Source organism: Pezoporus wallicus, unplaced genomic scaffold (genome assembly GCF_028554395.1).
Source record: "Pezoporus wallicus isolate ANWC-B61680 ecotype Strahan unplaced genomic scaffold, APGP_CSIRO_Pwel_v1 contig_12293, whole genome shotgun sequence".
Taxonomy (NCBI): Eukaryota; Metazoa; Chordata; class Aves; order Psittaciformes; family Psittacidae; genus Pezoporus; species Pezoporus wallicus.
In genome coordinates this window covers 1-203099 of record NW_026635930.1, presented here as the reverse complement: position 1 = coordinate 203099, position 203099 = coordinate 1, and the positions used below count along the sequence as shown (strand labels likewise).

The following is a 203099-nucleotide window of genomic DNA, read 5'->3' as shown; positions in this document are numbered from 1 at the left end:
TGCCTGTGGGAAGTGGGTTATGTTTTTCCAGGGAGAAGCCTGGAACACAGGTAGAGGGGGCCTGTACATGAAAGCATCGGTCTTGATGGGCCACAGGAAAGGATGCTGAGAGTTTCTCCTTCGTTTGGTGCAGTCTGTAGGCCTGTATCGTAAGGACACAGTCTGCACCTTTGGCTTTCCACAGGCAGGGCCAGCCTTGAGAGCTTTCGTCCCACCCGGTGCTGCTGCAGAAACCTTGAATCCCACTTTCCTTCCCAGTTCTTTGGAAGGACCAGATGGGAACTTGCCTTCCACAGAGTCTGTCTTGTGTTTTACAGAGTGGGGTAGCTTCTGTCGTGGGAGAATCCCAGTTACTTGGAGATGCTTCCCCATTCTTGCCGAGTTAATACTGGTTCAGCGAAGTGGTGCATAAAGGACACTAACCTCTCAAATGGTTTTAAACACAATTCTAGGTTTACTGTGGCTAAATCCAAACTAGTTTCAAGAGGACCAGGTCTGCTTTGATTGCTCTGTGCTGCCTCACCCCAGATGCTCTCCTGTACTCTGGTTCCCTAGCTGTTCTGGCCACATTTCTGACTCCTGTGATGACTAGAAGCAGCTTTCAGCTTTAGGAAGTGGTCTAAGGATGGATTTTTTTTCTTCCCTCTTATGTCTTACCCACTAACTCCAGAAATACTGACGTTTACTGGGGAGGATATGTATCTGTCTTAAAATTCCAGACACTGATGCTTAAACTGCCCATTGCAGCTGCCCTGTTGAGCTCCTCCTCAACCCCTAGGAAGCAGGGAAAAAGAGCATCACCATCCTGGTTGCTCTGGGCTAGTTATGAAGCAGTTGCCCAGCAGATGGCTGTCTGGGGCTGTCAGCAGAGTGCAACAAACCCTCAAGGTCAGAGTCGCGGAAGTCAGCATTGCTGCTGCAGGACCCTGCATCCGCTTGTGGCAGCTGCACCTGCGCCGGTTGAACTGCACAAATCCGCATCTGGGTCAGGACGGGCAGGCAGCTGGAAAGGAAGAGCCCCCCACCCATCCTGCTGAGGAAGGCTGTGACCTCCAGGCTTGGTGATGAGCTGTGTGCTGTAGTTTGTATTCCCTCCCATCCCAGTCCTGCTAGGCTGAACAGCTGCAGACTATGAAAATCATTCTTGGATGCAGAATGTGGAACTAGTAGCACCCTGGACTCACTGGGATGAAGAGCACAGCTCCTCCATTCAGGCACTGAGGAGCCTTCTCAGTCTGTGTGCTTGGCTCTTGCTTGGTGCTCCAGGTCTTACCTTGGTGCTATCACCAGCCCAGGCTTGCCCATCTCTGTGCCCTTCAGCAGGACACGCTCTGAAAGACTGAAATACTCCCTACACGCTAACAGATCAGTTGTTACTAGTAACCATAAACTGTCTCCCTTCTGCCAAACTATCCCCTTTAATACTTCTTTTATAAAGCATGTCAGATCCTTTTCCCAATTTCAATTATCCAAATTATATTCTCCCCACTGTGAAGTTTTTGCAGACATTCACATTTTGTGTGACAAACCTCTGTCTGTTTAAACATGCTCAATTTCATTTGGTGCTTTAGGTAAGTAAAACATGGGAGAAAACAACTGGGAATGAGGGGCTGCTTTCCAACAGCAGTGGTGGGAGGAGAGGAGCTTTGGGAAGGCTGATCAGACACATCTGCTGGTTCAAAACCTGAAACCAAGGCACCCTGGAGTTGTTTAAAAAACTGCCTGTGTCTGTTAACACTCTCTCATGGATAATATGCCAAATCCTTGCCCCAGGGTGCGTGTGGCCTCGGGATGAGAGATAGGTTTGAACACAGGTACAGTTTCCTGCACACTGAGGACTCTCTGGCTTTCAGAAGCTCAGATTTAAATTCAAATGTTATTTTCTAATTGCCTGGCTTCTTGTGGGAATTCAGATAATGTATATTCAGGTTAATGCTGCTCAGTAGAGGCTGGTAAGCTGGGTTTCCATACCAGCAAAGAATACCAATGACATTTCTCTTTATGCTCCTTGCATATGTTTTTGCTGTATCAGAATCCACAAGCTTCTTGTGCTGCACATCCTGCCTTGATGCAAATGAATTTTTTCCAGTGGTGATTCAAGGTGCCTGGGAGTATTCCAGAAGTAATCCATGACATGTAAGTCTTCCATCCTTGCATTGCTCAACCTCTTTCAGTCCTCTTCATCAGTTAGTCCAGGGGGATGTCATGGGAGGCAGCACTGAAAGCCAAGTTGAATAATCTCCACTGCTCTGTCCTTATTCAGTCAGCCACTCATCTCACCATTGATGACCTTCCCTCTGGTCTCAGGGGCCACTGTAGAAGAAATGCCCCAGTAAAGCAGTAGCTTGCATATCAGAGCTGCCCTTGACCAAGTGATCCTTCACCTTGGCCAGAACAGTCCATCCAGTGATTTGCAGACCCTAGGCAGGAATGCACCTCACGTGTGCAGTGAGGGATGCTCTCCTCATAGAATCATAGAATGGTTTGGGTTGGAAAGGACCCTAAGATCATCCAGTTCCAACCTCCTGCCATGGGCAGGGGTGCCTCACACTAGACCATGTCACCCAAGGCTCCATCCAACCTGGCCTTGAACAGCACCAGGAATGGAGCATTTTGCATCGTGACATCTTGCTTCCAACCACAAGGTGTGACTGTGCTGCTTGTTTGTACAAGCCATGGACAAAGCTGCCTGTGGGGTCAGTGGCTTGAAGCCATGCTCACTGCAGCACAGCACTGGTGCCATCAGTGTGCTCCGCACCGAACGGCTTCAATAGCACTGCCCAACTGTTCCCATTGGAAAACCATCGCAGCTGCCTCTGCAGCTCCTTGCTGGGGACTTTTGCTGGGGACCCAGAAGAGGGCAGGGAGATGCCTGCCTTGCACAAGGGCTTCCCAGGGAAGAGGGCTGTAGGGATTGCTGGGATTCCTGCCCCTTCCCTGCTCTCTGGGATGCATTTTGGGTGACCCAAATGCTCATTTATAATGCGGGTTCAGCGCCTGCTCAGATGTGGCTCTTTGTCTTTCTGCCCAGCAGGCCCTGCCCCAGAAAGCTGCTCAGTGAAGGGAATGGGCTGCCTGGTGCTGGATGCTTGAAATGGAAAACTATTTCTAATTTAGGGAGATTTGTGTATAAAACTGAGGACATTTTCCATTGCCTCACCGTATTGGAATAGTTCTGTGAGCCAATCTCAAACCTAGTAAAAATGTAAACCTAAAGCAGAGATTGGACAGGGTTTTTGCTAACACATCTCTGAATTCAGATGCTTTAAGCTCAGATGGTTCAGTCTGAGCAGTTTACAATGCATAGGCTCTCCACAGGCTTATTAGAAGCCTGGCTATAAAGATCAGTATCACAGTTACAACGACAGCTGTAGATAGGCTTCACTTCTCTTTGCAGGTGACAGTATGAGTGTGGATTTGCTGAAGTACACGACACTGTTGCTACCCCTCGGCATTCTGAGTGGAAGCCTGGGATATTTATCCATGCAAAGAGCTGGCTTCCCTTCTCTGTGAGAAACCTGAGCTCGGGATTCTCGCCCTGACAGAGAGGAGATTTAGGTTAGATTAAAAAGTTCTTCACTGCCCAGAGAAGCTGTGGCTGCCCCATCCCTGGCAGTGCTCAAGGCCAGGTTGGACGGGGCTTGGAGCAACCTGCTCTAGTGGAAGGTGTCCCTGCCGTGGCAGGGGGGTGGAACTGGATGAGCTTTAAGGTCCCTTTGAACACAAACCATTCTGTGATTCTCTGCTGCTGCTGCTCTGGGTCTGAAAGAGCACATGAGCTCTGGATACCAAAGTAAATTCTGAGCTGCTTGGGTTTGGATTCCCCAGGGCTGAAAGCATATCCCAGCAGCAGCATTTCTTCTTGGTACTGTTTCCTGTTTCCTAATAGTTATTTATTGCTGGCAGCTGGTTGCTCCTTCTTCTCTCTCCGCTCATACCATCAAAAAATTCTGAACTGTGATTTACCCTTGAATATTTGTCCTGGTGGACCAAAAGCAAGGGAATAAACTCCCTGTCCTTTCCCGTCTTTAATCCCTATGCAGACTGAAGCAGAACCTTTTCAAAGGGGTAAAATCACAGCGATTCCTGCTCGAGCTCAGCCAATGTGATTCAGAAAAGCTCCCGACTGCCCACATGGTCAAACCCTAAAAAACCACTTCCCTCTGAAACACAATCCCTGAGCTCATCCCCCTCCCAGCTCTCCGCTCACCCCTGACTCCCCATCAATCACTGCCAGGCAATTATCTGCTTCGTTCTGTGCCTCCTGACCGGAGCCAAAGCTGAGGAGCGGGCAGAGGATGCCAGGATCACTCGGCGGAGGAACTCGCTGTTCTCTCCGCCCCGGCCGTCCGTTTCCAAGCAGAGGCAGCCGTGCTCAGCCGCAAAGCACGGGGAGAGCTGCTGCAGCGCGACCGAGGGCCGCCTCCAGCGGCACGGGCTGAGCCTGGAAAAGGGCTTGAAGCTGCGCTGGGAGGGAGGTTGGGGCAGGGGCTCCTCTCTGGTAGTACCCTGGGAAACCGGGATCTGCTGCTGCCGGGATGGGGAAGGAGTGTGGATGGAGCGCCCTGGTAGTGCTCCCAATCCCCACCCTTGTCCATCACCCCAGCGGCTCCACATAGGGGAAGCGGGGCTGTCCCTGGTCCCCTCTGCCTCCATTCTGGATGAAGACGGCAAAGTTCAGCTTCTCTTGGGCAGGGAGGTGCCTGGAGGTGGTTCTGCTTCTGCCAGGGGTGACACGGATGAGTTACGGTGACGTGGTGCCGGTGTGAAATGCCTGTCTCCGAGATGAGCAATTCCTTGTGATACGGACGAGTTCTCTCATGTGCTGATGATAAATTGTTGGGGTTTCCCCATTCTCTTCCCCATGGATGCAGCGTAGGGGATGAAGCACCCTGCTGTCCCGCATACCGCCTGCCCCAAAGGCATAAGCTGCCTCCTGGCATTTCCCTCATTAACGCTCTCAAATGGGGCGAGCAGCTGTCCCGGTCACCAGCACAGGCACGTTTAGAGATGCCAGAGCTGTTTGCTGATACAGGACAGCAGCCTTTCCCGGGATGGATCTGTGCCACCCTCTCCTCTTGCTTTATCCCGTGCCCCAGCTCCAGGCACAGGGAAGGTGGAGGAGGTCTGCAGAGAAGTGTCCCAATGGGAGCTGGATTGTAAGCATGGCTCCTCCACCTTGCTGCCTCAAACAGGGACTATATTCATGTAATTCTTGACATGACAGCCACGATTGCTCTTTCTGGAGAAGGTAAAAAACACACTGTATCACCAAGGACTGTCTTACTTGCACCAGGGATCTCTCAGCACAAATCTCTGCCCCCAGTGAGAGGGACAGGAGGCATGAAACACCCAGCACCCCAGGGTCCTGCCTCCAGCTCTGCCACCCACAGCCACACACTGGGATTTATTGGGATGGAACTATCTGCATCTAGAGCTCGGGACTCAGTTTTCAGTATAATTACCCTTTGGACACCTTCCTGGATTTGGCCTCTACAATATCCAATGGCAAAGAGTGGCACTGTTTAATGATGCGCTGCTTTGTTTCAGATGGGCTGAATGGTGATTTCACTAGTGTCACTGAAATCTTGTCTTGTGAGAGTTCAATACAGATTATTTCCCCTTCATCTTCTCTGAAATAATCTGTGACTTTCTGGGCCCTTCTCCTTTGGCTCCTTTTCCAAGCTGACATCTTGTTTAACCTTTCATCGTGCAAAGCTGCAATCCTGCTTCCCCCCTTTTTTTGTATTTCTAGTTCTACATACCATTTTTTTATGTAAAGATAATAGTTCTATTGATATTTTCTATTTTATTCTCAATTCTTTTCTTCCGTGCACTGGCAGAGTTGCTTAATTAAAACCAGTATTGATTTCTAAATATGCTGAAAAGTTTCTTTATCAAGTAGCTGGCTAATATTCTGTCTTCTGGATGTTCTTCTATAATCAAACCCCTCTGGTCCATCACTTTTGAATTATCTGGAAAAACTTCCACTAAATTCACAGCACATCCTTGCGGAAGGTGATGTACACATTGGGAAATTATGAGCTTTCTAATTTAATCTATGTAGCCTAGCAACCTTTACACCATCAATAAACGAGAACTGTTTTTTCTGAGCAAAAGACTACCCAGCTATTTCTTCATCCTGGTTCCATTCCAGTAATGGCAATATTGACAACGCTCAGCCCATAGGATTTACACTGTCTTCTTCTTACTTTATGTCTCTTCTATTAGTACTCCAGCTCACCTAACGCTTTGCTGAGAATAATAGTAAGATCTTCAAATGAAATATCTAGAGAAGATGCTCAGCTTGATTTTTATGCTTAGTTTTACTGCTAAAGGAGCTGCTTATCATATTAGTCATATGGCTGTTCTGGAGTCACTAAAGTGCGATTGCTAGGAAACTTGAAAACTGCTAAATGTTTGCTCACAAGTGTTTTCTGAAGATCTTTGGCAGCCATGTGTCACTTCTGAGTGTTGCCACAATTCAACTTTGAAGGGGAGGATCTTGCCAAAATCACTGGTTTCCTGGGATGTTTGTGTCCAGCAGGGCTAACTGCAGAGCCAACCTCGCCTCGGTGACCGTGGTGATGGGAAGTCCAACTTCATTATGTACAGTTGGTTTCAACTGGACATCAAGAATAACTGGACATCAATAACTTTTTTCCAAGACCTTCTTTGCCCTCAATGTTGCTTAAGCGACTTCTTTTCCTAAATAAATAAATAAATATATGAGGAGTTTTCTATTTATCCATATGGATAACATGGAGCAGTATCTTTAATTTCTCTAACTTGTTTCAGTGACCAGAGTATTCATTTCCAAAACAGTGTTCCCTAAGACATCATCCAGAGATCAAATACTGCTTCTAAGGTTTGGTCATGATGTTCCTTCTGTTCCAGTAGCTCTTTCCTAATCGGTTTCAATATGAAGTGAGACATGAATGAGAAACTTGTTATTCCATCTATGTCATAAGTAAAATGTAATCTCATTTCACTGAGGGCAGTTCTCCTCAGCAGTCTGGGAGCCTGAACTGCTGATACAGTGAGTACTTGCTGCCTTCTATATTTTGCCTTCTTTAGTGGGTGTTTTCCTGTAAAAATAAATACTTGTCAAAAATCCAACAAGAATTTGACCTTTGCCAAAGTACTGGCCTATTTTAAAGAGCATTTTAAACTCTGACTGTGAGCAGAAGTTGAACCCTGTCCTGGATGACAGCAGCATCATTTTTCTCCTTCTTAGTAGCTGGTGCAGTGCTGTGGTTTTGACTTTCAGCCTGGGAACAGCACTGGTAACACCGATGGTTTTAGTTGCTGCTCAGTAATGTTTACTCTGACCAAGAACTTTCTGAGCCTCATGCTCTGCCAGGGAGGAGGGGAAGCCAGGAGGAAGCAGAGACAGGACACCTGACCCAAACTAACCAAAGAGGTATTCCATACCACAGCACGTCATGCCCAGGATGTAAACTGGAGGCAGTTACCCGGAAGGGCTAGATCACTTCTTGGTCAGGCTGGGTATCTGTTGGTGGGTGGTGAGCGCTTGTATTCTCTTCCCTGTTATTTCCCTTATCATTATTATTGGTGGCAGCAGCAGTGGTTTGTGTTATACCTTAGTTACTGGACTGTTCTTATCTCAACCCGTGGGAGTTACATTCCTTCTATTCTCCTCCCTATCCTTCCCAGCGCATGGCGGGGGGAGAGACCAAGCTGCATGTTTTTTTCTGCGTTGCCAACTGGGCTTAAACCATGACAACCCTGTGACAGGAATAACTGGGCAAGCAACTGTGTCCTTTAAAATGAGATACCATTAATCCTTATTCTTATATACAGCTTCAGTCTGGAAAGACATTAGTAAAGAGTGCACAGCTTCCCTTTGCTTGAGCTGCAGGAAACAGCTGCTGGAGCAGATCTTTCATAGAATCACAGAATCCCAAACTGGTTTGGGTGGAAGGGACCTTAAAGCTCATCCAGTTCCAGCCCCCTGCCACGGGCAGGGACACCTTCCACTAGACCAGGTTGCTCCAGGCCCCGTCCAACCAGGCCTTGAACACTGCCAGGAATGGGGCAGCTGCTGTGGATACCTGGCATCAGCTCCTATTTCCTCATTACTGAAAGTCTTCAGGAGGATCCTTTACATGTTATTTAACTTCCTTTTTCCTGAGCTCATTGTCTCTGTATTTTTCCACAGTGGGAATAGGCTCTTCCCAGTTAAGCCAATCTCCCTACAGCTTTTCTTCTAAGCACAAGTGCTGTCATGGTGCAACCTTCATACTTGCTAACTTCCAAGAAATACTCCCATATAACCTTTTGGTTATTCCTCACATATTCACACCCTCTGGTTTAGCTGCACTTTTGCTGCTGCAATAGCATTTTCCATCCTTTTGTCCTTTTTTCCCCTTCACTTTCCACCCTACTGAGTTTCTCATTTGCCACAGACTTTTTTTCAGCAGCTAATTATTGGCTTTTCTCTCTGGACTCATCTTCTGTGTGCCTGAGACTTGAGTTTGATCCCAAGCAACTGGAATACATTTTCCAGTTTCTTCTTTAAAGCCTCTCAGTAGGTAAAAACAATTTTGCAAACTGAAAGAAGATTTAAATCAGCATTCTTTCTGTAACAGATTTCTCTGATCTCTGCTTTCATTTCCACAGCATTTGCTTGGCATCAAGGCCTTGAGAAAATAGCAGCTCATTGCTTTGGAGATAAACTCTTATCTGCTTTATAATTTAATATCCCTGCCACTAAGTGGAAAATTCCTCTGTCAGTCTCTGTGCCTGTTACGTAGCCTCAGAAGCAGCAATAACACTTAAACCATGTCAGCTCCTAGAACAGCTCAGATTAAACAACTTTGCAATTAAAGTGTTTATAGATTACAGCCTTTTCCTTCCTTCCTCATTTCAGACCATTTCATCAATCAACTGTTTTCTCATTGACTGGTTTTTCTGTAACTCTCTGGCATTGTCACACTACTCAGGCTCAGGAGGTTTCTCCTTGGCTTGCTCAAACACCATCCCTCACCATCAGCATTCTGAACTGCCTGCCTACTACTGCACCCAGGTAGGTCAATACATCCTTCTGTATCCCTTCCAATCCCTTCTTGTCTTTGCTGTTATGGTTTCATTTTAGCCCAAAGCCAACCAACATTTCAAGCTTGAAATACCCTTCTCAATGGGATAGCAAATCTTTCATAACCCTGTGCCCAGCTTTAAAGGGGTTGATGGATTTAGAGTGTAAGTGAAGAGAGTTTACCTTCTAATGCGAAGCTAAACAGAAAATAAACAACAGATAAAATAGACAAATAGGAAAGCTGCGTTATAAAATAGACAAATAGGAAAGCTGCGTTTTAGCCAAGCCCCATTTTGATTCTGCATCCTCAAATCTAGTAACTGCATAAGGGTGTTTTCAGATCAGGAGAAATTAGACAGCTATTGAGGGGAAAAGTGAAGCAGTTTGACTGGGCTGTCAAATGCACAAAGGAAACCAAGAGGAAACACCATGCTTCTAGCTTTGATCAGGCTGTGGTACTTGCAGTGCTGTTTGTAATGGTCATGTTCCTTCACATGGGAAATAACTCAGCAGGAAACTCCTGTCAAATGGAAACCGCTGAGTGATGGGGCCAGAATCACTTCCAATCTGCTCTGGGATGCACTCTGCTGTCAGAAAAAGCTACATTCCCACTTGCCTTTATCATAAAGAGTTCAAATACTCAGAGACAGGAAGGAGATTGAGGGAGACAGGCCATAATTACATTCTTCTTTCTCATATGATTAAATAGGATCAAAGGAACAACAGCAATGCATATCCCCTTCACAGAGATCCTCCTGCAAATCCTCCTTTCCCAGGGCAGCCTGAATGTAAGCATAAAGTGAAACATGGCAGATGAATCCAACAGGATGGAGCACATTGGTACCACACTGGTCTCTGTGTCCCAAGCTCCCTTTGCAGATGTTTATGGAGAGTACCTGCTGACAGACTCGACTGAAGATGGGTTGTAAAGGGTGTTGATGGAGAAGATAAGAAATTGTTTGCATCAGGGGAGAAGGAAGAATGAGGAGTCCACAGAAAAGTGAAGTGGTGGAAATGATGAGCCAGGAAAGCAGCAGCTTTTATTCCGGACAAGAGAGAAACAAGATTGCATCCACAGGAGCCAAGAAAACAGCTGGTTGTGGTTAAACCACAGAATAATGTAGGGACTGGATGTGATTCAGCTCAGAGGGAATAAAGAAAGGTTGGATCTTTCCTAGTTGTGAAAGGAAAATGTGGCTCCCAAGGCTACTGCTGCAATTAGCACAGTCATTCAGAAAACCCAGCAAGAGGTCAGGGAAAGCAGCATCCTTTCAAGGCTAAATGATGCAAAACCGCATACTCTGAGAAACATGTCTCACAGTTCAGGCATCTGTTGCAAGCCCAGTTAACCATACCTTTGCTGTGCGAAGAAAGAACAGATAATGTCCTGCAGAAAATGTGCCAAGAATGTCTCAGAGAGAGTAAGGCAAATCAGAAATACAAGGATAAATACAAGTTCAGCAAGGCCAAGTGCGAGGTCCTGCACATTGGTTGGTGCAATCCCAAGCAGAAACGCAGGCTGGGAGAGACTGGATGAAGCAGCCCTAAGGGGGAGGACTTGGGAGTGGTGGGTGATAGAAGGTCCCCATGATCTGGCTTCAGTGTGTGCTTGAGCTCAGCCATATGCTGGGCTGCACCCCCCAGAGCGTGAGCAGCAGCTCAGGGAGAGGATCCTGCCCCTCTGCTGCGCTCTGGGGCCACCCCCCCTGCAGTCCTGATCCAGCTCTGGGGCAGCAGCACAAGAGGGATGTGGAGCTGTTGGAGTGAGCCCAGAGGAGGCAACGGAGATGCTGTGAGGGTTGGAGCAGCTCTGCTCTGGAGCCAGGCTGAGAGAGCTGTGCTGGGTCAGCCTGGAGAAGAGAAGGCTCCTGAAGGGGAGACCTTAGAGCAGCTCCAGTGCCTAAAGGGGCTACAGGAAACCTGGAGAGGGGCTTTGGACAAGGGTCTGTAGGGACAGGACAAGGGGAATGGCTTTAACCTGCCAGAGGGGAGACTGAGATGAGCTCTTAGGTAGAAGCTCTTCCCTGTGAGGGTGTTGAGGAGCTGGCACAGGGTGCCCAGAGAAGCTGTGGCTGCCCCATCCCTGCCAGTGTTCAAGGCCAAGTTGGACAGGGCTTGGAGCAACCTGCTCTAGTGTCCCTGCCTGTGGGAGGGGGCTGGAAGTGGATGAGGTCCCTTCCAACCCAAACCATTCTGTAATTCGATGAAATCAAGTAGTAGTGCTGTAGCTGTAAGTACAGGCAAAGTTTATTTAAAACCAGATATGTTAACATCATTGAGACACAGCGCTGCAGCATATGGTAATGTCTCCAGAGGCAAAAAGTAACACTAGACTCCTGAAGCAGGCTGTGCTCTTCTGCAAGATTCAGTGTAAGCTTAAAAGAAAAGCAAAGCACTGCTAGCACACAGAAACAGAGGGTTGTGTTCAAGAGATGCTATGTATTCAAGGGCTCCTTAATTCAACAGTGTAAAGGGAGAGAAGATTCCTACAACAACAACAAATGACAAGGATATTACCTATCGTCTTGCATAAATTCTTCTGTCGTTTACCATCTGCCTGCTTCTCACAGCTGTTCAAGTGCTGTGGATAGCTGACATCCATGCATCAAAACTTGAACCCCCTCATTTTGCTAGAAGTTACACAGATGGCTCTAGGGAAGTCCACAGAACGTGTTTGGTGCAGATCTCCATGAACTCGGTTATGATTAAGGGTCTATGGGCTCTTGAGAACTTGTCTGTGTTTTTCCACAGGCAGGGTCTGGTTGTTGGACTGCCTGAAGGCACATCAAGTGGGAGGCTCTGTATGAACACAGGCATGTTGTAAATTGATCTTTAATCCACTGTGTACATGATGCTGTGTACTGGACTACTCTAAATCAACATACAAGATTACCTCCATTCTGATGTTGCAGTATGTTTGCAGGTTCTGATTATACAAAGCAAGAACAATGGCCTCAACACTTGCTCCCTTCAGCTAATCCCCTCCTGCTGATACAGTTTTTCCTGCCACCTTATTTTAACTCACCAAATGGTAAAGCTCCTTTTGGCAGGAACCTCACCTCACTGCCTGTGAAGAACCACTCTCTGGTGACTCTCTCGTAGTCCAGACCAGGCTGTGAGTGTATGGTTCTACAGGCATCAGGTCATCTACCTCTGCACACTCATGTCACCAGGGCCAGGGCCAGGGCTGTCCTGCTTCTTAGGGGGCAGCTGCTTTGACAGAGTTTGATCTACTACCGATGTCGCCGAGGCAACGAGGTCCCTGGGGAAGTGGAATGTGTTGCCATAGCAACACGATGCTCTTGGATGCAGCCTTCCATTGACACCTCAGAGGGAGAATTTGGGGTTGCTGGAAGCACTGAATACTATTGGGGATGAAAAATCTGTCTGTCTGAAGGTTCGTGGCAAGAACAGATACAAACATACAGTCGTAACCCTCATTATAAAGCCATTGCATATTAAACTGCTGCAGCAGTTTTATCAGTGTCCACACTAATGCACTGCTCTGAATGAAATTATTTATGTCACATACCTTTATTGCTCATGATCATGTTTTGCTTTATAGTTAAATTATGAATAATCCAAGCAGGATACATTTTAGTGATGCTTTCACTCCCATTCTGGATGCATTGATTCAGCAGGTTCTTTCTGTACAGACTCTATGACAGTTGGGCTAATGTAACACATGTTTTTTAAATAACAGAACACTGAAAGGAGAAGGAAGGAAAATATTTCTCTGTCCACAGAAACTGATGACAGCTCCTTTTCCAGAAACTGGGGAAATATTATATCACCCTCCTCTGACCTTCACAGAATAAGTTTAAGGCTGTTCTAGCTCTTTTTCAGCAGAGGCAAAGATCTATTACTTGCACATTAGTAGCTTCCACCAGCCAGCAAGGACATGACCTGACTATGTCATGTATCACCAAAACAAGAGAGAGCTCCTCTAGAGCTTATGAGATATTGAGGAAAGGCTGGAAAGGGCTGGATCATAAAACACTGCCAAGAAACATCCATGCACCCCTTAGAGTCACAGTCAGTCATGGATAGGAACCATGCCCAGCATTCAGTGGACCTGTGCTCTTCTTAAGCTGCAATACTTACAGAAATATTAAGACAGCAGATTTTGTTAAGATTTCATAACATAATTTATTTGGAATAACAGCCTTTCAAAACCAGGTAGCAATGAAAACAATCAAAATATGAACCTACAGGGAGTTTCCAGAGTAGGGAAGGACTTTCCCACATCAGCCTAGGACCAAGCATGGTGGGCTGTGACTCTAACATAGCTTCTGTGTGCACTACCCAGCTTCAGGCTGACTGAGGAGCAGGAGGAAGTACTGGGAAGGTGGAGTTGCTTATGGAGCAAACTGTACAGTAACAACATGGTTAATTGCTAACTGCCATGGTTTGAGATTTTGCAAAAGCAGAACAGCAAATCCTTGGGAAAACTTGGAATTTCTACAGTATAAATAAATATGAAAATAACTCATGTTGTCATTGTAAAAATAAAACCACTTGTTTATAAAATAGCTTTCAATGATATAATGGAGTGCAATAAAGAGGTTTCTATCATTGAAAAGACTCTTGTTTAATTAAAGAAAATTGGAATAATGCCTAACTACAAAGTACAACCTTCATAAAATCTGTACTGAATATGTATTCATTCACAACTGCTTGTATGCCCTGAGGAAAGGAATAGAGATTGAAAGCATTTTGCAGCTGTTTACAGGATAACTTAAAAAATAATAGTATTTCTGAACTGCAAAGCATTGGAAGGGCTTCTGGAGTCATTCGGAACTCAGACATCTACAGATGTCACTGACACCACAAAATGTCGGGTTATGTACAGGGAGATTCCTGTGTTTTCACCATCGGTCTCACCCACTGGCTGACCTGGTATTATCAATAAGAGCTCTTAATAACTACACAAGTTTAAACATTTAGAGATAAATATTGCCAGCACAGCTGTGAGGAACCTAAAGATCTTTCTGCACGGACACTAGATGTCAATGGAGAGACACCTGAAACCAGCTGCAACAGAAGGTTGTGCTACTGCATTCTCTAAAACCAGAAATTCCTCTTTTCCTGTTTTTCTAATACAACTCTTTTGGGCTGATAGGATTGGGAACTGAAGTTACAAAAACAAACATCAGGAGAGGCACTGTACATGAACACCCATCCAACTAGTTTCTGCTACAGACATGATCTAAGTGATAGTTGAAGGCAGCATTTTTCAGCCCTACAAATGAATCAGTTTTTTGCTGGGACTGACAAGGGATCTAAACATGGTGAGATGGCTTTATAACCCTCTTCTTGGATGAAGACATACACGCTGCAGTCAAACATCAAATACTTTTATAAAGCTTAAGAACCTAAACTGAGTTGGAAAGAATAGTATTGAAGTAAGAAGTTTCACGTCCCCATTATCCTCCTCTGAGATACAGAATCCTCTGTCATTTTTATAATGTGTGCTAAAGCACAGCATGTGAAGAATGACAGAAAATTGCAATTGGAACTGCTTACTGATTGTCTCTGAAAACTGAAAACAGGTTAACTGAGCTGCATACTGTGCTATATGTTTAATTAAAACGTGCTAACTGCTGTAATAGAGCTCATAAAAGAATTTTCAGAGTGAAATGTAAAATGCTGGAGATTTGGTGGATAAAGCTCATTTCTTACTGTTGTAATATACATGTAATACTGCAATTTTAGTACTTGGAATCGGTTGACACACTGTGCTGAGCTGGTAAATTGAAACCTTCACGTACCATTCATTGTAGTACTGCCCTATGTTCGTGTGCAGCACTTTTGGTTGTGGAGAGGATCTGTGGGCACCAAAAGGCAGGGACATAAACACTGGGAACAGTGAAATGTGTAATGGCTTGCTTCTTGCTTCTTATGGTTTCCATAAAACAAGGCCAAAGAGTAACAACACCGTGACTCCAGGCTTGGCAAGAGATCAAGTGCTGCAAGAGAAGGGAGAGAGACAGGCTCAGTCTGGAAAGAGGCTCAAGGTGCTCCAGCAGGAGATGAGCAAGATGGGGTGTGTGAAAGATTATGGATTTGGGGTACATCTTAGAAGTGAAGTTTTGGAAATGGCAATGGTTATTGGACAAGAAGCTAGTGAAGATATACTGCAAATGGGAAAACACATGAGAAATGGTTAGTATCAGTCAACGGACAAAGGTGGTAAGAGAAGATGTGAAAACAGGAGCTGTAGCAATAGTGATAGAGCAATAACGTGTCTGAAGTGCTCCGTGGGATGGGTAGTGGCATTATGGAAATGCTGGTAATAGAACTGTGTCAGATGGAAATGTGAGAAGGTAGGGAGGGAAGGGACAAGTACACACAGTAAAAGACAATCTCAGATTTGCAAGCAAAGGCTCAAGGAAGAAATGAATTTCAGAGCTCTGAGAGACACACCCCTTATCTTCAACAAACTTTGATTTGAACAGGTTCTGCTAGAAAACACCAACAGAAATTGATCCTTTGGATTCAGATTAGTCCTTGAACAATACACAGGCTGATTAGTTTTCTGTCTTCTCTTAAAACAAAACAATCTAAAATCTATTCCCTCTGCCTAGAATTCAAAGCAGCCTCACCAGAGTTCTTCATGTAATGTTTTCAGTGCTGGGTACAGAAACTAAAGTAGAACTGAGTAGGGTTTTCACTTTGTATGCAAGAGGAACAAATGATTAGCCAAGTTCTGATTTGAATATCCCCTGCTTTGGAGTGCCATTGCTTAGGTCTTCTCTGACGTCGAAACCATAAGCTTTATATCTGCTACGTAGTGTTGCTCAGGGTAGTTTAAACAACATGGTCAACCCACATATCTTATGTTGCAGAGACTAGTTTTATCTAGATTCATACATGTGCCATTTTATGTTATGGCACAACTGATACTCAGAGATACTTCTTTTTATATTTAGGTAAAGGCCAGGACCAATGTTTTACAAAATCAGGTATTTTAAAATTGAAGTTTTCTACTGCCTGAAAAATTGTAATTGTTACCAACAGAATCGGTGTTTTGTACATTCATAAACTCAATTATGCCATTGAAAATATGGACATTTATACAGATGTTTCTCCTAACTCAGTACTTTGGGATTTATCAACAAATGCAGAAAACTATCTTCCCAAGAATTATCCAAAATATTTTTGATGGACTAAAGGCATTGGCAAAGTAACATACTTCAGCTGATACCAGTATTTATATATATTTATTCAAAAGGCTGATTTATTTCTCCTGGCTTGTTAGAGTACCAAAGCTTTGGTTTCTGGAGCTTAGAGCTTTCTTAAGAAGAAAACCAAACAGAGGCAGGAGAAGCAGTTTTATCTTGTGCACTGTGTTGAAGGATCTCTGCATCCTGGTAGGTAAGCCCAGATGACTCTATCTTTTCTTAGTGTTACTTTCCCTGCTAAAATGAAAACTGAGAAGTTTACATTATGCATGCGGATACATGATGTATATGCACATTTACAGAGACAGGAGTATGCAGCAGTTAGAAAAACAAAGTTTGATGTTAAACAGAGAATTTCAAATACAAAATTCGAGATTTTTTTTACAATGAGGGTGGTCACTGGGACACAGACCAACGGAAGGGGGAATTTTCTCATTTTATGAAGACTGGATATCTTCAGTTCATTATAATATGGCAGCCAAAAAAACCGCCTAACAGAATGTGTTAGAGAACATATTTTCTGCTGTTTTTCTGCTATTAAAGCCATGTAAAGCACACGTTTTGAGATGTGGAGACCAGAACTGTGCACAGTGCTCATGACAGGCATAGTAAAGTTCAGCTGGTACAGAAAAGAGCATTTAACATAATCCTGGGAATGAAGCAGCTGCCTTTGGAGGAGAGACCTTAATTTCAAGAAGGCTGAAGCAAGAGAAGATGAAGTTTTACAAAATCACCAAATAAAACACATGCAGAACCATCATTCACCAAATCCTGCAACACCAGAAGTAGGGGGCAATTGGTAAATCTGGGAAGAGCATTTAAAAACTGAGGAAAGAGAAGTGTAGCTTTATTTAACAGGTATTTTAACTTCTGGAACTTTGCTGCCCTGAGGCACCATGGAAGCACACTGCACTTGAAGATTCAAAACAAGATGAGAGAATCATGAACAGGAGTCCTCAAACTGGAAATGGATGGAAGTAGTCATGTATGTATCCTCTGACATCCATAATAGAAGAACCGGAGATGCTAGAGGACCGGTGACAGGGACAAACCTTGTCATTAGCTTCAGCACACAATGGGATGCAGAAAATGTGACATCCTGTGATTTACAATGTTTTGCCCAAGATTATCAAACAGTTGTTTGTCCTCAACTGTACAGCTCCATGATGTTGGATGGAGGGCTTCAGAAATCTGCACTGAACTAAAGTAGCTGCCAGGCAGGAAACAGGAAAATGTCTAGAACTGACAAAAATTCCAAGCTAAATCAACCACTGAATTTCAAAGCTGCTGCTGAGTTTACTCCTCATCAGTTCATGTTTTTTTGTGCCAAAAGCATCCCACACCACTGAACTCCACAGCTTAGCAGGGTGAAGGCAGGATTTCATTTTGCTTGCAGAAGGCTCTGAAGGCTTGTAGGGAGGGCTGCTTTGTGAAATACTTGAGAAGTCTTCCTAGTGTGCCACTTGCAACAACACATGAAAGCTATAGATGTGGTAATTAATCTAAATGCCCTTAAACAACAGATACCAACCAGCAGAATATTTAGTGTTTTCTTGCATTATCCTTGTACTGAATTACTTGCAGAGAATCTGAAGGCAAGTGTAATTAATCCAAGATGTACGTATGTTTACATAGTGTCTGAGCTCTGGCTGGTGCTGACAGGTTTATGAAAAGTAAATTATTACTTGTTAGGAAGGGATTTATTTTACTTTTTAAGGAGCCAGCCCCGAGGTTTAATCTGATTATTTTTCTCCAGTGCAAGACTACACAGACTATTTTCCTTTTTTGCTTGATCCATTGCTGCTCCTGCTAGTGGGAAAAGCACTGAAGCTCCATCATAGTTTTATTAAAGGTGCATCAAAGTCACACAGCACTGGGTAAGACAGGCAGAGTGAAGGAACCTCAACATTTGGGAGCACAGACACATGATAAATATGGGAACAGCCCTTCAGATACTAAGAAATTATTAGGAGACAGTATGATACTGAAAAATACATGTATTTTCATGGGAATACTGTGAGAATAGCTTCCTCAGCTACATAGTTCTTATCTAATTCCATACTGGGTGATGAACACAGCATGAAGCCAGTGGAAAGAAATTACATTGGTCATGCTGCATAAATTACAATTGTTATTATAAAGGGGATCAAATTAAGGCTGCAGAGTGCATTTCCTAATTTATTTTCTGCTATTCTTTTAATGTGGATGCTTATTACAGTAATAATTAAAAAGGTTATGCAAATTCAGGATGAAAGAAAGCAAATGATGAGCTGTATGTATGCACAGCAGGCAGTATTACAATTAACTTCATTGCAGGCAAGTCTCTTGCATGTATGCGCCATCAATTCTGATGCTCACAAAATAAAAAGGTATATAAAGAAATGGGATAAACTCTGGTGTACATCAGCTTGAATATGTGCTTCATGTGATCTTGGATGCTTTGTATTTCATCCGTCGACCCTCAGAAAGAGGCTAAACAGACCTCTGCTGTTTGCTTTTCCCAGAAGCTGATTAGTTATGTGTGGACATATAAATATCAGAAGGTTAACACAATGTAGCTCTTCAGAGATTTAATAATACTTACTAGCACATATTTTTTCATATAAATAACCAGATCTATATCCACAGGCACAAATGAAAATGATGAACAAATGTTAACCCTATTTGCCAAAGCTTTTTATCAATACCTTGTTTTTTGTTGTTTTTTTTTTTTTTCCAGTTTTAAAATTTCATTCTTACCATTTCACCCCAGTAATGTCTTCAGCACTGAACTGGCAATGGAAAGATCTCATCATGCATCTTACTTTAATCAGAATGATTTCTCTGTACCACTTCTATCAGTATTTAAGACAAACGAGTAATGTGCTCTTGAGACTACCAAAAGATATGGTAGGGCTGGTAAATAACAAATCAGTATAAATCAGCTTTTGAGAAAAGGGATATGGCAATTGTTGTGCCTGCTGTAGAATAAAAATGAAATGGCTTCATATGAACCCTCCAGATGAACTGATGAGATGTGGCCAGTCTACCTCCTGTGCTTGTTTTTAATTCCTGTATGGATTCAAGATGTAATCTTAATTCACATAAAAACACGGGAGCTGTATTACAAAGAACACCTTTTACAGAAGAGGCTGTGAGATTTCCAACTTCTCTCCTGGGGAATAAAGTCAGTAAAAGCAGTGAACTGGGTGCTTTGGGATACACTGCCATGGATGTCCTCCATGCAACAGCGATGAACAGACTAACTGTGTATGGGAGTGTGGCGGGAACCATCTGGATTAGCAAGGTGACCCTTTGGCACATGAGCAAGTAAAACCAAAACACACAGTAAGTTGCCTCAGCCAATTCTGAGCTAGTAAGTGAAATTGTGTATTTTGAGTACAAGCTGATTTCTACCCTTTTATTGCTGAAACAAAAGAATTAAATAAAAAGATTTACACTGACAACATGCAGCAGCCACTTATGTTTGCATAAGCCTCTTTTCTCCCAAGACTAGCTTTCCAGCAACGTCAAACCTTAAGGGATGATGGCTCCAAGCCATTCAGCCTGTCACCAACCCCTGGGCATTGGCCAAACCTCCCTTGGACACACAGATGACAGGTTTCGTTCAGAGAATATAAGCAAAAATCTGAATAAAGCATGTTTAATGACATGTGAATAGGTATCTCCAAAGCTTTCATCTATAAGCAATTAATGAGATGTTTCACTTTTTGGCAATTCTTAATCTTGAATGCTCTCAGCATTAAGCAGATCAATATGACTGCTGATGTTTTACAAATGATGGTATTATGGATTTACTCAGCTTTTACCAAAAGGTGTGAAGACCTGCAAGATGCTTCTCTTGTGCTCACTAGTTTTAAGAGTAGTTCTTTAATGACTTAATTCTGACAAGAAACAAGAGCAGTTGGAGGTCCTAAATCTAATTCCAACCAAGAATGTGATCTAGATTTAGATAATAGATGCAATCAAAGAAAACTGCCCTCTCCTGCTCCTCTGGAGCCCTAAAACACCCTCGCAAGCACTGTGAAGAAAGTGAAGAAGAAATCAGTGTATACGGTCATGACAAAGATGCTGTGAGAGCTGAAATAGCTCTGCCCTGGAGCCAGGCTGAGACAGCTGTGCTGGGGCAGCCTGAAGAAGGCTCCTTAACTTCAGCGCAGCTCCAGTGCCTAAAGGGGCTACAGGAAACCGGGAGAGCAGCTTTGGACAAGGGGATAGGCCAAGGGGAATGGCTTTAACCTGCCAGCGGGGAGACTGAGATGAGCTCTCAGACAGAAGCTCTTCCCTGTGAGCGTGCTGAGGCGCTGGCACAGGGTGCCCAGAGAAGCTGTGGCTGCCCCATCCCTGGCAGAGTTCAAGGCCAGGCTGGACAGGGCTTAGAGCAAGCTGCCCTAGTGGAAGGTGTCCTTGCCCGTAGCAGGAGCTCTCCGAGCTTTAAGCTCCCTTCCAACACAAACCAGTGTGGGATTCTGCGTGAAGCAGGCACACCAGAACACGCCGCAGCCCCAGCGCTGCCCGCACCGGGCCCTCCCAACCCGCCGCGGCACGGCTGGGCTGTGCCCGCCCCTGGGGCCATGCACGCCCCGGGCCCCTTCCCGCCTTACTACCGGTCACCCCATGCCCGCCCCCCGCCACCGCCCTCGCGCCGCGCCTCGCAGTGACGCACGCACTGCTTCCATTGGCCCCGTGCCCGCTGCCGCGCATGCGGACACAGAGACACTCCTTCCCCCCCCTCCCCGCTCCGGCGCGGCTCAGTGTGACCGGAGCGGAGGGTGTCAGTTATCGCCCGCGGAGGGAGGCCCGGAGCCCGGCGCTGCCACCGGCTGCGGTACAGGGGGTGGGGGGAACGTGGCGGCCACCGCCTCCTCTGTCCCCGCTACCATGAACATCGAGATCCCGCCGGGCCTCACTGAGCTGCTGCAGGGTTACACGGTGGAGGTGCTGCGGCACCGGCCGTCCGACCTGCTGGGCTTCGCCGCCGATTACTTCGCCCGCCTGCGAGATGCACGCGACCAGGAGGGCGGTGGCACCCGCAAGGTGGTTAGCTTCGATGGGGAGCCCATGCAGACCGAGTCCAACGGCGAAGAGGAGCCTGACCGCGGCGACGAGGACGACGACTACGATTTCGAACGTGAGTGCCGGCTCTGAGGGGCGGCGGCAAGGGGAGGCTATGGGCGGCAGCGGGCCGGGTTTGGCGTGGTCCTGCCCCCCGGGGATAGGAGGGAAGCAGCTCGGCAGGCCGGCTGGTCTCCTTCGCTCCCCCCCAACCCCGGTGCGGCTGCCCCGGGTGCTCGGGGCTGCGGGACAGATTGAATGGGGAGTGGGGGGGGGGAGGCTGTGGCAGCGTCTCCTCGCAGTACGGCGGCCCCTTGCTGGCTGCACTCAGCGGGGTCCTACCCATCGCCGCTGCTGGCCGTGCACGGAGAGCTGCACCCTTGCAGAGCGGTGCCTCCGGGGGAACTCTGGCTCGCCCTGGCTCTAGGCCCTCCGAGTCCAGCGAGAGGCTCTTTCCCTGTGTGGGGTGTCAGAAAGCAGCTGTAGAGCTGCCGTGTAACCGCTCGAAGTGCGCCTGGGGTCTGAGCGGAGTTATCACTGTGAATCGAGCATACTGCCAAGCATGTGATACGGAAGATCATGTGTTATTGTGCAGTATCTTCTTAACATTTCTGCCATTAAATCGTTGTGAAGAAGTGTGTGTTTTTTCTCGCTGAAGCTGGGGATGTTTATCGCTGCTGTTGCGTGTTTAAAAGGGTTATTATAAAGTATCAAAATAACTTTTTAATCTGTTGCTAAATTGCAAAAATTCAAACCCACCTGTATACTCCTGTTAATACTGTAGCCTCTAAGAAAACATACCCAAGCAGGACAGTGAAACACTACTGTCGGAACACACTGTGTTGTGCAAAGCTCAGTGTTTGTAATTGGGGCTGTAACTGAGCTTTAGTGCAAGATGTTATTTGTTTATGGTGGTACTTGGCATACCCAGAATTTTGGACCTCAGCTTACTGAATGCTCCCGCATTATCAGAAGGTAACTTAAGAGGAGAGGGAAAAGTGGGAAAAGGCATGCTTTCTTTCCCTACACTTCCAGTGCTCTCATTTGGAGATCTTGTGTCCTTGACCTATAATGTGAGTAAAGGTTTCTGACTTTTATTGATAGAGGATCCTCTTTTAGACCCTTTACTCTATGTCACCTTGTGGATGTGGTGTGTTCTTATGTCTGTTCTCTGATTAAGTTTTAAAGAAACAAGGAGAAAGTAAACTGTGGAACAAATCAGTGTTTTTATTAAGGAAGCATTGAGAGACCAGCTATTGCTGCAGCCCTTTCAGGGTGGACACTTTACAAAGTAAAACACAGCTTCTGCTCTTGAAAATACACAACTTAAATATGAGATGGGATATGCGAGAGGACAAGAAAAAAATGTACAGTCAGAAGGCATTAAAAAGCAGTTTGCAGTTACTCTCTAGATGTGAATGTTTATTTTGTCTAAGGAGAGAGAGGTTCTGTTTAGGGTATGCAGAAGAAAACATGAGAGATGAAGAGGAGGACCCTGGTAGTGACTGGGTTGAAGTTCAGGGGATGTGCAAGTGTGAGCACAGATTTATTAAAACAATTACAGTGATTTTGTGTGTCCTGCAACCCAAGCCAGCAATAATATAAAGCACTTCTAAATATAAAAGAAGCTGTAGTTTGTTGTAAAATATTTTAAAATAAAGTTATAGACTGGAAAAATGCAGCATATAGTTGGAGGTAATTGGTTTAGATGTGTCATATCTCTGTATATAGCATTTTCCTTTTCAAAACAACCAAAAAACCATGAACAAAAAACCTCACTCCACCAGAGCTTTGAATGTCATTGAAGGCAACTATTCTATTTCATAATCAGTTTATCTTGTTCTGAGGTTTGCAAGACCTTTTCCAGGGAAGTAAGTGTAAAGTTTTTCTCTTGAATGTTGGCAAGTGAAGTTGAAAGGATCCTCTGAAGTTAAATGTTTACAGATAAATCTGTAAAACATTAGTTGTGGCAAACAGCTTTTCAAATACAGCTTTATGCGATGAGGCTGTGCAAAGCAGCAGTGGTTCCTTTGCTTCAAGTTTCTGCTTATCATCTTTTGATCATCTTAGAGAGAGAATGAAATTAACAAGGCTGGTCCAGTGTCACTTCCTGTAGTCAGAGCCCTTCAGGCAAGTGGCACTGTCCCTAATGCTTCATCTGAAAATCCAGTGCTCTTCCCTCCTTACAGCTTCAAAGACCTGAGGGAGGAAGAGTTCTGTGTTCTGTTGAGCAGCAGGTGAGGGTCTCTCTATAGGGTCAGGAAAACAACTCTTTCATATGTTGTTTAACAGTGTGGGTGGCAGTCAGCTGTGGCTTTGTGTTTTCTAGGTTTTCTGTTGTTAACTGTTGTCATAGAAGGCTTTGATAATGAGTAAATGTTCAGTCAGAGATTCTGTTATCTCTGTCTTCTATGAATGTGACAGGACAGTACTTCTACCTCATTGTGAAAGACCAGATCCTGTGTGCTCATGGACTGCTTAGCATTTAAAGGACACTTAAAGACAGAGGAAACACAAAAAATCTGAGAGTCTCAGATAATCTCGTTCGACAGACCCCAGGTCTGTTTATTAATATTGCATTTTTTTTCATTTTGGACAATTTAGAAAATGCATAATTTCACTGTGTTTTCCTAGGTTAACACTTTGTTAGCTTCCAGTTGCAAAGGCAGGTCAAATGGATGTTTAAGAATGTTTCCATGGCTGTGTTTAAAAAACAAATATGAAATTGTGAGATTATTTTTGTAAAGTATTATGTTAAGAATGTTTGAAGCTTGTTTAAATAACCTGATTGTGTATGTTGTGAGTATGAAAGATGTCTGCACAAATAATGTACTTATCTTCATGTGTCTACTTTTGGCTCAGTATTAAATTTGTCTAGCTCACTTGGCTGCATCTGCATGCTATGAGTTAGAGAACACTTTAGATAAGTTATCTGGGATTTTGGTATGCTTTGAGTACATATAGTACCGAAGTGAGAAGTAGCTTAAAATCAGCATGAGCTCTTGGCCTTTGGTTAAACCATGTGGCAAATGTCTTCATGTAGTCATAGTAACACCAATGGTTCCCTTTCTGCCATAATGGCACTCTGTCAATGTGGTAAAAGTCACTGAAACTAGCTAGGCTACAAAAGAGACTTCTGTTCTCTTGCGTCACTTGGGAAATTGCTTCCAGTTTTATGTTTATTCTCTGACCCTCCCTGGAGTTTCATCCCTCATTTTAATTGGTTTTGTATACGTGATCAAAGGACATCAGGATTTGGCTGTTTAGCAGAGTGTGGAGTGTAATGACTGTGCGGGAAGAAGATGATGATATTGGGGGAAGAACCTCAAGAGACATGTATCCAGTGGGCTGTGGCAGAAAATGTATGCATATGGAGCTTTCCTGAGAGCCTTTATTGGATTGGTGTAAGTGCAGAATTGACAAGTTGCTAGAGTTGCGAAGAGATGCAAGGTGACAGCTTCAGAAGTCAGGCTGAGGACATGACCAAGGACGGATATATATTCTTAAAATATGTCCTTGACCATGACACTTGTGATTTTAACAGGGAACCTCTGGGTGGATGTGTTAAGACAGTGACATTAAAGCCACAGAAATGGTCTGTCCAGTGTTCGAGACAGAGTCTTGGCTTTGGGAAATTTTCTGTTTTGAGTAGCACATATGAAGGCAGGCGGGCAGGTTTCCTTCCCTGTCAGCTGAGGCAGTTGCACAAAGGTGCAAGATGCTGCACTGTTAACTTCCAGTTTTATATCTCCTGATTTGTAATAGTAATCAGTTCATTGAAAAAAAAAAACCCTGTGTGTTTATTCTTGGAGATATCTAACAGCAGAAGTTAAATATTTTGGGGATTATATACTAACTTGAGCAACTTGGATACTGTAACTAATGACAAGTATTTTAATGCAAATTGAGTTTTTCCTTTCCAGGGTTTCACTTTGATATTGAAGGAGAGGTTATGTGCTTTTCAGCTGCTTCCTGAGCAAAAGAGAGCACTCGTAATGTATTGTTTTTAAAATAATAGAGCATACTGAGGAAGATTGTTATGAAGCAAAATGGTGCCTGTGAATCTCTCTGAAGAAGTGTATATAATACTGTTTAGTTCTCCACTGAGCTCCTCAATTAAAATTCAAGGATTAGCTAAATGTCATCTTTAAAACATCAATAGGGTATTTGAGCAGAAGGGAGTATGGAAATGCACTTGTACATCATTAGGTCATGGATGTGATATGGAATAAGAATTCAGTCCATCTTTGAAATATTTCTCTTTTAGCAGGTAATGAAAGTATTTGTACTTGGCTGATATGTCCTGTGGAATTCCTTAGGAATTACTGTGCTACATTAATCACAAAGTGTTTACACTTTTTCTGCATTAGCTTGCAGGTCAGGCCTCATTCCTTGCTGACTTCCCGAAATAATTCTAAGGAAATTTGCATGGTGGAAGTCAGATGATGTGAAAATTTCTGAAGGATAGCATAAGGAGAATAGTGGTCCTTCAGAAGAATACTGTTCAAGTGTTCAGATGTAACTCATATTCATGGGTTATTGCACATGTTCCTATGAGTTACTGTCAGCTTTAAAATGAAAGTGCTTTAAACTTTTTAGTAGTACTTTCACCTGCCTACTTCCTCCGTAATTGCGAATTTACTGGGAATAAAGCACAGGAGCTCTCCTGGTCTTTTTTGGTTTGTTGTTTTTTGTGTTGTTAACATTAAAAGAGCCTCTCCTTGCAGAACATCTTTTTTTTTTCTTTTTTTTTTTTTTTTTTACAATATCTTTGCATTGTGTAAAGCAAATTGAGTCCAAAGAATAGCTGCTCTATTTAAAATCTCCATAGCAGAGTGGGCACATTCATAATCCGATAATTACTAGTGCTCCATCTTTTTTACTTTTCTCTTTTTTTCCTTTGAAATTTGTTTGACTGACTCATGTGGCTTAATAGCTTAATAGTAATTATAATAAAGGTGGTTTGTGCTCTACTGAAATAGTGTCTAGATTTCTAGGGGAGTGGAGGAAGTAGCTCGGGGCTATGATCTAACTGTATCGGGTCTTTGAGTTTAGTATACTAAGAAAGAAATACACATGCTTTCTTTATCATATGTTTTAGAAGGGTGTATGTGTGTGCAGGTTGAGCAACCTGGAGGTGTAGGAGCTTTAGAGTTTTATTTATTACTTGATCTCCATCAGTAACATGAAATCAGTTACAAAGCGAAGTATTAATGATGCATCCATATTTTAAGAATATATTTCTGCATTTAATTTTCTAATTTTAGTAGGCCTTGGCAGCATAGTGCATGTTGAACGTGTTTAACATAAAAAATACCAAGTGAAAGATTGCTGTTGTGCTGTACCTGCGTGTACCTTTGCTTTTGCAGCAGCAGTTCTCACTGACTAAAATTTGAAGGATAAACTACAGCTAGTACTAATGTAACTTCATTCCTTGTATTTCTCTTGTTCACACAGGGGAACTTTGAAGGTAAAGTAAGTATTAAGGGAGACTGATTTCAGTTCTCTTTAGTTACTTGGACAATATCTAACGCTTTTTTCTGGGCATCTTTTTGCTTCTGTATTTGCTTATCACAAAGGAATTGCTTTCCAGCATTTGTGTTCAAGTTTGTACTTGATTACAAAGTTAGACTAGGAATTGTTTTTGTTGGTTAAGTGACATAGTTCTAAGGAAGTCACTGTATCTCAACAGAGCCTGAAGAAAGGGTTCATCAGGAATCTTCAGTACAAATGACACTTTAATTAAAATACAGGTGTAATATATCCTTCTTCACTGAGATGGTAAAATAACTGCAGCTATAAAGTGAAGGGACAGAAGCTGCTGACTGAGAAACAGAATAGTAGATGAGTTGCCTGAAATTCAGAGGGTGCTGAGGCACTGGCATAGGGTGCCCAGAAGAGCTGTGGCTGCCTCATCCCTGGCAGTGTTCAAGGCCAGGTTGGACACAGGGACTTGGAGCAACCTGGTCTAGTGGAAGGTGTCCCTGCCTGTGGCAGGGAGTTGGAGCTGGATGAGCTTCAAGCTGCCTTCCAACACAAACCAGTCTGGGGTTCTGTGTTGCTAAATGTATATAGTTTTACATCGGGAAGGAGGAACTTCTGTGTTAAAAGATTAATTTCTTGCGATTTTGCCATAGTTATTTACAGGGTTATTTGTATCATCCTCTTATCAGCACTGTTATTACTCCTATACCATCTGTTAAACAGTCCTTATAATCTCTCGAGAAAGGTATCCTCTTATTCCAGTTTGTTCTTAGTGTGTTGACATAATTGTTGTGCTGAGTGATCTGCATATTCTAAAATGAGAGGAAGCAAGTAATAGTTTCTTTTTTAATTTCTTTTAAATTAATATTTGCAGTCTTAAATGAATTAATTTTAAATTAATAATTGTGGTTGTGTGCTAGTAACTTCACTTAACTGTTAAGCTTGATATTTCCTGAAAGAGCTTTTGGTACTAGCTATAACTACATAGCTAAATTAAATTCTGGATGTGGTTTCCACTCTTCTTAGTAACCTGCTGTTACTTTGGGCACATAGAAACTGCATTACTCTGTGTACTAGCCTCTATAAAGAGCGTAACTGACTATAAGGGAAGAGGATAAGTAACCCTTGTAAACAGTGGGTGAGTTCTGAAAAGCTTGTGTTTCCATGCTGAAAACATTTACTGTAAGAAAAATTGTATGAAGCATATAAAATGGGATTCTTCTAGCCAGTTCTAAAATGAAGCTAAAGGAAATGATTGTATTGCAATACTAGATATTGTACTGAATACTAGCTTAGTTAACTGCTATTTTTTGTTACATTTAATAAACTAGTATTAGATTGCTGAGACAATTCTGTCAGTATTGCAGAGTGCCATCTTCCCCTTCTGCTAATACTGACGTTCAGTTGTACCCTCTTACCTAAAATAGAACAATGGAGATCTCGGGAAAGAGGAGGAGACAATGGGAGAACAAGCTCACTTCCAATTATTCGCCAGTCAGTCATTAAACAGCATTAATGTTTAACAAAGAGCAGTTGCTCATTATTCAGATTAAGACTGGAATTGTAGCCAAGATGAGCTATGAATATTTCTCACTGGCTTTAGGAATGTTTTCAACTTCATGAATGATCATTCATATTTTTTTCTGAAAGAAGAGGGGCATAATGACAAATGTAACTCTTAACAAATGTAGTGGTTCCTCTTCTAGAAGGTTGTTATTCCTGCTTCTGTCATGGTCTTTACATACTGTTCCATGCCTGGCTTTGCATCAGTGCTTCTTTGGTATGTAACAATTGTTTGGTGGGTTTTGATACATGAAGATTCTTTATTTCACATAGGTTTATTCCCCCCCCCCCCCCCCCCCCCCAGGTACCATCAGTTCCACAGCAAGTGCTGTGCACTCTTCTGCACTCTGCATTTTTAGTATCTTTAGGCATCACTGTGATGTAAAACAGACAAGGTAAATCATAAATCAGAACAACATTGGTTGGGAAAATAGCTAGTGAGGAATTTGAGAAATCTGAGTTTAGACAAAACATTCATGTGTAAAAGACTCTTGCACCAAGATACTAATTCTGTGAAAGGGTATTGGCTTATGAGATCATTTAGTGCAGAAGTATCCTTTTCTTTTAAAAGTATGGATCTGAAAGAGGGAGTATCAGGTGTAAACCCCAGAAATGTGTTACACAGAACAGTCAGCTGCTTTGTGGTCATTTCTGTTTTTTCTGTGAGGTTGTGAAAATTGTGGTGATCATGGAAGTGTTCTTTGTGTGCTATAGTGGGTAGGATACTTAGGAGATTTAGAAGAAAGCAAGCCTGACTTACAGTTATACTGCTAGGGTTTGGACTCTGTTTAATAAATATGCAATGTCATGTATAATAAAGCCCAGCATTGTGTTAGCAGATTTGCTACTAGCCTTTTTCATACTGGAGCATTGCTTTTCTATGTAGAAATTGCAAATGATGAGTAGTAGCAATTCTGCTCTGAGTATAGACTTGGAAATACTCTTTAGGGAAGTAGACTTATCTAGGAGCAGTCTGCCTTCAAGGTATGTGAAAAGGACTGCAGGTATTCCTCCTGCAGCATGACTTTTATGGTAATTTAACAACAACCAAGCTTGAGTTTTATACTACACTTTGTTCTCTCCTTCTATTTCCTGTTAACTTTCTGAGGGTGGCTTGAAGAACAGCTTTGCTTCTTGTCGGAAGATACAGAGCCTGCAGGAACTCAGTTTCCAATTGGCATGATGTCAGGTTTCGTTCTGAGGTCATCTTACAACACCCTGAAACCTTATACTGCTTTTTGGGTGTCCAAACCAAGATGGCCTCTGATCAGGCACCTTACCAGCAAAATTGAGTCGTTTGTGGCAAAATCTCTCTCTAAACTGTTGCGTGAAGAAGAATTAGTATTACAGGTTGGAGATGAAGCACTGGTTTTGGTGAAGAGATGTTCTCCCATCGGTAACTGTGTCTGTCCTTTGAATCTGAGTAGTCAGTGAAGGATTGCAAAGCTTAAAGTTCTGCTCCTATTGTTGCAGAACATCCTAAAAACATGTATGGAGTTTGTGTGTGGGGGAAACTGTGTGGGTTTTAGATGGGGGTTGAGAAACTACTCAGTATTTTTCCTATGTATTTTTCAGTAGTCTGTAGTGTGAAGTTCCTTGTTCTTGGTGATTGTATATTGACAGACTGCTACAAAGCAGGATGTCACAATGGCCCTTCATTTCCATTTTGGTTCTTCCTCCCTTGGGATAGCATATTGTTTTCTGCTTCCTATTGAGAAAACTGTATTCCATAGATGAGATTTTAGGAAAATTAAAATATAAATATTTGTCTGTTTTTTTCCTGTTGGGGCTCCAGTAAACACTGCCACTTGTGTGGCAGCACTGAGCATTCAGGAAGAGTTGCTTCCTCAAGAATGTGCTCTAGTGTTAGGAACTAGTGGGTCTCAGGTTGTCATAGATATGGGGAGCATCTCTCTATGAAAGATGTCTTGTGAGCAGCCCTGGAACGAAAATGCAAAGATAATGGAGTTTCCTGTTTCACTTTCCCTTTTTTCCCTTTTTTTTTTTTTCCTTTTGACAATAATTGTTGAGAAACAGTTGTTTAACATTTTATGTTATCAAAGTTTTTGATTAAAATTCATAAGTATTTGTAATACTCAAAGCATTCTCAGGGAGAAGTTACGAAAGAGTAAAAAAAAAAAAAGGCAGATTAACATTCAGTCTTGTGACACCTTTGGGGAAGGGTGAGGGAAAGATTCTCCAGATTGTGTTCCAAAATGCTAAAACTTAGGAGTGTTTGGGGTGGTGGTGTTATTTGACTGCAGTTTCTGAAGCATACAGAAATTAAACATCACTGGATGTAGTTTGTATAATGATTTAAAATCTAATCTTGAGGTTGTGTAACTTCATGATAAACAGCCGTAAACTGGGCTTCAGTTTCTCTTCTATTCTGTACGAGCATCTCATATCCTTGTGAAGTAATTAAAATGTTTTCAGCAGCAAGAAATTAAAGAGTTGTGCCTTGTGTAATTTTTTCACAGCACCATGAAATAGTATTTTTATGATGTGTACTGTTTTTGCTAGTGGGTGTTTTAGCTTTTACATGCAGACACTCTTAACTTCCCATACTTAAAAGATTCACAACGCGTATCATTTGTTTTGAACTCCTAACAGTAACTATGGGGAGCTTTATACTAGAAGTTCTGCTACTGAAAATCAGTTTATGTGGAAGCTGAACCATGTAGCCTTTGCCACCTGCTACAGCTCATTTTGGTCAGGGAATTTCTTTTTATTGTTATTGGCAAATGAATGTTAACTTGTGCCCTCTTGCACGGGCTTCAAACGTTCATGAGCATTGTAGGTGCAGTGCTTGGGGACATGGTTTAGTGGTGCACTTGGCAATGCTGAGTTAATGGTTGGACTTGATGATCTTAAAGGTCTTTTCCAACCTAGATGATTCTGTAAAAGAGGATTTTCCCTGGTTTGGGGAGAGCACACTGATTTTTACTGTTTTCCCTTTTTAGGCAACAGGACAAATCCATCTGTCTTCACCTTTCCTCTTTCCCCAAAATCCTCTTCCTGTGAAAGTACACAGGATGCAGTTATTGAAAATGGGGGGGGGGGGGGGCAGGGCTTGTCTGTCAAAATACTTTTTAACATGGAGTTTACTTTTTTTTACAGCTATATGTTTTAAGTAAACTTTACTGATGCTGATTTAATCTTGCTAGAAGTGTAAATACAAAGGAAGAGAAGCTATAAAATACATTTTTTTGAGATGTGGTGCAGAAGTTATTTTTGCTCATCATTTGGTTGTACATCACAACTTGAAGAGGGCCTAGATTAGAAGTTTTAACTTTTTTAAATTTCAAAATGTATATGTTTTAAAATCTACTCAGATTTATTTATACTTTTATTTATTGAAAGAAGCTCAGTGAATTATATCTGAATGGTATATAATAATTCACAACATCCACTTGTAAATTATTGATGAATATAATTGTACTGGTAATGAAGTAGTACTTCATCTTGTATAAATGCAGAGTCACAGAACTGCTAGAGATGTTAGGGATACTTCTGTAGAATCCATGACACTCTTCTGTACCTTCCATCTCATTGCTTTTGGACACTCCTCAATGTGCTATCCGTCATTCTCCAACAGAGCTGAGGCTGTGCTGCTCGCTGCAGCAATGTGGGAGGGCTGGGTCCCTCGTAAAGCAGTGGATATTGCACCCAAGAGATGAAGGGAAGCGAGGCAGAAAACCTTGTACCCAGCGCTCTGATTCCAGAGCTACCACTACAGGATAAAATCCTGCAAATCTTGTGTACCTCTTCTGCCATTAATGTAGATAAATCTGTATAGAGGGCACAAGCTGTTAGTTTGTGTGAGGTTTTTTTTGTGGTTTTGTTTGTTTTGCCCCTTTTTTTTAAACTTCAAAGCCGATAACTTCACTTGCAAGGATATCTGGGACTTCTCACAAAAAACTGACCAAGGTTTTCTGGTTTTGGTTATTAAAAAAGTGTGATACGATGCACGGTACAATTTCTTCTCCAAATACTTTTTTTTTTCCAACATATCACACATGGGGACACTCGTTCTTTGAATACACTTGTTTTATTTCAGAAATCAACACATCTTTGGTCTATTTTTAAGCACGCAATTAAAAAAACCCATGTTAATCAGCCTTCAAGAAGCATTAAGGTTGAAACGATCTTTTGAGAGAGGCTGGTTTGAGAAAGGTCATTCATGAACACTACAGGCAAGAGCGAGTCCTCAGTGGTGGTTATGTGTACAAGATGGAGTGCTAAATGTCAGAAAACAGTGAAGTGGGTAAGGCTGCAGAGGCTATGCAGATAATCAGCTGATAATAGATGCCTCTTGTGACACTGGCTAAGAAGGCTGATACATATGTTGAGGTTTGTTTAGGATGTGGGTGCTTGTTGGCTTTTACATGGCATTAAGAGAATAAGAACTTTAGTATGTTGTGGTAGGGATGAGAGACTCCAGAAACTCTCTGAGCAAATTGTGCTAGTGCTTGATCACCCTCAGAGTAAAGTATTTCATTATGGTAGATGGACCCTCCTGTGTTTCAGTTGTGCCTGTTGGCTCTTGTCCTGTCACTGGGTACAGTTAAAAAGAGCTTGGCTCCATTGTCTTTGCACTTTCCCTTCAGGTGCTAATAAGAGCTCCTGTGAGCCTCATCTTCTCTAGGCTAACAGTCCCAGGTTTTTCGACCTGTCCTCACACAAGAGGAGTTCCAGTCCCTTCTCCATCTTTGTAGCCCTTTGTTGGATTTGCTCTGGTATGTCCATGTATCTCTTCTACTGGGGAGCTTGGGACTGGATGAAGGGCTGAGCAGAAAGAAAGGATCACCTACATCAACTTGGGAACACTGCTCCTAATGCAACGCAGGATAGCAGGAAACCAGCATGTCTTGCCTACTCTATACAAGTGTACTTATGCCCTAATTTAAATGTGGATGTGTGAGATTAGGCTCTGAATCAGTTTGAAGTAACACTTGATGCTGGTGTTTCTAATTGAAATTCGTTTTGCTCTTTTATACAGATCAGATGATAGCACAACCCATTCCAGCTTTGTCTTCTGTAAAAACATTCTTATGTTTCATCATCCAGATCAGTAATGACAGTAGGAATTGGTAATGAAATTAGAAGTAACCCAACCAAAGAATTCTGGGCTCTTATGTGCCTCCTGTTTTAGCTGTAAGATGCTATTCTTAATGCTGCCTAGGTACCTGTAATTATACTATCCTGAGCTCAGGTTGACCTGGCAAGTATAGCTGTGTAACATCCATGCTGGTTATATAAAACATCATCCCCTGTCAGTGTTGCTTCTTGTTTCTGCCGAGCTTCAAATCTCCTTTGTAATTTTTTCTTCTAAATTGCTCTTTTTTGTGGTTCAGTTATAGCTGTTTCTTGCTGTCACATGAGATACAGTACCTGACTTTGAGAGTGGTTCTAATCTGTTTTGTCTGAGACTGTAATAGCTAAGAGGCAAAAGGAAAAGCTTGTTATAATGCATCTCATCTGTAACTGCCCACATTAATTCTTCCTTTCTGTTCAGTGGCAACTTGAGCAGACCAGCTGTGTATCAGTGATGAAGAAGCAAAGCCCAACCCTTTTTTTCCTTTTCATTGAACAGATTGGAAGTGCTGCTGCAGTCAGTGGTCATCAGTCAGCTTGTTGTGTGCTCAGGTTTGGGACTCAAACCTTGCCCTGTCCTCTGATTATTTTTTTTTCTTTGTTACCCTTCCACTGTTAAGTGTTTTAAAACGGTGGTGGATGTGCAGGTACAGGTTGGATGTGTCTCTATGCCGTGAACACAAGCAATCGCATCTTTCCCTTATGTGTATTTCAGTTATTTATGTTGGAAGCTAAGCAGTATCTGTTAAACCAGTTACTCTATCACAGAAGGGCACTGGAGTTAGGGGAGTTGGATCGTAATGACTTCCTGTTCGGATGTTGCCTCTACTTCTGTAATTGTTGTGGCAACACAGTCATGTCTTAATGACTTGAAGTTTCCTTAGGTTTGTGACAAAGTGTTTGTTATACCATGGTAAAGATGTAGAAGACAAATTCCCCAAGAAAATGTGTATTTCATGACAAGCAAGTCTTGCTGTTCTTAAAGTTCCCGTGTCCCTTTTACCTACTGATAAGATTTAAATAACTTGCAATGTCTAACATCAGTTTGGCCATGTTAACAACTAGTTGTTTATGCTGGACAGATAGCTTGAGTGTAACTACTCACACACATACACTTTTCTCTATATAGATTGCTGATCACTGCCTCATTTGTCAGAAACGTACAGAAGAGACAAGCTGAAAATATGTATATGATTGTAATAAAGTAATTTTTTGTTACCATGGGAAGGATTTGAAGCAAATGATGATGCTATTAGCTCAAGGGATTGGGGGTTTTGTGCTAATAAAAGGTAACTATATTGTTCATTCTAGAATAATTAGTCTTATGTTGTAGGAGAGTGTCTTGAATCACTGAGCACACCTGTAAATGGAATTCTTTTATTCAGGTGCTCTTACATACATAGCAGTTCTTCAGTTTTAGATACTTATGAATACTTCAAGCTTCACTACACAATTTCAGTTGCACTGAAGTCCAGTTTTCTTTGTCCTCTTTTGTGTACAAGTTAGATTTGCTTAAATATCCATCATAATGTTAGCGTTCAGTTGTATCATTTTTTTGGCTTTCTGAAAACTATGGCTGAATATGAACCGTATTTTGCTAATAAGTAGTTTAAAGTGATAGTATACTAGCTAGTAAACCTTAGGTATGGATGGCATTGTAAAACTGTTTCATGATAGTAAATATTTGATTTTTCAAGATACCTTTTAAGGCCTGATACCACATTATTTAAAGACACTGTCAGTAGGACTTTATACTAAGCCTGCCAAGCAGCTGCCAAGTGCTGATAGCCAACATTTACATTCAGTGTTGTGTGATGGTAGCTGTGACATGATTCCAATTAAAACTTGGTCTGCACACTGCAGATGTCTTTTGAATATTAATGTGTACTACAGACGGAGCAGATGGAATGTCTTTAAAATACAATGCAGTGATTGTAAAATTAAGGTTGGGTTCTGGTGGAAACTGAGAGGCAGTCAAAATTAATCTTTTTCTCCTTGTTTTTCATTGCTAAACCTCAAGAATATCTGTGTATAGTCATCATCTGATGTATAGCTATCATCTTTCTTCACATATAGGAGGATCTTGACTCTTCATTGTGCATCCAAATAAAAATACAGGATTATGCCTCAGAGAAGTTGTCATAAATGCCATATGTACCTAGAAAACTATTAGGAACACAAGCAGTATTTTCTGTGCCTTAAAATATGTCTCCGCCTAAAGGACAAAAATGAGGCAGTAGATAACTGTTGAAATGCAAGATGTCCATGAGTTACCTGAGGTTTTCATTGAGAAAAGCTGTGTAAAATTATCTATAGGGGTGTGTGTTCATGAGGGTTGTATTAGGAAAAGTTCATTCTGAGCAGGAGGGGTAGTATAAAACTGAAGAGCATGACAAGACCATCAGTGGTGCACTGCAGTGTTGCAAACCCAAAGCCAGCTGTTACAAAACAGCAGCAATCCAGCTGTGAAAGTGTGTGGATTAATTACCTAAGCATTTACCATGCTTATGTGGCAGGCCTTGAGCTATGAAGTAAAGCCTTGCTAGTAGAAATATATTGAAAGTCTTGGATCACAGGGTCAGTGTGGTATTGAAACAGAAAGGAGAAGGGTTTTGGTGTTGAGTGGGAATTTAACTTTCCTTTTTGCTGCTGCAGTATTTTCAAATCTAGACCACAGTGAGACTGAGCACAGAGAGTTTGGGGGAGCACAGCAGTGAGGGGTGAGGAGGAGCTGTGTCTGGACCTCACTCATACTGGTTTAGATGATGATGTCCCACACCAATGTGTGGATGCCATTTCCCTGAGGGAGAAGTGTAGAAATTGCCTGGTGAATCAGGCTTGTCTGGCATGAGAGGACTTCAGTGGGTTGTTGCTCTCATTAAAGTTTTCATAATGTTTAATGCATTCAGTTGTTCAGGATAATGGTGGGACTTTTAATTAGGCTTCTGAAAATGGGAAAACCAAGTCATTTGGCTGATTTCATTGGCAGGTTGGGAGTGACTTAGACTGTGCTCTTTGGGGCAGTGACTTGCCTACCTTAGGCTTACGCTTAGCTCTGTGCTGGGATAGAATGCAAATTTAATAATAGTGAAATATATAAGAGTTTGTCTCAAGTTCTTGTGCTTTTTTGTTCTGGCTTTATTCACATTACGTGGACCTGTGTACAGTTCATTAGTCTGTGGAAAGAGATTTATGCAAGAGGCACAGTTGGAAATCATAAAAACAGAGTAGCTTACTAGTCATAGTTAAATGACATTTCTTGTGACTCACTTAGAAATTGTCTCCAGGTATGTGTGGTGAACCTCAGCCTCGCAAGGCAGTCAAAAGAGGTTGAAATTATGTCAATTTGCAAGATAGAGTAGTGGTTTTGCACCTTATAACCAATCAAAGGATAGAAATGTGGTCAGAAGTCTTTAGGTTTGATGCTTTAGGAGGTACAAAGATGTGAAGTTCAACCTTCTAAGTGTCTTAGAAATCAAAGCTGTAGTAAAAAATGAATTGAAATACAGAAGTGTTGCTTTAAAAGAACTGTACTTGTCAAATGTTGCTTCAGACAGCACTTCTGAAGCTTTCACTTTCTGAAGCTTTTACCCAAAAGATTTCAATCAAAATATGTCTTCATTACATTTCAAAGGTCTTAAATACCCTGAAGTATCAATCCTCCCACCTCATACGTCTGTGATTTCTGGTGGGATGGGAGCGTGGTAAATAAAGAGGTGATGTTTGAAAGCAGGATTGGAGGGATGGAAGGGAAGAATCAAGAGGCTTGGCAAGAGGCTTGCATGTAGACATGAGGGTCACTTGCCTGGGTTTCTTACTGATTGGGAAATGCTTCATGGTTCCCTAGATAAGATGCAACTGTCTTTTCCTGTATATGAAGCATTTATTCTAAGGAAACTTGCAGCTGTTTCTCCTCGATGTGGTGTTTCTGCTACTGTGTAGTCTCATACTCATCTTTGACCCTTTCTGGCTTTTTTCATTGTCAGAGAATGCCTGTGAAAGTCACTTCCAACTATGTGCAGGATCTTTACTTTTTATTATCTACTTAATGTTAGGTTTGAAAGCCTAACGTCATTGTAGCTCTTGAAGCTTTTGTGATACTACCAATGTGGTTCCTTTGTTTCCCTATCTCTGACATGCCTTCCTCTTCAAGCTTGCTCCTAAACCCCAAGCAGATTTCCCTTCTTTACTTACTGTATCTTGCTTTCCTGTACCCTCCAGTGTTTTGCCTCTTCTGATAATATTTTGAAGATTTGTCAGTTGCTTCTTAACTCTCCCAGTTCTTTGCAGCATCCTTCCTTTTCTGTGCAGTATATAATTTAGCCTTTCTAATCCTTGAAAAAAATTCCCCAGTCCTTCATTTCAGTCCCTGGTAATCTCTGTTGTACTGTCAGCATACCTTATATCTTTAATCACTGTGAAATGTGTCCTTTCAGCTGAGACAGTACCTCAGCACTGGGACTTTTGTCTAATTTCATGTCTGTAAAGCAAGTACATAGCTTTTTTGTATCTCTTTGATCTTCATGATACAGATCACTCAGAAAATCAGTACAACAGAAAAAAGTGCTGCATTTGGCCCTGAGACATGTCAGCAAGAAATAGGAGAGGGCTGTGTGGGTCATGCCATTGCAGTGCCAGATAATACGGGTGCTGCTGATAGGTATTCGTTGTCCTGTGCATAGGCTTCAGTCAGGCTGCATTAGCTCCTGAAATCTGAGAGCAGGGTTCATCACATAACAGGGTTATGGTCCTTATTTTGTGTTGAATTAATACCTGTTGAGAACCATTATCAAAATAATACCATGTACGACTGTTCAAACTCGGTCTTGGGACGAGAATATTGAGATACTGATGCATTTTTGTGAAGTGCCATTAATTTAAAACCAAACAGAGCTCTGAACGTCTTAGTCAAGAAGTGCTTTTACAACCAGATGTTCATCCAAATTTCTTTCAAAGAGTCCAGAAAAGGTTTATTTTTCTTGACTTTATCAGCTGTTTAAACTCTGTCTATTCCAGAGTGCATATTAATTTTCCTTGTCTTTCAAAAACAAATAAAAGCAAATCCAAAATAGCCCAACAGCTTTAATAACTGCTTGTTGACTCAACTTTTTCCTTCAGAGGCAGTTACTACATTCTTTCTGTCAGAGGAGCTCTGAAAACCTCTGGCAGCAAGGATGAGGCTACTTTGGGTTTATATTTTATTATCTCTTGCTACTGATGAGAGCTATTTTTCAATGCTGGGAATGAAAGGTATCTGTGCCTCTATTCTGCAGCAGAGAGGAAAACAGCATTTAATATTAATATAAATTTTGTTTCTGTTTTCCAACCTAATAGATGTAAAAGTCTCCTATGGGATACTGTGTGTGTACCCAAACAATCCTGGATCACAGTTTCTGTTTTTCTGCCCCCATCTTTATGTTCCATGTTCCCTCTGTTCATCCTCTGAAACCTCGCTTCCTCCCTACTGTTCCCTGACCTTTTGTCTTCCACCAAATATCTGGCATGCTTCAGCTGACACCATCAGGATTTCTCCTGCCTGTCTCTAACCAGGTTCTGAGTTTCCATCCTCTTCTGGGGGAAGGAATAGAAAGAGAAGAAAAAATGTGGGTACCTATAAAACACTCATCCCTTTCTGTCTGTTTTGCTTGTCTGAAGGAAATATTGACATGGAAACTGTTCGACTTCAGAACTGCCTCTGGAAATATTGCAGTAGTTCATAGTCCCACTCATGCTCCCCACCGTATCAAGCAGAGATACGGAAGGGGGGGTATGTGGAATTTGTCACTGTCCAAAATGACATCCTGAAGGAAATCACGGATACATAACTTACATTAGTAAGAGTTACAGGATACCCCTTTATTTTACTTATTTATTGAAAAACAAGTTCAGATTGACATTTAGTAAAGTATGATGGCATAGCTGATGATGAAAGCATTGTTTCTGCTATAGCATTACTTTCTAATCACTAAAAATCTTAACAAGCTGGTACTCAAATCTGAGTTTTCTCACAGTTGTGATTGTTCATATTCACGTACGTCCATTAACATGTTGGTGTGTCGAAAAACAGTTTGACAGCTGTAGTCTAGCACTTCCTTATTGTAACTTGATACAACATTCCATAAAGACAGTCGTGCCTCAGATTTATACTCCTCTCTGCTTCTGGTATTTCAGCTTTAATGGTTTATAGTGTCAACTCACATCTTGTTTGGATAATCTTAACTGACTGGTTAAATCAGAACAGTTTACATTCTGTTTCTCTTTCTGTCTCTGGTCACATTTTGTGTTGTGATTTGATGGGAGAGTACTTTGGAAATGCTGATTTGTTTTAATAAAGCTGGTATTTTATGCTTATGCTCTTGGAACTCTGAGTACTGTACTACTGAATTTGTGACCCGTTATAAACTTTTCTCCGTCTTTCATCAGGAAACCTTCAAAAACTGTTGAGTTGATTAGAGTCTGTCATGAAAGATCTGCATTACATTTTTGTGTACACAATAGCTCAAAACTGTGTCCAGTATCAGAAACAATCAGTACATGGGGACTTTTTTACCCCAGTTGTAATTAAAAGGTGCTCACAGGTCCTGGTAAAAAGCACACTGTGTGTGGAAGAAGAGAATTAAAGTTTTCAAGGTATCCAGTACAGAGGGGTAACGTCCTGTGCTCTAACGTCATGTCTGGAATGCCAGTTCTTCATTTGTCCCTGAATTTTTTTTCCTGTGACCCTGAACTGATCTTTTTGAGTTTTATTTATCCTTTCTGTAAGAATCTGGTGTTCTTAGTACGTGCATAAGCAATAGCTGGGCGATTGGTATTTGTAGCTTCCCATTCATTTCAAGCTTTAGCATCTTCTGTAACTGTACAATATGTATTTCATCTCATTTTTTACTATGGCTCTGACTTCTAACACACTTAGAAGACTTAACCTCAGGAGTAGTAGAGAAATACCTTACACAGAAGGTAGTAGTGTAACTTTTAAAAAGCTTGTTTTTTATTTTACCAGTCGCTTTTCAGTGCACCAACAAAGAAGGGATCCATGCACTGTAGGAAAAGCATTTTTTTTTTAGATCTGATTTGTCAAGTTGGACAACAATTTTACCATCAAATATTTAAACAGTAATCATCATAATATATATCTGTGGTCAGTGGTTCCAAGCATTATCACATACCAGTCTCTGCTTCTGAAATTTATATCCTTAAGTTTTCAAGTGAGAAAACCAAACGGAATAGAGCTACTGGCAAGGGGTAGTACAGCTGCATGACAGCAGTGCTGTTTCCTGTTGGATATATAAAATTGTAAATTTAGCCAGTACAGTGTCCAGTAGTGATTTATTTATGCAGAATAATTTCTGTTAAACAGAATGCCATGCCTTTACTTTGAGGAAGAAAGGGGTGTGTGTGTGTGTGTGTGTGTGTGTGTATGTATATTTGAATGAATGCCCACTCTTTTTGTTTGGTGGTTTGTTTTTGTTTTTTTTTTTTCCCCTGGTGCAGGAAAAGGAGAATGATGAGTGAGGTTAAGTGATATTGACATAAAGTTGATAATTACTTATTTAAATAAGTATCTGATTTAAACTAGAGAACTGCCTGGTTCCAGAAAATTGCAATTGTAAATAAGCAAGAATCCTACAACCAGAAACCTCTATTTTTTTTTTTTTTTTTTTTAAATCTGAAGCATTCCCTGTTAAGTGTTGCTATCTAATGCTTCATTCAGTCTGTGCCTCAGGACAGGATGGAAAATATATGTGTTCAGCAGATATTCCTGATTCTTTGTGAGTGGTGAAGGATCACTGTTCGGAGTCGGTTCTGGCAGAGCCTTGGAACACACAGCTTGAGCTGCCTTTCCACTGCAGAGTCACTTGCCTTTGGCTGCCAGGGAGGAAATTGGGTCCTTTTGGTCTTTTCTGGTACAATGATTTAATTTACCTCCGGTTTTGTTGTGTTTATCCACTTACTGGGTCTTGGCTCCCATGAACCAAGTAGAAGCAGGGACTGTACCAAAGGTATGAGGCATTTCAAACTTGGGTATTGCCGCACCTGAGGTTTTGACATAATGGAGAGTTTGCAATGCAGTCACATCACAGCAAAATCTCTTAATCTCATTGTAGTATCTTCAGTTAACATATAACTAACCTGAGACATGGCCCATTGGTGTGCAGGAAGGAAATACCAAGTGTAGGTGCAAAACCCCCAAATTGTTTCCTGTTTCAAAGCACTGATTTCTTTTTGTTGTTAAAGATACCCCATCTTCTGAGTGGAACCAGGTTGATGGGCTGGATTCACTGTATTCTTGTTACAGCATAGGCAGAGGTGTGCTTTAATGGCTGGGCTGGTCCAAGAGGTTAATATTAGTGTATCCATCACTATTGCTTTAAATTAGACTCACTTTTAGTGTTCGCTGTAGGAAATGGGCTGGGTTAACTGAACATGTTATTCCCTTCTGCCCCATCTAATTTCTTGGAATCTGTCCACAGACTAATCTAGGTGTATGTGGGTCCTTCAGGAGTTGTTCTTTTGGCAGTCCTTCTAATGACAAAACACAAGAATGCCAAAGAAGTGGCTATAATGTCTGTGCAACACTGAAAATGGTCATAAACAAAGAGAGCTTTTCACTGGTAAGCCAGAAGGAAAGAAAATGCTAATCTTGTGTAGTAGAAAATGTCAGATTTTATCTCTTTATCATAAAAATAGTTATCTTCTGACAACATATAAAAGTGCACCTGAAATTTTGTACATATTAAAACTGTCAGTGGTGTAAGAAAAGCAAATTATCATTTTAATCTTAAAAGCTTTGTGGAGGCAGAATAATAGTGCTCTCTCAACTGTCCTTAAAAGGTTATGTTGTTTTCTTTTCCTCATTTTTACCAGTGTGGAAAACTTGATGCTGTTTTGATGACGCTGAACTCTGCTATGGGAGAAAATAATCAAGATGCTAAAAGAAGCCGTAGTCTTTGGGAAGTGGATTTTTAATATGATACTCAAAGTATGGCAGAGTTTTCTGTAGTATATTCATTCTGTTCAAAGGCATTAAAACATTATTAAACATGAGTAAGAAATGAGTGTGGTAGTCAAAAGATAGAAAAGAAAGTCTGCATGTGCAAGACTGTGTGAAATCATGTATAACGGTGTTAAAGTATCCAAATCTATATATGAAACTAGTTACATATTTGAAAATATTATGACCTAGAGGAGGCGCTTTTGCTGTGAACTTATTTAATTAGTTCGAATTTAGTATTGTTCTTGTAATAAATCACTGTAGCGGGAAATGAACTAACTGGTTTTGGTCCTGTTGTTCTTCAGCACCTTAAAACTGGTGGGCATCTGCCTGTGTTTCTAGATTAGTAGTTGTGAGTTTTCCTGTTTCTTAAGGTCTTGCTTGCCGACTTTGAGTAGTTACTCAGAACTAGCTCAGTAAACTAGAGATAAGCATGAATGTACTGTGGCCAGGCAAATTAAAGGTTGGAGCAGTGTTCTGTTGCTGCTGGTGGCCACAGGCAGTCCCACTTGGAAAAGTTAAGAACAGGGCAAAATGTATGAACATCTTCAGTTTGCATGAGCTTGTTGTTTGTTTAATAAACCAGAATGGAGCTCTGTTGCAAGTGCCTGTCTCCCCTTAAGGTGATAGAAACTTCTTGCATTCGTGGTGTCCTTTAACAAGTGAATATATGCTACCCTTATTTGCAGGAAGGGCTGCTGCTGTCAGAAATTGCTTAAAGGTTTAAAACTTAAATTTCTTGAGTTCCCAGGTGTATCATTCCGTGGTTTTGAGCCTCTTCAAGCTTCATGCATAGAACACAGCAGTGTTACTTTTATAAGGATTATGCTGTGCTATAGAAGTTTAGGTCTTGATCAAGTCATAAAATACAAAATACCTTTCTTTTAACTCTTCTTGTTAAGCTGAGCATTGTCTCCTGGTTGATTGATTTGAATGAAAAGTTTATGGAGTTACCCTGATTATCCCCCCCCCTTTCTGATTTCCTTTATTATTACAAAAGCTACGAGAGGATACTTTTGACCTTATTTTCCGTTATTCTGATATTATTCTCAGTTACTCAAAATTTTCTAAGAAATTATGGTATCATTAAGATTTTGGTAGCATGTGTTTCATAAATCTGGATCTGTGATGCTTGTGCTTTGATGTGGTATAAAGGGCCACCTGATTCTTCTTCATTTAAAGAATGGAATCGGAAGATCACTGGTTGTGTCAAGAAAAACACAATTGAGGGAAGTTGAGGGAAGAGGAATGGGAAAGCATGGAGCATTCAGAAAAAAAATTCTTTGGTTGTTAGTGGTAAATGGATGCATAGTGTTTTGGCTTTTTTTCTGGGTGAAGTTTAATAGGTTGATTGGTTTTTGAGACTGGAACTTGGATACAGTGAGAGGGGGGAAAGAATACCATTTACTAAATGTTGGCTTAAGGTCGAAATAGTGAAAGTCAGGAAGTTCATTCCAAATCAGAGATAAAGTTTAAATACCTTGTATTGCTAACAGCATGAACAATGAAGCAATGGATCCTCCATCTCAGAACTTTTCAGTTTAAATGTGTGCCCTCATGGAAAATAGCCTTGGTCAAGGATAGATGACTGGAGTTAGTATGGGGGTGCTGCCTGAGCAGTTACATGGCTTGTATATAGGTGTATGGAATGGTTTAGCTAGGAAGTTCCATCACTCTGCTCTGTGTTATGTTGGTACAGCTGACTTGGAGTGCTTGAATGTTTTGTAATAAAGCTAAGTAAAGTGGGCTGGGAATTGCCGATAGGTTAAGATGGGCAACCCCTGGAGGGGTATGTGTTTTTCAGAAGTGGCTAAAAAATCCCGAAGCTGCTTACCCTGCATGTTGGCAAGTAATGGAATATCCTTCTGGAATCTCAGGTTTTAACTCTGAGTAAGTACTTACTGGTTGGCACATAAGTAGATGAAAGCTTTATATTGAAGGGTTTTGTTTTTTTCTTAGAGATTTGCATGGGATTTGTGTGATAAAAATATGATTATTCGAGGTGATAAATTTTAATTTGTGATAATAAACAGTATTTCTAATTTAGAATTTTTTTGTCTATTTTTCAGCTGCACTTATTAACCGGTACAACAGAAGAGTATCAGGTATGGTGTTTCTCTTTGTGTTTTAGTGTCGTGCTTGTGCAACTGATACTTGAGGTTGTTGGATCTGTGGCTCTTTCTTTGGTCTGTAGGCACAGATTTGTTTGTTTTCTACCTTAACCAATGTTAAACATGTTAATGAGGAACTGTTATGACCAGCAAATGCTTTTTGAAGTTTTTGGACAGCATTACATGAACAGCATGTTATGTATAGGTGAAAAGGGAGTTGTATTACTTTCACTTGAAGTGCAGTATGGATTGGTTTGCATAAATTACTTATTTAAATGTAACATTTAGCTGGTCTAGAAAGTTGTTACGGTTCTGATTTGAGCCGTGTCTTTATAGAAATTGCCAGTTCAGTGATTTCTCTCTTGCTTTCAGTTGAAGTCTACCCATATTGTAACTTGCGTGTATGATCTGACATGTTCTTTGGTCAGATTATATGCACTATGAGAGTTATGGTGGGCACTGTTGTTAATATATCTCAAATATATAAATATATATGCAATAAATGCATATTTAATTTTATGTGCCTATGGAGTTCAGTTCCTTTATTACTAATTGCTTGGGTATGATTAAGGGTATGACTCTGCATTTATGCCACTGCATATAAGTAATTGTACATATAATGAGAACTTTATAACTCTGAAAAATTGATAGTGCTGGTAGTTTTGATATGTTATTATATGGGGGATTCAGGTGAGACAAAATTGGATCTTGAATGATGGAGTTTGATTCTCTGACAGTAAATAGTGGAAGTCATAGATTGTAGAGTATCTTAATATGGAGAGTCCCAAAACATTTTAATTTCTATGCTAATTAAACTAATCCATCCTTGAACCTGCTGATGGAATAAAATCTTACAAATAAGAAGTGGATACATCTCAAACTGAAATAAAGGCCAAATTATTTTCTTTACATAGTTAAAAAGTTGAGCCTTAATTAGAGGGTGCTTGTAATCTTTTTGTGTCTTCAGTACTGAAATAGAACATGGGTGCTTTCAGAGTACTTAGCTACTCTTAGTTAAAAAAACAGGTTCCTTCATTGAAAGGGTCTAAAGGTTAATGTGAACAACTGAACAGCAAATGTAAAATTGAATTGCTAACATGCAATTAGATTAAGGATGTTCAGATGCTTAATAACATTGCTGCTCTAGGGAGAGCTAGAATAATTCAGTACAGTACATGTTAGAATTCTCATGGAGACAAACACTAACAGAATATGTATGTTCTACTACTTACTGTGTTAAATACATTAAACATATCTTGCCTATATTCTTCTTGTCCAAAACAAGAAAGGATTTTCAGTTCCACATTTATCACATCATTGACCAAAAGTGGTGATACTTCTTTCATATTCCATAAATCATAGTAGCACATTCTTACATACTACTGCTTCTTTCTCACCCTGTAGTACTGAGAACAGGGGAATTCATCCTGCTCATTTATTCTCCCCATTTCTGCACCATTTGCTACTTGTTCATCTCCTAGGTTGATGTATTCTCTGAAGGGGGGGGCGGGTAATAGTGTTGGCTGGCTTGGCATTAAGCTTTTCCAGTCTGTTCGACAGCTAAAAGGCTCTGCAGGGAATGCCATTTGCTTCTTGACCAGAAAACAGCTTTGTGTGCTGGCCCGAGACTGAGCCAGCAAAGCAGAGCTCTGTGGGTGAGAAACTCTATAAACTGTGCAGGAGGGTCATCATGGAAAAGGGGAACTTATCGAATCGTGTCCATGGAATTATTTATAGACGTGCAGAGTGGTAAAGTAGTGTTCTCATGAAGAGAAACAGTCTTTTCCATGAAATGCTAGGAGAGAAAGAGAAATTAGTGCTTGGTGTTCCCCAGAAATTCATCTGATGAATTCCACATCTACTTGTGTATAGCATGTTTGGCCATGTAACATGTTGAGGTTCCATGATGTGCAAACAAACCCCAGTGTTGGTCAGTTCTAATTTGTATAAAAAGGTGGCGGCTGACTTGATTAAAATAGTGCTCTGCAGAATCAGAAGCTCTCCCTATATAGAAACTAAAAAGAAAAACAACCAACTCAACACAATAATTTTAAAATCTAGATGCAGGATGCCATACACTGGTGCCATAGGCAATTTGAGTGCTAATTACCCAGTAGAACAGTTCTCTTGCTGCTGTTTTAAGTTAATTAGCAGCTTCTGAGCCTTCTGCTACTGTGAGTAATTCATGCTACATGTTTGCTGACTGACTCAGTCTGCCCAGGCTTGTGTTTGAATGGCCTGAAAACCATACAGATGCCTTCTTCCCAAGAGTTGGACTGTGTCGAACTTCATACGTCCTTGATTACATCTCTTGATCTTCCTCCCAAGCATAAGGGGCTCCTGACAAACTTTGTTAGACACTTCATTTCCTGCAGTGAAAGAGACTGCAGGGAATACTAGTGAGCATCTCAGCCCTTGGTTAGTGTCTACAGGGTGCAGGGAGGTGGGAGAAATCAGCGATAATTCCTTTTTTAAGTAATAATACCACAGTTATTTCAAAACTAGAGGGAACAGAGCATTGTTATTTGTCCGACTATAACAGCTGATATGTAACATTGAGGAGAATTTTGCTCCTGGCAGTATATGAGTGCAAGTTAATATTGGGTTTTGGAATGAAGAGTGCAACACCTACTATAGTTTCACTTGGGCATAGTTTCTCCTCTTTTAGTTCTAGTGTGTTGCAGAAAAGTAAAGTGTTTTTTTCTAGATTTTTGTATTGCCATTTCTAGGCACTTTGGATTGATTCCATGGAACACCCAGTCTCCAGCAGACTTCCTGACTTCTTCATGGGGTAGAAAAAAATCTGCCAAAATACTACACCTATACCATACTCGTGGGACAGAAGGTTTTAATCTGTTTCATCCAGTTATTTCATAGAATCATCTAATCATTTAGGTTGAAACAGACCTTTAAGATCGAGTCCAACCATAACCTAAACAGCTTTGTAGTTCAAGAGAACGCTTAGTCACCTGGTATAATTAGGAGGAACATCATGTCATGATGGTGGCAATTTTAATTCTCCCTGGGACAAACTGACACGAATGAAGCACATCAAAAGTTATGTCCCACAACCTTCAGGATACCAAGCCCTGTCCCAAACACAGCAGAAAAAGCCCTGGTTAGTGCTCCTTTTCCTAAAGAGCACCACAGTGCCCCAAATTGCTCACTTTACCAAGAGGACAGAATCAAAAATGAAATCAGGCATGCACATCTACCTTTTGTATGGATTATACAATTGAATTGTATAATCTAGGGAAGCAATATGTGATAGTTATTTCTCTAATATTTTATACTAGCAAAGTAACATGACTGTCAGGATCCATGGCTTTTGATTTTTCATGTTAATATAAAAAGTAATGAGGTGAACAAGACTCATTTAAGTTAGTCCCTTTGGTAGGGCAGCTTTCAGCAGAGACTCAGTGAAGTGAGAAGGATTGAAGCTGCTGTCCCTGGAATCAGGTGCTACGCCCTCTCCTAAGGTATTACTGGTCAATAAATATTTACATTTGTAGAGGATGATTTTGTTTGAATGTTACTGAATTCTTATGTATAGTGAAAGTGAACATTGATGGGGATGGTGACGTTTAACAGTGTCAGTGTCCCTAACAGATGTTGGGTTTGGAATCAGTATTTGACGTTTCTCTTCTCTGTAGCAATCTGATATGACAGTATGCTTTGGGTTTGGCTTTGTTTTGATGTTTTGGGTTATTTTTTTTGATTGTTGTGGGTTCCCCCCCCCCCCATTTCATGTAATATTTTAACACGCTGTTTTTAGAGGATGTTGGTAAGGACTTTTGTATTTGAATAACGTGTAAAAATCAGTATTCCCTGACAGTTTCTGGCTTTTTCTTTCCTCATAAGATAAACTTCCCTAAGAGATTTGTATGACTGCTAGTACTTCAAAGTCACTGGTGGGTCTTTATTTTGACAATGGGGGACTCTTTACCTTGAGCTCTTCATTCTTCTGGCTCCTACTAAAGATGAGCAGTCATCTCATAAAATAGATATGTTGTCAAAGTCCGATATCCCTCTGGGCAGATACAGCATTTTCTTCACACCCTGACAAGCTGAGATGTCAGGATATGGATAATACTACACATAGTATTTTAGTAGCGTTTTAGTAGCTTTCAGCCTTTCAAAATGGCAGCTTTAAAATAAGTAATTTTCTAATCAAGTTTTTATATTAATTATTGCCATACAGTATGTTAGTATTTCGTAAAGAATAATGTTTTGGGATCCTGATAAATTAGGACATCTAAATAGTAGCAATGAAGCAAGAGGCAACACTTGTTTTGAGAGGTTGTTTTGAGTACTCTTTTGCAGGATACTGTCTACTACTTCAGTGATAAATTACATCACTTCAAACCATCACGGGAGGAAGACTGACTGTATTTCTCTGTGCCACACTCTTTGCTTTCTAACTACCAGACTATCTGATTACCAGAGGATGACTTGAAAATCATGATCTGACTTCTTCTCTTGCAGCTGCTTAATGAATTTCTATATTGATTATTCACCATTGTACCAAATTGATGGCTTCATAACTTCTGCTGAAAGGTTTTCAGGCAGATGATAAATTGGAAAAGACTTTCGAGTGCAAAACCCCACATTTATACAAATGGCACAAACAGCTTTCTTACTGCAACAACCTGATGCTTCTCTCTTTTTTTTTTTGTTAGTCCTAATGATTGCAAAACTGGTATCATAACTAGAGTGAAAATAATTCATTTTGAAAAATGTTGATATGAGCAAAAGCCACGTGTGTGGGATGATGAGTGAAAGTGCTGATAAATTGTGTGGGTGCTCTTCTGTAGGAAAGTGCCTGAATCATTATTCATTAAAAAAAACCCTAACCTTGTTTTCTGTTTGCAATATTGGGACTTATTTAAAAATTCTTGGCATCTAATTGGCATCCAGTGAGTAATTAAAAGCTTATTTTTGGAAATTAACAGTTGTGACTTCACAATTACTTGGATTTCACAATTGTTGTGATTAATCCTGCTACATTTTTTTTAGTGACAGGAAGAGAAATACAGCACTCAAAGAGCATCCTTATTTAAAACTTAAGTCAGTGCAATACCTGGTCAGACAAAATCTGATCTAATCTACTCAATGCAAATACAAGTGAATATAAGTGCTGAAGTGGAGTAGAATTTATTAACTTTTCCTCTTCTTTAAAACTTATTCTTGCTAGATAATTGTGCTTATGGTGTTAAATAACAAAAGTTGTTCACCTGAAGTCAAATGTTTTAACTCAAATCATAGAATCCCACACTAGTTTATGTTGGAAGGGACCTTAAAGCTCATCCAGTTCCAACCCCTGCCATGGGCAGGGACGCCTTCCACTAGAGCAGGTTGCTCCAAGCCCTGTCCAACCTGGCCTTGAACACTGCCAGTGATGGGGCAGCCACAGCTTCTCTGGGCACCCTGTGCCAGCGCCTCAGCACCCTCACAGGGAAGAACTTCTGCCTAAGAGCTCATCTCAGTCTCCCCTCTGTCAGGTTAAAGCCATTCCCCTTGTCCTGTCCCTACAGGCCCTTGTCCAAGACTGATCTCCAGGTTTCCTGTAGCCCCTTTAGGCACTGGAGCTGCTCTAAGGACTCCCTTTAAGGAGCCTTTTCATCTCCAGGCTGAACCAGCCCAGCTCTCTCAGCCTGGCTCCAGAGCAGAGCTGCTCCAGCCCTCGGAGGACTAAATTAGTCCTTCCTATTAGCTGGGAGAATAAGGTATAGTTAGGCACTTTTATTAAGTGATTAATGCAGTAAGAACCAGTTGTCAAAAGTATTCAGGTGGCAAAATGTGCAGGTGATTAACTGAGTAATTCATATTAAATATCTTTAAAAAGCCTACGTAAATGCTAGTCTGTATCTTTAGATACATAAACACTTTTGAAAATGTCAGCCCTCAGGTTTTTTTTTTTTCTGGTTTGAAATTTTATTAAAAAAAAATTCTCACTTCTTGATGGGTTGGGATTGAATTTTCATTGAGGGAGGATGGAAAAGAGAATTGCCTTTTTTTTTTTTACTTCTTTTACTTTAAACTCACACTTTTTTTTAACATGTGAATTACAGCCCACATCAAAATATTCCCACATGGTTCACTGTACATAAGAAATTGAAAGCAAACACTGGAGGATGTATGGATGTATGTATGCATGCATGTCACAATACAGGCTAAAAAGGCAATTTTACGCTTGGTGAAGACATAGTGCTGTGATATTTGTATGTGGCGTGACCTCAGGAGTTGATGTGCTTTGTGTTGCGAATAAGGCAGCACTTTATCTCTTCTTTCATATAACGTTTCAGACAGAGTCATAGATGTTATGCTTTTATACTCATTAACACACTCATGGCAAGTTCTGGTTGCTGTAACCTCAGATTAAATGTGCCTTGTAGATGTCCATGTAGAACAGAAAATTTTAACTATACCCGATTGATATAAAGGGATATCTCTTGTATTTTCAGTAATTTCACTCGCTTATTGTAGCACCAGAACAGCTTGATGAGGCTGTGGGTACTCCAAGTAGTGCAGAGCTTTTAGTCAGCATGCTAAAAAACTAACTACAGGGAATATAATGAGTGTACAGCAGTCTCAATTAGGAATTGCTGTGAGCACTTTTATAGTGCTCCCATATAAAGGGAGGCTTAAATCAAGGCTTGGCTTTAGAAGATGGCTTGTGCATGGGTGTATGGCTGCCTTGAAGCACTTACCTGATTCGGATTAGCATGTCTGAATGTATGTTTTTCCTATGTCCCCAAATTTTGGGATGGAAAGGAGAGAGAATCTTATCAAACTTGCTAATCCTCTATAACAGAAGAACAGAGAACTAAGTGGTTATAATAAAGCACGTATGTTCTAACTGATGAAGTTCTGCCTAATATTAGTCTCTTGCTGTAGGATACTTCAATGGTGTGTTCCTGTAAATGAATTCCATTTGTTCAGTGAGCCACTGAAGTCGAGAGCTGGCTCATCCTGAAGATGAGTTGCACCAAGGCAAATAGTTTTCCCTTCCCCATTGCTAGCAATTGCCAGGGTATCCAAGTTGCTCAGTAGCTGCATGGAAATGGGGTGGCTGCTTTACCTGCAGACCAGGGACCTGGGAGCTTACACATCACTGCTCTGGGAGCAGTCCTTGGTGTCAAAGTCAGCCTTGTTTTATCTCATTCCCTGTCACTACAGGTAAATAGGCATTACTGGTTCCGTTAGGGGTAATGTGATTTTTAATCTATTTGGACACTCTCAGGCACTCTTTCATAATGATACCTGATTTGCTGAACCATTAATTTTGTAAATGTCTTCTAACACTTCGACATCCTTCAGTTCTCTGTCACGACTGATGCCGGAGAGATGTGGGTAATTTTCATTGCTAGATGTCTCTTCTAACACACAAGTGCTTCGGTGCACTTCTCGCAAGATGCTGGTGGTTCTTCATAATATTGTATGTGCCTAATTTACAGGTTTAACAATTCATATAACAGGATTGCAAGTACAAAAAGCAAAATATGCCTTGGTCTGGAAAATGAAAGAATTTTGTATTTCGAGACTGGAAAAGCACTTCTGTTTTAATCCTCAGCTAGATTCTTTTCTGTTTACTGTTTGCAACTGAAAGCCTGTAGGATACATGTCTGTCTTTCTTAGAAGTTGTATATTTGAGCCATTTCTTGGAACTTGCAATGGTTTGATGTAAGCTGAATGCAAAATGAACTGTCTCCATGCTGCTTTTAACTGGGAGAAACTATCACTGTGTTTATAAGGCACATAAATATTTTGCTGTTTAATTTCCAGCTTTATCTGCTTTGCTTTGGTAGCCATTTAGAAATATGGTAAGATTTATGTGATGGGTTAAACCAGAAGTTCATTACATTAGAAAGCTTCTACAATGCTGAATCCGGGTGCTCTGAAATAGTAGTAGCATCATGTTTTCCAAGAGACCTTTTTTATGGCTGACTATCTCATCGGTAAGGCTCTCTTAGAAGGCTTGAACAAGGTCAGCAGCATGTTTATCCATTTCAGTCTTCTGATTTCTTAACCTGCAAGGATAAAGCTTGCTTCACTTGAATTTCTCAATGAAATATGATTTCTAACTCTAAAATATCCTGCTGCCATTTAAAGATTCTTGTTTACATGTAGTAAAGGGAGCTGGAAAAAGAAGTAGCAAATTATAAATTACAGTTTAAGATTGAAGGGGCAATATTTTGGGTTAGGTTGTTACTATGTCCAAGCTGTGAACTCTTGCTCTGCTACCTGGAAGGCTTTCTTAGTTTTAATTAGGCCTCTACCATGATGGAAAGCTTTTTGTTGTTTTTCATGCAGATTCACCTCTTACTGCAAGGTCCAGAGCACACTGGTGTGTCTGAAGGGATACTGGGCTCTGGTGTTACAGAGACTAGAAGCCTGCATAGAGACAAATAAGCCAAAGTGCAGGAGCCCTCATTGTGGCTCCCGTTAGCAGCTGGTTTCTGTGAAATTACGTTAACTTGTCCCTTGGCTTCTTCAGACTACTTGCAGAATGCTGGGTTTTATCTACAGAGTGCTTTCACAGTAAGTCCTCTGTAAGCTGTAAGATTGCAAATGATCAGAAATTCCATAAGTCTAGGAATTATGGAAAATTACTGGAGTGTCTTCACAAACGTGTATTTAGATGATCTAGAAGCATTTTATTCAGTTACTTTTGCCACAGGTGTATTCTGTGGATAAAGTTAGCCTCATAGGACCATAGAATAGTTAGGGTTGGAAAGGACCTTAAAATGACTTCAGAATATTATTCTCCAGCCTTGGCTCCTGTGAGGTTGAAGGGTATGACCCTTTAACCGCTCCTGAGCATGTAAAGGGGAAGGATAAGCTAAAGCACTTTGCGTAATTCATATGTAAATGCATTAAGTAAAAGCTGTGGCTCTATGTAATTAAACAGGTGACTGCGTAAAGCAAACAATGACAAACAGCTGTTGTTTTAATTAAAGAAAGAAAAAGATAAATGTCATGTTCATCTGATTATACCAAAGAGGCAGGAGAAGGGCCTAAGACTGGCACAAGTGGTTTGTGTTTTGTTTTCATTACTACTGAGTTAGGAGGAGGATTTAAATAAACGTACTCAGACTGAGGATTGTCTTTTGAATGTTCAGTAGGATACACCCCTCCCTCCCCCCCCCGCCGCAGTTTGCATCTTGCTTTGAGAGGAAATGTCTTTCCATGGTGAATCCCAGGAGCAGGTTCACAAATGTGCCAAGGAGCCTTTGGTCTATTACTTGCCCAGTGCTGCCTGCCTCTGCCTCTGTGTTGGGGCAGCTGTGGCAAAGTGAGGCCCATCAGTTAACTTGGGGTGGTTTCCACGCTAGATACTGTATGTTGCAGGAGTTAAGCAAAGCAAAACACAAAACCAAAACCTGAACAAAGCCTAGAAAGCAGGAATGCATTGTCTCATAAGTCAAAGGTGCTTTGTGTTTCACTATCTAGTTGAAGCAATATTGTCTGCATGTAATGTTTCATTATATGTACATAAAGATATAAATCTAAAAGAGAGACTGTGGTTATTTACTTCCCATTTACTGTTGTAGGTCTTTCATTATGAAAGTTCTTGTTTGCCCCAGGGAACTGTAATTTTAAATTCTTTGCCAAATCTTCCCATGGTGTGGGGGAATTAATTTGTAGCTTTATCATTTTAATGGCTGTTGTGCTCTAATGCATCATCAAAATGGCTTTACTCCGTATCTGACGATGAAGCCTTTTAAATAAATACTTAAAAGCGGATTTTAATTGATACAAATTTAGTAAAAATATCTGAAAATGTATTCAGAATATACAAACCTAATGTACATGCAGAAATAGCTGTCAGCCAGTTGTCATCATTTTAAAGGGCTTATTATATTGTCTATACATATCCATCTTGGGAGAAGAGACATCTGTGCATGTGGAGTTTGATTTCCTGCAAAGAATGAAAAGCACATTATCACAAAAGGTGACATTTATAATGGATTATGCAGCCTGTTATGAACTCAAGACTGAAATGTAGCACGAAGCAGGAGTGTGTGACGCTGGCATTACAGTTTTGTCACAGGCCATTATCACTGGCACTGTTGCATTTCTGTCTGTGTGGAAAGAAAACAAGCTGGAGAGGTTTGATTTAAATAACAGTACTGAGAAGTACATAGTCATACTGAGGGAGTGGTTATCAGAGGTTTCTAAAGGTAAGGACAAGCAAGTGCTTTAATACACTCTCCAGTTCTCTTAATGTCTCTCCAGAATTATGCCTTGGGGTAGCTGTGAACTGGAGTGGGTCCTTTCCAGCTCTGTCTGTGGCCCGTTTTATTGCTCTTTTCAAGTAGTGGGCCTTGAGAAATACCAGTAGCATCCCCATCAGAGATGGCTATTTACAAGTCAAATTAGGGGTATAAGCAAAGCTTTGGATGAGGCTAGTGGACATTTTCACTTTTTGCTGTGTCTGTTCAGTAGCACAGAGAGGCAGTGCTGGCCTTTCACAGAGCTGGGTGAGACAGTGCAGGATTTAAGGGCCTTACAGGCTTATCAGTGTCTCATAGGCTTCTCTGCCTGACAAAACAGTCTGTGCAGCTTTCCAACCTGAGCAGGATTTGGGACCACGCATGGAGCTGAGCCTGAACCTGTAATCCTGGCTGGACTGAGCTGGTTTGGCACAGCCTTGCTGAGTGACTTTATCTTTGGAGTTAATCTGTAACGCAGAATAGCTCTGGCTGTGAATAAAACAAAGTTGATTTTATTTCAATTTCCATTGAACTGATGAAATTTGAAGCTGTTTCCAGAACTTAACATCCATTCTTTTCCTTTGCCACCTAAAATAATTCTTTCTAAATATTTCTCAACTGCAATATTGTACCCTTGATTTGATGTACATGGCCATGCAAATGGTTGTATGTTTGAATGTTCTGCGTTGGTATTTGACAAAGACTTGAGGGGGTGTTGTTTGCTCAAGTCACAGTCATTGTACATCATGTTTCAGTTATGCCTCTTAGTTCTCTAAGAATGAAGTTGGGAGGTGGCACTGCTGCGGGTACTCCTGCATTCCTGCATCAGGGGATTTTCATGTGGTATCTCAAGTAAAAGAGGAAGACCAGTCTTTTAAGACCTGAGATCCAAGTTTTGGGCTGGTGCAATGACATTTTAAACTAAATATTTACACTTGATTTCAGTCAGTTCCCATTAGGGAATTGAAAGATGAAACACCCTGACTTTATTGCAGATGGCTTAGCTGGCTTTCAGGTTTCAGTGTTGCTTTTCATTCAGTTATCTCTGTTCAGGTAGTGCAAATGGTTGCAGGTTCTGTTTCCCACTTGCTGGATCGAGGTATAAATCTGTCAACTGCTCTGACTTGGTGAGATCTTTAACTCAGGAAACGAAGTGAAATTTCTAAACAAAAAAGTTCTGAGCTATCCAGCAACAGAAGTGAGACAACTTGAAGTTGTTTCCCAAGTGCAGAAAATCATGTTGAGCTGTGCCAGCAAAGACCTATGTATACATGCTGTTTAAGCTTCTAAAGTTTCTCTTGACTGCATCATTTTGGAAGGGTCTGCTTTAGCAACTCAGCTGTCAAAGAGGGAATGACAAGCCACTGGAAGTGGTCACCTTTCCAGCTGGCATAGTGCTTCCAGAAGAGGCTTTGCGTCTGTCCTTTGGGAGGCAGACTTAAAAATGTTTGAAGCTTTGTCAAACTCTAATGTGAAGAACATCAACTGAAACATGGTGCGAGATTACTGATCCAGGTCAACAACTGCAAAAATTGCTCTGCATGTATAAGGACATCAGAACAAGGGGGAACAACTTTAACCTGCCGGAGGGGAGATTGAGATGAGCTCTCTTAGTCAGACGCTCTTCCCTGTGAGGGTGCTGAGGCGCTGGCACAGGGTGCCCAGAGAAGCTGTGGCTGCCCCATCCCTGGCAGTGTTCAAGGCCAGGTTGGACACAGGGGCTTGGAGCAACCTGCTCTAGTGGAAGGTGTCCCTGCCTGTGGCAGGAGGTTGGAACAGGATGAGCTTTAAGGTCCCTTCTGACACAAACCAGTCTGGGATTCTATGATGCTCTGGGTGGATTTTCATTAATGGGTCTCATGAAATCAGGTGGGGAGTTGGAAGTGAAGCATCCTCATAAGTAAGGACAAGTGACCAGGATTTCACTCAGGAGCACAAAAAGTGCTATCCAGAATTGCAAAGAGGTAATGACAGAGCATGTCATTGTTACTTCCATTAACAACAGAAATATTAACAATGCATTCACCTTACCTAAAACATAATTTTTTCATTTCCTCCTCTTGTTTGTGTCTGAAGGTTTTCAGGCCGTAGCCTTTTGGCTGCTATTTTGAAGAAGAGTAGCAGTGGTGTTTAGACTCTCTGTTTCTCACAAAGGCTGTATTTGCTTATGGGAGCTAAATGCTGATTCACATGGAGTGCAAGGACTTTGATTTTGACAAAACCTGTATTTTGCAGAACAGTATTATTTTTGGGAGCAGTTAAAACTTGCATAAACAAAGGTGGTCTTTGTACTGGCAAAGTTTTCTTGCTACTTCTCCTCTCTCCCCACCCTTCCCCCCCCCATCCCATTCACTGCTTAAGTTATTGCTGCAGCTAGAAAGATCTTTGTTGCTTTCAGATTCTGTCACCTGCATAACAAAACAGCGATTGAGTTGTATCATTTCTGAGCCTTCAGAAATGTTAACAGATGTGCCTGTTCTTGAAAGCCAAAGAAGATGCCGTATGAAGAGAAAAACTAAACTAGCTGTTTAGTTTTAGAAGCTAAGAAAGACTAAATGTAGATGGTAGGATAAAAGCAGGAATGTCTTTTTATCTTAAAGTTTCTTAAAACTGAAAACTGGTTTTTGTGTTCCAAAGCTACTTGAACTATGTGGGTTGATTTGGCAGGAAGCTTGGTCTGCATGATATATGCTGATATAGCTGTAGTTAATGGGAGTACGTAATCGGGGTGTGTGTCACGCTTGTACATAACTTTCACTGATGCATTTGTGCTTGGCCTTTGCTCAAGGGCAGAGATGTGCTGAAAATCTCACATAATAAAGGTGTGATTTCAGAAGTCACTTCAAATGATACCAAGATATTTGTGAGCTTTAGGTTGCACATTAAGAAAAACTACTTGCACAGGAGGATGGTGGAGCAGTGGAGCAGGTTAGTCAGAGATATACAATCTTCTCCCAGGGAGGTTTCCCGGTCAGCATCCATCTAGCATTGCAAGTAGCTCTCCTTGAAAGGGTAGGTTGGACTGTATGACCTTCAGAGAGAGATCCCTTCTGCTTCAATGAGTCTAAAAAGATGCTGCCGAACATACTTCTGCGGGATAATATTGTGAGAATAAGCTTGCCTTGGAGTTCCTGTTCTACTGGGACACTGAAATAGTTAGTAAATGTGAATTCAGTCATGTATAAAATAAGTATGTTTTCACTGTGTCAAGGTGAAAGAGCAAATGGTTTTCCCTTGGGACTGGCTGTACTATAACCCACAAATGACTAACCTTCAGGAGTCCTGAGATTAACTTCCGTGGATTTCTGACAGGGCTTGGCAGAGTGCAGGGTAGTTATGGAGGTTCTTTTCAGTCAGAGAAGCAGCACAGCTTGAGCACAGATAATGTGAAACGTTTTGAAGGAGAGACTTTAGATTAGATTTTAGGCAGAAGCTGTTCCCTCTGAAAGGTGCAGAGTCACTGGCACAGGGTGCCCAGAGAAGCTGTGGCTGCCCCATCCCTGGCAGTGTTCAAGGCCAGGTTGGACACAGGGGCTTGGAGCAAGCTGCTCTAGTGGAAGGTGTCCCTGCCTGTGGCAGGGGTTGGAACAGGATGAGCTTTAAGGTCCCTTCCAACCCAAACCATTCTGTGATTCTATGAAAATCAAGATTACTAGGAAGGACATGTACCTTTTGAGGAGGGAGGCAAGTCTTTCCTAGGAAATTATGCTGGACTTGTGCATTTCCATAGTGCTTTTGAAAGTATGATGACAAGGTCAATAGTCCTGTGTGCCTTTTCAAATAATTTGCAAATTGCTGAATGCTTGACCCTTGAGATTTAGTTCTTTTTTTTTAATCTGCCTCTTTTTCTCTCTCTATATGTATATACTTTTGAAGTCCATGCAGCAGTTAGATGTCATTGTAGTGAACTCCTGGGCCTTCTGCCAAGCATTCAGTATTGTCAGGATGGTGGATAAAGTACAAAGAAAAATGCTTCTTTGTTTGCTTGTAAAACCTTACAAGTAACATGTAGCCTTAGAAGTAAGATGCCACTTACTAAAGTAACATGAAAACCAGGCTGACCCTCACCTTATGCAGGTAGTTAGAATGTAGAGTTTACTTTGACATGGAAGATCTGCAAATGTCCCTGAATTAATAAGAAAGTCTGAGCTAGACTTTTTGCTAGACTTTGGCACAGAGGTGTCTGTTTAGCATTGTAGAACAGTATAACAGTGTAACTGTTAAGTGAAGATCAGCCTTTTCTGAAGCACTAAATTGAACAAAAATGGCCTGAAATTTCAGCAGCTCACCATTATCATTGCATTGATCCTGTAGTTATATTGGCATGTTTGGCAGAGCCTTGTTCCTGTGCACTCCAGAATATGGTTTCCACAAACGTTCCTGTCCTTTTAAAAAAGAACAATAAGAATTGTGTGTTTTTAAAAGTTTTTTCTACCCTAACTTGACATTCATTTGATGCAAATGTGGTAAGATACAGGAGGTAGTTGGAAGGGAACTAAACATTATGTTTTGGCATAGGATATTCTATGGGCAAACTGATTGACCATTTCCCAGGTTAAATTGTGTGCAAATGTGATTTCACTGTATTGAAAAATACCCCAAAATACGGACAGTCATTTGCAAATCTGACTTGAGGTGGAGGAATGCCACATGCCTTCTTGTACTATTTCCTTTTTGTGTTTTTTGCTATATACATTGCACTGCAAGAGCAGAGCAGTGAAGCTGTGGTGTTCTTCCCCTGCGTTTTACAGATGTTTGTAAATAACTTTGAATGGAGACTGTTGTGCTTTAATAAAAATTGAAAATCACCAGAAGTGAGTTTGTTCTCCCTGTAGAAAAATAAAATGTAGAAGAAAGGAATTCAGATTGTTTGTTCTCATGTAATTGCTTCTTTTTATTAATTCACTTTCTCTTTTTCTTCCAAGTTTGTGCTGAAGCTTTCAATCCAGATGAAGAGGAAGAAGACACAGAACAAAAGGTAAGAATGAATTGCATCGTGCATGCTTCTCCCTGCAGTTTGACAGCAGATGTCTGTACATCACCCTTTCACTACGACTTGTGCGTGGCATGCTGACACTGACAATGTGACATTGCTCTGAAATTTAGGGCCACTTTGGCTCATGCACATATTTACTCACTGTAGCTTTAATATAGTTTCACTTCAGAGGACTCAAGAGCTGTGCTTAAGCCTACCTTTAAAATGTTGGATATTTTCCTTTCTTAATTGTCTTAAAGGCTCATTGAGGCAATTCCTAGAGCATCGATCGATGCTGTTGTAAAGAATTAATTAAGCTTGACCACAGCTGTTTCTTCATGGGTGCTTAAAATTCCTCCTATGCTTATTATTGCCCTGTCAGAGCAGTTCTGCCTGGGAAGGAGAAATGCTTCACTGAAATATTTTGAAGTTGTCTCCAGCTGTTCTTTTGTTGGTTTTAAAAGCTGGGAATTTCTAGGAATTGCAAGTCCACATATTGGAATTGTATTTCTTTATGTGAGTAAATTCTGTAGCCTAGCTGGTGAGAGTTCGCGTTTTCCTCTCTGGACTTCTGGTGTTCCTTTTCCAGATTCCATTTCAAGGATGCTTACGCTTCTGCAATGAAAATCTAAGTCTAATTTAATTTCTCTTAAAAAGAAGGTATTTAATACATAAGATGCTATAAAAATAAAAAGAGAAGATTATGAGTGTGTCTGATCATCCAAATGTTTTTAAACTTGGGTGCATTTATTCCATCAAAAGTCTTCATTTTCCAGACTGCTGATTTTCTTTTAAAACAAGGATCTGAGCTCTACTTAACTTTCAATTAATTTTTAGATAACCCTACTGATGTAACTTGTTCTGGAATCCTTGTTATTCCAGAAATATAGTTGATGCAATGAATGTGAGGTAATAAATATTTTTATCTATATGATTTCATAATTAGCTGCCAATAAAACACATCTAAACATTCTTGCAGCATAATGAGTGTTGGTTCCTTTAACCTGATGAGATGTTTATAATTGGAAAGAAGTAGGAAAAAAAAAATCTCTCAAACAGCAAAGCTTTTATTAAAGTCATTTTGTTGGGGAAACAACTCTAGGTGCTTCTTAAGTAACTTCTGTTATTAGATGGGCTGAGATGTATACGTATCATAAATCATGCAAACTATCTGCATGGTAACAATAAACATATTGGGATTAAAATAGCCAGAGTTTAGGAAGAAAGTTGTTTCCTTTTCCTCTGTTCCAAATGCTCACACCTTGACTGTATCTGTGGGTGGCTTAGAAGGGAAAGGGAAGGAAAAGGCATCCTTCTTTCTTGTCTGTCTTGACTGTTATCTTCCATGTGTTAGTTGTCAGAATAATACATACATACATATTTACATGTATAAAATGCATAAATGCTGTTTATGCAAACAACACAGGAGCTGTATACTTTTATACTGTTGAATTATGTTCTGCATTTTCCCTCTGAAGTGCAGGTTCAGTCAGTAATCATATTTCTTGGTTGTCATGACATTTGTTTTACTTTTCTTTTAAAGATAGTTCATCCAAAAACTGATGAACAGCGATGCCGACTGCAGGAAGCATGTAAAGATATCCTTCTCTTCAAAAACCTCGATCAGGTAATTCTATTCTTAACTGGAGTCGATGGTTTGTAGATACAGGTAATAGCATGACCTAACAGTCCAGACACTTGTTTGCACTGTGATAGTTCATGAATTATTAACTATAGGCAGGCTGGGCTGGGGCATATGTTTGGAGATGAGCAACCAGTGAACAATCTAAACACGATCAGGGGGCTGGAACACCTCCTGTATGAAGATAGGCTGAGAAAGCTGGGGCTTTCAGCCTGGAGAAGAGAAGGCTGCGTGGAGACCTCATAGCAGCCTTCCAGTATCTGAAGGGGCCCTGTAGGGATGCTGAGGAGGGACTCTTCATTAGGGACTGTAGTGATAGGATAAGGAGTAACAGGTTAAAACTTAAACGGGGGAAGTTTAGATTGGATATAAGGAAGAAATTCTTTACTGTGAGGGTGGTGAGGCACTGGAATGGGTTGCCCTGGGAAGTTGTGAATGCTCCATCCCTGGCAGTGTTCAAGGCCAGGTTGGACAGAGCCTTGGGTGAGATGGTTTAGTGTGAGGTGTCCCTGCCCATGGCAGGGGGGTTGGAACCTGATGATCTTAAGGTCCTTTCCAACCCTAACTATTCTATGATTCTATGTCAAGTTGTCAGTTACCATCATTTTCAGATTCCTCTTGCGAATTCCATTTTGTTTTTCTTCCTGTTAGAGAAAAGGTTTTTGGGTTTGTTCTGGTTTTGATTCTTTTGCTTATCTTTCAATGAGATGTTATCTTTTCTTGGGTACCATTGCACCTGATTTCATTTTTCCTAGGAAATAGCTCATAATTTTATGGGTGATTTAAAAAGGAAATCACACAGTTGTGATATTGAATGTTACATATTTGCATGATTTCAGATTGTTGCACCATTTCCTGAAATGCCAATATGTCTGTAAACTTTCTGTAAATGAATGTAAATTAATGTTTTTAGGTTGCTCCTATTCTTACTGATTTTTATTGCTGAAGTTGGTTATTAATTACTCATTGCCTCAGCACTGCGTTTTAATGATGGTTGTTGCTTGCACTTTGAAATTTTAATTGGTAAGAATCTTTTAATGAGGACCGTAGGTCAGGAACAGACGTTTGGAGATCTCTAATCCAGCCTCAGAGAGGCTGTAAGATAAATGCATCTCACCTCGGGTCTGGTGTTTCCATGAAAACAGAACTGTCGGGTTTCCAAGAAAACTACTGCAGGTTGGGGAAAATAAAAGCTCTAAGAGCAGTGCTGGGTCCTGGAGATTCCTGGGTTTGAATCATTAGCTTTGCCTCTGTGTAATGCAAAAGAGCGGATGCATTAGCTTACGGCTTGAAAAGTGCTGCTCAGTTTTCCTTGAAAACCAGGAAGTTCTCCAGTTCTTGGTTGCTGTACAGACCCCAAGAGCTCAAATAATTTCAGACTGTCACAGCGTTTTTACCCTGAGATTTGGAGTATCTCCAATGATAAACTTGATTTATGTGTCAATATACAGTGCTAGGGGAGTAGGTGACTTCTCTCCTGCTATGATGTATCATGCTCTGTATGATATATCATGCGTAGGCTCCACAATGTCTTATCTGTAGAATCCTAGTTACAACTGAATTTTGTACTGGGTGAGAGCAGTGACTGTTGCCCCAGATTTAAACCAGGAGGGTATTTTTACACTTCAGAAATCTGATGAAGCTTGTCCTTTTGATGACAGAAGAGCCCAATGTTTTATTTACTTAAAATGAGTCTTTTCCTGTTTATCCTCCAAATAAAACATTATTGAGTTACAGTGTTTTTAAAAAGCTTTTTAGAATCTGCATTGCTTGTTTCCTGACAACTGTTAAAATGCATGCTGTGAAATAGGTGGTTAAAATAAATGGCTTTCATGCAATAATTGTTTAGCTTAAATATCAGGAGAGTTTTTAAAGCCAAGAAACCAGGATTCTAGTGAAGATATTTTCAATATAGTGGTGCCTGCTGAGGCTGAAATGATTATTCTGAATTTAGAGTGTAGTAAATACTTCAAGTATACCTAGCAGCATAAAGACTAGTTTTAATGTTCATGCAGTATGTTTTTGGAAACTCAGCTGTGATATTCATCTTCAACTTTGAAATGCAATGAAAGTCTATTGTTAATGGACTTTGGAATAATGAAGATGGTAAAGCAGGTCAGCATTGAGGCAAGGTACTTACATGGCATTGTTTCTCTTGGCTTTCCCTGCCTGTGTTGCCTACAAAACACGTTTAATCATGGCTCATCAGAGAAACCCAGCCTGAGTCTGGTGCAGACCAACACTATCCCATTTTCTGTATGTGCTCCCCATCTGCACCTGTCTGATCTCGTCTTGTGCTGGGATTGCAGGTTCCCTAATATGCAGACTATGCAGGGACATAACTCTGTACAGAGTCTTGTTCACTACAGTCCTGATCATGATGGAGGCTCTTCAGTGATGACAGTACATATAAGTGACTCATAAATCATGGTGCAGTTTCTAGTCATACATATAATGAAATATATGTACTGTAGACATAAATCAGCATGTTTCCATTGCAGAGAAGCTGTGTCAGATTATACCAAAAGAGCTTTCTGTACGTGTGCGCTTTGGCACTGAAATGGTATGCGTAGGTTAAGCCATTTGGACCTGAATTTGAGATAATGGTTCTTCTGTAACGGAAGTATCAATGTTTGCATTATTGAACTTACATTAATCAGCTGGAAACACATGAGGTGTTAGTGGCAATCAACATTAATATCAATATTACTTGTATTACCCTACCGTAAACACAGTGCGATGTGTGTTGCACTTCACTATCCAGATCAAGTCACATGAACTCGCCCGTGTCGAGCAATAATGCTAAGGTCCATTTCCTGAAGGTTTTCAAAATGTATTTTTTTTTTTTCTTTTCTCCTGCTCTTTGTGTTATAGGAGCAGCTGTCTCAGGTCCTTGATGCCATGTTTGAGAGGAAGGTGGCACCTCAGGAACATGTGATTGACCAAGGTGATGATGGAGACAACTTCTATGTCATTGAGCGGTAAGCAGCTGTGACTTTGAAATGTGGAGTTTGTTTCTTTTCAGTTTCTTAGAAATGGCAGGGACAGTTTCTGAAAGAAACTGGCTTTTTGCAGTCATTGCCTTTTACTTTGATCTTTCCATTTTCCCCTTTAGGCCCACACTGACTTTTGGATCATTTTCCCAGGCACAATCAAATTTGACAGAGGTGGACATTTCAAACCTGCTAGGTTTTAACACATTGTATGTAGTTGCATAAAAATTCAAATACCGCTTTCTCTGAGGAATGGTGGTAGCGTGAGCTTGCCATTGATTTGTTCAGTTTAGCTTTTGTACTCATCAGCAAATGCATAGCTTAAAACCAAACATATACTTGCTGAGGAAACTTAGAGGGGGGGGGGGGAAAGAGGCTTATAGAAGGTGGAACCAAGGATGGGCGGTCTGGGAAGAATACAGGAATGTTGTCCAGGAAGCTAGGGACCAGGTCAGGAAAGCTAAGGGCCAGTAAGAACTGAGTCTGGCAAGGGATGTGAAAGATAACAGGAAGGCCTTCTATAGGTATGTAGCAAATAAAGATGGATTAGGGACAACGTGGGCCCTCCAGAAGCTACGGGGAGAACTGGCTACCCTGGATTTGGAGAAGGCTGAGGTTCTGAATGACTTCTTTGCCTCAGTCTTCACTGGCAAATGCTCTGACCGCACCACTCAGGTCTTGGAAGGCAGATGCAGGGGCTGTGTGAATGAAGACCCTAAGCTCACTGTAGGAGAGGATCAGATTCGAGACCATCTTAAGAACCTGAACGTGCACAAGTCCATGGGGCCTGATGAAATCCATCCACAGGTCCTGAAGGAGCAGGTGAATGAAGTTGCTAAGCCATTGTCCATCATATTTGAAAGATCATGGCAGTCAGGATGATAAGGGGACTGGAGCACCTCCCCTATGAAGATAGGCTGAGAAAGTTGGGGCTGTTCAGTCTGGAGAAGAGAAGGCTGCGTGGAGACCTCATAGCAGCCTTCCAGTATCTGAAGGGGGCCTATAGGGATGCTGGGGATGGACTGTTTGTTAGGGACTGTAGTGGTAGGACAAGGGGTAACGGGTTAAAACAAGGGGAAGTTTAGATTGGATATAAGGAAGAAATTCTTTACTGTGAGGGTGGTGAGCCACTGGAATGGGTTGCCCAGGGAAGTTGTGAATGCTCCATCCCTGGCAGTGTTCAAGACTCGAACAGACATGGTTTAGTGTAAGGTGTCCCTGCCCGTGGCAGGGTGTTGGAACTTGATAATCTTAAGGTCCTTTCCAACCCTAATTGTTCTGTGATTCTGTATTACACTATTCTGTGTTCTATGTTACATGCCATCTGTAGACACTGTGTCTTTACTGAAGGAAGGAGGGTGAAGAGCCGCAATAGAAATCTCTGGGGAAGGAGAATACAGGACATTAGAATCCACGGCAGAGGCTATCATGAAATAACCTGGACTTTGTCCAGTTAGTTTTAATTACTGACTTCAGAGAGACCTGTGGTTAGTTTTGCTTCTGTTTGTTATGGGATATGTACTTGCAGAGTTTAAGGTGCCATTTTGCAATTTCTTGCATTTCTTGCCATCTCAAATGGATTCTGACCATATGTCCGTTCCGCTGTCCTCTACCATACCATCCATTAGCCTGAACCAGTGTTCCATTCCTCCACTCTGTGTTGCCAAAAGAATGTGGCAGAAAGTCTATGTTGGGTGTTACTGAGTAGTAACAGCAGAGCAGCCTTTGCTGTAAGCATTGACTCTGCTGTAACTTTTATGTCAGCTATTCAGTTATTAGAAAGAATTCTACAGTTATGAATTTTCCCTTCTGGGGCTTCCTTCACCTTCCACCCCCTCATTTTTTCATGCAAAAGAATAGCAGGATACTGGTGCTTATGGAAAGGTAAATACTTCCAGTTGCTTACAAGTACAAATTCATAAGACTGGCTCTTTTAAGGCATCAGAAGCATGTCTTGTTACCTTAAAATAAGTCATGAACGCCTAAATATCCATGAGGATTAGTTTCTTCCTGTCTGAATGAACAGTGACTTTGTGTTGTGTGTGTAACTCTTTAGCTTCTTGTCTACATAGAAAAGCAGGCTTTCTGGCACAGATCTCTTTTTTCCAAAGTCTTTTGCTGTAATACTTCCTCACCAGACCCCTTCATCCGAGGATCTTTGACTATGTGCAAAGGGACAGCAGGGAGGACAGATGCAACTTGAGGATGCAGCAGCTATTTAGTGTTTACTCCATGGAAGGGAGAGCTGGGACAAATGTGCTGCATGGCTTAACATTAGTATGCTCATCACTGCTGAGGAGGCACCTGATGAGTCTCTGCTGATTGAGCACTCATCAGGCAGGAGGGGCAGTGTTGGTCTCTGGTGCTTCTTGGAACAGACTGATCCACAGTTTTGCTGAGTTGCCTTGTTTTTTTTTTTTCTTGGGGTTTTATATTTTTTCATGTCAGTATTTTTCTTGAGTCCTTGAGCTCCTAACAATTGCCATCTCACTAGTTACACTTGGGGCTGTGTCTTTATATTCTTATCTTGCTGGGCTTTAGCTCACAGACTGTCTCACAGCTCAGTAACACTTACTGCAATAAATCTGAGCCAAGGTCACCCAGTGGTGCCTCAGCAATTTAGTCCTTGGGGCACAGACAGCTCAATGCTTGGCTGAAGCTTACATGGCTGTAGTTGTTTGGAAATAAATGGCACTGGTAAGTGACTTTCAGGCTGAGGGATGGGAAGAGGTTGTTGGGTTTGCTTGAAGTGCTCACAGATGGCTCGTCTAGATCGAAAAAAACTCTGAAGATTGTTGCCTCTGGTGCCCCTCAGAGAATTGTTAAGTAGATTTTGAGCATTAGAAGAATCAGCAAAACTTTTCCATCAACACTAACCCTTATTTAGTTTACTATTAGCATGCTGTTTGGTTTCTTTCTCTGTCTCCTAGGTGTGAGTAAGCAGTAGAGTGTAAAAAGTATCTGGTAAGGATGCTATTTAGTCTTCCTGTGCCCAGCTTCCTCCTTTAGCTTTCTGGGTGACAGAGAGAGACTACATTTCTTGGATCATCTGACATGTCTGAATCTGGCCCACCTGCTATTGATCCAATAACCAAAGTTTCCTCTGGATCTCAGAGGCTTTAATGCAAAAAGCTCTCAAGTCATTGTGCAAAGCTTCCTCACTTTGATGTGTTTTAATTCTTTGATTCATGTGATGTCAACTTTAGGGGATCACCTACAAATGAAGCTGGCATAAAGCTGTCCTGTGGTATGTTTTTTGTTTTTTGTTTTTAGCTGCAGCAAGTGTTCTCAGAGGTAACTAACAACCCCAGGGCTGTCAACTCTTCAAGTTTGAGCACTGCATGCTGTAACCTGCCTTCTTCAGCAGTCACACCTCAATGAAAATGGTGATAAAATTCCTCAACTAGCTTTAAATCCTTCAGCTTGAGGATCAGTATGTGCTGCTCATAAGAAGACTGGTCAGTTTGCACTGCAAAACTCAGTATCTCAGGGATATAAAGAAAGCACCTTCTTCTGATCCCTGTGCTTTTATGGCATCACTGTTACGCATACAAGAGCTAGATCTAGCATGTGCATATGCAGATACAAGCTACAATTGGATCTTGGGTTGTGATATAGATGTATCCTTAAGATGGAGTTGAGACAAAGCATAGGAGCAGGTGAGGAGTTGGATTGAGTGTGTCCCAGTGGTACTGCAGCAGTGCTGTCACTGAGAAAATGGGTATAAACGGAGCTGAGTCACTCTGGAGAGGCCTCACTGCGTAACACACATGCTGTAAAAGGACAAATACTGTTAAAAACAATGGAACTACCTATCATGTTGTAAGAACAATTACAATAGTAATGTCAAAATACTATGCAGAAGAAACAAAGTGGATCCTGCCCAGCTCTGTGAGGAGTAAAATGCTTTTGAAAGAGAGAATTATTGTGAAAACAGCGTAGATAGAAGCAGCCTGGTATCAGGCAATTGGAAAGCTCACTAAAGCATGTTCCATCTCACTTAGCAATAAGAGGGCCATTTGTGTAGCAGCAAAAAGCTGGTTTTATCATTTGTACTGAAATGTTGTCTAATAAAGAACATCTATGCCATTGTTTTCTAGAGGGTCGTATGATATCGTTGTAGCAAAAGATGACCAGTCGCGCTGTGTAGGCTGCTATGATAATCACGGCAGTTTTGGGGAGCTGGCCTTGATGTACAACACTCCTAGAGCTGCCACCATTATTGCCACCACAGAAGGAGCCCTCTGGGGACTGGTAAGGAAAGAAGATTGCTCTCATATGCACAGTATTTTAAACACTTAACTTGCTGTGTCCACTGCTTCTTTTGGTATGGCTTGTTGTGCTAATAGCTCTTTCATCATGATCTGTTATCTCACCTTCTGACATAAGAGATCCACTGTGCAAATCTTCTTGACCACCTTTACAGAACAACTTGTTTATAAAAACTCTATCACTAGTTTTATCTGTCCCTCTGATTAGTTTGCATTTGCTATAATTGTGACTTTTGTTTAGGGGGCAGGAAAAAGCTGGTTTTATTTTCACCCTGCAGAGGACAGTGAAGACTTAATGCACATATGTTATGGGAGGGAGAAAAAATATCTAAAGGACATTCTTTATTCTCAGCTCACCTTCCTACCATTTTAAGGGGAATGGGAAAGTGTTAAATACCTTCTTGAGGATACCGGTAATTTGAAGAGCTAGGAAAACTGCCCAGAGCTTTGTTTTCCTTCAAAATAAACTGTCATGATGTTTCTGCTCCCTTTGTGTTTCACTCGAAGAGTTTCTCAGGTCAGCATGACCTATGAGATACCAAGCTAAATTGATGGTGTTGCTTTGTCTCTAGCCCTGCAGTGTTGAATGTGAAGCTGTAGACATGAGTTTCCTTTTTTAGTCCTTTTCTCTGTACTGTTTGGTAGGGTTATTTTCACAGTGCTCTCTTACTCATCCTCGAGGGCTCATATAATAAGCGGATTGTACAATCAGCAAAACCTTTGAAGCCAGAAGTGTTGTATGCTCTGTGTGCGCTGGGCTCCTTGGCAACTATCGCTGTGGGTTGCCCATGTGTTGTGACCTTCATTATGGGACCGATAAGCTGCTACACATGGCGTGCTTATGCAGTCTCAGCTCTTGCTGAGCGATCCGCCTCCCTTCCCTTTTCTTTTTGAGCCAAAATGAAAAATTTTTGGTAAATCAACCAGGGAGTAATGTCAGCATCTGATTTCTTGAACAAGATGGAACAAAGCAGCTACCTGAAAACTGAGCTCATTCATAAAAGGAGGAAAATGAGATGATGATTCTTTGTTCCTTTGCCTTTGAAAAGAACTGCGCAAATTGAGTTAATTTGGGGTTTGTTTTTTCTGTGATTATATTCACTTAATTCCAGGGTGTAGTGAAGAGGGATCTCTTGCTGGTCATCTGTCCTGTGGATATATTATTAACTAAAGCTGTATTTTCCTGCCCTAAAACATCAGTTATTTCTTCCAGTTACTCTGTAATTGCCATGTTTTGCTGTACCATTTTGTGCCTGATGTAATTTAAACATATTTGCATTAGTCTGCAGAAGCCATTGCTAAAGCTCATGGGTTATCTGCCATTGAGGAAATGTGAATTACTCCTGCTGTACTTCAGACTTAGGCCAACAAAAGCCTGGTGGAAGGCTCAGGCAACAAAGCAGTTATCAAATGTGTGTCTCTTCTGGACAAAGAAATGTCCTCAGTTGTTTCTACTGAACATGTCTGGGGAGAACTTCATGATCACACACACTTCCTTCACTGCTCTGCCCTTCTTATTCAAATACTGCTGCTTTTCCCTCACTGATACTCTCAAGCAAATGCATTCTGTAATTCTTATGCTTTTGCAATGTCCTTGACCATTTCTGCACCTTTTTGCTTCTCCAAACACATACATTTGAAGAGACTTCAACCACTGAAGAGCTTATTAAAATAATAAAATAAAGCAATCCCTTATGCTTTATTGTCTCTTGTTCTTCTTATCTTTCCCCTCCTTCAACTTTTATATTCCACTAGTGTTGCCCGTATCAGTGACGAGTATTTGCAGCCTGCATCCCGTAAACCTGTGCCTTTACTTGAAAATACCCCTTCACTTCAAAGTGTCACTGCTGAGGTATCAACTGATATTTTCAGAAAATGAGATCCAAGGGAACTGGAGCTACATGATCTTAAAGTCCTTTCCAGCCTTCACTGTTCTATGGCTGTAATGGCTCTCAGAATTTCGGGTGTTTCTGCTAATTGTGGTATATGGAAACTTAAAAAGATTTAGGGTTTTTTGTACCATTTTCCTAAGCAAATCTCTCCTCCTTTCTCCTGACTTTTTGATTTTTACACTTTTATGTCACCCTGTGCAAGGTGAACTCTCCTCTGTTCATAATCCAGTGCTGATCCTATCGGGGACCATGGGCACTATTGTAATGCAAACACTGACAAACATATCTGGTGGGCAATACTTTCCCCGCAGCCTGGGCGTGCTGTTTAGTTCAGCTCTATTATGACTTTTCTTGTCCGTGTTAGACAGGAGTTGAGCGCTGCCCTATCTGTGTGGAAATGGAGAGCGTTTTGTTAAGCTCTCTTGACAATAACGCCTCGAACATGTCCGCCGCTGCCGGAAGAGGCAGGAGCGATGGTTACGGGCTCGCAGTGCCGCCCAGTGGCCACGGAGCCAGCACAGCACTAGCTTCTACCTGGGGAAGAGATCATAGGATCGCATCATAGAATGGGTTGTGTTGGAAGGGACCTTAAAGCTCTTCCACTTCCAACCCCTGCCACAGGCAGGGACCCCCTCCACTAGAGCAGGTTGCTCCAAGCCCCTATGTCCAACCTGGCCTTGAACACTGCCAGGGATGGGGCAGCCACAGCTTCTCTGGGCACCCTGTGCAGCACCTCAACACCCTCACAGGGAAGAGCTTCTGACTAAGAGCTCATCTCAGTCTCCCCTCTGGCAGGTTAAAGCCATTCCCTCTTGTCCTGTCCCTACCTGTTCTTGTCCAAAGCCCCTCTCCAGGTTTCCTGCAGCCCCTTTAGGCACTGGAGCTGCTCTCAGGTCTCCCCTTCAGGAGCCTTCTCTTCTCCAGGCTGAACCAGCCCAGCTCTCTCAGCCTGGCTCCAGAGCAGAGCTGCTCCAGCCCTCGCAGCATCTCCGTGGCCTCTTCTGGACTTGCTCCACATCCCTCTTGTGCTGTTGCCCCAGAGCTGGATCAGAAGTGCGGGGGGGGGGGGGGGGTGTCTCCCCAGAGCGCAGCAGAGGGGGAGAATCCCCTCCCTTGACCTGCTGCTCATGCTCTGGGGATGAGCCCAGCACGTAGGCTGGCAATTAGGAAGCAGAAAGCTGCCTCTTGGATCCTAGAAGGGAAGGAAAGCGCAAGAATGAATCAAGCCTGTTGCTGTTTGATATTCTGTTCCTGATCTATTTGAGACCAGAATAAGTCTCCAATTTACCTTTAAAATCTGTGATTCAAGTGGAGAAGAAACCAATCCAGTCTGAGTCCTGCAGTTGCTTTAAGTGTTGGAAATGCCAATTTCCAATGGCTTCAGCAAGAAGAGAGCAGCTTTTTCACTGTATGTGGAAGCATGGAATGTATTAACAAAACAGCCAAATAAAACCCCAAAACTCAGCTCTGAAAAACAGTACAAAATAGACTAAAAATAGAATTCTTAAATGCATATGTTAGAAGGGCCAGGTCTTACAGTTCCCTGGTTTTCAGTTTATTACTGCAACAAGTGCTCTCACAAGAGCTGTTACGATCACCACTATGATGGATATAGTAGTGTTTTAACAGCTGGCTTCTCAGTCCCAGTGTTTGTTGCAAATCCTTGTTTATATTTGTCAGTTCTTTAAACAGGGAGCATTTCAGTGAGAGGAATAATGTATTTCTCTGCTGTTTCTTGCAGGATCGAGTGACATTCAGAAGAATTATATTGAAAAACAATGCAAAGAAGAGGAAGACCTATGAATTATTTATTGAGTCTGTGCCCCTTCTTAAGTCCTTGGAGGTAAAGCCTCTGCATCAAATTCTTGCATTACCATTAACTCTAGAGTCTGTGGTTCTGCTCTGTCAGAAATCTCTGTTACTTTTGCTTAGAAGAATATTTTAAGAGCAGCTTTGGTATCATGTTTGCTGTACAACTTAATTTGCATTATGGAAGTTGTACGCTTTGATTTCATATCCTTTATTCATAGTAAGCAATTTGCTGATTTTTATCTCTGTATAAAGATGTAAAAAAATCACAACGGAAAACAATCTATAAATATATCAGAGAGCAGGTATTAAAGTGAAAATCAGAACTCCAGGCTGTGGTTTCCTTTGAGGGTGTGATATTGAAGTAGTGAAAAAATCGAAGGGATATTTGCCCTTTACCAGTCATGAATGATTTCACATTTGAGACAAAAGATGTGGCCCATGGTAGGTCTGTCTTTAACCTTAACCAGTATTCAGGAGGTAAACTAAGAATAGGCTAAAGGGAAGCAGTGCTACCTGGGAACAAAGTGACAGATGCCATGTTCATGTGAGTGGTGCATGACTTTAGGAGCAATGTGTAAATTGTCCCTTCTAAGCTATTGAGTCACCCTGTATCTTCAGAGGGCTTTCGGAGCCGTACCATACTGCTCTGAAATTAGTCTATTTCTGTCCTACACTATAACTTAGCTTTTCTTTGTTTTCTCATCACAAGAATATTTTTCAGCATTATTTGAGTAGAGCTTTTGATCTCTTTGAGGGAAGATTACAAAATCTCAAAGTATCATTAGGTGGGAATAGCAACCCCTAATACATATTGGATGTATGTTAGTAGCTGTGGAAGGGGTAGGTTGCACAACATCTCCTCCTTCTGTGGCTGGCTTAAACTAGTTCTGTCAATGTGACTGAGCACAAAAATGACTCATAAATACTTAAAGATATAAAAAAAATAACTCATTAGCACTGGATGGCTTTTTGCATGACACACTGCACTTGAATCATACATGGATCAAAATTAAGTTTTTCCAATTTGGGCTAGCTGAAGGTGCATTTGTTAAATGGATGGATTACAATTGAATCATCTGTCAAGATATTAATTCTAACTGTAGGATTTTCCTCCTTTCCTAATATGTTTTTTACACTGCTCTGGAGCAACACAATTGTTTTGTGCTGTTCAAGATGGACAGTGGGAAACACTGGAGATAAATTTTACTGTTCTTTCTCCCTTCCTGCTTTTAATGTCTCAGGTGTATTTCATTGCACGTCAGATTGCCCTTGCTGCTGGGAATCCTGTTCAGCATCTGCTTACAATTTAGAGCCGGCATTCTTTTCATATCCCCTTCCTCTCTCCTTTCTAGGATTGAGTTGTGGGACACAATTTCCCCCTATGTATTCCAGTGTATGGTGATTAAAATATTTAGAAAATGTGTTGCTGGTGTTTCTCATTGAAGTTTGTTCTTAGAGAGGTTATGACACTTTTCTGAGTGTTTTCTTCAAATTTCAACTTAACCTCATAGGAAATTATTTTTCCCTCTCCGTTTGCTTTAAACCAGCCAAGTCAGTTATTTGTTAACTTTGGGAGCAAGAAAAGCACACAGATGGGGCCACTAGGCAATTTTCTTCCCTCTCAATCATAGTAGTCTTGAAAGCTGTGGTGCTTTCAAGATAGCATCGTTGAAGGGGCTGTATTTTTCAGTACCCGGATACTGTTTGTGTCTAGTGAATGCCTCATCATTTCAGGGCTACAGGGTTTACCAGAGATGTACTACAAGAGATGATTGTTTAATGTTCCTCTTTGTTCCAGGCATCAGAGCGAATGAAGATAGTGGATGTTATAGGAGAGAAAGTGTACCAAGATGGAGAACGTATCATTTCTCAGGTACTTGCAGTCTAAATTTTTCTTTACCATTCTCCTTTCTCTGCTGTTTTTTCTCCTGTTTGGAATTGACTTACAGAATGCTATTACTTAGACCAACTTGGCACTTACTCTTTTAATACTTCCAGTTTATTTAACCACTTTTTGAATGTCTGGGAAATGGTCAGTATGTATTTTGCTATGAATTTATTGCAGTACTTTAGCTCCTGTGTTTTTCTTCTCTCATCTGTTTGGGTTTTATAAATGGTCTTTGCCAGATTTCCAGGGGAGTGTGCTATAAGAAGCTGACATTAAATGTCTCTCTGCAATTTCCATGAAAGGACCCAGCTAGACTTTTCACAGCACCTATGTCCAGATTTAACAAGGAGTCACAAGCAGGTGGTAAAGGCATCTCTAATTCCTAGGTCTGACTAAACAACAAAACCAAAGAATTCAACAGGAGTGTGATTTAGATGAAAATAAATGAAGTCACTGGCAATGTTTCAGTAGTTGGACCCAACTCAGTTAACCAAGTAACTATCAGGGTTAACTAAACCCACTGTTTTTCCTGATGCCCTTAAAAAGAGTATTTCAGTGGTGAGTCGAGCTTCAGTTAACAGCCTTTGGTTGCTAGTGTCTGCTGTAATAGATCAGAGTGTTAGAACATGAAGCTGGACCAACTCAAGCTAAAGATGGGGGAGTTTTTTTGGCTGTGACACAACATTTTGGAGCACTGTTACTGAGGAAACACCGTAAATTTGCATAAAGTTTAGCTCAGGGATGCTTTGTTGCAGAAGTGCTCTAGTTCAAGTGGAAGTTAAGGCAAGAAAGTCCTTGGCTCACCTGTTACTGCAGGTTTGTGATCACAACTGTCATCTTGTTTTATAAACAAAATATGACTCCTTGAATGATTAATCTTAATTACCTTGAATGTCAGATAACTGAATGTAGGAAACCTTAGTTTTATTATGTCCAAAAATACCCTCAATTTAGGAAGTTGAAAATCTCATTGCGTAAGACCCTGAGAAAAATGAACTCTCAGCAAAATCAAAGCTTATAAATCGGTCTCAGAACTGGGAGCCAATACAATCAGTGATCCAATTACACAGTTGGTTTTAATCTATTGTAATAACTGAATTAAGGGCTAGGATGTCTTTACCCTTTAAAAGGAAGATTAATAGGTCTTCATTTAAAGATTAATAGGTCTGGGTGATGGTAGTACACTGCTGAAGATGATGAAATTTCATGCTTGGAAAAGATGTGGTAGACCTTCCATTACAGTAGTTCATCCATACCAGGAACCTCTTTTTTCTCATGACTAATTTTACATTTGAGTTACCTTTCTGGAATTCGACTCTTTAGTTCAGTGCGGTATGCTTGGAAGCACTTAAATTGTTAGTGCCTGCTGGTATTAGAAGGAGATCTCCCACTCAGTTGATTTTTCACTCTTTTAAAGTACTCTTTTAGTACTCTCTCAGAAGGGTGCTGAGTGTATTAGTTCATGTTCTGATAGATGGCAACAGTGAAGGAAAAGCTTTGCACTGGATGGTTCACAATATCCCCAGGAAGCCTAGCTAAAGGCTTAATTTCTTCTGTAATGTTTAAATCTTGCATCACCTTCTCCCAGCCCATGTTTCATACTCTTGTAATCATCTCTTTCCATCCTTCCCATCACATTCATAGTCTCCTTGCCTGCTTGACTTAATGTCACATTTATCTTTCCTCACATTGTTTCACAGTTGTTTTGCTGAGCTGCTCCCATTCCTGTATCAGTTCCTTATCTAGCCTGTGTCTCTCTGAAGCCTCCCCTCTCACTGAATGATATGCACTAACAGCTCCTTCCCCTGTGGTTTCCTCTGGTATATTACCTAACTGGGCACCTTTTAATGTTAAGAATTAGAGTGTTTGTCAATTCTGGAAGATTTCCGCACAAGGCCTAGTTCAGAGTGAATGCTTTAATACCATCTGTACATACTTTTAAAGTAAACGAAAAAGTAATTTGTTGTACCTTTTCATCTTTCAGGGTGATAAAGCAGATTGTTTTTACATTGTAGAAACTGGTGAAGTAAAAATCTTGATTAAAAGCAAGGTGAGTTCAAATTGGGTGATTTGGCTTTAGGTCAGTCCCTGATTTGATTAATACAAGTGGTATGAAAAAGCCTACCCTGACTTATTATAAGATTTTATTTCTCATCATCACCCATGTGATGTAGGCTGTATGTAAGTCCCCATACCTGTTTTGAAGAGGCCACAAGTCCCTTTACTGAAGTTTGAAAGTCTTCTGCTTGTATCTGCTTCTCTACAAACTAACCTGATACGCTCTCCTTGGCCTTAGAGGTGGATTTGAAACTTCTTCTAGGACAGCAGAAAACTGCAACTTACAAAGTCTGGGGACTGTTAATCTCTAGTGACATACTAAATGTTGGCATTTGAAAGGAGCTCTCTACAGTCTGAAGCAGCCTTAGGGAACAACATGTTGTGCATGATAAAACCTATGTTAGGTCAAAGTAACAGCAGTTCCCAAAGCTCTAACAGTAAATATCTGCCAGTCTTAACACTTGTGGGTGGGCATACACTTCTCTCGTCAAACTTCTAACTGAATGTGCTGTTAAGGTGGTACCAGTAGAGTGTGACTTGGGAATTGCTAGTTTAAAAGCCCTAAGCCAGTGAGCTGTTGCACATCTGTCAGATATCTGGAATTAACTGCAGCCTTGTTCAAAGACACAACTGTGTGCAAATAACCCAAATGTACTGTTTGACAGACTGTGACAAGTACAGAAGTGAACCAAGAAGTGGAGATTGCCCGGTGTCAGAGAGGGCAGTATTTTGGAGAGCTTGCACTTGTTACCAACAAACCCAGAGCAGCCTCTGCCTATGCTGTTGGGGAGGTCAAATGTTTAGGTAAGCAGATGTTGTGTGTTTCTAGTTATCCTTTTCTGGTATTTGCTTGTTTTATGGATCATGCCCGAGTGAGCAGCTGTTCTAAAACTTAGCAGCCTCTTGGTAGCTGGTGGTCAGACATGAGCAGCTAAGAGCAAGGCTGAGCAGCACTGCTGCTTCCTTCCAGCGCATTCTATTTTTTCTGCTGGTGTGGGCTGTGCTCAGGTTCTTATCTACAGCTTGTTTGTCACGCACAGCTTTCAGGTGATCTTTTAATGCCAGTGTGTGTATTTGCCTCCTGTATTTATCCTTGACATCAGGATGAATCTTCATGAATCTTGGTTCTCCAAATAACAGTATGGAGGGAAATCAAAAATAATGATTTCTGTTTCTGTGGCTTCTACTGAAGCCTCAAACCCAGATGGGTTGTACTGGAGGTTTGTGTTCTGAGTTTTGGCAAATGATCTTGTTTTCACCTCTGTTCCTTTGCAGTCATGGATGTGCAAGCATTTGAGAGGTTGCTTGGACCCTGCATGGACATTATGAAGAGGAATATAACACATTATGAGGAGCAACTGGTGGCAATGTTTGGCTCTAGTATGGACCTGAGGGATCCAGGGATTTAGGCACAGGGTACCTCAATGCCTTCTTAGTTCAAGACACAGAAAAGCCTCCTATCAGCAACACAACTCGCAAGAAAAACGGACACTATGGAACAGTTACTGCTGCTGTCTTCTTGGGCATTTTAGAAACCATCAACAAGTCTCAGCACAGATGGATTGCTCACTCCCTGCCTCCACCTTGCTGCTGATACTTCATCATTAGACCTAGATTAAAGATCATTGTAACCCTGTGTTCACTTACTTGGTTCAGAATGGCATCTGTCCAGCAGTTCAAGTGCCTGATATGAAACCCTAAGTGTGCAAGATAAAGAAGCCTCCTTCCTTCTGGTGTTACTGTTGGGATAAATTTTCAGATCAGATTCTGTAGTGGGAGGTTGCCTGTTCTGCAGAGGCAACCAGTGGAATACAAGCCTTTTATGGGCTTAATACCTTCTTCTGATGCTTTCCTTACACAATGTCAAATTTGCTTTTAATTGTAGCATCTGGGTTTGAAGTTAAAATATCAAGGGAGCCAATTAATAAGGTGGCACTGAAGTTTTCCTCCACCTGCTGAAATGAAAGCAGCAGGTGCTAGAGCTCTTTAAACCAAGTAAACCAAGCTGGGAACATGAGAGAGTCTGCTTAGCAACAAAATGCAGAAGATGAAGCATTACTAGATTTGAAGTGTTCTCTGAGCAGCAAAGAAAAATGTTTACTCTGTGCTGCCCAAAAAAGTGCAGTGGTTCAGATCAAATGGCCTGAAGGTGTCATAATTGTCATCTCCCCCAGTTTGCTCCTTGTTCCTGATACTGAGAACATTTTATTGTGGTGAGATCACAATACATTACCTTCTGTTGCTTACAGAGATCCTTTATACTGCTAGATTTCCCAGGGCACTGTTGTTGACTGGGTCAGTTTTAAAGCTTTTTAAGGAGGTGAATGTTTTGTAATTTAAATGAAGACAACTTCTGTACTTGTTTACAGGAGCTCCCCCCCCCCCCCCCCCCCCCCCCCCCCCCCCCCCCCCCCCCCCCCCCCCCCCCCCCCCCCCCCCCCCCCCCCCCCCCCCCCCAACATTTCACAGTATTCTGACTCATTAGACACTTCGATGCTTCCAAATACCATGTTGATTTGCTAAATGGTTGGCAACCTTTGACTTTGTAAAGCCAATGTCTTTGCTAACCCCACAGTTGGTGTGTTTGAGGAGTCTTTTTGGTTTAGGTGATAACTAAGCTAATGTTGATCTGTTGATCTAATGTTGACCTGTTAAATTTGCAGAATTTATTAGGTAGATTCTATTTCTATAGCTTTAATGACCTTAAATTGGCATCCTGCTGAGATTTTACGAGAGTATTATCTAAATAAGGATCAGACCATAAGAAGGATGTTTTTATGGTGTATAAACAGAATATTTATATTAAGACATTGAATTTGTAGGTAATAAATTTAGTGACCCTTTGAATTTGCATTCTTCTGCAGCTCATGCAAAACTTCCTGGTGTTTTATGGGGTTATAAACTTTTAATTGTGGATGCTAGTATAACAGAATCTATTCTCTTTTTTCATGGCCATGTCAGCAAGAACAGAACAATGCTAATATTGAATTCCTGCTTCTAGTTACCACAGTGGACATTTCTCTAAGGCACGAGATGCTTAGCTGCAACTCTTAAGTTGATTTCTGGACAGTTTCTTTTCCTAAATGGATGAGCTCCTCCCAGTTCCTGCAATATGAGTAAGATGGAAACTTGATAAGTTTGAATGGCTGTTGTCCAGTTACTGTAATTGGAGTCATATTTTTATATAATGCAAATGATTTGTAGTGGACACCACTGAACTAGGTGTTTCCATGTTATTAAAGTCCTGGTTGTGATGTCTAGTGGCTGTTCTAACTGCATGTGTTTTAGAACAGTGAATTTCCCTTGCTTTGCTGGGCTGTGTTTTTGTTGCAAATGACAGCCAAAGAAGCAGCAGGTACTTCTCATTCATGCTTCGAAGGTTTAGCACCAAAGACAGAATCATTCTTTTGATTACAGAATTAAAGAATAAAACAAACCAAAATGAATCAGCCCCCTCCAAAACAAACCAACAAGCCCAACCAGAAATGATAAAAGCCCCCACTCATCAGGTCCTTGCATTAAGAACAGATAAAACTTTAGGATACTTTGGGCTCCAAGACAAGAGTCTGAGGCTGGCTTGTGACTGTCCAGTGAACCAGACACAAGCTGGTCTTCAGACCAGTGTCTGTGCTCCCTCTGCTGTCATTTGAACTAAAGAGAGCTTGCTGTGACTGATCACAGCCAACCTTGTTGCTCCCACGCAGAACATCCTCTCCTTTGCCCAGAGGAGCCTGGTGGGTTGGGCTGACTTGTGGATGGATTCTGCTTCTTCCAGCCTTTGGTTCTCTACAGGACAAGATTGTAAACCTTAGCAGATGCAAATGGTGGCAATCGTTCTGAAGCTTAACCAAAAATCCAGGCAAGGCTGATGTTAGATTCTTAAGGTAATTCGGCCTGGCAGGGAGGATTTCATAGAATAGTTAGGGTTGGAAAGGACCTTAAGATCATCCAGTTCCAACCTCCCTGTCATGGGCAGGAATGGCTCACAGTAGACCATGTCGCCAAGACTGTCCAAACTGGCGTTGAACACTGCCATGGATGGAGCATTGCCAACTACTTTGATCTGGGGGCTTCTAGAAGTCAGAGGAAAGGATGAGAATGTCAAATCAAAGATTGGGATTGCATGTAAGTGAGAGCAAGCTTTTTGAAGCTTTACCTTTCCCTCAACTCCTCGAAGTAGAGGCATCCTGAGCAATGCCATCCCACATCCAGGATCTGTGTGACATCATTGTGAGATGTAGAGAGGCAGCCTTACCTTGAGCTGAAAGAGAACAAGCCTGTAAGGAGGTTCCTTAAAAGCTGTTAATTTGCAATGCGCCCATTGAGTTTGGTCTGGTTTAACTAGACTCTTCATACAATTTTGGAGCATGAAGATAGCGAGAGAAGCTTGTAGTAAGATACTCAACTTTGCCAAGTATTGGGTTAGAGAATCAGCAATGAGCAAAGTTGGAAAGCGTGTGAGTGGTGATACCACGACCAGGGAGTGAAGCGAGGTGCCTGAGTGTGAGGATTTTTCCACACTGCTGCACCTCAGCTCACTCCTTTTCACTGTTCATCCGAGTTGTCACGGAGAAAGAGCTCAAGTGTGGTGGTGTTACCACTCAGTGTAAATCTGCTGTGGAGGCTCTGAAATTGGCAGAGAGAGAAATCTTGTTTTGAATAAAATAACTCAGCCGCAAAGTGGGAAAAGAGGAAAGTATCTTTGAGACTTGCAGGAGAAAGAGTCTCTTGTTTGTGATTCCCTGCTTGTGATTGTTGTGAAGTCAGTGAGAGGAGCTTTCAGTGGTCAGACCCCCTGACGTAGTATTTCTGTGTCCCAGCACAGGTTTCACACTGTAAATGAACAAAAAAGGGCAAAAGTGCAAACCTTGAAACTTTCAGACAAAACTTTCAAAACAAAGTGCAATTTGCACAGAGGGCAAAACCTGAAACCCCTTTGAATGTCACTTGTGTGCTTTCTTTTCTGTTGCTGAAAGCAGACTCTCGTTCTTGATGTGTTTGTAACCTCGTCTTGCCAAAATACAAACACTTTGGGTTGTTTTTTTTTTTCACTACAGGTAATTTCTGTTGTTACAGTTATTGCTGGTTATTTCCACGTCTTTCAAACCATATATTTTATTTTAAGAGGCCTTCCTTGTGGATTTCCTGCTGACGGCCTACAGCACTACACTTCCCTTTCAAGATGCAAGAGGGAGTCGGTAACCTCATAGGAGAACACTCAGCTTAGCTGGCTGGAGCTAATAACGCGCTACTAATTTTCCTCTGCTCTGAGGCAGGAGGGGAATTACATTCTGCAAAAAATTGCTACCTCAAGGCTCCAAGTGCTTTTAAAGGTCTTTCACTTGGGAGAATTTAATATGACAGTTCTTAAAGTTGGTCTGTTCTGTAGAGTTAAGTGGGTTTTTTAAATTGATTTATCGAGGGACCCTCATTTTAATTCATTTTACATTTTGTACTTGATTCTCAAAGGATGGTTCTTGCACTATTGAAAGAAATACATCTGCCATATAAACATATGGTTTTAACAAACCGCTCTGGGTTTCAGCTTCACTTTTAGTTAATAAAAACCTGACATGTTGTGTCCAGCCTTCCTGTACAACCCTGTGTGTGCTCCTTATTGACACAACCCTCAGTGCTTACATCCAGAGCGGACTTCCCAGCAGCTAACTGGATTTACTTGGGGTGCCTGAGTTGCTTGTGTTATCAGAGCCTTACAGAGAACAGCACTTGCCCTGTTGCAGTAACCAAGAGATTTATCCATGACCCGACCACCAACTTGTGCTGTTTTGTGATACAGTTTTACTAATACCTTAAAAATAATCCCAGTTTCTGTAGCTATTATTGCTCCCAATAAAACTGGCTGCTCTGATATGTCTGCCAAATTATCGTAGAACTCATTTGTTGTTTGAGCACTTTGCTAACTGGTTCTCTGCTCCCAGGAGAAGCAATATCCAGAAGGTCTCTTGCTGGCCTGCACCAAGGGCTACTGAATTTTACATGCCAAGCTGCCTTTTTTTTTAACTGAACTAACTATTTGAAAGGAAAATTACTTTGGTATATGTGAAATTGCCTGTTCAAATGCTCAATATTTGCTTCTGCTGAAGCTTTATTTCTAAGCTTGGAGTATTTTCTGTATGGTTTGTAAATTAGCCTGGGATGGGTTGTGATTCCAAGGCCGCTACTGGGATATGGTGCTTCAGCTTTGAGCACTCCAGCTCAAGGAAGATGACGCCTGAAGGGGGCAGACGGCAGCAGAAAATACTTCATTTTGCAGAGGGATAAGTTAAAACTGGGATTTTTTTTTTTTTTTTCTATGTAAAGGACAACGGTGGGGGATGGGGGAGTGGGAGAGGGGCAGGGAATATTAAAACAATCCAGGAGGAGGAATGATCCTATATTGATTAGGACAGGTGTGTTAATACAGCAATGAGCAACAGCAGGGAAGCCATTAAGCATTAAAAAGAGCTGTGTGGAAGAGAGCTAGAATAGACGGGGGGGAGGGGGGGGTGAAATCTTCCACCGCTACTATTATTTTTCATTTTATTTATTTCTAAGTTGTAAATGAGCTCTGCTGAATGCTCTCAGTATCTGTCTGGGGCAGGGGTAAATCAGAGAACCTCTTGGGGTGGCTTTGCTGAGATCTGTTGCTGATTTTCTTAATACCTCCTTAAAGTCACTGAGGGCTTTAGCTGGCACAAATACAGTCTCCAGGCTTTGTGCCACATCAGCAGTAGGAAGATGAAAACAGGTAGTGCCTGTAGTAGAGGGAGATGTCCCCTTTACAGTATGACATGAAGGTAGGTGTCCTGGGACCGGGAAGGCCTGGGGGGCAGAGACAAAACCCCAGATCCAAACAGAGAAAGCCCCAAATCCAAACAGAGAAAATGTCTTGAACTCTGAAGTTCTGAGCAGCTTGATGGCAAAGGTAAATGGTATTAGTCACGTCAGAGGGGTGTTAGACTGCTGCTGTTACCCTGCTGGGGTCAATATTCATTCCTGGATCAACATTTTTGTACAAGAAATAAGGTTTTGTGACGTTCTTACCCTGAGGATGATGTTTCATCATTGTGGCAAAGATGCTTCTTCCTGCCATTTCTCCCCAAAGGATGTATTTCACCAATCCAGATCAGTGACAAGGTGCTGGAGTTGTGTTATTTTATCTCAACTAGGTGGTGTTGACCAGTGAGGTGCAAAGATGCTGCCAAGCTACTTCTATGCACATTTCAAATCTGTTTCAGTTGTGTGTACTGCAGCCTAGAGGCTAAGAAACCCCAGTGCCCTCAGTGTTTGTGACCTGTTACTCTGCCAGACAACACTCCCCGGAACTGCAGCAGGACCAACAGGAGTTGTTTAAAGAGAAGTGATTGATGGAGCATCTCTGCGAGCCCCTCTCCGACAGCGCGTTTACCGTGGAGTGTCCAGTATTTGCCTTTCTGCAGCTAAAAGCCACCCTGTTGCACTCGGAAATACCATCTGTTCCCACACCTTCCCAGAGAGTCATTTCAGCCTCAGAGGTGGCTTGTTGACTGCCTCCATCTGAGAGGCCGAGGTCGGGTTGGCCACACACACGGGCCTTGCCTGGGCCCTTCCCTGTTGCGTCCCCGTGCCCACCGGGGCAGCATCCAGCAGCCGTTCTCCTCTCCGGTACAGCCGCGAACCGGCCGCTTCCTCCGCAGGGAGGCTCGGTGCTTTCAATCCGGCGCTCTCGGCTAAGCCTTTCCCCATCAGTCGCCGCTGCGTCCCGGAGATGGGCCGCGGACCACCGCCCGGTCCCTATGGCAACGCGAGGGCTGACCTCTCGGGGCCGCCGTACAAGGTTCGGTGAGGCGGACGCGCCGCCATTGGCTTGGGCGGGACCGGGAGGGGCGGGGCGGGATGGCGCTATCGGAGTCCGCGGCCGCAGCCGCCACCTTTGAGCGGAGGGTGCTGCGGAGTGCGGGGGAGCACCACTATCTGCGAGTGCGGCTGTGAGTGACACCCCTCCGGTCCGGGGGGATCCCCCGACCCATACCCCCCCTCATCTCGCCCCTTTGTGCTGCTCTGCTGTCCCAGGGAGCTGCCGGACGGCGGGGCCCGGCCGAACGTGGCGCAGTTCAAGCAGCTGGTGGTGTTGGCGCTGAGGGAGCTGCACGGGGAGGTGAGCCCGGACCGAGCGGGGCGCCGGGCTTCTGCCGCCCGAGGGCGCCCGCCTGGCTGCGGAGAGGGGCTGAGGAGGCGGGCTAAGGGGCCTGGGTTTGCCGCTGGTGTAACGTGTTACCGTGCCTCCAGACCGCCTTGTAACTTGCTGCGGATGCCGCCGGGGCTGTAGGCGTTGGTTTAGGGTCTGTGGTGAAGTGACTCCGGCATATCTGAACTTTAGACCTTGCGTTATCGATGTTTTTTGCTGTAGTGAGGCTTTGAAAGGAAAGCTGTGGGAAAGTAATTGTTTCTTCGCTGTCTGCAGATCTATTCTTGCCCTGCGTATTGCTGGGCGACTTTAAATAAGTCCTTTCATCTCTGGATCCTTTGTTTTCCAGCTATAATTTGGAACTAAAAGTGGCTTTATGCGAAGAGCTTAGAGGGGAAGGGTGCTGCATAAAATCTTGTGGTGTCCTTGCTTAAACATTCACGTGAGATGTGAATGTAACTACACCTTCTGCGTTGTGTGCTGGGAGTGAAATCAGTTACTTATAAACCACCACTACAAGAGCATAGGGTGGTATTTAAGGTTATATTTAATAACCTTTTTTTTCATAGGTCGGAGCAGCTTTACCTGTTGATGTCTTGACATATGAGGAAAAAACTTTGTCTGCCATACTAAGAGTTGTTAGCAGGTAAGGTGCTCACACTTCAGATACTGCCATGAAAGTACTTCTCATAGGAAAACTCTTTAGTTAAGAATGGTCTGTGAAGAATTAAGCCTGACTTGCAAATGTCTGCATACAGCATGCAGAAAAGAAGTAAAAAATCACCAAGATTTGGTCATCTACATACATCAGTACATTGCTCTTGCTTTAAAACAGAATGGTCTTACAGGAACTAAGCACCATGGAAACATGTGGCTTTAAATCTCTTACTATAGTAAAGATGAGAATGGTTATGGTATGTAAATGGTGATTTAGGGGAAGAAGGAGCTTAAATGCATAGCTAGAACAAGAACAGGAGCAGTAAAGTGACCTTGAGAAGATTACAGTAAGTATCTCTATGTCAGGGACAAGAAGTCACTGTATGACCCTTTCAGGGCATGCTGTTCCTGCTGGAACTGAGTGGTGAAACACCTGCTGTTACACTCTGTTAAAGGTTTCGTTGCTCTGTATGTAACATGTTTTTTATTTAAGATGTTTGTGCCCCAGGAAAACTGATAAAACCAAATTTTATTAATATACTTTGTTTTCTGAGTGGCCTTGTCAAGCTGTGGAGTGCTCTAACGTTGCTGGGCTTCTACCAGAACAGGAGGTGTGCTTTTCGAGTGCTGCAGGTAAAGCCCTGTGGGGACTGGATGTCATTTAATCACAGACTGGTCTGTGTTGGAAGGGTCCTTAAAGCTTATCCAGCTCCAGCCCTCTGCCATGGGCAGGGACACCTTCTGCTAGAGCAGGTTACTCCAAGCCCTATCCAACCTGGCCTTGTCTCCCGCAAATATCAGTTCTTGCTCCAAGCCTGGCTGGGTGGCTGAGCCATAGCTATGCTTGCTGCCTCATCATACAAAGATGCCCTGGATGCAAAAAACATGTTGGTTTGGGATTGAAATGTGTTTCAGTGCAGGTGTGTAGGCCTGTGCTTGAGCAATTCTCATGAACCTTCTAAACTGTGACCATAATGGGTGTCTCATTACTTTATGGCTTCATTCCAGTGATGAGTCCTGATTTCATTAATACACCTGCAAGAAAAGAATTTCTGGAAAGATTTTGATCTTGGCCCAATCTTTGATATTCCCTGCCCCATTTCTTCACTTTTTAATAGTCACTGTCAACTGGCCTTGTTTAAAAATGCATGTGGAACATGCACTTCCAGAGCTTAGTTTTTCCAGAGGATGCTGCTTAATGAAGTGATTTCCAAGAATTCTTTGTCTCTGAAGCCATGGCTTAACAAAATCTGCTGAGCCATAGCTCTGAGCTTTTAACCTTTTATATAAAAGGGAAATCTAAGTATTTTAAACTTTGAGTGATTTGTTTTCTTCAGTGCTTTAAGTTTGTTTCTTGCTTGTTTTCTTTCTTCCAAACTAGACATCTCCATTTCTTCTTGCGTTAGCTGGCAACAGTAGAGAACTAGTCTTGGACTGAAAAAGTTGTTGGTCTGGTCCTACAAAGCAGAAGCTGCTTGAGATGTTGCAACTCTTCAGGCGTGGAATTCTTGGAGGGGGTTTCCCACAGAAAGACTTGACAAAGCTCATGTTTATCAACTCACTGCTTGGACGTCCCGTACTTCAGAGTTTACACATAAAAGTTGGAGACAGAGCTGAACTTACCAAAGCTTTTACCCAGGATGATGTTACTACATTTTCTCATTTAACAGGTGACACAAATCCCTTGCATTTAAATGAAGATTTTGCAAAGAAATCTAGGTTTGGGAGAATTGTTGTACATGGAATTTTGATCAATGGACTTATTTCTGCAGTTCTGGGTACTAAAATGCCGGGTGAAGGATGTATACTTCTTTCTCAGGCAATCAGATTTCCAGCTCCTTTGCATCTTGGTGAGGAGGTTGTAGCTGCAGCGGAAGTGCAACACCTGAAGGGTTCTATTGCTCACGTTTTGGTGTCGTGTAAAGTCAAAGACAGTGCAAAGACTGTTATGGAAGGGATGGTGAAAGTCATGGTGCCAGACCGTCAGAGTTGCTGATCCTGTGGTACTTTCCTATAAAGGCCAGAAATGTACACTTGATTTTGAGTCTGTCTTTTTATATGATATCACTTAATCTGGTAAACTTGCAACAAAACCCCTTCAGAGTGTTTCAAAGGCAGTGCCCAAACTGAATCTTCATAGAGATAGATTAAGATCTTGCATTAAACCCAGAGCTTTTAATTTTCCCCTGACCACTGCCAAGATGAAACCACTGTAACTAGGCATATGCTGTGACAGAAGTGGCATGTTTAGACAAGCTTTTGCTGCTGTGGAGAGTCTGGAGTGGCAGGGTTCAGGCTGAGGCTGTTCTTTTTTGGTCCACACTAGATCAGTTCAAACTTGTTCCCTCTGTATGAAGTTGTGTTGCTAAGGAGCACTGGAGGGAGGGGATGGTGCTGTGGGTTTAACAAGCAGAACAGAAGAGGGGGTACCAACTGTGTGAACATGTATTCCCCCTTTGCCCAGTTAAAGTACCTGGGTTGCTGGTAAAACAGGCTTTGGGTAAATTCATTTGTAAATGATCTGGGTTAAATTATCTTAGTACCAACATAAGATTATTGTACACTAAGAAACTTTTTTTAGGACCGCCAGGAGTAAAAGTACAAGCTGTCTTCAATGGGTGGCTCATAATTTTCTGGCAAAACAGGTGCTCCCTCCGTACCTCTGCCAGCAGAATGCATTTGTAACTTTTGTTGACTGCAGATAACCTCAGAAGTTGCTTGCTATGGAAAAAGAGTTTGTTCTCAAACTGTGATGGAAGCTACTGGTGAAACAGTTACACTGCCTGGGTGTTGATGTCTTGTTTGTAAATGCAACTGCAGTGCAAGGATGAACCCTTGCTATTCAGTCACACTGATCAGAAAGAGGGGTCATAGAAACAGACTGGTTTGGGTTGAAGGGATCTTAAAGCTCATCCATTTCCAACCCCTGCCATGGACAGGGACACCTCACACTAGAGCAGGTTGCACCAAGCCCTGTCCAACCTGGCCTTGAACACTGCCCAGGGATGGAGCAGCCACAGCTTCGCTGGGTGTGTGCCAGCGCCTCAGCACGCTCACAGTCTGATCTTTGACTTCACTGTGCCCTTTGCTTTCAAAGCAACACAGAAACGGTGCTTGGTGAGAGCTTTCCTTACCTCATGTCTGTTGGAGCTGCTTCACTTCCTGTTGCCTTCTGCTGTGAGTAGCTGCCTGATGACCAGCTTTTGCAGTGATTTTTAGCAGGTATGCTCCTTTCCTCCTTCAGTGTTCTCCAGATGGTAAGCTGTCACGTCAGTGCCTGTTAACAGAGCAAATCGCGTCAATATCTGACCTCGTTCTTGCTGTACAAGGAGGGTGAGAGGACAAGAAATAAACATTCAACAGAGAGCAGGTTCCCATCTGCCAAGTACTACTGAAATGGCAGTTTCTAACTGCTGTGGTGGCAGTTAGGTTGTGAAGCTCAATTTCACTTTCTTTGCAAGAAAAACCCCTTAAACCCTAAAAATCTACATATTAAGTGGAAAATACTGGATATTATTTTTTAAGGTTTTAGCTACAAATGAGCCCTAAAAGGTACAAAGCAGCTCTTTCCAGTTTGTGAGGACCAGCAGTGTCTTGGCGCTACCCCACCTCGGCCTGAAGCTGGTGCTGCATAGAGCTCCGCGTACGGGCGACTTGGGCACCCCGGGGCAGTCCCCTGCGCTCCGCCGGTGCCCCGGCTCCGTTTCCCATTCCCCATCCCGGGAGCGCTCAGTTCCCGTCCCGCCGCCGTCCGCCCCGAGGTGAGGCGGGAGCCGCAGCGCACGGGGGTGGCGCGGCGCCCCCTGGCGGCCGCCGGTGGGAAGCCGGCCGGCCGGTCGGCACTAGGGCCCGGCGGCGTTGTCTCGGCGCTGCCGTGTTGACAGCGCGGCCGCGCCGGGAGCTGCCCCGGGAAGCAGGTTGGCGGCGCCGGGCTCTCGTTCCTCTCTCCGCGCTATGGCCTTCATGGAGAAGCCGCCGGCCGGTAAGGTGCTGCTGGACGACACGGTGCCACTGACAGCGCAGATCGAGGCGAGCCAGAGCCTGCACTCCCACACGGTGAGCGGGCAGGCCGGGCCGCAGGGCTCGGCGGGGGGGGGGGGCGGGAGCGGCCTGTACGGGGGATGGTGGGAGGGCGAGGTGAGGTAACGGGTACCGCGGGACGCGGGGAAAGGGGTGCCCGGGCGCGGGGGGATCGGGGCTGGGCGGGAGCCTGCAGCAGGAGCGAGGCCGACTGGAGCGGGAGCAGGGCCTGGGGGGGGTGCGGGGGGGGCCGGGACAGCGGGTGTGGGGCTAGGACTGAGACCCGCGCTCTGGGGTCTCACCCCCCGGAGAGCCCCGGCCTCGGACGTGGCGGTGCTGCCGTTGCCTGGTCCCCTGCCGCGAGCCGGGGCTTGTCGGGCTCCTCCTCTCCGTGAAGCGGCTTGTCCCTCCGCAGCCCCTTGCCGTGGCTCTCGGTGCTGGTCCCAGCACGTCGGGGCGCAGGCAGTGGGCTTCGGGTTGTCCCGCGCCGAAGAAGGCCTTGTGCTTGCACGAATTGTAATCGCTGCTTTACCTCGGGGTCTGTTTGAGTGTTTGGGGCAGAAATGGGCTCCGGTTGCTGCTTTCGGTATCTGTGATGAGGTTAGGTTTGAACGGGCTACGTTTGCCATCGGGTCGTGCTGTGTGACTGCGGTGGGGGCTGTAAAGCTGCAGAGACGCAGCAGGGTACAGCCCCTCTGCCTTTGTTGTAGGGAGTGATGACACTCCATAGAACAAGCCCTGGGTTACTTTTATGTCAGAGAGTAATCTTCTGGGATGTCTTGCACACACACTGCCTACATTCAGTGTTCCAGCAGGCAGTAACAGTCTGAATTTCATCATCTTCTGTTTGCAGTTATTTCTTACTTTAAAAACTAGGTTTCCTTATGGCATGACCAAGCACTGCTGTGAATCAGAGAGAGAACTGGCTGTCACTTCTGATTCCTGCTTTAGCTGACAGCGGGGATGCTGGGCTAAAGCTGGCCAGAGGTACTTCAGCAGCAGGTACAAGAGCAGGAAGCATGTTTAAAATGGAGAGAGGGTGTTCTGCCCCTCACACAGCTCACATTCCTGCGTTGTTTATATCTCTTCCTGGTTCCTTCCATCTGGTGAATACTCTTAACCTGAATAACAATAATTGCAGATTCACCACAGGATATACAGCTCATCTGTAAACTGTCTTATTAAATACTCTGCCTGTATGTAATCCACACTTAAGAGGTGTTTTCTGTGTGAGGCACTCATGTTAACTAATGTTCCAGCCTTCCTCTGAACAGAAGTTATGTGTGAGAAACTGACTGGAGGATCTTGTGAATCAAGCAGGCTCTGGCTCTCCTTGCAGGTCCTCTAACACATAGAACTCATGAGGTTTATTATTCTGGCAAGCCTGATACTTTCTACCTGTTTCAGGAGCAGAGGGGTACATGTGCCAAGCCCTGTGAGAAGCTGTGTAGCTTCAAACACTCCCCAGTTAGCTGTCCAGATCATAGTTTCATTGTTAACTTGTTTCCATCATACCCTATTACTTTGTTGGTTTTTTTTTTTGCCAGTGCAAATGACAATAGCTTTTTGTGCTCTTCCTTTTGTTTTGCATGATTTTGGTTTAAAAAAAAAAAAAGGCACAAAATTCTTTTAGAATGAGCACTTGGAAGTAGTTTTTCAGTCCAGACTCTGTGTGTGTTGCTTATCTGGGTGAGTGTGATAGCAAATGTTGCTTCCCCTCCCACCTTTCATCTCTGTATTCTCTTATTAACAGATGTTCAGGAAAGACTTTCTACTGATCTGTTCTGATCTTTTGTTAATACCAGAATGCTGGAGCACTACGCCTTTTGATTTCAAATCTGTCTTTAAGATACATCTATTAGTAATTGTTTGTTTTACTGCAGAAGCCCTGTTGATAATTGAAAGATGGCTTGAAGTGTGTAGCACAGATGGTTTATATAGAGGCAGTGGAGGATAACAAAATACAGGAAGCCATTAACAGACTGAGATTCTTACTTGATGTAAGCTGACTATTTTGCTTTGGACACTTCATCTTATGTCCCTGGCATCTGAATAATTTCTTTATTGGTGGGTGATGCTGTCCCTTGTTTGAACTTTCCTGGTTTAAATAAGCCACACAAATAGAACCTTGTGTTTGAAGAGGAGTGTAAATGAAGCCTCTCTAAGAAATAAGGGTCAAAGTGCTTTTGTGGGGCATTAAGGCTGTGTTTTACTTCATTATATATAGATGTAAGGAAGTATTTTGTCATTAACTGAATGCTCTGGGGGTTTGTTCTGCATCCTGCCTCAAAGAGGTACCTTCAAAAGATACAGATCTGTACAATTCTTCATCCCAAACTAATGTTTGGAGAACTAGGTCTTCACATGCCAGACTTGTTCTAAAGCTGAAATTCAAAGGCTTCCATGAATAAATTATCTATTCTTTTGTCAGCAGTATGTATTAAGATTTTATAATGCTGCTTAGTGTGGCAAGAATTGCTTTTAAACTTGTAATTTTTTTTTTTCCTGTAGAACATTGCTTATAAAAGCACTCATATAAAGACTATTTAGGCCAAGGTTAGGTGCAGGTTTAACATGGCAACTGAACTAGTAATAATGTAAACTTTCTGTGGATGCTGGAAATAGCCAGTCTTCTGAATAACCAGCTAAGGAAAAGGTGAAGAATTTCAGGAAAAGCTCTGTAGACATGGTGAAATACCACACAAAAGACTAAAGATTGTGTCAGATGAATACTTTGCTTGTCTATTGTTCTAAGCAACTTCTGTTCATTTAGATTTAATACATCAGCCTGAGTAAGTGTAAACTTAATAGTACTGAGTCAAGGGCTGTACTTGGCAGATGCTGAGTTTCTGTTTCCCGAGGATGAAGGTACAGCTCAAAGAACTGAAACCAAAACCCAGATGCTCCTCTGTACTTACCTGAAATCTCCAGAAACCTAAGACAGGACAAAGCTACTATTTACAGTGTACTTTGAGGGCTTGCATTTTTTGCTTAGTAAGATCATGTCAACCCCCCAGTAAATGTAGTTTTTAGATTGTTGAGAATCAGCTGCAGCATTTTCTGATAGCATTTTTACAAGCTCTTCATGTTTCTTTCGAGTCAAGGAGCTCAGAATTTCTTTCTTACACCTTGGATGATGCATCATCTCTGTGCTTTTGTGCTGCAACAAATTGTTGGCTTAAGTTTTTTTTTTGTGTATTTATTTCCAGTGATAACTGAAGATGAAAATGGTGCCTTTTCTTTTTTACAGAAGTTGTTTCCCCGGTTAAGTGTGTTACAAGCAACCTGAGTTTTGTTGATATGTGCACTTACATACAAATAATTCTATAGTGTGGTGTTTATGGAGTCCTTTTCATTCTGAAAGCCAAATAAATCTGTATTGCAGGCACATTCCAATGGTACCCCACTTAATAGATTTTAAATTACATGAGCAAACCCTGTCAGCTTCATTTTGTCTTCTGCTATATGCTTCAATCACTAGCACTGTGTGAGAAGAGAGAGTAAATATAACTTCCAGGAGTAACTATAACTACGGGAGTGTGTTGGGCAACTTTCACAGGCACAGTTCAGTGCTCTTGGTAGGTGTGTGTACCAACCAAATGAAATTGGTTTGTTGCCATTTCATTCCTTGAACTCAACAGGAGTGGAGTTACATCCAGTATATTAAGCCATTTCCAGGTGTCTCCTCTTAAGGCCAAATGTGTTCTGACAGCAGAGGCATTTTCAGTACTAAAGCTTTAATAAATTTTGGCTATTGAACTCGCTTCATGTTGCTATGTTTTGTATTTGCTATTTTTAAGTGGCTTTCTTTCTAAGCCTTAAAATAGGGTGCTATTTTCTATCCCAATAATCTAGACACATTCTTTAATAAGAGCTGCACATCTGTACATACAAGTTTTAGAGCAGTTTAGAGCAGTAAAACCACTAGCAAGTTATAATATACTTCTGGGCATTCTTTAATTGTTAATTCCGTAATTCTTTCCTGAAGTGATTTTCCTTTTTCACCCATTTCATGTTGAGATTGAAGCAGTGAAACAGCCAATTTTGCTGCAGTACATTGTTGTCTTAAAGGCATTTGGAAATGAACAGCTGAAATAAATCCCTCTCATAACGTACTTTCAGGGTTTTTCTTTTCCATTGATGTATGTTGACACTCACAGCTTTTAGATTAGAAAAACGTCAAAAAAGCATTTATATTTTTCCTCTACTGTTCTGTGATACAAAAATGGAGCCATGTGTTTCTAGAACTGTGGGGTTTATTTTAAAAGCTTGTAAAGGTCTTTGCACATCTGCTTCATAAGGAATTGAATCCCTCCAAAGTTGCCTTCCCTTTGAGGGGGTGGGAATCCTAAAGTTACTTTTAGAGGTGGCTTTAGAACAGGGACTATTTGAGTTCACTTGTTTGAGGTTTTGGAAATGCAGTCCTTCCACTGGACTTAGCAAGTTTGACCACCTCCCTCTGGCTTGAGCTCAAAAAAGCTGTTTCATCGCACCTAATTTTAGACAGCCTAATCTTATGGCTTTTACTAGTGAGCCTACTAAATTAATATTGCATCTGTAGCTCCCGCAAAGATTGCAGTCAAAGTATTAGTATCATATCTTAGTAAATCCATTGCAGTGCAATTAGAATGTTTTTGTTGGCTACTGAGTATTTCCTGAAGAATACTGAATATTTTGCTCTCCTGGTGAAGGCCGTGGTGGTGCAGGCTACTGAGAAGCTGTGATTTCTGTTGTGTCTCTCCAGAGCTTTTCTCATTGAGTAAGTTTCATTACATGCAAGTGTGTGTCCTGTTTTCCTCTGCAGCTGTCCTATTTCATAACTTTCACTTACTGGATGGCTTACTCATTCTTACAGGTGTGTGGAACCCTGTAATGTCCCCAGACAAACATGTATTGTTTAAAACGTAGGTAAACACTTCTGTGGCTGCTCATACCTCAGATGAGCTTAATGGCAGCCAGTAACTACTGTGCCCTGTAGCAAAGAGATCCCTGAGTCTGAGCAGCTTTCCTTATTTTGTTGCTGCTTTTCACATGGTAGATTTTCTAAATAACCATTTAAAAGAACTTCTTACTAGAAATGGTTCCAATCCGGCCTACTTAAGCAGAGATTGTATTCATGCTTAATTAGGCTTTCCTCTCTTCAAAGCTTATAAAATAAAGCCCTTTCAGACTTTTTGTTGATGTGACCTGAAGGTGACCTGGATCTTTTATAATAGTTGGCTTTTCAAACCTGTTGGATTAAACAGATGTACAGCAGAAATCTGTGGAAAAACAGACTGACTATCCCGAGCCAGAAATTTAGAGACTGTTTACTAAGGAAAACAGAATGTATTACCCAATATTGGCAAGACTCTCTATGTTTTATTATATGAATCTCTAAATTCACCACTTGTTCTTTCCTATTTTACCACTGCAAAAGCCTTTCTTTCCCATTTGCTTTCTGTTTCAAAACTAGGAAAGATGATAAACAGCAATTGTTAAACATTTGAACATGCTTTGTTGGGTAACTTTCACCTAGGAATGTTAACAAAATTATCTGAGCAGCTCTGAGCTGCTGGTGCTGATGTTTTCACAAGTGCTAGAATACCAGGGACTAATCTTTGGGGAAAATAAGCACCTAAATGTTGGCTGTGCGTGAAAATGGGTAAATTCAGGATAACGTTAATCCCAGTCAGTGATTGTGAAACTCTTACTGGCAAAGGGCTGGAAAATGCAGCAAGGCTGTTACCGACCCATGGGGATATTTGGAAAACAGTTTTTCAGAGGCTCTCTGCAGCCTCTGTAGTGGTAGGAAGATTTTTTCAGGAAATGACAGTGCAGCTTTCCCTACTCTGCTTTCCTGACTAATTGGAACAACAAGGAAATGCTCCCATAGGTAAAACTGCTTTGCTTGGCATCTTTAGAAATGAATATTGAACTGCTACTGGAATGTCAAGGCTGTGGCAGGATCTGGCTTGGCAGTATTGATAGGAAGAGCAGCGGATGTACAGACCTGACCTCTGTGGGAGTCTAGATGGGTTTGTCTTGGGGATGCTTTTATGGTCTGTCTGGTTGGTGGTGCCTATGTAGTTGCTGCAAATGAGTTTGCTGCCTGTCGACTAAATCAGTAGCAGGAGGTTGTCTCTCTCCTGCAAGCTGAGACCTTTCTTTACCAACTAGCAGCTGTTGGAGCTCCTTTGAAGTTGTTTGGTAAACTGATCATAGGAAAGATTTTGAGCCATTCATGTAGGAGTGAAAGTGTAGCTAACCTAGACCTCACTGAGCTAGGCTGTTGATCTCTAAAGCTGTCAGCAGGATTGAGCTCTGGTAGCTGCTTCTGAAGCCTTTCCCATTATGTTATGTATTTACATTGCAAATAAAAGACAGATTAGGGACAATGTGGGCCCTCTCCGGAAGCTCTTGGAAGAACTGGCTACCCTGGATTTGGAGAAGGCTGAGGTTCTGAATGACTTCCTTGCCTCAGTCTTCACTGGAAATGCTCTGACCACATCACCCAAGTCTTGGAAGGCAGACGCAGGGACTGTGAGAATGAAGACCTTGCGCCCACTGTAAGAGAGGATCTGGTTCGAGACCATCTTAAGAACCTGAACGTGCACAGGTCCATGGGACCTGAGGAAATCCATCTGCAGGTCCTGAAGGAGCTGGCAAATGAAGTTGCAAAGCCCCTGTCCATCATATTTGAAAGATCATGGCAGTCAGGTGAAGTTCCCGATGACTGGAAAAAGGGAAATAAACCCTCCATTTTCAAGAAGGGGAAAATGGATGACCCAGGGAACTACAGACCAGTCAGTCTCACCTCTGTGCCTGGCAAAATCTTGGAGCAGATTCTCCTGGAAGGCATGCTAAGGCACATGAAAATCAACAAGGTGCTTGGGGACAGCCAGCATGGCTTCACTAAGGGGAAATCCTGCCTGACCAATTTGGTGGCCTTCTATGATGGGGCTACAGAACTGATGGACAGGGGTAGAGCAGTTGATGTCATCTATCTGGACTTGTGCAAAGTGTTCGACACTGTCCCGCATGGCATCCTTGTCTCTAAATTGGAGAGACATCAACTTGATGGATAGACCACTCAGTGGATAAAGAACTGGCTGGCTGGCTGCACACAAAGAGTTGTGGTCAATGGCTCAGTGTCCAGCTGGAGACCAGTAACAAGTGGTGTCCCTCAGGGCTGATGCCAACCTTATGAAGTTTAACCATGCCAAGTGCAAGGTCCTACACCTGGGTCAGAGCAATCCCAGGCACAGCTACAGGTTGGGCAGAGAAGAGATTCAGAGCAGCCCTGTGGAGAAGGACTTGGGGGTGTTGGTTGATGAGAAATTGAACATGAGCTGGCTTCAGTGTGCGCTTGCAGCCCAGAAAGCCAACCGTATCCTGGGCTGCATCAAAAGGAACGTGACCAGCAGGTCGAAGGAGGTGATCCTGCCCCACTACTCTGCTCTCGTGAGACCTCACCTGGAGCATTGTGTGCAGTTCTGGTGTCCTCAACATAAAAAGGAAATGGAACTGTTGGAACAAGTCCAGAGGAGGCCACGAGGATGATTGGGGTCTGGAGCACCTCCCGTATGAAGACAGGCTGAGGAAGTTGTGGCTGTTCAGCCTGGAGAAGAGAAGGCTGCGTGGAGACCTCATAGCAGCCTTCCAGTATCTGAAGGGGGGCTATAGGGATGCTGGGGAGGGACTCTTCATTAGAGACTGAAGTGATAGGACAAGGGGTAACGGGTTAAAACTTAAACATGGGAAGTTTAGATTGGATATAAGGAAGAAATTCTTTCCTGTTAGGGTGGTGAGGCACTGGAATGGGTTGCCCAGGGAAGCTGTGAAAGCTCCATCCCTGGCAGTGTTCAAGGCCAGGTTGGACAGAGCCTTGGGTGAGATGGTTTAGTGTGAAGTGTCCCTGCCCATGGCAGGGGGGTTGGAACTAGATGATCTTAAGGTCATTTCCAACCCTAACTATTCTATGATTCTATAATTCTATATTTTCCTGAGTTAGATGAAGCAGCTAATCAGAACTTATTCTATGTGTGCCTATCGGTTTTCCTTATACTTGCATTTATTTCCCACGGGCACAGGCTCAGTATCACTGTCAAATCATGCTGTCTCAGAGGAAAATAATTGTAATTCAGATATTTTTTCCCCTAAGCAAAATAGAATTTGGCAGAGTAATAAAAGCTTTTGTGCATTTAGGCTTTTTCCTTGAGGAGTTGAGTCCTATGGGAAGCATATATCAGCAGTGCTAATTATAATCACAAGACAAGCTGGTTGCTGTGTGGAGGCAATAGGAAGTATCAACTTTTCACTGAAACTGAGCACATTGTGGTCTGCTGATTATGTGCAGCTATGGCAGATATTGGCAATGGGGTTGTATTTCTTATGCCTTTTCTGCTATAGCTATTCTTTGACTTTCAATCTCATGATCAATTCTGGGGAGGAAAGAAAAACCAGAAAACCAATACAACAGAAGTTCTATTGACAGGGTGGCTAATTCTGTGTTATAGTCAGCGCAGATGGAGAGAGTTTTGGGGGAAACTTACCTTTTCCATATAGACAGAACTAACAATCACATCTGAAGAGTGATGCTCTCTCTTCTTTCAGGTTACAAACCCCATGACTTAGAGCAGGGGCTCTGTTAGTGCTTTGGGGTGCCAAAGCAGAACTGGATGAGCAAATGCTTGAGTATGGGTGGAAAACAATACCTGTGGACCAAATCTATGGGGTATTTTTACCGTGAGAATGAGCTCTGAGCCCCAAGCTGGTTATCACGAGGCCCTCCAGAAGAGACAGCTGTCGTTATCAATCAGAGTGATTGTATGCAATAAGATGCTTTGATTGTTGTCTAATGAATTTGTGTGTTCTGCCTGCCCAAAAGCATTCTCTCGGGGTGCAATAGAAAAGGTTATTCGCTGTCTAAAGAACAAATGCTACCAGGGATCGAGCAATAATCTACTTCTTAGAAAAGCATGGAAAAGATGAATGAACATGGTGAATCATCACTGACGTGGTTTTTCAGAGAAACAGCCAATGTTCCTTTGAGACTTGCTGTATAAGCAGTTGCTGCAATTTTTTGACTGTGTGTGGAGTAGCCTCTTCCTACTTCCCAAAATACAGCAGCGATCACAAAACAGGAAAAGCCATATTAGTGGTGAATCTGGGTTTCCAGGTGTCCCCTTAATTGGTTTCTGTCGCTCAGTTTTTCCACTGGTTGCATTTGCCATCAGCTCTGTGGATTTTTGTTACTATTTATGAGGATTTGGGCTTCTTGTTTTGCAGGAAAATACTTTAATTATAATTTCAAATGGGGAAGAGAAAGGAATATGGAGGGTGCTGCCAGGCTGACTTTCTGCAAACAGATGCTTTAATTCCATTGTAATAGATACGTATTTTGGTTTGTGATATCTTGGATTTCCATCATTTCCAAGTAAGCTGCTTGGACCTTTGGGGGTCCCTTCCAACCCAAACTATTCTATGATTCTGTGATATAAAGAGTTTAAAATCACTTTTGGTTTCATGAGTTTTGAATTCGTTCTAGATGGCTCAAAATTGTTACAGGTATTTGACATCTGTTGATAATAAAGGTTTTTTGAAATGAATTTTAGAAACTGGAATAGGTTTTTGCCTGAGCAGCTTTGTGCATTGGAAGGAAACTCCAGTAAATAAATTCTGGATTAGTTAAGGTTAAATACACAAGGTAATGCCGTCTGGTAAGTGTTGCCTTTGCTTCTTGTCTGGAATAGTTCTAATTCTTGATTTACACTACTTGCTTTTCATGGTGGTAAATGTTAAATGGGAATTTAATTCTACAGAGGGATTTTGTGATGTGCCCCACTTTCTTTGCATCCAGAGGTATTTTTGTGTTTTTCACTGTACAAGCTTTTAATTTCAGTTCATTTGAAAGAGGAGAATTGGTTCTGTGTGGTTCTGAAGGCAGCTTCCAAAATCAGGAGATGCTTCACAGTACCTGAAAGAAGTTATTAATTAATACCTGTAGTGGATTTTTAACTGTGAAGTTGAATTTATAATTCCTCATGGATCAAATAGTTGATTGAGCTATCTAACTGGTATGCAGGTTCATGCCAGATAGAGTTATTGTTACAGAATGGACAAATTTGTTATATACATAGACTCAAAGCTTTCAGCAGCCTGGTCAAGTGGAACCTGCCCATAGCAGGGGGTTGGAACTAGATGATCTTTAAAGTCTTTTCCAACCCAAACCACTCTGATTCTACAACTCTAAGGTGCTGGAAATGCCTTTGTGTATTTGTTATGTCATTATTGTCTGTTCATAATAATTTGGAATGAAGCATTAATTTTAATGTCTGAAAAAAAATGTATATAATGCTCTGATCTGTCCTTTTTGTGCAAGAATCCTGTTGATAGAAGAAGTTCAACAAGATGAGGTGGCATTTGACATTGAAAAATCATTCAGCCTTTCACATAAAATACAACAGAAAGTTTGTGCCAGGGTGAGTGAAGTCAACTGGGCTGAATAACAAATGATTTATCATGTGATGCTTGCTGCACTGCAGGCAATAGCTGAGTACTCAACGTGTTGCCTGGCACAAGTGCAAGGAGTTTTTCACATGTACCATGTGAGCCGTAGCTTGAATTGGTGTTGGGTTTAGAGTTTCCAGTCTTCACTGTGGATCTTGTAGCTGCAGGTGTGCAGTGCCACTGAGCGTGTTCAGGGAGGAACCTGGGAGGATTTAGTGGTTTGAGCACTGGTGGTGGGTCCCATCCCTGCACTCAAGAATAGCAAAGAATATGAATATGCTTAAAAATCATGGGGATATGCACCTCTCCTGCAACATCAGACTGCTACTAAAAGTACAGGTTCTTTCACGCCTTCTTCCCTCTTCTCACTCTGGGCACTCTCCAGCTCACTTCAGTGTTGGGAGTTGCGTTTTCTCAGGCACCTTACCTTTTAGCTCTCCATTTTCATGTTTTCCAATATAAATGATATGGCCATGGGCTTATCTGTGTAATAAGACTTTAAGAAGAGCTGCATTTATAGAGCCTTGTGTGTGCAAATGGTAAAGGAAGTATCTGTTACTACATTTAGCCCAGATTAGTTTTATTCCTTTGCTAATTCAAGCATATCTAACATGGACATTGTAGGCTTTCTGGGGAAAGGACTTGCGTTGTTTATGATCTTTGAAATGTCAAAAGTGTTTTTAGAGCTGTTTTCAAACTTAAACAGAGCAGGTCTAAACAAAATCACAGCTTCCTTGAAGTCTGCCTGAGAGCTGTACAAAATACTTGACATCTATTCTTGAGTGATTCTGAGTGATCTCAGTGGAGATTGAAATGAAGAGACTGAAAAGAATTGTGCTTTATGAATGTAGTTGTGGCAGGAGAATTATTAATTCAAATGTAAAAGTGGTTCACTGAGATTTAAATATATCTGCATAGTTCATGTATAATTAACATTAAGCATGCACTATAAATGAAGAATTGTTATAATCAGAAACTGATACATTCTAATAACTCAAGCATACTCCAAAGCTTTCGTGGTAACCTTTCTTGTACAAAAATAATCAGAGATTGAGCAGTTGTGGGCATTTACTGGCATTTATTCTGTTATGATGGTGGCAATAATTCCTGAGGGGTACTTGTTAGATGTTGAAGGTGAGGAGAGTTCTTCACCTGGAGGTGAAGTGAGTACTTCAGCTGTTGTTGGTAGAGATGTGTGGTGAGTATGTTCTACATATCTTTTTTCTTAACTAAATTAAACTCTTCAGATGCTTCATAGATCTGCAGGCTCTTGGACCTCTCTTTGTCTTCTACTCTAGGGGACAGAGGGAGACAACTGCTGGTGATGGGTCTGAGCAAACCCAGTTTAAAACCTCTATCTGAATGTTTCCTAGTTTGATAGTGCTCATATTTGGAGAAGTACCTAAGAGCTTTCTTAAGCTTTTTAGTTCTCATTTCTAATAACTTTTTTCTTTTATTAGGAATACATCATCCGTGTTCAGAGAGGAGTTTCAGCAGAAAACAGCTGGCAGGTAATTTCCTAAACTGTGCTTCATGGAACCAGGATGCCTTTTTAGGAAGAGTTTGAAAACTGTCTTTCTTGCTTTTTAAGTTTGAGCTGGAGAGGGAATTGTTGGTTTGGAATTGAGAATATGAAGCGCTTAAATACTTTTGGTCAAAAACTAAGAGAAAACCAATATTGTTGCCAGAAGGCTGTTTCTGCTGCTGTTGTGACTATTCCAGGAAAAATGTTTGTGGATTACTACTGTGTGTTACAACCATCATTTTTAAATCTCAAATGCCAGTTTACCTTTCTTACTGCTAAAATCACAGACCTTGTTGATATGTGACCGACTAATGAAGATGACAGGAAAAGTTCTTGCAACTCATATGGCAAAAATGCTTTGTTTGCAGAAAACCTGGCTCACAAATATTTTCTTTAATCTGTTTTAAAATAATGTTTAAAAATGCATTTTCATTCTGGTCAAGATGTGATTAAACCTCTCCTTTGTTCTCTGGCAACATGACATTAATCCAACAGTTATGAATTTGTACAAAAATGATTTAAAGAAGATGAGTATAAATAAGGATTACTTTTCTGTAATGGGATTTTTGAAGAGTAAAATGCTAATGGGAGAAATAATAATGTTTCCTGAACTTTTGTCTTTCTGTCTTACAGATCGTGAGGCGATACAGTGACTTTGACTTGCTTAATAATAGCTTGCAGGTAACTTTCATCCTTGATATATAAATATAAAATGTCATTAGAAGGATAGTTTTAAAATGGCTTGTGATAGTTTTATATAGTACAGTGAAGAAAAAATAAAAATTCACACAGCTGTAAAGAGAAACTGTGGCTTCAAATGCAACTTGAATGTATACTTTTTTCACTCATGTTTTCTCTTGTGAAATTTAAGTTTTAGCATCAACAGGACCAGTTTATATAGAAGTGGAGGAAATTGGCAGCTACTGAAACTTTCCCTTCAATACTGTGACTTGTTCCAGTTTTATGTGTTGTCATTTGTTCCTCCTTTGAGTTGAAGGAAGCCAAGGCATATCCCAGCCTTCAAATTCAGCACTGAAGTGCTATGTGTCTCATTATTTATATCTGTCTAAAAGCACTACCAGACACTGCTTATCATGTGATAGTTCTCTGTATCACTGGAAAGTGTTCCTTAGTTAAACACTGGACTTACTGTGTGTGTTTCTTTTGCTTTTTAAGACAATTCTTTCTTTTTTAGTTTCTGTGGGAAAAAGCAGGGTATATGCATGTGTCTGGGAAAAGGGAGAAGCAGCAGCAACTAGCATCTACAGCAGTGAAACTTGTTCCATAGTATGAGGCAAACAAGATAAAAAGTGAATGCTGCTGTGATTTGAGGATAGTTTTTTGTGACTTTGATTTTTTTCCCTTCTGTGAAATGTTATGTGAATTCAAAGAGCTTAATACTGCTTCCAGTTCCTGTCTCTTCCCCCTAATCAAATCAGCTGTCTACTTGATGAACTTCAGTGATCAAAGCCATGTGAGGATGTTGAATTGTGTGCTCTGAGAGTCTGCTATAACTGATTCCAATGTTAGAAGTTGGATGGGGGGGGAGCAAATTAGTCATAATTAAAAAAATGCAACATGGTCGCTGTATGGAATTATGCAGCAGGAATGGAGTAGTGCAGTAACTCATAGGAACTTTTATCATGACCTAGAAACCTCTTGTGTGATGTGCTGAATAAATGCAATACAAAGAAGTCTCCTGCTCCAGAGAAGTCCAGGATTTTAGATAAGCATCCATGGGAACACAAGGATATGAGATTATACTAGTTGGTGCAGTACGTAGTAGTCATTGCTGTCTTAACCATAGTCAAGTTTTGATAGAGATCTCACAGAAATCATTTTGAGAAAGTTTTAAAAAGAAGAAAGAGTTCATTTCTGCAGCCAGCTATAACAAGCTCCTCTTAACCATGGGGAATAGAGTATGTTAAGGCATGAAAATGCTTTGTTGGCTTCTCATTTAACTTCCAAATGAGGCAGCTTTAGTAGAACAGGCAGTGGACCTTTAAGACTTAAAATTCAGAATTGACAGGTACTGAAAGGTTAGGCCTAGGTAGAAGGTCTGGAAGGTGAAGGTAAATAGGTTATGTGTGGTGTAGTACAGACAGAAAAGGCCTTTGTATCTGAGACAAAGGTGAATGATAAAGTTGAGGGTTCAGGAAGCTATCTGACAGCAGCTTGTAGAGCAGGTCAAGGAGGAATTTGAAACGAGACAGATTTTTTCAGATACAAGGTACCAAGATCTGGGACAAAAATTTGAGCTGCTTGAATGGCTAGAAATGATCAAACAGAATCATCAAGGCATAAGTATAACTTGAGTAGGAGGGATATGCAGTCGGCACCTAAAGGCCATGTTCTATAGCACTTGGTCTCCTTCAATGCAGACTGCTGCTCAGACATTGATGTTCATACTCCTGTTTCTGCTTTCCACAGTTGGGAAAGGCAAAGATATATCTCTGGTTGGAGACAACCTTTTCTGGCTAGTACAAAAACCTGCCCTAAGAGGTGCAGTTCTTCATTATGTGCCCAGTGGAAGGGCAGGAGGAGAGTTTTAAGCCTTTATCGAAGATGCACAACTCTGCTATTGACAAACACCACTGTTCCTTCAGCCTAGTTCCAAATGCCAGGATCAAGAGACAGCAGACAGTAGCTGGCAAGAAGCATGTTTAAATTGCTCTTTTCTCCCACTATTTTGACGTTTTTAATAAATTGTTTTTCATGATGCTGGAGCTGAGGTTTTCTGCTCCATTAAGATAGTGCTACACTCCTCAGTTCTTTCCATCCAGAACTTGAAGCAACAGTATTTCATCACAGTTTCCAGGTCCCATAACTTGTTTTTAAACTCTAAACTCTCATCTTGTGTATACTGAATTTAAACACAAAAACTTAAAACAGAATACCTCCCCCATCTCCCCTCCCCCCCGCCCCCAGTATAAACCAATGAACAGTGCAAAAATACCAAACCCCAGTCTCCTTCCTGCAGCACTAAAATGTTGCTGGAAAAACTGCTGGAGCTTCTTTTGGGTGTAAAGCTCCAAGTTCTTCCAGTTCTTGTAGCATACTTGATCTCCCCATAAGTCTGGGTGGTTGTGGTTGAACACAGCTGCAGTTGAGTTGGAATGTGACTTTTCTGCTTTTAATCTGGGGCTGCCTATGTAATAATAGTAAGGATTGGGGATTACAAAATTGTCTAGTATAGGGGATGCAGTCCTACCAAATACCTTGAAAAACAATGAGAGGTATGTACCTGTGACCCTGAACTGCAGCAAAAAGTTTCAAGCCACATTCTCTGAAATCTCAGCTGTGAACAGGATTGAAAAGATCCTTCCAAACCATCCTGCATTTCTTCCTCTTCACTTATGAGACAGATATGTGAAGATCTTTGGCTGCTCTTCTGTTTTATCAAATGAACTACTAGTACAGTATTCACAGCAAGATATGTGGCTTTTGTGAAGCATTTTATTGCAGCTTTTGAGCAGACATTCCTGAGCAGACATTAATTCCTAGGTTCTTCTGTGGTGAAGCCCATCCTGGCTCCAGCACTGAGCTGGGGCCAAAGGGAAGTACAGCTCGTGTTTGAAGGCATGCGGGGTCTTTGCAAGGTCAGAGCTTCCGTGAGGTGGTGTTCTGTGGTAGACGCTGTGCTGTGTGCTTTGGCAGATTGCAACAAAAACCTGGGGGTGCATGTTACTTTCTGCTGAAAGAGTAGCAGATGTGTGGTTTATTGAAGTAAAACGTCTGAACTAGAGTCCTTTTCTCTCCGATGGTGCTTTTTTCTCCGATGTCAGCTAGCTGTCAGGTCAAGAGGGTGAAGATGATTAGGATTTGACATGCTTTTCCAGTGAGCAATACAAGAAATGGATTTAGGTTTTGTTTAAAAGCTTGGTTTTGAATTGAAGTAAAACTAGTTTGCCAAATTAAAGTTGTGTATGCCTCTGGTCTTAAAACCAATGTGGTGAATTACTGGCAGTAAGTGGTATATTGTTGCTTTTGGGTTTACTCCTGGATTTGTCTTTTTGTTTTCCCCTTGGGTGTGAAAGAGCATTAAAATCTGCTCAGTGGATAGTATGATTTTCATTAACATCTTCTGTAATTCCGACATAGTTATGGTTCTTCTCCAGCCCATGATTTGCAGTCAAAAACTGGAGAAGTGCTAAAGTTAGTGGGAGGACAAGTGTGTTCAAAAGGAGACAGAAAAGTCAAGGGACTGCTACTTCTGCCCCAGTTTGAACTAATCCTTCACTTCTTTCACTGGTTAAAATGGAAGTTGTTTGAGCACCAAAAGTCCCTGTCTTCTCCCTGGTGAACTGTTTGCTTTAGAAATGAGGTTACTGCATCTGGTGTAATGGATTCCTGCAATACATATTTCTTAGAGATAACTCCCATGGAGGCTCAGCATAGTCAAGGCAGGTGCTTTGATCTGCAGGACAACGATGTGTTAACAACATGCAAAACGTATTCTGGCAATTCACATGATATAATTGGATATAAACACTAAAGACCAGCTCTTTGATGTGACTTACATAAGGCTTGAAGTTTTTGTGCATTTTTTCATCATCCCATTTCAAAGTATCTCTCTGATTTTTATCTGAAGTTTTGGATCACTTCTATCAACAGAAACCAAGTAGTGTACATCCACAGGTGGGTTTCAGGAATTTCTGGGTCGAAAGATGCAAAGCTGGTTGAAAGGTGTAGAGCAGCAAATTCAAAAGAGAAAATGGGAAAGTTGCACCATATTTGAAATGACAGACTTAAAATGCTGGCAGTAAAGGCTTTAAATTACCTATAAAGGCAGTAGAGACAATGGAAAGTTACTAATCTTCACTTGATGAAATAAGAAAGCATAAATCTTATCTGGAGAAAATGGTGAGGTGTGAATTGTTTTTGTGCTGTGGCAGAGATATGTCATAGAAAGGATTTAGCTGAAAATTAGGGCCATTTAGCATCTGAAAGTTTTGTGTAGTGATTTGAATCCATGACTCACTAGCAAAAATTCATCTTCTCACATTATCAGTGGTGTTCCACTTAGTAATCTTCTCCTGGTGGGATGTGAGCTGTTGTCTGACTAGCTCACTCTGCTAACAGTGCTTAGAAAAAAAACATAAAAGCTTGTATGTACACAGTACAAAAGGAGTTATCCCATAGTTATCTTGCTGCTGAGAGTCTTACTTTCTGGGTTGCTAGTTCATATCCCTGAGGCATTTTGAAGCAAGGTTAGTAATTTTTCTTCCCTTTTCAAGATCTCAACTCTAAGTCTACCTCTTCCTCCAAAAAAATTGATTGGAAATATGGAGCGTGAATTCATAGCTGAAAGACAGAAGGGACTCCAGGCCTATCTTGATGTAATTACTACCCATCACATCCTGTCCAACTGTGAAGTGGTAAAAAAGTTCTTGGACCCAAACAGCTATTCTGTAAACTACACTGGTAAGTGAAGTAAGGGGTTGCAAAGCTGCATTACAGTTTCACTTCAGCGTGTATGTATATATTTATTAATGCTGGCAAGGATTTACACTGAAGTATTGGGGGTGGATGGGGAACAACCTTCAAAATGATCATGCTGTGCATATAATTATTTATGATCATGTTTCTTCAACTCTGTGCATGAATCATGCTGTGATTGTCAAATCTAAATATTTGGCTTATTTTACAAAGCAGTGACGAGGGTCAACATCTATATAAGCAGCACATGGAGCAGGGGGGGTGGTGAGAGTGGCACAGGTTGTGATAAATGGGGAGGGAGTGTTGGTGTTGGGAAATTATTTGCCTACCAGAGTGTAAAATAGAGTTCAGTTTGTTCTGTTAAAACAGGTTGTCTGAACACTGAATCCTGCTTTTGTCATGGTTCTGAGATTTTTCACATCAACAGGAACAATTGTGGTCACCTTGTCTATCACTTTGGGTTGTGAGACTAACTGTTTGAGCTAGGTTGAGTAATTTTTCAAGGCTCAAATAAGTTACACTCTCCATCCAAATACTGGAAAATCACTGCATCCCTTAAAATGATACTGCAGGGATCAGTTAATGCTTAAATGCTTCTTTGAATTTGTCTGCCTTCAGCTTCACTCATTGGAAATTGTTAAGTATTTGTCCTCTAGACTGAAAATAACTTCCTCTTGGTGATGAAACCCACTCTGCAGATTTAGTGCATGGTCAAACTGACTCTTTGCAAAATGCAAAGCTTGTTTTCATAAAAGCAGAGCCTACTGAAGCAGGAACTTGCTGTTTCCTTTTCACTTGTCTTTGCTCTCGCTTTATGTAACATTGTTGTGCCTTTGGCTTCAAAGTGCAAAGAACATTTCCTGGATGTTTATGATAAGCTGTGGAGGAGTTGTAAATTATTAGTAACTCTTTAAGGATGCAGTTTGTTTGGCTAATGCTGAACAGGCAAGTTAAATCCTCTAGGAGACACTGACTTCTGTGTTAACTGAGCACTTTCATCAAGATTACTTTTGCAGCAAGTTGCTGGGAAGGTAGTAGCAAGCAAGTCATTGCCTATGGTATTTGGAGACACCATCAATTTGTAATTTCTTAAATGCTGGAGCAGTGAGCTGATATTTATTGCACCATTCTTTTTCCTAGCATATTTTTAGAGAGAGAAGATGCAGTGCAGAAAGATAAGGGCATCCTTACCTTCTTGCTGTGTTTCTATGCCAAGATAAGCCATGTTAGGGAAAACTCCTTGTTGGAGTGATTCCCTTTCTCCCCCTGTTGTCACCACTTTTCACTGATATCTCCCCTCAAATTGCTTCAGGAATAAACCAGTTGTTTTCTCAGCTGTGGAACAATTCAGTAACCACAGGAGTGTCCTCCCCCGCCCACCAAGTAGGATCACAATAGCTAGCAAAATACCTTTGCCTGCACAGAAGAGGGCAGAATAACACATACTGGAACAGAACTGATTAGTTTACACAGTTTAGATGTAGTAATAGCAATGTAGAAGCACATTAAAGAGATGTAAAAGGCAGTACTTTTACAGTTATAACAGAAACATTTCATGATGAATGTAGAGTACACCTACTGTGGGAAATCTTAGGTGTGAGCATTGGATTTAGACTTGGAATTGTAGATCTGGTACAGGTAGAATGCAGGCTGGTCAGCTAAGTTTTCCAAAGGCAATGCTTTCTCTGTCTTCTAACTGGATTTGAGTTATCAGGTTAAAAATGCAAATGCCTTTTAACTGTGGTTGTATCTGATTTCCTTTTGAAGTGATTTTGCTGACTTTCAGTCCTAATTCCTGCAGGCTTCCTTCTGGCATTGAGCCTTACCTAGTATGTGCATAATTACAGTATATAGTCTCTTGAATTTTATTTTTCCTTCTTCCCTTTTTTCTTTCCAGAAATTGCCTTACAGCATGTCTCAATGTTCTTCCGATCAGAACCAAAGTGGGAAGTGGTAGAACCATTGAAAGACATAGGTAAGAAGACCATGTATGCATGAAAACTTGTCTGATTCTTTTTTTCAACTATGCAAATTGTCCTAAGATTACAATACCATCATTGCTTACAGACCTTGTCCTGCCTGTAAGCTGTGTGATTTAGTGGTGTTTAAAGCTGCTGCTGACTTCTATTTTTTTGTAGGTTGGAGAATACGTAAGAAGTATTTCTTAATGAAGATTAAGAATCAACCAAAGGAGCGGCTAGTGTTAAGCTGGGTATATATGCTTTCATCACATACTCAACTGTTTCATAATGAACCTGTCTTATTTCATGTATATTAACTACCATGTGTGAGTGACAGAGAGATAGACCTAAGAGATCAGGCTTTGAAAGAGCCTTAAAAACCCTTAGGTAGATGTGTGGTGTGGGAACTTCTTGTTTGTCTTTCCTCTAGTGGCAAATCTAGTTTGCAGGTTTCTGTGCCTGGTCATTTGTTTCCATTCCTGCACCTCAGGTTTCTGTAGTTGTAATGATGTAGCTGTTGATTGATTGTAGTATAAATTTGCTTGCTGAAAAGAACAAGGTGATCCCCTTTTAAGTGGTGAGTTTTCTTACTTGGATCTTTAGTTGTACTGAGAAACTAACAGGTGAGAGAAGCATGAATTTCTCCTTTTAAGGTAGACATGTAGTAACACCAAACAGTGTTGTTACTGAATGCTTGCTTATGCTCCTGTGCTGAAATGTGCCGCTGTCTTAATTATATGGGCATAGCTGTTTGTGAGACTTCACTGGAGAGCGGATGGCACTAAAGCCTGCAGTAGGAGGAAAGTTGTTTTTGCTGAAGAGGAAGAAGGTGGGAGTTTAAGCCTTAGCACTTCACAATGCACACAGTCCCCCAGTTTGGGGTTGGCAGAGTTCAGTCAGTGGTAGTAATGCACGTCGGACACAGGGGAGGAAGGAGGCAGTAATACTTATTTATGGTCAGACACTTTTACTGTAAAACCATGGCCTTGTTCAGCCTCTTCAAGTTTCATTCTGTATGTGTCATTTCCTTGCTTGCTCTTCAAAATATACCTTCAAGTAGCTGTCTTAATTTGTGAAAGCAGAATATAGACAGCTTTTTCTTTATGGAGTGCAACATCTATTATGATACACCTTTCTTTTCCTATTTATTTCCAGGCTGATCTTGGCCCTGATAAATACTTGTCTGACAAAGACTTACAGTATGCTGTGAAACTACTTTCTTCCTGTTCTGTGAGTATGACTTGGAGATGTTTAAATTGCGCCAGCACAGAAGTTCTTGTCAAGGACTAATCTTGCAAAAACACGTGTAGCTTTGCAGACAGTTTGTAATTTTAGAGTTGCTTTCATTTAAAGATGTATGAACCTTTCAATTACATTGCCCACACAGTATGAGGTAACATGTTCTCAGCACAGTTAATAATCCTACAGGATAATAATCCTGCAGGAGATTCAGAGTTGTGGTTTAATTGTATTTTTTTATTCTTGTGCAGTACTGTGAAATGATGAGCTTTTATTCCAGCTCCTCAACACTTTTAAGTGTCTAACTGTAATTGCTAACCCTTGGGCTGGGGGTACTCTCAGGCAGCAGTGGATAAGGCAGTGGAAAAAGTGTTGCTATTTCTTCAGCTCTTTGAACTTAATACAGGAGTATCTTAGTAGAGGTACCATAGGGGCTGTGCAATTTAGGCTCTGGTGCAATGCCGCATTATAAATCCAATAGGCATCTCTGAAAAACTGGTATTTAACTCCAGAAAGAATTTCTCTTTAAGGATGTTAAGCATGTGAGAGACCAGCTGAAAAGGGTGGAAAAGCTCTCTGCAGTCCTCAACAGAAGAGGCTGTAACTAGGCTTCTCAACCACCAAACCAGACTGAAACTGATGCTTTAAAATAAGACATGTACAAAGGCTCTTTTCCTAACTCGTAATTTCAGTTGATGTATGTATTGCATGTATAATTTATTTCCAGCTGTGCTGTCTCATTTGGTTTCACAAAATTGCAGGAAGTTGTTACGACAAAACTTTTCTGACAGCTGTTAGTGCTGAGTTTCCTTATGAGCCATAGTTGTATAAAACTGAATGATTTTATTAGCTTACCATGACTTAAATCTGCAGTAAACCTGCTCATGGAAAGTGCTGGATTCTTCATTCGTCTAAACTGCCAGTCTATTTTGGTAAAAAACATAGCGGATATTTTGTTTGTATGTTTTAATTTATGTGGAATTTGAACAAAGTCATTGTGAAGTTTTCTTTGCATTTACTCCAGGTTCAGATTAAATAACTTGAGCAAATATCACTGACAGAATCCATTTTATTGCTTTAAATATACAATTCAGGCAGATATTTTCTTACTTGTGAAGTGAAAATGAACTACAGAATGTGTCATCTAAAACTTACCTACAGTTTTTTCTTTTGGTAGCATCCCTATATTTACAAAGTCACTTTTGCCATTGCCAATGAATCTTCAGCTCTCGTTATTAGACCATTCAGTGAAAAAGGGACACTAAAGGACCTTATTTATAAGGTAATGTCTCCCCCCAGTCCCCAGCTCAAAGGGTAGAATGTTTGCTGGAATGACCACTGTCATTCTGTTAAGCAACTGTTTACCATCTATTGCTAAGCAAACTAAGACAATTACTGGCTTTTCTGGGCATGATACTTGATATGTGTGTTTCTTTTAAAGGCAAAGCCAAAAGACCCATTCCTGAAGAAGTATTGCAATCCTAAAAAAATTCAAGGTCTTGAACTTCAGCAGATAAAAACATATGGAAGGCAAATCCTAGAGGTATTTTGTTGCTTTTTTTTACCAGCCTTCATAAAGTTGTTTTTTGAGGTCAACTGGTTTAACTAGAAAAAGCAGACAAACCTGAGCACAAAAGCATTATTTCAGCAGCAGACTTCAAAGCTAAATGTAAATTGAGATTAGCTGCTGGGAGTTGAATTTAGATAGCTATGTGTGAGGTGATTTCTGACACTCCCCCCCCCCCCCCCCCCCCCCCCCAAAGGCAGGTGGTACATGTGGAGCTTAAGTGGGAGAGAGGTGATAATGTGGATTTTTCCTCGTGGAAGAAGGGGAAAGAAGTAATTCATAACCTGCAGAGCATGTGCCATAAATTCAATGTCATTAGTGTGTTGGGGTTTTTATTTCTTTTATTACAGCTGTAATATTCAGTAGAATTGTGAACTTTAGTTTCCAGATCTCTTTGGGAGGTGTCTATAAGCTTGCTTTGAGGATCAGCATCAAATGTTTGTGTTATGAGAATTGTTACCACTGAAATGGAAATGAATAGTCAGCTGAAGATGATGCAGATGGAAGATCAAGTTGAGCAATCATTTCCAATAGGAGCCTCATTTATTATGTATCTGCTTTTTGTATTGGAGTATGTAAGATCTAAAATCATCAGAGCATCTTGTGACAATGCTTCTGCATTGGGGTTTTTCAGGTATTAAAATTCTTGCATGAGAAAGGATTTCCTTATGGCCATCTTCACTCTGCCAATGTGATGTTGGATGGGGATACTTGCAAACTGCTGGATCTAGAAAATTCCTTGTTGGGACTTCCATCATTTTATCGATCATACTTTTCACAGTTTCGGAAAATTAATGTAAGATTCCATCAGTGAATTTAGCTGACTCTTATGCATCCCTTTATCCTCAACTTCTGTTTGTGGAGAACTGATTAGAATGAAAAAAAAAAAACCCTCTCTCAACCCCCTTTCTTTAATCTGAGCTTTTTCTCCATCAAATCCATTTTCTGCTTCCTCCATATCACTGGCTGTACAGAAGTTTTGTTGCAGCACACTGGAGTATGCCGAGGCCAAAGGTAAGCAGGTAGAAGGGGAGTGCAGGTGAGTGGTTTTGTGACAACAAGGCTGGCAGAAATAGAGGTAAACTGCTGTTGTTTTAAGATCTCTTTCCATCCTGATCTTGTATTTCATATGAATGTGTATACTGTGTACCACACATCTCTTTAACTGCAGGCTTGCAAAGCAAAATGTTACCTTCCTACAAAACCAGAACCCCAAATTTTACTCTTTTGCAGCAATACAATATTTTATCCAGCATCCTGTCTTCAAGGATGCCTTCAAGTGCTCATTGTAATAAATTCCATACAGCATCATGAGACAGCTGCTTGATGACCTTGCTAAACAAGTTTTACTGTGTTATCAAAGAAATGGTCAAAAGTTCATGTCAGTCCAAATCTGTTAGTGCTTTTCTAGGAAGAGGAGCCATTTCTCTTTAAATGTGATTCAGAAATCTCAGAGATATTCTGTCTGGGAGCTTAGCATGTATGTACAGCTTGGGCAAACCTAAGGAGGAGTGAAAGAGGCTCTCCTAGATTGGTTTGGTATGCATTTTTGCTGTCTTTTTATCCACCTCCCTGTAAAGTGACAGCTAGTCTTACTATGAATCTCATTCTTTGCAGTTTGACTTAGCTGGGAAAACATGCTTGGTTGTGTTTCCTGTCAATGTATGGCTTCTAAAATGCTGTGAATTAAAAGAGTTTATTACTTTACACATTTTTACAGAACATGACTACACTACTACCCATTTGTATCATCACATACAGAGAATCAGCAAGAGCTGCTTTAGCTTGAGGTTTGAAGACTTCATTTGAGCTAAAGTAATGCAGGGAAGTGGTTGTGGTGAGGAACTCTCATAATGGTTCCTCTTTTCTATCTTCAAATGCAAGAGAACTCTTTTTCTTTAATGGGTTATCAATGCATGTTTTCAAACCAGTTGTGAAAATCTGATTAGTTCTAGCAAATTGTGTTACTTTGTTCCTCTGCAGACTTTAGAAGGTGTTGATGTACATTGCTTTGGACACTTACTGTTTGAAATGACATACGGAAGACCCCCGGATATGATTCCAGTAGAGAGCTTCCCTCCTGCACCATCAGTGTTTGTTGGTTAGTATACAGATGAGAACATGTCAGTCTCAGCTTCCTGGCTACTCTTACCTTTTACCTAAGATGAAATGCTGTGAAATAGCAGCCTAAGATCTTTACAGCATGTGACCAGAAAGAATTATTAATTTGTAAAACTGGTGTGTTCATCCTGAAATATATGTAGCATATAAATATATATATATATATTTAAACTGAGTAATAAAGCAGTTGTAGTAAGTAATTAGATGTCTGGATTCTCTTGCCTCATGTATAACATTCTTGAGAAGTTTCTATGTGTAATAGTAACATTACAATAGAAACCACATGGCACAGAGCTTCATCACTGCTCAGTTGTTGCATTACTTAGGGGAACATCTCACAGCAGTGCCAGATGTTTATTCTAAATCATTTGCTATCCTGCTGTGCAAAAATGTGTTAATTCTTATTCTTTCTTTGGTAGTGTCTGTGTTGGAATCCATTCTGACCTGTGAAGCTATGAAGAATGGCATGCCAACTGTCTCACGGCTCTTACAGATGCCGTAAGTCTTGTTTGACTTGTTTTATGCTCGTAGCAATGTTTTAAATTGTATTAGGAGGAAGTTTCTTGCTCTTGCTCCTTTTTGAAAAGATGTCTTCCTTATCCTGAGCATTGTATGGTGACTCCCAAATGAAGCTTTAAAAGTGATAGGCTTTGTAGAACCCATCCCTTCTGAATGTGATCAATGCTCATTTAACATTTCATTGTCTCTTGGTGTGCTGGAGCTGTTGTGAACGCACTTTATTTAGCATGGTGCTGTGGTTTAAATTGATGCAGCTATTAAAGCAGTGCAAGTGCGATTAAGGTCATGTACAGATATTTTTAAAGCATTTAGAGTAAGGAGTCTTTTTGCATGTCCCCTTCAGACCTACTTCAGTAGATTTTGCTATCAGTTTACTTATGACTAGCAAAATAGATCCCTTGCTTTGTTCAGCAGTGATATTTAGACTGAGTTTGGGTATGAAATGTTGTGTGGAATTTCTGGCTGGTGTCTTGCAGGACTGGCTTAGGGGTTCTCTGAAGTACAGACAGAGTAAGTGTCCTTGCAGGCAGTCCTGGTGATGCAGTGAAGTAGTAAGAGCAGGTATGGGGCAAGACTAGGATGCAGAGAGGGAGCAGTATCAGTGCATGCCTATGCTGGAGATCATACCTGACTGCAGCGCCACCCTGCCTGCAATTAGGACACAACTGTCTGCTGTCACTGTGCTGCAACATGTCACCAGCATGCTGAGCATAGAACTAGTTCCTGGTGGGGAGCTTCTTTTATATTTTCTTAATATAAGGTGCCAGAGTCATGACCTTAATAAAGGACAGATTGCCCATACCTAAATCTATGTACTGTGTGTACACATAGTGTACAGATTGCAGTACATTTAGAGCAGTACGTTTAGAGCATTCATATTTCCTGGTTGGGAAGAGTGCAGGCTTATCTCAGTTTTTTCTGCTCCTGCCTTCCTCTGCCCTTAAATGAGCTGGGAGGTATAGAGAAGAATGTAAGCAGACAAGGAATAGTATGAGAAAACTCTGTGAATACTGGAATATGCAGGTTTTAAAAGATGTTGAATACTCCATGCCCAGCTGTATCTGATATGTAGGATATCATACTACATTCCTTTCATACCAGTACCTTTCACGAAAGTGCTCTACATACATGTGCAATGCAATTGATGTAATTTAAAATAAATAAAGTAATTTAAATATTTGTTAAGCTTTGCTATTTATTATAACCATATAAACTATGTGCTTTGATTAATTTTGCAAGTATATGTAAGGGTCAGAAAAATGACCTGTAAACAAGGGTGAACTCTGGTGGTAGTTTTCAAAAGTCATTTAAAATCAGCTTTATTTCTGAGTTTTTAATGGAATACTACTCTTATAATCTTGATTCTAGACTTGAATTTGTTTTCTCTAGGCTAGGCCTGTGATAATTTTCCATAGTGAACAGCAGCAAAAGATCCTGAAACAGTTACCTCAGAGCCAGGCTTGAGATCTCTTGCTGGGACAGTTTTCTAGTATGTTCTCCAGGGCAAAGTATCTGGACTAACCAGTTTATTTTCAGACTACCATTGCCCTCTAGTGTCGTTGTTTTGGATGGAGAAGGATTAATCATTTCTGGTGTTCCTGCTGATACCATACAGGGGAGAATCAGAATACTTGCTTTAGTTGCTTTGCCAAAGTACAGGCAAGAATGTTACGTTCGCTCATTGGTCTTTCACGTGGTTCTTGTTAATGCTAAAATGGTAAGCATGCTAACAGAGTTTTCTTTAAAAGAGCAATTATTTTCTTTAGGTGAAATTTAAAATGAAGTCCCAATCAATCTTTTGTCATTATAGAATCCATATATTTTAAGGAAGAGGCATTCTATTTTGGGGAAACCCTTTTCTGCCATTGATAATTGTACCAGTTCTATCAGCTTTTAGACTATTATACACAGTCTTGCTTACTCTGCCATCAGTAGTGGCTACATTCTGAGGGTTGGATGATGCTTATTTTACAGCAGTGCTTGGAAAATAAAAAGCAGTACATAAAAACCTGTGGGAAAACAAAAAAAAAACCCCAAACAAAACAAACCCAGCAGTGACCTGGGGATGAGGACAGAGAAGAAAAAGGAGAAAGAGGGAGTTAAGCGAATAGTACCAGTAGTATTCTTGCTGTTGTTCTGCCTCTTTCTTAGGAATAATATTCCTTTTTTCTAATTTTTTTTTCTTTTTCATCTCCTTACAGATTATTCAGTGATGTCCTGCTAACAAACTCTGAGAAACCGCAGTTTAAGGTAAAGATGAACATTGACTTACTGATGTTTGTGGAACTGCCAGGCTGTGGGTAGCTGCACGTTAATTGACAGATAGGATAGAGGAGAGCTGGCTTTGTGGTGAATGCCATCAGTATTTGGATTCCTTGGCTGAATTGTGCCCAAGAACATTATTTGACCCCTTAGAAGAGGGGCATGGTGTGGCCCAAGAGTGTTCAAGTGCATTTTCTGTGCTGGAGCATTCCCAGTGCACTTGTCCTGGAGGGCATGTGCTGTGTGTCTTGTGTTGGCAGCCTCACGGCATTTTGAAGATGTGACTGGAGTATCAAAAAAGAATAATAGAATTCCAGACTTGTTTGGGTTGGAAGAGACTTTAAAGCTCATCCAGTTCCAACCCCCTGGCACAGGCAGGGACACCTTCCACTAGAGCAGCTTGCTCCAAGCCCTGTGTCCACCCTGGCCTTGAACACTGCCAGGGATGAGGCAGCCACAGCTTCTCTAGGCATCCTGTGCCAGTGCCTCAGCACCCTCACAGGGAAGAACTTTTGCCTAAGAGCTCATCTCAGTCTCCCCTCTGTCAGGTTGGGGATATCCTGTCTGTAAATAGGTAGCTGTCCCTGCCATCACAGTATCCCTTCAATGATTTGTTGTTTCTTTGTCCCTGCAGTTAGATATATAGCTAGATTTGGAGTGGAAAACATGTGTCTAGAGTCTTCTTTTCCCCTTCAGTAAGGGAATAGTGTCAGAAGTTGGGGCATAATGTTTTATGCTGTGACTTTTTTTTCCCCATTCTGCATTAGGTCCCTACTAAGCTAAAAGAAGCATTGAAAACTTCCAAGGAATGTATAGAAAAGCGACTAACAGAAGAGCAGAAATTGGTAACGTCTGCATTTCTTTATTTCCTACATACATTCCATTTCCTCTTACCGCTTTTACACAGGGAAAGTGAGATTTTACTCAGAAGTGATTTTGAGTAATAAAAGCTTTCAGTGACAGATTGGCTTTCCCAAAAATGCAGTATCAGGAGGTGTAGAACAGCTGTTGACTGTGTGGCATTTCACTGTTTTAAGCGATGCAGCTTTACAGACAATGCCTCCTAAGTTAAGGGATCATTTTAACTTAAGTGTGAGGCTTCATCCTCTACCAGCAACAGTAAAGATAAAAAACTAACAATGAAAAAAGAACTAAATATGCAGAGTGGCTGCAGGGTGTTTTTTTGTGCTCCAAACATGTGCCTTGTTTGAGAACATTTAAGATCTTAACACAGTGTTTTCCTGGTTTGCCCTTCATTTTGAAGTTTCACCAGCACAGAAGGCTGACGAGAGCTCAATCTCATCATGGCTCTGAAGAAGAAAAAAAGAAAAGGAAGATCTTAGCGCGGAAAGTAAGCAATATTTAATTAGGTTTCTCACACAGAAAAAGATGTGAATATATATACATTTAATGTTTAGCAAGCATAACCACTGGTATGCTGCTCTGTTGTGTCCTGTGTTTTTCTGTGTTACTTCCTGATTCTTTTCACTTCTGTAGCTAGGCAGTGGACTTAAGAAGTCTAAGGTACAATAGTAGCTGACTTGTGTATTGATTTAATCTATTTGAAGTGGCTGTATGAAATCAGTTTAGTGAAGAACAATAACGTGCTGCTTCCTGCTGCCAGTGAGGATATTGGAGCCTTTTCAGTCTGCTCCTGCAGCACGCTGCCTGTGTTTCCCTTCCTTTTTGGTGGATCAGTTTTCTGCCTCTCCTTTGTGGTCAGAGGGCACTGGATTGCCTGGTTGCTTGCCTGGAGATATTTAAGTGCAGAACAGCTTTATTGTTGCATGGGAGCATGTGTTGGGGATGGGTAGAGATATGTCGGCCATTAGTAAACCTTGTGTGATACAGTGGATGCCTATTACAAATCTGTGTGTCTGCTCAATCTTATGGAAAGCAATTTATTCATTGCAATCTTCTGTTTCTTCTGCTCCATTTTGAAGAAGTCAAAACGCTCTGCCTATGAAAGTGGGGAAGAACACTCAGCAAAATACAGCAACTCAAATAACTCAGGTAACTACAGAGAGAAGAGCTTGCTTCTACACAGCTATGGCAATGTGTTTGTTGTTGCTGTCGTTTTTCTGGCTTAAAAGATCCAGGGTCACCATCAGTTCACACATTAATATTGGACTACCAAAGCCTGATACCACTCATTTGGGTGTTTAATAATAGATAAATTGATGATTTATCTATTATAAAACTATTATCTATTATTAATATATTGTCAGTGTTAGACTTTTTAGCTGCCTAATTTCAAGCAATGTATCTTCTGTTCTGTGCCTTGTACCTCAAAAAAAAGATCAGTCTGTAAGTTCTGTTTGATATTTGAGTGTAATAATAATAAGATCCAGTATTTGGACCATTTAATAATGCAGCCTTTGGGGATAAACTGTATTTCCAACTCAAACCATGCTATAATTCTGTAATAAGGTGTTAAGATGAATAAGAAAATTATCTGTTCAATTGCTGCTTCAGCGCCCCATTCTAAAACAGCAGAGCCTTTGACAGGTCTTCCTTTAAAAGGAATGGTCAGTACTACTGAACACTGACTTGGCTAAAAAGTGTCCAAAGCAGCCTACTGTTCAAAAGTCAGTTACCAGAGTAAGTTGCGGAGTGCAACAACTGACTGAAAATCATCTCTTAGAAGGAGAAATGGGCTGCCATCCATGCAGTGGCACAGCTCTTAAGGAGAATAGAATTTGAACACTGAAATCCAACAGCCTAAACGACAGAAAAGAGATATTTCCCATTGAGGAGTACTATTAAGTATGCTTCTATGTGTTTGGACCTCCTTTGGTAGCGTGTATTGTAAAGCCTCTGTGTTCAGATTGGGTCTGAGTGATACGGTTCCTTTGAATGGGGATCCTTCCCAAGATTTCATTGGAAGCAGGACTGGATCTTCCCTCAATAAAACTGGCCTGTTTCCAACAATGTGCCTTGCTGACTGTTGAATTTTAATGGCACAGCTTTAGTTACTGTTGTTTTATTTAGCAGGCTCTGGGGCGAGTTCCCCATTAACATCTCCATCATCCCCCACTCCGCCCTCCACAGCAGGTAAGGTCAAGACTCATTACAGTCTCTCTTTTTGGTTTTCTATTTGCCCCCTGCCCCTCATCTGTGGGTGTTACTTCCAAGGATGGTTGATTGAGGGATGGTGGTTTTCAAAGATGGAATACAGAGATGACATTTATCTTATGTCAGCTAGAGCGTGGGCGTGTTTCCTCTTTTGAGGGCCACAGAGAGCCTTTTAATTCTGTTACTTTTCCTTGAATGACCTTTCTTGAGATATACATGGTACGATTTAACCCACAGAGTGTAAGTCTCTATTACACAAGGCCTACTGACATTGCCACTTTCCAGTCCTTTCTGGGCCTCCTGTTGCAGTATGCATTTGTTCTGATGTTAATGCTCTGTTGCCTCTGAAATACTGTTTGTTAATCCCTTCTTTCTGTGTATTGTCTCTTTACATCTCTACTGCTGTCATGTAGTTTTAGGATTTTTGGGTGTGACAAATTCAGTGGCTTAGGCTGCATAAATCTCACATTTTTGCTGCAGCCCATTGATAACACCAGTACAACTGGTAGAAAGAAGTTAAAGACTGATTTGGGTTAAAAATAACATCTTTATTATTTGTGGCCAGTTCTGTTTTCCAGTTTGCTGGGTAGCTGTGCAGACAGTTTTGCTCATGTTTAGGACAAGCGGTGGGAAGTGGCGAAGAATCTGCTTGAGTGGGCAGTATAAATGCTCATGAAAAACTGATTACAAATCTGAATATGGAGTGACAGTGCATGTGCTTCAGTCTGAAAAGCTAGAAGAGGAGCACTGGCAAACAGTAACAGCAAAATGTGTGAATGGAATACATTTCTAGAAGGGAAGCAGTCCATAGCATTGCCCTCATCTAACTCATGCCATAGGATTTCTACTTCCAAGAACAGCACAACTCCTTAACTAAAGTGCTGCAATCAAATTTGTGTTTGCTGTGGATGGTCTTTCAAAGGACACTGCAGCCTGTGTGATGTAATTCAAATCAGTCATGCTGAAATGCAGATGAGTCATTTCTCCTTCATGCTGAGGGTATGCTGAAGTGTAGGTTTTATGAACTGACTTCTTCTCGTTAGTCTAAACAAGATAATTACAGTTATTGTGTTGTACAATAACAGTGCTATTCTCTGCGTGTCCTGCCTCTTGACTGGAGGGTTTATTTCAAGTTCTGTGTGCTTTAATAAGGAAAGTAGCTGAAAATGCAAAAGAAAACCTCCTGCCTCCAAAATGGACAGATGCTTAGAAAATTTCCTGCAATAAACCAACCTTTTAGTTATGTTCTAACCTGAACCTGTTGGAATTTGGTTAAAAGCTTTTTCAAGTTGTGAGCGTGTGGTGCAGGTTTATGTGAGATATGGCTCAAGTGACTAAAAAATGGCTCAACTTTGTGCTCAAAATTTAGCTCTGTTGTTCAAAGTCATGGTGATCTGTGGTGACCAGCTCTGTTTGACATGGTGCATGTGGCCTTCGCTCAGATCTGAAGGTGCTTTAATGTGCTGATGGCTTTGATTTTTTTGACTGGGTGTAAGGGCAAGTGTTACAATTTCAGGCATGGGTTTGTGAGTAGAATTCTTAGAAGAAACTTTAGATACTAGTTCTGAGAGAAAAGCTAGTGTGACTCATTTTTGTCACTGGGAATGTTGTAGTTTTAGCTAGTCTAAGCAAGTATGCTGTTACTGACTTGAAAGGCACACTCGCCTGATGGTAGGACTTTCTTTGTAGCAAGTGATGTGTCTATTGCTTGTATCTCTTCCAGTTTCCGTGTTCTTACTAAGGATATTTACCTCTAAACTTGCTTGTGGTGTGATGACTCTCAAAAGGGGAATAAGGCTTTCAGTCTGGCTTTGTGGTTGTGTTAGAATCATGGCATCTCAAAGCATCTTGCAGATAAAATGCCATGTACTGTTGGGTACATGAAACATCCCATGTTTCTGACATTCTCCCTTGAATGTTGATTGTTTTTTTCTCCACTTGCAGAATTCTTTGCTTCCTTGAAAATTGGTTATTTTCCGTTGTGGCTGTGAGCTGTGGCTGGGATCAGAAGGGATGCAAAGCACTGTGGTGTGGGTTATTTAAAACTTCAGTGCATCTCCTCTAAATCCAATGAGCCCATAAGAGACCAGTGAGCTCTCTTACAACAGAGAAAAGTTTGGAGGGTGCCATTTTTGCTTCCCTGGGCTTCCCTTTGGGAGTAAAGTGAAAGACTTGTACTTAGGTATTTTTTCCTGTGCCACTTGTTCTGAGTCCTTCAGTCTGACGTATATTCATATACACCCATAGGGTGCATCTTTTCTGCCCTTCACATTAACGTAAGACGATTTGAGTTCTTTAGTACATGCTCTTCCTGAGTGTCTGTAACCCATGCAGCATAAGTGTAAATACAGGTGTTAATACAACAGGAAGTTCCTTGAACTGAATGGATTTTGTCTTCTGTGGCTTATCTGCCAGCAGATTTCTTGCTAAATCTCTCTTAAATGCACTGTAAATTCCTGTAAAGCTGGAATTACCGCACGTACAACTGAAAGCATGTGTGTTGTGTTTGTTCATCAAGTATAACAAAGCTTTCAGCACGGAAAATTATGGTTGGTTATTCAGAATCATTACTGCATATGTACCATTTAGTAATCAATCTGTAATCCTCATAGTTGTTAATGAATAAGAACGTACTTTTTTTTTTGTACTAACTTTGCAGCTGTCAGTATCTGTATTTCTCACTTTGACATGGGAACCAGGTGATTAACTTGTGTCCTCTCTCTTTTTCTGCTGTCTTCAATAGAGCATGCATCATTTTGAACGTGAATTTTCGGAAAAGTAAGCTAATGCTGATTTCTCTCTTTAAAGATGCTCTGTTTCTGTATGGGAAAGTTGAATGCAAAACTTGAACTTGGGAGGGATTAGAAGAAAAGGATCTAAATATTCTGATGGATTACTTTAATGAAATACAGCATCTTTAAAAACTCTCTCACTAAAAAGATTTTCTTGCACCCCATTCTCAGTCAAGTGTTTAATGCTGCTTGCACAATTACTGTCACTTTAAATTCATAATTAAGTTTTTCTTTCAATTCAGGCATCAAGTTTACAGCATCTGATTTACTTCCTATTCCTTTTAACACACTCTTTTAACAAAAATGTCCCTGTAAAAAACCTTTGGTAAGTTCTTGTTTGAGTGTTTTATTCTTACAACTGCATGAATGAGTAAAATGTGTGTTTGCAGACAACTTCTTTCAACGTGTATCAGAAAGGTGTAGTGATAACTGAGCACTTGTCTCAAATACGAGGTTTTTTTTCCTAGTATATAGAAAAATATTCACTGCTGGGCAGAACAGTTTAACCTGTAAATGTAATTTCATCTGAGAACTAAGATTTCCTTTGCCACATTCATGTCTAGAAGGAAAGGACAGATTGGTTTTGATGGACTAACTGAAATGAATGGATTTAAGATTTCCAGAATCATGCTCTTAATAGGTTCAATATGTAATGCTCATAAGTAATGCTCATAGCTAGTCAGATACCATTCTAAAACCTGTGTGTATTTATGTTTTAAGGCAGATCTCAGGTGTAGCTCAGGTGTAAGAGTATCATTGTCTGTAATTAGTCTCCCAAGAGCTTAACTGTGTGATGAGGAATTTAACCATTTTCCAGCAGGCAAGGTGGCCTCTCCCCCTACTTCTGTTTTTTCTATCCTCATTGTAAAATAACCAGACCAAAATTTGAATGTAACACATGGAATGTTGGCCTAATAATACTTAGTGATCCAAGCACTTTGTGGCTTTTTTATCCCCCTCTCTGTCACAGTATTTTACTGCATCTGTTACCAATGTGTTCCATACAGACCCCTAGCCACTTTTCAGGGTCATTCCCTATTGTATCTTGTCCAGCTACTTGCATAGCCTCTTCAACCTCACCCTGCAATCCCAGCCAGAAATCTTGTCTTTGTTCTTTGAAGTTCTTGCATCATTTGGAGCTGCTTCATCTATGATGAGCTGGTCTTGGCTGTTTTACAGCAGTTCATCTGATCAGTTTGGTGCTAGCATTGCAACGCCAGTCCTACAGCATTCTGCTTTGACTACTTTAACTACTTTAAGTTGAACTGTTCTTGTTCTTCCTTTGGCAAAGTGTCACATTTTGCTTTGCTGTGCTTTGCTGACACACTCTACACACATGAGAAACAGGAGAACTCTGACCTACAGGATGGTTTTCCAGTGTTTCTAATAATAAACTGACCTATGTATTTGGCTGGTGTAAAAAGTGGAGTTAGGTAAGTTTGATGGCCCCAGAGCATCAATGTACGATTTATTTCAGTCTATGCTAACATTGTGTAATGTTTTGATTACTGAAGAAAGCAATTGATCCACATGCAACAGGCATGTTAAATTGTGTCAGTTGATCTCTGATGTCTCTACTAGGACTTGAGAATTTCCTCTGGAAAGGAGGACAATGAAGACAAACCCAATACGTACTTCCATGTTGTGTTGTCACAGGAGGTTTTCATGACAATGAGAATTTCTCCTGAAGAGTGGGAAGTGCTACAGTCACAGCATATATCAATGTACACTGGCAAAATGGGATGCTTTGTGTTAATACTTTGCATTTTGAGCTTGCTCCCATATGGGAAAAGTCTTTATCAAAGACTGGTGCAAACAGAAATTGAGGGAGCTTTGAGTTACGACTTTCATCTAGTATAAATGCTTTTTCTTTTAATTACAGAAGTTACTTTTTTTCCTATTACTTGTTGGTCTGAGAGCAAGTGTTAGTGAGGAATTGAGAACTTTGCTCTGTTTTTATTTTCTGTGGCTGAGCTTTATCGTTCATCAAATACCTCTTGAGTCCGTGTGCCATAATGTTAACTGCTTGTTACTTCCTTACTTCATAGCAAGCAGTTGTACTTCAGTAACGTCTCTCTTGGTCTCTTGGTTGGCCTCATGTTGTTCTTGTTTGTTGTCCTTCAGTATCACAGCTGTTGTCAGCTGTGTATTCCTGTTTGTAGGTTAGTTACCAGAAGCGAGTGTTAGACTATAGGTGACATTTGTGTCTCCTACTATGGAATAACTGATGATCTAGATGATGCAGTTAGTTCAACAGTGAATTTAAAGGTGTTAATCATATGCCCCCACTCATTCCAGAATATTACAAGAAAGGTCCATCATTCCCCATAGAGTGGGTGATGGGCTGCAAATGCCACGTTCACATGGATGTCTTGTGGAATGGCACATGGTCACCTCTAAAGCCCTTTGTTCTTGGTCCTACCCAGATCTTTGATTATACATGTGTACAAATAATGGTGCAACATGTAGCAGCAGAGTTGCACAAGAGCAGGGACAAATAAGGTCACCTGCCTGGATCTGACCTGCCAGAAGCACCTCCATGCAGGCCCTCACTGCTGGGCTGGCTACCTGTGTGCACCAGGGAGCTGGGATATGAGGCTGGGGCAAGATGAGCAGCATGAGATGGATGTGACTCAGAAAGCAAGGGTGACTTGTGGGAACACAGAGGCAGGCAAGGGGTGTGAGTGGCAGATAGTTGTGATTCATTCAGCCTGTGAAACAAGCATTTGTTACAACACGTTTTGAGAGTCAGTACTGTGGAAGCGTAAATCACTTCCAGAAAACTCTATCTGCAGTTAGTATTGTAAAATTGGAGTATAATTCAACCAAGCAGTCATGTAAGTAAGAGCAGAGTGAGATTTACTTCCAGTCTTTGTTACTATTCATGACCCAAAGATCAAACTGCTTCACTGAGGACAAGCAAGACAAACTGAAGCTGAGAAGTCCTGTTAAGTGATCTCATGTTTGAGTCATGTTTTGCATCCCCAAGTTCTGAGGTTCTTCAGGCTTCCTTTTAGAGGCGTCTCAGATTACATAACCCACCCGCAGATAGAGGGATTTGATCACTTTGGCATTTTTCATGTTCTGTTCTTCACACTCCATTGGTATTTAAAGGATGACGTGACTAGAGCAGGACTGACCAAGTGCAGCTCAGCAGCTGCAGTGCTCTGTGGCAGGACCTCCTTGGCATACTCAAACTACATCTTCTCTCCTCAACAGGAGCATCATCGATACCCCCAGCACCGCCACCACCGCCACTGTCACCAGCAGCTCCTCCTCCTCCGAGTACAGAGGTACCAATGCAGCCAAGCCCAAGGCCTGATGTCAGCACAAGCCGAGGAGCCTTACTCAGCTCCATTCAGAACTTTCAGAAAGGAACTCTGAAGAAAACACAGACCTGCGACTACAGCGCTCCCAGGATCAGCTGAGGCTGCTGGACACATCAGGATTGAATTCCCTCTCCCTCTCCTGTGCTGTCTTGGAACAAGACCCTCCTGACCAGTGACTGATCCACCAGTGCGTTGTCACACTGTAGCTCTGTTTACCCTGTTTCAGCTTTCCTTGAGTAGCAGCACTGCCCTGGCTGAATCGCGTTGCCACGTTGCAATAAGCACTCTCCATTCTTCACTTGGTTTCAAGAACATTAGTCTCTAGCTACAGGTTCAGGAGCGCAGCAACTTCTATACAGCTGAATAAAAAATTGACACTTGCCATGATCATGGTAAATTAATGCATTTTTCCCAAGCTCTGTTCCACCCCTTTTTCCATACTACAGGTCTGTAGTTTTAGCCTGCTCAGATTTTCAGCTCCTTTCATGCACTTTTAACTCATCTTAATTCTTGCTGCATTGAATCAGCAAGTTTTGTTTTAGATAATCCACCCCCCCAATCCTTGAATCATACTGCACAGGTGAGGGAACTGGAGAATTACATCCTATTCCCACCCTCGTTGCTGGTGGAGTAAAAATGCTGTCTCATTAAACTTGTTTAAATGGCCATCCTACCTGTAACTCTAAGGGGAAGTGTTTTTAAATGAGGAAATGAGTTGAAAGGGGAGTTAACAGGGCACCGGGATATTATTCTTGATTTAGTTACATGCAAAGTTACTTCCAAGTTAATTCTAGAGCTTAAACTTTATTGAAAGAACCTTTTTTTTTTGATTTAAAACCTTAAACAAATTGCACTTTAAAGGATTAAAGATAATCCATTTTTTTAAATTCAAGTACATCCGTGTTTGTTACTATGCAGAGAATGTCTGTACAAAGTTTCATGCAACCTGTGATATCCAGTAATTTTTATTAAAATATTAATGGAATTCCTCCAGCAGTGTAGTGGTGGGTATGTTCACCCAGGATTGCACCTGAAGCCAGACTTCCTAAGAACCTAACAGCAGTTCTGCAAAAGGGAATACCCTGAAAGGTATTCCTGGCCCTTCATGGAAACAGGATCCGAGTTGTTCTGCTCCTGACAGAGGTAAGTAGGTCTCCTCTCCAGCAGTTCACTGGAAAGCCACCAGTGTTTGGGGCAAGCCAGGCTGATACAGGCAGCTCTCACTCTGTACCAGAAGCTACTGAACAAATCCCAGCAGAGCCCTCCCTGGACTGAACCCCGGTGTGCAGCCATCTACTGAAAGGCTGCTGCCACTTCCCCAGCTCTCCAAACATCATCTACACAACTGCTGCTTCAGAACTCAGTGAGTCTGAGTAAAATAGCTTATTTTGCACTGTAAGAACTACAGTTTGAGCATGCTGTTGTTAGCCCATGTGACACAAAGCATTTTTATCACTTAATGTGGCTGTTAGTAAAGAAAAATTGTGTAGCGTTTCCCATCACATACTGAAGAGAATTTTTATTAAATAAAGCTCTTGTGCAGAAGCTTTCCTGCATAAGCAGAGTGCTCAGAGTGCAGGGCCAAAGCCCCTCTGTACAAACAGCAGCACTTAACTGCTGAACTGCCAAGTGAGTTTTCACTCAGGCCTGTTTGATCCTTCACCTTTAATAAGCCTTGTGACCTGGGCTCCTAGGGAGCCACAGCATTCCAGGGCTCGCACTGGGGCCTCCCATTGCTCACTACAGTTCTTCCTTGAACCACCACTAAAGCCAGTTAACGCAGCTGGTCTGGTAATTAATTACAAGATAAGCAGAAATGGAGGATTTTTTCCTCACTCCAAGTTTACAACAGGATTTCTCCACATACAGTAGCACTAATCCACCCGTACTGTTGAACAAACAAGCATGGCCACACTGTTACTTACATGACATGTGGCTTAGAGGGTGACCCGGTATAAACATCCTGGGAGGTCCCCAGTACTTTCCCCACTATACAAAAGTTCATATAACTATACAACAGAAGTTATGCATACAACTTGCCCAACAACATAAACACTTCATAAAGCAGAACTTTAAAGCATGTATTTACAAATTAGATGTTCAGTACTTTCTTCACTGCAAATATTATGTCCTTCACTTGAGGCATGCTGTTATCTTCTAAGTTTTTTGCATAGGGCATAGGAACATCTGTACTGGTAACACGCACAGCTGGAGCATCCAGGTAGTTAAAGGCAGGTCCTGAAACAAGAGAGATGTCAGGTTGCTACACACGATGCTTTTCTCTCAATTCAATTTCTAAACCTTAATCTGATGAAACAATCCTGTTCCTGTAGCTCGAATATTCCAGAGAAAGCTGTTCTTGCTTATCTTCATGCACTATGGTTCAGACAAAACAATTCTATCCTGCTTCTCTCACAGTCAAGTTCCTGGGATAAGGACTACTTCCAATGAAGATGAGCTGGATCCACCCTGTGAAAATCTCTGGAGCAAGACATCTAGGCTCAAGCTCCTCAGATCTAGAATCCTAACTTTGTATTCATCTGGCTTTATCAAGAAGTCATCAGGATTTAGACTACAGACTGTGACCAACACATGTAACAGCAAAACTCATACCCTCCATGATCCTGGCACAGATTTCAGCTCCTACTCCAAATTGTGGCCAACCTCCTTCTACAGTTATTAGATGGTTTGTCTTCACAATGCTGGCTTCCACTGCTTCGATATCCATTGGTCGGATGGTACGCATGTTTATAACCTGGGGAGAAAGACTCTGAGTTCTGCTATGATCTAAGCCTGTCAGTTACTACTTAATAAAAGGATTACAGTGTCCTTTAGCACTTTCATCTATTCTCACTGAAGACAAGACCTAACATGAATAACATTTCTAACTTTTTATTCTGGCAGAGACTCTGAGGAACAGTTTCTGATGACTCCTGGAAAATCCTTGATAGGTGAGTCTTGCTATATCAAGATCCAACCATACTAACACACACTGTCATTGTTCTGGTTCCCATACAGCTGGGTCACTCTCAAAATCATCAGTAGTTCTGCCTTGTGTGATGAAAAGGTCAGATGCAGAACCATGAAATGCCCATGGTGTTAAGGCACTTAAAAGATTTTTTTCCGCACTTCAGGAAGAGAGAAAAGCAACAGAAATCTCACCCACCTCACACTCTACACCTTCTTTGGCAAGTACAGAAGCTGCTTCCATACAGTGTCCAACAAGTCTTGAGTGTGACACTAATGTAATATGAGTTCCTAAAACAGAAACAAGGGTTAAAAAATAACCCCTTAAAAAGCTCTTTTTCTAGACCTCAAGCTCCTTTCAAGGTAAAGTTAGGCGTTCCTTGGAAATTTAAGTTCCTTAGGTTTATTTAAAATCCTCACTATTCTGTGCCCATACACAGCATAAAGAATGGCAACAGCAGGACTCTACTAAAACACGTATTTTATCCTTTAATTCAGGGAACTGGAGAGACTACTTAATAGTTTTCAGATTCTCCTTTTCAAACATTCATATAATTCAGTGGTAAACGATGAACAAAGTGACAGAAACGCTACAATGATCTCTTTGCATTCTTGACAAAAATTACATACTAAGGTGAGGACAAGACGCTTTTCAGCCATCATGGAACAAATCCTTTGGAAGGTTACAGTTTTAGGTAAAATACAGAGAATAAGGTGATCTTTCTTTATATGGGCAACATACAATAAAGCACTCTACTGGATAAAGTAATATTTCAACACTTAACATTTGAAATACTTCTCTCTCATAAAAACTGTATTCTGAATAGCTATGAGGTTAAAAAAGGTCCCCAGGCAGTTCAGTTAACAAGGAAATAAACTATTCTCAGCTTACCTTGCCTTTCTATTTTAGCTTTTCCAATTGGAATAACGAAGTCCTTTGACTGTGCCTGCTCAGACAGTTCAAAAGGAACACCATACAGCAACTCATTTTCCAGCATCACAACTAGAAGAAAACATATTTGGATTAATGTATATGTCTGCAGGCACGGGACTGTCCTGACACTAACAGTACTGCAGCAGACTCACTCACTGTGCTAAACCCATTGGGCAAGAAGGACTTGAGCATGTTTGCAGAAGCAATTAAAATAAATCACAGTCTTTACTTCATAGAATCACAGACTGGTTTGGGCTGTAAGGACCTTAAAGCACATCCAGTTCCAACCCCCCACCATAGGCAGGTTGCTCCAAGCCCCATTCAACCTGGCCTTGAACACTGCCAGGGATGGACCAGCCGCAACCTCTCTGGGCACCCTGTGCCAGCGCCTCAGCACCCTCACAGGGAGGCACATCTGCCTAAGAGCTCATCTCAGCCCAGTTAAAGCCATTCCCCTTATCCAAAGTCCCTCTCCAGGTTTCTTGTAGTAGGCTGATTTTAAAAAATTGTCTACAATGAGATCAGGTGTTTAACTTTGGTACATGATGGCAGAATCACCCATTTTAGAAAGGTCTTACATTTTGCATGTATGTTTGTGAAAAATAAAGATGGAGGTTGCCCTGCTTTTAATGACATTCTGAATTTATCATCTGAATTTCATTATCTATAAAAATTACTTATATGGACACTGTGTAAGCAGGAATTCCTCCCGATTTATCCTTTTTAACCCCCTTTACAATAGGTTCATAAATGTTTCTAACCTTCCTGACTGGTACCAAACCAGCACTAAAGATACAGAGCTGTGACAACAGCACAAAGCTAATCTACTGCTAATAAAGGAAGTGACTGTTAGGAAAATAATAAATACTTCTGTGCCTTTCTAAGTACCCTGAACCTGAGTGGTTTAGGGTTTAATAATCTTGTTTTGTTTTAAATGGGGCAGGAGGGGAAGCCTGACATTTTCTTTGAGGATCAGGTGCGAGGTATTACCACTATCTGCCTGTATTCACCTGGATTATCGTCCCGGATGGCTGCTTTCAGCAGACCTTTGGCATCTTCTGCGCTCCAAGGACTAACAACTTTCAGTCCCGGGCAGTGCCCGTACCAAGCAGCGAAGCACTGGGAGTGCTGGGCAGCCACTCCAGCTGATGCCCCGTTGGGGCCCCGGAAGACAATGGGAACACCGATTAATCCTGCAGACATGTAACAGGTCTTGGCAGCTGAGTTTATGACCTGATCAATCGCTTGCATGGAGAAGTTGAATGTCATGAATTCACACACCGGTCTCAGTCCCGCCTGTTAAATATATTTATGTATATTAGTATGCTTTAACGTAGAAATAGGTTTAATTTTTTAAATTGGAAGTAGAGAAATGCACGTTTACAAACCATAGCAGCACCAACAGCAATTCCTGCGAAGCCCATCTGAAAGAGAAGGAAACCAAAGGGGGTAAGTGCTGGGGGAACAACTGAAGGCAGCGCCAGGGTAGGAGACAGGAGAGTCTCACCTCCGAGATCGGAGTGTCGATCACCCTCTTGTCCCCGTACTTCTTCCAGAGGCCCCTCGAGATCTGGAAGGAGAGAGAAGTCAGCGCCCGCCCGAGGCCCTTTCACGGCTTGGTAACGGTACCAACGTACCTTGTAGGCGCCATCGTACTGGGCCACCTCCTCGCCGAGCAGGAAGACGCGCTCGTCCCTCTCCAGCTCCTCATCCAGCGCCTGGTTCAGTGCATCCCGCACAGTCACCTGTGAGACAGTGGAGCCGGTGGGGCAAGGCCTCGCCTCCCCTGAGGGGGACACGAGCCCGTTTCCCCCAGTTCCCTCTTTCGAGCTCGCTGTTACCTGTATGGCGGCTGGCGCGGAGACACGCAGCCCCCTGCGATGCTGGAGCAAGCGCCCGCCGGTGCAGCCGTGCGGCGGGATGCGGGTGAGGCGGGATCCCAGCGGGGCCAGGTGCCGCAATACCGCCACAGCCGCCGCCATCTTGCCCGTGTCCTCTAGCGCCGCCGGACCGTCGGCGCCGCCGGTGACGCCGAGGCCCCGCCCCGCGCGGCCTGGCGAGCCGTCTCGCCCCGCCCACCCAGAGCTCTCGCGAGAACACCCGGCGCGGTGTTTAAACGCCACTTCCGGGTCCCTTCGGCAGTGGTAGTAGTGGTAGCTGCGCTCGGCTGGGACCGCCGTGCCCCCCACCTGCGCTGAGGAGGGAGCTGCATGGCCCGGGGTTGAGCTCCCTGCCCTCGGCCACCGCTTCGCCTTTTAGCGACGCGGCTGCTCGGGCCAGGCGGCTCCCACCCCGCTTGGGGACCCGGTACGGCGGCCTTACGGGAGCGGCGCTTCGGTGCTCCGCGGCCCGGCGGCGCCCGCCCCTCGCCCCACAAACGTGAGGTGGTGCGGCTTTTGTGGGGCGTGGCTTGGTCAGGACACGCCCTCGCCCCTGCCTGCCGGCGTTGGCGGCTCCGCTTTGCTCTCGTGTTCCGCTGTCCCCGCCGTAGCCGGCCTCTGCCTCAGCGACGGGAGCTGCTCCCGTGAGTGCCGGGCAGGGCCGCCGCAGGACTGGGGGGCGCGGGGCCGGGCGCCCCGGGAGGCGGGCAACGCTTTAGGGCGGGACGGCCCCATCCCGGGAGGGTGTGAGGTGCAGGGCATGGGTTTGGGCTCCCGGGGTCTTTTCGGTGCCGGGGAAGGGCTACGGGGTGGGATACCGGGGACCCGATGTTAGGGTAGGGGTGGGACAGCTGGTGCGTGGGTCCTGCATCTAGTTGGGGTGGGGGAAGGAGCTGGGGTGCGAGACAGCGTACGCGGTGATCTCTTGTCAGGGAGGGTGCAGGTATGTGGGTCTTGCCCCACGCAAAGAGGGGAATGGGTTCTTTTGCTGTACCGGGGGGAGGAGGCAGAGCTGGGACACTGTTGCGGGGTGGGGAGAAGGCTGTGGGCTTATGGGTCACTTGCAGGGGGGAGGTAAAATGTCTGGGTTCATTTCCAGCATCTTTGCTGAATCATTGTGATTTTGGGGAGAGTTCCTCCACCATGAGCTCGCTGGTTCCTCTGTGATGGAAATTAGTGCTTCCCATCTCCTGTTGAAGACCTGGACCCCTCTTTGGCCTGGGCTCACAGGAGGGACTTCTGCCCCTATCTTGCTGCATTGCTCTTTGATCCATGCTCATGCTGAGCCCCACTGGTGTGGGCAGGGAGGCTTGGTGTTTCTGACACTTGCCTTCCTCTAGAACTGTTTGGAGACATATTTCCACACAGAACCAACTAGTGGTTAGTTCCTAAGAAGCAAAATACATGGGTAAAACCCAACTGCTGTGAGGGATGCTTTAAGCCTGGGTGCCTGGGGTTACTTCAGCAGCATAGGGTCAGCAGGACCAGGTTAGATACAAGTGTCTTCTTTTGGCTCTCGTGAGAGGAGAACCCAAGTGATACAGTGATGTAGGCTCTTCAGACTAGCAATTAAAATGAAAGTTTGGAACCTGGTCTTAAACCAGGATGTAACAGAGCTCCTCAGGGGTGGGAAGGAAACTTTGGGATCTTGGAATTTATAGTGAGGCAATTAGACATGAATGAGTGAGAATACTGAGTGGCTGGTGTGAGCGTTTTTCCCTCTTATCTGGGGTGAAGACTAAGTATTAGTAAAGAAAATTAAAAAACAAACAAAAAAAAACCTAAAAAGCAAGAAGTGAGTTAATTTTTAATTATCTATTAGTTGTTATAAACTTGACGTGGTGATGGGTGCTTTCTGTAGTGAAGCTGATCTGATTTGCCAGAAGGTTTGATAACTGGTTGTTTTAAGAGCTTGCCTCCTCCTCACTCCCTTAGGGTGGCAGAGTGTTGAAGCCTCATGGGTTCACTCTGCAGACTTGTCTTGCTGTACAGTGTGATGGAGTGCAGTCATCTCTGGTGCTAGTTAGTTTTTGTCAGTTCAGGTGAGTAACTGATAATGATTTATAATAAAAACTTGCCTTTCAAATGTTATGGCTGCCTGGGGAATAAAAAGGTTGTCTATGTACAGTGTAGCTATGCTGAGGGCAGGAGTTCCTTTTCATCTTTGGAGATCTAAATGTGAGAGGCAGGGAGCTCACCAAGTGGGTGAGTAGCTTGAAATACCAGGTGTATTTATCTGTATAAGCAGTTAAACAGTTTGTGTGGATGTTAAACAGCTTGTGTTGTTATACTGATACCAAAGTGTCTATTAAAGATGGTGCCACAAGTAAATCCTTTAATTCTTTTGTTGGAAAGACTAGATGAAAACCATTTAGAGCAAACCAGGTGGTGCATGACTTGACTTTTAACTGTTGGTCTGTTTCTGCTCCTCCTTCAAGTAACTGCATGTAGTGCCAGTGCAATGGGTTTCTCCAGGTGCAGTGTGTAGCCTGTGGCCTTGACCAACTGCAATGCACATGGTCTCGGGAATGCTGCCACCATCCCCTGTCCTGCCTAAGCCCGTGTGTGTGTTCACAGAAGCAGAAGTTCAGCTGACTCTTACTTGCTTTCTCTGAATTCCAGCTTGCAGAATGGTTTCACGTTAGCAGCTCTGTCCTGGGAGAAGCCCTGCTGAAGTTAACAGGAATACCTGTTGTAGTAGTGTTGCTTGTGAAGAGCCTTGTGATCCTCTGAGTCATAACATATGAAGTAAGAGTGAGCATTTTATAAATGCAGGTATCCAATCTGGTATACTAAGTATAAAATGATGACTTGAGTATTTTTCTTGAAACGTACTTGCTTCTCATTTTGTATTACTAGTTTGTGATGTGCTTGGCTGCTGCAAGCAGCTGTAATGACCATGTTAATGCTGTGTATCTTCTTGCTGCTTACAGAAGCAGTTCAATGAAAGCAGGACTGTGGTTTCACGCAATCGGTACGCTTCTGCTCTCACCAAAGAGTGACATCCCATTTGGCTTAAATGGTATCAGCAATTTGTCTGAATTTCGTCTTGCGTGACTTTTTCTTATGGTTATTAAAGGCAGGCTGTGTTTGGGATATGGCTGCATGTCATCTCTTATCTGCTGTCTGGACATGAGTAGCCACGTTAGCGAGGCTGCCCCTGGGTGCAATGTGGTGTTGTCTGACACAAGGACAAGAGCTGGCCTGAGGCAGTGCATCCCAGGGTACAGATGGAGTGAGTGTCTGCCCACCCCCATGGATGCACCATCATACTTCATTCAGGAAGAATATCAAGCATCATTGGAAGGGTGTACATCATGAAGGGTGTATGTCCTTATCCTTCTGGTGACATGCTTTGCTACTACTTACCTCAGGTTGCACCTGAACAGAGTTATTTTTGCCTGTGAAGTCTAGAAATTCAGAGCTCCCAGGCTGATGAGAGAAGTTGTGATCACACAAGCATTTTCAGGTGGCCTCCTGGTATCATCTGTTTGTATTGTGCGCCCTGCTCCAGCACTGGTCTGCGTGTACCAAATGATTCTAGGTTCTTAGGCAAACGTCGGTGAGGTTTCTCAGCGCCACTTCTGTGTCAAGGGTGGGTTTGCTTCAGCAGACTGCTCGTAAGTTATTGACTCCAGTGTTATGTAGCAGTGCTGTGATCAAAGATTGGTTCATGCCTTCATATAGACAGCATTATCTGTTTCTTGCCCTGATAGTCTTGATTCATCTGTAGTGTGGTTTTAGATGCTGACCAAAATAATGTAACTGATGGACATTGTCTTTGGAATATTCTGACTATATAATTGAAGTTAATTTTATTAACACTGCAGATCTCCTCTGTCATGATTACTAGGGAAGTTTCTGGGCTGGCTGCATCAGTTCACTTTCAAGTGAATGTTGCTTTGACTATCAGAAGCTTGGACCAGTCTCTCCTATCATTTTAATGCATCTATGTGTTATACTTGACCAGAATAACACCTGTAAGTGCTGGAATCGAAAAGGCATGGGCTGCTGATAAAGTTAATGGGCTGTACTTGAATGACAATCCCAAATAAAGAAAACCTGAATGAATGCACTTCTTGATTTGTGAACAGTTTAAATAACATAATTACAGAGGCTGGCAAAAGAGCTGGCCTTCCAGGTTTATCTGCTGTCGGGCTGTGCTTTAATGTACTTTCTTGAGGCATGCTCTGTCTCTAATTTGTAAAAATAGGATCCTGGTATGACTAGTTCTGTATCTGAGTATTCCTTCGTCTTCTGTTGTCTCACCTCATGATTTTCATATAGTGATTTGGGTTTTTCTACTCTTTCATACATCTGAGGCATAGCTGAGGCTTTGCTTGTGCTGCCGCCCCTGAATGCCTGATCTCCTGGACCCTGTTGTGTCCAGGCTATAGGATTGGATGGGATAACACAGCCCAGAGAGGTGGGATGTGCGGCCTTGTTCTGTGGTGAATGAGGCCAACTTGTTTTGCTGCAGTGAGAAGGGCAAGAAACTTTTTGGTTGGGAACTAACTGTGGACCTTCAGTTGGTTTGGAATGTAGGGCTCTGGCTGGGCTTGATCTTTGTGCTGCTTTTAGCTGGGTGCCTGCGTGTTGAAGTTTGCTAGTAAAGAGGATGGAAGCAGAAGTCTTGGTAACTGTGTGGTCTGTAAGATGTAAAAATAAACAAAGCTGCGAAGCTGTACCCTACTTAAAACAGACTGACCTAAATTTCCAGCAATTCTAGCAGTGAGGCAGGCTCTGGGTAGGGATAAAGGCTTATTGGTGACTGGCTTCTGGTCCGTTCATCACTTGACATGGTTGGCAGGCCACTTTTGGAAAACCTCCACTGGTGTCTGGAGTCATTCACTCCCACCCTCCACCTCAAGTTGCACAACCTGGGCTTTGTATTTCTCTTGGTGTGCTTGTGTTGAGAGGGTCCCCTTGTTATGCAAGTCAGCAGTTCAGGGACAGGGAAGTCAAACCAAGAATCACTTCTCAAATTGCTTTTGTTGGGGCGTTGTTGAAAACATGTTTGATGTTCTCTGGCTTGTCCCTGAAGAGATTTCTTTTGAGGGTGCCTATGTGTCTGTGAAGTCCATTCACATTGTAGTTTAATGTTCTTGCTATCAATTGCAGTTCTCCACTGCTGAATTATTTATTTTACAGAGATACTTTTTTTCTGCTTGTTGCTCATTGACTTTCATGCTTGATTTATTCTTCTGTGCAGTTTAAAACTGGAGCATGGAAGTTCTGACAATATAAACAAATCACATGTATGATCAGTGGTGGCTAAATCAACTTTTTTAATTGGGAAAAGAACATCTGTCTTTCGAAGTACTCACAGTTTCCCAGGTGAAAGGCAGTCTGGAAATGTATGTTATCCTCGGAAGCAGATTGCATGTCATTTAACAAAACTGGGATGGTCAGACAGCCAGCGGAGTGGTTATCTATGTGCTCTGGAGGCAGTCCTGTAGGTAGCATGAAGGGAGAAGGTGGGAAAAGCATGTTTGTAGATTCCCTTGCTAATGTGGTTTTGTAGCTGAATGCTCTGCTGGCAGAAAGCCTACCTTTGATTAGGAAGCATTCCCCTTGGTGGTTGTTCTAGGTACTGATGGTCTGCCATGTTTTGTTCTTTGTTTTGTGTTTTTGTGTGTGCTTTTTCCTGCAGGGAGATAAGAGGAGGTAAATCGTGTATGCTTTCAGCAGCCTTCTGTTAAACTTGGAATACCATAGTTCAAGCAATTGAACAGATGGATAATGGAGACTGGGGATATATGGTAAGTGCGTATGGAGCCTGTGGAAGTGTGCACTGTGTGGGGCAGCTAGGCTTTTGAGACCTTACAGTAAGAGTTCTTCCAGATCTGTCTTGGGTATAGATCCAGAGCTTCAGTCGTGAGGAAAAAAAGCTGTGTATGTTACAATAGCTTACTTACATTCTCTGGAGTGCTTTACCTCATGTGCTGGTTGTGAGATAGCTCAGGTTCATGTTTCCTAGGTGCAATCAGTGAGTACCTAAGTGTTGCCTTAAGCTCACTGTTACTGTTTTCCTAACGCACAAAGGCAGAAAATAGTGCTTCCTGCCTGTGATTTTAAGGACTTTGTAATTTTATTTATGAAGGAAAAATATTTTTCTTTGCAAACCCTGCCTCGAACTAGACAAGTGCATCTCATTTTTCTCCTTTTCTCCTTTTCTAAACATTCTGCTGCCATGCATATGTCTCTTTTCTCTGGCTGGCCTCAGTCCTAGTTGTTAGGATTGGTGGCCAGATGGGATTTATGTTCCTTTCTCTCTTGCTTCCTCATGTGCTATTTGGAAGCCGATGCAGAGAGGTTGTGCTCTGCCTCCCTCTTCTACATTTACTAATAAATGTCTTTTTAGACTTAAAAGCTGAAAGGTTTTTTTTTTTTTGTTTGCTTGTTTTAATGATGCCTCTGAACCAGAGCATGGATTATGTTGTTTGTGAGCTCTTGGTCTTGTGTCTAAACTTGCACTGTCATCCTGTTTTGAAGGAGAGAAAGAAGCTTAGGACTTGTTCAGCTGATTTTTTTTCTTTCTTTTTTTTTTTTCCTTTTATTTTTTTTCCCCCTTTTTGTTTGGTCTAGAATGGTACATTGTAAAAGTAAGTAACACTGCTGGGCCGCATTCAGACTAACTTGTTATTCAGGAAATATCTCTCTTCTCATTTCCCCATCTTTAGAATAGGAAAAAACTTTGTTGCCCAAATGCAAAACTTGCTTCTGTGGCAGCAGCTCAGTTGTTAAGATTTCTAAAGCATTCTGGAAATGTGCATTCTGAATGTTAACTATCACCCTGTCTAGTTGCCAGTTGTGCCTTGTTGCTAGGTGGCTTGGATTTGTTTGGGTTTCAACACCGCTTAAAGGCTTCGGATAGAAGTGCGATTCTCTGCAGAGCCTGCAGTTTTTGCCATGTGTGTCAGTGAGGTGACTGAATCTTCTTGTGGTGGCTTGATAAACTCTGCAATTTCTCTCTTTCTAGATGACTGATCCAGTCACGCTAAATGTGGGTGGACACATGTATACGACATCCCTCACAACTCTAACGAGATATCCTGACTCAATGCTTGGGGCCATGTTCAGGGGAGACTTCCCCACTGCCAGGGACTCTCAGGGCAATTACTTTATTGACAGAGATGGACCACTTTTCCGTTATGTTCTTAACTTTTTAAGGACCTCAGAGCTCACTTTGCCCCTGGACTTCAAGGAGTTTGACCTGCTGCGGAAGGAAGCAGACTTCTATCAGATTGAACCACTCATTCAGTGTCTTAATGACCCCAAACCACTGTATCCCGTGGATACCTTTGAGGAGGTGGTGGAGCTGTCCAGCACCCGGAAGCTTTCCAAGTACTCCAACCCAGTGGCTGTAATCATCACACAGCTCACTATCACCACAAAAGTCCATTCATTACTGGAAGGCATTTCAAACCACTTCACAAAGTGGAATAAGCATATGATGGACACCAGGGACTGCCAGGTTTCCTTCACTTTTGGGCCGTGCGATTACCACCAAGAAGTGTCACTCAGAGTCCACCTCATGGAGTACATCACAAAGCAAGGCTTCACAATCAGGAATACCAGAGTTCATCATATGAGTGAACGGGCCAATGAGAACACAGTGGAGCATAACTGGACTTTCTGTAGACTGGCAAGGAAAACAGATGACTGATTCTGGCTCTCCAGGAGCCGCTTCAGTGATTATCAACCTCACTGGACAGTAATCCCAAGAGAATCTGGGTTTTGACTAAAGCAACAATGTGGGCTTTTTTTTATACGACTATTTATTGTTTCTTAGTAAGGACTGGAGGAGTTCCCTTCTCCAGCAGCTCTGTCCTTTTGTCCTGTTCTGAAAAGAAAACCGTGCATGTGCCTGTTCAGTCAAGACACCTTTTTGTTTGAAAGAGGGAGTCCGAAGAATTAGTCCAATAGGGTATTTTATGTCATTAACACAATTCTCTGAGTCAAAAGTGCTAAAATTACCTCTGTTTAAAATGGCTTCTAATCCATCTAACATGATGACACTGGGAGCAAGAAACAAAAAAGAATTTAAAATGCAGTTGGGGAAAAGCTGCTATCATGTAGTCTAATTTAGTTTCTAAATAAATAAACAGTATTGTAATATTTTAGGAAAACAAATTCCTCCCTTTTAAAAGTACTTGATAAGTACAGTTTCTTACAGTTATGACAACTGTTTCTTTCTATGCATATAAATCAAGCAACCAAATATTATCTGTAGCCATGGAAATATGATTAGAAATATTTATATTGGATTCTAAATGCAAAATGTCCCTGTGGTAGAATTAATATTTTTAATGCCTGGTGCAATATTATTCCCAAGTGTAATGCCTGCCAGCAAGAAGCTAATAAAAATGTGAAATACAGAATACTATTTTGTATTTTCTTTTTGTCTTCTAGAACTCTTAATACTTCAAAAAACTAAAACCAACCAACTAAAAAAACCCATCCAAACCCTGTTTTTCTGTGCTGCAGAGTAGTTCAGATGCTCCGGTAGGGTTCCATTCTCCTCCATTACTGATGCACTTTGTGCCTTTTTATATTGATTCAGCTGCCCTCATTATAGAATAAACTGTGTTTTGAGAATTGCATTATGACTAACAGAAAGATGCCAAGTATTTGTCCTGCCTAAAGGGGTAGGGATAGAGGCAACAAAGAGCCTGAGTAGCTGCTAAGGATTGTTACCTGGTTTGTCAGTGATTTATCTAACGATTTTATAGATAGAATTTTAACTGTGGAGTGCTGCTGATGATGTTCAAGTGAAGGCACTCAGGTTCTGTGTTTTTACTCAAATTTGTGTAGCCATTTCTTTTCTTGGGCAATTTGTCTTAGTTATTAATAGAACTTCTGGTTATGCTTTAACTTGAATGCTGTTGGGAGCAAGACAGTTGTTATCCATTTGGACAGATGGATCCTGTTCTCCCATGAAGTGCTTGGCTCAAGTGCTCCTTACCACAACAGCTTTGCTCTTTGGGGATGTAAGAGGGGGTCTAGATTTCTGTGTCAGTTGCTGGTTCTTGAGGGCAGGAGCTTTCTATCCCATCTCTCATTCAACAGGCTTGGATTTCTGTCTTATATTTTGTCTCCCCTTCTTCAAACATCACAGAGTTTCTGACTTGTCATAAGAGGCAATAAGAGCTTTATCCTTCCTATAAGGGGAGGAAGAAAAACTGAACGGATGAAGCTCAGGAAAAGTGGTTGTTTCTTTCCTGCAACACATGGTAAGAAATATCTGTGTTAACTGGCATTGAGTTGTGATCACAAGATGTTCTTTGCAACACTTCATTTACTAGCAAATTAACGACTGGCCTGGATCAGCCTGCCTTTTCCATAATTATGAAGTATAATAATCAGAGAAGCAGTATTTGAAATAATACACTTTATTGGAGCCCAAGATTTACAGAAAGACTATGTGAGTGGCTCTATTAACAGCAAAGGAAATTTTGCAGACTGGAGTTGGCATCAGCTTTGTCTGAATCTTCATTAGCCTGGAATACTCCACTGCTGAGCAAGTTGAGAGCTGAGTTAATTATCCAAGCAGATGTACTTTCTAGTATACTTTTTGATCTAAGAGAACAAGTTTTTCCTAGAAGCCAGGGACCATCATTTTAGCTTCCTTGGGTTTTTCAGGAAAGGTTGGGTTAGTGGGGATTTTCTCAAGGCACTGTACAGCTATAACACACTGAGAAGGAGCTTGTAATGGGGTTTGTTTTTTTTTCCCCCCTTTAATCACCATAAAGTGGCTTTAGAAGAAGGATAAGAAAGCCAAATGACATAGTTTTAATGCTATTGGGACACTTCACATTAGAAAACAGCAAACCCCGTTTCAGCCTAGATTGCCTCATAGCAGTGAGCAGTACTCAGCATTGTTTGACTTCTGCCTGGTTAAATGCAAGTGGCTGGCTAAGAATCTTGTTTCATACTTGCTACAACTGGAAGTAAGCAACTGATTATGAATTCTGATTTGTCACTGCTGATGCTTTGTCAATGTACAGCTGCACAAAGACAGGAGGAAGTGTGTGGCCTTCACTTAGATCATGGTCTTCATAATTTGGATAACTTCTTGTGAAGAAGTGGCTTCAAATACCTCTCGTAGGCTGGGTTCATCTGTTCAGAAAGAGAATGTGGAAGGGAATTAGTGGTAATTAAGAAAGAAAACGGTATATTTTTTATAAAAGAATGATCTCTGAACTACAGAAAGCTAGACCTTTTTAAAAACAAACCCAAGCTACTAGCTGCTTCAGCTAAGTGCAGGATCTTTTTCCCAAAGTATGTGCTGTCCTTCATAACCAGTACACAATAGTCATCCCAAATGGAGCAGCGTACTATTTAACTTCAGAAAATATGCTTGGACACGAGTGCTTGCTGAAGGCAAATTCTGTGTTCAGCAGTAGAATTTCAAAGGGTTGCTGATTACCACAGTAAAAATCTCCCTTAAGGCAAAATGGGTTTTCAAATGGAGCAATAGCTAGTTATGTTGTGCAGAATTTTATGCTGCTCCATAATATGGATGAATTAGGAAGTGAAAATAAAGTGCTAAACCATGAAGGATAAAATTGCCTTGTTTAACATTTATACCCTTTCTGGTTAAACATATTATTAGAAAAATTAAGTATTGCACTAGTAGAAATACCAGTGAATGGAATATACCCTGTGTTTAGTGGCTTTTGCATAATATGTTGTTCCATAATATGTAAACTATGTAAACAGACTTTTGGTTTAGCTTATTTTGTGCAGTACTACCTCTGTAAGTTCAAAAACCAAAACCACATTGGTGGCATACACAGACCAGCTCCCTGCTACAAGCTGCTGTACTCTGGGGGCTGTAAGTCATCGCTGGGTTCAATGGCTGATCTAAGACTATAGGAGGTATAATTGGGATATCACAGGCCATTGTTCAGAGTGAGATAATAAGAATTAAAAGGTCTTATTCCACTTACTTGTATCTCTATAGCTTTCATTAGAAGAAAAGCAATTTCTGCTCTGGCTAATGCAGAAGTTGCCTGGCTATAACACAGCATCTGTACCTGTGTGTTGGTCGGTGACTTCCGAGCCCACTCGTACAGCCGCTGGTAAACCTGGCCATCGTAACTGCCAAGTGCAGAATTCAAGGTCTTATCTGTGAAGTCAAAGGCATCCACCAGTGGAACAGCATCCTTCCTATGGAGATGAATGTAGTTTGTGTTACTGAAGCGGGTATTGCTTTGTAAGGGAGGAAAATAAGGCAAAGGTAAACTGGAAAGTCAGTTGTTCCAGGTTCCTCAGCTGGAAAAGCTTGTGCCAGTTTTTCCCGTTGCTGAGGCTATGGGGGAAATCCTGCTTGGGGGAAATCCTGCTTGTTTTGATTCCTCAGAGGCATGTTCTACTAATGCCCTAAGTTGTCTCTACTATTGAATAGGTCATGTAATCACCTGGACTCCATTCCTAATTCCCTCATTTAGGACTCAATGTCATGTCAGATGTTTCCTCAACACACTCTGCCGGTTCTTGCTTTTGGTTTTTGCAGGGTTTTTAATAAGTTTTTCTTATGCTGTGTTTGTCCTCCAAACTGGAATAAGGTTGCTGCTAGATTTCATGTGAAGTGCTCCGCTGATCTCCAGCCTTCATCTACTCTGAAGTATTTCTGTTACCTCATCATTGGGTATCAAGGTCTTCTACTGTTTTTGTGTCTATAAGAACAAAGCAACCCTGAACTGCGCCAAGGGCCTGTCTAGCCCAGGGGCTGATCTGCCAGCAGTCAGCAGCAGATAGCTAGAGCATAAAGACAAGTCTGTAATGACAGCTTCTTCTCCTAGGCAGAAGATGGTTTCTTTTACCTCATCCTCCCATCATCCTGGGTGCAGGAAGTTTTGCTGGCTGTATCCCACACCTGAGGCAGAGGGATGCAAAGTGGTTTGCTCAAATGTTGGTATTTGCATCTACCAGTTCCTTTTGGGAAAGGGCTCTTTGGGGGTTTGGGAGAGGCTGGGGTTTTGCTACAGACCAGGAAGTGTTTGTATCCTAATTGTAAATAGGTAAATGTGCATTCTTGAATCCTTTTAGCAAGGCATAACACTGAGAGGTTGCAATGAATTCCAGAGATGACAATGTGTTAGACTTTTGTAAGCCTTACATTAAGCTTATTGCTTAACTTGAATTCTGTGATGAGTTCTGAAAATGTTCTCTCTTCACCTCAGTCCTGCCCAGCTCTGCCTATGGTGTATTCTTGTTTCACTTCAGGTGTCTTAAATAGAATTTTACATACAGTAGCAACTCACTCTCTGCACCAGAAATTAATCTGTTCTTAACAAACAGCATCAAGTAGTGAAAGAAGAACCCTTGTCAGAAAGCCTTTGTGAGTGTTGTGGTAAGTTAAAACTTTAGTGTATCTCAGAATTCATGTAGTTAGCAATAAATGGTGTCGAGCAGACGCATCTGAACAAGCTGTAGGCAGGATTGTTTGGGTGCAGGTTGCAACTCAGCCATGGCAACAGAGTAGGCTGTATTAGCTGTTGCTTAAGCAGATTTTGCAGTGTCTGATCTGCTGCCTCCTACCAGTGTTGCTCTATGTGTTTGCCTGCTTTTGCTCTACTGCAAATGGTAAAAAGCATTCAGGATTTCTTGGTTTATAATTCAAGATTTCATGTTCCAGAACTTTGGAGACTGCAGAGGAGCTGGGCACTTAGGTCTTGTTTTGCTGTGAAAACAAGCTCTGTAGATGCTTCAATCAATTTCTAGTACTGCCAGGCAATGAAAATAAAACCCGAATGAGGTGAATTGACTTTGGAGATGTTACCATAGGTACAGCAGCACCATTTATAGATCTATCACAGCTCCTTTCATATTAGAGCAGCTCACCGAATGACAGCCAAGAGGTCTAGATATGATGCGGTTGCCATGTCCATTTGAGCTCCAGATATGTGTCCATCGTGCAAGAAGACTCCTGCATTTGAGAAGATCCCATGTAACGCAAAGAGGTCACAGAGATGTTTCATAATCTTCTGGATGCCACCCTTGGCCTCGAGTCTTTCCACCGTTTCTGCAAAGTTTTTCACTGTGATGTAGTGGCAGTGAGCCTGGAAAACAAATGCAATCAACAGTGAATGCACCTCAAAACACTTAGTAGGCCAAATGACTCAAATGTTCTCGCAAAGAATATAAAACCTTTTCATTTCCCTGGCACTTTCCCAGTCTGTATTCTTTGTTTGCTGGATCACAAGACCTTTTGTATTCATGTCTTACAACAACTGTAGAGACTTGGGGGTGTAAACACTGGTATTTGTAACTCTAGAAAACCACTTCAGAAATCACACAGGTACTTTAAATATTTCGGATAGATACCCTAAAGAGTTTGTGTGATGGAAACACACATTGGAGTGGACTTGTTTTGACCTCCAGCAAGTGAAGCTTGGTCATACATCAATAAGAGACAACTCTTGTTGAAGACCTTGGGCTCGTGGTACATTAGCTTCAGTGTCTATAGCGCTTTGCTCTGAAAACCTGTGTTGTCGCAGGAGAACAAGCAAATTTACTTCTTGCTTTTGTGGCTTCAAGTAAACTGATTGTTTTTGTGTCAGACGACAGTAGAGTGTCTAGCTTCCAAGTTACAGAAGTATTAGCTGAGGTCCAGAGCAAATGACTCCACCTGTGTGTGGGGGTGGCTCTTGTTATGTTGTTGTTACTGTGGGTGGTTGGTGATGTTGGTATCTGTGTGTGTTCCCACTGCACAGTTCTCCTCCCCGCTGTGGATGTAAGCATGGCACATTCACACTGCTGCTCTTCCTGCTAGCACGGCCAAGCAGCATGGAGGCCAGCGTGGACTGCAGAACCTGCCCAAGAAGCTGGATGTCTCCTTAAGCAATTAACCTGTGTGGAGTCTGCAGCAAAGCTGTACCCAGTGCCTGAGCCACTTGGCAGGCATCTGTTCACACAGTTACTGTGCCAGTCGTGTGGGTGAGTATCCAGGGAAGGTGTGAAATAAGAAGTCATAGAATCATATGAAAGTTAAGGTTGGAAAGAACCTTAAGGTCATCTAGCTCAAACCCAGAGGTTCCCCAAGGAGGCAGCAGGCTATCAAGGTTTTAAAGTTATGGGGGGAAACTCAAGGGGTTTGGGTGACTTCTCCTCTCCCTGAAGTACTTAAGAAACTTTGGAGCCCAGATCCCATTTTCTACCAGCACAGTCACCACTGACAATACCACAGCCAGCCTTCTGCATGTGTTGGGCTCTTCAGAAATGGTTTATTTCTCACTAGGTTCTCCTCCTTGCTTCTCAGAGAGGGCTGGATTTCAGCTTCTCTGTCATGTGATCACCCTGCTCTCCAGTCCAGAGACCTTGGCCACCCATTTGAGTGGGTGCAGGAGGGAACAGCTTGTTCAGGTTTGCATGCTGTTCAAAGCTTTTCCTAGAGGTAATCTCAAACAAGAACACTTTGCCTCAGTTTTATTCCACTAAAAATATATTTACATTAAAAAAAAAATTGGGAAAGTAATTTTTCAAAGTCGCTTTTTGTATAGGAGGCCTCCTTTATTTTTTAGGCAGTTACACAGCTTGTCTGCTCTTTTTCAAGCTTACAGCACTGCTTCCCCCAAGTCTGTGTAATTGAAAATGGGATGTGATGCACAGGAGATGGGTGACCACAGAAAATGCTGCTGCTGAGGTCTAGTCTTTGCTCCCTTACTTAGTGGAAGGTGTCCTGCTATGGCAAGGGGTTGGAACTAGATGAGCTTTAAGGTCGCTTTAAACCCAAACCACTCTGTGACTCTGATGTGGGAGGCCTGATTCGGCTAGTATTGGTAGCAGAACTGTGTATATGTTTTGTTTTCTTCCCTCCCCTTTTATTTCTGTTCCTTTTAGTCTTTTTCCACCTGGCCTATTTGGATGGCAAATTCTTCATGTCAGGAGTTGCTTCTTACTATGATTTTCCCACCATGCAGACCACAGTGGTGCCCTTGGCTTCATAGTGTCCCTTAGATGCTAACAGAAAACAATAAACAGCACTGATACTTTAAGCTGATCATGTGTTTCTGTTGCACATTATATCCTAAAGACAAAGATCACATAAGCAGCTGATTTTTACTAACCTTCACAGCCTGCACCAGCTGCACCGTGCACTCATTCCACGCGTCGTGCTTTTTGACTCCAGACTGAATCAAGACCTGTAGTTTAGCTGCTGTGCTGCTGATGAGTCTGGAAGATCCAAAAAGCATATTGTATGTGGCTCTAGCAGCCCACATGCACTCATTTCATATTCAGACTTGTGTGTGATCGTATGGCAAAGTGGCGTTTCTGACTTTTGAGTTACCTACACTCAGCATGAGTGAACTTACATTATGCAAAATCTAAGTAAAAATTGGGAGAAGCACCCAAACCACCCTGATGCTGAAGGATTTTTGCCTTCTCAGCTTCCACGGTACTTTACCAGGGGTTCTGAGGAGTTTTTCTTGGGTTCTGTGTGTAAGGAGGATTTGCAGAACAAAATAAAGCTACGACAATATTGGACTGTTCTTACATTATGTTTCTACTTTTCTACACAGGGATCCAAATCTTGCTCCCGTTGGCACTAAAGCTTTCAGAAGAATGGCTCTGTTTTTACACTGATTTGAATGGCAGCAGGGATGTTGATCCGTTTGCCTGATTTTCAGAAATGGCACATGTATGGCCCATAACTGTGCCCATAATACCAATGAGACCACTCATGATACTATTTTTGTGTTGAGTAGTTAAATGTGTAGCTCAGATTCAATGAGAGGCACTGTGTTTGCTGTGGTGTTAACTGAAACTTTAGACCTTGCGCCCACTGTAGGAGAGGAACTGGTTTGAGACCATCTTAAAAATCTGAACGTGCACAAGTCCATGGGCCCTGATGAAATCCATCTGTGGGTCCTGAAGGAGCTGGCAAATGAAGTTGTGAAGCCGCTGCCCATCATATTTGAGAAATCATGGCAGTCAGGTGAAGTTCCCGACGACTGGAAAAAGGGAAATATAACCCCCATTTTCAAGAAGGGGAAAATGGATGACCCAGGGAACTACAGACCAGTCAGTCTCACCTCTGTGCCTGGCAAAATCTTGGAGCAGATTCTCCTGGAAGACATGCTAAGGCACATGAAAATCAACAAGGTGCTTGGGGACAGCCAGCATGGCTTCACTAAGGGGAAATCCTGCCTGACCAATTTGGTGGCCTTCTATGATGGGGCTACGGAACTGATGGACAGGGGTAGAGCAGTTGGTGTCATCTACCTGGACTTGTGCAAAGCGTTCGACACTGTCCCACACAACATCCTTGTCTCTAAATTGGAGAGACATCAACTTGATGGATGGACCACTCGGTGGATAAAGAACTGGCTGGATGGCCACACACAAAGAGCTGTGGTCAATGGCTCAATGTCTGGCTGGAGACCAGTAACGAGTGGGGTCCCTCAGGGATCAGTGTTGGGACCGGTCTTGTTTAACATCTTCGTCGCTGACATGGACAATGGGATTGAGTGCGCCCTCAGCAAGTTTGCCGATGACACCAAGCTGTGTGGTTCGGTTGATACCCTGGAGGGAAGGAATGCCATCCAGAGGGACCTTGACACGCTTGTGAGGTGGACTGATGCCAACCTCATGAAGTTTAACCATGCCAAGTGCAAGGTCCTACACCTGGGTCGGAGCAATCCCAGGCACAGCTACAGGTTGGGCAGAGAAGAGATTCAGAGCAGCCCTGCAGAGAAGGACTTGGGGGTGTTGGCTGATGAGAAACTGAACATGGGCTGGCTTCAGTGCGTGCTCGCAGCCCAGAAAGCCAACCGTATCCTGGGCTGCATCAAAAGGAGCGTGACCAGCAGGTTGAAGGAGGTGATCCTGCCCCTCTACTCTGCTCTTGTGAGACCTCACCTGGAGCATTGTGTGCAGTTCTGGTGTCCTCAACATAAAAAGGACATGGAACTGTTGGAACAAGTCCAGAGGAGGCCACGAGGATGATCAGGGGACTGGAGCACCTCCCGTATGAAGACAGGCTGAGGAAGTTGGGGCTGTTCAGCCTGGAGAAGAGAAGGCTGAGTGGAGACCTCATGGCAGCCTTCCAGTGTCTGAAGGGGGCCTATAGGGATGCTGGGGAGGGACTCTTCATTAGGGACTGTAGTGATAGGACAAGGTGCAACGGGTTAAAACTTAAACAGGGGAAGTTTAGATTGGATATAAGAATGAAATTCTTTCCTGTAAGGGTGGTGAGGCACTGGAATGGGTTGCCCAGGGAAGTTGTGAATGCTCCATCCCTGGCAGTGTTCAAGACCAGGTTGGATGAGGTCTTGGGTGATATGATTTAGCGTAAGGTGTCCCTGCCCACAGCAGGGGGGTTGGAACTGGATGATCTTAAGGTCCTTTCCAACCCTAATTATTCTATGATTCTATGATCAGTTTCACAGGTATGTGAAATTTTAGCTCTGTATAGAGTATAGAACTGCACAGGGTCCAGCTGGCTGAAGGTTTTACTGAATGGCAACTCAGTGATGTGGTCTGGGATTTACATAAACAGAGCCAGCAGCTTGGTATAGAATCAGCTTTGTGGAATATAGTTGTTTGGTAGCATGTGGCTTAAAATATTGTGATGTTTTGAATCTGAAATCTTCATACTGAACACTTGACATGGCTGTTAAACCTGTGCGAGTCTTCCTCAGGAGCAGATGGTGTCAATTCTTGTGTAACATGTTATTTTACCTCCCTTTAAAGCAATGAAGCAGCAGAGCTCTTAACACATTTCTGATGTCAAAGAGAGAAGGATGTCTCCTGTCTCTGTACTGACCTGACTGCTGCATGTCGATAGGCCTGGGTGTAAATATCTGGACTGAGGAAATCAAACTTGTTCTTGGCTGGGCACTTCTCAGATTTCACTGCAGCCAGGTAAGTGACAGATGGTGGGACAGGGTGGCCAGCGCTGGCTGCCATGAAGCACTTAACCAGGAACCTGGGAAGAGGATAACAGTCAGAGCAGGGGATGGTTGTGATCTTCTGCAGCAAATGGTCATGTGAAAAGTAAAGTGGGCTCAGGTGAGGAGCAGCAAGATGTAACCCATCCCGTCAGTGGTCCAGAATGGACTTGAATGACTAATGACTTTACATTTTACATCTTATTTGCAATAACCTGACCTGTGATGGGTCTCAGGGGCAGCCTGTTGACTGTATTCAATGCTACAGTAATCTGTAGTGATGATTTTTTAGGAAGAAACTTGCTGTGGCTATTAGCAGCATGGTGATTAGACACATTATCAACTTTGCAGCCCGAGTCTTAATGCTCTAGGAGTCTTAATGGTGGTTTGGTGTGATCCCCAACATACAATCACATTATGTTAACAAATATGAGACTCTTGGAGCTAAACGCATTTCCTACTCCCTTATTTTTTTGGCCTATGACCTAGTCTTACCAGGTCTAGAAGTAATCTATTGATCTTGCAAGAAGAGACAGCAATGAGTGCAGAAGTGCAGCATGCAAGCACAGAGCTGTGTGGTTGCACCTCTGTCCCTGCAAATTGTACTGGTTTTCTCCTTCTAGCAAAAGCACATGTTATTAGAAGTTCCAGCAGCTGTGGTTTCTTTCTCCTGTATTTAATCTAACCTTGGATAATCGTCAGTCTGCGTGTTCTGAGGAAACTGGTGTTCTTGGAGTGTGACTCATCCGCTTTCAGTATCCTACAGCTCTGCCTTCTCTGAATCAACCTCACTTTGCCAATATCACATTATGTTGGTTTCTTAAAAACTAAACTGCAAAACTTGGGTAGCAGTGCTTTTGCTGTGGTCCCAGACAGAGGAAAATGAGGTTATGCAGAACAGCACCTGCATACATACCAAACCCAAAAATAGAAGAGATAATCTAATTCCCCCACACCTCCATGCCTGTTAGACAGAAGGCATGAATAGTTTGTGTCCTGAGTTGTATTTTTAGAAGGTGCTGGGAGAAAGGGGTAGCTGGTTTTACTGGTTTGGGGGAAGGAGTGGTAGAGGTTGAATAAATGAGGGGGCAGGCTTTTTGATGAACAGGTTTGGATTGTTACCTGGCAGTTTGCAGGAACAAAATGGTGTTTTCCCCTTCATAAATACAAGAGGCAAGTATTCTAGTACATAAGGAAGGGAGTCCGCTCAGCAAGGAGTAACCATGGCCCCCACATGCCCGGAGACAGACTTCTACTGCGGAAGCACAGTACTGAGTAACAATGGCTTTGAAGCCCGAAGAGAATGCATGGAGCTGTTTGAAAAGAGAAATTAAAAGTATGGCAGAGTGTTAATGGTGAAAATGGTCCAAAGCAATCCTCAGAATCAGTTTCCTCTTTTAATTTTGTGCAGTTTCTGGGGAGGAAATCCCTGTCAGATCCTCCCTTGCGTGATGGCATAGCACCCAGCTTCCTGGGATGGGATCCCTAGCACCCAGCTCCTCCTTTGGGATGCTGCACACCCTTGTGCTGGGCACGCTGTGGTTAGTTGATGCTTTTTTGGGTTTCAACCAGCAGTGGCTTTGGTCACCCTTGTTCAAAGTGTGCTTTCATTTCAGGCTTCCAGTTGCAAAATCTTATGTTCTATCTAAAAAGTCCCGTTTTTGGTTTTGGCTCAGAAGTAAATATTTGCATTTGTAGATGACGTTGGGAAATAACACTTCGTGCCACCAGCCACTTGGAACAAGGTTTTCATCAAATGGACGTGCTTTTCAAGGACTTTTCACTGTGCAGTAGTTCCCAAAACAAAAAAGTTGGGGTGGTAAAGCAAATTCTGTTGCTGACTGGTTGTGGACCTAGGACACATCATTTGATCTCTTAGTGCCTCCTCTTTCTCCAGTTATCTGGTGGTGAGAGGAATGCTTGTCCAGTTTGCTAAAATACTTTGATATTTAGAGATGAGGAATGCTGTATGAGCTAATGCTGCTGTGGCTCACCTCTGGCAGCATGCTGAAGTTCTCCCTCTGGATCTCTTCATACCCTCTGTTGAATAGGTCCTGCAGGTAGTTGTTGATGAAATGAAAGGCATAGGCTGCTGCCAAGTGGGGCAGCAACTTCTCTTGCTGAGTCTGAAAGTCAAGGATCTTTGCTTCTTCTTCCCTGTTGGAAGACAGCTGGTGAGTTAGGGAAAGTGTGAACACTGGCTTAACTACTGTTAGTTTACTTATCACATAATGAATAAGTGAAAACAAGTAAAAAAAATGAAAACAGGCATTTTTCATTATGAAGCAGCAGTTTGTGAAGGGGACTGAGCTGATGTCGTGCCAGCAAATCTGCCCAGCTTGCTCAGCTGTTAGAGAAATGAGCCTGACTATGAAAAAGATTATGTTTCTGCTGTGTTGGTGAACCAGCATTGAGTAGAAAAGGCTCTGTGTGATGGGCTGGTGCAGAGGGGGAACAGGGACTGCAGGAGGGGATAAAGATGAAGCCTTCCAAGGATAGCGAGATGCTTGGTGTTAAAGGGATGTGCTGGCCCTGCACCCTGAAGAACTTTTACTTTGCAAACTGGGTCTTTGTGGACCCTGAAAATAGTTGAGCCTAAATTATTTTAAGTTCTCTGAGCTTTCTGTGGATATTCTTTTCCACTCTTTCTGTGGTTGGTACACTTGGGACTTCAGATGATGGAATTGGTTCTTACAATAGTTGAGCATGCTGTGCTCTTGTGTTTGATCCAAACCATGTTCTCATTAGGATAATCTTGCTTTTGAAAGGAGCTGTAAGTGGAAATTCCTGAAATCCATTCAAATGAAAAATATCTATTTAAAAATTAGAGGCATTCTCACCAGACTGATAAATTCAACGTTGTAAAGTGTGAATATCGGAAGGGTGGATGTTGGAAGGTATTTTAATGTTGTGCTCACCAGTAGGATGCTATGGAATAAGAATTCAGCAACTTGTCTACATTATCTGGATTCTGAGTTATGGGATTACACAGGAAGGCCAGTTACAAGAAAAATAAGTTCTCTGTGTCAGCTGCTTAGCTATTCAAACTATGAAACTTATCTTAGAAAGAACTGTAAACGCTCTCCTGTACTTTGACTGAAGCTCGTTAATGTAAATAATGGGGAAGCATGTCTGGCCCAGAAAATAAGCCAGTGATGTGCTGAAAGATAAGAAACTGAAATACAGACTGGTGCAGGGGAACATGGTGCATGGTCCACTTCCCACCGCTGCAGACCTGCATAGCATTACCCAGGCTTTAACTTGGACTGCCGGCGAACCACAGAGTATCTGATGGCAATGGTGCAAGCTTTCATTAGGGGTATTACAGCTTCGTGTGAGATGAGGGCGACGCGCACTGCAGTCATTGTGAGATAGTTAATCTGCTGGGACCCCCGTCTTACATAGGTGCCATCCGGTTGAACCTAGAGAGAGGATGTTAGATGCCACCTTCTTCAGTACTTCAATACTGGTTGTGTCATCTCTACGCATAGAATAAAATGGGCATCAAAATCCTTTGCTGATGAAAAACTAAGTATTTTTATGTATAATAGATGAAACATATCCATTTAAAGAGACAAATTCTTACTGCTTCTGGCTCAGACAGGTTCTCCCTGCCCCATCAGCCCCAGCCTCTGAATGTGGAATTCCTGACATTGAGTTTCATTTAGGATTCAGATAACTTCTGCCCTTGGCAAAACCACTGAGACTTGCAGACACCTCAAAGGAAGAATTTTGTCCTAAATTTAGGCAGCTCCCTGTCATCCCTCTGGCTGTGCGGTGAGAATCTGACGTGCGATGTGAGTCTGTCATACCTCACAAAACTTGCTCAGCATGTTCTCCCTGGAGACACGCACATTCTGCAGCATGAGGTACCCGTTGTCGATGTGCTCAAAACTCATTTTGGGACCGATGTCTCCTGCAGTTATGCCTGGAGCAGGGGAAAACACAGCTGCTTACTTCCACTTGAACTCCTCTCCCCATTTTGTGTCAGGGGGTCTCAAAGGAGAAGGTCACGTTCAGTTCTGCTTCTTCCCCAGCATGGGTGATCTTGCCTGAGGAATGAAACAGGCAGTTTGTTTCCGTGATCCATCTGTCACCCATGCTGGCCCGGGTTAGAACTGAGGTGTTAATACAGGGGTGGTCAGAGCAGCCCAGGCCTTTGGTTAGGAAGGCTTGGACTGGATATGCCATTAGATCTTCCTTCAGATAAAAATGTTGTAGTTAATGATACCTGTGACTCAGGTATCTGTCTTGGTTTGGTTTTGGCACTGTAAAACTCCCTGGGCACAATGTTTTAGAAAACATATAAGGGCAAAAGAGGCAGAGCACCTGCACAAGCACTGCGGTGTCTGGGGTCATTTACCTGGGCACAGTGAATGGTCCCAAAGGCTGCGTATCTGCACAATGAAGGGATGCACGCCATAGCACTTCCCCTGGACATACAGCTGAGCAAAGACCACTGTGTGTGTTGCTGACCTTCCCACTGTGAGGAGAAAACCAGTCACGTTCCCTTAAGATGAGGTACAATACAAACAATTCCACGGTTAGCAGTCTGTGCTAATTGTATCTTAGGTCTCGCTGACACGGGTGAGTGTAGGTGTGATCCACAGATGTTGGAAGCTAGAGATTGCCTAAACCTGTGCTCTGAGCTTGCTCATATCTCTCCAAAGTTGCATTATTATTAAAGCCAGTGGGGTTTGGATGAATAGTTTGTGTCAGCAGAGGAGAAAAAAATAATAGCTAATTAAAGACCTTGCAGAGCTGAGGGAGGGGGGAGTGCTGGGGCTGATAGAGCAACTCCAGTGATTTGCTGTGAAACACCTTCCTGAGGGAGCCATGAATTTCACACTTGAATTCTTCATGCTGAGACTGGCTGATGACGTGAATCCTTTATGCTGATGCTTTGTGCTGATGACCTCCCTGTGGTTTTTGGCTTTCTGAGTATTGTTTACAAAGAAGAGAAGATTAATTCCTGCAGAGGCAGGAGTTTCCCTGAGCTAACCTCTCCAGCCCTGCCACCTAAGGGCTTTTGATAGATGATGGTGGCTCCTTTCTGGCCTTTGAACTTGTAGAGAACCCTTTTGTCTCTTACTTGCCTCTTGATCTGTGCATCTCCTACTGCAGTTCTCTGCTAGAACCTGGGCCCTCAAACACAGAGGGGCAGAGTGAGCAACTGAAGGAGGCCAATGAGGAAAACCTAAGTATTTTGTGTGGTACTTACTGTCTCCAGGCCACCACTTCATGGCAGAGATCTGCGGTGTGTTCAGTATGAACTCCTGTGTAGCAATATCAAAGACTGCCGTTGTTTCCAAACCCTGAAGGTAAGTTCCTTTAAAAAAACCCAAAACAGTGTGTTTATGTATTTATATCTCTCGGTATCTCCTAATGTATGGCAAGGATGGAAAGAGTGGAGGATTCCTGGAGGCTGGTGTGGTCTTGTGGTTTACCCTCCTGGTGAGAACCATGGGATGATGTTCCCAGTGACCCCACACCATCTCCTGTAAAATTCTCTTGAATCATATGGTGCTCAGGCAAGATACCTGGTTCATGGTGACAACCATCATCTTGGGCAAGCTGCCTGGCTGATACCCTCCACCAATGGTTACTGCAATCTAACTATGCCATCTAATCATGAGCTATCTAACCATGAGCTTTCACCCCTGCTCTTGTTATTTTTGCCACACTGGCAAAACCAAAACCAGCACAACCTCCATCTTGCAGAGGGCCACTGAGGAACATCTACCTCTAGCATGCAGGTGGCATTCCCCCCCCCTCCAGTGAAGCACAGACACCTTGAACTCACATTCTTCTGAGAATCTGGGCCTTCTGTCCTATGGAAATTCTGTTTTCTTTGCAGCCTTACCGTGCCCCAGTTCAGTCTGGGCATAGCTTCCGATGAGCTGATACTGCATGGCGAGAGGAATCCATTTGGCAATCTGTTCGTCAGAGCCCAGCACTGAAATACTTCTCATGAAGATGGTGTGAAGAAGAAACGCGACTTCTCCTGACAGTGCCCTGCAGAGAAGGTGCACGGGGTGTTTTTGTACATGGATGAAGTTCCAGGGATGTGATGAATGAGGCTGTGACACTGTGATAGTCACCAGACAGTGCTACCTGCAGCCTTTTGATTTCTTCATTGTCCTACCTTAACCAACATACAGCATCAATACAGTATTGCAGGAGGCAATATTGCATCAAAGCCAGATCGTACAGGGCTTTGAGTGGCCTGATCTAGTGGAAGGTGTCTCTGCCCATGAATAATCTTTAAGGTCCTTTCCAAAACAAACTATTTTATTATTCTATGAAAATCACTCTTCCAAGCTGCTTTTGTTCCTTCTTTCTTAACACAGTTTGCTTAAGTGTCACTAGCTAATTACATATATATACATATATATAACTTGTTCTTAGCAAATGCTAAGCTCCTGAAAAATAGCCCAGCTCTGAAGCACTTGTGGCTCTGATATTGTGGCTTCTGAGCCTTTTGTATCTTTATTTTACACCACAGGATTTTTTCTTTCCTTGGTTATTTAAGTCACATTTTAAGCCTGAGCTAAATACCCCACCACCCTACCCTAAAACCCCCAAACCTTGGCAATTCACTGTGGGACATATGGAAGTGAATTACATACATGGGCATCTGAGTCTTAGATTTCTTGAACATTCCCATTGTGGGGAAGTACCTCAGTATGTCCCTGGCCATAGCAGGGGGTTGGAACTAGATGATCTTAAGGTCCTTTCCAACCCTAACTATTCTATGATTCTATATTGGGCTTGTTGCTGTACCATTCCCTGGGTGTTTGTTCTCACTATCACTGGACAGTACTGGGGTTCATGGAGATTTGGCCTGACTTGAGATGGGTATTTTCCCTTGTGGAAAATTCAAATACATCCTTGTAGCACCTGGCTTATTGTCTGTTTGGCTCCTTCACCATTGCCAGCTAATAGGGCTGCATGCATCCTAAGATACACTATTCTAGAATCTGCATATGGGAACTTGGTTACTCTAATTTCTATGCTGCAAATCAGAAACTCATTCATTTTAAGCTTTCCTTTTTGTGTGCAAGAAATCCTAAGAAAATATGAGGAATATAGTCCCTTTTCCTGGGATTCCTCAGAATAGATTGAATCACCTCACAGATATAAGTACATGTGCTCTCACATGTAAAAGTAAGTGGCTTTGCTGTTCTCAGTAGCTTGTATGATTGTTAGCACATTGCTTTACTGCAGTGCTCTAGTGAGCATCTCATTCTAGATAGATACCTTTCATTGTTAACAAATGACTATGACCTTTCTTTCATCCTGCCCTGAGAGAGAATCAGTCATGCTGAAAAAGTGGGGAGAAAACATGAACAAAGTAGTTGAAGGGAAATTGCTCTGATTAACAGAAAAAGACTTAATGACCCCTTGGCAGCCCATCCAGCAATGATGCTGCTTTAACTGCAATTTTAAAGAGCTCTTTTATATGTGTGCAAGTGATTCACTGTTTGGCACCAGGAGGCACAAGGACTTTGCTAGTAAGAGCTTGGTGCTCACCTGGTGTTTCATCAGGCCACAGTGCTCTTAATCCAGCAAAATGTGGTAGCTCAGGGCTGGTCCTGCCACAGCCCTTGGCATCAGGGGGCCTGATAAAAGCAAACCTATGGGAAATGTGGTTGAGTTTTGTCAGGTCTTTCAAATCTGCTGGGATTGTTTTGTTTCTTCTGAGGAAGGAGTGGAGAGCTGCTTGTTATAAGGAATGTAATGATCAGGTCCAAGAGCTCTCGACAGAAGAATTCCCCGTTTATCAGCCTCAGTAGCCAGCAAAGAGCTTAGCATAAAAAAAAAAAATCATAGTCTTTCATATAATGGGGAAAAACTTTATAGCAAGGCCTGTGCACTTGCATTTTCTTGCTGGGTGTGTAACCCCACCAGTTTGCACTGGTAACAGCAAGCCAGTAATACTTAGCAATGGGAGAAAGAAGGAGAGATGAGCAACTAAGATGTGGAGCTCAGCCCCATGCAAAGTGTTAATAAAAATGTCTGAAGGAAAGGATTGCAAGAACTGTTGTATTCTGGTGGCCTACAAACTAAAGTTTGTGGGGTTTTCTTCACTTTTTATTTTTAAATACAATATAGTTTTTCCAGATAGAGACAATGTTGTCTTTAATTCTTCCAGAAGTCAGCAATGTAATGGGAACAGCAGCACTTCCAATTCTGGTTATACATGTAAAAACATCTGAGGGGTGGTATCAGAGCTGTAGTATCAGAGCTGTAGTACAAGTAAGGAGCTTGCTGAGGTGGAAGTAGTATGTTGGGATGTGAACTGCTGTGATCTATCACACTGCATTGTACCTATGTGCTGCTCTTTGAAAAATTCCCTGCTGTGTATCATCATTTTCCCTTCTCTTGAGCGTGCTGCTAAGGTAAAAACCTGCAGCATATTTGTATCAGAACCTTATCTGTCAACTGCTGGCCTCTCCCAGCCTTTGCGGAAGCCTGTTCTTGTTGGCTACAAACCTTTTAACAAAACACTATTTTTACATTAAAAAAAAAGTATAAAATTACCTGTAAATATACTTAAATTCGGGTCCGTTCTCAGTCCATCCCATCTCGTGCATCTTTTTCTGGAGGTGAACAGCCTTTCTGACTGCAGCTTCATACTTCTCATTCTGGCTCTGGAAATACTGATTTTCTCTGCTAAATACAGGGTCACTTTCAATAGCTTCGACTGCAAAGCAACACAGAAGAGTTAGCTCTCCTGGGGCTGGGGAGGTGCAGGCAGTGTGGGCAGGACTGGGGTGGCGGGTACCGATGCTGTATTATTTAGGGTGACTATAGGCAGATTTTATTTTGCTATGCTGGCTCTGACTGCTGTCACACCTAACTCTGAAAAGCAGAGATTTGGAGAAGGAGTTGAGGAGGAGAACCCAGCAGGCCTGCAAGAGGAGTCTGCTGAGTGGAAATAATGACCATGCAAGTGAAAGCACTGTCCCTGGTCAGGGTGTCAGAGGTGACTTTGTGCCTCAGGCAGGAAACAGGTGTGGATCCCTCTTGAAGAGCTGTTCTGGTGGCAGCAAGAGCTGCGTTTAGCTAGGTTTTGCCCAGAGAGAAGCTAACAGCTCCGGCTGCCGAGTGTCCTGCTTACACCAGTGCTTTGGCTCAGGGCTCTAGCAGCCCTTCGCAACACTGTGAAGCAGCTCTTGGCCTCATTCTGTGTCAGCCCAAACACGCCCACTATTTACTTTGTGCCTTGAAACCTTGAGTCCATGCACGTTTAAGGTTATACTGAACTCCAGTTGCACTGTGAATTGTGCAGTCCCAGTGGTCTGTGCCATTTTCATTTGTTAAAAGTATAATATGGATGAAGCAATAGAAAAAAAGAGGGGTTTGATTCATTTTTTTTCTCTATCTAGCTATCACGAGTGAAAGCAGCTTAGCCTGCCTGAGCCAACCCATACAAGGAGCTCCACACCTGAATGAGGCTAATGTGCTGAGGAAGGCTGTTGGCTCAGTTCATGCACGGTGTGCATCACTGCACATCAGCACTAGCCCCTGCATGCATCCCTATTGCACAGGGATGCTTGCCTGTGTGATCCTCAGTCCTTGTATTCCAGTTCAACCAGTCTTAGCGAAGATACTGGGGATGGGAGCAGGGAAGGGACAGCAGGAGTGGCTGTGGAGGAGTCATGATTTAACACTAACAGGGAACTCCATCTCCACACTCCCACTTCTTTAAGAGGCGGGCAATAAGCAAATACCCAGGAGCACAAACCCCACCGGGCTGCAAAGGAGGAGCAGAAACAGAGGGGATGTAGCCATGCCCTGGTCAAGCGCAGCCTCATGATGGTCACTCACCCACTGCCCTCCGTATCCGAGTGTTCTCCTCCCCTCCATCCAGCAGGGCTGTGAGCTTTTCCACGCTGAAGGAGGGTGTTTGCCTCTCACTGGCAAGGTCGGGATTCACACCACCAACAGCTGAGCCCTGTGAGTACTTGCGGGTCTCCAACAAAGCCATCCCGGAGGCTGCTCTGCAAAGGGATGGGAGCTCTTTAAGTGCTAGCATGCCTTCAGTGGGTGATTGATGGAAGTGTTGGGTACAGGGAGGAGTGGTTTTAGTAGGTTGGCTAAGGTGGTTGGCACCTGCACAGGGGTTCTGTGAACACTGAGGCAATGTCTTGTCCTCATTGCAGTGGTATGGACAATAAAAATCTAGGGCATTTCTAAGCGCTTGAAGTGCAGGGTTTGTGATATCATTGTAAAACATAAAACCTTTTTCTTTCACCAGTCCGTCCCCAATATTTTATGAGAAGTCACTGCTGGAACATCCCACAGCCATGTGCTAATGTTTAAGGGAGTTCTTGGCCTATGGATGTCGAAGAGGCTCCTGGACCTGTGCTTGCAGTCCTGGCAGCTCTACCCGTGCTGCCTCGATCCTGCTTCCCATGGGGCTCAGCTTTACGTTAACTCCTAACCTTTTAGTTCCCGTGTTAGCAGGATTTGTTACAGGATGTTAATAAAGTAGTGGTGTGCAGAAAACAAAATAGATTTCCCCCCTGAAGAGGCTGCCTGCCTTCCCGAGCTACTTTTAGTACTGTAAGGAATTTAAACTCTGGAAACTCTTGCAAATATGTTCTTAATTTCCTGGGGTTTTTTTTGTTGTTGTTCAGAACATTAATTTATTATCCCGGGAGGGGGAAAAGCCTCAAAGCTGATTTCACAAGGTTGGAGTAACCCAGACCTACCCTTGAGCCGTTCCAGGAAGCGCCGGGCTCAGTGCTGGAGCACCGGAAGGGTTCAGCTGCCAGCTCCCTCTTCCGTGAGGCTGCGGAAGGAAAACCCGCTGTGTGTGTCCGCTGTGCTCAGACACAAACCCCACGTACCTTGCTCCATGCACCCTTCAGGGAGCCACACGGCTGCTGCTTACCTGTCCGGGCTCTGCCTGCCAATGTCCCCCCCGGCAGGGACCTTGCCCTGGGGCCGACGGAGCTGGACCCGCCCCATGGGCGTTCCTGCGTGTGTGTGTGCGGCGTGCGGGAGCTGACCCGTGCCGGCAGCGGCCTCCGAGGGTTTTCCCGTAGGGAAATCCCACAGCAACCGGTGCTGAAAGGGCTGGATTAGTTCTACTTAATAACATGCCGTTCTCCTGACCTCGCTTCCGGCTATCAGTGCATTGGAAGCTGCGCTTCTGGCTCCTTTTCTCCTGGTATTTTTAATTTGTACTTCTATTTTGTAGTCTGCTCTGGATGGAGGAGAGCATCCCTCGGGTGCTCACCGCTCCTTGTCTCTGGATTTGACTTGCTCAGGGTTTTCCCAGCTTAGTTATGGCACTTTCCTAAGGCCTTCCTGCTTTTGGGGATGCAAATCAGGAGGTTGGGAAATGTGTCTCACAGGCTAGGACATGCTGGGGGGCAGACGAAGGTTACCATGGGGTGCGTGCTGCTTTCATCTCTGTCCATCCTAAATCTGCTGCATTATATCTTGGTGTCTAGTGGGGGGCAGGAGCTGGCAACTCATCCCACCTGGCTACAGCAGGAGAGGAGTCCCTCCTGCCCACACTTCATTGCTGGGTCTGTGCTGCTGCTTCAGACCTGCTTGTCTCCCACTGGAAATTGCTTTGTCAGGGAAGGAGATGAAACAGGTGGGATTCACTGAACCGCAGGGGTGCTTTAACATGGGAAGTTGAGCAAAGGATGGGAAGTCAGATGGAGTTTTGCATATCTATCATTTTAAGCTTCAGCCTGAGTGAACCAAGCCCAGCAGCCATGAAGAACAACAATAAATCAGAGCACCTGACTGTAATGCAATGAGTGTGCTCATGGGCTTGGTGTGTTAGGGATGAATCTGGTAAAGATGCTGTGTGGCTCCATCACCCTGCCAATAGGACATCCTGTGGACATACTGCTTGGTATGCTGCACAGCATCACATCCCATGGTGTCTCAGGGTTGTCAGCACTTGTGAGCAGTAACTTCTTTCTGAAGTTTTCTGAGGGTTTTCTCTATTTGTTCTGCTGTTTCCTTCTGCCAGGGTCAGAAGTGCTGGGCCTTTTGCTTCTTGAGTGCTGTTTGCCATTGCTGAGGCAGTAATGAATTAGAAAGCAAAACATAAGGGTTCCCTGATAGGAAATTCCACTGCAGCAAACTATCTATGAGCACTTCAGGAGTAAATGCATAGGAAAAGAGACTTCAGCATGACCTGGATAAATTGCAAAGCTGGTATTGAAAACTCTGGCAGTAAGAAGAAATTCAGGCAATGGAGAAGTTTTGCATAGCTAAAAGGCAGTGTACTTTAAAGAGTAGAAAAGAGTATTTCTTACTTTCTTCTGCAAAAGAACTGTCACAATACGAACAACTGCCTTTGACATCTGTGCATGAAAGGAGGTGCGGGGTTAGTGGTAAGTAGTCCTGGGGCACAGCCCATTGAAATCTCCCCAGCCGGGGCTGTGGAAGGCTGATAAAGCACTTTACGTAAAGTCCTGCCTGGGTCCCTGGTCTCACGTCTCGCCAAAGGCCACGCTCTGCAGCGAAGACCTTTCCCTTTGTGTGGTTTGTGCCAGGGAATGAAGTATGTAACCTGCTGTGGTAGGACAACCAGTGAGCTATTGTTATAAGCAGCAACAATGTGGGAAGATGTTTAGTCAATGAGCCCTTATCCCTGATGATGAGCTGACTGCTCATGGGTGTGGAGCATTGGGAATACCATGTACCTCCCAGTGTGGATCCCAGCAGATACCTGGTGTCAGAGAAATGTGTTTAGTGCTGCTAAAATGCTTTTAAAATACTAAAACCCAATGAAGTGTCAGGGTTCCCTTTCAGCTCAAATCCAGATTTTTGAATTAAACCCAGGGGCAATGTGTTTCCTTGGCTTTGTAGGTCTTACCCTGCCAGGCAGTTGGGCATCTGTGGCCAGACAGAAATCAAACATATGGGAAGTTTCAGTGCACAAAGCCTGATTCCACAATGTTCATGCCCTTAAACTGTCAGCAAATTGAGATAAAGTCTGGAGATGAGCAATGGGTGCAGCATTGGGGCAGATAATGAAAAGAGTGTATTGATGGGTAGGTTAACACAGCACTAACAAAGGAGTTGCTGTTGGACTTCACTGATCTTTATGTTCAGTTTATTTGGCTGTTGTCTGCTTGCATCCTCAGAGCTTCTTCAGTTCCTTGTGGAAGAGAGCAAAATATACAGTCATCATTTAGTTTATTTCTTCACAAGTGCCCACATTAAACAGTGTCAGTTGAGTTGTATGACATATAATTTTAAATAACTGTACAAACACCAACACAGAAAATAGACTATGTACCACATAGGCAACATACACAGTGCAAAAAATTGTCTTCCATCAATACTCTGATAATCTGTATCTTCTGTATACACCACATTTATTCAGGAATGTGTTTCAGGGACATAGGGAAGAATTCATTTAAAAGAAAAACAAACACAGACACCCCAAAATCTTCCTGGTGATGCCTACACTGATGATACCACCTCCATGCTGCCATGAAGCACAAGAGCATGGCTGAAGGTTGTACAAGCTCTTGTCTGAGCCCAGGTGGTTCCCAGTTCACAGGGGTGGAAAAGCTGTAAATGTGTCATTTCCCACGTGCTGTTACAGACTGCTGAAGCCAGTGATGAAGCGCGGTATGTCTTGCTGTGCGCCATGGGGCTGCCACAGCCTGCCCTGGCCCCATGGGAGCTGCCAGTGGCTGGTTTGGTGGGTTGGTCAAGTGTGTGGATGTGTGGCTGGGTCCCAGCTCACAGCCTGCAGGGTCCTGGTGAGCTCAGGGTCAGGGCTTTCTGCTGTCTCTCCACTGCTGTAAGGAATTCTTGTGGCTCTATTAGCTCAGTCTGTGTTAGGACAGTGTGACCTAGTCCTCTGTTTCCCTTCTGGACATGCACTGAAAATGGCCCAGACACCCCTTAGCAATGACTGCACTGGAGTGCAGCCCCACTCCGTGCTTGGTGCACACCACATCGTAGGGAGGCACCTTGATTATTATTATTATTTCCAGATAATGTTTTTATGCTCTGGAAGATCACAGCAAAATGTTTTCAACTGTGTCAGTGCTGATCTGAGCATTCAGCCTACCATTACTGGATGGCTCCCACCCAATGACTTGCATAAACGGCCCTGTCCCAGCCCAAGTGAGCTGATAACACTGATTTCACTGGTGCATATGGAGTGATAGATTGCCTCTCCTGCAGTGCATTTCCACATGTGGCAAAATTACACATTAATTTGCTGAATTTTTTTGAGCTCTTTGATCAAGGTTACTTTATCTCTGCTGTAACCCCTCACAAAACCCCAGCAAGGTAATTCTGGCTTGTGATTTAAACCGATGTTAGCTGTGGAGCATCATGCAGCATTCTTTACAGCTGTGTACAAGCATCCTTAGTAACACACTTTTTTTCTTGGAGAAATTTGGCCTTTTTTCCCCCCCCTGAAAAAGTGGTTGATGCTGCTTCTTCCACATGGTTTTAATCATGACCTGTAAGAAAAGCTTCAGAGTTAGAAAGGACATCATAGATCCTTTTAGATCTTGTTTGACCCCATAGTGACCATGTGGACTGGATGATGAGCTTTAAAACTACCTTAGAGACAGTGCTGTGAGATGGGGCTCTCAAGGACTGAAAATGAGCTAAGGGCTCTTATAGTTGCAGAAGCCCCATACCTCTATCACTGCTCTCAGCACGTGATGTGGCTAAGGTATTTTACTCAAGCTGCCAGGTTGAGCAACATCCCTTTGAAATGAAACACCCCACTGGACCAGGGCGATTAGGGAACGGATTAATAACGTTTTAATAAGTATATGATAAATGCCCAGTTTCCCTTAATTTACTTGTGGATACACTGAAGATGTGTAGATGTTGTTTAACCAGATATTACCTTCCCAGCTAAGTCCATTGAGGCTTGCCATCCAAGAGCCAGTTTAAAGGCAGTTGGTAAGTTATGCTGTTTAGGCTTTGAGTCAGTGCTGATGTGAGAAGTAAGAAGATGAGAAATCCTGAAGGTGCAATTTTAGCTCTAGATGTGGACACCTCAGGGCATGACTGTGACAGGCTCTTTCCATACATGGTGCAAATGCACCCTCTACCTCATAGAACCGCAGACTGGTTTGGATGGGAAGGGACCTTAAAGCTCATCCAGTTCCAACACCTTCCACTAGAGCAGATTGTGCCAAGCTCCATCCAACCTGGTTTTGAGCAGCCTAACTCAGTTTTGCCACACCAGTAGAGAGATTTTTAGCTTTGCAAGGTAGCAACTGAAATGAAGTAACTCTGACCTCTGGAAAAGGGGATAAGAAGCACTGACATTCTTGCATCAGTACCTAATGCAATCAGTAGCACCTCTCCATCACAGGATGTGTTTTTGTGGGTTCCTGTGGTAGCTCATGTCCAGCCGCTGGGTGAGGGGCTGGAGCTCAGTAGTTCAGGGGTAAGAAGCAGTTTGTCTGTCTGCTACATCCACAGGGATCTGCTGCCAGGTCACTGCACACTTCCATGTACACGTATGCTGAAAACAACCAACCTTTGCTTTCTGCTCAGAGCATTTGCCTCACACTTGGGATGCTGATGGTATAGCCCGATGTATTTCCTGCCTGAGTGTGGAACTGCCTAAATAGCTCTTTTCTAATAGGTTTGAGATGCAGTTTAAAGGTGAAGAACAGTTGCACCTCCTGTGCTGCATTGGTGTGGGCACACAGAGGTTGACTCTTCTAATGGGTGTGCTGCTGGGACACAGCCTTAGCCAGGCTTGACAGTGATCCACTGTGGTCACAGGGGCTGTTCTCAGTAATGCACAGATTGTCCCTTTTAGTTATCACATCAGGTTTCTAGGAGGTTCCAAACCTGCAGTCACCCTCCTGTCACCTCATGCCTGGTGATCCTGCCTCCAGGAAGTAGCAGAGATCCCCCAAACCATCCCTCCGCAGGCTTCCCTGGCTTAAACAGTCTCTAGGGTTAACCAAGAGTTAGCTGCATATTAGCATGCACCCACAATCTGAGGGGGAAACAACATTGTTTCTCTCTGAATCTCCTTGTGTGAGTACTTCAGTGAATACTGCACCTTTTCCACAGTGATACCTCCTGGCTGGGAAAACCTTTTTTGTGCCTTCTACTGGAGCAAGTGTTAATAGCCGTAAGTAGCCCCAGCGATGCGGCTGTGAATGTCCACCATGTACAGAGATGTCAGAGTGTGTGTGTTAGCACCCGCCTTGGCAGGATCCCTGTTGAGTTTTGTCAGAAGCTACACTGCTTTCTCATCCCCAGTCACCGTAGATGTTCTTCTCAGGTTTTCTTTCACTTTAATGAATTCTGGTGCATGGTCTTCCTGCTTCTCCTGCTCTTTCTCCAACTGCAAGAAGGAAAAGTCACTGTTATCTGTGCATATTAAAGGACAAAAGTGCATTAGCTGCATTGACACAGTAGTCTTCATTATTGAGGGGTGTCCAGTTATTATGGCTCAAAGTTGAAGTATAGAATACATGGGTGCTCTCTTTTCCCAAACCATTATACCAGAGCCATGTTCATCCTGAATCTCTTTCTCTGGCCCACTGAAACATTAATTCGTTTTGTTTTCCTCCAGAGAGAATGTCTCCAGCAGAAAAGCAGGGGAGTGCTTCACTTCAGACCTGGTGTGGAGGAGGGAGAAGGAGGTTTGAATCCTTCCCAGCAAAGGAGGCCCTGTGAGTCTGGGAAGACCTCTCAGCATTAGGTTATTGTCTAAGTCCTTACAGTGCTTCACCTTTATATGCAAAGTCTTTATGGATCTGTCCCTAAACCACCTTTTTCATTTTCCTGGTTCTTCTCTAAGAGTAGTGGGCTTTGGTTTTTCAGTCATCTTCTCTTGCCTGATGTTATTGCGAGGGAGCTGTTGTGTCATTAAATAAACTAGTTTCATCCATTTGCAGTGCAAATACCGGAAGGTAGGACAGGGAATGACTTTATTTTCAGCGGCAACAACCCTGCTTGCTGCTTGCACTGGTTTGGGTAAGAGGAGCAGGGGAATGGCTCTGCTGCTGACGAGCACCTATGCTCAATATTGCTTTTCCCAGGCATATTTTTGGCCAGGGTGCACACCAGGAACTGCTTCCAAAAGCAGCTGGGATGTGATTGCTGCAGCATTGCACCTTCCAGTGCTTCCACAGCCTTTCACCACTCACCCCAGGATCCTGAGCACCCCCTGTGATGGGTGCAGCAAAGCACACCCCAAAGACACCACGTGGGACCTGGAGGAGACCCAGGGCAAGTGGTGTGTGGTGGGGGTCCTGGGTGAGGTGGTACAAGCAAGGTGAATCCCACTGTGAGGATGAAGGTGCTGCAGGATGGACTGTTTCCCCTTTTACGGAGGGGTAGCAAAGCTATACCTTGGTTTGAACGTCAGCCCACTCATCTCCTCTGTGTTCTGTGCCTCATGCAGGGTCATTAGTTTAACCCAAGGATGGCTTGAAAACCCAGTTCTACCTGGTCCAGCCTCTGGTGCCTCTTCAATAGCTCTTTTTCAAAAGGACACTGCAATTTCTTTGCCTCTTCCTCTTCCTTCTTCTTTCTGATCAGCTGGTTTCGCCGTCGGTGCTCGAGCACCCGCTGCAGCTCTGGCTTACTCTCCATGCTCAAACCTCTGTGGATAAAAAGCAGATCAATCAGGGCAAAAGAACTAACATCCTATGGGTGTAGCCACTGACAGCCCAGAAACCCCAATGCTTTTCTCAGCCCTAAACAGAAACATCAGGGACCTGGTCCACAAATCCACCCACAGCGTTTTGAGAGTGTTTCCCTACTGCTGGGATGGTTCCTGGGGTTGATTGCTTTGGGTGGGCAGAGAGTTTGCTGTCCTCGTATGCGGCTTGTGGTGATGGAAGTCTTGCTAATGCCATTACATTGAGCTTGCAGGGTAGGGTGTGGAAATGGGACCTTCCCTGGCCCTTGCTATTGCCAGTTTAACGGTGTCAGTGACAGATCGGGCTGCGCTGAGGGCATGTTAAATAATGACGATTTTTTTTCCACCAGCAGGGGTAGTCATTGATCTGCAGTAACTGCCGCGGCAGCTGCATTCCTCCTTTTTGCGTCCCTCCTTTGTGTCAGAGCTGAGGGCTCGCCATCCCCCTGGTGACATGGAGAGTTTGGGTCAAGAGGCCAAAATGAAACCTCCTTTCCTCTTAGAAGCCAGAGCTTTTGCGCCTGGCTCCCCTTCAGCTGCCCAAGCATCCCAGAGGAAGCGGGGCTGCTCCGAAGCATCTCAGATGGGCACGGGCTGCTCCAAGCCCTGGTCTGTGGAAGACTGGGTCACAGGGAAGAAGACATGGCAAGGACGTGCAGGCAAGGTGTAAATGCATGGTAAAGAGATAGAAGAAGTTCACTAAAAGTGGTGACTTTCTGCCCTGCTGAGCCCCAGCCACAGAAAAGCAAAACCTGAAACTGCTGGGAAGGTGAACATTTGCTGAATTCAGGGAATACTTTACTGCAACTGCAATTTCACTGAAAACCAGATTATTACAATGTGGTGAAGATTGCATTGACACATCTATCTTCTGCAACAGCAGCTGGAATGTACGTAATGGTGCAAGAAAATACAGAACTGGAAGTAATTGACTGAAGTTGTATTTTTGAGAAGAAGGTGGTGGAGACCCCAAAGCTGTTACATGCAAGGAGCAGGACCTGACCACTTTCATGGGCTGGGTTTAACACTCATTAAAATCAATGGGCTGAGAGTATTTACAAGTCCTGTTGTAAAATGTGAGGTGTTTGGTGTTCCTGTGGTGAAGGTCTGTTTTGAGGCGAGGAGGGGACTTACCCATTTCTGTGTTTAAGGGCTTGCTTTCATCCTTCCAGTGGCATGTTTAGTGATGCTTCTTACTGTAATTTGGGGTTTTTGCTTTATGACAGGATAAAGTTCATGGCAACATCAGTGAAAGTGGCCACAGCATTGGCCCAAGAGGTTTCATCATGGTTTTTCAAGGCAGGAGGAACTTGGATGCTGCAGAAATGCTTTTCCCAAGGCTTAAGAGAAGGCAAACCTGCCTTGGCTTGCTGGAGACAGCTTGCAGTGTTGCCTGTGGATTTGTTACTACTCTCTGATTTAGTCAGCCTGTGTTCTTAGTACCCAGAGATAAGAGTTCTGTTGCACAAGATGCTGCTTTGACTTGCTTCTCCCTTTTGCTTAAGGGGAAAAAACAATGGCAAAGCAGAAACAGAAGCAAGTCATAGATCCTTCTCTCTCCCCTTCTGCCCTCTCTTCCTCTATAGTAACAAGTAGCAGGAAGCAAAACTGGTGGATTTGAGAGTGACAAGAAACCAGTGATGATGGGTTATTGTTCACAGTAGGGTTTGTTTCACATATTTGCTGAAGAATATTTTGGAGGCCAGAGCCAAAGTGGGTTTAAACTGATGTCTGAGATGTACGGGACTATAAGCAGAGGGGTCAGGAAGTGCAGGATGGCTGCAGTGGAGGTGATGGCACAGATGGATGTAACATGGTGGCAGCTACAGAACTAGAATACGCAGTGATGATGTGCTTTTTTTTGTCAGTTTCAAGTTCAGCTCAGTCTGATGCCCGTGGGGTCTGTACCTCGTCTGTCACCGTTCCTCTCTGCTCTCTCCATTGCAGGGATTTTTTGATTCCATCACACTCAGACTGAAATAACTGCTCTGTGAGATCAAAGTCAGTGCTGATGGGGAAGCCTTTACCCTGAGCAGCATCACCAGGCAGGAGATGGTCACTCTCAAGCCAGAGTGTTTTAAAAATATCTGGCTGATTTAGTTACCTCTGCCTTGATGTTGGAGAACAGCCTGGGTATGGGCCCTGTAATTCTTCTGATTTTGGGAAAATCAAACCCAAGCCCAGGCAGTGCCGGTATTAGTTAATGCACCCTGCTGCCAGGCTTGATTGTTTGCTGAGTTTAAATGTGTGTCTGGTTCTCGTGATGACTGTATCCTTTTGAAGAGGCTGTGCTTCTTTTTAGATGGGCAAAGTGCTATCATGTCACAGTGTTTCAGGGTGTTCAGAAAACGCCAAAATAAAGCCAGCAGATTTCTTGCTGTGCTTAAAAGCCTCTGAACTGAATATACTTTTATTGCACTCATGTTACAACATTTGTTGCAAAATAATGATGTGATTATAGGTTCTCAGACACTGATGTAATTTTTCTGGTGTTGTATTTGTACCCCTAAAGACTTAAATTGGGTGATGGGGTAAGAGGTCAGGGAAGTGGATTCTAGTCTATCTTTACCTGTTGGATTTTTAGAGACAGTGATTAGCTTCCTCTTTGTACAGATTATCTCACCCTGGTGTGTTCCCTTTCAATGTCTCCATCCAACCTGCACCTCAGACTGCCTCTGAGGTGACCTTAAAGCACACAGGAATGCTGTACATTGCTGGGGACTTGGCAAATCAGTAATGGAGATACAAAAACCAGGACCAGGGAGAAAACTTGTGGGACACCAAGAAAGTGACTGTAGGGATGCCTTGCATCTTCTGGTTCTTGAGGGATTCAGGTGGGTAGAAATAGCAAGCAGCTCCAAGGAGTCCTAGCTGGTGCTTAGGGGTGAGCAGAGGGCTTTTCGTCCTGCTTTTGGTTTGAAACAAACTGTCACATCAGAGAAAAGAAGAAAGGGCTACAGCAAGTTCTACACTGTGTTTGGTTGCAAGTGGAAGGGTTTATTGGGCCCTTCCAACTCACAGCCTGTCACTGGCACTTGAGCTCTGATGGCTCAGCACCTCTCAGACCGCTCCAGCATCTCTTACCTTTTGTGGTTCATCAGCAGCTCTCTGTGCAGCTCTTGATGGCTCTTCGAGGCTTTTATAGGATTTAGGAGCTTTTTAGGTTTGATGAGGTCTGGGTTTCCATCTATGTAGTCTGGGTGAGTCAGGATATTCCCACTGTCTGGTTGCTCCCGCTGTATTTCAGTGTACATTGATGCTGGAAGAAAAGAGAGGTGTTTGCATGAGAAGTCTTGCCCTGCTATGGTGGGGGAATCCCTGGAGTTCTCCTCCCCTGGGTAAGACAAGAGAAGAGATGGTGCCTGCCCTGCTGCTTGACACCTGTGTCAGTGTCTGCGTGCACGTGCCTCCATGTGCTGCTGAGGGTTTTTTAGAGGCTTTAAAACATATTTCCTTTGTGTTGTTGATGAGACATTTATTAATTAGATCTCTGAAATCACTTGCCAGCTGCTTGCTTTAGTGACTGTAGTGTTGAGTGCCAAGGATTAATTAATGCAAGATAGGTCTAACTAACACTTGAAACAGCCATGGATGTGGACTGTGCTGAGCTGTCGCTTTGGTCCTCCTGGCTGGGGCTGTCAGTCCCTTAGCACAAGTGGATGCTGTGGGGTTTGAGGGGCTTCCAAAACATGAGCCTGAAAAAGTGCTGCTGTGTCTGAAACCTCTTGTCAAGGAAAGGTTTTGCTGATATCCTGCTGGCCTAATAATCAGGATTGAGCCCAAGGCTAAGAAAAGCATAGTTTGCCCAAGCAGTATGTGATCATGCTGTAATAATTTGTATGTTGTGGATGTAAGAACAAGAGCCCACTGTTTTGGAAGTGATGGCAACTTGGATTTCAGGCAAACCATGGGGCATGTTCACTCTTCGTATTTTCCAAGTGCCCTATATTTCCCCTTTACAAAAAACCCTATATAAAGTGAGTGCAAAGCACGAGTTATAAGACAAACAGCATGCAGTGGGCTGTGTCTTTAAATACAGAGCACAGTGGGGTTGCCAACAGTTATTCAGTGTCCGGTCTAATCAGGGACTCAGAAAGAGCAATTTATTCCTGACTATTCACTTGAGCAATTTGGAAGTTTACCAGTGAGAACAAAAAGTCCCAGGAAAAGGGTATAGACAGCTCCATGTCTCCAAGCGTCTTATTACAGTATTTTTAGGGGCCTAGTGTGAAGCTATATGGGTTGGCGGAACAGCAAGGAAAACAATTGTTCAGTAATGTTGCCTCATTCTCTTACTGCAATCTCATGTATAAAAGGAATAAAGCCCTTTCTTTTAAATCAATAAAACAGAAGGCAAGAGAAAGCAGGCTAGGTTATTCTTTCATAGTCAGTAAGTACTTATCAAATGTGAAGTGGATTGCAGTCAAACAGAATTGTGTGGGGAATAATACTGCTGGAGAAATGAGTCAATATCAAACAACTTCTCACTGAATGTTAATGTGGGCAGTGCCCTACTGCTTGGGGAACAAAGGAAAACAAATCAGAGCCCATTACACGAGTGTAATTGGGGTGAATAGTTCAGTACATATTTAAAGGGCGCTTGGAAGCGGGAACCAGTGCTTTCTTGTATCAAATTATTTTCCTCTAGGGTCATAGATCAGTGGTGGCAGAGGGAAGCTGGTGTGGTTTGATGTTTGTTTGATGGCAAGTGCCAGGCTGACTCAAACGCCTGCAGGGCCGGACTCCACAGGTTGAAACTGGAGGCTCAGTATTGCCTTCCAGAGGGATGCAGGGACTGAAGAACAGCCAAGGGTTAAGGCAGCACAATTTCATGGTTAATTTTTGTTGGATGAAAGCCAGGCTCTGAAGAAAACGTATTCTTTTTTTTTCTTCTACTTCGCTTTTTGGTCTTTTTTTATAGGAGAAGAGGCAGACAAAAGCCAAGGAAGGAAGGTACAGAAGCAAAGGTTTGTTTTGGCATGAATGAAATGAATGAGCTCCCATTTCAAATGGCAAAGCAATGTCTTCATTCTTCAAACAAGAAAGTTTCTCCATGGACTAACTTAAATAAAATGACAGGTGTTTTTAATGGAAACACTGTTTCTGGACAGCTATAGTGACAAACTAGCCTCAGCGTCACTGTGATGTCCTGCTGCCCTTTTCCTACTGTTCCTGTCCTGTCATTTAGATCAGAGCTGCCTCCAGTGAGAGAGATGCCTGCACTTGCTGTGTGCTGGGTATCAAATCCTGCTGCACATCAGAAGAGCTGGGGGGTATTGGTATTGATTCTGGATTTGTCCATCCTAAATCTGCCTGTTGTGCTGTGCCAGGGGATAATGCAACATGCAGTGAGCGAAATACTGTAAATGGCTGTAACTCTAGTAACTTTGGCGGCTTTCCTTCTATACAGTGTAGCTCCTGGGCCCTGCTGCTGAGATCTAATAGCTCTTGGGGCACTGGTGTAGCACAGCTACTGATAAAGTGCTGTTTTCCCCTTCCTCCATGATGTATGGGTTTCCTTTTGTAGCTCATGAGAGTCCCTTCTTCCCTACTTCCAAGATCCACATCCCAGGAGATTTGCTTGGGGCAGGCTGTCCCACATCCACAATAGGGCTGATACCTAGTAGTGTACAATGCTATTCAGTTGTCATCCAACCCTTCAGGTTGGTCATGTGCTATTTCCATCCCCCAGACACACAGGATGATCAGAAGCTTCCCCCTACCACCTTTTCCCCCCACCAGCTTGGGGGACCCTGTGCTTATGCAGCATTTTGGAGGAGCACCGTGGTGAGGCTGGAGGTGTTGAATCAGTCAACATGGTTATTTCCAGACTGCAGCAATCTAACCGTATTTACTGAAGGCAGATGGGGAACTTTCCCCTGAAACCAGTATAATTGAAGAAAATACTGGGAAGGAGAAAGTGGGAGGAACTGAAACTGATTGGAAGCATTTCTGGCTAGGGCTGTTAAATCAGTACGCACAAGTCCTCACAATGAGTGCAATTTGCCTGAATGATGCTGCAAGAGCCAGGACACAGCAGGTAGCTCTGAGCTTGCTTTTCACTGTGCTAGGTGTGTCTAGGGGTGTGCAGACACCAACCTCAAGAGTTTGGCTCATATTGCTGCCCTGGGGACAAAGTCAAAGCCTTGACCTTGTCCCTAATAGGGACTGCAAGGAGCCTTGAACCTTGTTACAAAACCAGCATTTTAAACCTTCAGAAGACCTTAGTCTGGAACAATTCCAGGAATGCCTTCATTTTCATTGAGCAGGAAAAGAAAAATGAGAATGTAAAAATCCTGGTGCATCTGAAACACGGCTTGGGGTCATGCTGGGAATAAGGACAGGGCATCCTTTCTGCTGCAGGTTGGCAGATAGGGACCCAGTGCAAAATGTTTGTCCTGTAGATCTATCATCTTCAAGACCTGATGTAATTCGTGTCCCTGTAAGAGCAGATAGACTGCTATCAGGCTGCTTTTTCTCATTATTTATAGTGCTGGAGGTATAAATCAAGCCAGGTCTCTGCAGTGGATTTACAGCCAGATGTATGTTCTTTCATGATTCAGCCGTAGATCAATGAACAAGGCTTTGCTTTCGCACCTCTTTGGCCACCATCATAAATCAGCAAAAGGTGTTAGATATTTTTATATTGTTCTTGGCAAGATATGAACAACAAAAAACATGTGCATTTTAATACCCTCTGCTGTACTCAGAAAAACAGTGTGACCTTTTAAATACTTCTGCTTTGGAGTGTTACTTATAAAACGTAGCTGTGTTTGCTTCAGCTCACTCAGCCTTTTGCTTGCTTTTGAATATTTTCCCTTTCCTCATTTCTAGAAGCCTGAGGCTTCTAGGAAAGGTACCTCACAGGAGAGTGGCCAAAGTGACTTGTCTATAAGGAAAAAGCAAGGCTGCCTGGATGAGGAGGCCAGAGCCACTGGCAGATACATGGAGTTTTCTCTCTACTCCCAGCCTTAGCTGTGATATGAGCTCCCAGTCTTGATTAGTTTTCTAGGAGACTCCACAGGGAATATTAGTATCTTTGAGGTGTCCCAGACCAGCCACCCTCCTTCCCCAGGGTGTGGGACTGGCTGGAAGAGAAAAGTGACATTGTAGCATCTTAGTCATTTCTGACCTAAAGCAAAGCCCAAATTCTTGCTCAGACCACCTGGAAATGCTTATAAATCCCCCACTTCCTGTGAAACTTGTGATAAAAATCTGCAGTCTGCAATCCTGGGGCAAATTGTTTACACTTCTGATTATACTCAGCTCCAATATTTTGGGGCACAGGGTATCAGGCAGGTTTGGTGCAACATTAAGTTCCTTTGAAAACCTGAATGTTCCAAATAATGCATTAAATATACCCTGCTAGGACCATAAAACACAATGGGCTGCTTGGACTGGCTCATGCCCAGGGATAGGCACCGGACACAGGTGCTTGATCACAGCCAGAGCTGAGCTATGCTTCCCTTTGCTGCTGCTGCTCTTTGGTTTTCCCTGACTTGGGGGACATGCCCTTCACAGAGCATTTATTTAGGATTAAGTGATTTGTCTCTTCTTGGTGGGTTGCCCTGTGAGACCCTCTGCATCCGGACTCTGTGCCTTGTGCTGCTCCCTGCGCTGCAGCTGGCAGCCTGTTCCACCATCCTGTTGGGATGGAAATAATCCTCAGGAATGTTAAGGCGATTAACAACAGCCTTGGAAAGGGCAGGTAACCACAGGGGTCCAGCTCTGCTTACAGCTGCCTGCATGGCTCCAGCCTGTTCTTCACAAAGGGAAAATCGAAAGAGATTGAAAACAAAATTAATCCAAAGCTGTTGGGTGGAGGTCTGGGCTCCTCTCAACTTGTGACTGCTTGGGAGAATGGGAGTACAGCAGTACACCCCCTTTTTTTGCTGACACTGCTCTTTGTGTCAGCACTTCACTTTACCTGAAATCTATAAAGCAAACGTAGTTCACAGTCTTTTATTTCTGCTATCTGTGTCATTTAAGGACTGATTTTCCAACTTGAGCATCTCAGGGCAGATGATGACCAAACTGCTCTTGTTAAAATATACTCTGTGGGCATCCCTTCCTGGGCAGAGATGGGCCTCTGTGAAGTGCCATCCACATAAAAACAGGCAGCAGGCTTTATTCTGCAAATGGGATTCAAGCTCAGAGGATATTGCACTTTGTAAATTCTGTGAAGCCCTTTTAAGGTCCTGTTACTTGGTAGAACGGATGAGACTGAGCAACACCTTCAGGACACCCAGGGTCAGAGCTCTGGGTCTGGGTTTGTAAAACCACTGACTCAAGGGACTGTTTTCAGGGCAGAAATGATCACTTAAAACTGTGGCTACAGAGAAGAGCCTCTGGTTTTCTGGATGCCTGGGGTTTATTCAGGAATGAGTCTCTTTTAAAGAACCAACAGATTAAGGAAGGGCTGCTGAAAGAAGCTGGTCATACACATCCTACAAGTAAAACCAACACAGCACGTGTCAGCAGAGCCGGTTTGAGCTGTTTACGAAAGGAATGTGAGCCTGGGAAATGCTGTGAGTTTCTGACACATTTAACTGCAATCATGGGGAAGCCTTCCCTTTTCTGGACTATGGCATCTGCTCCCTGGGGAGCCCTCCTTTCCCCAGGATGAGGGTTCCTGGAGGGGATCAGGAGAGGGCATGGGATCTTTAAACTAGCCTCAGCTCTTTTTAAGCACTGATACACTTCTGTTAACTAAAAGTTGAGACTGGGTTCTTTTTCACTTTAGAACATGAGCTTTCAGTCAATGCATTTTCCCTGTCTGACGTGGAGCTGAGGTTTAGTCCTGTACCTTTGCCCATGAGAGTGTAATAGCAGAAAAGGTCCCGCTGTATGTTAAGACTTACAAATAAGGAAGCTGAAAGTTTGTCATTTTGGATTCTGGAATTGATGGGTTTTGCTAATTTGTGTGATTTTCCTAATGTTAATTGTAATTCAGAAACACAGAATAGCTGGGGTTGGCATCATGGTGCAGGGAAACAATTGTATGTTTGTCTCTGTGAGCCCCAAAGCTTCATGTGGCCAGAGCAGCTTCTGGGTGTGCAACTGCATAGTTGGAGGATCTCCTGCTGGGAGGACAAGTGGTTTGACCTCAAACCTGGGCACTTGATTTTGGAAGCTGCTTTCTGCATGGTTGGTAGGTTGAGGGTAGAGTAAGGCACCCAGATGCCAGTTTTAGAGGGTTGGGTCATAGAACCATGGAATGGTTTGGGTCGGAAAGGACCTCAAATCTCATCCAGCTCCAACCCCCTGCCATGGGCAGGGACACCTTCCACTAGAGCAGGTTGCTCCAAGCCCCGTCCAACCTGGCCTTAAATGATGACCCTTAAATGATGCTCTGTGAGGGGAGGCTCGCAGGTCCTGGAAGCCTGGGTGAGTGACTGGTGAGTCCCCACAGCCAAACCTGCAAAACACACTCTACTGCCCCAAGTAATCCATGTGTGGCTGATACACAGTCAAACCCAGAACAAAATATCTGCCATTCCTTCACATTAGCTTAATGACTGCTGTGGCTTAATGCTGTGATGATGATGTTAACAACTTGATGCTGTTGTTGATGATGATACTATTGTTGATAATAATATTATGTTGATATATGTTGATAATAATAATATTATTAATAGTAATGTGGTGAACTCAAAGACTGGCAGATGCTAATCGTTACCTTCCCTGGGTGAGATGTACCAGCTCCCATCCTCACTGTGATTTTCCTCTCTTGTTCCTGCTCTTCCGGCAGCTCAGGAGTGTCTCTTACTGATGGACCTGGCATGTTCCCCCTTGCTTGTCACCAGGCGACCATATCACAAATAAATGATACGTGTGCTCTGGAAAGGAGGCAAAGAGCCTTTGTCTGCTTCTAATCTATACTTTTAAATAATTAAGCAAGGCTAATTCTGGTAGTTATAATGCAATAGGATGAACGTAACTTGATGTGGCTGCCGTGGGAAGCAGTTCCCAGCTATCAACAGGCTGCCTTGGGGCAGCAGGCATGCACACCCTTGCTCCCCTTCACTCAGCCCTGGCATTCAGGGATAACCCCCATGAGGTCAAGGGGTCAGAAAGGGAAAGATCCCTAATGGAGATGTGGAATGAGGCAAGGAGACACAACCTTGAAGCTCCCAGCACTGCTGTCACACGTCACCACTATTCCTGCTCTACCTCCCTCATGAGCACATGCTGGGGATGGGGCTACCCACCAGTACAGCAGTGCTCTCCCACCAGTATAACCAGTCTGCTCAGTCCAGCCAGTGCCCCCAGTCCTGCCCACCCTTGCCAAGTACCGTGCCAGCCTAGGGGGCACACAGAGCAGGCACACAGAGCAGGCACTGCGCTCAGCCTGGACTGCTCATACACCACCTTCCACCATCACCCCAAAATGCAAAGGATCCCGGGTGTCACCGTGGTCACCCACTGAGCTTTGCACTCACACACGTGTGTTTGAAGGAGAGGAATCCAGGCAGGCCTGGGGCTAGCTGAACTCACTGCTTTGCAGAGGTTACTGGTTCCCTCTTTGGGTTGGGTAACGCTGGAAGCACTTGTACAGTCAGGCAGCAGCAAGCTCCCCTCTGCCTGCAGGCAGGCAGGATTGGGTGTGCTGGTTAATCATTTTGTTTAATTACCTTGGACTGTGATAAGGAAAGATAACAGGGCTGGGATCCCACTCTGTTAGCAATCACCAAGGGACATCAGTCCCATGCCTTTTGCAAGCAGCAAGTTTAGTTTTGTTAAGCAGTGACAGATGCCTAGCAGTCTTTCTTCATAATCACAAACTTACTTTTAATATCTCATCAAAATTTGCCCTGCACATTTGCCTGCCTATGATAGAGACATGCATCAATCATTAATGAATGTTTTAAGGTAGCTCAAAGGTATTTTGTGGAATGCAGATAAAATCCTCCCACACTGAGTTGCAGGGATTGTATTAGCAAGTGCCCCCTGCCCAGCCCAATGACTCTCCAAGAAGGTTTGAATTGCAGCTAAGGGAATTCCTGTGGGATACAGGTCCATTTTGAAAGGCAGAACCAGGAGGGCAGCTTCTCAGCCAGCGACTGAAGTATTAAAGTAACACAGTATCTCAAATAATATTTAAACCAGGGTTCAAAGTCACTGTGTTCAACCATGTATGCAGCAAAGACTAATCCCATGGGGGCTTCCTACAATGGGGAGCCAGCAGAGAAGCAGGGACCCCCTGGCACAGCTCACGGGTGCTCGGAGCTTACCTGATTTCCGCAGTGTGGCCTTGGAGAGCCCGGGGGGCAAGTGTTGCCCCATGCCCCATGACATGGCTCTGCTCCTGCCCAGCTGCACTCACACCTGTGGGGCTGATGGCCAGGTCCGATGGAGCTGCCCGGTCTCTCCAGTGGGAGCAGGGATGGAGTCACGTGGAGGTGGCTGCTGCACTGGTGCTCCCTCCCCGCCGCTGTCACCACTCACAGGGACCACGCTGAGGGCTGGATTCTGGCCGGCAGCAACTGGTGCCCACTCCCTCTGCCACCCTCCAAACTTGCTCCCTTTGCTCCTCGTTGCCAGGCGATGTTTTCCCGGGATGGATGAACAAGGTAATAGTTCCCCCCCTCCCCGTGCATGCCCAGCACTGCTGCTGGTGCAGAGGTTGTGTCTGTGCTCCACGGAGGACGGTTCCTCCTAAGTGCGCCTTCACCACGCTCCCAGAGAAATCAGATCACCCCAGAGGAAGCTGCACGCCCACTCTCTTTAGCAACCACTGCAACAACCAAGCCTGGCACCGGGGCAACCGCTCCAGTTATCGTGATCATTCCCTGGTGTGTTGCAACACCCTGTCATCTACCAACTGCTGCAGATCCAGGGGGAGCAGTGACTGCACCCCATGGGGAAGGGGATGCAGGGGGAGCAGCAGCCCCTGAGTGGGGTTACGGGCATCCTGGTGGCACCAGAGCTGAGTGATGCTGCTGCATCACTCTGCCAGATTTCACCCTGCTGAGATGCAGCTGCTGCCTGGATTGGGCATCTTGTCCTCATCCCTGCTGTGGCTGGAGGTATCATGCTTACTGTCCCTGAATTGCCATGGCCTGTGAAACCAGAGGCTGCAAAGCTGGTGGAGGAGAAGGAGTTAAACCACCCCAGCAGCTCCTTTTGGCTCTTAGGTGGGAGCTGCAGCCCAGTTCTGCCCAGGTCACCCTGTGCCAGCCTGCAGATGACCAGTGTTTTGGCCTCAGGAGGTGGGCAGGGATGGGATGAAACCATTTCCACTGAGAGGAAAAGGATAAGGGAAGCTGGGGGCACTGCCATGGTACCCAGCCACATTCACATGCTGCAGCACCCATGGGTGAACGCACTATCACAACCATGTCCTGGCCTGATGCTTCCAGCCCTGTGAAGATCTGGAGAATGAGTGCAGGCTGCCACAAGTCGGGGGGTGCTTATTCACTTATTTTCATCTCTCCACATTTTGCTCCTCTCCACATCCCAGCATTTTCCCTCTCACCAGCTGTGTTTTCCAGCCAAGGACTCAGCAGCGCCAGGTGTGAAGAGAAGCCCCAGCCTCTCCCAACTCTCCTTGCAAAGCCCTCCATGGGGCAGCCAGGGCTGATGGCACTCACCTGAGCCACCGCTCCTGGGCTTCCTGCTCACACTTGGACACTTAGGCTGAAGGGAGTATTCTTTCTGGAAGAAAAGACAAGAAAGAAATGGGAAAGGACTGTGAAGGTATTGCTCTGTTACAGCAGATGAAATGCAGGAGGACTTGCTGGTCACTTCCTATTGGAGACTTTGAAAAATTATAATTATTTTTAATTTCCTGACCAGGAGCTGTTAAATTTAATTGCCTCAGATGCAGGAGATGAGAGGCAGGCTGGTTTGCATTCCCCAGTGTGTGTGGTGTGTGCCTGCATGTGCTTGCACAAGCACGGTCAGCCCAATCCAACCACCCGTGGGATAGATACAAGCAGGGTTTTGAAGATCTCACACAGCTTTTGCCCCTAGATCAAGGATGTGGTGGAGGAGAGGGCTTGAAGTGGGGAGGCTGTGCAGTTTGGCTTCTCAAACTGCAACCTGCCTCGCAGCCCATTTTTGTGGCTGTGCAGATTCTGCTCACGTTACCCATTGCAAACTCAAAAAAAAACCCCCGACTCAATCTAGAACTGAAAAAGATGGATGTACATCCATATTGCTTCCCTGGGACTGCCTTTAAACAAGCTAAAGCTCAAAACCTGGTGTTGTGAGTTTACTGAAGGCTTGTTGAAGGGGGGAAAAGAGCATCAATTTAAACATGCTTTGAGCTCCTGAGTGTGGTTATGGCTGGTAGATGTGGGAGTGGAAAAGGGCTGTGATCCATCAACAGCTGCTGTCGACTGAGTCAAATACATTGGAAAAAAGCCAGCTAAATTTTATGGACATGTTTCTGTCTGACACACCCTAGTGCCTGACTTGCTGCACATCTGGGCTCCTCTCTGCAAGGAAGTGGGTTTGTGGTGTGCTTACGTCCTCCTGCCTTGGAGGACTTTTCATGGCATAGCTGTTTTTCTAGGAGCTCCTTGCACAGCAATTCTCTTTGCTATGTGAATCAGTAAGCAATTTCACCCTGTGCTTCTGAATCTTTGGGATCAACAAAAAGCCTTTCTATTCCCCCTGTAGCTCCCTGAAGGTTATTGCATGGAGACAGTTGATCGCTTGATGATATTTATCTGGAGTGGCTCCTGCAGACAAAGAGTTGCACCATTCACTGCCCTGTGTTTCTTATGCAGTGGCTTCATGTCCCAGGAGAAGGTGACATGGAGAGCTCATTCCAGCATCACTCATTGCATCTGCTGTGCCCGGCATGTCCCTGTGTTGCTGTGAATGCGGCGGGGGTTTTTCAGGTAGGGTCTTGTTTGGAGGTATCAACCCCAGAAGAGTGATCCCAGGGGAGTCCCAGTGCCAGGAGCTGGCAGTATCATAGAACCCCAGACTGGCTTGTCTTGGAAGAGACTTTAAAGCTCATCCAGTTCCAACCCCCTGGCATGGGCAGGGACACCTTCCACTAGAGCAGCTTGCTCCAAGCCCTGTCCAACCTGGCCTTGAACACTGCCAGGGATGGGGCAGCCACAGCTTCTCTGGGCACCCTGTGCCAGCGCCTCAGCACCCTCACAGGGAAGAACTTCTGCCTAAGGGCTCATCTCAATCTCCTTCTGCCCAGTTAAAGCTATTCATCCTTGTCCTATGAGCTGGGCAGCTCTGACACAGCTCTGGAACAGCTCCAGCACAGCTCTCTGATACATGTAGCTATAGAGGACCCATTTCTTGGGACTTTTTCCTGCTTGAGGAAGGGATGTGTTTTTTCATCCAATGTCATGTAAAGATAAAATAACATTCATTGTGCTGAATGTGGACCTGAAGTGTCACTGATGGGTGGCTGTATAGTTAATAAATTCTGGGGTAGGAAAGATGGCTCTGGAGGAGCCCACAGCCAGCTCCTCATTACTGGGGCTGTACATTAGATTGACTTTTAGCTGCTGGGTTACTTTGCTGGTGATGTTTGCTGCTGCCTGTCACTTCTCCAGCCAATTGTTGTGGCACCAAGAGTTTTCTTGTATAGACATATCTCCTGTGTATTTAAAACCCCAGGCGTGCCAAGTGAGTACCCAACACAAACACCTGCTTTCCCATGGTTGTGTAATGCAGCCAGGCTACGTGAAGGCACTGACAGTGAGATAAAGCTGCCGCTAACTTGGGATTGTTGTCCACCCAAAGTGCTGAGGAGCCTGGATGCAAGCTGTGAATTACAGAGCAGATACCCCTGCCTGGCCCTGCCTGCCTGTACCTTTATTAAATCTCCACTGTCAGCACAGGGTGGGGCGTGCAGCATCACTGACAGTCATGTCCAGGCTCCTGATCCACAGGCAAAATGCTGGCCCCACTGAAGTCACCCAGGGCCGGGATTTGAAGGCAGACAGGGCTTCACCTCCTGCTTCAGGGAGGTCCTGGAGGCTGGTTACACATTTCCCCTGCTGGGTTAATGTTAGATGCTGGCTGAAGTACCACTTGTGGTGATGGGGACTGGGCAGCCCAGCCTGCCCTCCCACCCTTTGTGGCCCCAAGCATAAATTTCATGCAAGTCCCTTCAGTTATTCTGGTTGCACTGTGGTAGTGACCTTGGTGGTGGCAAAGCCAAGGGCAGGGGACGTGTAGGCTGGTCAGAGCTCTGCCTGGTCCCTGATACCCCATCACCTCCGTGGCATGAGGTGGCAGGAAACACACTTCTGCTAATCTCCACTCGAGCCATTATTGTGTTTGCAGAGCAGAACGGCTTCTTGCTCCTCCCCAGCTCACCGGGGGCAGTTAATGATTGCCCAGATGATAGAGATTTTTGCCTGCTCTCCATGGGACAAAGTGGGTTATGGAACTCTGTCCTTGACAGCTGGGGAGCGGAATGGAATCAGAGGACTTCGTTTGTCACGGACGGGGAGGGTGTATTGCAGTAAATGGGTTAAAAATGTCTGTTATTTCCCAAACCTTCCTATTTCCATGTGAAAAACACTTCTGTGTACAGTGTGACTGCATCTAGGAGTAAAAAGTAGTAATAAAATCTATCATTGGATGATAACACTACACCCCTCTGCAGGTGAGCAGGACAGATCCAGGCATCCTGAAGGATGAAGGAGGAACTGCCCCAAGTCTGCCTGGTGCTTCCATCAGTGCCAGCAGCAACCATGCCAGGGAATTTCTTCAGCAGCAGAGGAAGAATCCTGGAGACACTGCCTATGGGCATAGTTACCGCTTCCAACTTGCAGACCAGCTCGTCCTGGGATCCCCAGCCTGCTTTGACCATGTCAGTAAGGGCACCCAGCACATGAGCTGGAATTAGTGGGGTTAAATGCAACAAAGCAACATGAAGTATAAATAGTAGGTAGTTTCGTATTGTAGTTTTACTATTCTATGTTACTCCCAAACATCCTGGGCATCATTATATCCCAGCAGGACCGTTCCTGGCCCTGACTCCATTGAACAAAGAGATCCAAATGTCTGGAGGCAGTTTTGCTTTGTACCACCAGCTCTTAGCAGGTATCCTCCTCCATAGTTTCCCACTTGGAGAGTGCAATGCTCCTACTGCAGCTTAAAGCTAGCCTCCATGTACAAACCATTCATCAGTGTTATTTCTCCTGCATGTGGGTGCCCTAATATTTACTTGTAGCAGAATTGATGGCTGGTAATTTTGGACCATGTTTGTGCTTTGATGAAAGCAGTTAGGGAGATTAGCTGTCAGCATGGTCGGACCATGAGCCACGGCAAGGGCGACAAGGATGGTTTCAGGCAGGTTCAGATCAGTGCAGGTGCCATTACGGTGTAGTATCATAGCATCTATATTGCACTGTAGCTGAAGTCTGAGATAATAAATTAGGCAAGAAATTGCTGCAATCACATTACGGTGATAAAGAGGTATTAAAGTGGACAAAATGACACCCAGCCTGAGAACGGATGTGGAACAGACTTGGTTTTGGGAGGGAGGCACAATTAGCAGGGCTGGAAGCTGCCCTACGTATCTGGGAGCTGATGGGCTCAGAGAAAGGTACTTTGTCCATAAGGTGCTGTAGCAGCTGCTGACATGGATATTCAATAAATGAACACATCAGTTGATTAAAATAGTCTTACTGCTTTAACCTGGAGGCTTTGAAAGAAGTTCAAACTGGAACAAGGCATTGATGGTTGGCAGATCAAAGCCAGCATTTCTGTGTGTGAAGAACCCACAAAACATGTGATTTAGAGGTTAGTCAAATTGAACTCTACCACTGCTTACAATTAGCCCCAAATACCCTTTTGCTGCTCCTGGTGCTCTGTATGAAAACACCTCTTACATGCTCCAGGATGCTGAGATACTGTCTAAAGTGTTGCCCAAATCTCCTGCATTTTTGCTGAATTCTGGTCTATCTGTGCTCATCTGCAGCAGCTGGCACTGATCCAGAGACCTCAATGAAATCATCCACTGGAAGAGACTTTTGAGGATTAGTGAGACTTTTTCCCATCTGTGATGTCAGTGCACAAAAATCTGTCAGCTCGATTGTTCTGCTGCAAAGTCTTCCCATGTATGGTGTTGAGGCTTATTGGATTCAACAAGCTGGTGCATGTTTGCTGAGATGATACCACTTTCTTGTTAAAGAGAGAAAGCCAGCAGCATGCCCCACTGCCTAATAGCACTGCTAATTCCCCACTGGCCTTGGCTGGAGGAAGTACTGCAGTTTGGATGACGTTCCATAATATCTTGAGGGCTGTAAAAGGCAGTATAACACCCTCCTCCCTCCAGAGCTGGCTCTGCCTTCCCTGTGGTGGTCATGATGCAGCTGTTATAGGGACTTTTGTGAGAAACTGGGGGTTCCTCTCTGTTGTAGAGGCAGAGCAATGGGTTTGGGAGGGTTACTCCCTGGCAGAAAGCTTGACTGTGCACATTCCTCTGCTCCCAGCTCATTATGGGACATTATTTTGGCAGGTTTTGCGATCAGGACTGGCAGGCACTCAGGAGTCAGTGTCCAGGCATATCCTGGTGCTCCCAAGCCAGCAGCTATGAAATCTTCTGTCATGGTGCTGCCTGTGTCATGGGAAGGGTTCTGAATGGGGTTTCGGAAACATCACAGCATCCAGAGCTTGCTCCATTCTCCAGATGAGCGCAATCACTCCCTGGCCCCCTTGTCCATCCCTCCATGGACACTTTCCCCAGGGTGAGTAGGTTTTCAATTGAAGCTGTCATCTTGTATTACTCCTGATCCCTGGCCACAGCCATAGCTGGTTTCACTATCATATTGCAAAGGACTTTATGAAATATCAAGTTATTGGTGTTACATTTCATTACCACTCTTCTGAACTCTACAATCCTGTAGCACTTCTTGGGCTAAAGCAGAGCTGAGGCTGGATGCTCTCTCAAGGGCGACCAACAGCCTCAGTCTGACAGCATCAATTGGTAAATTTAGGCTTTTAGAACTAGACCAGGCTCTCTGTTGGTCTGGATCCGGGACGAGGCTCACGTTACTGCAGCTCTATGCAAGCAGCAGGCAGGTGGCTACTTTGCTGCCTAGTCGAGTGGAAAATTGCAAATGATCCCAGTAGCACTTGGTGTTATTTTATTCATAAAGAAAACACAATCTGACACAGACGAGCACTGCGCTGACCTCTGCCTGTCTTTGTCACCAATGCCATTCCCCTCCCAGATCCTTGCAACAGGGCTGGCACAGCCCTCCCGTGGCCATGAACACTGGAAAATTGAGTCTGGGTTCACACAGGCTGCCCAGAACAAAGTGCAAAGACCAGCTAAAGCAGGGGAGCAGCAGGATGGGAAGGGGAGCTCGCTGAAGCTGTCAACTCCGAGGCAGGGAGCCCCACTGAAGCTGCTCTCTGGCTGCAAGGGGATGACCTGTGGATAGGGAGATGGAGCACAATGCACCAGACCTCAGTCAAAAACTTGCTGCAGATTAATGACAGCAATCAGTGTCAGGGCTCAGCCCCATGGCAGCTGGTGTGCAAGGCTCATTTGTCAGCATTCAAGCTGACTGTGAAGCCTGACATCCCACTGTGAAGGGCATGCTTCTTGGCAGCTCCACAGCGCAGACTGGAGCAGTGCATCCATCCGTCCATCAGCATCAGGTGCCGATGGACCTGCTGTTCTCCCTTGATCCTAAAGAAATCCTCTCCTGCAGTTCAGTGCTTTTTAATCCAGTCCTTAGCAATGTGCAGAGCACATAATGCTGCTTCATGCCAGCACAAAGCCAAATTCTCACCCTCCTTATCTGCATCGCCCACTTCAATGTTGTTAGCAATAGTTAAGCTGTTGCTATTTACAGCAACTTTACCTGTCTCAGGAGCTTATATTTTGCTCTGTGCTGAAGTTGTGGTACCACTGGTAATGTGAAAGACTACTCCACTGCTCCTGGGGATGCTTCTGACTGCATAGGAAGCACATCGCTCATTGGCACAAAAGCACTTCAGCAGTTTTGGAGCAAATTGCTGTCATGCTGCAGAAGGACCATTAAGACACTCTAAAGTGCCTTGAAGAATGGTATTTTGCAAAAGTGAGGCTAATGCCACATGACTTATGGGGACAGTATTTGTTTCTGGCAGTGTGCCACACTGTCCTATAGCTGCCAGGCTGCACTGGCATCATTACTCCATTTCAAAACTAGGGCCTACATCAGGGGCCAAGGATAGTTTTGCATCCGAAATATGCTCTTCTGACAACAACCTTGTTGTGCTCTTTATCTGCCCAGGGTCACTAGGATTGGTCCTTAGCTTGCAAAAATGAGGTTTAGGGCAGAAATTCCCTAGGCACCTCTGGTAGCAGCTGGAAAGGCAAAGTGGGGTGGTCTATTCCCTGCACCCGGTAGCAAGCTGGGTCCTGGAGTAGACCTCAAAGGGAAGAGGCCAAAAGGCAGGAGGTTTGGCTGTTACCTGGGCTGAGATGATACCTGCCAGGCTGCCCGCCGCCACAGGCTGCCAAGGGGGGAGGCGATGGAGGAAGAGGTGAGGCATGCCTGTTAGCTCAGGGTTCATGAAGAGGCAGCAGGCGCAACTTGAACAAGCCCCCCAAGAGAGGAGCAAAGCAGCGAAGCCTTTAATTGCTTTCATCCGTTTTTATTTGAGGGCTGCTGAGCCTTCCCAGACCTGGGAGCTGCTGCATTTCCTACGCAGTGATCTTCCCATTAGCACATTGTGCAGCTCCCTTCAGTCTGAGCACTCTTCCATGGCTCATTTGAAGCCATGCAGGCAGCACTGGCTGGTACTGGCCAGCTTCTGCCCGTCCTCTGGAGGGGCTGGCAGCATCTATATCCTGCCCAGCACCTTCAGCATGGATCAAACCCCTGTATCACAGCTTCCCAGGCACAGACTGGTGTGATGTGCTCCATCCCCTTACTGCCTACATGTACTGTGCTTATGTGCACACCCCTGTGCTCCTTCAGGGCAAAATCAGCTCTCTAGAGAGTCAGTACAGGTATTGTGGCACTTGGTTTTGCACCATGATGAAGGATGCAGCATACAAGCTGCTGATCTAGTGCAGCTGCAGAAGCAGCAGTGGGGAAACACAGAGCCTTAAACTGGAGCAGCTGTGTCCAAATTAGTTCCTGCCTGCACTGAGTCCATATAAGCCCTCTTGGGACCAGAGCATTAGTTCCTTTGGAGGTAGAGAGTGGGTTACAGTAGGTGCTGGAGCTGTTTCACCTGTGCTGAGACTTGGGATAAAGAGGTAAGAAATAAAACTGTGATCTCTTTCCAGGAGCTAGAGTAACCTACTGTAATGAGATGCCGCAGCATTTTACTTTCTTTGAAAACTACAAAAGTCTGGAGCAAGGTCTCTCTTTAATCAGAGTTCCTAGATGTCACCAGCTGTGTGACTTTAAAGGGTTGAAAAAGAGGCAAGGTAATGTTGCCTTGGAGGACCTCTGTGGAGTTTTTGGGACCAGTTCTGCCCCAGCTCTTCCATGCTAGGCTGTGTTGTGTCAGACAGATGAGAAAACTTACAAGTGTTTGCTGTCTTGTGAGCCTGAATTGTTGTTTTCAGGGCATGTTATTTTTTTCTCAGAAATGTTTTTTTTTGTCAGTGATCTCCCCACTCTCATGAAGCACTTAAGGGGGGTTTCCTGTTGTGTAAAGTCATCACCTCTCATTTCTGTTCCTCTGAACCAAACCTTGGTGCAGGCAAACCCTTCTCCTTGAGCATTGTGATGTTCCAGGACACTGAATCATTCTGGTTCTCAATTAGCATCTGAGTTCTGGCTTTGCTCCCGGAGCCAGTGCCACCGAACAACCGGAGGCATTGGGTGGGACTTGTTCTGCTTATGGGTCTTGGCATTTCTGGCCCCTCTTGCTGAAAGCAGAGTGGCAACCCTGGCCAGCAAGGGGGAATGGCTGCTGCTCCTGCAGCAGAACAGGCAGGGTCCCTTCAAGGGCCCTTGTGCAGCCTGGGCACAGGAATGCCTTGAAAGAACTGGCAGGGTGTTGTGGTTTAAACTCAGCCACGCAGTCTGTGTGTTATCCGTCCCTCCGTTCCCCCCCCCAGGGATGGGGAGGAGAATAGAAAGAATGTAACTCCCATGGGTTGAGATAAGAACAGTCCAGTAACTAAGGTATAACACAAACCACTGCTGCTGCCACCAATAATAATGATAAGGGAAATAACAAGGGAAGAGAATACAAGCGCTCACCACCCACCAACTGATACCCAGCCTGACCAAGAAGTGATCTAGCCCTTCCGGGTAACTGCCTCCAGTTTACATCCTGGGCATGACATGCTGTGGTATGGAATACCTCTTTGGTTAGTTTGGGTCAGGTGTCCTGTCTCTGCTTCCTCCTGGCTTCCCCTCCTCCCTAGCAGAGCATGAGACTCAGAAAGTTCTTGGTCAGGGTAAACATTACTGAGCAGCAACTAAAACCAGCCTGTAATATCCCCTCCCATGTAAGAGGGGCTGCTGGACCATGGAGCCTCTCCTGGGTATCACAAGCTGCTGTGTTACATGCATCTTTGTCTTTCCATGGTCCACCCCTTCTGGGAGCAATCTGGGACTTAATCCTCATTTAATTTTTGAAGCAATTTCAATTCCAGCTGCTGCTCATGCCAGTAGCTAAAGGGAAGATGCTAGTGATGACAGGTCCTGGGGCTGCCTCCTTTGGCTTTGTGTGATCGGTGTTCCTGTATCAGGACAGCCACTGTGCTGGTCCCTTTATGGCAGGTTTTTCCCTGTGCTGTGCTGCAAGGCATGAAACAGCCCTTTTCTTTCTCATTATAAACTTTTCCTTTGCCAGGAACAGACACAGCTCCTCTTGTTTTGCCTTACTTGTTCCTGTGCTTTCCAAAACGAGGGCCCAGGGCTTTTGTAGTTGGGATAAGAGCTTCTAAGCTCATGAATGTTAAGAAACAACTTTTTGGTCAGTTTGGATCTTTCATTTAATAATGTATGTTTTTAAAAATTTTCCTTTAAATGTTGTCTCAGCATTTTGGAGCTCTGGTCTCTGCATGTATCTGGTGCTGGGGTGATGCCAAGCAGGATGTATTGGAGCTGAGCTGTCAAGGTTAGTTCCATGAAAGGGGTGTGTGCTTTTGGGTATTCACCTGTGTGGGGGCCTGGGGAAGGGAATCCCTTGCTCAGCATTAAGTGATGCTGGGAAAACACAACTGCTGCTTCCTGCCTCATTCAGGATGGGTGGAAAACCCTAAAAACCACAACTTTCATCTCTTATTCTCTCCCTGCCCTGTAACAGCAGCAGGCAGATGCCTTTTTAAGATTGAGACCCTTCTCCTGACAGACAAAATTGAAGTCAGATGGAAGTCTGACTTCTACAGAGATGCCAAATAGAAACATTACCCTACTATTACACATAGCAGAGCTGCTGAAAAGGCAATAGCAGCACTTATTTACCTATTTGAGAGCCTCCTCCTACTAATGAGGGGTAGAGCAAAATAATTAGTCCCCTTCTCACCCTTTTGCATGGATTTTTTTTTTTTGAGCTTTGCTTTTTATTCTGGCACAGAAGTGTTTTTTTTTTGCAACCTTCACCTCCTTTACTGTGTGAATAACATGAGATCGCTGGTAACAAAACTGTGAAGTGCAGTTAAGTGTGTTGGTGGAGCAACTTGGCAGAAGTCAAAGCTGGTCTGAAGTGGGACTGTGGCCTGGACCAGCCATGCTGGGTGGCTGAGGGACATGGTGTGTGTCCTGAGCCACCCGCCTTGTACCCTGAAGAGAAAGGTTAATGAAAGACCAGGTGAAAGCATGTCTCTGGCAAGGCCACGGGGATAACCCTTGCCAAGGGTGAGGTTTGTTTGTGAGGAAATCCCACCAGCAGCTCCCAGAAATGCTGGTCCTGTCCTGTGATGATCAGATGAAGAATTCTAAAGGATGCTCTCCAAAGCCCCAGTTCTCAGCATGGGCAGCCAGGTACTGTGGTTTGTCTGAACAAATAGAGCCTCTCTCCCTGGCACTGGCATGCTGCCTCTTGGTGTAAACCACTTGCAGAGCAAAGCTCCCTGCTCAGTGGCAAGGCTAATCTCAGCTCATCTGACATTACTGTAAACTGACATGCTTGGGAATTTGGAGACAGTAAACTTTCCCTGGGGAAACAGCCACTGTGCAAACCCTGCCATGAGGAACCAGGGAGGAAATCAGTGGAGAGGTGCCAGTGTCTGGAGACAACCCCCTTGCAACTTGCCTGGGTGTCTGGGAGCACTTGCAGAGTGGTTTGCTGTGGTTAGAGGTTGTTAACCAGGATTCCTGTGCCCAGTGGGACTGGTCCTCTGCAGAGCAGAGGAATCGGCATCATCTCTGCAGCATCCCTGAACTAGTCCCTATCATAGTCCTTGCCTTGAAGCAAAGGGTACCCCTGCAGGGGACTATCTTGCTGGAGCCCTGATATTGGCTTGGACTCACAAGGCAGTGGTGATACCTGAACAGGTTGTTTGGGAACAGCTGCAGCCTTTGAAAGTAGAAACCCCTTGGAGCCATGCTGGCAGGCTTTCTGGTCCCTTTTGTTGTGGAGCTGGGAATCGCCTTGTGTTCCACAATCCACTACTGTAATCCTCTTGGAGTGCTGCTCTGGTATAAACTTAAAAGGGGTCCAGCTGAGACTGCTAATGCAAGCAGTACTGGCAAGGAGTGCGAAGCCTTCCTCCTGCTCTGTGCTCCCATGTGGGTCCTCTAGGATGTAGCTGGTGCATGGGGTCATGCCTGGCAGTTCCCTATGCCCTGAGCCACGTTGGTTCTGCAAGGTCTGGGGAAAGAAAGCTTTCCTGCCTGTCACCTGGACCTGACCTGGTCCTTGGGAAGGGCTGGAGGCTGCTGTGCATGCCCACCATGGAAATGCAGCAGAAGGAGTTGTCTTGTTTCCATCCCTCATTAGCTTCAGCCTAAGGATAAAGCACTGACTGGTGCTGCCAGTCAGACATCCTTGCTCTGAGCCAGCTGGGTGGTAGCACAGGCTTTTGTTGACCCAGAAAACATTTGGTAGGCTGAAATTGGGGCAAAATCTCTGGCTTTCTGATGCCCATAGAAGTAAAATTGTTTGGGTGCTTTCTGGAGCTGCCAGCAAGCTGGTGCAATGGGAGAGACCGAGCTTCTGGGAGTGTTTCAAAGCCAGGCCATTCAGTGCTGGGCTGTGATGGGATCATGGTGTTTCAGAAAGAGGGAGCAGTGGGGAAAGCTGTCCAAGGGCCATCTGTTCTGGGGGTCAGGGTGCTGACATAGATGGTTTTGTATGCAGCAGGGCTGAACTGGGTGGCACTGAGACAACCCTGACCTAACCAGCTTATTCCTTGCTTTCAGTAATGCCTGTACAAATGTGCTGAGGCCTGAAGGTCATGGCCACGTGAGCAAAGGTCTGGGATTACATATGGGCAGAGTGTGGCTCCTCCTTGGTGTGCTGCTGTAGCCCTGAGCAACAGGAACAACTGTGGTTCCCTGTGTGCTGGATCCAGTGCAGCATCGGCATCTCGAATGGGTGCAGAAGAAGCCAGGGGCTGGCTGGGAGCAGCACCTCCTGTACCTGGCACTTTTCTGAGGTCCAGGAGAATAGATAAATGTTTACTAGTCCCACATCAGTCCTGTTTTCCTTCTGAGAGTTGTTAACACCTGCCAGTGGGTTGCTTTTCTGAGTGTTTCACCTGAGGCAGTGTCTAGCTCTGGCTTTAGGAGAAAGCCCAGCAGGTCTGCAAGCTTCCAGAAGGCCTGGATGTGCCCATGGCTCTGAAGGCCACAGACCATGCTCAGCTGAGCTTGTAAGGTCCCTCCTGGGGCAAAGGGTCACTGCTGTCCTTGTTGCAGTAGAAGCTAATGACCTAGTATGGTGCATGAGTATGTTTCTCTTTCAACTGTGAGACAAGCTACAGAAGTCTAATACCGGATCAGGGCATCACAGCTGGAGAGTGATGATGCATCTCTAGCACTGATGTCATCAGATGTGAAAGCAAAATGACATCAACCAGCATCCTCAGCACAACCATCTCTAGCTGCCTCAGCGTGGCTCTGACTCCATAAAGCCCCGTTTCCTTTCAGAGCTGTTTGACTGCTCTTCCTGGGGGATTTGGAGGAGAGGAAGATGCTCATGGGTGCTGTGTGAACCAGCCCCTCCCAGTCCCAGGAGGGAGATGGTGGCAATCATGGTCAAGAAATACTTGGTGCTCACTCTGCACTGCATCTGTGGGAGACAGCCTGCAGGCTGCTGGATGTGCTCAGGGCAAGCCTGTTATTCCTTCCCAGAAAGCCAAACTTTCCCTGTCCCAATGCAGTGCCCTGATCCCCTCTTTGTTGTCCTGAGACCCCTGATGCTCATCAGGTGCAATTGCTTAATCCAGCCCCAATGAATGACACCCACACCCAGCAGCGGGTCCTTTCCCTCTAATTCCTCACTGTATTCAGCTGCCTTACTGGTAAAACAAGCACCATGTGAGCAGGTGGTGCTGTCTCCATCATCCCGCCACTGCTCCAACATCCCTGAATAGAACTGCCCCGTTACCTTCTTCCCATGAGCTGTCCCCATGGTCCGACGTGTCAGCTGTGCTCTGTTCCCCCGGGGTGCAGGGCACCCAGCTCTCCGTGATCGCTGGCCCCTGTTATTCCTGTGGGAATGCGTGGCTGTGCAGCTCCCGGCTCCTCAGTGCCTGCTGTGGAGAGACACGGGTGAAATCCAGCCTCTCTGCAGTGGGGTCGAGTGGGAAAGCTTGCTTTTCCTCCCTTCTTCCAGCACGTGGAGAACTCATTTTCTTCATGCACCTAATGGCTGGCTCGCGCCCAGGCTCTGCCTGGGCACAAAGGCAGCTTTCAGGCTGTGGATGCCTGATTTCTAAGCTGGGATCTGTATTTTGAGAGGCTGTGGAAGATTATAGTAATTGCACTTGACAGGGCAAGATGTCACAGGATGCGGATTTGCCCAGCTGTGGGGTCACAGCACCTGTCAGTCCATGCCTGTGGCATCCTTCCTAGCTGCTCCTTTGATGCTTTGCCACAATCAATATGTACCCCCAAATTAAAGGAGGGTTATCCCTCTGCTTCCTGTCTGCATCTTGGCTCCTGTTGCAGCACTGGATTCAGCAAACTTTGCTCCTATCAATACCCCATGCTGCCTGTTTGCTGCTGCAGTGCTGCAGCACACCATGGTCCCCAGCTGAGCCCAGGTTACCTGGAGCTGTGTCAGGTCAGGGCTCGTGCTTGAAGTCTCTGGGAGACACTGCCTGGTGGAAACCAGCCCTGTAGATACCTGTCTCTGGAGTAAAACAGCTTCCAAAATGCCAAGGCACTAAAAAACTGCAGCTGGGGATTGCTGTCCCTGCACCCATCACCCTTTTCGGACACTTTTAAAACATAAGCAAGTTATATTTGACTCCTGAAGCTTCCCAGATTCTGGACTTCTGAAAAGCTCCACTTTATCAGGACACAGTGGCTTTGGCAGGAATGGCTCCTCAAAACACTGGCTGCTGATTGAGGTCCCTGCACGGGGGTTGCACTTTTAGCTCTCCCTATTTGACAACAGTGATGTACCTTTGTAATAGCTCTCTGATTCAGAGCTAGTTTGAACAATCTGTAGCATGCTGAAATGCACATTTCCCTTTTTTTCTGGCTTTAAACCAATTTTCTAATATGCATTGGAAAGGGCTGGGAAGAGTTTTCTGTGGCTGAAAGGGGCTGTAGCTGATGCTGTGCCCTGGTTTACACCATGCAGCTCTCAGCCTGTTTTCAGTTTGGCTTAGGAGTGAATCTAGATCCTTTGAGGGGGCTTAAAATAGTTGGCATATTTCTGCTGGCAGGGCTGTGTGATGTGAGGGCTGTTGTGTCTGCTGCCTTGTGTTATTTCTCGCTGCTGCCATGGGTAGGGATGATTCAGCATTTGGGATTAGGCGCTGCTGTTGCAGCAGATTTAGGGATCGATTTATGGCAGAGGCTTCCCTAGGTGTGATGAGGTGAATGTTGAGAGCGCAGGAGGATAAGTTGGGATAAAATACTACAGCTATTGGGGGATTTCTCTATGGTGATTGTTTCGGGCTTTTTTATTTCTGTTTTGGCACTGGAAATTCTTAGCAGTGTTATACTTTTATTATTTTTCCTTGTTTAGGGAAAAATGGTTGCCTCACTGTTTTTGGGTGGTGGTACTGGGTTTTGGATACAGGGTTTCATCCGTAAGGATGTGTCTCTTCTTGGCTGTATCCTGCCAGTGCTCCTCATTTGTTCTGTTCCCCTGAGGAGACCTAACATTTTGATGACTGGTGTAACTGCCTTTAAAGGCTGTGCTGGGTCAAACCCTGCTGTTAGAGGCACAAAGGGCTGTGCAGGACAACCTGTTACCCTGCACAGCTCCCAGTGCTCCAGCAGAAATTCTCCACCCTCTGCTTTAAAGAATGAGGAAAACCCAGGTATAATCATAGGAAATTGAAGTCTGTGGATGATGCAGATTTGTCCCTGTCCATGATGACAGGTAAATCTGCGCCATAACTTACCTGATCTCTGCAGTGCTGGAGCTCAGGGGGCGTTTGGGTACAGACAGTGCTTGGGTGAAGGCATCCAGACATGAGTGAGGAGCAGATGCTACCCAAGGATCTCCTCAGCATATGGGCAACAGCATGGGAACCACTATGGAAGGAGGTCTGCAGGGCTTTGCTGGCCCTGCAGTGTCATCCAGCCCTGGGCTGGGGAGCAGCTTCCAGAATGAAGTGGGTATGAGGGTGCCTGCAGTGGGGTGTCAGCCTGGATGTGCTCTCTCCAGACTGATGCTGACTCCAGCTCTTCTGGTAAAAGGCTGCCACCTATTGGTTAAGCTGCACAACTTCAACTGCCTGGAAACGCATCCCTCCGTGTTTGAGGGCAAAGTCAGGTTGGGACATCTCTGGCATTATCGTGACCTTTGAGGAAGTGCTATGGAGGATTTAGCTTGGATTTAACCCAGGAAAGATGCAACCACGTGGACGAAATGCTCTGGTGTGCGGATATTAACCTGTATTGCTGCAAGATGTCCCTGAGGCCTTCTGGCCTTATTGTGGCTCTAGGAGACAGTGGGGGGTTGGCAGGGGACTCCAGGGGGAGCCCATCAAGGTCTGAGCATCCCCAGGGATGACTCTGCCCTGTGCTGTGTGGGGCTGTGGAGGTGGGAGCACACATGTGCACCGCTGTGAGATGGGTGATGGTGATGCCCAACTAGTGCAGAGGATGAGGCATGCAGGGAAAAGCATGGATTATGCTTGTAAATGGAAATGAGAAGGTATTGATTTATAATTGGAAATCTTACTGAAGAAATAGGACAAACTTTCTATAAAGTTTTTGGTTTAATAAGAGAAGAATAAAATACCCTGAATCGACCCATAGATGAGGACAGCTTGGCTGAAGCCTCAGGCTCTGAAGGCACAGTTCTTTTGAGCCCTACACATGGGGTCAGTTTCTGGGAGCTGCTGCCAGGCTGTGTGACCAAGCAGCTGGGGAGCTGGGGTCGGTGTGGGGTGGTTGGAGACCCCACTATGGGGCTGGTGTCTCTGTGAGACTGGTGGAAACTGCCCTCCATGGCAGGCTGGGGCTTGATGCTAATCCATTTTCCTGGGCGCACAGCCCTCCATCTCCAGCAGCTCAGGCCAGCTGTCGTATTTATTTGTTGTCTTATTGTTTTTGATGTACTGAAGGGAAAAAAGAGAGTGAATGAATGAGGTGGTTGATGCACAGTGTGAGTTTGCAGTGGGCAAAACTAGAAGCATGGAATAACACCACTGGCCCCTGTCTTCTGCAGACAGGCAGGAGAGGTGCTATGAAAAGGATGGAAGCCTCCAGAGCTGGTGGCAGGGGACATCCATGTACCTCTTCAAAGGGGCTCTTGTTCTTCAACCCTTTTGCTCCCAAGAAGACCCAGTTGTCCCTGAAGCCCAGCTTGCTCACGTGGCTGCTGCCCAGCTTAATGAAATGTGCCCGCACCTTGTCATTCATCCTGAAAGAGGGTAAGAAGGTGTTAGTGTGGTGTCAAGTGGGCATCCCCTTCGGTCCCCTCTGGGCTCCTGGCAGCAGCACCTCCAGTCCCCCCAGCTGTGGGTTTTTGAGGAGCCACGTGTTGATCCTGGGGCCAAACTCACTTTGTGGCAGGGTCATCGTAGCTGTCTGTCAGCACGATGGTGTCGTGCTTGATCTCTTGGAGGAAAGTGTCCAGTTAATGTCTAGGTGGGAAGAGCATTAGGCAAAGAGAAAGGAACTTAGCAGTGACTGCTGCATGGCAGCTGGGAAACCTCCTCTGGGTCAATGGGAAATCCTGACTGTGCTGGTGCTAGCCAGGATTTGGGGTCATGTGCTTAGGAAAGGACAGGCTCTGCACTCCCCATCTTGTGTTCTCACCAGGGCTCTCCTGCAATGCCCAAGGCTTGTGCTTTCCTCCTGTTGGGGCAACTGCAAGGGGGAATTTCCTCCTAAACTTTGCTCACTGTGAAATCCAGTTACTTAAGGTTACTTTCTACAGCAAGAAATGAACCTGCTCATTGCACAGCTGCCTGCCCTGCAATCATCCCTTTGCTTATGTTGCTGAAATTATTCCTCATCCTTCATCTATGGGATGCTGCTGTTTCCCCTTTAAACTCCAGAGTTACTAAGAGGAGGCTGCAAAACCAAAAAGCAGGAGGGTGATTGGTTCTGGGGAAGGCTCAAACTGTGGCGTTTCACAGCACTGACTCAAGTTGATGCAGAGACTCAAATCCTTGTTTATTTCCACCAAGCCCTTTTTATCCTCTTGTTCGCTATTTTCACAACCTGCACATACATAAAATGTTCAATCACATTGGCCCCTGTGAAACTCTGCAGGTAAACACTTCAATCACAATGCTGCAGACCCTCTCACAACCCCCACATCCTCTGGCCTTACATGCCCCAGCTCATTGCCCCAGGGTTTGTGAAAGTACCAAGGCCTTGGAGCTCATTCCCAAACTGTTCTTCATGCAAATCTTATCTCCTTCATTCCCCACATCAAACAACAAAGGGTAAATCAAAAGTACTATGGGGTGGGTTTAGCATATGATTTTTGAGGAGTCCTGCCAAAACTCTGGAGAGATTTGGTAACAGCTTTGCACTAATGTTGGGATTTACAGCATCCTGCAAGCCAGTGCCAGCCAGGCTGTGAGCAGAGGCTCTCCCTGCTCTAGGCATCTTCTTGCTGGTTGAAAGGTTGCTTAAAGCTGGCAGCTGAAAGGACATGGTCTTTGCTGCCACAAGGCTCTGCTCCATCTCTCCAGCTGTGTCCCAAGCTCCTTATTTACCCTCCTATGAAAGGCAGGGAAACAACCTGCTGCTCAGCCACCCCCAGCATTAGAAGACTGAGTTGAAAGTTGCAAAATCTCAAGATCAGTGTAACTACCTGATTTCAAAAAGTAGCCTCCCTCGGGTTTTAAGTGCCCTGGTGTACTCAATTCAGTGGAATTATGTTTTTCAGGCTATTATCTGCATGTAAAAGGAGTGAGAAGCCAATCTTGGATGCAGATGTATTATGAGGACTCCAGCCTCAGGGACTGCTGAGCTTTCACTGCCCAAGCTGGCAATCCTGGTCAAAGTCCACTAGACTCGATCATTAAATACACCGAGGAAGAGCAGCCTGAACAGCCAGCACTGCTGGTGTGAGCCCTGGCTGGGAACCACGGAGCAGCAAAGTGACTGTGCTAACCTCCAGAGTACATGTTGAACGTGTCAGCTGTCAGGAGCTGCCCATTAGTTCCTGAAAGGTTAAAACTGAGAACAGAGCACAGTGGGATCATGCTGGGGTGGCTCCAGGGTTTGCCTGGCCACCAGCTTGGGGCTCCTGCTGTAAAATGCTTTGCTGTTCCATCAGTGTGTTATATTTGCTGTGATGGCCAGTATGTTGTTTGATAGAGTTCAAGTGCATGATGCAGGTGGGTTTGTTCCCATCTTGGTGGCAGTGCTTGCAACCATAACTGTGGCTGTGCACCCTGTGCAACACTGGACTGATGGACTTTTGCCTCGGCTACAGTGCCTGGGATTAGGACCCAGTGGTCAGTTTGCTCCTGGGGGAAGAAGGGATTTTCGCCATGGGGAGATGGGGGTTAGTGTCCACACAACTCACCATTCACCAAAGCGATCTTCAAGCCTCTGCCAATGTTGTTTTTCACACTGCTCATGAGGCTGGAAGGGAAAGCGGAGAGGACCAGTAAGTACAGGGATGCCCTGGAGATGCTGGAGCCAGTAAAACTCATGAGGCAAAGTGGTTGTAGACAGCAAAACATACCCAGAATTATAGCAATGAAAACTACTTCCTAATCTCTTTTTAAGCACAAATGCACTGTGATGGCCACTGATGTGCTTGGCAGAGGCCACTTGCCCTGTTCAAGTCCACCCATGGCTGCCCCATCTCTGCCATGTGCTGCTTACACCATGTCATCAAAGCAGATGGAGGGTCCCACCACGTTTGCGGTGCTGCTGATGATCTTGAAGGCAAAATGGTTCTGGGGGCAGCTGTTATGGCTCCCACACCTGTGCCGGGGCAGCTGCTGGCCTGTGAGGGAGGAGTGGAGCTGCAAGTCATGGTGTTGGCTCTATGGGGGGACATAAGCCATGTCCCCAAGGGGCTCAGAAAGGCTGGCACTGCAGCACTGTGACCTACTAAGGTGGGGCAACACCTGGACCAGTTTCTCACATGAAGGAGGCTTGTCTTGGGGTTGGGACCAGCTTCTTCAAGGTTTATGGTGCTTGGGGGTGTGGGACAAGCTGGCTGGGGCACTGGATGCTGCTTGGTGTTAGCAATGGGATGGTGAGGCTAATTCAATGGGTCTGATGCTCATTCAAGGCCAGCCCCTTAGGGGTTTTCTGCCTGGAGCTTTGCCATTCTTGGGTATGGTAGGGACCTGTGTCAAGCCACCCAGATAGGCCCATGACCTGCTTCCTGGTGTAGCCTGTGGCCCAGGGGTGTTTCTGCTGGGGCAGGGGGATCACATTAAGGTCTGTGTGCTTGCAGAGCCAGCCAAAGACACTGCTGTTGTGTGCAATAGTGAAATTCCCCAATGTTTGGGATGGTGGGATTTTTGCCTTGGGAAAAGGGCTCTTGAGGAGAGTTATCACCCTTTTACTAACACTCTCAGGCATGGAGCAGTCTTGTGAGATGGAGATGCAGTCGAGAGCAGTGGTACTCGCTGCTGGGCTTGTCCATGGCACCTGCAAGCAGGAGGGTTAGACGTGGTGAGGAGCTGCTGGCTTTTCCACAAGCCAGGAGCAGCTGTTCAGGCACTGGGTCTGCAAAACTGCTCCCTGTGGCTGCAAGCACCACTTGAGCCACCCGTCCCGGTGCATCTTCCTGCATCGTCCCTCCAGACCCCGTTGGAGACCTGCAGTGCCTCACCAGTCCAGCTCCTCAGGCTGATGGCTTTCCAGCTCTGATCGAGGTACGTCTGCAGGATGAACCATGTGCCCAGCAGTATGAAGAACACAGCCAAGTATCGGATGAGGCCTGCAAGGGGTGTGAGAGGAGCCAGGTGGGTGCAGCAGCATGGGCTGTGAACCAGAGGATCCCTCTGGCTTCTTGGGAACTTAGTCTGTGTATTCGCAGGTTGCCAGGCATTGAGTGACAGCCAGTGCTTGTGTGGTGTGGGAATGCAGCTAACACGCCTTCCTGCCTCCTCTAAAAGGACTCTGATCTCTTCATACCTCTAGAGCATGTGGCAATGCTCAGATAGACATTACCCTTCTCCTGGGAGGCACTATTCATATTTCTCTCTGTGTTAAGGTAAATCTGATAGTCAGAATGCTATGTAAATCGAAATATTTCCTATGTTCCCAGCACTGGGAAGGCTGCTATCCCCCAGTTAGTAACTAGCTACAGCCAAGCAGCTGCTAACAGGTGATTGGCATTTAGCTTTAAAGCAGCACTCATCAGAGCAAAACATTCCAGTCCTGCATGGAAAGAGAGTAGAAAAATACATTTATAGTGCAGCTGAATGGCTCTTAAGCAACCAGGAACATCTCAATAGCCATCTCTTTCCAGCCACAGAGGGTTTCACTGGGCAAAACACAACAGCCTGAAATCCTCACAAAGCTGAAAAACCTGATGCTTATACAAAGGCTCTTTCCCATGCTTCTGGCAGGGGAAGGTCAGGGTATATATGGGCTTGGAAGGGGTCATGTAAATGAGAAGGAGGTCTAAAGAACTGTAGAAAAATGGTCAGAGAAAGACTAAATCTGTCTGCCTCCTTACCTGCTGTCCTCATAGTGATGGGGAGAGAAAGCACAGCCAAAGGGGTGGCCAAAAGTCACAAGTTACCCTGAGGAAATAGAATGAAATAGCGTAAAGCATTCCTGTAACCCACCAAAGCCAGGCAGGTGTTATTTGGGAAAAGAAGAGAAATGCTATGTTCAGGCACATTTGCAACAACTATGAGGTCACCAAAGATGTATAAATTCCTATCAGTGCTCGGTTCTACCCTGATGTTGGTGTCTTGGCTTCTGTACGTTGGAGCAGTCTGCACTGATGCTACTTGCTTCATTTTTAAGCCTCTGACCTCTTTAGCATGACTCTGCTGCCCTGTGTGCTCCTGTTTCATGTCCTTTTCTATTCTGCTGATAGTGATGAGCTCAAGGAGCCTATCTCTGATTATGGCTTTGGTGTATTTCCTTCTGGGATGATGCAAAGTAGGTTTCAAATATTAGGGGCTGCAAAATGCCATCTGAGGACAAAATATGAATTGGCTTTGCCCAGTCAGGGGAATGAGCTTGTCCCTCCAGAAAGGGAAGGGAAGAAGGGCAGTGCTGGGCAGAGCAGCCAGGTTTGGGGATTCCTAACTTAGAACAGAAGTATTTCCACTTGTCCAAATCCTGCAGTGTCTTCACCCACACGGATGGGGGCGGGGGGGTTGGAATTTGGAGTGTGAGCTATTTCCTACGTGAGTGAGCACATCTGACCCCCCACTTCTGCTGCCACATTGATGTGTGTGATTGGCACCTCCTTAGTGCTGGGATTATGCTCCTACCTTTGAAATTTGGGAGTGCAGCCTGATGAATGTTCATCCTGGAAACTCCACTGGAGTCCTAAGGTAAACTGTCACATGTGAGATGTGTGCTCAGGGTTAAAGAGCCTCATGTTAATGAAAGGAGCCCTTCAGTGAGGCTTCTCATAGAGAATTTGTAGAAGAGTTATGCTGAGAGTTGCTTTTCCTGTTTGAAGGGTAAATAAGGAGCACTGGGTTGCAGCAGGGCTGGGCTGAAAGCTGATTTCAGGGTATTGCATTTGCTTCCTGGCCAGCCCTGCTCTGGGTTACCTCCCAGGGCTTGAGCTCAGGAGATGTGGCCCCTGATTCACCCAGCATTCCCTCTCAGCACCCTTGGGAAATGCCCCGCTTTGGATTCCTCTGCACCCTGGGGGAAGCTGCAGTATTACGCTATGGGGCTTTAAGCCTTGAAAAGCGGGATGACAATGATCTGCATTGCAGGAGGAAAGCTGTTGCTTTTCTGCTTGGCCTGAGACCCCCAAAGGGAGTTTGCAGTGAGCCAGGGTGACTGGTGCCAGGTCAGAATGACATTCCTGCAGGGATGTCTCCATTGTCTGGAGCCTGGCACTGCTTCCTGTGGGAGCCCTCCACCGTGAGGCTGCGGCAAGGAGGAGCTGCCAAAGCCACTCCAGCAGGGAGCTAGCAGCTTCCCACAGTGGAATGGCCTCTTGGCTTATCTGCCTCTTAAAGGCAGCCTTTGAAGGTATTTGTGTACTCTCGCGTATCACAGCAATGTGTTCTTGATAGTGTATCGGCTCAGCACGCTTCCTTCCCAGCAGCATCTCGCTTCTCTTCACTGTAGCTATTCCACCAAGAAGGTGCCCATGAGCAGGGATCTCTCTGCAGGAGGTACAGGGTTCTCGATGCCCACAGCCCTTCCTCTCATCACCTTATCCTGGCCTATTCCAGCCCCTGGCATGGTATCCCAGAAACGGGTTTTAAACTGATGTTGGCGCTGGCATGAACAAGCCTGTTTCACTGAGCTGGTGGAAAAGCCACAGACCTGCATATGGACAGTTGAAAGGTTTTGGAGGGCAAATGTTGCCCGTGGCTGGATCTGGGCTCTTGCATTTTGCTCTTTTCAGCGTGAAGTTTTGCTATTTTAATGCAGTGAGTCTCTCCCATGCGAGGGTCCCCAGCCCAGTGCCTGATCTGGTGATGGGTGTGATAGGTGCAGAAGAGCTTTCTTTAACATCCGCATTGGTAAGTTGCAGAGGCTTCAGAATTGGTATCGCTTTGCTTTTGGAGCTTCTGCAGCTCCCATTCCTCTCAAACACGATGAGCAGAGCCTGAAGCTGGTGAGGGTTTCGACCTGGGCTGTGACTTGGACAAAAGCAAAACTCCACTAGGTTTGCAAAACTGTCCCTGTTTGGTCCCCACTGCTGCAGGGGACACTGGCCTCACCAGGGCCTGTTGCACAGTGCTCTCTGCCAAACTTGTGTTTGCTTTATGCACATACTGATTTCATTGCAAAGGAAGAGAAATGGAAAAATAAACCTATGAACACGAGGGCTTTAGGGAAGTCATGTATTTATTTGGGCTTTTTATCTTCCCCTTAATCCTAGGTAAATTTTACTGGGTGACCTTCCAAGTTCCTGGAACCTGATTGCATTACAGGAGGGTAGCCCTGGCCTGGGATTTCTATTCTCTTTCAATTGTTTGGCTTGATTTTCTCTTCCCCCCCCCCCACCCCCAGCTGTGCTGGGAAAAAGGTGACTCTGCTTTGGCATATACAAGAGGGTAACACACAGGAGAAGGGAAGGAACAGTGGTGGGTAATAGGCAGTTACTTGTCTAATAAACCTGAAATCTATTTGCTTAAAAACCATTCCAGGAACAAGAAGGTTCTCAGACAAATATTGATAAAGAGGTCTGTGGTGCTGTAAAGCAATGCAGGTGAATGTTCCTGTTTCTTCCCAGCACTGCAGGAAAACTTCATTTCTCTTCCCTGGAAACTTCTCCCTTTGTTGGGTTTGGGATATTTTTGCTGCTTTTCATCCACACATCCCTCTCTCTCTCAGCAGGTCCCTGACCGTGAATGAAACTGCATTTTGGTGTGATGTGAGGATGTAGCTCCGAAGAGTGTCACTGCCAGATGTCACCAGTGCCACACCCGAGAGTCACCCCCTCCAAAGTGAGGGGTTTCCTGCAAAAATGAAGGTAGGGGTGCATAAGAGGGGCTTGTGTTGGTGGGAGCATCCACCCTGTGTCCAGGGATGGACAGAATGGAATGCTATAAATGCCAATTTTAGTCTCAAAAGAAGACAATCTGACCTTTGACTGAGTTTTGAGTTATGCAGTGGAAGAACATTGTTTGCCAGAGGGCTTATTAATTCCTCAGCTCATAAAAGCTCTTGGCCAGCTGCTGCATCTGCACCAAATGGCTGGAGA

The 203099-nt window shown here is 43.6% G+C and overlaps 9 protein-coding genes across 22 annotated transcripts; 5 read left to right on the top strand and 4 right to left on the bottom strand.

The window, feature by feature from the left end:
* The first annotated feature begins 21002 nt into the window (after nucleotides 1-21002).
* LOC130593482 (cAMP-dependent protein kinase type II-alpha regulatory subunit-like) lies at nucleotides 21003-77927 on the top strand. Its single transcript, XM_057398684.1, has 11 exons — nucleotides 21003-21373; nucleotides 44503-44538; nucleotides 59687-59739; nucleotides 61280-61363; nucleotides 64253-64359; nucleotides 68472-68625; nucleotides 72276-72377; nucleotides 74145-74219; nucleotides 76219-76284; nucleotides 76958-77096; nucleotides 77568-77927. Exons 1-11 carry the CDS (start codon nucleotides 21124-21126, stop codon nucleotides 77699-77701), a joined length of 1200 nt encoding a protein of 399 aa, XP_057254667.1. The 5' UTR covers nucleotides 21003-21123; the 3' UTR covers nucleotides 77702-77927.
* Nucleotides 77928-84161: 6234 nt separating this feature from the next.
* RPP14 (ribonuclease P/MRP subunit p14) lies at nucleotides 84162-86633 on the top strand. Of its 2 annotated transcripts, none has more exons than XM_057398682.1 (5): nucleotides 84162-84259; nucleotides 84345-84429; nucleotides 85029-85105; nucleotides 85671-85749; nucleotides 86498-86633. In XM_057398682.1, exons 1-5 carry the CDS (start codon nucleotides 84168-84170, stop codon nucleotides 86552-86554), a joined length of 390 nt encoding a protein of 129 aa, XP_057254665.1. In that variant the 5' UTR covers nucleotides 84162-84167; the 3' UTR covers nucleotides 86555-86633. The 2 variants fall into 2 exon arrangements, with proteins under 2 accessions (XP_057254665.1, XP_057254666.1); XM_057398683.1 differs by having other exon boundaries at nucleotides 86494-86631.
* On the top strand, nucleotides 86597-87154 carry HTD2 (hydroxyacyl-thioester dehydratase type 2). The gene has a single exon (XM_057398681.1). It carries the CDS (start codon nucleotides 86597-86599, stop codon nucleotides 87110-87112), a length of 516 nt encoding a protein of 171 aa, XP_057254664.1. The 3' UTR covers nucleotides 87113-87154.
* A 1756-nt stretch (nucleotides 87155-88910) lies between these two features.
* Nucleotides 88911-126445, top strand: PXK (PX domain containing serine/threonine kinase like). 6 transcript variants are annotated; one of them, XM_057398666.1, is made up of 19 exons: nucleotides 88911-89172; nucleotides 101088-101138; nucleotides 101786-101833; nucleotides 106390-106576; nucleotides 108489-108566; nucleotides 108730-108803; nucleotides 109708-109782; nucleotides 110969-111073; nucleotides 111233-111334; nucleotides 111993-112154; nucleotides 113342-113459; nucleotides 113899-113977; nucleotides 116200-116248; nucleotides 117028-117105; nucleotides 117525-117611; nucleotides 118204-118273; nucleotides 119255-119314; nucleotides 122370-122452; nucleotides 125347-125487. In XM_057398666.1, the coding sequence occupies exons 1-18, from the start codon at nucleotides 89071-89073 to the stop codon at nucleotides 122423-122425; spliced, it is 1581 nt and encodes a 526-aa protein (XP_057254649.1). In that variant the 5' UTR covers nucleotides 88911-89070; the 3' UTR covers nucleotides 122426-122452; nucleotides 125347-125487. The 6 variants fall into 6 exon arrangements, with proteins under 6 accessions (XP_057254649.1, XP_057254648.1, XP_057254651.1 ...); XM_057398665.1 differs by having other exon boundaries at nucleotides 119252-119314; XM_057398668.1 differs by lacking the exon at nucleotides 125347-125487 and adding an exon at nucleotides 122079-122113.
* Nucleotides 126241-131375, bottom strand: PDHB (pyruvate dehydrogenase E1 subunit beta). 2 transcript variants are annotated; one of them, XM_057398669.1, is made up of 9 exons: nucleotides 131199-131375; nucleotides 130995-131102; nucleotides 130865-130927; nucleotides 130746-130781; nucleotides 130368-130653; nucleotides 129316-129426; nucleotides 128623-128714; nucleotides 128070-128211; nucleotides 126241-127694 (listed from the first exon to the last, which is right to left on the bottom strand). In XM_057398669.1, exons 1-9 carry the CDS (start codon nucleotides 131337-131339, stop codon nucleotides 127549-127551), a joined length of 1125 nt encoding a protein of 374 aa, XP_057254652.1. In that variant the 5' UTR covers nucleotides 131340-131375; the 3' UTR covers nucleotides 126241-127548. The 2 variants fall into 2 exon arrangements, with proteins under 2 accessions (XP_057254652.1, XP_057254653.1); XM_057398670.1 differs by lacking the exon at nucleotides 128070-128211.
* A 347-nt stretch (nucleotides 131376-131722) lies between these two features.
* Nucleotides 131723-139623, top strand: KCTD6 (potassium channel tetramerization domain containing 6). 6 transcript variants are annotated; one of them, XM_057398674.1, is made up of 3 exons: nucleotides 131723-131741; nucleotides 136891-136999; nucleotides 138220-139623. In XM_057398674.1, exons 2-3 carry the CDS (start codon nucleotides 136973-136975, stop codon nucleotides 138904-138906), a joined length of 714 nt encoding a protein of 237 aa, XP_057254657.1. In that variant the 5' UTR covers nucleotides 131723-131741; nucleotides 136891-136972; the 3' UTR covers nucleotides 138907-139623. The 6 variants fall into 6 exon arrangements, with proteins under 6 accessions (XP_057254657.1, XP_057254655.1, XP_057254656.1 ...); XM_057398672.1 differs by lacking the exon at nucleotides 131723-131741 and adding an exon at nucleotides 133787-133985; XM_057398673.1 differs by lacking the exon at nucleotides 131723-131741 and adding an exon at nucleotides 133787-133991.
* A 993-nt stretch (nucleotides 139624-140616) lies between these two features.
* ACOX2 (acyl-CoA oxidase 2) lies at nucleotides 140617-159932 on the bottom strand. The gene is made up of 15 exons (XM_057398662.1): nucleotides 159859-159932; nucleotides 158972-159144; nucleotides 157682-157844; nucleotides 155001-155152; nucleotides 154359-154466; nucleotides 153501-153620; nucleotides 152950-153065; nucleotides 152387-152559; nucleotides 151132-151294; nucleotides 150260-150450; nucleotides 149014-149175; nucleotides 146315-146420; nucleotides 144090-144307; nucleotides 142280-142412; nucleotides 140617-141359 (listed from the first exon to the last, which is right to left on the bottom strand). Exons 2-15 carry the CDS (start codon nucleotides 159129-159131, stop codon nucleotides 141297-141299), a joined length of 2028 nt encoding a protein of 675 aa, XP_057254645.1. The 5' UTR covers nucleotides 159132-159144; nucleotides 159859-159932; the 3' UTR covers nucleotides 140617-141296.
* Nucleotides 159933-164884: 4952 nt separating this feature from the next.
* Nucleotides 164885-192302, bottom strand: FAM107A (family with sequence similarity 107 member A). Of its 2 annotated transcripts, XM_057398678.1 has the most exons (5): nucleotides 192228-192302; nucleotides 179369-179432; nucleotides 169860-170034; nucleotides 166580-166736; nucleotides 164885-165470 (listed from the first exon to the last, which is right to left on the bottom strand). In XM_057398678.1, the coding sequence occupies exons 1-5, from the start codon at nucleotides 192249-192251 to the stop codon at nucleotides 165363-165365; spliced, it is 528 nt and encodes a 175-aa protein (XP_057254661.1). In that variant the 5' UTR covers nucleotides 192252-192302; the 3' UTR covers nucleotides 164885-165362. The 2 variants fall into 2 exon arrangements, with proteins under 2 accessions (XP_057254661.1, XP_057254662.1); XM_057398679.1 differs by lacking the exons at nucleotides 179369-179432; nucleotides 192228-192302 and adding an exon at nucleotides 178010-178358.
* A 2903-nt stretch (nucleotides 192303-195205) lies between these two features.
* FAM3D (FAM3 metabolism regulating signaling molecule D) lies at nucleotides 195206-199932 on the bottom strand. The gene is given in 9 exon segments (XM_057398660.1): nucleotides 195206-195366; nucleotides 195545-195671; nucleotides 195814-195894; nucleotides 197378-197432; nucleotides 197799-197857; nucleotides 198104-198227; nucleotides 198863-198883; nucleotides 199068-199175; nucleotides 199920-199932. Coding segments are annotated over 9 exon segments (678 nt in total). The 3' UTR covers nucleotides 195206-195276.
* Nucleotides 199933-203099: the final 3167 nt, after the last annotated feature.

Coding starts and splice junctions, on each gene's coding strand:
- PXK (XM_057398663.1), top strand. CDS start 89,071: ATGGCCTTCATGGAGAAGCCGCCGGCCGGTAAGGTGCTGCTGGACGAC. Junction 109,783..110,968: donor AACTACTTTCTTCCTGTTCT/GTGAGTATGACT, acceptor TTCTTTTGGTAG/CATCCCTATATTTACAAAGT. Junction 118,274..119,251: donor CAGCAACTCAAATAACTCAG/GTAACTACAGAG, acceptor TGTTTTATTTAG/CAGGCTCTGGGGCGAGTTCC.
- ACOX2 (XM_057398662.1), bottom strand. CDS start 159,131: ATGGCTTTGTTGGAGACCCGCAAGTACTCACAGGGCTCAGCTGTTGGT. Junction 153,066..153,500: donor GGACCATTCACTGTGCCCAG/GTAAATGACCCC, acceptor CCCCTGCTCCAG/GCATAACTGCAGGAGACATC. Junction 146,421..149,013: donor TATCGACATGCAGCAGTCAG/GTCAGTACAGAG, acceptor TGGATCTTCCAG/ACTCATCAGCAGCACAGCAG.
- FAM107A (XM_057398678.1), bottom strand. CDS start 192,251: ATGGGGACAGCTCATGGGAAGAAG. Junction 179,433..192,227: donor GGACAGCTCATGGGAAGAAG/GTAACGGGGCAG, acceptor CTTTTCTTCCAG/AAAGAATACTCCCTTCAGCC. Junction 165,471..166,579: donor GGCACCAGAGGCTGGACCAG/GTAGAACTGGGT, acceptor TCCTTCTTGCAG/TTGGAGAAAGAGCAGGAGAA.
- RPP14 (XM_057398682.1), top strand. CDS start 84,168: ATGGCGCTATCGGAGTCCGCGGCCGCAGCCGCCACCTTTGAGCGGAGG. Junction 84,430..85,028: donor TGAGGGAGCTGCACGGGGAG/GTGAGCCCGGAC, acceptor TTTTTTTCATAG/GTCGGAGCAGCTTTACCTGT. Junction 85,750..86,497: donor GTGCTTTTCGAGTGCTGCAG/GTAAAGCCCTGT, acceptor CTTCCAAACTAG/ACATCTCCATTTCTTCTTGC.
- KCTD6 (XM_057398674.1), top strand. CDS start 136,973: ATGGATAATGGAGACTGGGGATATATG. Junction 137,000..138,219: donor ATGGAGACTGGGGATATATG/GTAAGTGCGTAT, acceptor CTCTCTTTCTAG/ATGACTGATCCAGTCACGCT.
- LOC130593482 (XM_057398684.1), top strand. CDS start 21,124: ATGAACATCGAGATCCCGCCGGGCCTCACTGAGCTGCTGCAGGGTTAC. Junction 21,374..44,502: donor CGACGACTACGATTTCGAAC/GTGAGTGCCGGC, acceptor TCTATTTTTCAG/CTGCACTTATTAACCGGTAC. Junction 74,220..76,218: donor GAGAACGTATCATTTCTCAG/GTACTTGCAGTC, acceptor TTCATCTTTCAG/GGTGATAAAGCAGATTGTTT.
- HTD2 (XM_057398681.1), top strand. CDS start 86,597: ATGTTGCAACTCTTCAGGCGTGGAATTCTTGGAGGGGGTTTCCCACAG.
- PDHB (XM_057398669.1), bottom strand. CDS start 131,339: ATGGCGGCGGCTGTGGCGGTATTGCGGCACCTGGCCCCGCTGGGATCC. Junction 131,103..131,198: donor CCGCGCCAGCCGCCATACAG/GTAACAGCGAGC, acceptor ACTGTCTCACAG/GTGACTGTGCGGGATGCACT. Junction 130,928..130,994: donor AGTACGATGGCGCCTACAAG/GTACGTTGGTAC, acceptor CTCTCCTTCCAG/ATCTCGAGGGGCCTCTGGAA.